The sequence below is a fragment of the Callospermophilus lateralis genome, chromosome 19 (assembly GCF_048772815.1).
Source record: "Callospermophilus lateralis isolate mCalLat2 chromosome 19, mCalLat2.hap1, whole genome shotgun sequence".
In the NCBI taxonomy this organism is placed as follows: Eukaryota; Metazoa; Chordata; class Mammalia; order Rodentia; family Sciuridae; genus Callospermophilus; species Callospermophilus lateralis.
The window spans coordinates 20,561,078-20,806,389 of record NC_135323.1 but is presented as its reverse complement, the minus strand read 5'-3'; the positions used below and the strand labels follow the sequence as shown (position 1 = coordinate 20,806,389).

Sequence of the window (245,312 nt, the reverse complement as noted above, 5' to 3'; positions counted from 1 at the left end):
CTGTTTCATAATAAACATAAAAGCCTGGCAGTAGGCTCTCCTGTAGTCCCAGTGGCTCCAGAGTCTGAGGCAGAAGGATCCCAGGTTCAAAGCCAGCCTCAGCAACAGTGAGGTGCTAAGCAACTTGGTGAGACCCTGTCTCTAAATAAAATACAAAATAGGGCTGGGGATGTTGTTTAGTAATTGAGTGCCTCTGAGTTCAATCCCTAGTACCTTAAATAAATAAATAAGGCTGGGAATGTAATTCAGTGGTAAACTGCCCCTGGGTTCAATCTCCAGTAACAAAACAAACAAATAAACCAGCCATTTGTTCATGACAGTAGGTGAGAATTCTCTGGATTCAAGGCCATTCCTTTTTCTAATCAGTTTGCCTCTACTAGTCCACAGAATTACTTAGTTTAGCCACATAAAAAATATCAATTATGATCATTTACAAGAACTCTGTCCAAGTATGCATAATGACTCCACAATACAAGAATAATGAGGGAAATTCACATTTGTTGCTCTCCTGTGGTGTATCAGTACTATGCTGGGCACTTTGATGCCTATCTTACCCTGCAAATTAGACTTCTCAGTATATAAAAGAATTGACAAAAGATCTCGCCAGATGGATATTAATTTTGTAACTGGATCATAGCAGGCATTTTAAAAACTGTTAATTGAATAAACTGTTTGGGGTTTTAAACTAAATTTCAAAAATGGTTAAGCATGGGCAGATGTGCTCCCAGCTTTATAATGAGACTAGAATTTGGTGAGTTCTCTGGGGAACCTCTCTATACATCTCCAGCATGTTTTTCTATTTTTTAATTTTGAGACAGGGTCTGGCTAAGTTACATAGGGACTCACTAACTTGCTGAGGCTGGCTTTGAACTTGAGATCCTCCTGCCTCAGCCTCCAGAACCACTGGGATTAGACCAAATGGTCTGCCACTGCACCCATTGAACCAGAATCTTGTGGGAAAGAAATTGGTATTAGGAAACTTGGGCTGAAATTCTGGTTGAGTGACTTGGGACAAGTCTCTTATCCTCTGGGCCTTAGCTTAGCATATGAAAAACAAAGGAGGGGGTTATTATTGAGCTTGTTCAGTAATTGACTATTTCCCAAACTTATATTCTAAGGTTCCCTATCAGTTATGTTTATTTTTCCTTTGAGATAAAAATACTTCCTGTGCTTGGAACTTCAATGAAGTGAATCAATGACATTTATAAAGCACCTATTATATACTTTCTAGGCGACTCCAGCCTCAGCAACAATTTGAGACTGTCTAAAAATCAAAATGAATGAATGGATGAATGAATGAATGGAGCTGGAGATGTAGTTTTGTATGGGACTGCCCCTGGATTCAATCCTCAGTACCGCAAAAAAAAAAAAAAAAAAAAAAAAAAGACTTTTTGCCGCTCAATTATTATGGTACCCTTGGCAAAAATCATTTGACCATCTATGCAAAGGTTTTTGCGCCATAAAACTTTTGCAATTGGTGGTACAGAAACTATGTGGTATCTGCCTTAAGAAAGCTATGGTTAGTTAAGATCGGTTAAATGCTCAGATTCCTTTTCAAACGGTATCTGTCCACTGGCTGTGTGCTCAGTGGGCACTGGGCACATGTTTTTTCCACGCTTTGCCTTTTAAGCTTTCCATGGAACCACTGTGACAAGCTGTCCATTCCCAAAGGGGCATGGACAGAGCCAGGACTTGAACTCAGAGTTCCTGGCTCCATGTGTCATGCTATTTCAAGTCAGAGACTCATCTCTAAAATGTGCTCAGAAGTGAAACGAGAAGGTCGCTACCGTGCAGCCTGGCGGCTCCAGGCTCCTAGGCACTTAGGAGTCACTAAAAGCCAGCGGCTATACTTAAGGTGCAGACATTAAGAATTTCGAAGGTGTCTAAGCAGCGGATCTCTAAGTCTCCCAGTCCGGAAGGACCGAGTCCTGAAGCGGGAGCCCCACCCCACCGGGCGGACCCCAAGTCCTTCCCCGGAACCTGGGCGCGGCTGGCCCGTGCTATTGGCGCGGGTGGAGGACGAACAACAGAAAAATGCCTGCGACGAGATTTGCGCGGAAACTCTCCAGGGTCTTTCGGGAGAGGGGCCTGGGCGTTCGGCAATGGCTCTACCAGTAGTTCCCTCGCCTCTCTGGCGTTTCCTCTTCTCCCGCGGAGTTGTCCCCGCCCCTTGGTCCCTCGGTTAAGTTTCCTTTTGGTACGCCCCCACCCTGAGTTAGGCGAGACGGGCCACTGCGCATGCGAGCCACTCTGCGGGGCGGGATGGGCGGGGGGTGGGGGGGAGAGGGAAGCGCGGAGCCGACCCCGCCCCTTCGCGGCTCCACGCGTGACGTCGCTGGGGGCGCTGGCCTCCGCCCGGCTCCGAGCGGTGAGAGCTAGCCGCGGGCCGACCCAACACCGCCAGATCCGGAAGGGATGCGGGTGTCGAGATTCTTCCTGAGGGGGCTTTGGGGAGGAGGGGAGGCCCAGGTGCCCCACCAGCCGCTGACCCCAAGGCTCTGCCCTTCCCCCTCCTGTTTTTCCCTTTCCAGAAATGCCTGGACGGGTGGCTGGGCAGGAGCTGAGCATTGGTGACACCTGCATTTTCGTGTCTCCCTCCTTCTTCCTCCACCCCATACATTTAACTCCTTCCAGATGTTCTTTCCCATCGGGCTGTCGCTTCTTGTGCTTCTTGTGCGGAACAGAGTACTTTACTTGGAAGCAGGAGACAGGAGACCAGTTGCAGACGCTGGCCCTACCACTTCTATGTTAAAGTCCTAGAGCTTCAGTTTCTTCCACAATATTCTAGCCTTGTCTCACCTGGTTTTTGAAGATCAGTATGGCAGAGAAAGGAAACAGACATCTGTTGAGTACCTGCGTGGCCAAGTAAAAGCAGATAACCTGTCTGCAACATTTAATCCTATGATTTGGTGTTCTTAAAACTCCAATTAAGTTCACAGAGGTTAAATGACTTGGTTTCACATAGCTAATGAGTAGTAGAGCTACCAGACCAAGTAGCTCCAAAGGTGGGACCTTCTAGTGAAATATTTGTAAAGGAGCTCTGGCTGGAGCTGTTCTTTCACCAAACACTATCCCAGAACAGTGGCTTCCCCTTTCTCTGGCTGAGAATTCTTCCTTTCATTCTCCTTTTTCCAGCATAGAATGCTCTGCTCTGCTTCTGCCTTGATTGTTTCAAAAGTGAAATGCAGCAAATATTTATTAAGTGATACAGAGAGATGAATTGTTGGAGTCAAGACCCTTGGATTCTTGTCTGGGTCCTGTCATTTTTTGGCTGTGTGGTTTTGGCCTAGTGCCTTGTCTTGTCTGAGCTTTAGCTTCCCTTTGCATAAAATGGGTGAGTGCCTCCTGACCAGTGGGCTCTTGTCTAGTTCTCCCTCATTGTCCTCCGCAGGCTCTCCGCAGAGGTCCATACCCCTCTGCTCCCCATGGGCAGCTGCCAGGCAGGGCACAACTTGCATCTCTTTCTGGTCCACCACCCACCTCTGGTTTGTGCCACTTTGATCCTGCTGCTTCTTGGCCTCTCAGGCCTGGGCCTTGGTGGCTACCTCCTTACCCACAGGACTGGCCTTCGCAGCCCTGACATCCCTCAGGTGAGTATCCTCCGGCTCACCCTTCCCCTGTAGACCTGCTCCTGCTGCTGATCTCATCTCACCTCTCTCCCACCCTCCTTTTGAACACAGGACTGGGTGTCCTTCTTGAGATCTTTTGGACAGATGACCCTGTGCCCCATGAATGGGACAGTCACAGGGAAGTGGCCAGGGTCTCACGTCGTGGGCTTACTGACCACCTTGAACTTCGGAGATGGTCCAGACAGGAACAAGACCCAGACATTCCAAGCAAAGATTCCGGGTAGTCAGATAGGATTGAAAGGTGAGATTGGGAAGGATTGGGGGCCCAGCACTGGAACACTGAGGGCCAGGCCCTGCCTCTGACCTCACCAACCTGGTGACCTTGGGAACTTATGTGCATCTTAGTCACTTCTACTAAAATAAGAACTCGATACTGGGGCCAGGGTTGTGGCTCAGTGGTAGAGCGCTTGTCTAGCATGTGTGAGGCACTAGGTTCGATCTCTGGCACCACATAAAAAATAATAATAATAATAAACAAATAAAATAAAGGTATTGTGTCCATCTACAACTAAAAACAAAAAATTAAAAAAAAAAAAAAAACTCAATACTTATAATGAACCTGCTGTCTACAGTACAGGGGATTAGGCCAAGGGGCCTTAACTACTGAGCCATATCCCCAGACCTTTTTCGAATTTTATTTAGAGACAGAGTCTCACTGAGTTGCTTAGGGCCTTGCTAAGTTGCTGAGGCTGGTCTTGAACTTTCAATCCTCCTGCCTCAGCCTCTCAAGCTGCTGAGATTACAGGCATGCACCACCACATCTGATTTACAGTGTGGTTTCTCTGTTTTGTCTTTCTATTTCCAGTTCTGCAGTTCTTTGACTCCATCTTTGGAATTGTGATAATATGGGCTAGGTGTGACTCAAATGTTTTTTTCTCATCTTATAATCTTCTCTTCTTAGAGGCACCATTTTCCCTCAGGGATATCAGAGACTATGTTCTGTTCAATTAAACTAGTATCTTAAGTGCCTATTGTATGCTTAGCATAGCTCTGTGTGCAGAACAATATTAGACACCATTATTTACCAAACAGCTTATAATCTTCAGGGAAAATGATGAGATGGATGGTCTAGTAGGTGCCATTAATTTCTGGGTGACATCTGATCTCAGTTTTCTTATCTAAAAAATGGGGAGATAAAGCCGGGTATGGTGGCACATGCCTATAATCCCAGCAACTCAGGAGGCTGAGGCAGGAGGATTGCAAGTTCCAGGCCAGTCTCATCAACTTAATGAGGCCCAAAACAACTTAGCAAGACTCTGTCTGAAAATAAAAACTAAAAGGTTGGGGATGTGGCTTAGTGGTTTAAGCACCCCTGGGTTCAATCCCTAGTACCAAAAAAAGAGAGAGACACAGAGGAGAGAAGGGTAAAATTTTCAGATTTCAATACTCTCATTCTTAAGATTCTCCTATGAGTCACATGTGTCTGTGTATGTTCAAGTGTACATGTATGTGAACAAAGAATAAGATCTGTTTTGTGCCTATCAGAATGGAGAGGAACAGCCCTGGAGGAGATTGGAGAGAGGTGATGGTGGGCAGAGGGAGCTGGCAGGGATAAAGTCCAGGAGAGTTGGTGGAGATGGGGGTTGGAAACAAATTGCTCAAAAGCCAGGGTTTTCTCCACTCCAGCTTTTATGTCTTTTGCAGCCATCCCCAAAGATATTGGTGAAGTTGCTTGTCCACATTCCCATTCCCAGCAGGGAGCCCCCTTCCTGAGGACCACTGGAGGGTTTTAGTGATGATGAATAGCACATTTATTTTTACCTGTGACATTGAAAATAGACCCATAGTGCTGCAGCTTCTGCAGGCCTTTCCTTCCCTGATCTCCATGAGCCTAGGGAGTCCTCTTCCTCTTTGTCATGTGTTTGGAGCTTTGGAAAACAAATAGAATAGGCTCATTAATGGATCCTTGGGATCTCACTGAATACATGTTGGGGGTAGGGAACGGGCTGAATAGAATTTGCAGATTAGAGGCTGGTAGGTGTGTTGGGGTGTGTGTGTGTGTGTGTGTGTGTGTGTGTGTGAATTATGTTAATTTCCATAATTTAAAAATAAGGAGGTTTCACAAAAGAATCCACATTTCCAGTTCTCTCCCCTCCCCTCCCCTCCCCTCCCCTCCCCTTCTCTCTCTCTCTCTCTCTCTCTCTCTCTCTCTCTCTCTCTCTCTCTCTCTCTCTCGTATTAGGAATTGAGCCCAGGGATGCTTTACCACTGAGCTACATCCCCAGCCCATTTCATTTTTTTATTTTGAGACAAGGCCTTGCTAAAATGCTGAGGCTGGCCTCAAACTTGTGATCCTTTACCTCAGCCTCCCAGGTAGCTGGGATTATAGGCGTGCGTGCACACCTGACAATTTCCAGCTTCTCTAACAAAACCCACAAAAGGCTACATGGTGGCCTTTTGCTGTTTTGTAATTGGCTGTTGAGGCTGGAAATACTAGTGACAGATTGAGGTGGGGTGAAGTGGTAGGTTGTTGAGGGGAGCGAGAAAAAAAAAAGAACAAGAAGAATAAGGAATGTATCAGATATTTACAGACTTGGGGCAGTTTTCCTATTCTGCCTTTTTTTCTGTATGTACTGGGGATTGAACACCAGGGTACTTTACCATTGAGCTGCATCTTCAGCCCTTTTTATTTCATATTTTGAGACAGGGTCTCACTAAGTGAAACCACGCTAGCCTCAAACTTGGGAATCTTCTGCGTCAGCTCCCCCAAGTCGCTGATATTATAAGTGTGTGCCACCAAGCCTGGCAATTCTTTCTACTTAAAAAAAAAAAAAAATAACTGCATTATTTATTTATTTATTTTTTAGTTGTAGTTGGACACAATACCTTTATTTCACTTATTTCTTTTTATGTGGTGCTGAGGATCGAACCCAGGGTCTCGCACGTGCGAGGTGAGTGCTCTACCCCTGAGCCACAACCTCAGCCCTTAACTGCATTATTGAGATTTGATTCACATACCATAATTCACCTACTTAAAGTATACATTTAAATGACTTTGAATATATTCACACTAGTGTGTGATTATCACAATTCATTTTAGAACATTTTCATCAACCAGAGACTGTTCACCCATTAACAGTCATTCTCCTTCTTTCCCCCCACCCCAATCGCCCAGCCCTGAGCAACCACTAATCTACTTTCTGTCTCTGTAGATTTGCCTATTCTGGACACTTAATATGATATGTGGTCTTTTGTGAATGGATTCTTTCACTTAGAATAAAGTTTTTAAAGTTCAGCCATTTTATAGCACGTATCAGTATTTCATTTCTTTTTATGCTGAACAACATTGAATGAATATACCACATTTTCATTTATGTGTTCATCATTTATGTGTTCAACATTTGGGTTGTTTGTAGGTTTGGGTTAATATAAATAATGTTGCTATGAACACTGTAGGTTTTGTGTGGACATGTTCTCATTTCTCTTGAAATAAACATGAGTTGGGTGTGGTGGTGCATGCCTCTAATCCCAGAGACTTGGGAGACTAAAGTAGTAGGATTGCAGGTTTGAAGCCAGCCTCAGCAACTTATTGAGACTCTGTTTCACAAAGAATTGGGGATGTAGTTTAGTAGTAAAGCACCCTTGGCTTCAATCCCTAGTATTTACCTGCGTGTGTGTGTGTGTGTGTGTGTGTGTGTACTTACAAGTAGAACATAAGATAATGCTATAGTTAATCTTTTGAGGAACTTCCCAACTGTTTTCCACACAGCTATAGCATTTTATATTTCCACCAGTATGAGATTTCCATTTTCTCTACAACCTCACCAATACTTAGTTATTATATGTCTTTCTTATTATAGTTGTCCTAACCAGTGTGATTCTGATTTGCATTTTCCTGATGGTTAACAAGATTGATAATGATATTTCATATGCTTTTGGCCATTTATATGTATCATTTGAAGAAATATATATTCAGAGTCTTTAACTGTATTTTAAATTGGGCGATTTGTCTTAATTATTGAGGTATGAGAATTCTTTGTGTTTTCAGTGCCACTGCACCTAGCTCCCTGTATTTTCTTCTATAGTTTTAATTTTTGCGTTTAGGTCTATGATCCATCTTTAGTTCATTTATGTATGAGGCTCAACTTCATTCTCTTTTGCATGTGTCTATCTTTAATTGTATAACATAATTTCTTGGAAAGATTGTTCTTTTCCCCCACTGAATGGTCTTGGCACCATACTGAAAAATCAGTTAGCCCACTGTGGTGGTGCAGGCCTATAATCCCAGCAATTTGGGGAGCTGACGCAGGAGGATTCCAAGTTCAAGGCCAGCCTCAGCAAATTGGCAAGACCCTGTCTCAAAAAAAATAAATAAATAAATAAAAGGACTTGGGAACTAGCTTATTGGTAAAGTGCCCCTGGGTCCAATCCCCAGAACCAAGAAAAAGAAAAAAAACTGACCAATTGACTATGGATACATTGTTTATTTTGAGATTCTGTTGTATTACACTGATCTATATGTCTGTCCTTATGCTAGTGCCACACTGTTTTGATTTCTGTAGCTTCATAGTAAGATTTGAAGTCAGGAAACGTGAATCCTTCAACTCAGTTCTTCTTTTTCAAGATTGTCTTGGCTATTCCAGATCCCCTGAGTTTTCACATGAATTTTAGGAATAGCTTGTTAATTTCTGTTTCTGCAAAAAGCCCTATTCTTTTTTTTAATACCTTTATTTTATTTATTTATTTTTATGTGGTGCTGCAGATTGAACCTAGGGCCTTACACATACTAGGCAAATGCTCTACCACTGAGCTACAAACCTAGCCCTGCCCTATTCTTTTAATAATGGTTAGAAACAAAGATTTTTATGGGGGTAGGAGGAATCATCTGTGATTGTATCATCTATGTAACAATTATTGAGCACTTACTAATATCAAACATGGGAAATACAGAGATCTGGAATACATGGGTCCTCCCCTAAAGTTGCTTACAGTCTTGCAAGGATAAAGATTCGAATAGAAATAAATACCTTTCAGTATGTGAGGTAGAACATAAGGTACAGGGGGAGTACTGAGGAGCCCATGGAGCAGGGATAGCAAAAAAGGACTTTCCCAAAGATACAGTGCCTAGGCTCAAGCCTGAGGAATGCTTAGTCACATACAGTTCAGCCAGAGGAAACGGCAAACATAAGGACAGCATGACATGTTTAGGAACTTCCAGAGGTTCAGTTTGGCTGGTATATGCAGGAGAAGGAATGTTGAATGAGTAGTGGGAGATGGGTCTGAAGACGGAGGCAAGATCCCGAGGAGGATCTTGTGTGCAACCCTAGGTAATGGGGCTTTATCCAGCACATTGGGCATACTTAAAGATTTTGACCAGGAAAGCAGTAGAACTTTATTGTTCTTTTTTTAAAAAAAGATCACACTCTGTTAGCTGACAGAAAGACCAGTTAGGAAGTGACTGCAATAAAGCAGTGGTGAGAAAAGCTGAGCCAAGCCAGAGTGTGAGTTGAGAGAGACATTAGAAATCTGGGATTGGTAAGACTTGGTGACTGATTCCATCGGGTGATGTAAAGAAAGGGGAAAAGTTTTTTACCAAATTTTATACATACATTTTCCGTGGTAATTATGGTGTCTATACTGATTTGTGTTTGTCTTTTTTCACTTACATGTAAATGGTTTTTCATAATACTACATGATCTTCAACATTGTGATAATGACTAAAAATTGATCCATTAAGTGATCAGGCCCTTATTTGTTAATGCTTTCCTTAGTAAACATCTCTATTGTTTCCTAATTCTTGATAAAATCACAATAAATATTTTGATATCCTTTCCTTAGTATTTCCATAAGAAGAATTACATAGTCAAAGAATATGTCTCCCTTGCTTTTTTTTTTTTTTTTTTTTTTGGTAGTGGGGATTGAACTCAGGGGCACATAAACTCTGAGGCAGCCCTTTTTTATATTTTATTTAAAGAAAGGATCTCTCTAAGTTGCTTTAGGGCCTCACTTAAGTTGCTGAGCCTGCCTTTGAATTTGTGCTCCTCCTGTCTCAGCCCTGCAAGCTGTTGAGATTACAGGTGGATGAGGTGCTGCCTTTTTGGAGGGCAAGGGTGGTATAGGGATTGAACCCAGGGACACTAGACCATTGAGCCACATCCCCAGCCCTATCTTGTATTTTATTTAGAGACAGAGTCTCACTGAGTTGCTTAGCGCCTCACTTGTGCTGAGGCTGGTTTTGAACTCATGATCGTCCTTCCTCAGCCTCCTGAGCCAGATGTGCTGGCTTTTAAAATTTTTTTTTTTTTAATTTTTTTAGATGAACACAATGTCTTTATTTATTTATTTGCTTTTATGTGGTGCTGAGGATCAAACCCAGTGCCTCGTACATTCAAGCCAAATACACTATCACTGAGCTACAACCCCAGCCCCATGCTGGCTTTTTAAAAACTCATTTTATTGTGGGATGAGAACATACAGAAGTACAGAAAACAAATATAAAAGTGGTCCACACTTGATGGGCATATTCTGAGCCCACTTAAATTGCCATAGACACAGATAAATAATAATGTGGACAATGTCTACCTCCTCACATCTTCAAAAATTCCTGTATTCATCTTTTTAATTTTTACTAATTTAATAGGCAAAGGAATTACCTGATTTTTAAAATTTATTTTCTCCTAATTGCTAGTGAGGTTGAGTTTCTTCTAATGGGTTTATTGGACATTTTCAGGTCATTGGTGGATTACCTGTTCGGATTCTTTGCTTATTTTTCTTTTTCTTTTCTTTTTTTTTTTTTTTTCCCGAGAGAGAATTTTAACATTTATTTTTCAGTTTTCAGCGGACACAACATCTTTGTATGTGGTGCTGAGGATCCAACCCTGACCGCATGCATGCCCGGCAAGCGTGCTACCGCTTGAGCCACATCCCCAGCCCTTCTTTTTTTTTTTTTCCTGTGTCATATTTTCTGTTTCATTTTTTAAAAAATACTTATTTTTTAGTTTTAGGTGGACACAATACCTTTATTTTACATTTATGTGGTGCTAAGGATCAACCCAGTGCCTCTTGCATGCTAGGCGAGCACTCTACCAGTGAGCCACAACCCCAGCCCGCCTCCCATTTCATTTTTTGAGGAACTGCCGTACATTTTTCCACAGTGGCTATACCATTTTACATCCCCCTCATTTTTCTTTTGTCTTTTTCTTCTTGATTTGTACATCTTTATTCTATTAGATTATAAACTTTTCTGTTAATTAAGTGCATTATAGGTGTTTTCAGGAAATCTGTTAACTTGATTTTTTTGTTTTTGATTTATCTTTTGTTGTATGGAAGTCCTTAACCCTTATGAAGATGGGTATATTGTTCTTGTCCTTTACTAAGGATTTTAGATTTTCTGTCCTTTGTAGGAAGGTCTTCCTTAAAATTAGGAAATAGTCTGTATTTTCTTTTAATAATTGCTTAAAATTTACTTTTAGTTTTGTATAATTATTTAATATATCTGTATTTACTTTATAGTACGAGATAACAATCTAAATTTATGTTCTTTTCAACATGGACATTTTCCCCAAACCATTTACTTAATAGGCTATCCTTTCCCCACTAATTTAAAATAGAGTAGGGGCTGGGGCTGGGGCTGAGTGGCAGAGTGCTTGCCTAGCATGCGTGAGGTACTAGGTTCGATCCTCAGCACCACATACGAATAAACAAATAAAATAAAGGCATTCTGTCCATCTACAACTGCAAAAAAAAAAAAAAAAGATTAAATAAAATAGAGTATAAACTTTTTTTTAATCTTTATTTATTTATTGTTATGTGGTGCTGAGTATCAAATCCAGGGCCTCACACGTTCCCAGTCCTTTTTAAAAAATTTTTTTATTTTGAGACAGGGTCTCGCTAAGGCCAGCCTCAGACTTGTGATCCTCCTGTCTCAGTCTCCAGAGTCACTGGGATTACAAGCATGAGCCACTGTGCCCAGCGGGTGTGAATCTTTTAATGAATTTTGGCACCTAGTGGGAGTTGCTCTCTTAAAAAGGACAGGTTAATTTATACACAATGACATGGGCAGTGTGGGTCTGCCTGTCTCACTATGATCTTGTGAGGTAGTAGTATGATGGTTGAGTTGATTTTAAACTAATTTCAGCTAATTTGTGTTTATATTGATAGGCAGCCTTTTTCATTTCTCAAAGATATAAATGGCATTGTGTACAGAGTACTTAATTGAATGAGATTAATGCCCAAACTCCTGGTCTTGTAGGAAGCTTTAGGAACAAACAGAAATCTGAAGATAGCTCCTGCCCTCTGCTTCTTTTTCCCCATCTGCTCTCCTGTGCCTCTCCCAGGATCTTCTGCGGGAGAGCTGATCCTCATCACAGCCAGAGTGACCACAGAGAGGACTCCAGGAACCTGTCTATATTTTAACACTGTTCCAGGAATCCTGCCCTCCAGCCAGCCACCTATATCCTGCTCAGAAGAGGGAGCAGGAAATTCCACCCTGAGTCCTAAGATGGGTGAGGAGTGTGTCAGAGTCTGGAGCCACGAGGGCCTTGTGCTCACCAAGCTGCTCACCTCAGTAAGTGCCTCAGGTCCGTCCTCAGGATTTTGTAGAATGGTGGGTTGCTGTGTCTTCGAGGTTCCAGAAGGCAATTTTACCTAATAGAAAAAGTAGAGGCTTTATAACCCTGCCTTAGAGGCTGTGTGACTTAGGTAAGTATCTGGACCTCTCTGAGTCTGAGCTTCCCATCTGTAAAACAAAACCATATACTATATCTTCATTCTATCAAACAAGGATTGAATGAGAATGACAGCAAAGTGCTCAGCACAGTGCCCCATACATAATAGAGATTTGATAAAGGACAACTATTTACTGTTATCTTTAATAAGATAAAACATGTTCTCTATTTCAGAGGAATTCAGAAGCTGTAATAAGAGGCAGAAGGGGCTAATTGCTATCATTGAAATGTGAGAAGAGTGTTATTCAAATACCAAGTATAGAGCAATTTAACTTGAACATTTATGAAGAGCACTTCCCAGGGAAGGTGGCACTTACGAAAGACAATTGTGTATAGTTGTTTATAATATACAAAGTTTATAATGTACAGAATGCTTTCAGGTTCATTATCTCATTTGATCTTAAAACAGCCTTTTGAGGTAGGTATCATTATCCCATTTTACAGAGGAGGAAACAGGTTTAAAGAGAGGGAGTGAATTGCCTAAGGCCACATAACTAGTTAAATAGCAGAGCCAGGATTGCAATCCATGTGTTTTGTTCCATCAGGACCTTTAAAGAATGAAGGTTTGGCTGGGGGCTCTGTAATCACAACCACTCAGGAGGCTGAGGCAAGAGGATCACAACTTCAAGGCCAGCCTCAGCAATTTAGCAAGCCCTTGTCTCAAAATAAAAAAAATAAAAAGGGCTGGGGATGTAGTTCAGTGGTAAAGCAACCCTGAGTTCAATCTCCAAGACCAAAAAAAAAAAAGAAGAATGAAGGTTTGGACAGAGAATACAGTACAGTTCCAGAGAGGGAAGATACAGGAGCACAGTGTTCCCAGGGATCAAAAAGTGGTCCGTTTTCTGAGGGGCTCCAAAATGAGGGGCTTAGGTGTCTTAGAAGAGGCAGGAGAGACCACAGTGGCTGATGGGGCTGTGAAAGCCAGGCTGGGATGCTACATCTAGCATTATAAGGGCCAGTAAAGGCTCTGAAGGAGAGAGAAGCCCACACTAGTGCTGGGTAGAAGAGACTGGCTGAGAGATGGAGGGAGACAGTTTAGATGGCTACAGTACCCTCTGCTGTCACATTTAGAGACCCTGGGCGGAGCAGAACCTGGCACTGCTTGCAGTCTTTCAAATGTAGATAATTGTGAATTTTCCTATCTCCAGGAATCATTTTGAGAGTTAAGGTTGGTGGCTGGGCAAGAAATTTTGTTTGTAAACCATCCAAGACAAATGTTAACTTGCATCACAGTAATGTCTTCCCTCTAACCGCTCCCTCCCTGGGTGCTGAGAGGCCTCCCCCTCATGGGGGCTTCTCTCCACAGCTCTTGGGCTGGGAGAGAAGATGTCTCTCTCCCAGACAAGATGTCTTCCAAAGGGACAAGTCCCCACTGTCCCCTGTCCATCATTTCTCCTTCCCATTTTGCTCCCTCCCCTAGGAAGAGCTGGCTCTGTGTGGCTCCAGGCTGCTGGTCTTGGGCTTCTTCCTGCTTCTCCTCTGTGGCCTTCTCTGCTGTGTCACTGCTGTGTGCTTCCACCCGCGCCGGGAGTCCCACTGGTCTAGAACCCGGCTCTGAGGGCACTGGCCTAGTTCCTGCCTTGTTCTCAGGTGAGGTTCTTTACTCTAGTCCTGTGGGAATATGAGAGGGGTGGGGGTGGCAACTGTAACTGGGGTAGAACAGATCCTTGGAATCTCTCCATAAACATTGCTCTGTGTGAGTCCTCAAGAAGCTCCATCTATCCTCATAGGGAATGGGAATCATTTATACCATAAGCATGCAACATTTTTCTTATTATTTTTCTTTTTTTTTTTTAAATTACAAAATAGTTAACATTCCTGTAGAAAAGTCCAAAAACCTCAAAAGTACAGCGTGGCAAACTATTATAAAGTAGTTACTCTTAAAATACCTGTATCCTAGAAGCCCTTATCCTCTGGTCCCTGCCTTCCTGGTAATGACGTTCTTCTCCCTAGAAGGAAGTACTATTTTGCTTTATAGCTGATTACCAAATATGCATTCCAACTATGCATGAGATTTGGTTTTATTTATTTTTGAAGATGGAATCATACATATTATTTCGTGACTGATTTCTTTCAAGTGACATTCTGATTTTAAGATTTACCCATGGCTGTAGTTCATATCCATGATTTTTGGCAAGAATGGTGAGTTAAGAGGGTTCATCTTTTATGATTCCTCCTGGATATGCATAATGTTTGCCTTGCTTTTGTCCTGAAATTCTTTTTTTTGGTGGGGGGCACTACTGAGGATTGAACTCAGTGGCATTCAACCACTGAGCCACATCCCCAGCCCTATTTTGTATTTTATTTAGAGACAGTATCTCACTGAGCTACTTAGCACCTCGCTTTTGCTGAGCCTGGCTTTGAGAGGTCCTCCTGCCTCAGCCTCCCAACCTGCTGGGATTATAGGTGTGCTCTACTGTTCCTGGCTTGTCCTAAAATTTTTTTAAAAATATTTATTTATTTATTAATATGTGATGCTGAGGATCGAACCCAGTGCCTCATACATGTAAGGCAAGTCTCTACCACTGAGCTACAGCCCCAGCTCCAGTCCTAAATTTTTTTTTTTTTTTAAAGAGAGAGTGAGAGAGGAGGGGGAGAGAGAGAGAGAGAGAGAGAGAGAGAGAGAGAGAGAGAATTTTTTTAATATTTATTTTTTAGTTCTCAGCGGACACAACATCTTTGTTGGTATGTGGTGCTGAGAATCGAACCTGGGCCGCACGCATGCCAGACGAGCGCTCTACCACTTGAGCCACATCCCCAGCCCCCGTCCTAAAATTTTAATACAAGTTTAATACAAGTTTTGTAAATTTGATTAGAACATCTGAAAAGAATCTAATTAATGATGCCCATTTACTAGGAACACACTGTGTGCCTGAGCATTTTACATTCGCTCTTCCATTTACTCATCATTGCATTTATAAAAGGTTGATTCTATTAACAAGATATTTGGAGGGAATTAGATTTACAAAGATAGCAGAGGGTGGAGGACATATCTGCTAACTAGTTCTCATGTCAACTCATCAAAGGAAAAAAATATTTCTGCAAGAAATCTTCACCCTGTCAGGTCAGTCTCTTAACTTGAGTGCCATATGTTATGCATTCAGCTCTTAAATTTTTCTCAGCTCTAGCTGCTGCTGTGCCCTAGGAAATGACTGTAGGAGGAGTGGAAACAGCCCAGCCAGAGGAACTGGAAGTTCAAGATCAATTTTGCAAATTTTGCTTGGGGCCAACCCTCACTGCCCCAGACACCTACCTGGGACAGGAAATGATGGAGCCTTCTCAGGCTTGGACTGGGAAAGAAGAGCTTTCTGGCCTGTGGCAGATGCTAGGGTCCTGAGGCTGCCCCAGTGGGATTGAGTCTATACCCGTCTGTCTCTAATTGTCACTCTGTCTGCTCCTTCATCAGTCTGTACTCACCCCACCTAAGGAGTCTCTGACCTGTCCTGTTTTGTTTTCCTTTCTCTACAGGTGTGAATCAACTTCTTGGGCCTTGATTCTGAGTCAGAAGAGACCTTACAAAAAGTGAAGAGCTAGAATTTGGGAGAAAATAAAAGGCTTTTTTTTTTTTTTTTTCTGCCCAGTGTGGCCTAAAGTGTTTATTGGGCATTGGAATTGAGGTAGGAATTTTAGAGTAAACAGGCATGGGAGGTTTGGAGGGACTTTTCCCTGTTGACTCTTGAGTTTGGGATACAGGTTCGCATAGAACATATACACAACTCTTTCCAGGTTGTGACTTGGCTTTGGAAAACATCTGATTTTGATCCTAGCTCTGCCATTTTATGCCTTTCTTCCATGAAATAAAATTGATAATTACAGCTGGTTTTTGGAGGGTCAGATAGTGGAAATGCCATCACATAAACGCACTGCGACTTTGAGTAAGTCATGCAATCCTGCAGTGCCTTAGTTTCCTTAAGAAATTCGATCAATAGAATTTACCCAATATTCATATGCAAAGATTCCTCACCCTTGGGGACCCATGTCCAGGCTGGATGCTTACTAACCTCTGGACGGTCCACTTTCCCGCCTTTTCCGCTCCCAGCAGCAGCTTTCCCTTACCCCTCCCAGCTTCTACGCTGCACGCAGGCGCAAATCACGGCCTCTTTCCTTCCACCCGCGCCCCCTCAAAGCTTCCCCTAGCAACAGGCTCAGGCACAGAGCTAAGGCGGGGCAAACGCATGCGCCTCAGCCTTCTCCACCACCAGTCGTCGGACCGCGCGCTGGGCTCCTCCCCCTGCAAGTCTACCCTTGCTACCCGCCTCCTCCCACCCAGGGTCCGCGTGGCGGGGCGCGCGCGCATTCTGGCTGGGTGGCTGCCTGGCTCCCGGGCACCGGCCTTAAGGAAAGAGGGGCGGGGCTGCTTCTTTGGGACCCCGCCCTCCCTGGCCCGGCGTCCCTACCGCGCCTGCGCGCTCCCGCCCGGTCTCCATCTTGGAATTGGGAGGAAGAGGGAGAGGGAGACCGGGACGAGACCGGGGCTGTGGTGCCGAGAGAGGCTTGAGACGGAGAAGAGGAGAGGGAGAGAGAGCGCGGGGACCGTCATCAGCGCCTTAGCTACAGTCTTTTACTAGTCCTCCGGAGAGAGGAGGGGGGAGAGAGGAGTCCAGGGCGGGAGTGGGGGCTGTCACTCTCGGACCCCGGCGTGAGTGGGGCCGTGCTGCCGGACGTCCTAGGGGTGGGCCCCCTGTAGGTGGCCGAAGACCTGGGGCTCAGGCCCTTGGGTCCCAAATTTCCGGGCTTGGCCCCTTGCTTCTCAGATACCCAGGTATCAGTCCTCATATTCAAGGTAGCTTGAACTCGAGTCCCAACCTCTCTAAACCTGGGTCTCTGTTTTATAGAATTTCAAATATCTTGGGGTTCAGGCCCCCGCGTGCACCACTATCCGGGGTTCATTCCCCAGGTGTTCAAATATCGGATTCATTTTATCCCCGTGCAAATATTCGGGGTTCATACCCCACAATCAAATCCGGGATTCAGCAACTGTCGCCCTCGAGTTGGGGGAGGACTGGACCGCGAGGTCAGATCAGGTTGTCACCCCCTCCCCTCCAGGGGAGGCTTCCCGGGTCCGCCCCTCAGGAAGGGCGAAAGCCGAGGAAGAGGTGGCAAGGGGAGAGGTCTCCTTGCCCCTCTCCCTGCTTGGCAAGCCGCTGGAGGACTCCAGGCGGAAGCGGAGGCGCTGGGGCACCATAGTGACCCCTACCAGGTGAGACATGGGGTGCAGGGGCGCGGGTCCCTGTGTCTAGCCCTGAAAAGAAAGGGTGATCCTTTCTGAGAAGCTGGGCCTGGATGGGCTCTCTCCTCAGGATGGGGAAGCCTGGCTGGTCAGTGGTCAGCCTCTGCCACTTCCTCTTTCCTTCATTGTGCCCGGTTGATGGGGAACCCAGGTGGTTGACAGGGTCTTTGATGTCAGCAGGGGTCACGCCCTAGGGTGATTGAGCTAATCAGATGGGTTTGCAGCCTTCCTGTCCTCTCACCCTGTTCACTTTGCCTCTCCCAGCCACCTCTTTTCCTCCATGATTCCCTTTTTCCTGCTCTGGGGTGTTGATTCCTATGCCTCTGAATCCCGTGGTGGGTCTGCTAATCTGCTTTTTAGGCTTGGTCTGGTTGGGTTTCTTGTCCTTGCAAAGAAGAGTGGGTGGGAGGGGGCGCTTGGCAATACTCCCCCAGCTACAGTTACCTTCTTTTCTACCTCTTATTATGATGGTATAATCTCATATATTTGTCAGTGGGTCTATCTTTACAAAGTATTTTTGCACCCATTCTCATGTGACACCACCACCATTCACCTTTATTGCTGTCTTCCCGTTTTACAGTTAAGAACATTGAGGCCCAGAGAGGTTGCCCAAGGTCACATAGTGTCAGAATGGGGATTTTTACCCAAGAACTCCATCAAGTCTTGCTCCCCTGATCTATACCTGTTTCTTGCTATCTCTTTTCTTCTGACCTGGGCTTGGCCAGGGATCCATAGGAGAATGAATTGAGGTGAGATTTAAAAATGGGAATGAAATGAGCTTCCTTTCCAGGAAGGCTGTACTCAGGAGCATTGCCTGATTGGAGGCTCTGGCTCCTGCCTCTGCCTTATGGATTTTTGTATCTACTGTGACCTTCATCTTTACCCTGATCCCAGTCTTTGGCTTGGGTTTTTAAGAAGGCTGTCTGTTCTAATAAATGAGGGCCATAGTGGCTTCTCTTAACAGTTAAAGCCAAATCCCCCAAAGGATTAAAGCCTTGTGGCAACCCTGGGGGCAGAGAAGGAAAAATCCATATGTTGAGTGTCTGCATAGTGTTCCCAAGTATAAGATCTCATTAAAATCTCACAACAGTCCCATGCTGTAATCCATTTAATGTAAGAGAAGACCGAGAAGTATTAGGAACTTATTCAAAGCCCTGTTGCTGTACATTGCAGATGGGATGTGCTAGTGGTACAGCTTAAACACAGGCAGATTTGGTGTTCCTTGTCTACAGGGCAGAGATAACATTATTTGCCTTAAAGGGTGGTTGTGATTTAGCACAGATCTTGATGATTGCTCAAATGTTTGTTATTGTGAGGAAGAGGACCTGTGTGATGTTTTGCCAGTGACTGACACCCCTTTCGTCTTGGATTGGATTGGCCGTCTTGGGCTCAGTGCTGGTAAAGAGGTCAGGAAGATTCCCTTGGCAAGTTGTGAGCACCTGCCTTTGCGTGTGGGTGTGCGGTGGGGTGAGAGATGCTTGGCACCATTGCTGGCAGAAGGGAGAAGGGGGCCTGCTTTGAGCAGCCTGGAAGCTGCTGAGGGCTGGGCTGAGGGCAATCAATCAATCTCCCAGGCTATTCTGAGCCCTGGCACCCTGGGGGCCCACTGGAGAGTCAGGCTCCCTCCTTGCCCTCCAGCTTCCAGTTGGGCTGAGGAGACAAAATTAACAACACAACAGGAAACAATGCACGACAGAATATAATTACATGCTAAAATTGTTGGGTGCTTTTAAGTAACTAAAATTCTGCCCTGGGAGTCCAGCTCTGCTGAAGGCTTCTTTGTGCCTAAATCCTGATAAGTGTTTAGCTAGGAACTTCCCCTAGAAGCCCCTCTAAAGTCCTGGTTCTAATGCCCTCCAGGAACTCTCTTTGGGTGTTTGAGTACTCTGGGAACTTTCCCCAAAAGCTGGTCAGTGGAGGCTTCCTGCAGGAGGGTGGCTGAGCTTGGAGTGGCAAGCTGAGAAAATATTGAGCATGCAGGCCTGATAAGAGGAGAAGGTCCTATTCTCTGACCTTGGAGAATTCTTTTTTCCTCTCTGCCTCAGTGATTTCACCTGGGAAATGATGATCCTGATCCTGCCCTGCTGGTTTCATAGGGCTGTTCTGAAAGCCTGGTGGTGGTGGTGGTGGTGGTAGAGGTAGACCCAACTTTGGGCAAGTCCCTTAACCTTTTTGAGCCTGTTTCCTAATCTATAAAAAAGGGGTAATGATAGTACTTTCCTCATAAGGTTATGGCGAGGATTGAATGAGATGATGTGTGTGAGGTGTTTACTATCCATGCCCAGTAAATGTTGTTTGTACCCAGTAAATGCCTGTACTTGGGTGTGTTGCTCAAGCAGTTGGAGTGGATAAGGGGGGCAATCCAGATCCCAGAGAGGCCCTCAAAGCCAGATATCATTTATATTACTGTCTTTCCTGTTCTAGAACTCCTCCTTGCTGCAGTGTCTTCTACCCTTTTTTGAGAGTGAGTCTCCTGGCCCCTATGGGCCAGTCCCCACTTATAACAATGGCCGGATTTCCACCATCTCCGGCTTGGCTGTTTCCTGTTCTTTTTCAGGGTGTGAGAGGTTGAGGGAGGAGGGGGCCGCGACATCAAGGGGAAGAGGAAGGTACATGGAAATCAGTGGGGTTTGGGACTTGGGACAGGACATGTGGGGATCTGGCAGGGAGGCCTGTTTCTCCTTGAGGGAAAATAACAGGTATAGGGAAATGGAAACTTGTTGAGGGCTGAGAGTGGTGGTGAGGATGCTTAGCTTCCCAGAGTCTTCCTACCAGTTTTAGGGACTCCAGGGACCCGGCCCCCGTGATCTGGTTGCCAGGGCAACTTCATTTTTTTTGGAGCTTTGATGTTCTTCCTAATCTCCCCTTGCCCTTCCTCAGCAGTGCCTCCCCCTCATCAGTGAATGAGGGGAGGAGAAAGCAGGAACTTGAGGGGGCTCCTTCCTCTTCCGGAAGGCCCCGTCCTTGCTCTAAGATTCCCATCTCTATTCTCTAGGCCAGGCCCCACTCTCAGGGGCCCCAGGGGCCGCCATGCCAGCTGGGGGCCGGGCCGGGAGCCTGAAGGACCCAGATGTAGCTGAACTCTTCTTCAAGGATGACCCTGAAAAGCTCTTCTCTGACCTCCGGGAAATTGGCCATGGCAGCTTTGGAGCTGTGTACTTTGTGAGTGGGGTTTTGAGAGGGTAAAGCAGGGGAGAGGACTCTATTCTTAACTCTATAGACCTCTAGACAGCCTTCCTACGCCACTCTAACCTTCCCTGCCCTCTTCAAGTCAGCCAGCAAGCCTTCTCTGCCTTGTGCTCAGTGGGGGTCTTCACTACCCTCTGGTCTGATTCTCTAGGCCCGGGATGTCCGGAATAGTGAGGTGGTGGCCATCAAGAAGATGTCCTATAGCGGAAAGCAATCAAATGAGGTGAGTCAGGCTCACCAAGACCATCTTGGTTGGGAGGGAACCCCAGTTGCAAGGTGCACACTGGGTGACCCCCTTCTACTCTGACCTCTTCCTAGAAATGGCAGGATATCATCAAGGAGGTGCGGTTCTTACAGAAGCTCCGGCATCCCAATACCATTCAGTACCGGGGCTGTTACCTGAGGGAGCACACCGCTTGGGTGAGCTGGCTCTTGTACTCTGTCCTAATGTTTATCCCTACTCAGTCTTATCTTGTTCTGGTTCAGTCTAAGTGCACCCTGTTCAAAGATCTTTGGAAGGAGAAAGTCTTTCCTGACTACTGTATTCTTAAGGCCAACCCTTGAGTAGCAGGATTGATCTAAAAGGAGAGGTTGGTCCAAGGAATGAAATAGACTGTTAATAGCCAGAAAAGTGCATATGGGCTTGAGGAGGTAGAGATTGAATGGGGCTTTAAAGGGATCCAGATGGGAGTAGTGGTGAGTGTCTTGGGCTCTTTCTAGGAAAGGCCTGACTGTAGGATCTCTCCTACTACCACCTCATTTTCTCTGTTTGCCCTTCCTCATGGGGTATTGCCTAAGTCAGAGATAGGTAAGGAAGCTCTGTTTTGAATCTCTGCCTAAGGGAGCTGGGCCAGGAATGGTCAGGATTTTCTGATCTAATGCTTGCCCCTTCCTTAGCTGGTGATGGAATATTGCCTGGGCTCAGCTTCAGACCTTCTAGAAGGTAAGTGACAAGATAGCCAATATATGGGGATCAAAAAGAACAGAGAAGCTATAGGGGAGGGACAAAGGGAGTTTATTCCAGTCCTAAATGTGAGCTTCCTTAACTTGATATTTTCCCTCCCTCCCTCCCTCTCTCCCTCCCTCCCTCCCTCCCTCCCTCCCTCATCAGTGCACAAGAAGCCCCTTCAGGAGGTAGAAATTGCAGCTGTGACCCACGGAGCACTTCAGGGCCTGGCGTATCTGCACTCCCACAACATGATTCATAGGTATAGGAGTACTGACAGTGGCTGGGTACCATCATCTGACTGACACCACTCATTTTACTGGATTATAGTCTTTGAAACTGTTAAATCCCCTGCCTTGAGACACATATTTCATCCCTGAACTTTGCCTCTGGCAGGGATGTAAAGGCTGGAAACATCCTTCTCTCAGAGCCAGGCTTAGTGAAGCTGGGGGACTTTGGCTCCGCGTCCATCATGGCACCCGCCAACTCCTTTGTGGGCACCCCATACTGGTGAGTGAGACTGGTGGTAAGTAGAGAAAGCTGGGATGTTGGGGGTAGGTGTTGCTGGGGTGGTTTAAAGCCTTTCTCTCCTGACAATTCTCCCAGGATGGCTCCGGAGGTGATCCTGGCAATGGATGAGGGGCAGTATGATGGCAAAGTAGATGTCTGGTCCTTGGGGATAACCTGCATCGAGCTGGGTAAGGATGTCCTCCTGGCTGCTCCCTTATCCTCTCTCTTCTCGGCTCCCTTTGTGTTACTATCCCCATCCTAGGAGGATGGGATCCCAAGGCCTTCCAAGCTTCTGTACATTTTGATTCTACCATGGATTCCCAATTCAAGCAACTCTCAAATTCTGCCAATTCTTCCACCTAAATATTTTGTAGTAGTCATCACTCCTTTGAGTGTCCGCTGTGTGGCATGCACTGTGCTAGGTTCTGAGGGCATGGTAGTGAATGAGGTTCCTGCCCTCATGGAACTTACATTTGAGTTGAGAAAGCCAGACATGTTTTCTCTTTGTGTGATGAAAGCTGAATAGTGAAGCTCCAGGAGTGGTACAGACATAAAACAATGGATTTTAACCTAGTTTAGGGGCTGAGGAAGGCCTCCTTATAGCAGAGATGTTTAAACAGACCCACAAGACAAATAATAGCTGCTGGAAAGGTAGAGGGAAGAAGGTTCCAGAGCAGCATGTACAGGTAAGAGCAAGCACGGGCGACTGAAGCAATGTAATGCAGAAGAGTAAGAAGGCTCAAGAATTAGGCCCAAGTGAGTTCATGAGCACTTATTAAAGCCATGTCAGGGTTCTCATCCCTGTATCCCACACTACTGAAGCAACCATTAAATGAGGTAAAAACTTCCAACTCATTGCCAGTTGTCCAAGAGTTGCTGTTAGTTGCTCTTACCAACAATTTCCTGGAGTGCTCTTTTCTACTACTGGTTTCTTCTCCCTTTTAGTCTGTCTTGAATACTGGTGCCAGAGAGATTTGCTTAAGCTCAGTGCAGTCATTTCGCTCCCTCTCAGCCATCAGTGGCTCCTCATTACCTGCAAGACTGAAGCCAGTGGGGATCATTGATGGGGTCCTTCCTTACACCAGACAAGGGGCTCTGCTCCTAGAAACTGGCTCTCTCCTTCACAGGATCTATCCCCTGGTTGTGAAATTTTCCACTTTCTTGCCTTGGTTTATATCAAGCCCTGTGCCTGAGATAAGATATTTGGATGTGCCATTTCCCTCCATTTCCACAGTCCATTTCTATTTGCGGCCGGGGTCAGTGGGTCATAGAAATAGGAAGTGGCATACTTAGTATCAGAGAAACATTGTGGAAGAAGGTATGGCACACTAGAAACTGGCATTCCCATAGGAGGAAGGCTTTAGCTCCAGCTCATTGTTAATGTAGGAATGTAGACTGTTTCACCAGGTCAAATTTTTTAAGAGAAATTTAGATTATTATTGAGGTATTATTCGCAATTAATTTTTAAAAATTACTGTTAAGGCCAAAAGCATAAATAACAAAACATTTTTCTGGGTCACAATTTCTAACGTAACGTCTACCTCCCAACATCCCTTTTTCCAAAAGATATTCCCTGAATTCCCTTGGAAGGTACTAGCTCAAAGGCCCATTACACTGTCAACCTTCCAGACATCCTTGAAGGCAAGGGAGTTCCTTGAAGACCTGAATCTTGTATTTCCTTATCTTCCTGTACCATAATAGTTAGCAAGTTTTTTGTTCTTATTTGGTACCCAGTAAACATTAGTGGGCCAATAAGTGAATGGGCTCCCTTCTGCCTGTTTTTGGTGCTTTTGTGTAGGTTATTTTCTTTGATCCCTGCTCCACCTGTGTGCAACAGAGAGGATGAGTGTTGGATTTTACAGATGAAGGTATTGAGACTGAATAGGATTATGGGCATTGCTCAAGGTCATGTAGCAAGAGAGCTGGGATTTGACCCCAAGTTCTCTGTGTTCTCTTTTGCTCACATGCCATCTCTCACCTTCTACCCCTTAATCTTTTTCTAGCGGAACGGAAACCACCACTGTTTAACATGAATGCGATGAGTGCCTTATACCACATTGCACAGAATGAGTCCCCCGTGCTCCAGTCAGGACACTGGTGAGGACTGGGATTCCTGGGCCCAGGGGTTAACCATGGAGTTAGGCTGCCTGGCTTATGCCCTCCTTACCTGTCTTCCATCTTCTCTGACATCTAGGTCTGAGTACTTCCGGAATTTTGTTGACTCCTGTCTTCAGAAAATCCCTCAAGACAGACCAACCTCAGAGGTTCTTCTGAAGGTGAGTGTTTGCTGGCCTACGTTATTCTAGAACTGTAGCTTGGTAGAGCCGCAGAAACCCTCAGTGAAACGAATGGTTCCCAGTTCTTCCTCTGTCAAGAACATTTTTTTTTTTTTTATGAGTTTCCACTTCTAGCCCCTATACCTGATAGACTTTCTGTTTTGTAAGATTTTGTCTTCCTTAATTTATGAAGTAATTATTGTGCCTTAGTTTATTAACTAATACCTTAATTTATTAAATAGTAATTTGTTTTCCCATCGTTTATTAATCAAAGATGTATATAATTGCCAACCAGAGCTTCTGGTCAGCATGCGATAACAAGGGTTACCACACTGATCTGTTCTAATTCAAACCCAAAGCCCGTGTAGCCTTATCGTGGGTAAATGTATGATTTCCCTTAGGTTTTGAATTGGCAAAATTAGTGGGGCCTCTTTGCTTTCACAGATCTAGGGGAACCTTAGGAGCCCTACTTGAGAACTGACTTAGACTATCTAGTTTGACCTACTTGTTTTATAATTGTGAGAAACTTTATGAGGCCTAAAGAGACCTTGTCACATGTCTAAGGTTTCATAGCATTTTTGATTATTAGAGCTGGACTAGAATCCAGATCTTTTGACTTACCTATCAGCCATTCCTGGAGGAACTTGAGCCTGGAGAGTAGACTGGGTGGTGGACAAAATTGTTGGAGGAGGAGCAGTTGAGACAAGGCCAGCATCATCCCTTAGTGGGTATGGACCTCGGGGCAGAGGAAATGCCAAGAACCATGGCTTATGGGGGAGTCAGCAGCAGCCCTCAGTGTTCTCTTTCCCCAGCACCGCTTTGTGCTCCGGGAGCGGCCACCTACAGTCATCATGGACCTAATCCAGAGGACTAAGGATGCTGTGCGGGAACTGGACAACCTGCAGTACCGCAAGATGAAGAAGATACTGTTCCAAGAGGCACCTAATGGCCCTGGCACTGAGGCCCCAGAAGAAGAGGAGGTGACCCAGCTTGCCCTGCCACCTTCCTTAACCCCCATGCTGGGCTTAGCCCCACTTCCCCACCTCTCTTCAGACCCTCTGTCTCCTTGTGCTACCTCCATGCACACTCCCTTTGTCCTTCCCCTTCCCTGCCCAACAGCCCACGCCCTGTTCACAGGAAGCAGAGCCCTACATGCACCGGGCGGGGACACTGACCAGTCTAGAGAGTAGCCACTCAGTGCCTAGCATGTCCATCAGCGCCTCCAGCCAGAGCAGCTCAGTCAACAGCCTAGCAGATGCCTCAGACAATGAGGAGGATGAGGAAGAAGAGGAAGAAGAAGAGGAGGAAGAGGAAGGCCCTGAAGCCCGAGAGATGGCCATGATGCAGGAGGGGGAACACACAGTCACCTCCCACAGCTCCATCATCCACAGGTTGCCGGTATGTAGCAGGCCTCAGGAACAAGTGGCTGAGTTCCCAGCTCTTCCTCTCAGTCTGATTGCTCCTCCTTTCTAAGTCTGAACATGTTCCCTCTGATAACTCCCTTTGGGCCCAGTGTCTTCTGAACCTCAGCTATCCTTTCCACCTTACACTCCTCTAGGGCTCTGATAACCTGTATGATGACCCCTACCAGCCAGAGATAACCCCAGGCCCGCTCCAGCCACCTGCAGCCCCTGCTCCCACCTCCACCACCTCTTCTGCCCGCCGCCGAGCCTATTGCCGCAACCGGGACCACTTTGCCACCATCCGTACTGCCTCCCTGGTAAGTGTGGTCATCCTCACTCATCTGGTTCACTGTCCTTTTATCTATCACCTGGATGTTCCAAATTAAGCCCAGCAATGACTGCTTCTTGTGTCCCATGATTAAATCCAGATTCTACTCTCTATTACTGTCTCTTGCCTTCTCTCGTTGGCCCTTCTGCTCTCTTCTACCAGCACACTGTTTTGGTCCCATTACCCAGTCTGTATTCGTAGCTTAGCAAACTCTTACTTCCATTTTTTGTGACCTGGCTGAATTAACATCTGGGGGTGTTCCCAGGGTTTATTAGCCAAACGCTTCATGCCCTTGTTCACAGTCAAATCCAACCTGCTGTGGTACTCCTGAAAAGTGTTATGCTAGCTTGATGAATTTCTGCCACAGAGGGAAGATGGATCTGCTTTACTTTGGTGATTGGCTGCCAGGCCCACCCATACCCCTGCATTTAATGTTTCCTGCTGTCCTGGAGGGAGAGGGTCAGATCCCATTTGGGAAATGAGCCACTGTGGCTCAGAGGTGCTGCTTGCCTATGCACCTTTGGTGGGTCTCAAATCCTATTAGAAAAACCTTGGTCCTCTCCTAAAGTCAATTCATGGCAATCTTTTTCACAGTTCACAGGATAAGGTGTTAGAGTTTTCATAAAACGTAGCTTTTCATTCATGCCTTTAATAAACCTTTGGATCACATTCCCTTGAAGCTTAATTTAAGTACTGATAATCCCCTTAGAGGCCAGTCAGTCGGTAGATCTGATATATTCTTATATCCTCTCCCTGTGGCTGGTGATTCAGCTCTTGGAGTGCTTGTTGTTTTATGAGACCATACAGAGAGGTCTGTGACTTTCAAGGTCTTGGTCAACTAACAGAGCAGTTGAGGATGGAACCAGAGGTCAAACTTTGGAGAAGACATTCAGGACCAGTATTCCTGTTCTAGCATCTCAGAACCCATATCCCAGCTTAGCTCCTGGGACCATAGTTGGCTCCTTGTGTTGCTGAAGGTGAAGATGCCAATACTTCATATTCCCAAGTATTTGAGATGCTTTCCCTATGTATCAAATTTGTCTACATAGCCCCCTGTAAGGATGTGTTATTGCCCCATGTAGCAGATAAGGTAAGAATGCTTTGAGAAGTTAACCTGCTTGAGGTCATATGGTTGATAAATGGCAGAACTGGGATTTGAGCCCAGGTCTGTGTTATTCTGTGTTGTTTTATTTTTAAGTTTTGAGAACAGGGTCTCACTAAGTTGCTGAGGCTGTCCTTTAATTTGCCATCCTCCTGCCCCAGCCTCCATACTCCACCTAGCTGTCTTATTCATTTTTTTGAACTAATTTTAATTGTTCATGTTTTTGTGGGAGGCCCTGTGTCTTTTATCATATGATCTCACTAACCCATGAGTTGATAATGTCTCCATTATCCGGTTGAGGAAACAGCTGAGAAAAGCTAAGTGTGAGGAAGGTACTCAATGAGAACAAATCCAGTGAGTCTGAAATCCATGATCTTCCTGGGAGCATGAAGGTGATGGGGCTGGGGCTGGCCCCCTCTTATTCTCTCTCCCACCCAGGTCAGCCGTCAGATCCAGGAGCATGAGCAGGACTCAGCCCTGCGGGAGCAGCTGAGTGGCTACAAACGAATGCGTCGACAGCACCAGAAGCAGCTGTTGGCCCTGGAGTCCCGGCTGAGGGGTGAACGTGAGGAGCACAGTGCACGGCTGCAGAGGGAACTCGAGGCACAGCGGGCTGGCTTTGGAGCTGAGGCTGAGAAACTGGCCCGGCGGCACCAGGCCATTGGTGAGAAGGAGGCACGAGCTGCCCAGGCTGAGGAACGAAAGTTCCAGCAGCACATCCTTGGACAGCAGAAGAAGGAGCTAGCTGCCCTGCTGGAGGCACAGAAGCGCACCTATAAGCTTCGGAAGGAACAGCTAAAGGAGGTGGGCTAGGACTGCCACAGTGGGCAGGCTGATGGCAGGCCAAGTGGGCAGGCAAGCCAGCTGTGACCCTGCTCTCCTATTGATCTCACCCAGGAGCTCCAGGAGAACCCCAGCACACCCAAGCGGGAGAAGGCCGAGTGGCTCCTGCGGCAGAAGGAACAGCTACAACAGTGCCAGGCAGAGGAGGAAGCAGGGCTGCTAAGGCGACAGCGCCAATACTTTGAACTGCAGTGTCGACAGTACAAGCGCAAGATGCTACTGGCCCGTCACAGCCTGGACCAGGACCTGTTGCGAGAGGTAAGGTACCCCACCTGCCCTTCCTCTCTAGCCCAGTCACGATTCCCAGAACCTCTCCCTTTCCATTTGCCACTCTTGAGTCTTCTTTCCCCTCTGCCCTCATAGTGCTGTGGGTTAGCTTCTCTTTAGTACTCCTCTTGCTTTCCATCCCCACAGATCCTACTAGAATGTCCTTAGGTCTGTGTTCCCAGATCAGACAAGAGCTGACAGCCCTCATCTTTACCCTACTCCCAGCTCCCTGTGCCAGGCAGTGCTGGGCTTTTACTTCCTGAACACCAGCAAGGTTCCTTGACCAGGCCCTGGGCCCTGCCTCCCTTCTGCCTCAGGACTTGAACAAGAAACAGACACAGAAGGACTTGGAGTGTGCACTGCTGCTGCGGCAGCATGAGGCCACCCGAGAGCTGGAGCTACGGCAGCTCCAAGCCGTCCAGCGCACACGGGCTGAGCTCACCCGCCTACAGCATCAGACAGAACTGGGCAACCAACTGGAGTATAATAAGCGACGGGAGCAAGAGTTGCGGCAGAAGCATGCAGCCCAGGTTCGCCAGCAACCCAAGAGCCTCAAAGTACGTGCAGGCCAGCGCCCCCCTGGCCTCCCCATTACTGGGGCTCTGGGACCACCCAGCACAGGCACCCCTAGTCAAGAGCAGCCCTGCTCATCTGGCCAGGAGGCAGTCCTGGACCAAAGGATTCTGGGAGAGGAGGAGGAAGCAGTGCCAGAGAGAAGGATTCTGGGAAAGGAAGGGGCCACCTTGGAGCCAGAGGAGCAGAGGATTTTGGGGGAAGAATCAGGAACCCTTAGTCCTAGTCAACAAAAACATAGGAGTCCAGTTAATGAGGAATATTGGGATCTGCCTGAGGAGGAGATAGAGGAGCTTAGAGTACCCTCACTGACATCCCAGGAGAGAAGCATTATTGGCCAGGAGGAGGCTGGGGCGTGGGGGCTGTGGGGGAAGGAGGATGGGAGCCTTCTGGATGAGGAGTTTGAGCTAGGCTGGGTCCAGGGCCCAGCACTCACTCCGGTCCCGGAGGAGGAGGAGGAGGAAGAAGAGGGGGCTCCAGTTGGAACCCCTAGGGATCCTGGAGATGGCTGTCCTTCTCCAGACATCCCTCCAGAGCCTCCTCCACCACACCTGAGGCCTGGCCCTACTAGCCAGCTCCCTGGACTCCTGTCCCACGGCCTCCTGGCTGGCCTTTCCTTTGCAGTGGGGTCCTCCTCTGGCCTCCTGCCCTTACTGCTACTACTTCTACTCCCACTGTTGGCAGCCCAGGGGGGAGGTGGCCTGCAAGCAGCTCTGCTGGCCCTTGAGGTGGGCCTAGTGGGCCTAGGGGCCTCTTATCTGCTCCTTTGTACAGCCCTGCACCTGCCCCCCAGTCTGTTCCTACTCCTGGCCCAGGGAACTGCACTAGGGGCTGTTCTGGGCTTGAGCTGGCGCCGAGGCCTTATGGGTGTGCCTCTGGGCCTTGGGGCTGCCTGGCTCCTAGCTTGGCCAGGCCTGGCTCTACCTCTTGCAGCTATGGCAGCTGGGGGCAAGTGGGTGCGGCAGCAGGGCCCCCGGATGCGCCGGGGCATCTCTCGTCTTTGGTTGCGGGTTCTGCTGCGCCTGTCGCCCATGGCCTTCCGGGCCTTACAGGGCTGTGGGGCTGTGGGGGACCGGGGCCTATTTGCACTCTACCCCAAGACCAACAAGGATGGCTTCCGCAGCCGTCTGCCTATCCCTGGGCCTCGGAAGGGCAATTCCCGCACTCTTCAGCACCCACTAGCACTGTTGGCAAAGGTCTGGGCTCTGTGCAAGGGCTGGAACTGGCGCCTAGCAAGGGCCAGTCAGGGTTTAGCCTCCCGCCTGCCTCCCTGGGCCATCCACACACTGGCCAGCTGGGGACTACTTCGGGGTGAAAGGCCCAGTCGGATCCCTCGGCTGCTACCACGCAGCCAACGCAGATTTGGGCCCCCTGCCTCCCGCCAGCCACCTCCAAGCACTCTAGCTGGGCGGAGATCCCGGACCCGCCAGTTCCGGGCCCTGCCTCCTTGGAGGTAACCAACTGCAGGCCAAATCTAGAGCATCAAGCACTTTATCTCCCACAACTCAGTGACGTTTCTCTAGTTCTCAGTCCTTCCCTCCCTTCACCTCCTCCTTCAGTATGTCCCCCCCCCCAAGCCCAGCCCTTTGACCTCTAGACAGGCAGCCAGCCTCCACTGCAGAGTCCAGAAGTCACACTTTGTGTTCTGCCCCCCTAAGTTATTGCTGTGCTCCCGCTGTATGTGTGCTCATCCTCACCCTCATCAACGCAGGCCTGGGGCCAGGGGTGGCGCTGGGTGGGAAGAGTCATGTTTTTTTTGTTTTGTTTTGTTTTTCTCCTCTTTGATTTTGTTTTTCTGTCTCCCTTCCAACCTGTCCCCTTCCCCCACCAAAAAAAAAAAAAAAAGAAGAAGAAGAAAAAAAAGACAAACACAAATAAAATATCTGAGCGGAACTATACCTTTGGCCCAGGCTGCCTCTGTCTGCTTTGTCCTGCCGCCTAGCCTCCCTGGTTTGCCCCCAATCTGGACCCTTGGCCCCCAGCTCCATGACCTCTTCACCCCATCTACGTTATCTCAAACCCTTTCACTCCTCAGCCTCATCCTCTCTGCCTCATAGCTTCATTGCACCATGACCACCACCAGCCCTGGGCTCTGGGCCCCTGAGGAACTTCCACGGAACTTGTTGGTCCCATACTTCTCCTGTTTGTGGGTCCCTTCCAGAGAGCCCTTAGGGTCCAGGTCCTTTGGTCATCTTGTTCCCTGCCTTTTCTCCCAACCCACTACCTACATGTTCCCTTCTGTTTGGGAGCTGCATCTCTCTCCTGCATCGGGCATTAGCCTAGAGGGTTGGGGGATGGTGCTGGAAACCCTCCACAGTTGAGGGTGGTGAGCCGAGGGGCCAGGCTGAGCTGTGTGGGCTCTGGGACTGGGATTGGTTGTGGGCTTGGAACGGGACCTGAATGCATAGGGGCTGGGCTGGAATGTGGATCTGGTCAGGTGGCAGCTGCTGGCCTGTTGAACTTGTCAGGCCCTTTCTGGTCATCTCCCTTTCCCCTTTCCCTTCTGTGGCTCAAAACGGAGCAGTCCCAGTCCCTTCTATCCATTTCTCCGCTCAGTGCTTCTCCTTTCCTTCCTTCTCTCTTGAGGTGCTGGACCTGGGACCTCCTGTCTGTTCTTAGTTGTGTTGCCGTCTCCTGTGGGTGTTTTGTGTTACTCAGTCTCATTCCTTTGCACATTCTTGTATTTGCTCACAAGCTGTCCCAAAATCACGTTTTCTCCCTCTGCATGGTCAAAGCTGCTTTTGTGCACTCAGTCCTCTAAAGATTCCCTATCTGTGAACTCTGACATTCCTCTTGGTTTCCACCTAACTCTGGACGAGCTCTTGAAACCTGTCTTGTTTTCTCCACACCTCTTGCCTGTTGAGACCTTCCTGATTTCTCTCAATACAATCCCATCTCTCCATGTCTGTCTGTATACAGCTCCCCCCGCCCCCTCTGTCTAACATGTTTTCTGTTTCTCTCCCTCTCCCTGTCTCTGCTTCTGTCTCCTCTCCTCCTTCTCTTCTCCCCCTTTCCCCTGGTTATTCCTCCTTTTTCTCCTCCTCTCCCCTCTCCCTGTCCCCATTTCCCCTTGATCCATCCACTGCACAGTCTAAGGAGCTGCAGATCAAGAAGCAGTTCCAGGAGACGTGTAAGATCCAGACTCGGCAGTACAAGGCTCTGCGGGCACACTTGCTGGAGACTACGCCCAAAGCTCAGCACAAGAGCCTCCTTAAGCGGCTCAAGGAAGAACAGACCCGAAAGCTGGCGATCTTGGCCGAGCAGTATGACCAGTCCATCTCAGAGATGCTCAGCTCACAGGCGGTGAGGCCTGGGGGCCTGGGAGGGAGCACAGTAGAGGCTGGCCTATTTCCAGCTTAGTTATGGGCAATGGAAGGTAGGAGGTGTGAACAGAGCTGGGGCTTTGTGTACAAGGGAAACCTGGATACTCTTACGTTTGTAAGTTTACTGTTTGTAAACTCCACTAACAATGGTTTATGTTATTTCATATTCTTCTCAATGGTTTTATTTCTTTTACTATTTTCTTAAGGTCTTAACAAAGCCATCTGCCTACTCTACCAAGAACCACCAAGGAAAATGGCTCTGATTTTTTCCTGGGCCTGAGTTAATTTAATGTGTACACAAGGAGCAATTTACCATGAGTGTGGCCCTCAGGCCAATTAGTCAAACTTCAGTTTTGGAAGGTTGCTGTTCTAAAAACTGACCCCATACAACACTGGAGTGGGCTGCTTAAAATGCACATGAAGTGCAAAGAATCGGTGCCCCATTCTGTCACCCAGTCCCACCTCTCAGAGATAACTTATTAATGATTAAATGTATTTAGATTTTTTTCCAATGCATTTTTGGAAAATTATATAAATACTTTAACCAAATGGAATCAATTTACATACAGTTCTCTAACCTCTTTTGTCCACTTAATATTTCTTGGACATCTTTCCATGTCAATACACATCTCATTTTTTTTTTTACAGTGTAGAATTTTCCATGGTATGGCTGTACCATAATTTATTTAACCCATCCCTTATTGGTGGACATTTAGGTTGTTTCCAGTATTTTGCTATCACAACGCTTCCGTGAACATCTCGAGCACATGTGCAAGTATACCTGGGGGATAGATTCCTGCAAGTGTAATTGCTGTGAACAGGGTATGACCATCTTCCATTTTGATAGATGTTGAGACCGCTGCTTCTTGCAACCTTAGGGCCCAGGCCTACCTGGGGCAGGGGAGGATTTTGGGGGTGGGAGAGGAGGTCCCTAAAACTCGTTCTTCCTATCCTCCAGCTCCGGCTTGATGAGACCCAAGAGGCAGAGTTCCAGGCTCTTCGGCAGCAGCTTCAACAGGAGCTGGAGCTGCTTAATGCTTACCAGAGTAAGATCAAGATCCGCACAGAGAGCCAGCATGAGAGGGAGCTGCGGGAACTGGAGCAGAGAGTAGCTCTGAGGCGGGCATTGCTGGAGCAACGGGTAAGGGGCTTGGCCTCCAGGATGTGGTAGGGAGGGCAGACTCCCTACTCTAGGACTTTAACCCCTGTTCTGGGTGCCCCAGGTGGAAGAAGAGCTGCTGGCCCTGCAGACAGGGCGCTCCGAGCGAATCCGGAGTTTGCTTGAGCGGCAGGCCCGTGAGATCGAGGCCTTCGATGCTGAGAGCATGAGGCTGGGCTTCTCCAGTATGGCTCTGGGGGGCATCCCAGCTGAGGCTGCTGCCCAGGGCTATCCAGCTCCACCCCCTGCCCCTGCCTGGCCCTCCCGCCCAGTTCCTCGCTCAGGGGCACACTGGAGCCATGGCCCTCCTCCACCAGGCATGCCCCCGCCAGCCTGGCGTCAGCCGTCACTACTGGCTCCTCCAGGTCCCCCAAACTGGCTGGGGCCCCCAACACAGAGTGGAACACCCCGTGGTGGAGCCCTGCTGCTGCTAAGAAACAGCCCCCAGCCCTTGCGGCGGGCAGCCTCAGGGGGCAGTGGCAGTGAGAACGTGGGCCCCCCTGCTGCGGCAGTGCCTGGTCCTCTGAGTCGCAGCACCAGTGTTGCTTCCCACATCCTCAACGGTTCCTCCCACTTCTACTCCTGAAGTGCAGAGTGAATGAGCAGAGGAGTGGGGCAAGGGCAGGGGTGGGCAGAGCCTGATCCTGGCAGGCAGTAAGCTTGAGGCCCACCCAAGGGTGGTGGGGACAGGATGTTGGCTCCAGCTCCCCTCAAACCTCCTCATTTCATGAGCTTCTTGGGGCTGGCCAGTGGCCCCAGGCCAGCTTGGGTATCGGTGCCCCAAGGCTGACTGGGAACCCTGCTTCCCCACCATGGTGCCAGGGTCTCCCTCCATCACCGCCTGGGAAAGGAGGGAGATGTGCGTGTCAAATATTCATCTAGTCCCCTGGGGGAGGGGAAGGGTGGGTCTAGATATATTATATTCAGAGAACTATACTACCCTTGCAATGGGGCCATGGACTGGGGACGACAGGGCCCCAGACCTGGGAAGTGGCAGAATGGGTCTGGGACCCGAAGCGGGGAGAATAGGAGGCAAGGCCTTCCTTGGAAAGAAGGATCAAGATGGGGTCTTGGGGTCAGGATGCCTGGGTCTCTCCATTCCCCCGTTGCTGTCTGACGTCCTGTGCCGTCTTGTCCTGTTTTTTTTTTTTTTTTTTTTTTTTAATTGGGGTCAGGGCTGGGGTGGGGGAACAAGGGGAAGGACCTTGAAAAGGGCTGCTCCTGGGCCTGGGGGCAGTCATGGGAGCCCCTCTCAGCTGTGGGGCTGGCACAGAGCCCCAGGGCAAGCTTTTAATAAACTGTTGGTTATTCTAACAGATCCCAGGACTCACCCTTTCTGTCTTAGTTGCGTGAGAAGGCCTGTTCAGAGGCAACTGATAGTGTTAACTTGTAATTTATTTATTTTGATAACAGGAATTGAACCCAGTGGCACTTAACCACTGAGCCACATCCACAGCCCTTTTTGAGACAGGGTCTTGATAAATTGCTTAAGGGCCTTGCTAAATTGCTGAGGCTGGCATTGAACTTGCAGTTCTCCTGTCTTAGCCTCTTGTGTTCACACTGGGATTACAGGCATGCGCCATCATGTCCACCAGTTAACTTGTATTTAAAAAAAAAATTATGGGCTGGGGATATAGCTCAGTTGGTAGATTACTTGCCTCGCATGCACAAGGCCCTGGGTTCAATCCTCAGCACCAGAAAGAAAATTTACTGGGCTGTGTAACTAAATCCCATTAATTAATTGATTGATTGATTGATTATGGTACTGAAGATTGAACCTAGGGTCACATCAACACTAAGCTACATCTCCAGACCTTTTAATTTTTTTATTTTGAAACAGGATCTCACTAAGTTGGTGAGACTGACCTGGAACTTGTGATCCTCCTACCTCAGCCTCCTGAGTCACTGGGATTACAGGTGTACACCACTACACCCAGCAAAATTCCAGTGATTTTAATGACTGGATCCAGGATTTCAAGGGATGTCACCATTCTCTGCTTTCCTTTGGCAAAAATTCTCAGAAAGCCCCACTTCACACATACCCCTGGCAGCTCACACTTTTATATCTTACTTTTAGCAGCCTCAACAAGGAGATTTCTGACAGATGCCTGCAGGGCCCTCACTGATCAGTCAGGTCTAAGTCCTGTACCCACCCCTTTAAGGCTGACAGAATCAGCTCCTGGAAAAAGTGCCTGTGAAGTGGAAGGCATAAACACCAACTGTTCCCAAATCCATTTGTGCTTCACATCCTTCTCCCAAGTGGGCATTACCAGACCTAGCTAAAAGCAGGGTCACCAGAGGGGTCCACCAACAGGTTGGAGGAAGGCTAAGACAAACACTTCTCAGATATGGCCTGGTAGCAGACTTTGGGTGAAAGAGTCTAGAGGCTGGGATGACTTTGGAGAAACTGGGAGAAATGAAAGGGAGCTAGACCCCTGGTTAATAATAGTACTGCCCGCCCCCCAGCTTTCTGGTCCTAAGATATAGGGAGTAAGAGTGGGGGACAGGTTCTAATGGTAATTACAAATATTCCTTTATTGAGTCTTTTAAAAATAAACCCCTGTAAACACTTTAAACCGAGAATGTGAAGTTGAAAAGTAGTGTCTGAACAACTTATGTCCATGGGGGCTGCAGTCTTCTCTGGTACTGGTCTGTGCAGGTTTAGAGTAGGAGGTGCCACACACACTTTGTACACATAGAAAGGGTTCCTCCTGGGGGACAGGGAAGCTTAGTTACTCTCTGCATCACTGCTGATGATGCCACGCATATGTGACCAGTCTGGGGGTGCCTGACGGGGCCGCTCCTCCTCTGAGTCCAGTGTTCTGCGGTACAGCTCCCCTGGTGGGACTGCTTCTCCTGAAGGGTTCCAGGCTGTACGTCTGCGTGGCCGGCCTGAGGGCCAGGGTCAGGGATGGAAGATTAGTTGTCTGTGAAAATCCAACCCCATCTGCTCCTCCTCACTCTTCTTTTCATTTTCCTGGTGGCTTGGAGAAGAAGACTCACCTGAACTACTGATGATGTTGGAAACATCCAGGGAGGCTACCTCTGCTGCCTCTTCCCGCTGTTCCTTCAGGGCCCGACACTTCTCTAAGGAAGGGTTACCTGGGGCAAAAGAAGCTTGTGTCCCTTTCTCCCCAGCAGCCAGACCCCCTTGTACCTCCCAGGGCATGCACTGCCTCACCCTTCATTCCCAGGGCTTCCAGCTCAGCCCGGAGGACACTCAGACGCTCCTTGTGTGAGTGACAGGAGCCCAGCAGCTTCTTGTAGTTTCGATGAGCACCGCAGGCCCGGATGTAGCGTTTTAGCCTCATCACAGCTGGGTGGTCCTCTCCACGGCGACCAGAGGTAGCCTATCAAGGAAAGAGTACCTGAAGACCAAGCCTGCTACCCTGAAGTCAGAGTCTCCCTCTTTACTAGTGGTGGCCTCCTGCCTCAGCTGTTCCCTCACCTTCCTTCCTTTAGGTTCTGGACTTCCATCCGAGGAGGAAGAAGAGCTTCGTGTCCTGCCTTTCTTGGAGCTCTTCTTAGATGAGCGGTTTTTCCTTTCCCCCTTGGGGCTTTCTCCTGCCTCGCTGTCACTCACTTCCCTCTCCAAGTCACTCTCCTCACCGTTGACACTGTCCAGTTGGGCAGGTGATTGCACCTTCCCTCTGTCTTCTCCATCCTCATTGCTTCTGCTCTGACTCTGACCACCCTTACACTGGGTCCTGTCCTTGCTTTTCCAATGCACTAGAGGCTCCTCATCCTCCCCACTGTCCTCCCCGCTGTCCACTGCCTCTTTCTCATCCTCACTGTCCACTGCCTCTTTCTCATCCTCACTGTCCACTGCCTCTTTCTCATCCCTGCTGTCCTCCCAGTCTATCATTTGCCTCCCTGCCCTGCTTTTCTGCTTACAGCTTCTCCCCTCCCAAGCTGATCTTTCCCCTCCATTGCCTCTAGCTCTAGGCTTCCATTCCTCCTCCTCCTCCACCTCCACCTCCTTCTCCTCTCTGCTCTCTTTCTTGGCCACAATCTCTTCCTCCTCACTCTCCTTTTCATTTTCCTGGTGGCTTGGAGCTCCTCTATTTCCTCCTGCCTTCTTTGCTATTCTCTGGACAGGTTCTTCCTCACCGTCCTCCCTTTCTTCTCTGGCCTGCTTCTTCCTGGCCGAGGCCTTGCCTGATGCCTGTTTGTTCTTGATCCCAGGTTTCTTCCTAGTCCTTCCCTTGTATTTTTTCTCATCTTCCTCACTGCTCCCTTCCTTCCAAACCTTACTTGTTCTGACAGAACCCTCTTCCTCCTCACTATTCTCTATTCCCATATTTGCAGTCAGGTCTCCTTGCTGTTCCTCATCACTGCTCTCAACCACTTTCTTTAAGGCCCGACTTGGACCCTTCTCTTCCTTGGCTGGGCTGACTTCTGCTGCTGCCGTCCCATTCTTTGTTGGGGGTCCAAAGGAATCAGGACTGGAGGCTGCAGAGCTGGACTCTGCAATGTGGAGAGAAAAGAGGGTTGGTATAGGTTTCTCCTGTCCATTTTCCCTCCATTTGGGATTGGTTACCTCCAGCCCTGCTCTGATAGATGGAAGGGCAGTAGGAAACAGCCATCATTCTACCCCAATTTCTGGTTCCAGATGCCTGGGCCCATATAATGCCTTGGGACATAATATACAACAAATACCTTTTTTAAAAAATAACATTTTTTAAATTGTCGATGGACTTTTATTTATGTATTTATATGTGGTACTGAGAATTGAACCCAGTGCCTCACGCGTGCTAGGCAAGAGCTCTACCACTGAGCCACAGCCCAGCCCAACAAATACCTTTTGAATGAACCAGTGATGCAGAAGGCACAGATAGGAGGGAAGAGGCACTAACCTGACTCTGAATTGAAGCGGAACCTTTTGCTGTCTGGGTCACTGCAGGGGGTGGGTGGCCTCTTCACCTTTTTGGTAAGGTCTAGCTTCTCTTCCCTAGAACCAGCTTCATCCACCTCGAGAGCAAAAAGTACTAAGGTTGTGTCCCGCCCCACCCGGGCAATAAACCCCACCTCTGGTGGCCTATGCCTGTGCCCTCACCTGCATCTTCAGCAGCTCTTCCTCCACCAGCCTCTTCAGCACCTGCTTCTCTTCGGGTTTCAGATGATTGCGGCCCACTTGAGCCAAGAACTTCCGCCGCACGATGGAGTGCGTGAGCGTGCTATGGAGACAAGTGTCAAGACGCAGTCCCCTCTCCACCCCTACCCTTTCCAACCCCAACTCCTGTCCCTTGTGCACCTGAGGTCAGGTCGGCCTCGGAAGAAACTCCGCGTGAACTCCTGCATCTCATTTTCTTGCGCCATTTTGCTCCACTTGGGATTGGCGGCTCCCGCCTTTTTTCCTGTCCGCCTTGGTCAGCGCGTTTGACAGTAGCTCGCGCACGCGCAGTGCCGCGGCACCGTAAGACCAGGTGCCGGTTGAACTTCGGTGACAGACCGCTGGGGCAGAGAACTTTGGCACACAAAACTTGTTTTCTCTGAGAAATTGAAGGGTCTCGCGACTCCTACCCTTAGTTTGAATTAATCATTTATAAAGTTCTTGTTAGAAACCGATTCGGCGCCGACAGCACTTGGTTGTAACGTAATCAACTCGCGACGATCCCTTCCACCGTGGCCGCGGACACCGACTAGACCTCTGTTATTATGAAGGTCAGAAGAAAAAAGGCATACTCCCCAAGAAACTAGGAATCTCTGGGGGAGATCTTTTCCTGGCTCCAAAACCCTAAGCACCTTTAGAATCAGTAACGGCGCCCTCCAGCGTCCGCCATCTTTATGACGTTATCGCGCCGCTGCTACGCCATCTTCAGCGCAGCCACTGGAAGCCGCGTTCCTTTCCCGGTGTTTCCCAGGAGGGCGGTCCGTGCGGACACGCTGCCTGCGCGCGGGGCACGCCGGGAGTAGTAGTCCGAGAAGGTACTGCTTTGCAGAGTCTCCGGAAGTGGGGGCGCGAGAGACCCTACGGACCCGGCTCGCCGTAGCTGGTCGCCCGACGCTGGGGTGCTGCTCTGGGGCGGGTCATGAACGGGCCGGCAGACGGTGAAGTGGACTACAAAAAGAAATATCGTAATCTGAAGCGGAAGCTCAAATTTCTCATCTACGTGAGTGCTGGTGTGGGAGGTTGCGGAATGCGAGGCCTGGCGCTGAGAGGACCTCAGTTTACCCATGTGTAAAGGGGGTGGGGCGAGCTGTCTTCGGGTTCCCGGCCCCTTTATCGACCGCTCTTGATCAGCGCCCGCCCTGCTCGTGATACAGGAACACGAGTGCTTCCAGGAGGAGCTGAGGAAGGCGCAGAGGAAATTACTGAAGGTTTCTCGGGACAAGAGGTGAGGCAAGTTGCAGGGACGAGGGCAATGTGACTACTAGGGATACACCTTGTGGCCCCATCCTGGAGTAGGACCACAAATGCATGGGCTCTTAGTAGAATCCTTTGGACCCTCTAGGAGGGTCTGGAGAATATTGCTGAGATGGGAATAAACACTCTCCTTCCCACTTCTTCCCTCAGTTTTCTCCTAGACCGACTTCTGCAATATGAGAACGTGGATGAAGACTCCTCTGGTGAGCAAGGTCATGAAAAACTGGAGGTAGACGTGGCTTTTGGCACTTAAGCAAGTCTTCCTGGGTCCATCTTCTTAGGCAGTGGAAGCTGATGCAGCCTCCAGTGGTTCTTAAGCCTCCACCTCTACCATTCTTTCATTCAAGTACTTATGGAGCATCTACTGTGTTCAAGCTCTGTGTTTCAAGCTCTGTGCTTGGCACAAGAAATATAACAGTAGCAAAGACGGACAAAGTGCTTGGTCTCTTGTAACTTTTATTCTAGTCGAGAGGAAATGAACTAGAATTTTAGGTAGCAATAAGGATTTAGATAAAAAACAGGATAATGCAGTGGTGATTTAAGTAGAACAAGAGTAGTTTTTTTTTTTTTTTTTTTTTTTTTGGTCAAGGCTCAGATAGTAAATGTTTTAGACTTTGTGGAATATGCTTTCTTTAAGCAGTTACTCAGCTGGTGTGAAAGCAGCCTCAGCCAGTTTTGACATATTTGGCTGTGTTTTGATAAAACTTTATGGACACTGAAAAGTGAATTTCATTTAGTTTCCACATGAAGTATGATTTTTTCTTTTGCTTTTTCAGTCACTTAAAAATAAAAGCCCGCCAGGCACTGTGGCACATACCTGTAATACTAGTGACTTGGGAGACTGAGGCAGGAGGATCACAAGTTCCAGGGTTGACTTAGCAACTTAGTGAGTCCCTAAACAACTTAGTAAGACACTGTCTTTAAAAAAAAGAAAGAAAGAAAAAGGACCGGTGGTAGCTCAGTGGTAAAGTGCCCCTAGATTCAATCCCCACTAACAAAAAAAGAAAAGAAGCAGCAGCCAACCTGAGTATAGGGTTAGAGCTTCCTAGGCAGAATAACAAAAATAGGGGCCCTAAGGTAAGAACCAGCCAGGCTTGTCTGAGTAACAGGGATGAAGAGTATAGGGCATTGTTTTTCATATTGTTTTTAGTATTAACAATTAACAATGTTACAATACTGTTAATATATTTTACATTTTGATCAAATCTTCACATATACACTTATACAATCAAATTTAACAAAACATTTTTAATATCACTATATGTAGTTCAACCCTGTTTTTTAGACTACTTTTTTCCCTACTTTTGACGCTGGTTGCAAACTTCATAACGACTAGTGGATTGAAACCCATAATTTGAAAAAGCTGTAAAATAATGTTCTGTTGGACCGTACAAAACCCATTATTCATTTACTACTATAGGAAAATTGTAGATAAAGTTAGAAGTAGGCAGGGACCAGCGAACGTAGGTCATGACAGAAAGTTTGGCTTTATTTTAGCTCCTCATTCCATGCTTCTCCCCACCTTAAAGTCTTTCAGTAATTTCCTGAAACTTCAGAATGGGGCCGTGAGAGAACCCAGCATGTTCATGATCAGAGGGGGTTAAATCTGGGGAGCTTTGCCAGAGATGTAAGCCTCTACTTTTATCCTAAAGGAACCCATAGTTTGTTCAAGGAGATGTCCATACATGATACTTCTCACAGAGTGTGAGGAAAACCATGACAAGTGAAAGTAGAGGGTTCTGAGAGCCAGCAATTAACTGGGCCTGAGATTCTAGATGATTTCTGAGAGAAGGTGGCATTCAATCTTGCTTTTGTGTGAAAGGAGGGTGGGGGAGTATTTATTAGTGATCAAACCCAGGGTTTGGCACATGCAAGGCAAATACTCTATCACTGAGCTACATACCTGGCCCTTTTTTATTTTGTTTTGTTTTTCAGCGGGGGTCTTACTAAATTCCCGTGCTGGCCTTAACTTGAGATCCTCCTGCCTCAGCCTCCCAAGAAGCTGAGATTACAGGACCATGCCACTCTACCTGATTTGAATCCACTATTTTAAAAGATTTGTCTGAGGGGCTGGGGATGTAGCTCAGTAGTAAAGTGCTTGTCTAATGTGCATGAGGCTTGGGATTCAATTCCCAGAACCACCACAAAAAAAAAAAAAAAAAGAAAGAAAGAAAAGAAATCTGAACAGAGAAATCAGCAACTGCATATATCATATTCATCACTTTTGAAGTAAATGATGGGTCTTCTAGGAAGAAGTATTGAACACAAAAAAATTATATTTTTGAGTAAAGAGGTTAGAATGATAGAGTACAGTTTTAGGAGTTGAAGTGTATAGTTTAGTGGTAGAACATGAGCTTAGCATGAGTGTGGCCCTAGGTTAGATCTCCAGGAGTACACACACAGAAAAGACAGTTTTATTGGGATAGGGTTAGATTAACAGGACCCAGAATATGGAATGTGGAACAGGCAGGAGCTGAAGGCATCTTGGAGGCATATAGGAGAGAGTTACGTAAAATAGTTAAGGAATCACAGTTAATTCAAGTCCCAGTCCTATACCTTACTTTCTGAGCCTCAGTGACATCTGGAAAGTGGAGATGATGGTTATGAAGACCAGAGGTGGTAAGTGTAAAGGAGCCTGGCATGTAGTACATGTTTGGCAAATGTGTTATGAAGAAGCCAGAGTAGGAAACAGATTGTGAAAGCTGGGGAAGCTGTGGGTCTCCCCAGAATAGTACATATGTGTGTGCCAGCTGGGGAGTCAGCTTCCTTCTAAAGTGTTGAGGGTACAGCCCTCTGAAGTAGACTGGGAGCCCCCAGCCCCCACTGACCAGCCCCTCTCCTGCACAGACTCAGATGCCACCGCATCTTCAGAGAACAGCGAGACAGAGGGAACACCTAAGTTGTCTGACACACCAGCCCCCAAAAGGTAAGAAGCAGCCATGGGGGTGGGGGGTGGACCTGGGCCCCCCAGCTGCTTCTGACTTCCTCCTCTGTCTTTTCTCCAGGAAAAGAAGCCCTCCGCTGGGGGGTGCTCCCTCCCCCTCCAGTCTCTCCCTGCCTCCTTCAACAGGGTTTCCCCTTCAGGCCTCTGGAGCCCCCTCCCCATACTTGAGCTCGGTGAGTTGGGGTCAAGGGTAGGAAGTGGTGGACCAAGATGCCTGGGAATAAGGTGGGCATCATTGGGCAAAGGGGCCAGGCCTCCACATAGTCACCCCAACTCTGGGGACATCTGTCTGGGTATGGCCAGCAAGCATCCCTGGAGGGAGTGTCGGGGCTGCCCACCTTCTCTCTGGTGTAGGAACAGGGGACAGAATGACTGAGGAGAGCAGATCCCAGGACATAGTCCTGCTGCTGTCCCTTTCCCTTCTATTCTCAGGAGCCCTGGGAGCCACACTCATCACCATCTCTTTTGTTTTTCCATTCTTCCTCCTGTTTGCATTTCTTCCCTTCACCCCTCACCCTGACCCATTCCATTTCCCATCTCCATCCCCCACTCCCACCAGCAGCTGGCTTCTCCCCCTTACCCCCCATTCCCTTCTGACTACCTGGCCCTGCAGCTGCCCGAGCCCAGCCCCCTGAGGCCCAAGCGGGAGAAACGACCCCGCCTGCCCCGGAAACTCAAGGTACCCTGATTTGGGGATGTTAGGGAGGGGCCCCATCGGCAGGACAGCTATCTGAGGGAGGCTCAAGATGGGCTGGGTATCTATTTTTTATTTGGAACTGCTGAGAGTCCAGCCCAGGACTAGGCACTAAGGGGTGGATCCCAGAAGTCCTGACTCAGACTTCTTTTGAGACAAATCTGGGGCAGAACCAGCCTTGGGGGGTTTGGAGTGAGGATGCCTGGTCCCTTACACAGTGGCAGCATGCCCAAGGTCTGCAGTGTGGTCCCAGGCAGGGTGCATTTGCACAGGTCGTGAGTGCTGTATGACATCAGGCAGCCCCAGAGCGGGACAAAATTGTGGGATCTAGAATTCAATCAGTACTGCCCCAGTATAACATGATTATACAACTTTGAGCAAGTAAGTGTAATCAACACTTACTTGATTCTGTAAGTGTTCTAGATTTTGCATCTGTAAAGTAAGTGATCAAACTAGATAGAATCATCAAGTGTTGGTGGAGCACCTGCCTCACGCCAAGCACCATCCTAGGTGCTACATTGCTGTAGTGAACAAAGCAGGTGGAACCCCTTCCCTTGTGGAACTGACATTCTAGCAAGATGGACAGAAGATAAACAAGATGAATAGGTGTCAGGAGAGAAAACAGTCAAGAAAAGGGTGGGGAGCTCCAGGGTGGGTGGTCTGGGATGTACTTGAGCAGAGACTTAAAGGAAGTGAGAGCAAGCCACTTGGATCCCAGGGAAATGGTTTCAGTCAGGGACAGCCAGGCAAAAGCCCCAGGAGTGTGCATGCTTGGCTTGTTCAGGGATTTGGTGGGAGGGAAGTGGAGGAGAGTGATCACAGAGCAGGTCAAAGACGTAGGCACTTGAAGGACAAGATGTAGGCAACTGTGAAGGGCCTTCCAGTTTCTGAAAGACTGTGGCTGGTACAGTGACTGAAATGGGAGCCACTGGAGGAGGCTGAGCAAAGGTGGCATCTGTTCCAATTTACATTTTGGTCACCTTGCCAACACTGCTATGTGGAGGCCAGCCTGGGTGCAGGGGTTGGGGACAAGTCAGGATGACAGTGATGAAGTGACCCACAGAAAACCTGGTAGCTGTGGAGAGAGTACAGAGTGAGACAGGTGTCCGTTTTAGAGTAGGGGCCACAGGTTTCCTGGGAGACCAAGTGTAGCTGTAACAGGGAGAGAGGGCCAGCCAGACTCCAGGATGCTTGCCTGAGCAACTGGAGAAGTGGAGCGGCCTTTTTCTGAGATGGGGAGAGTCGTGGGAGGAGCAGAATCTGGAGGGAAGATGGGCTTGGTGTTAAAAGGCCACCTGGAAGTGTCAGCATCGGATACATGAGCATGGGGTTCTTGGGGATGCCACTGGAAGTTTTCAACACAGAGGTGGATGGGGAAGGGAAGAGGGCTGAGAGGGAGCCTCAGGAGTGATGAGGAACCCACTGAGGGCACAAAGTCACATTGTTCATTCAGATTGGAATCAAGTTGAATTGGGACCAGGGTGGATGGCTCTTGGCTCTGAAGTCAGAAGCAAAATAGGATGTTGTGTCTAGTGGTTAAGAGGGTGGGTTCTGGGGCTGGGGTGCAGCTCAGTGGTGGAGCACTTACCTAGCATGCCCGAGGCCCTGGGTCCCATCCCCAACACAACAGCCGGCTGATAATACCCCTGCTGAAGGTTTTTACTTCTGGCCTGAAAGGCAGGAGTGGAGAAAGTAACCAGGGCAGTCTGGAGCAGATGGGGGACTGTGGCAACGGCATTAGTGTGGGCAGTAGGAGGCGTCTGCTAGGAGCTGGGGCCTGAAGCAGAACAATGCCGGAGCTAAGTTCTAAATTCATAGGATCTTTACTCTCACAACATATTGGTTGAGAGAGGCCCAAGTCAGTTGCCGCATGTCAGGGAGGGGAGAGATCAGGGAAGTGCTCAGAGGAGAGAGAAGATTTGAGAGAACGTTTGAGTGGAGAGTAAGTGAGATCTGGATAGTCCAGGCTAGTAGGAAGGAAAATGGAGACCAAGTGGAAATTGTGGCATGTAGGAGGAGTAACGAGAGAACAATATTGGGAAAACAACAGGGTGGAGTGGGATTATACAAAGAAGGATTGGATGCCCGGAAAAGAAGGTGGTCCGTTACTGTGAAGGGAGTTGGAGTCTCTGAAGATTGTGGGTGAGAAAGAGATGGGAGGTGGCAAGTATGAGCAGAGGTGGCACATTCAACTGGGGCCTGGCCAGGCAGGGTGACATATGCCTGTAGTCCTAGCTACTCAGAAGGCTGAGGCAGGAGGATCACTTGAGCTCAGGAGTGCAAAACCAGCCTGGGCAACATAGTCAGACCCTGACTCAAAAAAAGAAAAAAAACGCTGGGGCCTGGTCTAACTTGGTAGTAGAGCACTTGTCTAGTGTGCACAAGGCCCCGGGTTGGAATCCGAGCTCTTCCACCTCCCTGTGACCCTCACTTTCTTCAGTGTCCTTGGGATCATGTGAGGCTAAATGAGTAAAAGCGTGGAGATTGCAGCATAGTGCCTGAGCCCCAGCAGGCCAGAGCCACATTAGTTCTTGGTCACACCGAGGAGGCCATTGAGGAAGTCCAGGCCAGGGGAGGATATGGGGAACAGGTAGGGAATCAAGAGGTAGTAGCCAGAGGAGGGAGGCTCACATAGCTGCTCTTTTTAGTGCCTGTGTGTCTGTCCTGTGGGCGCTTAGCACAGTCTGGTTTTCAGAGCTGGGCCTCCAGTTTGCCATCTGTTCTGGCAGGCTCTTGTGCCTGCAGCCTGATTCACTCTAGTCCCCCATGTCACCCCAGGAGCAGAAGTCAGGTTGAGGCTCCTTGAGAAGCAGAGATCAGGCCATTAGGCCAGATGTGTTAAAGCAATTGGGAGGCCACCATGGAGTCGACATGTGACTATTTCCTGCCATATCCAGTCCAGGGCCACACTAGGCACTGCCCAGTGAGGACCTGGTAGGTCTATTCCTTAAAACTTCCATTTCTAAGCCTCAGTTCTCTCCCCTGTCAGGTAACCCTCCTCCCACCCAGGGTAGCCCTAAGGATTGGTGATCATTGACTGAAGTCACCTGGCGCATTGTAGGTGCTCAGGTTGTGCCTACTAAGCATGAGGGCTGCCTCCCATACCCAGAGAATTGTTGTTGGGGAGGCTTTTTGAGGACCTGCCGAGGTGGGACTGGAGGGTTGGTCAGGACACAGGCCACTTCCCAGCCTCAGGATAAAGCAGGACTTATGACTAATAGAGAAGGATGCTCCAGGTGGAGGGGCTGGCCTGTTGTCAGGAACACTGCACTGCCTGTCCTGAGGGCAGGAGGGCCAGGGCCCTCAGGTGGAGGAGTGACATGCTCAGGTTTGTGTTCTAGAGCGAGCACTCTGGCTGCAGTGTGGAGGAGGAGCTGGATCTGGGAGAGGCTGAAGGCAGGGAGTCCAGTTAGGAGGCTGGTCCCCTAGCACAGGTGAGCTGAGAGGAGGCCTGGCCCAGGCCAGTGGTGCGGGGATCCCACGGAGGGGCCTGTCCCAGATGTAATAGAAACTTCTGGGGGGCGAAGAAGCCTCCCAGGCTCCTGGCTGGGGTGGCCTGTGATACCCTCCACTGAACCAGTGAGTCCTGCAGGAGGAGGGGGAGAACAGGCCTTGGTGGCAGGTGGAACCTGAGGGGCCCAGAGGCAGGAGGAGGTAGGCACTCCGTGCTGTCTCTGGCTCTGACTGGCTTTAATTGCTGTTACAGGGCATCCAGGGTGCCTCCCTGGAGAGGGCAGGGCCCAACCTCCCTTCCCAGTTTCCTATCAGTCACCCCACCCTCCCCCATCATCACACCTTCCATCACTGCCCCTCACTCCCAGGCACTTGCTGGTTTGGAATTTGAAGGGGCCAAGGTGGGGCAGGTCCCTGATTGCAGCACTGGCTGACTGGCTCTGTCCTTTGTCGCTTGAATGAGCCTTTGCCCCTTCCCCACCCCTCAGAACTGCCTTAAGGGGCGGCGTCTAGCCTCCTGGAGATCTGACAAGTCCTCCCTCTGTTTCTTTCCCCTGCTGCAGATGGCGGTGGGACCCCCTGACTGCCCTGTGGGCGGGCCACTGACCTTCCCTGCCCGGGGTCCTGGAGCTGGGGTTGGAGCCGCCCTCACCCCCCTGCCCCCTCCCAAGATGCCCCCTCACACAATCCTGAGCACCGTCCCGCGGCAGATGTTCAGCGATGCAGGCAGTGGAGATGATGCCCTGGACGGGGATGATGACCTGGTGATTGACATCCCGGAGTGACCACCCAGCGTCTTCTGCCAAACTGCTGGCCAGCACCCCCTCCTTGTGCCAGCACACATGAGCCCCAGCTTCCTCAGAGATGTTTATTGACGCCCAGTTGCCATGCTTCGGCCACTGACACAATCAGAGAAGGCGTAAACATGCACGAGTGTTGTCCCCCAGGAAGGTGGCAGGGGCCCTGCCCCATCCAGGGGACAGCTATTTAAATGAGTGGCCAGAAGCATCTGCTACCTCACAGGGAGGCAGAGACCCAGTGATGGCCACCCCTTTAGAAGGGCAGCTGTACAGGGCTAGGACTTTTGTGTATTAAAGGAGTGGCTCTTCTCTTGCATGTCCTCTTCTCTTTTGGGAACATTCTCCTCCTCCAAACCTCCCCGAATCCAACCTCCTCCCATGTGGGGAGGGGTGGGGCAGCCTGGAGAGGCTGGAGAAAGGAGCCAGGGGTCCCTGGGGTGTGGCTCTGACAGCACTCCCCGCAGGTGTGCAGGCTGGGTGGTTTGCATATTTGCAGGTGATAGCGAGTCAGGCAAGAGGAAGTTGCATATGTGAATATAGATCTCCACAGTCCCTCACAAGACAGACCCACGGTCACAGAGACTCTCACACAAATAAGGTGGCGTGAGGTGGGGGCATCCCACCCTGTGTAAACGTGCAACACACTCGTGCGAGGGTTGGGTACTGGACCTGGCCCGAGGGGCCTGTGCCGGGCAGCAGCTGTCCACTCAGGTGGAGGGAGGAGCCCCAGCCGCAGGGGGCAGCTCGCTGGTCAGGGTGTGCCAGCGCTCCAGAGCTGTGTCCAGCTGCTGTAGACAGTCGCTCCAGTGCTTTTGTGCCTCTCCTCGGGCGCCTGGCCCCAGGGACACACCACCTGAAGAGCAGACAGAGTCAGGGCCTGGCTTCCTGCCCATTAGTCCACCCTGGGCACCACCTCGCTGGGCTTGCCTCACCTATGAAGTCATTGGATTTGCCAATGTCGTAGTCCCAGACAGTGACTTCCAGAGTCTTGGTGGCTAGAATGGAGAGTTCCATCTCGTAGAAAAATTCCTGGGGACAAGATGAACCACACCTCCAGTGAGGCCCTTTCTAACCCCTGCTCTTGTCCCCAGTCTACTCTGATTTCAGTCCTCATTCCACACAGGATTCAGCATGTTCCTCTGAGTCTTCGGTTTTAGCTTATTGGCCTGGGGTGTGGAGAAAAGGGTTCTGATACTTGTCCCTGAGAAAAGGGTTCTGATACTTGTCCATGTTTACCTCATTAAATTCCGGGTTTAGAGTCTTCTTCTTCACGCGTGTTTTATGCTTGGATTTCTTATCCACATCTGGTCTCAGGTACCTGGGGGTGGGAATGTGATTAGGGATAGGCCAAGACCCAGAGGAATCTAGGGCAAGGCTCAGGGTCCCTGGGGAGGAGACAGTGGGCTATAGGAACAGGCCATGCCCCAGAGGATCTTGGGCAGGTTCAGGCTCCGGCAAAGGTGAGGGCTCACGTCTTAACATAAGGGTCAGAGTAGCCGTTGACATCCATGGCAGCCAGGTGCGCACAGCGCATGATGCCCACCAGCAGCCCCCGACGCCGAGAGCTGTAGCTGAGGCTCAGCAGGATGCGCCCGCGCTCCTCTAGCAGCCCAGGTCCGTGCTCTGCCTGCTCCAGCTGCAGGGGACAGATACAGGGGTCTATCCGGGTCCTCTACCACCTCCCACCCAACTATGGCCCCTGTGAGGCTCCTCACCTCCTTCAGGTAACAGGAGATGCCCCTTAGTGCCGCAGACATGGAAGAGGGTGAAGCCAGCTGAGGGGGTAAAGGGAAGCTTCTGGCAATCTGGCCTCTAGGGCTCCCTCCCCAGGAACCCCACAGCTCCCACACAGACCGGGACTTGGCGCTCAAGGCAGATGTTAAAATGCTTCTTCTGTGAAGGCTTGAGGCGGCGGAGTGGCACTCGGATCTCCCCAATAAACTCATTGTGGCTCAGCTTGTCTTCATCACAGACAGAGATCCTGGCAGGGAACTTCAGGGTCAGGGCCCCCGTACCTGAGCCCTGCTCCAGTGTGGGAGAAGGGTTCTCAGACCAGTCTCAGCTCTGCCCTAAAGCTTGCCCTGTTCCAGTGTTCCTCACTCTTCAGGATCTGCAGAAAGCCCTCACAAATCTTAAGGACTGCCCCCATCCCCATCCAGGAGGCAGATCTGTCTGAACACCACAGGTGTGTGTTGGTGGATGTGACCTTAGATGCAGGCTGTGAGAGCTAGAAGGGCCTTGAGGAGTCTGGGACAGGCAACGAAGGACCCTTCACCTCTTTGGGCCCTCCTGTCCTTTCCACCTGGAGCAGGGCATCCAGCTGGCAGAGACTTGTCAACCCAGCAATTAAGAAGTGAAAGTCTTTATTTCCGTCTGCCCACTCTGTACTCATGCTGCTGCTGCTGTGACCAGCTACTGTGCTGAGCAGCTGTGGCATGTGGGCATGTTGAAGTCCCAGTCCTGCCACTTATTACCTACCTGCGAAGTCACTTAACCTCCCTTAGCCTCAGTTTCCATCTGTAAAATGGAGATAATGGGTACCCAAATCTGGAAGCTATGCTGAGGGTCAACTGACAAAGAAATGGAAAAACTGCTCACTGGTGAGTTCTCAGTAATTTTCGGGCCCCGTTCTCACATCTCAAACATGGTGCCAGCTTTTCTGGTTTCTGCCTCTGTCCCTCACTCTCTCAAAGTGATCTTTGTAAAACAGCCCTGACCATATCCCCTTCCCTGATGCAGACCCTTCTGTGGCTCACTCTTGTCCAAGAACAAAAACTCAGGCATCACTGCTTTCATTACCCCTGAGGGATTGCATCCCACATCTCCATCTCTTTCAATGACAGAACAATTTCTCTGACCCCGAAAAATTCCCTCAGAGGTTTTAAGTAAACACAAGACAGGGCAGGCAGACCAAAGCACACAGATCCAACTTTGGTCAGAGCTTCTGACAAGGGGTCCCATAAAAGCTTTCTGGAGGAGGCAGAATTTGGACTGAGCTCCAAATGAGTGGGATTTAGGCTGGCAGAGAGGAAGCCGAGAGCTTCCAACGAAGTCAGGAGTTATAAAACTGACAACCAGAAGACGCTAGGTAGTCCTCTATGGGAGGAACAGCAGGAGGTACGTTGGGGGTGGCAAGGCCAGGAAAATATCTCAGCCTGCTGCTGAAGGGGCTGGAGAGCCACTGATTGTTCTTGAGCATTAGCAAGGTAAGGGCTTAATGGGATAAAAAGAGGTCACCCAACCAAAGAAAGTTACAATAACAGGTGTCCCAGAGGAGGTGCCAGGCTAGAATCCTTGGCAGCAGGGAGATTGAGCCCTCACCTGAGCACCTTGTGAGTGATGTCATCGTCTGTGATCCCACTGTAGGTCAGGTCCTCATTCCACACAGGATTCAGCGTATTCCTCTGAGTCTTCGTTTTTAGCTTATTGGCCTGGGGTGTGGAGAAAAGGGTTCTGATACTTGTCCCTGAGGCCCCTAGAGAAAGGCAGAGGCTGGGAGAATTTGGGTTGGACCCACAGACAGGACCAAATTGGGAGAAAGAGGATACTGTTACCTTGCAGGCTCCAGGCAGCAGGTGCAGCTTAACATAGGGATCAGCTAGGCCATTGAAATCCATGGGCTTGAGGCCCTGGAGGGAGGACAGCAAAGAGGATGGTGACTCCCAGCCCCTTCCCCCGCCCTCTGCAAAGCAGGATTCTGAAGGTGTGCAGCACCCAAGGGAAGGTGCCAAGGAGGCAGGAAGGAGTGGGGTCCAAGCATAAAACACTGAGGAAGGGAAGGAAGGCTGGGACCCCACAGGGTCAGAGCCTGGCAGGCAGGGAGTGCCCACCTTGGCCCTGAGGATGCTACAGTGCAGAGTGCAGGAGGCCTGGTCATAGAGAAGGTCGAACTCCAGTGTGCCCAGGGAAGCTGCAGAAGAGGGGAAGGTGGCATGAGTCGGCATGCCAAGACAAGTGTGTGTGGGGGACCCATGGCTGAACGTGGATGTGCACGTCTCCATCTCTGTGGGCCCGTGAGTGTGTGCAAGAGGCTGAGTGGGCATGTGCATGTGTGCGTCTGGGTCCCTGGCTCGGCCGCCACTGGGGCTGTGTGGGTGGTGGAGTGTCTCAGCAGAAATATTGAATATTAGCCTTGCTCAAGCTGTAATCTCCACCAGGACTGCAGCTGTGGTAGCAGCCCCACCATCCCTCATCCTTCCTCCCCCCCTCCGCTAGTGCACACCCAGCAGGGCCTGTCCCCTCCCACAAGCCTGGAGGCCCCCCTTAACACCAGGAGCCCTTCAAGTCCCCAGACTCACTGGTATCATCTGAATCATAGCTGTCCACCTCAGCTCGGTCCTCAGGCGTGGTGGCCCCAAGGAGGGCCGCAGGAGGGGCCAGAGCCAGGGGTGCCAGATGAGCTGGGGCCTCCCGGCAGCCCCCGCCCCCCCCTTCAGGTCCTGGTCCCCGACGAGGGAAGTAGTCAGAGATCTGGCGGATCGGCCGGATGGGCCCGGGGCACACGTTGATGGCCATGTGCTCCTGGATATTGATGGTCATGCGGTCGCCCCTGCGGCCCCTCATGCAGCACCCCTGGCTGGGGGAGGAGGGTGTGAGGGCTGGAGGAGGCTGGCTGGCTGGCTGACTTCTCATACCTATGCCTGCTGGCTGAGGGCCAGGCTGAGCTTCCTGGTCTGTGGGGCCCTCTCTGGCCGCCCTTCCTAGGTGTCAAGGGAGAGGGCAACCTGTGCCAGGGAGTGGGCAGGCAGGAGGCCTGGGCCCTCCAGACCAGGAGCCTGGCTCCACAGGGGTTGAGCTGCCAGGCCACTCCCGGCACACAGAGCAGACAGGTCCTGGCTCCCCTCAACCTTGCCCCCCACCTCCAGATTGTCCCTTTGTCATCTTCCAGGCTCAGTCCTCTCATCCTGGGCTCCCCTCTGTGCCTGGGCCCTGTATACCCCATAGCAACCCCCAGAGGTCCCTGCCTCTAAGCTCTGGCCATCCCCTGCTCCAGGCTCAAGTCTGGTCCGGGTGTCACCCACCCCTCTGGGCTTCCACTTCCTGCTGAGCCTTCATTCTGCCCCGGGATCTGTCTGTCTGCCGGGTCCCCCTTGCCGCTGCCTCCTGTTTTTCCCGCAGCCCAAGGTGAGGACCTCTGCCTCAGATGCCTCCTCCTGACCGTGCCTCCCAAGGGGAGCCAGAAATTCAGCCGCAGGAAAGCTGCACAGCCCCGGAGCACACAGGCTAAGGCGCTCACCCTCACCCTCACGCCCCCGGCCGGCCCAGCCCCCTGCACCTGTTTCTGTGCCTCCAACAGGTGCCAGGCACTGGGCGGCCGGCGGGCGCAGGCTGGGCGGCGGCGGCCGGCGATTCCCGGGCGGCCAGCAAGAAGAGCGCGAGTCGGGCTGTGAGCGCCACGCCGAGCGGGAGGGAGCCGAGAAAGTGCGGGAGGAGGGGGTGAGGCGGGCGGAGGCGAGGATGCAGCCGGCGCGGCGGGGGCGGAGGGGCGCGGGCTGGGCAGGGGGTGGACTCTCCGGCTTACACCCGCCGCCCGCCACGCACAGCCCGGGCACACTCAGGAGCGCACGCGAGTGCACACACAGACACGTGTGCTCGCGCTCCTGCACGGGCACGCGGGCTGGCACACACTCGTGTGCACGCAGGCTGGCACACAATCTCGCCTGGGCATTCCCGTGCACACACGCCTGGACCCCACGTGTGCAAGCTCACACACATGCACCAACGAAGGCACGAGAGGGGCACACTCACCCAGGAACTTCGCATACACACACACTCGCCAACACGCGGGCTCCCTGCGCCACCAGGAATCAACCGCGAGATTTACCGGGTGTTTCCCAACTCCTCCCGGGAGACCCGGGCCCCGGCCTCGCCCCCTCGCTGGCTGCCGAGCCCACAGCGCCGCCTTCCCCCCCACCTCGCTCTCTCCCCTTCCTTTCGGGTCTCCCGGGCCAGACCACCAGCCTGGTTGCCATGGCAACGCTAGCTCATTTTCCCCCCCCCGCCCCCCATCCTCACGCCCCTCCCCCGCCGAGAGCTCGCGAGGGAGGGAAGAGGACGTCTGTCCTCCCCTCTGGTAGCCGTAGGGGCGGGGCTTAGAGATCCGCAGTGACCTAGGGGCGGGCAGGGGAAGAGGGTCTGGTCCGCTGCCGTCCCTGGCCCTGCATCTCCGGGTCGCCAAACTGGGCTGGGGAACCTCAGAGTCTGAAGGAGGAGACGAGATCGTGGCTTTCCCCATGCCTCCTCCATTTGGCTGTACTGGCATTTCTCCTGGTGACCCAACCCAGCCCCCAGGACCGCTGTTTCCTTCTCAGGGATGGCATCTCCTTTGGAAAACCACCCTTTCACACCCCACCCCCTGCCATTTCCAGTTCTGCCCCTAAGATGGGCAGTGATCTGGACTCTGTCCTGAATGCCCCCAGAGCCCTGCAGTCCCGGGAAGCTCTGCCACCCCACCCCCACCCTGCGCTGCCCCACACCTGCCACCAGCCTGGATCCTGTAGCTTTTGATCTTCAAGATCATTTGCCCCAAACTTACCACTCCAAAAGACAAAGTCCTCACAGTGGCCTCCAAGGATCTCATCACCCATTCTACCCACCACAGGTTAGAAACCTTACCTGCAGCTCCCAGAACCCACCTTGACCCCTCAGGCCTCTGGAACTTCTCTCAGTCACACTCCACCTGGGAGACCTGCCCTTCCTTCAGGGGTCATTCTGGGTCAACTCTTCCCTAGCTACCTTCCTAGAGCACGGTGGCACCACGCTTCCCTTCTGCCCCTCAGCTTCCAGATACCTCAGACTCTGCTCTGCTGACAATTTTGTCTGAGCCTGTTTACATTTCTGTCTCCCATCAGCCAGGGAGTTAGGAAGCGAGCAGGGGCTGATTCATCTCTGAGTCCCTGGTGGCCCAAACTGGTCCTGGAATTGTCAGCCTCACTCAATATTGAGACTTAAAACAGAGAATTTTGATTGCACAATTGTGAATATGCTTAACACCACCCAACTCCACACTTATAAGTGGTTAAGGGCTGGGAGCTGGATACGTGCCTGTAATCCCATCTACTTGGAAGGGAGGCTGAGGCAGGAGGATCACAAGTTCTAAGCCAGCCTCAACCATTTAGTGACACCCTCTCTCAAAATAAAAATAAAAGTAAAAAGGACTGGGGATATAGCTCAGTAGTAGAGTGCCCCCGCGTTCCATCCCTGTACCAAAAAAAAAAAAAAAAAGTAAGGACGGTGCATGTGGCTCTGTGGTAGAGTAGTATTTATTTGCTTTCAAGAGGGTTCCATCCCCAACATCAAGAGAAAGTAGGAAAAGAAAAAAGAAAAAGACTAAAATGGTAACTTGTTTTACATGTAGATGTTATGGGTTTGTATTTTATCATAGTGTGTTTTAAAGTAAGAAAAATGTAGAGTCAAACTAGACTGAGACACCACCTTCACCTACCAACGGGCAAAATTCAAAGTGTCTGTTAATACACAATGTGAGTGAGGCTGTGGACAAGTGAGTACTACTTCTGCAGAGGTCAGTCTGGTAGTGGATTCCAAGGGCACACATTACACATACCCTTTGACCTTGACATTCCACTTCTAAGATTTTATCCTATAGATAAGCTGACCCATGGGCAAAATAATAGACATTGGAAGGTTTTTTGTTTTTTTTTTTTAAATCAGGGATTGAACCCAGGGTGCTTAACCACTGAGCCACATCTCCAGCCCTTTTTGTGTTTTATTTTGAGACGGGTCTCACTGAGTTGCTTAGCAAATTAGCTTAGGGCCTTGCTAAGTTGCTGAGGCTAGCTTTGAACTTATGATCCTCCTGCCTCAGTCTCCCAAGCCACTGGGATTACAGGTGTGTGCCACTATGCCTGGACATTTGAGGTTCTTTTTTTTGGGGGGGGTTACTGGGGATTGAACTCGGGGCACTCGGCCACTGAGCCACATCCCCAGCCCTATTTTGCATTTTATTTAGAGACCAGGGTCTCACTGAGTTGCTTAGCACCTCCCTTTTGCTGTGAAGCTGGCTTTGAACTTGCCATCCTCCTGTCTCAGCCTACCGAGCCACTGGGATTACAGGCATGAGCCACAGCCCCCAGTTTGAGGTTCTTAACTTCAGCATGTTTCAAAAGCTTAGAAACAACAATGTGTAAGGGATGGAACTGGTTAAATCATACCCCAGTTATGGTATTATTTCATATAATCAAATAGTATAGTATGTAGCTATGAAAAAGGAGGCTGCTTATGTACATGTACAGAATCATTTCTACAATCTTGTTTTAACTTAAAAAAAAAGCAAGATGCAGAGTGACGTGTGTGGAATGCTGCCATCTGAGTGGCGGGAAAAAAAAAAGCTTATTTGTATTTCTCTGTGCATAAATTATTTCCAGAAGACTGCACAAGAAAATGGTAATTATGGTGACCTGTGAGGAGGAGGTTGCTGAGGGGCAGGGAAGGGCAGGAATAGGAAAAACTTGGTTTCCAACTTATATTCTTTTGTATCTTTTGAATTTTATGCCACGTGCATATGTTCTTCCAAGGAATACATTAAAATTGTATATATTTGTGTGTGAGCCAGGGATTGATCCCAGGACATTGGGCATGCTAGGAAATTGTTCTGCCTCTGAGCCACATCCCCAGCCCCCAAATAAATAAATAAATAAGGAAATATAAATATATATTTAAATATGTTTATACATATTCAGATATTTACATATGCATGTGTACACACACACACACACACACACACACACACACACACATATATATATATATATATATATATATATAATTTTTTTTTGCAGTATTGAGGATTGAACCCAGGGGTGCTCTGCCACTGAGCTACATCCCCAACCTTTTATTATTTATATTTTTGAGACAGGATCTTTCTGACTTGCAGAGGCTGTCCTTAAATTTGCAATCTTCCTGCCTCCATCTCCCAAAATCATGGAGATTACAAGTATGGACAACGCCCCTGGAGCCTGTTGAAGTAAGCCAGATAAGACATGGCCTTGGCTTGAACAAGGAAAAAAGTTTGGAAGCAGATCAAAGTAGATGGACTTGAGATTTTGGTTGGAAATGGAGTCCACAGGTCTTAATTTGGGGCTTGTTAGGTAAGAGGGAAGGATCTCTGTTTCTGTCGAGCACATCATCTCAGAGGAATGGTGAGGCCATTGGTTGAGATGGAAAGATGAGGTCAGGAGAAGGTTTGGAGTAGGAGAATCAAGAGCCTCGTTTGGGATCTATTGCGTTCGAGATGTTTTTTGGACGTAGAGAAGACTTCAAGCAGGAAGTTGGATATGAGAGTCTGAAGCTCCCAGGAGAGGTCTAGGCTGGAAATATACATTGGTGAGTCACCAGCATATAGATGGTATTTAAAGCCATGAGACTGGATGAGATCACCTAGGGAGAGAATATAGTTAGAAAAGAGAAGACCCAAAGCTGAGCTGGCGAGAGAAGAAATCTCGAAAATTGGCGAGGGTGGCTCCTGTGCTCAGAGTCAGGGATGGGGGCACCCTGCTGAGAGAGAGAGAATGAATCAAGAAGTAACCATTAAGTTTGGCAAATTAAGAAGTCACTGGTGGACTTGACCAAAGTGGCTTCAGTGGACGGGTGGGGATGAAGTCATATCAGAAGAGGTTGAAGAATACATTCACGGTGAAGGAGTGTAGACAGCAAGTGTAGACCTTTACTAGAAATGATGCGCATCCATGGGTTCTCTCTCCTGTGATCCCAAGGGGAAGAAACATGTCCTGGTGATTTTTTTTTTTTTTTTTTTTTGTCATGCTGGGGATTGAACCCAGGGCCTTGTGCATACAAAGCAAGCACTCTACCCACTGAGCTATATCCCCAGCCCTGTCCTGGTGATTCCTATAGAAGTCAGAGATAGAGTCCAGAATCCAGGAGGGCTTAACCACTAAGCCCTAGTCCCACCCATCTCCCCCCTTTTTTGAGACAGAATCTCACTAAATTGCAGAAGCTGACTTTGAACTTGGGATCCTCCTGCCTCAGCCTCCTAGACTGCTAGGATTACAGGCATGCGGCACCATGCCTGGCCTTCAATACATTTACTTAATGGTTACTTAAATAGATGAACAGATAATCCACTCATTCAAAGGTCTGGTAGAGAGAGAGCAGCAGTACTCTGTGGGGTGGAAACAGGAACCATCCCCACTGTCCCTCCTATGCCCTGTGACTTCGAAGAGATAAGTGTAGGGGAAAGCAGCCCATAGGAACCAGTTCCAAGGAGGCTCATTCAGGTTATTTTTCTCTCCTCTTTTCCCTGTTCTTTCCTCTCGGGGCTTTTTTGTTGTTAGGAAATACAAGCTATTGTGGTGAGAGACTCCCAGCTTGCCATGTGGGGAACAGGTGGGCTGGTACTTTGAGGTCCCCAAGGCAGAGAAGATAGAGAGGGACCCAGTGGAGGAAGGAGTGCCATCTGTGGGACAGAGGCCCCCACACAAGCTGGACATGTGCCTGGCTTTGGGGCAAGCCAAGGAACTGGGTCTCTCAGAGACTGTGGCAGAGACAGGCATCTGTGTATTAAGTCCAAGGAGACCCTCAAATGTCCTTAGCCAGGGTGGGCTGGAACATGTCTGTGACAGACCGACCTACCTGCCAATCACAGGGGAGCTAACTCTTATAAGCCACGATGAGGACACAGGAGTAACTATGGCTGTTGGAAAGTGACCAAGAGAGACTGTGGAGGGGCCCACCAGCCACCAAAGGGCAAACGGAGATATAGAGGAGTCTTCAGAGGCTCTGTGAATGTCCAGGAGACCTGCCTTGGAATGGACCAGAGGAATTCTTCTGACGACCCCCCAAGTCACCAGTCCCCAGCTGTCCCTTTTCCTACTGCACCAGATGCATCCTGTGGGAAGAGGCAGGGGCTGGGGCTGGAGGTGCAGCTGTGCCTTCCCTGGTGAGGTGAGGTTGTCAGGCCTGGACACTGCTGCCACCTGGTGGGCAAATCCTGCTATTTCTCTTGGTCCTGGATTCCAGACTCATTCTCTGCTGAGCACTAAGGTTTGGAGGCGGGTGGGAAAGACCCCTGTGTCCCTGAACTTGGGGACACAATGCAAGCAAGGGGGAACCCCAGAAAGGGAAATACACCTCCTAGGAAGTGTGCATTTCCTCTACTCATTTCACCTTTTGTGCTGTTTCGGTCTTCCATTAGTGGGACAAGGATACCTACCTGGTAGGAAATTGCAGTAGTTAGATGAGTTGCTTTATGCAAAGTACCTGTCATATTAATAAACACTACCTGTGGTTGATCCAAGGGACAACTGAGGTGTGTGTAGCCTTGTCTCCCACCCCCAAAATGTGCCTGTATATAAATCCATGGCCCCAGGTTTTGGAAAGATAGCCCCACCCAGTCCCAACTAAATATAAGTTCTGGAGCCAACATTATCATTTTTTTTTTAGTGTATTTATTATTTTTTTGTGGTGCTGGGGATCCAACCCAAGGCATAGCACATGACACACGCTCTGCCACTGAGCTAACCACCACTCTTTGTTGGTACCAGGAATTGAACTTGGGACACTCAACCTCAGAGTCACATCCCCAGCCCTACTATGACAGGGTCTCACTAAGTTGCTTAGTGCCTCACTGTTGTGGAGGCTGGTTTTGAACTCATGATCCTCCTGCCTCAACCTCCTAAGCTGCTGGGATTACAGGCCTGCACCACGACGCCCAGTGGTCACACACCCCCCCCCCCCGCTCTTACTGGCTTATCAATCACATTGTCCTAAACTCGGAAGGCTCTGTGGGCCCCAACTGCTCCCATTCTGCTTCAGGGTTTGAGGGAATGGTCCAATTCCTAGCACTTTGCTCCCTCCTCTCCTGTCACCCCAGAGTATGACATCAGAAAGGGTCTGAGCTGTGACATCATAGAGCCCTACCCTGTAAAAGAAGGGGTCATGAGGCGGTGGCAGTGGGTACCCATGTGGGTGTGGCTGGCTGGACTGGGGGCCATAGAAACAGGTGGGAAGCTCGCAGTGAGTGGAGGGGAGAAAAGAGGGTGGGGGATAAGGGACACCCCGAGGAACTCGAGACCAGCCCTGGGCCTTTCTCTCCCCACCCCACCTTCTTCTCCCATTTGCCCCGTCTCAGCCAGTGTTCGCCCCTCCTGGGAGTGCAGCTGACCCCAGAGGAAACAAAACTGAGAGTCGAGAGTCAGCCTCTGCCTCTGGGGTCAGGGGCAGGGGTCTGCTTGGCTGTTGTCATAGACTTTGCTCTGGACCCTAGCGCCCAGCCCAGAGTTGGCCCCAGGATCAGAGCCTCCACTCTTCACAGACAGACTTGACTTCTTTGATTACCCAGACTCGGACCAAGCCAGCATTCTGGCCGTGGCCCAGTTTATTGGAGAGAGGCCTGTGGTCTTTGTTAAATCAGGTATGACCCAGTTTGGGACAGGGGCCTCCCTCCTCGGGGGCTAAAGGAGAGCTGCCCCTGACCTTCGTTGTCCGGCAGGTTCCAGCCCTGGGCTCTTCAATCACATCCTGGTGGGAGCCCTGGTGGTGGCCTTCCTCTTCCTCCTTTTCCAGTTCTGCACCCACATGTGAGGCCTGCCCCATGCCCCTGGCCCTACCCCTCAACCTTCCTAGGGAGAGGAGAGGTGGGAGGCCCAGGTCTGGGGGAGGCGGTATGATGGATCACCTTTTCCAATGACCTCTATACCCCATAGGAGCTTCCAGAAAGGGGCCTAAGGAGCCACAAGGGCCCTGGACACAGCCTGAGTGCCCAAATCCACCCTCCTCTGCTGATAAATAAAGGTCCTGGCCTCCTCCCTCCCTGACTGCTCAGTGACCAGCTGGGGTGGGGTCGCTGCCCTCTCTTTGGTCATTCTGCTCCACATTCCCCAGGTCCCCACCTCCTTCCTTCCCTGCCCTAAAGAACTGGGCAGACAGTCAAAGTGGCGTTCACGCAGACGCAGATCGTCTTTATTAGCGGTCTGTAAAGCACCTCCCAGGGTCCCCCGACCCCAGATTGGAGGAAGCCTTGAGAGGTCTGTAGCACCAGGGACATGCCAGGGCCCGAGGGCAAGATGTGCAGCCTGATGGGAAGGGGCTGGGTGCCCTTCACCGGCCCCCCGGGGTTGCTCAGCACTGGGAAGGCTGGGGGTGGGGGTAGCAGCCACCTCCCTCCCCTACCCCAGCAAATCAGTTTGAATTTGGGCGAATAAATAAAATAAATAAAATCCCTCAGGCTGGCCTCCCTGGAGAGGAGCTGTGAGGCAGCAGCCAGCCCTCAGGAGGCCCGCGGGGTGAGTCAGGGCGTCCCCTTTCTCCCAGGTGACCTGGGAGCAGAGGGGTTTGCAGCAGAGGGGCTGGGATGTATGTCCTTGGCAGCAGGCCACCCCCATGTCCTTGACTCCTGGTCCCCTTGAGTCCCTGTCTCCCCACAGGCCCCCCAGCCCTCGGCAGGTAGGAAGTGTGCTCCCTTCCCCTTTCCTGGCTGTCCCAGCACAGGGGGTGCGAAGGGGCTCAGCCTGGCTCCTGAGAGAGGTCCCCTCTCTCCCAGCCTTGCGGTCACCTGCTCCTGTTCTTAGCCCCTGAGGGAAGATGCCCCTCCCCCTCTGAGTCCATCCGTCAGTCCTGGGGCTGTCAAGGCAAGGGGCCCCTGGCTCCCAACCCCCACCCACTAGCCCCAGAGCCCTGTCCCCAAGGGGGCTGCAGGTGGGGAAGGTCCCCAGGCCCCACCCTCAATCCTGGGTCTGACAGGGAGAAGGTGGCGGGGAGCCTCGGGGCCGGAAGAGGCGGCAAGCCCCGCGGCAGATGAGGAAGAACCAGTAGAGCTGGGGGGCGAGCAGCAGCGCGGCGCCCAGGTTGACGTGGGCTGGGATGGCCAGGGGCACGGCCAGCAGGGGCAGCCCGGCATGGCGCCCGTAGGCCCAGTACAGGTAGGGGAAGAGCAGCACCCGGCAGCACAGGAAGCTGAGCAGCATCAGGGCCCCGTTCACCTTGTGCAGCAGCGTGTGCTGCTGCTTGTACTGCGGACAGAGCACAGGTGACAGGGCGGGGAGCAGAGGCCCTGTCCCCCCTGCGCATCCACTGTCCATCTTCCCCGCAGGTCAGAGGCCCCAGAACAACCCCCCACCGCTGCCTCCCCTCTAGCCAGCCTGCATCTCTTCCCGCCTGACACTGCACCTGGAGGCCTTTAAAGAGCCCCAGAGGGTCCCTGAAAGTGCCTTCCCTGCCTGGGCCCTGGGATCAGGCTCCTACGTCCTCAGGTACCCTCTCACCTGGATGAGGATCTTGCCAAGGCAGACGAAGGGGGTGCTGACTTCTGCCATCAACATGCAGCCTAGAAAGAAATCTCCCTTCCCCTGTCGCCACACCTGGGAGGAGAGGCAGGAGGGTGAGGGGCAGCCCTTCCTCTCCCCCGTCACTTAACTGCAGAATCTCAGGAGCAAAGCTGGGCGCCTTGCCTCTCTGCATCCCTCCTAGATTCCTGCAGGTAAGATGGCGCCTCACACCTCAGGGGAGGAGACAGGGGCTCAGAGACATGCAGCAGAGGCTCCACAAAGTACCACAGCTGGGCACGGTCCCGCTGGGCCAGGCTGATTCTAGACCTTGTGCCTCCTGTGACCGGGGCTGGGCGGGTGCCCAGGAAATGTCCCTCCACCCCATCCTGCTGGGAGGGCTCCCAGGCCCCTGCAGCTGGTGTGATGTGAAGGACAAGCCCCCGGAGTCCCGCCAGGCCACCTGGCTCTAGGAGCACTCACCACGGAGACGGGGAAGCACACCAGCACCATGACAGCGTGGTGGAGCACCATGAGGAACTCCTTGTGCAGGTAGCCGCGCACCACAGCCCAGGTGCTGCCCGGTGCTCTGCGTCTCCCGCCGTCCCCTCCATGCCCTTTGACCTGGTGCTTGTGCCAGTGGCAGAGGAACATGGCGTAGATGTCGTAGATGAAGTAGGGCACTGCAAATTGCGTGTAGGCGGAGGAGAGCCAGTGTCTGTGGGGCAAAGAGAGGGGGAGGGATCAGGAGAGGGAATGGACGGTTCCTGGTGCCACCAAGCACCCGACGCTCCACCAGAGACAGATCTCAAGGGACGCCCACAACCCTGAGATGGAAGTGAAGTCTCGGGTGAAAACACAGTGAGTTATGGATGATGGAACCGAAGGGTGGAGGGAAATAAACTTGCTCAATGTCATATAGTCACACAGCTGCTGAGTGTTGGGGCTGGGATTCAAACAGACAGACCTCAGAAACCACCATGCTGAGCTTGTGTGCGCTCTCTCTCTCTCTCTCTCTCATACTCTCATATACTTGGGGAAAAAGAAAAGAAGACCAGAAAACACCTATAGATCAAAGGACAGAGATGCAAGATATGAAGAGAATCAGATTAGGACAAAGCACACAGGAAGTAAAGACCTATGGTTGAAGACCAATTGCTCATTTAGTACAACCAAGTACTATACTAATATCGAAATCTCTACATTGTGTAAACTTATTTATTCCTCACAAAAACCCTACAAAAAGCCATGCATGGTGGCACACACCTGTAATCTCAGCAACTTGGGAGGCTGAGGCAGGAGGATCACAAGCTCAAGGCCAGCCTCAGCAACTTTGTGAGGCCCTAAGCAACTTAGCAAGACCCTGTCTCAAAGTGAAAAAAAGGGCTGGGGATGTGGCTCAGTGGTAAAGCGTCCCTGGGTTCATTCCTTGAAACAAACAAACAAACAAAAAAAACCTCCATAAAAAAGTAAGCATGGCTTTCATCCCCATTGTACAGATGAGGAAACTGAGTTACAGAAAGGCTAAGCCAAGGAATAACCACGGGAAGCTCTCTCTCTCTCTCTCTCTCTCTCTCTCTCTCTCTCTCTCAGCCCGCAGGCAAGGTAGAGGTGCTGCCAGTGCTGCTTGTTCTGCCTGAAGGGGGCCTGATTGCTTGCTTTTTCAGGTCCTGCCAAGCATTAAGAAGAAAATGCTGAGCAAAGGTGCCGTGGACAGAGAAAGTTCTACATATATTGAGAGTAAACAAAACCCGAGAAGCACGTGGATCTGCAACATTGCATTTTTCTTCTTGAGTCAGCACAGTGGCACTTTCTGCAGTCCTGAGACAGGTCTAAGGTGGGAGTGGAAGGTCCAAAAAGCAGGCCTGGGGGAGCCTGCCCAGCTAGCCAGGGGACAAACGTAAAGTCAGCTAGAGGCACTTCACAGAGAAAGAGCCAGGGCCACACGTGAGGAGCTCCTGGGGTAGAGGTCAGCTGAGGACACGGGGTGGGCCCTGGGAAGGCTGGTTGGAAAGGGGTCAAGCAGCCCACTGGCACTGGGATGATGTCAGGGAAGAGGACTTGAGACCCATGGCGCGGTGGTTCTGGGCATGAGACGGGAGAGGCAGCTGGTCAGAAACAAAGGGCAAGTAGTTCAGGGAGAAGGTGGGAGAGGACCAAACTGGCCTCAGAGAAGTTATAGCAGGAAGCGGCCCAGAGAGGTGGCCCAGTGGACATGATGGGGATGGGACAGATGGGACCCTGGAGTGTGGGGGAGGAGCCAGAGGGGCCCCAGGCCCTGGGATGCCATGTGGAGTGTTAAGTCCCATCCCCACCCTCTCAGAAATTAGGTGCTCAGAAGTAGGAACAGCTGTTGCCCCTGGATTAACCCTGATCTTCCCTACCTACCTGAGGATTAAAGGGGGAAGGAGGGACAGGAGCAGACCTGGAGGAGGGGGAGGAAATGCAAGAACTGAAAGGTGACCTCTGGGTAAGAAGGCATGAGAAAGAGACTCGTGGAAGCCCAGGTTTGCCTTGGACCCTGTGGCAGGAAAGAGCATGGAGAAGGCGGGAAGAAGCCAAATCTCTGGGCTGGGTCTGAAGAAAGAGTTAAGCCAAGAACTAACTGTTCTACTCACTTCCTTACAGAGGAGAGAACTCACCCCCAGGAAAAGAGGAGGCAAAGAGAGAACAGGGGCACCTCTAGATCAGGGTCATCCAGATGATGTCACCTGGGTCTCCAGGGACATGAGGGAAGGAGAGCAGAACCAGAGGGGCAGGTGTCACGGGCACCCTCGCCCCAGGCAACTTGCAGCAGTCTGTGGTCAGCCAGGACAGGCTGGTCAGCACCATGGACAGGGCCCATCTCCTCCTCCTCCTGCCCCACCTCTCCAGCCTGGGCCTCTCTGGCAAGCACCAGGCACTGCAGCAGCTGCCTGTGCCAAATTTTGGCCTGTTCGCCCTCCCTTCCCCTTCCCCCACTGCCTGACCTCAGTGGCCTCGTGTGTCATCTCTCCTCTCTCTCGGGAGCTGAGGCAACACACCTGAATTCTGGGAGGAGTTAAGGGGTGAGCCCGGCCTGAGAGGAGAAGAGGAGAGCAGGGCAGTTGAGTTTGTTGGAAGGGGTGGGTCTGAGGGGTGGTGTAGGTGGAGACAGAGGAAGTGACATTCAGAGCCCACTACAATACAAAAAGCCCGGAAGCTGACCAGGAACCGCTTTGAGGGTTCTCTTTGATCCCTACTTCTGCTCTCCTGGTTCTGACCTTTGAGGACAAGACAGGATAAGTTTATCCCTGGTGTTGAGTTGCAGCTGTGGCGGTAAAACTTGCTCAGGCCCAAGTGAAGAGCGTGGGGACCACTGGTGGTTCCCCAGAGGATCTCGGGTATTCTGGGATCACACACATAACAGAGGAGGGACTTGGGCAGAGGTGGGTGCGTGACACTTACTGGTCATCGATGATGTGCTTGCAGGAGGTGGAGACGATGTAGCCAGCTGTGGAGGCCATGATGGCTTGGACGGAGGACACTAACCTGGGGAGACAGAGGGAGGAGTGGCAGGTGGGGAGGCGCGTGCCTTGACGTCTCCTCTTCACTAGTAGTTATTTGCTTTGGGTTTGGTCACTTCTCAGGCCATTCCTGGCTCACCTCCCAAGACCGGGCTTTCCCAGATTCACCCACCCTACCACCACCACCTCCAGAGTCCTGAGTTGTTCCGCCACTGTCCCTCAGTTTGCCCCATTCCTGGTGGCCTTCCCCTTCCCTTGGCTTATGAATACTGAGTGGCCTTCCTCTCAGGACACAGGGAGGTCACCCTGAGGTGAAACAATGCTGGGAATGTGTGGCTGAGAGCAAAGCCTCTGCCCAGGAGAGGACGCCCAGGAGGGCAAGGGGAGACTGTGCTGTTCCTGCCCCACTTGGCTGCCCAGTCACCATGCCACCCATTACTCGGGCCCCTGGCCCTGCAGTGAACCCAAATTCCTCCTGGCCACTTTCCCACTGTCTCCTTGACTGCCACTGAGCTCCCCTCCCGGTGCTGGCCCTAATTCCAGGGTTGTAGAGAGTTCCACTGTTCACTCCTCTGTACCTCATCCCCAACACTCATCCTGATTCACACATGGTGCTCTACCCCTTGTTCCCTGACATCTTATAGGAATGTTTTAGTCACATGCTGGCCCTGTTTGGGAGGTGGGAGGGTGGCTGGGAGAAGGGAAGAAAAGCAGTCTGAACACTAGTAGACCAGATGGCTGGTTTGGGGAGGTCTCCTGGGAAGGTGAGTAAGACCCCCGAAAGAAGGGAGCTTGGCGCAGAACCCACTGACCACCGCCGGGCTCCCCGTCCCCACAGGGGCCAAGGGTGCAGGGAGGTGATGGGGTTCCTTCTGTCCCCATAAAGCCTGAGAAGGAGAAAGGGACTGAGCTCGGGGAGGGGATGCCGTTTACCTGGCTGAGACAATGACCGCGTCGGCCTCCTCCCAGCGCAGCTGGGGCAGCCGCTGGAGCGTGTTCTTGGAGAGGAGGAAGAGTCCGGGGAACACCACCCCCCCAGCCACCATCGGGGTCAGCATGGTGGCTCAGGACTCGGGCAGGGAGACGAGCGGGTCAAGAAGGGGCAGAGAGGCAGGGCTGAGGGGAGTTGGAGGTGGAGCCGGGATGCCGAGCAGGGGGGAGGGAGGGAGGGAGAGGAAGGGGCACAAAGGGGACAGGGCGGGGACGGGATGGGACAAGGGAGCTGGACCAGAGGAAGAGAGAATGGGACTCTGGATCAGACTGGGGACACAGGGAGAGGGCTGGCCAGGCAGAGCAGGGAGCCCAAGGACGGGAGCAGGGAGCAGGAGAAAGCGGTGAGGGATGGGAAGAGGCGACAGGGGAGGACTTGGTGAGGACCGAGAGAGAGGGGACAGGAGGAGGAGGATGCAGCTGGGGGAGGGGAGGGAGAGCCGCGGCAGGTGGGGGGGTTACGTGGGGAGACTGGGAGGGCCCGAGGAGGCGGGCTGGGGGGAGAGGTGCCAGCCCTGAAAGGAGGGAGGGGGAGGGACGGAGCCAGAGGAGCGGCGGGGCGAGTGGTCAGCGGTCAGCACTGCTCTCCCGCCACCACCGCCTCCTCTCGGCTGCCGCCACAGTCCTTGCTGCCTGGCAGGGACGCGGCACATGGCATTATAGAGAGTTCGTGCCCAGCCCCCTGCCCCCTCTGTGGGGAGGGGGAGGGGGAGGGGAATCTGCCAGCCTGGGGAGGGCGGGGGAAGGGTGGGGAAATGATGGCACCGACCAGACACCAAGAAACCGGACCTGCAGCAGCGTCTCCCATGCAGCTCTGTGCCACAGCAGCGGCTGCGACAGAGATGGGGGGAGCAGGGAAAGAGGAAGGGGGAGGCCCTTAAAGAGACAGCAGCTGCGGCACAGGGGGGCTATTGGGGACAAGGACCATGGAAGGGATGGTTCTTCTCGAGGGAAAGAAGGTGATCTGGGGCTCCCTGGCCAGCTGGGAGGGGGCTCTAAACCCCCATGATGGGCCTGACCCCATTTCCCATCAGCACTTTGAAGTGCCTGGCATTTCCTCCTCTGCCAATGCCTCCCAAGATGTGACTGTCAGTGGCCTGCCAGGGATCTCAGCTTAGGGGCGTCTGCTCCTGCCAAAGAGAGGGTTCCCTGGGGAAGGGAGCTGCAGGAAGTGGTGCATCTGAACACAGAGTCCTTCAGACCCAGAGCCCCTGCTCCACCCCCAGGAGAGGGAGGAACTGAGAAGCATGAGGCACCTTGTATGTGTCCCCAACTCAGCTGCACGGCTGCCCCATGTCCTTATCTACTGCTGGAACAGTACCAGGTGGCTGTGCTTGTCCCCTTTCTACTGGTCAGGAAATGGTCCTAGGCAATGAGTGATGCTCCCAGGGTCACAAAGTTAAGAAATGGTGGGAACACAAAACCCGCCTGGAGCCCAGGAGGCTCCAGCCACATTCCTCAGGCTGCCTGGCCTCCCCAGGCTCCCTAGGTGCCCACCACTTTCTTTTGCTCCTGGTTCCCCTTCCTCTGCAACTTCACAGAACAGCCCAGTTTCAGAGAGGAAAAGGGTCTCAGGGATTGGCTGGACAGAGCCCCTCATTCAATCACTAGGAAAGTGAGGTCCAGTGACTTGGTCAAAGTCAACTAGGCCAACTCAGAGCTGCTCCTCACTTTCACGTGGCCCCTCTGGAGTCCTGCCTTCTGTCCTGAACCAATGGTTCTGTGGACTTCTTTAGGACATGGCTCTTGCTACCAAAGCCATACTTTGGTCTCCAGGTTTGCCCTGAGCTATGGCTCAATAATCAGGGCTACAGTTGGCCTTTCCCCCTCCCAAAGCCCACTCCTCTCCTAAAGAGGCAAAGGCTGGAATTTGCAATTTTGTGCTGCCCTCTAGTGGTCTAGGAAAGACGGGGACAAGTCTCACCTTAGGCGGGAGTTGGAAACAGTTTTAAAGACAATTTGTAGACTTAGTTCCTGACCTCAGGGCTTTACTTAAGAAAAAGGTCCGGGGCTGGGGATGTGGCTCAATGGGTAGTGCGCTCCCCTGGCATGCATGCGGCCCGGGTTCGATCCTCAGCACCACATACAAAAACAAAGATGTTGTGTCTGCCAAAAACTAAAAAATAAATATTAAAAATTCTCTCTTAAAAAAAAAAGAAAGAAAGAAAAAGGTCCAATTTCCTGACCTTTATTATATTCTGGGCACAGTGAGAGGCGACTTATGTTGATTCTTATTTAATCTTCCCAGGTGGTGATATTCTCAGTTCATTGAAGAAGAAATTGAGGTTTAGAAGTTTAAAAAACAAAAACTTGCCAAGATAAAACAGCTATGAAATAGAAGCTGGATTTTGAACCAATGTTTGCTTAACTCCAGAGTCAAAAATCAGCAAAACTGCAAAAGGAACTCAGCTGGGAGGAGGACAGTAGGTCACCAAAACTGAGGACCACAGACTTGGTCAAGGAACTGTGGTTTTACCTTGGATGAAGCAGATCAAAGCAAATAGAGACAAGGATTTGTGCTTTTTGCGTGTGTGATTTTTTTTTTCTGCCAGGCATTCACTTGGACACCCTAATGAATTCTGCCTTCTGCATACTCGTTGTCCTAACTATGGTTTGAAATAGCTCACGTTTTGTCAAATGGATCATAAATTTGCAGCTCGAGGGCTCAACAGATCCCACAGGCTTATTTATCTATTTATTTGTACTCAGAATTAAAGCTAGGGACCCTTTGCCGTTGAGCTACATCCCCAGCTTTTTAAAATTTTTGTTTTGCAACAGGATCTTGCTAAATTACTTAGGGCCTCACTAAGTTGCTGAGGCTGGCCTTGAACTTGCAATCCTCTTGCCTCAGTCTCCACAGCTGCTGGGATTACAGTATGTGCCACTATGTCAAGGCCACAAACATGTTGTTTCACCAATATGGTGTTGTCAGCAGAGTACAGGATTTTCTTAATTTCTAATTTTTTGCCAATGTTCCAAGATTGGCAAATTTCACAGAAAAGCTCAACTTTGCCAGGCACAGTGGTGCATACTGTAATCCCAGTGGCTTGGGAGGCTGAGACAAAAGGATGGAGAGTTCAAAGCCAGCCTCAGCAAAAGCAAGGCACTAAGCAACTCAGTTGCTAAATAAAATACAAAATAGGGCTGGGGATGTGGCTCAGTGGTTGGGAGTGACCCTGAATTTAATCCGAGGTCCACCCACCCCTCCCCCCAAAAAAAGAAAAAAAAAAAAAGAACGCTCAACTTCTAGCCTGGGGATATAGCTCAATGATAAAGCACTTGCCTAAAATATTTGAGACCCTACATTTGATCTCCAGTAGCAGAAAAAAAAAAAAAAAAAAAAAAAAAAAAACAAAAAAAACTCAACCTCTTTTAGAAAGAATCAGAACAGGTAACAATGATTTGTTTGTGTTTTGTTTTGCAATATATGGAGTGGAACCCAGCAGCACTTTACCACCAAGCTACATCTCCAGCCCTTTTATATTTTATTTTTTAAATTTTTAGACAGGGTTTCAAAGTTACCCAGGGTGGCATCAAACTTATGATCCTCCTGCCTCAACCTCCCAAGTCACTGAGATTATAGGTACATCACATCACCCAGCTTCCAAAATGTCTTGCTGGAGTTGAGCACCCACTATGCCCATTGGATGGAATCCTCCAGCTCAGACATCTTTGTGTTATTTTCAGGAATTTGCAGTCCCTCCTTGAGAGATGCTAATTCACATGACTCTCACCTAAACATCTCCACGAAGAAAGGAAAGGGAATGTCATCATTATTAAACCCATTTTGAAGTGAGGAATTTGAAGCTCAGAGGCTAAAGGACTTGCCAAAGATTCCATAGACAGTGTTTTTTTGAACTGGCTTGAACTCAGGGGCACTCAACCACTGAGCGGCATCCCCAGCCCTATTCTGTATTTTATTTAGCAACTAAGTTGCTTAGTGCCTTGCTGTTGCTGAGGCTGGCTTTGAACTGGCTATCCTCCTGTCTCAGTCTCCCAAAGCACTGGGATCACAGGTGGGCACCACAGTGACCATAGCCAATGTCTTTTGTTTTTGTTTTGGGGTACCAACCATTGAATTCAGGGGCACTTGACCACTGAGCCACATCCCAAGCCCTATTTTGTATTTTTATTTAGAGACAGGCTCTCACTGAGTTGCTAAACACCTCACTTTTTGCTAAGGCTGGTTTTGAATTTGCGATCCTCCTGCCTTAGCCTCCCGAGCCACTGGGATTATAGGTGAGCACGTCTACACCCCTGTGCCAGGCTTATAGCCAGTATCTTTTTGTGTGTGTGGTGCTGCAGATTGAACCCAGATCCTTGTGCATGTGAGGCAGGTACTCTACCAGCTGAACTATATCCCCAACCCATGGCCCATGTCTTTTGCTTCCTGACCCGGAGCCGCATCAGATCCCACATTCTCCTTCTGCTTCTGCCACTACCTAGTCCTGAAATGAAGAGATCAGCTCCAGCAGCCCTGGCCCCCAGGAAAGATACTCTCACCCTGGTCTTCTTACTTGGATGCCACCAAAACAGCCTCTCTTGCCTCCATCTGCAGTTTGGTGTAGTTCTGCAGGCCCCAACGGAGGACAGCGAAGAATACTGGGAAGAAGACGCAACCTAGTACAAAGAGCAGGGCCATGCCTGTCTGAGGTAGAGAAGGGGAAAAGAAATGGTTATGAGAACTCCTCAACCCTGCAGTGGTCCGTGAGATCCACTCAGCTGCAGCCATTGAAAATCATTGCGTTTCTAACATCCTTCATCCGGGGTAATTGAACATCCTGGTGTTTGGTTTTGTTCTGTTTCATTTTGTTTAAACCTAGTATTTTTTCATTCATTTTCCCTGCCATCCCTGAAGCTGACCTACACCTCCTAGTCCATCTCACACCTTAAAATGGCTTCTCTTTCTCCTCCACCGCAGTGATGTGCCTGCCCTTTCTTAACTCCACCCTGATCAACCTCCGTTCCTATGTCACCCTTGACTCCTCCCAGGGGCTCAGACTTCTCACAGGGTCTCACCTCTCAGCGACAAGGTGGGAGGACTGAGAGGGAGGTTGATGTTTCTCCTCAGCACCCAAAACTTGGGAAAAGGAAGGGAGGGGGTGTTCAAATTGTCAAAACACTTGAAATTTTAAAATAACATTAAAAAAAAAAAAAGAAAGCCAAAGTGATTTTTACCCCATAAAAACGAAAAAAAGAAAAAGGAAACCCTGAAAACACAGATATTTACATAGATATTATTTTTGCCTGGCAAAGCCTCCCTTCCCACCCGCTCCGAGGAGGAGAGGAGTGGGGAAGGCGCAGGAGGGACGCAGGTGGTCGGGGCCTGCCATCCTCCATCCCTGGAGTGCTTCCGAAGGGACCTTCTCAGGCTACAAGGAAGATGTCAAACTGCAAGGGCACGAGGCTGCTCAGCCGAGGCAGTTGGAGCCACAGGAGCATCGCCCTCCCATTGGCCAACCTCTTGACACAGGTGCCCTATCGTTTATTTCTGCTGGGGCGGAAGTGGGCAGGGCGTTCTAGCACCTTGTGTAGAATTAGCCAATTAGAGCTCGTTGATGACTTGATGGACAGCGCATTTCAGAGGCGGAGCTGGAAGAAAAAGAATAGGAAGAAGAGGGAGAATAAGAAAGGTCGGTTATTGCTTTAAAAAGTAGTAGAGAAGCCTATTGCCACATCTCATGTGTCTAATCCCAGCAGCTCTGGAGGCTGAGGCAGGAGGATCTGAAATTCAAGGACAGCCTCAGCAATTTAGTGAGGCTCTAAGCAATTTAGTGAGGCCATGTCTCAAAATCAAAGAAAGCAAAAACAAACAACCTAGAGATATGGCTCAGTGGTTGAACGTCTCTGGGTCCATTCTGTGGTGGTGGTGGGGGAAGGTGTGGGGCAGTAGAGAAACTGGCCCTGGAGCACCTCAGCGACAAGGGAGGCTGAGACAGGAGAATTGCAAGTTCAGCCTGGCAATTTAGGGAGAACTTGTCTCAAAAGAAAAAAAAATATGTAAAGGACTGGGATGTAGTTCAGTGGCAGAGCATTCCTCAGTATCGCAGGTAAGTGAATAAAAAAATTAAAAATGCTAAGGAAATTTTGGCTCTTCATTCCCTGAATGATGGTGAACAGAACCTCTGTGGGCCTCGGTATCTTCCTCTGTGAGATTGAGATCATAATGACAGCTAATTATATTGCATTTACTGTGGGCCAGACTCTGATCTGAGTGCTTAAAAACATGAAATCATTTTTTCCAAATAACCTTGTGGGTAGGGATTATTATTGTATCTACTTTACAGTTGGGAAAACAGTGATACAGAAAGGCTTGGTACCTACCCCAAGGTTACAGTCAGGAAGGGAATGAGGTACAGTATTTCTTTCAACCATATTTTCTGAATCTGTTGGTCTCTATAATGTTAAGCAGATATAGGAAACTCAAAAACTCATTATCCTAAAGGAATTAAAGGGTTTTTGTTTGTTTTGCTGCTGGGGATTGAACTTATTTTATGAGTTTTTTTTTTTTGTTATGTTTTTGTTTTTTTAAGGAGGAAAAAGATAGTCCTGAATACAATTTAAACATCTTAATTCATATTTTTAGAATTATGTCTGTTAACAGTTCTTGCTACTTTTTTTAATACTTATTTTTTGGTTGTAACTGGACATAATATCTTTTTTTTTTATTTATTTATTTTTCTGTGGATTTATTTTTATGTGGAGCTGAGGTTCGAACCCAGGGCCTCCCACATGCCAGGTGAGCGCTCTGCCACTGAGCCACAATCCCAGCCCCCAGTTCTTGCTACTTAACTACTCAACCTTCACCATGGGCCTCTGAAGATTAAAGATTAAGCCAAGAGCAAGGTAAAGTGATTTAAGATGAGGCCTCTGGGTGCCTAACCAGTGATCAGTGTCCAATCTCACTTTTTTCCTTTTGAATGTGTCCATTTAAAAACTACATTTCCCAGCTACTCTTGCAGTTACATGCCTGGTCAATGTGATGTAAACTGAAGTCATTATAAATGGGAGTGAGAGAAAAGTTCTTTTGTGTGTGTGTGTGTGTGTGTGTATGTGTGTGTGTGTGCCCGTGCGCGCGCATGCATGGGGGTGGGGGTGGGAGTGGGGGGGTAGGTATTAGGGATTAAACCCAGGGTGCTCTCGCACTGATCTACATCCTCAGCCCTTTTTATTTTTAATAGGGTTTTGCTAAGTTGCTAAGGCTGGCCTCGAATTTGTGATCCTCCTACCTTAGCCTCTGGAGTTTCTAAGATTACAGGTGTGATCATTGTGCCCAGTGAAATCTCCTTTTTAAAAAGACAGCACAGCTCACAAAGAAAGGAATCCAGATGGACTTTAAAAGTTAGGACAAGATGGGGCTGGAGTTGTGGCTCAGCGGTAGAACACTCTCCTCACATGTGCGAGACCCTGGGTTCGATCCTCAGCACCACATAGAAATAAATGAGTGAAGTAAAAGTATTGTGTCCAACTAAAAATAAATAAATATTAAAAAAAAAAAAAAGTTAGGACAAGAGCCCAGTGGGTGGTGCACACCTGTGGTTCCAGCTAGTCAGAAGGCTGGGCAGGAGTTAGATCTCAGGAGTTCTAACCAACACAGTGAGATGATATCTAAAAACAGAGAAAGGAAGGAAGGGAGGGAAGGGGAGAGGAAAAGAAAGAGGAAAGAAAAAAGAAAGAAAGAAAAATATTTCCAGAGATACTTTCTCTTTCATGACTCAGCCCACACACACTGAAAGATAACACTGAGTTGGGATTTGAAACCAGGCCAACCTGTCTCTGGAGTCTGCCCTCCTCTGTGCAGGTTCATTGTGAGGATTAAATAGAGATAATGTACATAAATGACTTCCCACAGCATGCAGTTACTATCATCGCGAGCACCCAGAAGGCTGTGTGCTAAAATCTCTCTACCCTCTCATTCTGCCTTCCCTAACACCTTCCAAAACATGCTCCCATTTTACTGCTGAGAAAACTGAGGCTGGGAGAGCTAGGTGACTTGTCCCAGGTGGCACAGTCAATGGCAGAGCTATGACTGCTGCCTCCCAGGTTGGGAGGGGAGCCCAGGCAGAGGCAGGAGTAAGTGGGCCAGCCCCCCTCTGGTGCTGAGGGGTGCTGGTGTTGCCCTGGATGTGTGGCTTACCCTGGAACGCAGAGTGAGGGAGGGCCGAGAGCTCTGGGGCCATGAGCCGGGAAAGGTCAGGTCCGCGTTTCACTGGATTCGGGCTCCCCTGCAGTTCTTTCTCCTGTCATCAATATCTTCTTGTTTCAAGCCAGACAGTCCAAGGCTGCGCAGGCTTGCCTGGGAACTAAAGGGTGAGGGGAAACAGTGGTCTGCCTGTTCGCTTATTTATTTATTTTTTCTGTACTGGGGATTGAACCCAGGGACGCTCTACCTCTGAGCTTCATCTCCAACCCTTTTCTTTATTTAAAATTTTAATCTTATTTTAAAAATATTTTTTTAGATGTTGATGGACCTTTATTTTATGCATTTATTTATATGCAGTGCTGAGAATCAAACCCAGGGCCTCACACATGTGAGGCAAGTGCTCTACCACCACTGATCCACTGATCTTTCAGCCCCAGATACTTTTTTTTTCTTTTTCTTTTTTTCTTTTTTTTTTTTGTGTGTGTGGTGCTGGGGATTGAACCCAGGGCCTTGTGCATGTGAGGCAAGCACTCTACCAACAGCCCAATTTTAATCTTATTTATTCATTTATTATTATTATTGGGTACTGGGAATTGAACCCAGGGGTGCTTAACCACTGAGCACATCCTCAGCCCCTTTTATTTTTATTTGAAACAGGGTCTCACTAAGTTGCTTAGGGCCTCACTAAATTGTTCAGGCTGGCCTTGAACTCTAGTTCCTCCTGCCTCAGCCTCCTGAGCCACTGGATTTCAGGCATGTACCACTGCATCTGGGAGAAAGAGTGGTTAGAGTAATGGCTTTCAACTTTTTAAAAGTGACTCCCACCTCTCCAGAATTACCTTTTATTTTATGAACTGAACTGAAAGCAAACTTTACCACTACTACTATTATTATTATTATTATTATTATTATTATTATTATTAGTTCTGGGGATCAAATCCAGGGCCTTGAGTATGCTAAGATGTGCTCTACCACTGAGAGTGGAAAATTCCCTCCACCCGGGGAACTTTCTCTCAGTACTGCCTGGTCCTGATGTGCAGCCTTTTGTGTGGTTCCCCCAAATGCTGGTCATGATTTCACAGCCCACTAGTGGGTCACAACCCATGTAGGTCAGCCTTGGGTTGACAGCAGTGTTTCTCAACCTTTTTTCCCCCCATTACTGCTCTTTTAAGAAGACTTGAATGTGTGTGTGTGTGTGTGTGTGGGGGTGGGTGGGTGTGGGTATAGGTGTGTGTGTGTATTTTTTTCCTCCTAATTGCTGCCCATTGTGATTTTTTTTTAATTGTTTTAGGCACTGAGGATTGAGCCCAGTTCTTCACACATTCGAGGGGAGCACTCTACCACTGAGTCACATTCCCAGCCCCCATCATGAAATTTTGACGACATAGATGTTCTGTACATCTGTTTATGTACATCTGTGCTTCATATGTTAAAGAGTAAGATCCTTTTGCCCCAAGAACCAATTTTTAAGGGGTACTAGGGATTGAACACAGGGGCACTTTATCATTGAGCCACATCCTCATCCCTTCTTGTTTTGAGACAGGATCTCACTAAGTTACATAGGGACTTGCTAGTTGCTGAGGCTGGCCTTGAACTTGGGATCCTCTTACCTCAGCCTCCTGAGTTGCTGGGATTACAGGCATGCACCATGGGGCCTGACCCAAGAACCAGTTTGTGCCCTCTGAGGGGCAATGTACCCCAGTTGAGAATTCAGGAGCAAAAACACACTGACAAACATTTTGAGTCCCCCTTACACACACTATACCAATCTCCAATGAGATGTTTCCATTTTTCAAATGCATAAGTCGAGACTCAAAGGTATTTTTATTCATTATTAAAATGTCTGATCATGAGACTGGGAATCGAAAACTTACCAATATCCTCGCTTAGCTTCTTATCTTCTCCAAACCTTTGTTCCCTGATGTGCAAAATGATGGAATGGATTCAAAGAAGTGTTTCCTGAACCTCAGTTAATGGTTTTGTTTTGTTTTTTGTACTATTTGACCTAATAATAGCAAATAATTATACAACATTGACAGATGCCAGGCACCAATCTAAGCCCTTTACGTATATTATCTAATAATAATAATAATATATTATCTAATCATAATAACTTTAGAAATACCTTCCCTGTACAGATGAACAAATTGAGGCACAGAGAGGCTATATGACTTGCCCAAGGTCACACAAGTAGTAGTTAGGGGCAGAGACAGGACGTGAACCTAGTAGTCTGAATTCTTGGGTTCCCACTTTTAACCATGTACTCTAAAAGGATACTTTTTTTTTTTTTATTGGGGTAGAAGCCCACAGGTACTTTATTACCAAGATACATACCCACCTTTTCTTATTTTATTTGAGACAGGGTCTCACTAAGTTGTCCTGGCTGGCCTTGAACTTTCGATTCTCTTCCCAGGGCTTCTCTGGGTGCTGGAGATCACAGGGTGCATCACTGTCACCGGGTCTAACTAAAAGGAAAGTTTTTAATTACGATAAGAAATAGAACGCTTGTAAATAGACAAGTAACATATATACATATATAAATTGGACAGGCCATAACCTTCTATCCAGAAGATGTCCCCACTGCACATTCTGAGCTTGAGGCTGCTGTCTCTTGGTTAAAAGAAAGAGAAAAAGATAAGCACAGATAGAAAGGTGTTAAGAGGCCCTGGCAGCAGAAGGAGACTTTCTCCTGGAGCCATCTTAGAAGTGTTGAAAGGGAAGTGGATGCCGAACTGCTTTACTACCTAAAATAAACCAAGATGGGATGCACTGTGCACACTGCACCCTGTCGGGTGTTCTAGAAGTGTGTGGGCTCCCCTGTGAAGAAAGGGAGATGGTACCAGCCAGTCCTGGCCTGGGAGTGCAGCCAGAAAGCTTTTGGCCACCACCGCATGTAAAGGGGCAGTGTGGGGTGGCACTGCCGTCTCCCTGCTCCCACCGGGCTCCCCACACCAGTCTCTCCCCCCATCCTGTCCTGGCAGACCTGCCACCGGTTTACCTGGGTCCCTGTTGCTTCAGGCTGCTGTGCTCACCCTCTTTACCTGGGCACAGCGGGCCTCTGCCCTGCGGGTGCGCAGCTGTGATATCATCGCAGGCTGTGAATAAGTAAACAATAAGCAGTCAGAGTGGCCTGTTCCCCACCTGACACCAAGAGAAGGCCCAACTCCCCCCACTCGTGCTCTGGGGAGAGTCTTGGCCCGGGTGCCTGGGTATTTATTATTTAGTACTTTTGTTTGTACCTGTCCCAGGTGAGGTACAATTCCAAGCGATCCAGTCCAAAAAAAGCACAACAGAGGAGAAGGAGACAGACAGCAAGGGCCCAAGTCCCCATATGTTGGCTGTGTGATCTTGGCCAAGTTGCAGTGCCTTTCTGAGCCCCTGTTGTGTATATACATAAAGTCCCATTGCCTGGACCTGGATCCTGGTTCTGCCCTCTCACTAGCCAAGAGTCCTTATATGTGACTCACCTTTGAGTCCCTTGGGCTTCTTATCTATAAATGGGGACAATAACAGAGCTGCTACAAAGGGCTGCCGAGATGATTAAGTGAGAAGATATGCATAAAGCATAGTTCCTAGGTATCCATTGTGATCTCCATTAATTGTTTTGTTGTTGTTTTGTGGTTCTAGGGATCAAACCCAGGGCCTTGCTCATATTAGGCAAGTACTCTACCACTGAGCTCTCTGATATTTTTTATGGTCTCTTGTTCCATCCTAGGTACTTTACAAACCCTTTCTCTAACCAGCACAAATTCTGCCAGCTTCTTGTGGAAGTCCCCACTTTACAGGTGAGGAAGACTGAGGCTCAGTGAGGTCAGTTGATCTGCCTGAGGTCACACAGGCACAATGTCAGAACTAGATTTCCAATAGCCAGATCTTGCTTGATTCTAAAGTGTCTGTTTCCCCAAGTGGGCCTCATTCTTTCCCATTTATAAAGTGGAAATAATGGCTGCTGTCACCCAGGTCTACAGGGAGGATTAAATAAGATAAGGTCTGCAGAGAGGCCTCTATTGATGCTGGCTCAGCTCTTTGGCCCCCCAGGGTAATTACCAAGCACAGGCCTTTCATTTTTATAATCAGGAGGCTGGTGAGCCTAATCTCTAAGAGACAATGCTGCCTGCTAGCCATAGGAGGGGGCTGAAGGGTTAGATCAAAATCAGATCTGCGGGTGCTCTTCCCAGGCCCAGGCCCAAGTCTGACCAGGCTTCTTCCATCTCTGGCCTTCTCTGTGGCCAGTCTCCCACCTGGCCCAGGATCATCCAGAGCATGTCTCCCTTCCCTAAGGGCAGCACGAAAAACCTGTGATACTATCCAACATCCCCAGTTTTAACCTTCAGGGAGAGGGACACTGATGTTTATCCAGCTACTGTGAAGTCAGTTTCTCGCTGCCTCCCACAAATGGTATGATGTGGGTAGAAGTGGGGCTTTGGCAGAGTGGGGTGCATACGTCACCCCTCCCACTAGCCTGCCTGGCAACAAGGCCTGGTGCACTGTCCACCTTCCTGCATAATGTATGAGCCAACAGTAGGAACAGAACACCATTAGCAGTGAGTCTGACCACTGCAGACCATGGCTGTGTCCAGAACCCTCGCCAAAGCTGACGTGTCTGTTGGCTCCAGCTGAAGAGAGGGTGGGGATATGTATCACCAGAGACCTTTCCTGTGGCCAAGGTGGGAACAGGCCTCTTCCTGATCCTCGGGGACTCTATCAAGAAAGAAGACAGCCCCGAGAAGGCAATCAGACCCTGCCTTCCAATCAACAATGGTGACATGGGGAGAGTCCTGTTTTCTGGGCTCAACCCCCCCAGGGGTCTAGGGTGGCAGTGGGAGTGGTTGGGAACCCCTTGGTGTGGTTGAAGGTAGGAGGGGCGATTTGGAACCCAGGGATGCAGTGCCTGGCAATTTCTGTGGCTGCCTGATGGCATAGGAAACCCCCTGGGACAGCAGCTGTGACCAGGAGGTACATCAGGGTGAAGAGTGAAAGGGGGAATGGAGTGGCATTGCAATTGGGGGGAAACGCCAGGCTGCAGCATTGCATAGGAAGTCAGGGGTCTCCGTGGGAGGTGTGCTTGTGTGTGTGCAATCAAAGGCCAGGAGTGAGAGGGGGATCCTTGAGGGCCTTGCCAGCCAGGGCAGCCCTGGCCCCCAGATGACAGCACCAACACTTCTTCCTTCATGGACAGAGTTGGATTCGGGTCATTCATAGAATCAGTGAGTATTGATTACTGTGGGATCCCCGAGGCTAGGCCAAGTGCTTGAGCTACAGAGATGAATCAGACTAGGCCCCAGCCCCCAATCTACCTGGGAAGCCAGACACTGAAGTGGAGAAGTCAAATACCTCAAGGTGATGCTTGACTAGCAGCGCCTATCTAGGGCTGTGGGAACTCAGAGCCCAAAGCATCCACCTCCTCCTGAGGTTGGCAGCAAGAACCCACTGAGGCACAACTGAGCACAGGCTTGAGGGATGCGGAAGAGGTTTGTCATGAAGAAGTGAAGGGAAAGGTGTGATAGGCAAAGGGAACAGCATCTGCAAAGCCGCAGAGCTATAAGACCCTGAGCACTAACTCAGGAACCTTCAACAGATCTTATGAGGAGCTTTAAAAGAACGGACTGGGCATCAAATCTGATTTGTTTTACATATATTATCTGATTCCCCTCCTGCAGTAGAATGCCAGCAATGTGAAGACAGGAAATTGGCCTCTTTGTCAGAACTCCAGGACCCACAGTGGTGGCTTTATCCAGGATCTAGTAGGAAGCCTTTGGAAGATTGAAAGCAGAAAAGGAACAAGATCTGATGTGTGTGGTAGGAAATAACTTTGACAATGATGTGAATGCTGAAAAAAAAAATAGGTGTAAGGATGGAGACATGAGGTCAGGTTGGCAAAATATTGATAATTCCACCCAATTAACAAGTAGTTTTGATTTGCACAATATTCCTGTGAATCAGGTGGCTCCCCCTTTTGTAGATGAGGAAATAGACTCAGCAAGTCTCATTAACTTGGGCGAAGTCACACAGCAAATTGGTGCAGTAGCCCAGGGTTTCAGTCCTTCCTTTGCAGCACCCAGAATCCAGGGCGGCACCTCCAACAGCTAGCGCCTGAAGGAGATCCTACCTAGGCAGGTGACAGTTCGCTATTCCGGTTCAGTTCCAGCGGGAAAGCCCAAAGGATGGCGGTTCAGAACCCTTGGCCGAAAATCAGGCGGGAAAAGCTAGGCGGGAAGAGGGTGTTTGAGTCTCGGCGGCCGCCGTAGGCGCGGCACTCTGGTCCCTATGGCAACAGCAAGAAGCAGCGCAAGGTCCCGGGCGGTGCTGGCGCCACGGCGGATTGAACCCAGCGCGGGCGCGGAATCTGTGAACTGCCGGCGGCTCCGAGGGTGCAGGTGATGGGGATGCGTGGCCGGTGGCCCGAGGGAGCCCGGGTGTGGGGCCGCGGAGGGGCGTGACCTGGGCCTGGCTGGGGCCTGGGAGGAAGGCGCCGCCCCTGCATCCCGGACCACCTACGACGGTCCAGACCGGAGCCGTCTCTGGGCCTCAGTTTCCCCACACGGGAAATGGGAGGAGGAGAGGGCACCCGGGCCAGCGGCCCCTCTCAGCCTCTGAGCCCAGGTCCTTCTTTTTCTCTGCAGCTCCTGGAGTGACTGGCGCAGCCCTGCCCCATGGACGTGAGTCCAGGCCCCTTCCCTACCCTGCTGCGGCCCCCTCCGCGCCTCAGCTCCCCTTGACTTTGCTCGCCTCCAGCTAGGGCTGGGGAAGGAGCTTTTTACCCAGCATGGACCCTTCCAGCTTAGGACAAGAGCTGGGAGAAAAACAGGGTCCTGGATGGACTAACAGCTGGAGGGCACATTTCCGGTGTTCCCGGCAAGATAAAGAGTCTACCAAGTCATCCGGGAGAGAGGGTGAAGTAGTGGCAGTGGGGTCAGAGATGGGATCTATTTGGAGAAGCGAACTGAAGAGAAGAGTTTTTAAGTCCTGGGAGATTCTAGAAGTATTGGATGGCGGTGAAATGGGGACGACAGGGGAAAAGGCAGGTTTGGGGGACAAGATGGTGAGTCAAGGGGTCATCCAATTGACTCTTTCTCCCTAGTCTAGTGGTTGTTCCTCTCCCAGCCACCCCTGTGTCCTCCTGTGTTCCTGCTGCCCCCCCCCCCACCTCCTTGTCACCCCCCTTCCTCTGCTTATCCAGGCCTCCTCTAGCCCATGGGATCCAACCCAGGCTTCTGCCAGCAGCCCTCCCCTGCTGCTGCCCATTCCTGCCATCGTCTTCATTGCCGTGGGCATCTACTTGTTGCTGCTGGGCCTAGTGCTGCTGACTAGGCACTTCCTGCTGGTGAGGGGGCCGTGGGGAATAAAGGGTGGGTTCTGGAAAACGGGATGCCAGTCTATCTGCCCCTCATCTGCAGACTTTTACTGTGAGGCACCTTCATCCTATAGTCCCTGCATCGATCCTTTTCATGGGACCGGGAGTCCCTCCTCTCAGTCCCCAGGCCATCCTTATCTCGCCCCCTTTAGCCGTCCCTACCTACCTGCTCTGCTGCTCCCCGGATCCTGAGCCCTCCCATCTCCTAGGCCCAGGGCTGCTGCACAGACTGCAGCTCCCCCTGCAGGAAGAAAGGTGCCTTACAAGACTGTTGCTGGACCTGTGCAGAAGCCTGTGACTTCCCTCTGCCTAGCCCAGGCCGCTACCTGGATGCCTGCTGCCCCCAACCCAGCGAAGCTGTGAGTTCTCACCCTGCCCCGCAGAGTTCTGATCTAGGGATGATCTGTGCCTTTATTGTCTCTGTTCAATCACATTTGTTACTGAGCACCAACTCTAGGTGAGGCACGGTTCAGGTATTGAGCTATGTGAAGACAACATAACAGCACATCAGGTCCTGTCTAACGATGACCGCTACCTGAGGAAAATAGGGCAACCGCCAGGGAAAGGTGATCTGTGCAACATGCACAGCACATAATCAACACTTCCGAAAATGGTAGTTAAAAGGAAAAATAGCTAAGCCAGGCACAGTGGCACATGCCTGAAATCCCAGCAACTCAGGAGGTTGAGGAAGGTGGATTGTAAGTTTGAGGCCAGCCTCAAGAACTCAGTGAGGCCTGTCTCAAAAAAAAAAATTTTTTTTAAAGGGTCTGGGAACTCAGTGGTAGAGCACTCATGGGGACTGAAAAAACAACAAAAAAGGAAAAATAGCTCACAGAGCACCTGAGAGTCATTGAGTGAATATTATATTCCAGAGAACACCACTTTATTGGCATTATTATTTTTCCTAGAAACCCTGAGATCTAGGTATGTATTTTAATTTTAATTTTTAATTGATACATACTAGTTATGTGACTTGGGTATTTATTTATTTATTTTTGGTAGGAGGGTTGAACCAAGGGGCTCTTAACCACTGAACCATGTCCCCAACCCTTTTTTATATTGTATTTTGAGACAGAGTCTCGCTGAGTTGCTTAGGGCCTTGCTAAGTTACTGAGGATGGCTTTGAATTTGTGGACCTCCTGCCTCAGCCTCCCAAGCCAATGGGATTATAGGCATGTGCCGCCATACCTGGCTAGTTGGGTATTTTAAAAAACTTATATATATGTTTACAAAAATATTACAAAAAGTATTATTTACAAAGCACACATGTAAAACCACAAAATATAAATCACTTTATAAACCAATTCTCAAATCCAAAGTGGCTACATTTTGTGTATGTCCCTCATATGCTAATATCCAGTACTATTACTACTGCACCTTACTATTATTTGGCAAAAATGGAGTCACACCATATAGACGATGTCACCAAAACTGCTACCTGCCCTTTAAACTTGACATGATACCTTGGCCGCCTATCCATGCCTGAACATGTAGGTGGATAAGTATTATTATGCCCTTTCTGCAGGGGGATAAACTGGCTTGGGGAAGTTGAATGGCTTTTCAGTGTTACCCAGCAAAAACTTGCTTAGAAAATTGCTCCACAGTCCTAGCTGCGGCAGAATCCTCAGGGGAGAAGCCTGGCTCACCGAAGACAAGCCATTTTTACATTTGTGGGTTTAAAGATGTTTAGTGATTGACCACCTTTCTAGACAGTGATATTTTGAGCTCAGAGAATTAGACGGCAAAGCTTCTGCCCTTGGAGCGGTGACCTTCCCTAGGAGGAAGTGGGGGATAAAAGAACAAGCCCCAGCAAAGTCAAAACTTGGGCTAACTGGGCTTGCTGCAAATTCCTAGCAGATGTTTTGAGTTTCAAAATAAACTGTGGGACAAGGAGCTCTCCTCTTTCAAATAATCTGTTTCTGATTCCCCAGGGATAGCCAGGAGTGGGGCCCCAGCATTACTGATGAGAGGGAAAGGGGAAGAAAAAAGACGACTTTGGGTTCTATCTAGAAACTCCTATCTTATAGGAGATGCTCAATTACAAAGTGAGTTGTGGCCCCCCTGTCCTGGGGACATAGTCCCTTTGCCTGTCTGTATGCATGAGGTAAACTGACAGGGAAGCATCTCTTCCTTATGAGAGAGGGCGGGGTGAGATGTACTGTAAAGAAGGACTGGGTCCCCCCACCTGCCAATTCAAGGCTGTAGGATTGGCAAGGCTCCAGACATGGAGACTTTAGGGCCTGAACCTCTCCGGCTTCTGCTGGAGTTAGGCAGGAAGGGATCTAGAAGAGCCAAGGGCAGGCAGGGTCATCCTGTCCTTGAGCTCTTTCCTCAAAGTACACTGCAGTCCCTGTGTTCGCTAGTTTCCTTATAGTAACAATGACAGCCACAAAGGTGACAGAGCTCTGCCTGTATTACAGTTGTGGACATTTAAGCTCACAGAGGCTTAAGTGACTTGCCTGAGGTCACACAGCTGGGCCAGCCAGACCACAAACCCAGGGCTCTTTTCCTTTCTCAGGAAAAACCTGCCTGCCATGTTGGTTTCCCTGGCAAATGGTGAGGATCTTATCCTTTCATTTAAATTTCATCAAAATATTTATGAAGTCACTGTTGAGGCTTTGTGCTGGACCCCAGGGGCTCAGCAGAAACAACACAGACAAGGTCCTGGCCCTCCCAGGGCTTACATGGACAGAGAGAGATAGGCAATTACAGTAGAGTGTGTAAGGAGGGTATGATATAGTGGGTTGATTGACAGCCATGTGTATGATCAGAAGCCGGTGGGAGTTAAAGGGAAAGCCACGCACTCAGTAGGTGTGGAGTGGGACTGTAGTTTGTGACCTTCTAGTGAGCTCTCATATGATTTTGATCCACACCAGTGTTAAGAATTACTGTTGAGGGGGAGCAGAACTACAGTGATGAGAATGCTCCTATCAAGTATAGGCTCAGTGCTTCCCACTGACTCTCTAAGTGACCCTGTGAAGCAGGTGCTGTATTGATTTTAGAGATGGAGAAACTGAGGTTCAGAACATGAATTAGCCAAGCTGAGATTCAAGTCTGGGCCTTTCTGAATTTCGAGCCTGAGCTGTATCCTGTAAAATGATGACTGGCCCTCACGGAGACCAAGGGAAATTCCAAAGTGAAAGAGCCTAGTTCTAGAAATGCAAGGGTTAACAGTCTTGTGGAGTCCTTGTTTAATGTACTTAAACAGCAGATTCCTTCCAGAAGCCACATGGCTACTTGTGAGAGTCAAGAAACCCATTAGCCAGTTATTAATGACTGGATCTAAACCCTTCAGTGCACAGAGCCAAGAAATGCTTTTAATGCCCTGTTTCTGAGGTAAGGGCAGTGTAGTTGCTCTCAGCCACCAGCTCTGTGTACAGAATGATGGTGTGGTCTTCAAAACCCACAGAGCCGACTTCATCCCCAAACTGGGACTCCCCAGAGACACCCCCAAACCACACCCTCATCAAACACACAAAAACCATTTCTCCCTTCCACCGTGACACCTCTAGCCCGCTCCCTCTGTAGACATTAGCACAGCCCAATTCAGACCCCTCTGCCTGCAGTTGGCAAATCCCCTCCCCTTGCTGGAACCCTAGTGACACTGATCTCACCAGTCATCTGACACCGCACCCCGAAACCTCAGCTGTTGAAAAGGTCATTCCCCTATTCCTGGCTTGTCCAGGTCTCTGATTGAACAGTGCAACTGTGACTGTTACTTCTCAAGGAGCCAATCTTCTGTCACACAGCCATCCTGGGTGTGTCCCACTGCAGCCATTTGGCCTGCCTCCAGTCCATGCCTGGGGCAGTTGCAGATCATCCTTGTCCCAGGCAAAGGAGCAGTAAGTGGAGGGGTCAGATCTCCCTATCTGTAAGGACATGATGTTCCTTTTCCCTGACCAACAGACCTTGTTTTCCTGGAGCCTAGAAGCCCTCTTATTTTTGCCTAAAGAGGGAAAAATGAAGTGTTTAGATTCATCCATTCATTCAACATTTTTCTGTATACTGGACACCTGCCAAATTCCCTACACTGGCCCAGTGGAGGACAGGAGAAAAACTGGCCTGCCTTTGTACCCCAGAATGAAGTTGACATGCCTAGTCCTGGGAGATAGTGGGGACTGGGGCATCGTAGGCCTAAAGACTAGCTTACCCTGGTCCATCCCAGCTTTACTGTTTCTCTTGGGCAGGTCACTCCCTTCTCTGAGCCTCTATTTCCTTTTTATAAAGAGGCCCACTCTTCAGGACTGTGATAATTAAAAGATATAATCTTAAATTTAAAAAAATTGAAATTGTCATTTTTCAAAGAAAACTAGAAAGTTTTAAAAATCACTCATGAATGTAGTCTGTGCCCTACACAAAGTTGGGCTCAACAATGAATGACATCCTGCAGTTGGGTCTCATGCCAAGAAAGAAGTCCATATAACCACTGCAATTCTTTTCATGATGGACAGAAAAACACGCATGCTTTCTCTTCCTATCGCCTCTCAATTGCACAAGGCCATGAGGTTGTAGCAGAACCATCTTCACTGGGACACCTCAATTCTAGCATAGACCAAGGACCCACTGGTGCTCAGCCTCCTTATGTAAGCAATGGGAAGAAGGAGAGAACCCCTAAGTAATGACTCCAGCTCCTGAGCTGAAATGCTGGAACACTGCCTCATTGCTGATTTCCCAGCAGCACAGGGAATAGCTTTGTTCTCAGGAATGGTGGATGGTACTTTTTTTTGGCACTGGGGATTGAATTCAGGGAACTCGAACATTGAGCTGCATCCCCTGCCCTATTTTATATTTATTTAAAGACCAGTCTCAATGAGTTGTTTAGCTGTTCCCTTTAGCTGAGGCTGGCTTTGAACTCGCGATTCTCCTGTCTCAGCCTCCCAATCTCTGGGATTACAGGGTAGATGGTACTCTCTACCACTAGCAGTTGCGACTTCCACAACCCCCCTGTTCCCTTCTCCCCTTGGAGGGAAACAGACTGCGGCTCTGGTCCTCCCTCACCACTCTCTCCTCTCCTTAGGGTTGGGCTCCTCAGTGCCCCCGCTGCTGCCCGCTCTGCGACTGTGCCTGTGCCTGCCAACTTCCTGACTGCCAGAGCCTCAACTGTCTCTGCTTTGAGATCAAGCTCCGATGAGGACCCAGGATCCCTGCCCTTTGGGGAGCAGCCAGCCCCCAGGGCCCACATGCTCCCCTCCCTCAGGGCCCCCAAGACACTTTTTCTCCAGGCCATTGGAACCACAAATGGCTCACCACTCTGGCAACTGGAGGGCCAGGTTCCCTGCAAGGCAGGGCTCAGAGAGCCCTTGGGCAGTTGGACTGCAGCTCCTTTGGAGGGTGGGAGGGAGAGAGGCTGCCCTCTTTCCCTCCCCAAGTAAACTATTGTATTTGATTTGGAGGATGCGGGGAGCATTGCTCACCACAGACTGCATGATGGGTGGGACTCAGCTGGCCTTGAGTGTCAGGATTTAGGGATGCCCAACCACACCCTGTTCATGAACTCTTGGTTATTTTAGGAGGTGAGTATTTGCCTGCATCTGCTCTCCCTCTTAAAAAAAAAAAAAAAAAAAAAAAAAATGGAGCCACCATGGGCTCCAGAGTCACTGGGAGGAGGGAATCAGAGAAGGAGGCGTGGGAGGAGGCAGGGTAGCCACCCCATCTAACTGCCTGTACTCCTTTCCCTCCCCACAGACCTCGGGTCTAAGATTGATTTCTCTTGACAACCAAGAGCTTCAGTCTAGGTCTCCAAGGAAGAAATTTCCTCTGAAGTACCGGTGAGTGGGAGGGGACCCCTCCTCCCCCTAGGGCAGACCCAAGGCTTCCTCCTCCTTCCCCCACGGAGGGCCCCACGCTGGCTTGAATGTCAGGGGCTTCAGGTTTCCCTAAATATAGGTCCTTTGCCGGGGATCCGTGGCGGCGAAAGGGCAAGGGTTACCTAGAAGGTCGGGGACATTTGTGTGTGGGGGGAGGGCAGGAGCTGCCTTATAACCCAGTGTCCGCCTGGCTCTCTCGCCGCCGACCACGCTCTGCCAGCGCCTCCCTTTCAGCCTCGCAGCAGGTGGGCAGCTAGCCTAACTCCGCGATGTGGGGGTGGGCCGAAGGGGTCGGAATGGGGGAAGGATTCGGGAAGCTCAGTAAATATCTGGGAGCGCGGAAATCGGAAATCTGCGGATCAGCGCGGGGTGGATTTTGTATTGGAGAAGGAATTCAGGTTCAGGGAAGACGTTTCAGGACACTTGTTTAGGCCAAGTCCTAGGCGGTTAGTTTCCGCACAGTCTGGTTTTCAAGTGTGCACCAGCAGCGGGCGGAAAGCGCATGTGCCAGAGCAGGCCAGGCTGGCCTTCCCGGCCCGGAGCCCGACTCCACGCTGACGCGGGAACCCCTTGCCAGGGCGGGACCCCACACCTAGGGGGAGGCCTCGCTATGGCTCTCTGCAAGCCCAGGCCGCTCTCTTCCGCTCCCAGCGTTTCCGTTCGCCGCCCTTCTCTCCGCCTCTCTTGCGCCTGAGTTAAGGACTGGGAGGGATCGGCTCCGCGCCGAGCAGGACAGCCCACGGGCGAGGCAGGCAGACGCCCGACCTCTTGATTTGGTTATGATGTGACATGCGATGCAACCACGCTGGCCGGAAGCTGGGGCTGCCCTGGCGCGGGGATGGTACCTGGGAAGAGAAGCCAGCCTTCGTATCTTTTGATTCTTCTATCGCTTTTCCCCCACCTCCCCATCCCCATTTCATCCCGTGCCAAAATTCCGGCTGAGTCACGGCGCTCCAGAGCGCGCCAGACTGAGTGGGGGGGAAGTACAAGGGAGGGGAGGGCCCTGGCGACCCGCGGGATGTGGCCCGAGTCACGTCCTGGGGGGATGGGGGAGGGATCGTATTCTCGCTGCCTTGTCCCCTCCCAAGAGCCGCCTCCTAGCTTCGCCTTTCTGGGCGGCCTTGCGCACTGTCCCTCGCCTGCAATTGGACGCCTCCAGTCCCCGGTAAAGGAAAAAACCCAGAGGAGGGCGGAGCGGTGTCTTTAAAAGACCAAAGTCGCCTCCTCCTGCCCGCCCCCTGCGCCGCCCCCTCGGGATCTGAATAGGCTTCGTTCCTCTCGGAACGCGCGGCAGAACCCGGTTCCGGTGACGACTGCAGCGTTCGCATCTCAGTCCACCCGCCAGCCCACCACCCTCCGCCGCCGCACCCCACAAACCCGCCCCCTTCTGTGCCAGGTGAGCGCCCCTAGCCACGTGCGAGGGTCTGGAACCATGGAGAAGGATCCTGGGGCAGTGGCGGGTCGGGCGCCTTCGCGGAGCCCCCACCCGGGGACTGTGGCCAGTATCTTCCCACTACCACCCCACAGACTTGCTCTCCAGGCCGCTACTCCCTAACCCTCTCCAGCTATAGCTCCCTCGGTCAGCTGCGCAACGCAGCAGCACCGCGCTGAGTCATGGCGGGGGAGGAAGCAGGACGAGATGAAGGACCATTACCCCAATCCCTATCTTTGCAGGGACCCCTGGTACAAAGTCGTAGGGTCCCTTTGCCTCGATAGAGATCCCGAAAGGCAAAGAGGGGAGGACGCAGCTTTTACTTGCCTCAGGATTTGCACAACTGGGTGGCGGGTGATTCCTGCCCCTGGAGACCCTGAGCCCCTGGTATTGGGGGGGAACCCCTCAGCTGGGCCTGATGACCCATTAACACTTTCCCTATCTTTCCTTGTGATCTTGATTCTGAGCCTGGAACAGCTGCAGCCGTGCAAACAGACAGGAGCATTTTTCAGGGAAGGGGTGGGGCGCTTGCCTCCCCCTCAACATTTCTCCTTCCCTGTATGAGCAGTGAGCACGGGCGAACCTTACCCTTCCCTCCACCTCCGACTGGGCTTGCTGGGCTGCCCTTTCCTGGGCTTTCGATTGCCTCCTACTTTTTTTTCCTAACACCCTCCCCTCACCCTGGGGGGAGAATCCTGACCTTGGGATGTCCTTGAAGCCTTGGAGCCTGGGCCAGCCCTGGGATCTTGGGCGGACTGTAAGGAACACCCTAATAGCAGTCAGGAGATCTGGGTTTTAATCTCAGACCTGGCCCCCGGGGTTGTGGTGTGGCTGGATGCACAGATCTTTACCTTCTCTGGGACCTTTCATATGAGATTTGGGGCCCTCTGCCCTACTCATGACCTTTAAATTCTAAAATACTTCGGTTCGGTTTTGTTTCTAGGCAAGGTGACCCCATGGCAAGGCGCAAGCCAGAAGGGTCCGGCTTCAACATGACCCGCCTGTCCCTGGCTATGGCTTTTTCCTTTCCCCCAGTTGCCAGTGGGCAACCCCACTCTCAGCTGGGAAACACCCAGCAACAAACTCAGGAGCAAACCCAGCAACAGACAGAGTTAGGAAAGGTACAGGAGGAGGCAGGCCTAGTATAGGGAAGTCGGGTGTAGGGGAGAGTTGGGGACAGGAAGTGCCCCAGGACCTGCCAGGGTGTGGGGCAGGGGAGGTAGGGATCATTTCCCCTGACTTCCAAGAAAGGGGCCTGGTTCACTGGGTGACCATGAGAAGTCCCAGCTAACTACTCTACCCCCATCTGTCTCCTTTACCCAGGAACCTGCTACCACCAGCACCATGCCCTACCAATACCCAGCACTGACCCCGGAGCAGAAGAAGGAGCTGTCTGAGATAGCTCACCGCATTGTGGCTCCGGGCAAGGGCATCCTGGCAGCAGATGAGTCCACTGGTACGGTGCTGGCCCAAGACAAGAGTGGGAGGAGGGCCCAGGGTTGGAAGTGACAGGTCAATCTCTTTATTTTCCCATGTGATGCTCCCTTCCAGGAAGCATTGCCAAGCGGCTGCAGTCCATTGGCACTGAGAACACCGAGGAGAATCGGCGCTTCTACCGCCAGCTGCTGCTGACTGCTGATGACCGTGTGAATCCCTGCATTGGGGGTGTCATCCTCTTCCATGAGACACTCTACCAGAAGGCGGATGATGGGCGTTCTTTCCCCCAAGTCATCAAATCCAAGGGTGGTGTCGTGGGCATAAAGGTGAGGGAGCAGGGCCTTAGGATTTAAGTTTGGAAATGAATGAGAGGGAAAGGAATCCAGATTAATAGGGCAGGGGATGAATATTGAGTTGGGGGTCTAAAGACTAGGGTGGAGCCTTGGTTACAGGCTTTATGGTGTACTCGGACTTGTTTGTGTGTGTGTGGTGCTGGGGATCAAACCCATAGTTTCCTGCATGCTAGGCAGATACTATAGCCGCAGGTGGCATTCTTTTTTTTTTTAATTTTTTTTTTTTTTCTTTTAGTTGTACTGTTTATTTTTATGTGGTGCTGAGAATCGAACCCAGGGCCTCGCATGTGCTTGGCAAGTGCTCTACCACTGAGCCACAACCCCAGCCCTGGCATTCTTGATCCTTATAATTCTAAGAGCAAGGTATTTTCCCACTTACACATGAAAAGCCAGAAGTTCAGGGAGGTAAAATCATTCGCTCGGCATTAGTGAGTGGTAGAGCCCAGGTGTCCTGACACCCAATCCAGTTAATATTCTTGTGGAATAATATTCCAATGTATCACACCTTACAGGTCTGGGTGCAATAACTAAGTAAAAATATGGGCAAGCTTGGAGAGGTCGGTGAGAGATTAAGTGAGTTTGGGGTTGAGGGAGGAGGAAAAGATACTAGAGATCATTACCCTCATCCACCCCAACAGGTAGACAAGGGTGTGGTGCCCCTGGCGGGAACAAACGGCGAGACCACCACCCAAGGTGAGAACTGTTTGGATCTTTCCCCTGCCAGCCAGCGAGTGGAGATGCATCCCTCCCTCCCCCACCATGCTCTGACTCTTTCCTTTTCTCTTCAGGGCTGGATGGGCTGTCTGAGCGCTGTGCCCAGTATAAGAAGGATGGAGCTGACTTTGCCAAGTGGCGCTGTGTGCTGAAGATTGGGGAACACACCCCCTCATCTCTTGCCATCATGGAAAATGCCAATGTTCTGGCCCGTTATGCCAGCATCTGCCAGCAGGTGGGACTGCAGGTCCCCAAAAGGCCACCTCCATGGGCTAGCTTGCCCCCCATCTGCCAGGATCCTACCTCCCCGAAAGCTGCTGTTCCCAATACGCACTGAACATGAGGCTGGGCCCTGGGAGGACATGCTGTAAGGCAGAGGGGCAGAATAGGGATCGCCTGGTAGATCTGAGATGCCTGTCAGCAGTAATCCACTGAGGGCATTCCTATCATCATCAAGATAAGATCCTGGCCAATGGCTGTGAGGACCTGTGGGTGGGGTTCTAGGTGATGAGGCCTTGTGGCTACTCTGTCCCTCCCCTGACAGAATGGCATCGTGCCCATTGTGGAACCTGAGATCCTTCCTGATGGGGACCATGACTTAAAGCGCTGTCAGTATGTAACTGAGAAGGTAGGTTGCCTGTCTGCTCGGCCGGGATGGTGTGGTGGAATGGGCAGCTGAGCCCAAACCTTGGGCTCACACCCTACCCGTCCACTTTGACTTTGCCCTCCTCTAGGTTCTGGCTGCTGTCTACAAGGCTCTGAGTGACCACCACATTTACCTGGAAGGCACCTTGCTGAAGCCCAACATGGTCACCCCAGGCCATGCCTGCACCCAGAAGTACTCCCATGAAGAGATTGCCATGGCAACTGTCACAGCACTGCGCCGCACGGTGCCCCCTGCCGTCCCTGGTGAGGCCTACCTCCCTTGTCTTGGCCTCCCGGAGGTAGATGAACTGTGCCTACAACCCTGGAGCCCAACTGGTCTGCTTTCCAGGGCAGTGTCTAAGGGCTTCTTCCTATTTCTTGGGTCTCTGGCTAAAGCCCCACCCCTATTTTGACCCTTGTTCTATAGGAATCACCTTTCTCTCTGGAGGGCAGAGTGAGGAGGAGGCATCTATCAATCTCAATGCCATCAACAAGTGTCCCCTGCTGAAGCCATGGGCTCTGACCTTCTCCTATGGCCGAGCCTTGCAGGCCTCTGCTCTGAAGGCCTGGGGTGGGAAGAAGGAGAACCTGAAGACCGCCCAGGAGGAGTACATCAAGCGAGCCCTGGTAAGGCAGGGGCAGATGGGGGCAGGGTGTGTCTGGGTGGATGGGAGGGACTCTGAGAAGAGACCTTCTCACGCTGGCTCCTCTCCCCTCTTAGGCCAACAGCCTTGCCTGTCAAGGAAAGTACACCCCAAGTGGACAGGCCGGGGCTGCAGCCAGCGAATCCCTCTTCGTCTCTAACCATGCCTACTAAGCTGAGGCATTCTCAGGCTGCCCCCTCAACACTCCAGGCCCCTGCTCACACTCACTCTTCAAGAGGGGGCCACATGGGGCTCCAGGCTCTTTCCCATCACTCTTGCCTCCCTCGTGACTTTGGTGTGTGGTGTTTGTGTGCGCTAACTCCATTGCCCCTTCCAGCCCACTGCCAATAAACAACTATTTAAGGGGGAGTCTGTTGTCCTTGTCTTGTGGCATCTAAGGCAGGGTGGGCCAAGGGAGGTGGCTGAACAGGAAAAGGGTAGAAGGGGTGGGGTAGGGCCTTCCTCTGTTTTTTGCTTACTCAGGGCTTTGAGAAAGGCTGGGAGCTTGTCAAATTTTCTTCTAGGCTCCATCCTGTCTAACTAGCAGTATATGATAAGGTTCAGAGTTGGGGACTACAGGTGTCACCACTTAAGTCTTATAAGGCTACAGTCTTGGACACAAGGGTACAGAAGACCCCATGACTAAAGTAGCCACCACTATGAAAATGGGTGCTGAGATTCCCAATTTATGCTTATCTTGCCCAAGATGCATTGTTGGACACATCTAATGTTCATCTCCTAATCAATGCTATCGAGCTCTATTTCCTCATTTTAATAGGAGATGGGTTTAGAAATAGCTTCTTAGGCCTCTCTGGACCTGGAATCTCCCACATACCTGCGCCTTGACATGCAAATACACACAAAATGAACTACAGAGCTCAGGTTCCAGGTTAAGAACTGAGCTGCTGCATTCCAAGAAGCCATAATGAGGGCCTCACATTCAGCCCCAGGCCATGCTGTGAATCCTGTCCTATCACCCAGTCCTGGGTGTAGCAGAAACTAGACCAGTTCCTAGCTGCTGCAGATCTTAGCCATTATTACGGAACTGAGTAGTTCTGCCACTTCACATATTTCTTGCAACCTCCTCACTCCCACCCTTTCCTGGTGCAGATCCTTTCCATTCCAAGCTTCCCTCAAGAAAAAAGTCTTGACCTTTCTGATCTCCCTGATCCTACAAAATTCCGACAGTGATCTACATAGCACTGACTGGATATCTACCACCTTCTAGGAATTTAAAAACTTAAGTCTCTCCCTTCTGTCTGCTTATCCAAAACCAAACCAAACCTGGGCTGGAAGTGTTACCCAGTGGGAAAGCACTTGCCTAACGTGTATGTCCCTGGGTCTGATCCGTAGTACTCCCTGTGGTAAAAAAAACAAAAACCATCTCTATAACTCTTCGAAACTTTGGGCCATTTCTCTTAGCCTCACTCAACTCAGGAAAACAAAATCTGAAGTAAAGCAAGTGAAAACAAGGTCAGTAGAAGACGACGCTAAGGACAGCATGATGTATAAAGGCAAGGGGACTGGAAAGACTGTTTAAAGATCAATAGTTACCTCTTCCTGCAGCAAAAGACTAGGGAAGCAGAGAAGTTTTTAATGCCAGTTTGGGGAATGTTGGTCTTTTTAATCTTTATAACAATGTGAGTTCCAGAAGCAGTTAAGGAAAAAAAGAAGGAGAAAAAAAAAACCCCAAAACACCTAGAACTGAGAACACAGCTTTTCTGGATTCCAAATTTTTAGCTCTGCAACCACAACCAAGTTACTTAACTTCTCTGAATCAGTTTCCTCCTCTTAAAAAAGGAATAAAATGTTCAGGCAATAGAATGGTGTCAGGTGTTGGTTTTGTAATAGGGACGTCGTGCTGACTGAGGCACAGGCTTAGAGCAGGAAGGGCGCGATCCTTTCTGCCCCAAACTTTGGAGCTCCTCCCTGACAAAGATTTCTCTGGGGCAGTGGGAAGAGACATAGGTTGGGATTTCTTCCTTCACTGAATATTTATAAATGTCTACTGGGCCAAGACTTACCCTAAGCATTGGAGCTGCAATAGCGAACAGGCCCCAGGATTGTAGAAGGGGAGGCACGATGAAATGGGTAAACAAAAACTTGTAATATGAAGTGATTCAGCCTAGCGAGAGCCCAACTTCATCTTGGTTTTCTTACTGTAACGGTAGGGGGTTGGTCTGCGTCTCTAACACCTCGCAGCGCCCAGGTGCCCAGTCCGCATCCGCTACCCCCCGCTTCCTTCAGCTCTCCCATTCTCCGCCTCTAGGGGTGGCGAGCAGGGCGCGGCAAAGGAGAGGGGAGGCGTGTGTATGACGCCACATCCGGCGCGCGCCGGAACTGGCCTCCCTTTGCTTCCGCGGCGGGGCCGGAAGTAGAAGCGGCGGTGGCGGCGGCCCAAAGCGGAGGGAAGGAAGGAAGCAAGCGAGTCCGAGAGCCCGAGCCGGAGTCGCAGCGGCGGTAATAGTCTGAAGCCCCTCTAGGCCACCGTCCTTAGCGCGGGACCGCGGGGTTCGACGGGAGTTAGTGGGGGGGGTGCGGCCTGAGCGGTGGGACGCTGGGGATCCCGGGGCTGATGTGAGGGGAGGCGGGGGGGCCAGCCCCAGAATTTAGTCGCCCCCCCGTGCCCCGCACGGACACTCTCATCCGCGGGCTGGTCTTCTTTCCCAGGAGACCCCTGTGCGGTGCGGAGGGGGCGGTGGCCCCGACTCTGACCCGCGCCGGGGGGGTGGGCCATGGCGGAGATCAGCGACCTGGACCGGCAGATAGAGCAGCTACGGCGCTGCGAGCTCATCAAGGAGAGCGAAGTCAAGGCCCTGTGCGCTAAGGCCAGGTGAGCCCCAGAAAAGTGAAGCCAAGCTGCCACCCAGGGGTTCCGGCCTGGGGCAGACCCAGCTCAGAACTTTGGGCTTGCCCCATGCTGGAAGCTTTCCCGAGAGGAGCAGAATAGTTCCGCTTTCCTCCAGGAACTACCTAGTCTGCCAGGGGAAGGTAGATGTGGGTAAAGACTTGAAAATATTAGATTTTATGCTTTGAGTGGAATAAAGGAGAGTTACAGAAAGTACTTAGAAAACTCAGGGAAACAACATTGGGGCGAACAGAAGCAGCTTCTTGAAGGGACTGAGCTCAGGAAAAGAATACAAAGAGGTGTAAAAGGAGTGCTTGCAAGAACAGAAGTTAAAGGCATTGACTTATGAAATGATCTTAATCCCAACAACAACCCTTTAAAAGAGGTGGTTTTTGTCCCCGTTTTACAAGTGAAGACTTAGATGTTCAAAGTTTCTAGGAAGTGTGGAATGGAGTCTGAAGCTATTTTGTGTCCTGACATTTTTCAGGCCATATGCAGTAAGGTGGAGTTGGATCAGTCTCATGCTTAATCTAGGAGGTAAATAAGCCAGAGTAGAATTAAGCATGATCTAGATGGACACCCACTTAAGAGTTCTATGGGAAGTAGAATGATGTAGTGATTAAGGGTCCAGGTTTTGGAATGCGGTGACTCTAGGTTTGAATCTGAACTCTGCCTCTTACAAATGTTGTTGATCTGGTGCCTCAAGGAAAAAAAGTTTTTTTTATTTTTGTTTTTCGTACCAGAGATTGAACCAAGGTGCACTTAGCCACTGAGCCACATCCCCGGCCCCTTTTTTATTTTTTTATTTTGAGACAATCTCACTGAGTTGCTTAGGACCTTGCTAAGTTGCTGAGGCTGGCTTTGAATTTGTGATTCTCCTGCCTCAGCCTCCCAAGCTGCTGGGATTACATGCATGCATCAGTACACCAACAAGGGCAAGTTTCTTTATTTGTAAAGTGGAGATGATCATGCTTAGTAGGATGGTTGTGAAGCTACATTCGGTGAACTGGTGCTTGAGGTAAACTTTTGGTCCAGTGTAAATGGCTTGACAAACACTAGGTGGTATTATTGCTATTTGAAAAGGCAAGAATCATATGGGCTGAAACTATCAGTAAAGGCTTCTAAGAGAAGATGGGCACAAAGAATAAAGATAATTTTGGTTATCTGATAGGGGCAGGACCAGTGAGAAAAGTCATTCCAAGTAGGATGAGAGGAGCAGAGGACTAAAGATATGTGGGCAGCAATTGAGGAGACAGTTTTCCTGCTTCCTTTAGCGAACTGTTTGACTGTGACTTCCAAGCTGGAGAATTATAGAAGAGCTGGAGAATTACCTGTTTATTGAACAATAGATCCACTAATAACCTGGTCCCCCATCATCCTCCCATCCAACAAACCTATAAGGTTGGAATCTAATTTGCTCCATTTTACATAAGAACAGAAAGGCATAATTATAGGTCTAGTGACTTGACTGAGATCACCTAGTGAGGAAGTAACAGAGCTGGGTTCTAAATTTGTGCCCCTGATATTATTTGGTTGGCTCTTCTCCACTCAAGACAGACTCTTAGCAGTCAGATAGGACCTGTGTGGGATTGATAAACATACTAGGCTTCTTTTAAAATGCCTGTATGGAGCTTTACTCTTTTGACAGCTCAAGAAAATCTGCTTGCTGGGTGCAGGAGTGCACACCTATAATCCCAGCTACTCGGGAGGCTGAGGCAGAGGATTGCTTGGGCCCAGGAGTTCAAGGCCAGCGTGGCAACAAAGTGAGACCCCATCTCAAAAAGAAAAGAAAGAAGAGACAAGAAAATCTCCCTGACCAAACCAGCTCTAGGATGTTTTCAGTTCTCTTTTCCTCGATTCTGATTGGCATTTTTAGGAACTTAAATCTTTTTTCCCCATAAATTTTATCTTCCCCACAGGACTTGGATCAGTGTGGTAATGATTATAGCTGATGCTGGGATAGCATGCTGGAGTTTTCAGAATAAGCAAATTTATGTGTACAGTCTCCATTCCAGCAGCCCTATGGAATATGCAGGACAGGAGGAAGCATTTACTCTATTTTATAGAAGATCAAATTGAACCTTAGTGTAGATATCTAGTCTTACACTTTGTCACACAGTAAGTTATCAAGTTCGAGAGGAAATGAGTTTTGAGCCCAGGTTCTTGACTATGCTCCATGGTCGTTGATAGCCAGACAGAGACATTTCGATATGGGGTATGATAGGGAGCAGGGAGCTCTGGAGGACTGAGGAGTGGGAGGACCCTGCTTAATTGAGACTGAAATGTAGCTAGAAGGTACTAGGTTGAGGTTTGAGGTGGCCTCTCTTATCTTAGGCTTAGTCAGAATAGGAACCAATTTTAGCACTTGGCCATGGCCTGGGGACCCGTCAGAGACTGGCTGAAGCCAGTAGTTTCAAACACTTCAGCTTACTGAGAGGGTACATAGAAAAAATTAAACCCATGGAACCACAGAGGCTTGCAGTAGTCTGAACTGAAAAGTTTTTGAATTGGGCACTCTTCGGTGTGAATCTCAGCAGTGTGACCCTGGTCAAGTCACTTTACCTATATAAGTTTTTCGAGTCATTGTGAGGCCTGAATGAGATTCTGCCTATCCAGGAACAGGGCCTAGCACATTATTAGGAACTTACAGAAGGTTTATTAGTTGTGGAAATAATGGGGAACAGTTGTGAGTCACTTTAGGGCTAGTGATGTGCTGCAAGTGATAGCTGGTGTCAGAGAACCTGGTTCTTGTTCCTTGAGTGCACCAGTGCTGTGCTGCCCCTGAGTTATGGTTTTGCAGGAGGAAGACTCCTGCATTTGATCTTGCTGGGTTTCAGGTGTGTCTTGGGTTTAGTTGAAGAGACTGGCATAAATTCTTACGAGATTGAGCTCCCAAGTTCCAGTTCAGCCACTCTCCAGCTTTGTGGCCTCGACTCTGCCACTTTAAGCCTTGCTTTGTTTATCCATTAGATGAGAATGAAAAGAACCCCCTCACCCAGTCTCTCAGAAGGGTCATTATAAACAGTTGCTATGGAAGGATATTCATCCCAAGATTCAGTACAGGTGGGAGAGCCCAGTTGCTCTTCTGGCCTCCTGGACCACCGTCAGTGCTGCCTCCTGTTGGAGAAAGCTAAGGCATACCTGCCTTGTACTCAGAGAGTCCCCTGAGGGACAGATGTGAATCCTCCCATTCCCTGTACCTGGGGAACTCCCTTAGTGGGAAGAGACTAGCAGAAACAGTGGGGTGGAGGAGGAGCAGCGTGGGGCCATCCCCCCTCAGAATAGCTCCATAAAAAGAGTCAGGCCCCCTCCTTTAACCCTTCCCACAAAAAAAAAAAAAAAAAAAAAAAAAGGCCTGGAGCCAGGCTTCTCTGGTTCAAATCCCACCTTTGCTTCTGCCACCCACCCAGCAGCCTCCCATGTTTCAGCTTTTACATCCTCTCTGTGAAACATCTGTTCTTGCCTTTGAGGGTGACTGATGGGGGGCATCTGTGCATAGCTCCTTATAAACAGTTGTGGCCTGTGGTGTGAGCCCCAATGTTCAATGCTACTCTTATCAGGAGCAAAATTTGGAAATACAGGTGCTACTTAAGCTTGGCACCTATAACTGCCAAAGTGATTTATGTCATCCTCACTCAAGTGGAAGTAGACTGCATTTCCAGAAATAAAGTCCGCACCTTCTCAGGTGTGCGGGGACATCCATGGACAACATTGAAATAAATGTTGAAAATGTAGGAACAGTGCATCCTCCCTTTGAAGGTGCATCTGATGGTTGACCTGCCGGGGATACCACCCTTGTCTTTGGACAGTCTGGGAGAAGGGTCTTGGGACTGGTAGACTAATATCAGACTTCAGTTATGGGACAGTTAGGGAGAGCTCTAAGGGAACAAGGAGCTCTGTCTCCCAAGAGTAAATACTGGATACCTGAGAGGGAGTAGCAGGGGAGTCAAGGCTGGAAGTTACAGTCTGCATGGAAGGGCTTGGATGCTGGGATAAGAGCTGGTACTTTGTCGTGTTGGCAGCTGGGAGCTTTGGAAGGGGTTGAACAGTGGAGGGCCATGGTCAACTGATCCTGGGGAAGTTGAACACTTCACTCCTGCCCCCTGGCGGTTCAAGGACCACCTCATGTCCTCCCCTCCCCCCCAAAAAAGGTCAGGAATTGGGCTGGGCTGTCCTGGCTGTGGTGACCCTGGTCTTCTCCTGTCTCCAGAGAGATCTTGGTAGAGGAGAGCAATGTGCAGAGGGTGGACTCCCCAGTCACCGTGAGTATACTCTGTCCCTGAAGCCCTGGCTTGATCTTTTGAAACACCATAAGTCCACCCCTCATTCCTGGGGTCCCAGGGAGCCCAGTGTCTGTCTCCTCTCCTTTCTTCCTGGGTGCCCCACTCTAAGAAATGCATGTTTTGGGAATTTTGATTTGTTTGGGATGCTCTTGGCTAGGGCAGGGGGAGTCCAGTTTGGTGAGTGACTCTGGTCACATTTCTGTGGCTCTGCATCTGTAGTTTTATTCTGGGTACTTGGAAGGAGGGAGGGAGGGGCCAAGTCCTCCAGGAGCAGTCAGTAGCATTGGGAAAAAAAAAACCAATTCTGGCCCCTGTCAGTGGGGCAGTTGGTACTCAGGGTGGGATGGCGGGTGACACTACAGCAGGCTGACTCTGGGCAGATAGTAGATGTCCAGCCTGGAGTTGTGGCAGCCTCAAGAGCCATGAGTCTCTTGAAAGCATGGGGTGTTTTGGGAACAGAGGGGCCATCCCTCTGACCACTGCGTGAGTGCCAACCCACCTTCATACTTTTCAGGTGTGCGGCGACATCCATGGACAATTCTATGACCTCAAGGAGCTATTCAGAGTGAGTGTAGGGGAAACTGGGGCTTGGGAGCTGGGAGTGACTGGAGGCCCCACTTACTGACAGGGAAGTCCTTCCTTTGGTGGCATGAAGGGGAGCAGGAAGCTTCTAGTTGGATGGACCTTTTGTGAAAGAAGGGCCTCAGCTGGATAGGAGCATGGGCCGCTGCAGTGGTCCAAAAGACCAAGCAGAACCTTCTTCCTCCCCACAGGTGGGTGGCGATGTCCCTGAGACCAACTACCTCTTTATGGGGGACTTTGTGGACCGTGGCTTCTACAGTGTTGAAACCTTCCTTCTACTCCTGGCACTTAAGGTGGGAGCCCCGGGCTTCTAGAGCCCATGCCTGGGCCGTCCCAGGCCAGCCTTTCTGTATCCTGGCCACCATCATTTTCCCTTCCATTTTTCCACTTTGGAGCTGTGCTGCTGGCTCTGGACTGATTCTGTTTGGTGGGCTGTTGCCTTGACTCAGGGCCATCTGACCCAGCCTTGGACAATGAGCTAATGGGGCAGCACTGGGGGAGAAAGAGAGGCTGGCTTTGTTGAGAAGGTGGCAGTCACTGAGGATGGCTGGATACATTGTCCATTGGTGGAGAGAGGTGGAGGGGCCAGAGAGCCTTGAGCATCACGGAGGACCCGGGTCTGGCAGGTAGAAGAGTAGCCGTTGGGTTTGTAGCTGAAGGCGGGAGGGGTCTGTTTACTTCCTCTGAAAGAGGAGCTAGGGACCTGTGAGGCAGATGACACTGTATGATTTATGCAATAAATGACATGAGTCTAGGCCAGGACAAAGGTTATGAACACAGAGTGAGGCTGTCAGACGTGTGGAGAAACAGAGCTTGGATCCCAGCCCTGGTTTGGTGGCCACCCCTAGGTTCGCTATCCTGACCGCATCACCCTGATCCGGGGCAACCATGAGAGCCGGCAGATCACGCAGGTCTATGGCTTCTATGATGAGTGCCTACGCAAATATGGTTCGGTGACTGTGTGGCGCTACTGCACTGAGATCTTTGACTACCTCAGCCTGTCAGCCATCATTGATGGCAAGGTAGGCTGGCCACGGGACTCTTTGAGGCGGGAGTGATGGGGGAGACTCTGGATCTGTGCCTCCTCCCTCCTGGTCTTGCTCTCCCCTCTAGATCTTCTGTGTGCACGGGGGCCTCTCCCCCTCCATCCAGACTCTGGACCAGATCCGGACAATTGATCGAAAGCAGGAAGTGCCACATGATGGACCCATGTGTGACCTCCTCTGGTCTGACCCTGAAGGTGAGGGGTGGGCAGGTGGGGCAGGGCCAGTCTGGCGGTACCTTCTTTAGTTGAGACATGGTTAAAGCAAGGACCTTGACGGGACAGGCTAGACGGGAAGCGTGTAGGGAGGAGCAGGGCAGGGCTGGTCCACACTGCCTTCTGTCCTCCACCTGTGGGCTGGCTGGACCCTCCATGGGGAGCAAGGGGGTATGCTGGATCCCAGAGAGGGGGTCATGGTCAGAAGGCTGTTTAGGACAAAATCATTGGCTCCCTGCATGGCAAGGGGCTTCAGGACCTGACAGCAGCTTCTTCATAGGTCAGACCTCTGAATGAAAGCTCCCAAGGACCCCTCGCGTTGTGGGAGTCCCTGCTGCTGTGGAGTAGAGCTGAGAGTTACAGTCAGGACTCTTGAGTACCAGCCGAGGGCCCAGCCTCCCATTTGTCACTGCCACTCAGACTGCCCTGCCAGGTCTAGGGTGACCTTTCACTCCTCCTGGGCCACGACAGTGCTTATTCGCGCTGATATTGCTGGTGGCTCTCACGAGCACCTCCTTTCACTCGCATGCACACCTGTTTGGACAGTCCATTGAATGGTCACTGTGATTAGGAGGTGGAACGAGACCCCAGCATTCTTTCGCCAGCTCATCCGCTCCAACATTTGCAGTCCTCTCCCCCAGAATCCCCTGGAACATATATATTCCAGGGGAATCTTGCTGCCCGGGATTCTGGTTGATTGGAGGAAGGTGACAGGATATTCACCTTTAAGGGGCAGTGGGCAACCAGAGAACCCTTGAGGACCTCCTCTCCCCATCTCTACCTTATTTGCCTCAGACACAACAGGCTGGGGTGTGAGCCCCCGTGGAGCCGGCTACCTGTTTGGCAGTGACGTGGTGGCCCAGTTCAACGCAGCCAATGACATTGATATGATCTGCCGTGCCCACCAACTAGTGATGGAAGGTTACAAGTGGCACTTCAATGAGACCGTGCTCACTGTGTGGTCAGCACCCAACTACTGCTACCGGTGAGCTGGTGGGACCAGGAGGTCGGGATGGTGATGGGGAACCTAGGCTGACCCGTTCCTAACTCTGCTGCCCCCTATTTCCAGCTGTGGCAATGTGGCAGCCATCTTGGAGCTGGATGAGCATCTCCAGAAAGATTTCATCATCTTTGAGGCTGCTCCCCAGGAGACACGGGGCATCCCCTCCAAGAAGCCGGTGGCCGACTACTTCCTGTGACCCTTCGGCCCTGCCCCCTCCAACCTTTCTGGCCCTTGGACCACTGTGACTCTGCCCTCTCCCCAGTTGGAGGCTGGGCAAGGAGGGGCTGTCCCCAGCTCTGCTCTTCCCCCAAGAGGGCGTTTCAAGGGTGAGGACTTTCTCTGGAGAGGTTTGGAGCCTTAGCTCCATGCTCCTCCTCTCCTTTCTCCCCACTTGAACCATGAAGTTTCCAGTAATTTTTTGTTTTTCTTTTTTCCTTTTTTTTTTTTTTGTTTGTTTTTAGATAAAAGTTTTGAGAAAAAAAAGAAAAAAAATTCTAATAAAAGAAGAAAAATGGTTGTTGGGTTTAAGTCAGTTTTGATTGGGGGTGAGCAGAGATGATGGCCTGGGACCTGGGTGGGCAGCAGGACCTTCACTCCTTGGCCCTAATCCCGCCAGGAAGGCAGCTCTCCAGTCAGTCCGCTTGCCCAGAGCCTCCAGTGACCACTCCCAGAGGCCTCCTCCATGCCGGGTAAAGGAGCAGCCTTGTTTAATTCTCAAAACAGCTAGTGTTAGGAAATTCAGATTTCCTCCATTTTCCTAAGGAGGAAAGTGGCCCAGAGCAGGTTGATTAGTGAGCACAAGGTCATAGAGCTGGAAACAGGCAGTTCTGGATCTTCCTGGGTTACTCCACAAAGCCTTCACTGGCCCAGCCCTGCCCAGGGCCAACACCACAAACCCAATGTTTCCTGAGCCCTGATGTCTTTTTGAGTTTTATTAACAAAAATACTCTGGTCCTGAGAACAGACTGGTGTGGTTTGCAGTGGTGGCAAGTGGGGCCACAGGAGGTGGAGATGCTGGGCTGTCTCCATTTGGCCAGGCAGAGCCTCCTTCCATTCACACGGAGGTGAGAGCCGGGAAGGGGAAGCTGGCCCCAGCTGGACTTCCAGCAGCCTGGCTTGGGCTTTGAAGCCAGAGGGGGTGGGAGTGAAATCAAGGTGTGAAGTGGGGTGGGGGACAGGCCCAAGGCAGCCATTTGGTGTGGGGGATGGGGACAGTGGAATGAGGGGGCTACAATGCTGGGGGAAGGGAACTGGAGATTGTGATGGAAGATGAGGCAGAGGGGCCCTGTGTCGGCTCAGTACATTGGTTTGGAGCCCACGTCCAGGTATCCCCCAGGGCCTGGGTATGGCAAGGGGAAGGGGCCCCCTTGAAGGAAGTGTGGAGCAAAGGATGCTCCTGGTGGAGCTGCTGGGTACCCTGAGCCCCCAGGCCCAGGCTGCAGCTCCAAAAATGCAGCTGAGTAGGGGGCTGGGCGCCCAGAGTCTGGAGCCTCAGGGAAGGTAGGGTTCCTGAAGTAGAAAGACAGCTGTCAGAACAGGAGAGAAGGGACACCTGAAAGGAGCATTCCAACCCTGTGTCCTTGTCCCACTCACCTGGATGGTAGGTGATTGGGAGCCCCATGGAAAGCTGCGGGGTGCAGGAGATAGGCCTCAGCACTGGGGCCACCACATGGAGGAGCCGGGGCAGGAACAGCTTCCTGGGGAGCTGAGGCCTGCTCAGGATCTGACTCACGAACGTCCCCACCCAGGGTGGAGTCACAGGGACCCCCTGGTGTATCTGGGGAGACAGAAGGGGCAGGTTGGGCCAGGGAGGATCAGTGTTACAGGCCTGGCCCCATCACTATTAGGACAACTAACCTCCACTCCCATAGGCCTCTGTGGCTACTGGCTCTGGGCCTCGAAGTTTCCTCTTCACACGGGCATCCCGCTCCCTGGGGAACAGTGGTGATGATGATGATGATGATAATGATGATGATAGTAATGATGATGATGGCACTATTAGTACTTACCAGATGCCAGGCATTTCACCCTCCCAGGGACCCTATCAGGCAGGTGCCATTATTATACCCATTTTACAGATGAAGAAACTAAAGGCCAGAGAATCAAGGGATTAGAAGCAGAACTGGGATTTATTCCCCACTTGAGCTTTCAGTGCCCTACTGTTTTTAGAATCAGTGGAAACTCTCCCAAGCTGCAAGTCTAAGGCATGGCCTGATCCCAGCCCATTTCCCTCTGCCCCATCTCCATCAGCTGCCATCTCCTATCCCCTCTTTGCCTACTGAACTCATCCCTTTTGTCTCAGGTCAAGCAAAACTTCCTCAAGAAAGACCTCCCTGTCCTCCCACGGTGCCACAGACCCTTCCTCATGCTGTTTATCACAGTCACACTTTTACATTTGATGGAATGATCCTGTGGGTCATGTCCATCTCTTCTGACAGAGGGTAGGGGTCCCCCCGGAGGGGGCTGTACTCAGATGCCCAAGTCCTTGCTATGAGCCTAACCTAGCTTCCCATCACCTCCCTGACTTGCCTTCTCACCAACTCCATTCCCCTCACATGGTAGGTATGTCCTGCCTCAGGACCCTTGCACTCCCACTCCCAAGCATGCTTCTTCCCACTTACCACATGGCTTCCTCTACTTCCTTCAGGTCTTTCTTCTTAAATGTTCTTTCCTCGGGGAGGCCTTCCTAGGCCATTTATCCACTACCACACCCCAGCCTTCCTATCCCTTCTTCCCTGATTTATTTCTCTTTAGAACATAATGCTAACTTATATTTTATTTATTTATTTATTTTGTTTACTTACCTATTAGCATTATCAGCATCATGAGGACACAGGCTTTGATTTGCTTTGTTTACTTATGTGTCCCCCATGCCTAGAACAGTGGCTGGCATACAGCAGATGCTAAATAAGCATATTCGTTGACTCAATGAGTGAATAAATGTTTTTATTTACCATTGCATTCCTGACATCTGACACAGTGCTGGGCACATTAGAGAGCAATTAATAAATATTGTTGAACGGATCGGTGAATGGACAATGCTCACCTCTTGCAGTTTCTGCCATTCTCTCGGAAGCCTTTGGCAAAGGGATTGGCTGCAATCTTGAGTTGTGTGATCTGGGGGCACAAATCCAGGTCAAAGCTCCTGCAGCCTGGGCAGGGTGCTGTTACCCCCTCAAGCAGAGTCACTCACCCTTGGGTTCTGGTAGGCTGTCACAGAGATGAACATGGTCTCAGGGAAGCGAAAAGAGGCCACGCCCCCCCAGTGCTGGCTGCAAAGCTGGGCGGCCCGCACAAGGTGTATGCGGGGCTGATACTTGTGCATGGAGTGCAAGATCAGCTGGAAGGGAAGAAATGGGAGTGATTCCCTGTCCGGGGGCCCCAGCCTTAGCCTCTACCTAGCACCACCCCTAACCCCTATTCTGGAGTTCCAGCTTGGGCCTCACGTGGCCATGGGGGTCCAATGTGCTATTGGTGAGCTTGACACGATGGAAGGACACAGGCTGCCGCATCCAGTGGGCACCAGTGGCAGGAGAATCAGGGTGAATATAGACACGATCAGGCAGGCGGGGCTCTGCCTTGCCGCTGGGCTCCCAGCGCCGGCCCTGCCAGCGGTAGCGAGCCCCATCCACTGGAACCACATCCAGAAGAAACAGGTAGCGGGCCTCAGGGTCCAGGCCAGTGACTGACACTCGGCAAGCAGGAAACATGCGCCTGCACAAGGCAAGAGAAGGGAGAGGCCTGGAGCTACCTACTGGCCAGAGGCGGGCCTAGTACCAGTAAGGGGACATCAGGTAGTCAGTTCTGGCAGAGAAACATCAAGGGAGGTGGAATTAGAACCCAAAGGCAGAATCACAGAGTTGGAAGACTGACTCCATTTTACAGATAGAGAAACAAATAGGTAATCTGACCAGGATCACAAAGCAGTTTAGAAGCAGAGCCTACTTGCTGAAGGAGTTGTGGCTAACTTTTCTCCCTGCAATATTGCCAGGAGTCTCATGCTCCCCACCTTGGTTTCCTTATCTGATCTCTATCACCAGCCCCTACGGCTGTTAATTTGCTTCAGAAAAAATAAGACCCTACCTTCAGAGAGGAGAGGATTTACCATGCTAGGGCCTGAGCTCCTGTCCAGATAAAGATCTTGTCACAGGCCACACACTGATCACTTGAGCCTCAGAGGTCAGCCCAGACCTAGTCACATATTGATTCCTATTCAAATTAAACATGGAGCTGATCCAGGTTTCCCTGAGACTGGCCACCAGCTTGATCCCAGACATAGTCTAAATCCTGATTCCAGCCACAGACCCACTCCTGATCTAGGCCACACACTAACCTATAAACCAGTGAGACTTCCTGACCCTGGTTCAGACTGATCTGTGACCCTTAATAGATTGACCCCCAAACCCAACCACAGACTCTAAAATTGACCCTTGACAATTGCCACAGTCCTGATTCCATCCACATTCACTCATGCCCCAGGCCATAGTCAAATTCTGAACTTGGGCTGAACTCCAGCCCTGAAGAAACTCCCAGGATCTATCTTTCTGGTGTCCAGGATCTATCTTTCCCAAGAGACCCCAGAAGAAATTGGTCTGGCCAGCCCTCACCTGCCAGCTTTGGTGATGATCATCTCTGTCCCCACAGCGCTGAACTCCTTCCACAGCTCCTGGTTCTCCAGGCTCAGGCTGACCCCAGGGAGGGAGTGAAGGGCTTCTGCAGCTGGTGGGGCTGGCTCAGTACCCAGGGTAGGGGGCAGTAGGGGCAGAGGTGGGGCTGCAGCTAGGGTGCGGGGACCAGCCTCAATCCCGGACAGGAAGCAATCCAGTTTAGGGGTATCCAGATCTGGAGATGTGGGGAGAATGAGGAACCGGCCGAGGGTCACAGCCGCCAAAACCCCTACCCAGCAGCAGGTCCCACCGCTCACCGGGGTAGCGGTAGCCCTCTGCCAGGGCGGGAGGGAAGCTGGAGTCCCCACCGGGTTGGGGGGGCCCCAGACGGTAGCCGGTCCCCAAGGAGGGGTACAACTCTCGTGGATGATACATGTTGTAGTCCCTCTGGCTTCAGGTCACGCTGCCTATAGTCCCCGGGTGCTGAGAGATGCCCCCTTTATAGCTCACAGCTCAGCCCCTTCCAGACCCGGGATCACAGCCCCTCCCCTCTTTGAGGCCCTGGAGGTGGGCTGGAGTGGAAACCCCTGGGGCCTCGAAGGGGTCCAAGAGGGGGCCGGATACCTGTACCTTCCCCTTCCCCTCCCCCATGGGCGGCTTCATTAGCCCCGACCCCCTGCCCCCTCATTACATAATTAACTCCTCGGCCTGATTGATCCCCAGGGCTCGGACAGGGACGCAGTTTGGCGCTTCCGGACAGCTGGTCCCCGTTCCCACGGGGGGAGCCCCGGCTAGGGACAAGCTACGGGGGGCGGGGCCTGGACCCTGGGACCTAGCCCGTAGTCCTGAGGCAGACCCTGGCGTCTCAGATTTTCTTGCTAGTAATCTCCACGCCCTCACTTGGGAGAACTGGGCTTGGAGGAAAGGAGCGTAATTGGAGGGAAAGTGCCGGGTTGGAGGGAAGCGGCCTGAGCTAATAATTACGTGGGACACTGGAGAACTCGACGAGTCCGCAGCAGAGGACCGAACCCATTCCTTCCTGATTCCCATTCTGAAAAACCTCTACCCTTCACCAAGTCTCAAAAGTTGAGGGACGCACGTAGCTCTACAGTCTCCACTTCTAGCGCAGGGTTGCCCATAAGGTCCAACCTCGGCACGCTCGGAACTACACTTCCCAGCAGACTGTGTGCGAAGGCGCGCGTGAAGGAGATAAGTAGACTGCGCTGGGGCCTCTGGGAGTTGTAGGCTGGACGAGGGGGGCGGTGAAGCGGGCAGCTTGGCATCCTCCCAGGAGACCTGCCTCTAGGCGGCGGCCAAGCACTAGCGCAAGAAGACGTAGATCACTCGAGGTCAAGGCCTAGGGCCAGTGTGGGCTCAATGATCCCACAGGTATTGGAGACCAGCCTGGAAGGCCATGTCTAAACCATGCCCCGTGGGGGTCCGGAACGGAACAGGTCTATAGGGGCAGGAGTCTTTATTCCAGTTTCCCCCTACCGGATTCCACGTGAGCCTGGGGCTGTCGCCACTTCATTGTTTTATTATATACAAACGCTACAGAACGAGGGGAACAGACGTGCGTGGGGTAAGAGGGGCTCGTTGGGAGAAGTTCACAGGGCAGACGGTGTACTGGGGCCAAGAGAGCAGCACACAGGCCATATCTATGGGGCAGGCGGGACTGGAAGGGGTTAAAAACGAGATCCAAGCCAGCCAGATCGCAGGGAAATGCGGGGGTGTCGTCCCCCCTTCTGATCTCCCCCCCAAGGTCACAGTGCATGCAATAAAATATATGTACAGGAGCTGGATTCTTCCTCTGCGAGGCCCTGAAGGTCCAGAGCTCCCTTCAGGTGGAGGGAAGCCAGTGGCGCCTCCTGGCGGCCAGGCCAGGCTGGAGCCACATGCGTCAGGAGCCCGGGTCAGTCCCAGCCGTTGTCTTTGATCATGTGGTTGAGTTCAATGATGTACTTCCCCTCTTTGTACTTCTGGCTGCTCTCAAAGGCTTGCTCCTGAAAAAGGGGGCGGGAAGCAAGAGCTTTACCATAGACACAGGGCTGGGGAATGGATCTGATTGGCCTCATTTTACATATGAGGAAACTGTCCCAAAGAAGCCAAGCTACCTGCCCACAGACACAGAGCTGGTAAACAGCAGGGCTGTTCCTCACTAATAAGGAGTAGACAGAACTCTGAATCATGGGTACTTTTTAAGCACTGACAATCTCAACAGAGAAGACATGAAAGTATTTAAAAGATTTCATAGTCCTCAAGCAAACTGGTGGCTTGAGGGTCATTTCAGCCTACACATGGTTTTATTTGGATAACAGAATTTCATGAAAATAACTTTAGAATGTGAGAGGCTTGATCCCTGTGCCTCAAAACAAACAAACAAACAAACAAACAAACAAACAAACAAAATCCCCAAAACTTTAATATACTATAGGCACATACACTTACTCCCATTTATCCTAGCCTGCTCTTCCTCTCTGTTATTCCTTTTGCAAATCCATATTATCTGCTTGGCCTCAAAAACTTGAGTTTTTAATCTCTTGCCTAGGCTACCTCTTTATTTTTCAGAGGTCCAGAGAAGCCAAGCCACTTGTCTAGAGACACACAGCAAATGTATGGCAGGGCCAAGAGCTGAACTCAGGTCAGACTGTCTGTTTTATCTGGGGTACCCACTTCACAGAGGAACTCCAAGCAATGCCTGCCCAATTCAGTACCTTACAGATTCCCAAGAGCATCTTCCTTTGCTACGTCTAATCTGATCCCTGTTACAATCTTGGGTGCCAGGTGGTGGCTTTATCCTCCAATGTCAGATAAGGAAATGAGACTCAGGGTAATGAAATCAGATCCTGGAGAGCAGCAGTGGCAATGTGGCAATGGAAGAGAAGGCCTGTGGACCCAAGTTCCATGTTGCTCTGGGGTCTTGAGCAACTTCTTTGATCTTCTGAATGATAATATAAGCCAATGGGCAAGGATTTGGAGTTAAGAAGAAAGAACAAAAAAGAACCGAATAGGATTCTGATTCCTATTCTGATCAGTTTTATGTCTTGGGCAAATTACCTAACATCTCTGGGAAATATATGCCAGGCACATAAAAGTGCACAGTATATAAGCATTCTAAAACAGAGATGCTGATGCCTTTGAAGGAAGGGGTGGATTATGAGAAAAATTCTACAAGTGCCTGTAGGATGCAAAAGAAGAAAACATGGTCAGGGGCTGAAAAGACAGTTTGGCTTCTCTCTGAGGGCCTATGCACTCTGAAAAGTTGCCAGTTGACCACTTGTGAGAAACAGGTGATGTGAGGTCAGGTCAAAGGTTACCATAGGGTCAAAAATAATTGACTCACATATTTCCAGCCCAAAGTGGTCTTGCAGTTCTCGCAGTGGATGTCAGCGACAGCATGGAGGCCTGTCAGCAGCACCCGCTCCTCGGCTGGCCCGCAGCCCACATTCACCCTGCAGGGACATGGGGCAGTTTCAGGAAGTGTCCCACCATCGCAGAGCCCTCCTCCAGCTTGTATCCACTGCATCTGTCCTTATAATCCAAGAGAGAGGTGATCACGGTATCCTGCCTGACCCAGGGGACTCTGGGAGTCTCAGCATGATACCAGGGGTCATAGGTCACAACAGAGGTCAGGAAAAAGAAAGGAGGGGGCCAGATACTCACACAGAATTGAAGAGGTAGGCACGCCCCTGACTGCCCTGGAAGGACTAAAGGGTGGGAAGGGGAGAGGAGGGGGTCAGGGTTACTGGTGGGGAGCTGCCAGACAGCCCATCTAGCCTCCCATTCCAGCCTCAACTGTAGCCTGGTTACCTTGGAGATGAGGTCGTCGTGGTTGGCCAGGTGAGCGCGGCAGTGGGCACAGCTATACCTCCGGTGACAATCATCCAAGTAGGCCTGAAACGTCTTGGGCTTTGAAATCCGCACCATGGCGGGGGCCAGGGGCAGTGGCCCCACGCGGGGAGCGGCCCACGGGGAGCAGAGGGAGCCCAGTGCCTGCCAGGGAGGGAGTAGGTGGGCTGTCAGGACCCAGGCCACACACATGCAGGCACGCCCAGAGCCATGGGGACTCTCTGTCACACTTGGCTGCTTTCTCCTTTCCCCAGAGCCAGCAGCCTCGCCAGGGACCAGAGTCGTTTCAGTTTTGACTCAGTGAGGAGGCCTCAGGTTGCATCAGCAGGGAAACTGAGGCTAGGAGGAGCTCAAGGTGAGTCACCCACCTGCTTCCAGCTTCACCCCTGTTGACCTGGCAGTTGAAGCTGGAGGAAGGGGCTTTAGAGTGAATGGACTGTCAGTCCCAGATCAGCGGGGAGCACAGGGAGTTAGGAACTGGCAGATCCTTAAGACTTCATTTGGACTGCGGGTGGGGCTACTCTGGGGTCCAGGGAGTTCACCTGGAGAGAAGGTCCCTCCCTCACCTGGAGGAGGCAGGAGGCCCTGCTGAAGGTGGAGGGTTACCTAATAGCGGAGGGGGCTCTCACCCGGGGGCGCTGAGACCTCATCTCCACCGAGGGAATCTTACCTGTATCGCGGAGCCTTACCTGAGACCCCGGGGCTCACCTGGGGCGCGGGGGGTGGGGGGCGGGCGCCTGGGGAAAGGGGCAGTCCTCGCTGGCGGGGCGGGGGCGCGGGGTGACGCGCAGCCCTGACGGTGCGGGCCTCACCTCGCCTGGGCGCGCGGGGCCCCGGTCCGCGGGGTGGCCTGGCCTGGGAGTGGGGGGCGCTCCTGGTGGGCGCCGTCCCCCCCGGCCCGGGTTCGCAGCCGCCTCGACTTGTTTACACCGAGACCAGCTGCTGCCGCGGCTGCGGCGGGAGGGGGAGGGGGCCGGCCTCCAGTCCCGGCGGCCTCCGTGGCCAATCGGCGCGCCGCATGCAAATGAGGGGGCGCGTCATACGGCGGCCAGCGCAGGCCTGCGCTGCCCTTCCCCCTGCTCCTGGCTGCTGCCGGCCCGGAAATGCGGCTGCGGCCCTCGGCGGCCACGGCCTGGTCACCTCGTTGGCATCCCCCGGTGTTTGAAGAGGCAAGGATCTGAGGGTCCTGACCCTGCGCAGGGTTAGGAGAAGGGTAGTATCAGCACGTCCGGTCCCGGGAAATAATAGTCATATCTGCGTTTCTCCACGGCCGGCGCCTCACTCTAATCTAATCTCTGCAGCAATCCTTTCAGGCAGTCTCTCCTATTGTCTCCCTTTTATCAGAGACTATGGCCCAGAGAGGTCTAGCATCTCTCTCGAGCTGATCAGCTGGTAAGAGGCAAAACACCTCACTTTGGCCAACTCCATGGTCTTTGCCATACCACCAGGAACAGACTTCTAAGAGAGGAACTATCTCTTAGAAGGGAAGAGCTAAAGTTGTCTATTGCTGTTGGGCTCCTGGGAGCACAGGCCCTGGAAGAAGCCATGTCCTACTGATGAACTTCATCTCCTCCATGCAGGCAGCCTCCTGGGGTGCCCCCTACCCCTCAGGCTGGGTTAGGGCGCCTCTAGTGAAAATGTCTGTTTAAGTCATGTGTCTGCCTTGCTTTGACTTGTTCACACTCAGTATTTGTGCAGTGGGAGTCTCCCTTCATTGAATGAATAAGGTTTCAGGACTGGAGGAGACCTGGGCATGGGAACTTGGTATGATGGCGGTTCAGACAGACCTATGGACTCACCCATGTTCACCCTCTGCAGCCTGTTGAGGCCCACAGGGGCAAAACGTGGGGGAAGTCAAGTGCCTTGCTGTGTGCTTGGGGCTCTTAAAGGAGAATGGAACCAATTAGCCATAGACAGGGGCCAGGGCACCTGAGTTGACCCTGTAAGGGACATTCTTGAGAGTGGAGGCCAAGCTGGCACTGGGTGTGGCATTACTCTGGATCTGGAATGTAGTGGAACCAGTGGCTGGGCTGGTTAGGGCCCCAGGCTGCGGCCCCAGGCTTTGTCCCTCTCTGCAGTCTTGACAGTGTTCCAGAAGCCATCCTCCACCCCTTACTCCATGTACCACTATGTAAGTGAAAAGAAAATATTTATTTTTCAGGAAGAGAAACAGAGGAGAGGAACTCAGACTTAGGAGGCTGGGGCCATGGGTCCATGGTTGTCCAGGTAGCGCCTCAGGGCTGTGGGATAATCTGTTATGACACCAGCAGCTCCCAGACTGAAGGCCACTTCAAAATCCGACTCTTCATTAAGGCACCAAAACACTACCTGAATGTGGAGGGAGGGGTTTATTAGTTTCCAAATAACTTTACACAGAACTTCCTCTTATGCTTCACACTTCCCCTTATACCCTACTAATATCTTGGAGTCTATGGGAGGAGCTTTCCTTCTCCTCTGCAGACAGCCTAGCAGTGGTGCCGAAGCTGATTAACTTTCAAGAATTTTGCAAACTTGTTCTTAAGTATAGCCATTATTAAAAGCTAAACTGTATAAATTCACAATTAAAAAAAATATTTAAAACAAAGGCAATCAATTCTCAATACTTACTACTTATTAGTTATTTTACTATTTCCTATGTTCTTTTTTTGGGGGGGGGATCCTAGGGTTAGAAACCAGGGGTGCTTTATCACTGACTATATTCTCAGTGCTTTATTTTTTATTTTTAAAAATATTTATTTATTTATTTATTTTTGTGGTGCTAGGGATTGAACCCAGGGCCTTGTGCATGTGAGGTAAGCACTCTACCAACTAAGCTATATCCTCAGCCTTTTTTTTATTTTTGAGAAAAGATCTCGCTAAGTAGCTAAGGCTGGTCTTGAATTTGTGATCTTCCTGCCTAACCCTTCCAAGTCACTGGGATTACAGCTGTGGACCACACAGACAGCTCTGTTTCCTGTGTTCTTGAGGTCATCTGTATCTGCTGAATCTATAAGATGGGACTACTGTACAATGGTGTGCTATTGCACACCTCTTCTTAATTTTACATTTAATGACTTTGCATTGGTAGCCTGACATTGGCCATTGTGAGATTACTTAAATCAGAGAAAGTAATATTCAAATCAGGTTTTCAATCTTTCCTTTTAGGGAGCCAGTTGTTGAGCACTTGGCAGCTCACCAGGGCCTCAAGCCTGCCCCCTCCCTTGATATTGAACCTTCCCTGCCTTTCCATGGGTCTAAAGGCAGGTGCAGACAGCATTTTTATTCCAAGGAAGTCACTGAATAACTTGATTTCTTCTTCCTTTTCCTCCTCCCCCTCCTCCCCTCCTCCCCCTCCTCCTTGCTCCCCCTCCTTTTCTTTTCTAGTCCTCTTCCTTCCTTTTCCTCCTCCTCTTCCTCCCCTCCTCCCCCTCCTCCTTGTTCCCCCCTCCCCCTCCTCCTTGCTCCCCCTCCTCCCCCTCCTCCTTGCTCCCCTCCTCCCCTCCTCCTTGCTCCCCCTCCTTTTCTTTTCTAGTCCTCCTCCTTCCTTTTCTCCCTCCTCTTCCCTTTCCTCTCTCCTCCTCCTCTTCTTCCTCCTCCTTCTCTTTAGGTACTGGGGATTGAACCCAGAGGCATTCTGCCACTGACCTACATCACTGGCTCTTTAAATTTTTTATTTTGAGCAGGGTCTCCTAAATTGTCCAGGTTGACCAATTGTCAATCCTTCTGCCTCAAACTCCCAAGTAACTCAGATTACAGGTGCGTGCCACCATGCCCAGCTGTTGATTTTTTTTTTTTTTTTTTGTACTAGGGATTGAACTCAGGGGGACTTGATCGCTGAGCCACATCCCCGGTCCTATTTTTTGTATTTTATTTAGAGACAGGGTCTCACTGAGTTGCTTAGCACCTTGCTGTTGCTGAGGCTGACTTTGAACTCGTGATCTTCCTGCCTCAGCCTCTTTGGCTGCTGGGATTACAGGTGTGCACCACTGTGCCTGGCTGTTGATTTCTTAATTTGATAAATGAGAGTGATGGTCCAAACTCACAAAGTGGTAGTGAAGATCAGAGACATAAGAGGACTGATCAGAAAGAGCCTTGTTATCCCAGGGCCTCACTCACCCCACATCCAGTCACTAGCCAAGTCCTCTTCCACCTGTCTCCATTACTGCCACCTAAGCCTGAGACCTGTCCAGAGTAGCATCAGATTCCTATGATAATTTGCTTCCACTCCACCCCCCACAACATCTTCTTCATATGGAGGCAAAACTCAGAAAACCAAAACTGGATCAGCTCTCTCTACTTTGAAAACCCCCAAAGCTTCTCTTCCCTGTGACTGGAGTCCACACTCCTTTCTGAGCTCAGCAGGCCTGCCTGAGCCTGGGCCACTCTCGGTCACCTCCTCCAGGCTGTGGCCTGGGAGCTTTCCCAGTGTCTCTGCCAGCCTGGTCTTCTGCCTCTCCACCCTTCACACCTGCAGGCCTTCCTGCTCCCTGAGAGCCAGCTTCCTCCCATACTTCCTAGGCTGCTCACACCTCTCTTCTTCCAGATCTCACAGCCCATAGCCCTCTGCTTCCGTTTTTCAACAGGTGATGTAAAGCAGGTCTGGCCTGCTTGTTTCCTTCCCCTGCCCTTGATGGGAAGCTCTCATCCCCAGTCTGGAACATGCTCAACAAGGTTTGCTAATTAAGTGACCTGATTAAAGCTGATCCTCAGGGATCAGGACAGTATGGTCATCTTCCCATGCATCATCTTCACAGTGCGTCTCCTAGTACCAGTTACATATCCAGGAGGGTTATGTATACCATTCTCCCCATTTTGTGGATAAAGAAACAGACTCTGAAGATAATATGGCTTGCCCAAGTGATGCCACCATCAGCAGCAGAGATTGGGACCCTGATTCCAGGCCTGTGCCAAAGTGGTGCTCACATTCTCACCTGCACCCCTCGCTCTCTCAAGTGTTGGATCAGACTCTTTCTCATGATGATCCTGGGGATGGGGGCATGGCAAAGGTGATGATGAGACAGGACAAAGGAGAGGGTGGTAGCAGGTTGCTACTGGGACATTCCACCCAGTCTTCTTTCCCATCTCACCATTTTAAAACCACAGCTGCCAACTGGTTCAGCCCAGAGCAGGAAAATGGGAAGTAGGTCCTGTGAAGAGAAGGTAGATGGGGTCAGCCCATTGGATCTCCCTCTGTCATGGGGGTACAGCTCTGTCCCTGCAGAAGAACTTTTGCAGTTGCCCAAAGGAATAATCACCCATTGTTCAGCAAGATCCTACTCTGAGATCCCCAAATCCATGCTTCAAGGGTAAGCCCCCCCATCTCACTTTTTTTTTTTTTTTTTTGATATGGGGATTGAACCCAGGGGCACCTAACCACTGAGCCATATCCCCAATCCTTTTTTTTTTTTTTTTTAATTCTTTTATTTTATAAGAGACCCAGGGTCTTGCTAAATTGCTTAGGGCCTCACTAAGTCACTGAGGCTTTGAACTAATGGTCTCCTTGCCTCAGCCTCCCGAGCCTCTGGAATTACAGGCATGCACCACTGTGCTCAGCTTTATTTTTTATTTTGAGACAGGGTCTTGCTAAGTTGCTTAGGGCTTCACTAATTTGCTAACGTTGGTCTTGAACTTGGCAATCCTCCTGCCTTAGCCTCCTGAGTTGCTGGGATCAGACATGTGCCGTGAAGCCCAGTTCTACCTGTCTTATAGACAAGGAAATTGAGCCTTAGCAAACTAAAGGGATTTGCTGGAGGTCACGAAGCAAATCAGTGGTGGGGCTGAGGCCAGGGCTGGGGTACAGCTGGATTCCAAAGCTGGACAACCCACTTGGAGGTCCTCCTGGCGGTATCTGATGAGCTTCTTGAGGCCAGATAGTGCTTAATGGGTTGGCTACTTGTTGCTAATTGTCCCACTCCAGAGGTGACTTTAGAGGGTTTTACAGCATTCCAAGGCAAGCTATGGAGTAAGACCTAGGCCACACCTGGGATCTGTACTTCCAGCTGTGTGACCCTGGACAAACTCTCTGAGCCTGTGATTCTCTATGGATACTATGGGGGCCATGACTCCTATACCTCCTAGGGGCATTGCAAAGTAAGCATCAAATACACCAAAAGATGTGGAAACATTTTGCAAATCCTGTATAAAAAGTTACATATACAAAGCTTTGTAGCAAGGGATTGTGGGGTTGGCTGAGCGTCCTGGAGGGTAGCAGAGAGCACTGGGGAACCACCCTAGAGAATGTGTTAGAAAGCAAAGGAAAAGCCAGGTGTGGTGGTGCAGGCCTGTAATCCCAGTGGCTGGGGAGGCTGAGGCAGGAGGATTGTGAGTTCAAAGCCAGCCTCAGCAATTTACTGAGCCCTAAGCAACTCAGCAAGACCCCGTGTCAAAACACAAAAAGGGTTGGGGATGTGGTTAAACACCCTTGGGTTCAATCCCTGGTACCAAAAAAAAAAAAAAAGCAAAGGGAGGGGCCAGGCCTGGGAGCCAGAGGAGTACCCAATTCCGGATACTATGCCCAGTTACTCCTTTGTTAATCCTGACTCCAGCCTGAGGAAGCTCCTCACTTTTTCCTTCTGAGAATCTGAGTACCAAGAAGTTGAATGAGCCAGATTATAAATTCACTGAAGGTCTGACCTACCCATGATTCTTATTTACTAGCTTAACTCCTGCAGGACCAGAAAAGGCTGTCCATAAATGTTTTGGATGAATTTGGATGAATGAATAAACCCTTTTTTCTAAAACTGCACATCAGTATACATATGCATGCAATGGGCTTCATGGCCCTCTTAGTGTTCATGATTGCTGGGTAAAAGCCATCTTCAAAGGACCCTGGAGGTTATCTTTGATGGTATCCAAGGAACTGGGGAGCTTGGGGCTCCTCCTCCATAGCAGACTCTGAGCTGGGTTCAGGGTTGCAAATGTGGCTTGAGTGGGGCCTGTTTTTCTGGGGCCCAGCTCCACCACTGGTACCTGTTGATGATGGTTGGCAGGAAGCAGAAGAGGAACTTCTCAGGGATCCGGATGAAGGGCAGCAGCCCCAGGTAATAGAGCAGCAGCACCCAGAATCCTCGACTTATCGTGAAGGACAGTGGCATCTCAGGGTTCTGGGGAGGCCGGGACAGGAATGAGAAGGGGGATCTATCTGCTTCTGGGGAGCAAAAGGGAGGCATGGGGTGCAGGAGAACTATGCTGGACATTCAGGAGACCCTAGTCACCTCTTGGCCAATGCTGGAGGCCTGAAGGTGCCCTCTTCATTGCCACTACTAGTCCAGGACTCACAGTCCCACTGCCCCACCTCTCCAAATCCTGTTAAGGAGTCCCCTTTTCAAGTTTTTAAGGAGCTTCCCAGACCCCTCCAGCTTAGAGCCTTCTGGGTAGGTTGGACTCCAGCTTCTGGGAGGAGGAGCCATGGAGCAGGAAAGAAGAGGGACTCACAGCAGCCTTGCACTTCTTCATGATCGAGCTCTTCTCCGAGGCCCAGATGGTGATCTCATTGCGGTCAAAGCGCCTCACCAGGTCTGCTATCTAGGAGGAGGAGAGGGAGGATGACAGAGCCAGGTCTCTCTCTCAGGCCTGGGCTGTGCCCCTACCCCGACTGCATTTTTACCTTGTAAATGAGCTCCTCATCCTTCTCCTTGATCTCCACACTCATGGGCACCTGTGGAAACCTCTGGAACATGTCCTCCAGACTCACCATGTGCCGGTCTGACCCATGGGCAAAGTGGCCTAGAAATGAGGACATGGGAAGCAGAATCAGAAAAGCATTGGTGGGATGGGGGCAGGAGTCCAAGGAGGACCCAAGAAGGTGGCCCCAGCTCGCCTAGCACCTGCTCTCACCTGGTGAGAAGTAAACCTCCAGCTCCTCCTTGTAGAGGGGCAGCTCCTGGGAGAGCAGGCAACATGTCGTCAGGGGCGCACATAGGAGAAATGGCAACTCTGGGCGAGGGGGCGTGACCTACCTCAAAGTCCAGGCTGCTCACATCCTTATTTAGGCCTGACTGGCGGGACAGGTTCTTGTCATGTGACACTACCACCACTCCATCCCTTGTCAGATGGCAATCGAGTTCCAGGAGATCTGCTCGCTGGGTCATGGCGCTATGGGAGCAAAGATCAGTGGGGTGCAGGGACAGGGACAGTCCACACTAGGTGTGGGCACATGTGGGCAGAATTCATGGCAGGAATCTCAGGGCTCTGGGGAGTCCAGAATAGAAGTGAGAAGGGGGATCTATCTGCTCCTGTGCACACCTGCACACCTCTAGGGGGCTCCAGACACCCAGATTAGGACACGAATGGCACTCTTGGGTGTCCCACAGTACACAACTGTGACAACCTTACGTGGCCACGTGGCCGGGAGGTGGACTTACTTCCTCATGGCCTCCATGGTGTTCTCCAGCAGCTCTCCGGAGCCTGTGAGGGGTGGCTGGGATGGGTCCCTGGTCCTGGCCTGACCTTATCAGCCACCTTCCCAGTTGCTGGTCTCCTTTGGGCCTCAGTCTCGTCTACCGCCAGCCAGTTGTGCTGGCCTCTCCTTCCCCATTCCCTGCTCGGCCCCAGCTCTCTTCCTACCAGAGTCTTGGCCCGGCCTCCAGCATCCTGCCCCTCTGTGCTGCCCACAGTGGTGGCACCTGTCTTGCTAGCTTCACTCCACCCCCAGTAGCTGCCAGCTCTTCTCCCAGCTCACCTCCTCGGTGGGCCACCAGGCGGGGACAGAAGGCTGGGGCATGGGGTGTGTGCAGCAGGCGGGGCCGGCGCAGGAAGAAGATGGACAGTGTGATGTAGCCGCCCAGGGCAGGCAGGGCGTAGTACAGCAGAGGGCTCATGGCCACACTCCTGTCTGCCTTCCCGATGCTCTGTCCCAATGGACTGCAGCTATCCCAGTGGACTGCAGCCTTGCTGCCTGCCTGGCTGGTGTAGGCCGGCTCTGCTACTGGCCGACACCACGCCCCTGGGACTTGCTGAGCCTGCTGCTGTGTAGCTGGCAGGCAGCCAGGCTGCAGGGCTCCCTGGGGCTGGGGTAGAGGTAAGAGTCCAGGCAGTCCAGGCCCTTATAGCCCCAGGCACCCCTCTGTCCTTAGCCGGGAGGGGAATAACATGTCCCCACACCTCAGGGTCTGTTACGAATGTCCCCCCTGTCATGGGTGCTTGTGGCCAGGGTACACAACACACTGGCCCTTGCCATTTCCAGAGAATCTGGGGGTGTGTAGGGTGTCCCTGAGTCACCCCCAAATCACCCCCCAGCCAGTTAGACAGGAAGCCATTAGAGAGGGAGAGGACAGTGACTAAGGGGAAAATTGACCCCACTCTTTCAGGAGCTCCTTATACCCACCCCATCCTCAACCCTGGCCACTGGTACCAAAGGTCACCAGGGCCATGTAAAGGCACAGCTGGGAAGCAGCTGGGTTGCAGCTCTCAGTCTTCAGGCAGTGTTGGTTAGGAGAGGGCGGTGGCGCACACAGACAGACCAGGGTGATCCATAAACACATCTCTATATTTATATATTAGATACAGGCACGGGGAGGTGGGCAGGGGCACGGGACTCTCCACGTGCCCCCGCCTCCAGTTCCACTCACCCACACACAGAAGCAGCAAGGGCGTTAAATGTGGCAGCTTTGAGGGGGGAGGGGGTTTAGGCCTGGGCTTGGCTCCTCAGGGATACTAGCCCTTGAGACTTAGGAATGTTCCTTCAGGGAAAATGGGTGGAGTTTTAATGAGGTGACTGGGACAGGGCTTGCCCTACTTAGTGCCCCTGCCCCTCGGTAGATCCTGGGGCAGCCAGGGCCTTTCTATTCCAGAACTACCAGAGACTGGGCAAGAAGGAGGCAGAGCAGCAGAGAGGTTTGCTCTAGGGCCACTGAGCCCCTTAGGCCCACGGCTGGGTGGGATGGGGTGAGGTGGGGTGGGGAAAGGGAACAGGGATAGAGGTGAGAGGGAACCTCGGCCTGCCTGAAGCAGGAGACCCCAGCAGAGTGAGAGAAGGTAGCCAGGCCCACCCTTGGCCTGGGTTGCAGGGGTCTGGGGCTGAGCACAGTGTCCATTTTCTAACAGTCCAGCGGGGAAGGGGCAGGCAGGAGGCAGGGCCTGGAGGAGGAAGCAGGCAGGAAAGAGCTGTTAGTGCTGGGAGAGAACCCAGTGCAGCCCTGACCCAGGCACCTCCCATTTCACCCTCACACCTGGTGCAATGTGTCTGCTTCCCTGTCTGCAGGTGGGAATACCACCAGCACCCATCACAGGGTGCTAGGGCTAAGTGCGTAGTGGGTGCTCATTAACCTCTCAGTACAGTGGTTAGGGTTCCGCGGGGCTGGCTCTCATAATCAGATGGCCTCCGAGAACTGAGGCATAGAGAGGTAAGGGGTCTTGCATGACATCTCACAGTTTTTGTTAAGTGCAAAAGATGAGGCCTGGGCCCCGGTGTGTCTGCCTTCCTTCCATCAGCCATAGCTGGCCAAGGAAGAGGCTGGAGGAGAGAAGGAGTGCAGTGTGGGTGGGGGTAGTCCCAGCAGGTTCCCCTCAGGTGTGTGAACTGCTGACCTGAGAAACAGGTGTGAGGAAGCCTGGCATCTGGGCTAGCCAGGTGCTGTGGGGCTCCTCCCAAAGCAATCATGGCACCACTTGCTTCTTTGCCCACACAGGGAGAGTCAAAGGCTGGCTTGGCTCCTCAGAGCCAAGTGACTTATGGGGGTCTGAAGTGGTTTCTGGGTTGGGTGTTAACAAGTGGGAAACATATAGGGATGGAGAACAGGGCTGGGTCATGAAGGACTGGTGGGCCATGAGTCTGGGCCCAGGCGGGCCTCCTAGGTCTTCTGTCACCACCATACATATGGATCATAGTGTAAAGCACACTTGTTACTTTTCCGAGGCATGCTGGGCACCACTGTGTTAAGGTGAGGCTGTGTATGGGCAGTGAGGCCACTCACCAGGCCCCAGGGGGTAAGGACATCTGTCCAGGTTATGGGGCCTCTGGGGCCCCTGGCTGGAAGCGGGCTGTCTCCTGGAAGATGAGCTCTTTCAGCCTCTCCTTGGGTAGATCATCCAGCTCCATGTCAAAAGTGAAGGGCTCCTCGGCTACTGGCTGGGGTAGCAAAGACAGTAAAGCTTAGCACCGGCACTGGGGGATAGCTATTCCCTCGCCTGCCTGCCTGCCCTGCTGCTGGTGGCTGGCGCACCTCATCCGTGGGGTCATAGTATTGTTCCAGGTAGGGGTGAGCCAGTGCTTCTTCCACTGTGATACGTTTGTTGGGGTTGAAGGTTAACATCCGGTCCAGCAGGTCAAGAGCTAAGGAAGCACAGGAGGCAGGGGTCAAAGGAAAGGCCGGAGGAGCTCCCAGAAGCATCACTTTGCCCAGTTCCCAGAAGCCTGTCAACTCAGACAGCTGTAAGGATTACCCACACTCTTCTCCAGATCCAGGCTTTACCCAACTCCAGCACCTGAGTCTGTCTCACCTTTTGAGTCTGACTTGGGAAAAAGCTTGGCCCAGGCCACCTTGGTCTTGGAGGGCAGAGACTGTAGGTAGTTTCGGGCTTTCATGTTGATAATACAATTCAGGTCCTCTTGAGAAGGAGAGCCCAGGATACCTGTGGGTAAGATGGAGGTCTTGGTGAGAAACCTCCTTCTCCTGGGAATGAACAGGCCAAGGAGGCAGGACAAGAGCCCCAGCCCACCCGCCTGCTCCAACTCCTCAGAGTCACCTCCCAGCCAACAGTATGGTGGAGAAGCGCAAGGGGTTGGGACTCATGCAGCCCTAGGTTCAAATCCTGGCTCCCACACTTCCTTGGGTGTTGGGTTTAGCCTTTCTTTTCCCATCTGTCAACTGGGGATACCTTGCTGAAATAATGTTGGATGCTGGAGGGACTTCACACATTGTGACACCCATGACCCCGACCCCTCCAGAAATCTCACGTCTGATAAGCTAATCCTCCTCAGCTAGCCAAGGCTCCCTCACCCAGAATGTGGTTGAGCTGGTCCAGGTAGTGCTTGCCGGGGAAGATGGGCCGATTGGAGAGCATCTCAGCCAGAATGCAGCCCACAGACCAGATGTCGATGGACTTGGTGTAGCCCTGGGGAGGGGGAAAGTAGTGGGCTCCTGGGCTGCCCTCAGCAAGGTTCTGTTGTCTGGGCCAAATACCAGGCAGAGGGCAGAGTGCAGAGACCTGGAGGAACCACTCTGCTCTTTCCGGAGGCCAAGGCCCAGAGGGTAGGTGTCCTGTGTCACAGGGGCCAGGGGCCAGTGCCTGGGTCAGAGATGGCTCCAGGGCTTCCCTTCACAGGTCAGGAGCTCTCCTACCTTGGAGTTAAGCATGATCTCCGGAGCCCGGTACCAGCGTGTCGCCACATACTCCGTCAGAAAGCCAGTGTGGTCATGTTCAGGATCAGCAATCCTGGCCAGGCCAAAATCGCAGATCTGGAATCAAACCCAGGCTATTAAGCTTGGGTATGAGACTGCCACGGCCCAAGCAGTCACCCCGCTATGCCTCATCTATGCTGTCCCCTTGCCTGCCATGCTCCAAAGCTCCTGGTCACCTGGCAGCCCCAGGGGAGGAGGGAAGGCACTCAGCCCTCTGACCTTAAGGTCGCAGGTGGTGTTGATAAGCAGGTTGGAGGGCTTTAGATCCCGGTGGAGCACATTGGCCGAGTGGATATACTTGAGGCCCCGCAGGATCTGGTAGAGGAAGTAGCAGATATGGTCATTGCTCAGCTGCTGGCTTTTGAGCAACTTGTACAGGTCTGTCTCCATCAGGTCCTGCACAATATAGCTGAGGATGGCTCCAGAGACCCCCAGGTGGGGGGTGGCAGGAGGCACTTGTTAAGGAAAGCAGGCTCTGGTGAGTAGGCCACACATCCCATCTTGCAGGGGTCCCTTGGCCCCTTGGACTCACCAGCTGGGCAAGGCTCAGAGCCTCTGTTGCATCTCAGCTGGTGACCTTGAGCAAGGCATTTCTGTTCTGTGGCCTCAGTTTCCCTAATGGGGAAGTGAGGATACTAATAAACTGCAAGAGGCAGAAGAACTTAAACGTAAAGAGCAGCAGCTCAGGAATTAACCCACTGATGTCCAAAATTCCCATTCTGCTCCTTGCTGGCTTTATGATCTTTGCCTGTCTGTGCTTTGGTTTCCTTACCTGGCGAGTAGAGGACATAACTGTTCTTTAGAGGGTAGATGTGAAGACTAGAGGAGATGACCTCTCTAGAGCAGTCAGTCCAGAGCTTGGCACACTGGAAGTACTCAGCAAACATCAACTCTTATTGTTAATATAAAAGCCTGAGCCACATGGCTGTTGAGGGGGTTAAATGAGATAATGTATGAACACCATCTGGCATGCAATAAATGTTTGCTTAAAAATAAATGCCTGCCTTATGGGAATGGTTTGTGCCAGAAAAACGAGAAGACACTCCCAACAGCGTGCTCCTACTCAAATAAGAGTGCCTGGCCATACATCAGAAGATGGAGGAGTAAATGTCCTTTTATACTTGAAGATAAAACAAAGATTAAACATAAATAAAGAAATAAATGCCACTTGGCTTGCCTCTGGAAGAATAAGTCATAACTTTCTTTGAGAGAGAACATCTAGACCAATCCTGCTGTTTTATAGATGGGGAGGTCCAGAGAGATGCAGGGACTTGCTCAAGGTCACAAAGCAAGCTGGGATGTGGAGATTTTCTGTCTACATGGTAGACGGCTGCAGAGGCTGTGAAACAAATCCTTACTTTCGGGTGGAGGCCTGGGACTGGCAGGGGTGGGTGGGGAAGAGGTGATGGGTGTTACAAGTTGCTAACAACCAAGCCAGGCAGGAAGTAGACTAGCTGGGCAATATTGAGGGAGGGTAACAAAGGCTGGGCTGTAGCTCCCAGGGCAAGGTGCAAGTCCACAGGTGACAAGGGTGGGGCTCTGAGCGGGAAGTCTCAGGGAAAGAAGGACCAGTTCCCATCTGGGGGAGGGGAGAAGGCAGCAACAGAAACACCTGATTCTAGGCTTTTGGGGCCTCAGTTTCCTCATCTTTGAAATGGAACTGATAAGGTCCGTCTCCTAAGGCAGCTGGGAGATAGAATAAAAGTTGTCAAAACATTTGCCACACACAGTACCTGTCACAGAGTAGGCCAGCAGAAAAGGCAGTTTTCTTTCCTACTGCCTTCCTTCCAGTCTGGGGACCCAGACTGAAAAGAATCATCAGTCTGTTAAGCAAGAACTGACTGTGGGCAGAGGCTGGGTCATATCACAGAATTACAGATGTCAGAAGACAAAGCTCCCATAGAGACCATCTTGCCCAGCCACCCTCCAACCCACTGGGGCAGCGGGCAGAGAAGGACTTGTCCAAGGCCACCCTGCCAGGCTACAGCAGGCCAGGAGTGACCTGAGCCCTCCTGGTCCTCTTCTGCTCTATGGCCTCTCCTCTGCTAAAAAGCTTCTTTTGCTGGGTTTGTTTTGGAGGGTGGTAGGGAAGATGGAAAAAGAAAGAAAGCCAATGTTCCCCAGCCCAGCTTTGAGGCTGTGCCTGGCCAGGCTGGCCAAGGTGAAGGATACACATCTCTCATGGCTTCCAGTGTAGGTGCCCGAAGAATGTCTCGGATGCCTATGACATTCTCATGGCGGAAGCGCAGCAAGATCTGGATCTCTCGTAGTGTGCGCTGGCAGTAGGTCTGATGCTCGAAGGGGCTGATCTTCTTGATGGCTACTCGAGTCTTGCGCACATGGTCATAAGCTGAGCTGAAAAGGGGTCAGGGAGACGTTGCTGGACTTATAAAGGGGGAATCCAGGCCTGATGGCCCCACCCAAGCCTTGGCAGGGAGGCGAGGGAGCAGGAGAGGGCTCTGGCCAAATCATAAACAATGCTGGTTCCTTCCTGCTGTGAAAGCCTGGGATCTCCAGGGAGAAAGCTGGGGACCAGCCAGGCGGCCTTTCAGTGACTTCACAAACAGAGGAAGAGACTGACCACTCACTGACTTCCCCTCTCCTCTACCCGCTTCCATTCTAGTTGCCCTGACCCTTTCTCTGCCCTTCCCAAGTTGGGCTCCCTCAACTCTAGATAGGTAGTCCAGGGGTGGGAGATGAGTGGAGGAGATAGATGAGGCAAAAACTGCAAGGAGGAGGAGGCAGTTGGTGGGGGGCAGAAAGAAAGGATAAGAAGGGGTGGGTTTCAGGGTGGGGTAGCTGGACAGCAGAGCTGTTCTCATAGGAACAAAAGGCCTAGAGCACACAGCCTGGCAGGGAGAAGTCACAGACCCCAACCAAAAGATGCAGGAAGGCACTGCTGACACCCTCATCCTTCATCAGGCCCCTGGTGGGACAGGATGGAGGGGGGTGCAAATCCATGCCCCACCCTGAGCCCTGCTCTTCTCTCCCAAACTCCCTAGCCCAGCTTCACTACAAGAACCCAAGGCATCTCCCCCTCCAAAAAACGGTCCTTCACTCTCCCTTGGCCAATACTTATGCTCTTAGCCTCATCCCGTGTCCCTAAGGTCCCCAAGGTGCTCACAACTCCCCCACGTCACTTAGATGCCCCTCACTTCATTATAGGAGGGGTGGTTCAAAGCCTCCAAGCCCCTACAGGGGGGGGATGTAGGCGACGCCCCCCCACAAGCACTCCAAGGCCCCCTCCCTGGGACACTCCCCGAGCCCCCAGAGTCCCCTGTCTCTTCGGGACGCCCGGAGCCTCCATGTCCCAGAAAACACAGGGACGTGCTTTTCCCCTCCTTTGAAGCCCCCTCCCCATATGGCCCCCTCCCCGGAACGCCCCCTCACCTGACCATGCCGTACGCGCCCTCGCCGATGTACTGCAGCTGCGTGTAGCGCGGGCCCACGTCGAACGGCTGCCCCTTCACGATCTCGACTTCCCCCGGGACCCCCGGGCCGACCCCATCGGCTCCCCGGGGCTCCCCGCCCCCGCCCCCCTGAGCCGCCGCCGCCGCCGCCATCTCCACTCCTCCCCTCCCTCCCCGGCGGCCCCGCCCGAGGCCCCGCCCCTTCCCGCCCGCCCTGTCACCCGCGGGGCCGCGCGCGCCAGGCCCCGCCCCCGCCCCCGCCCCCGCGCAGGCTCGCGGCCGTCACGCGACCCGCCCCGCGCGCGCTCGGCTTTCCCGCCGCGGTGCCCCGGTCCGCGTCCCCGGCCCGCCCGCTGTGCTCCATTCGGACCGGAGGGAGGCTCGGCCAGGCGGGCCCGGGAGCCGATCCACGTCCTCCCCTAGATGGCGAGGCAGTCGATTATGCCAGAGCCACCCAGCCACTCCAGTGTCTGGAGCCAGGACAGAGCCAGACCGAGCCTGGCCTGCGGTTCCCCACGGCCTTTGTAGTTGACCTCCCTGAGCCAGCTCTGCTCTAGTGATAAGTGACCTCATCCCTGTTCCACAGTGGCCCTGGAAGACCTGCTTCTGACCTCTTGTAAATGAGCCAATGCAAGCCTGGGGGGTGGCTGATGACTTGAAGTCACTCAGCTCTACTGAGAGCTGGTGAACCCAGGGGTCCAGACTCCCAGCCTAGAGTATTTCGGACAAGAGGCCTGCAGAAGTGGGGTATGGAGCCTAATCTTGCCAACCACTCTGCCACACAGGTCCTCTGTCTTTTTGCCTGGAGGCCAGAATTCCAGCCCACCTTACCTGAGAAATGCGGAAGCTGCGATGTTGGCTGCATTTAATTAAAACATGCTCTCAGTCTTAAAAAAAAAATCCAGAGTTTGTGTTGGATTTGACAAAACTGGGGTCCTATTTAGATCATCATTTTTTTTTTTTTTTTTTTCTGTAACTTAGACAACCCAACAATACAGGTCTCATCTGATGTGGCTGCAAGAGCAGAGGCCTAGTCTTTTTCTTGGTCTTGGTACTGTACCTGCGGTGCCTGGGACTCCGATGTTCAAAATCTTCTTTTGAATGAATGAATTGATTTATAGACTGGAAATCTGAGATTTAGGTTGACTTACTGGAGTAAGGCCACTGTAATAGTGACAGAGCTGAGACTCAAAATGATGTTTTCTTACACAGAGATAGAGGCCCTTTCTAATTCCATACTGTCTCAGGATCAGATTGTTCAAACTGAAGAAGGGGACCTCGGGGACCACCGAGTCCATCCCCATCATTTCCCAATGAAGATGTGAGCTGGAAGCTTCACTGACACAAATCCTTGTTTTAGTAAGTAATCACATTGTTTTTTCTCCCTGGGAAGCTGGGAGTAGGTCCTTGTATGCATTACAGATCAAGAGACAAAATGGAACAGTAATTATGATTCTGAAATTGCTCATAATTAGATCCATGGCTAGGCACTCTAACTCAGATTAATGAGACTGAGTTGCTGATTCCCAATAGCTTATAACTCACTAAAGGTTTAAAAAGTACTAATTAGATCAGTGATGTTTTTAGTTATTCACTTGATAAACTTATTTTTTTGTACTGAGTATTGAACCCTGGGGCACTCAACCACTGAGTCACATCTTCAACCCTTTTTATATTTTATTTTGAGACAGGGTCTCACTGAGTTACTTAGGGCCTCTTTAAGTTGCTGAGGTTAGCTTTGAATTCCCCATCCTCTTGCCTCAACCTCCCGAGCAAGCGGCTGGGATGACAAGCATTGGCCACTGCACCCGGCTACTTCATAAACCATTAAATGGCCCTATAAACAAGCTCTGAGCTAGCACTATGGCTGATGAAGACTACTATAGTGTGGATTTATTGCTAAAAGGAAGAGCTCACTGGAGACAGATTGCCTCATTTTTAAAATCTCATTTTTGCCACTTATTTGCTGTGTGACCCTGGACAAATTACCTACCAGATTCCGTACTCATGGAGCTTCTAATCTATTTAAGATGCACATACATAAATCAAGTTAATGTTAGATGAATGAATATAGTAAATACATAATATGTGAGTTCAGGGATAGGCAAGATTGTTCTTTCTGGAGAAGTGAGGAGGGTAATGGGAGGTGGCTTTGTGTGTGTGTGTGTGATACTAGGGATTGAACCCAGGAATGCTCTACCACTGAGCTCCATCCCCAGCCCTTTTTATTTTTTATTTTGAGACAGGGTCTCCTTAAATTGCTGAGGGTGGCCTTGAACTTTCAATCCTCCTGCCTCACCCTCCCAAATCATTGGGATTACAGGCATGCACCATTGTGTCTGGTTGGGGGAGGTGGCCTTTGAACCACTGAAAGATAAATTAGGTTGCAGGAAGCTGGAACAGAGGAAGAGCATCAAAGACAAGAAACAGCACATGCTGAGATACAAAGTCAAGAGTGTAACTTGTCCAGAGTAGCTGCACAAAAAAAGATCTAGGGGAGTATCAGGCTGGAGAGGTAGGCTGGGGCCAGATTGAGGAAGGCCTTGGGTTTTGGCAGAGTTTAGATGTTACTCAGTAAGCAGTAAAAGCCCTTGAGGGATTTTTGCCAGATCATTTTGCAACCGCGGGAGAATATAGTGACTCAGAGAAAGCACCATGGAGTTCAGCTTGGAGCCAGGCTTCCTGAGTGGGAGTGAGTTTACCGGCATGGGAAAGGCTGGTATGTCGGGGAGCAGGCAGCCTGCCACCTCATGCTGCCAGGGCCTCTTTAAAGGAGTGTGACCGAGATTCCCCTCTAGTGGCTGAGGTTGGTATTTCCTTAGGGGATTGAGATTTCTATTTCATATTCAACCAATTCTGTGCCAGGTGACTTTATGTACATTACCTCCTATAATCCTCACAGTGGCCATATGAAGCAGATGCTATAACCTTTTAGTGGGAAATAGCAGCCACTTAATGAACTAGAGATGGAAGGGGCTTGGGAATCAATTTTTCACCAGGTGGTTGGTTATCTCATAGCTCACTGCATTGTTAAAAGTTTTTGTAACAGGTCCTGTTTGGCCTTCTCCCTTCTCATTTGTCATTTGGATAAACTTAGACTAAATATTTCCTTTTTTTTTTTTTTTTTTTTTTTTTTTTTGAGGGGGTGGTACTGGGAATTGAACTCAGGTGCACTCAACCACTGAGCCACATCCCCAGCCTTATTTTGTATTTTATTTAGAGACAGGGCCTCATTAAGTTGCTTAGTGCCTCAATTTTTGCTGAGGTTGGCTTTGGACTTGCAAACCTCCTGCTTCGGCCTCCCTAGCTCCCAGCTTAGACTAAATCTTAAATTACTTATCTTGTTATGATTTGGAGGTCTGGCAGGTTGAAGAAGAGAATGAATGATGCTAAGAGAATAATAGTGATATTAACCTAAAGAGTTCAGGCAGGAAAAATACAGTTTGGGGAGGAAAGAATAACTTTTTGTTTTTCAGTGCTGAGGTTCAAAGCCAGGTCCTTGCACATACTTTACCACTGAGATACATGCCCAGTCTTCTTATATTCTCTAATATGTGAAGAAGTGTTACAAGAAAAATGTAACAGGGTTTTTTTTTTTTTTTTTTTTTTTTTTTTTTTTGGTACTGGGGGTTGAACCCAGAGGCACTTTCCCACTGAGCTACATCCCCAACCATTTTTAGTTTTTATTTAGAGACAGGGTCTAAGTTGCTTAGGACCTGCTAAATTGCTGAGGCTGACTTTGAACTTGCTATCCTCCTGCCTCAGCTGCCCGAGCTTCTGGGATTACAGGTATACACCACCGCCACAGCCCTTTTTAATTTTTACTTCAAGACAGGGTCTTACTGGGTTACTGAGGATGATCTTGAACTTTGATACTTCTGCCTCAGCCTCCTGAGTCACTGGGGTTATAGGCTTCATCTTTTTTATTTTTTTAATTGTTTATGAACTTGACACTTTTGAAGATTACAAGCTAGTTATTTTGTAGAATATGCCTCAGTTTGGTTTTGTCTGTTTCCTTGTAATTTTTCTACTTCATTTCCCCTTATCATTGTTTTTTTTTTTTTTTTTTTAGAGATGGGGTTGTGCTATGTTGCTCTGCTGGTCTTGAATTCCTCCTGCCTCAACCTCCAGAGTATTTTGAACTACGGGTACACACCACCATGCCCAGCTTTGTACTATTAGTATTAGTCAACTCCTCTCCTTCAGTCTCCTCAGACAAGCCTAAACCACAGTCCTGATTAGGTTTGTACTAGGCAGGAATCTTTCAGTAACAAGTGGTCAAAGATCCAGTTCAAATTGACATAAGCAAGAAAGGAAATTTGTCAGCTCATTTACTAAAAAGGTCAGGGGTAAATATGAAGGCACTGTTGGCCTCAAGGATTCAAACAGTGTCTTTAGGACTTTGGTGTCTGTCTCTCTTAGCTTCCTTTTCTGAATTGATTCCTTTTCAGGCAGCCTCTCCTCTCTGGCAAGATGGCGGCCAGCACCTTTCAGATCCATGCATGATTATTTTTCAGGAACTCAGCAGGGGAAAACTCTTCTTTCTTTGACTCTTTCCTTCTGTCTCTCTGTCTTCTTATAACTAAAGTCCCAGATTTATTTCTGCCTAGGTACTAGTTATTTGGAGCCTGGGCAAATCCTTGAATCTGGATCAGTGTGGGCTTGGTGGTTTCCTCTACAGACCCATGGAAAATTGGGACATTGTTCCCATAAAGTCTTGGTCAGATGACATAGTAGTGTCTGTTACAACATTTTTCTGTTTAGAAACTTTTAATTCCTCCAGTTGACTATGAAATGAAGTTCAAATTCTTTTATTATCATTCAAGGCCCAATGACTTGGATCCAGATCTTTTCAGGCTCATTTCCTAGATGAAACTTTTCCTGTAGCCCAACAGAGTCACTGAAGAGCTTTCATATCATCATCCCCGTTCCTGTTTCTGCTCCTTTGATCATTCTGTTTCTGTTAGACTTTGGATTCCTTATGCAGGAGCATTCCAAGTAATGGAATCCTTTGCATTGGTAGGATTAGCTCAAATGCTACTTTCTCCTGAAGCATTTCCTGATATCCTCCCAATTTCTGCACCTATTTTATGCTGTAGGACAAGCGGCAAATTTGTACTATATTTACTTATGTATTCATTCTGCCCTCCTCTGCCCTCCTTCTAATAAATGTATTTTTTTGGGGGGTGTGGTACTGGGGATTAAACCTGGGGTCCTTTACCACTGAGATGTACCCCTAGCCCTTTTTATTTTATTTTTTAAAATTTGAGATGGGGTCTCGCTAAGTTTTCCAGGCCTCACATTTGCAATTCTCCTGCCTCCGCTTCCTGAGTTGCTGGGATTATAGGTGTGCCCCACGGCAGCTGGCTAGATTGTACAGTTTCTTGAAGGCCATAATGCTGGTGTCTTTTCTTTTAAAACCTCTTCAATATCAAGTAGTATTTTGCACCTGATATATATTTGTTCCACGAGTGGATTGAATATTTATGGCATGGTCTTCATACCCTTTATATGGGAATCCCTTTCTGAATAAGCTCATGTTACTGGGCCACTCGTCACTCAAAAGCCAGTACTTGGAAGATGAGGGTTTTTTAAAATTTTTGAGACAGCATCTCACTAAGAAGTTTCTTAGGGCCTCCCTAAGTTGCTGGGACTGGTTTTAAACTTGCGATCCTCTTGCCTCAGACTCCTGGGCTGCTGGAATTACAGGAATGTGCCACCACACCTGGCTTTACTTGAAATTTTTAGTTTGAAATTAAATATGAAATAGATATCCTCTTTTAACAAGGAATTAAAGTGGGATATTTGAGTGACTTGCACTCTAGTCCACATATTTTTTTAAAAAGTTTTTTTTATTAGTTCTTTTTAGATATAAATGACAGTAGAATATATTTTGATGTATTATACATACATGGAGTATAGCTTCCTATTTTTGTGGTTGTACATGATACGGAGTTTCACTGGTTGTGTATTTATATACGAACACAGGAAAGTTATTTCCACCATGCAACCAGTGCACTGGTTTCATTAATGAGGTTCTTGGCATAAAAGTTAACTAGTGAGATCGAAATAAACACACAGACTCAGTTACCTTTTTCTATGACCAGGTCCCAGATGGCTCCCCCTCTGGCTCTCACTTTGAATCACCCGAACCACCCGGTAGGGCAGCAAGGATTACTCAGGGCTAGCAGGAGAGAGAGAGAGAGCACGCCAGGGAGTAGCCTTTCATTGGGGAACAAGAAATTCAGGGGAGGGCTGGGGATGTGGCTCAAGCGGTAGCGCGCTCGCCTGGCATGCGTGCGGGTTCGATCCTCAGCACCACATACAAACAAAGATGTTGTGTTCGCCGATAACTAAAAAATAATAAATATTAAAATTCTCTCACTCTCTCTTTAAAAAAAAAAAAAAGAAAGAAATTCAGGGGAGAATTCCATCCAATGAAGGTTGAGGGGGGCCGCACTCCAAGGTCAGGGTCAGTGATTGGCCCCCCGGGGTCAGTGGTCTGTCACACCCCCACAGGGACAGGCTCTCCAACCCAGGAGAGGGTTGGGAAAGCTCCGACAGTTTAGCCAGAGCGCCTCAGACCTAAACCAGGAGTTGCCCAGTCACGTGTGAGAATGGCTCCCCACAAGTTATGTCTGATTCATTCTGCTGTCTGCTATTCCGATTTCCCATCCCTTCTCTTCATCTCCCTTTGTCTAAAGTCCATATAATTGATAAGCCTCAGGTCTTGGACTCAAACCACATCTGTCTGACTATAAAATAGAGGCTGTAGGGCTGAGGTTGTGGCTCAGTGGTTGAGCGCTTGCCTTGCATGTATAAGGCACTGAATTCAATCCTCAGCACCACATAAATAAATAAAAAAAAAGATATTGTATCCATCTATAACTAAATAAAAAAATAGAGGCTGTAAGTAGGAGACTTCAGCCCATATTCAGTTCTATTTTGCTTTTCCAGATTTTATATGGTATGTAATGTTTGTGATTGATTTTTACAATTAATATAACATTTTTGAGATTCGTCTATGTCACATACCTTAATACTTCATTTCTTTCTTCCTTTTCTTTTCTTTTTTTTTTTTTGTTCCAGGGATTGAACTCAGGGACACTCAACCACTGGGCCACATCCCCAGTCCTATTTTGTATTTTATTTAAAGACAGGGTCTCACTGAGTTGTTTAGTGCCTCGCCGTTGCTGAGCCTGGCTTTAAATTCTTGATCCTCCTGCTTGGCCTCCTGAGTCACTGGGATTATAGGCACGTGCCATTGTGCCTGGCTTAATACTTCATTTCTTGAAATCAACTTTTTTATTGAGATATAAATTGCATAGCATGAATGAGTTAAATATCATTACCCTAAGTACATGTATGAAGACACAAATGGTGTAAACATACTTTGTGTACAATCAGTGACTTGAAAAATTGTGCTCTATTTATGAATGAAATGAATTGTATTCTGCCATCATGTATAACAAATTAGAATAAATAAATAATAATAAAAAATAAATTGCATACCATAAAATTTACCCCTTGTTTATTTAGTGCTGGGGATAGAACTCAGGGTCTCATGCATGCTAAGCACATGTTCTACCACTTAGCTACACCCCCAGTTTCCAAATTCACTATTTAAAATGTACAGATCAGTAGTTTATATGCCATTCACAAGACTGTGCAATTAGTATCACTGTCTAATTCCAGGACATTTTCATCACTCCCTAAATTAACTTGCATACCCATCAGTGGTCACTGCCCACGCCCCTGCCCTTTAGCTTCTGACCACTACTAATTTGCCTCTGTCTATTCTTTTGAATCTAGCTTATTTCACTTAACATGATGTTTTCGGAGTTAATCCCAGTTGTGGCATTTATCAATACTTTGTTTCTTTTTACATTGGAACAATATCCTGTTGTATGGGCAAACCATATTAAATCCAGGAGCATTCTACCACTGAGCTATGTTTCTAGCCCTTTCTTTTTTTTTTTTTTTTTTTTGAGACAGGATCTCACTAAATTGCTTAGGTCCTCACTAATTGCTGAGGCTGGCCTGGGACTTGCAACCTTTCCACCTCAGCTTTCCAAATTGCTGGAATTATGGGTGTGCACCATTGCACCTGGCTCTGCTATGAACATTGTTTTTTTTTTTTTTTTTTTTTTTTTAAAGTTGTTGATGGGCCTTTGTTTAATTTATTTATTTATATGTGGTGCAAGAAGGTGAACTCAGTGCTTCACACATGCCAGGCAAACCTCTACCACGGAACCACAAGCCCAGATCCTGTTATGAACGTTTGTATAAGCATTTTTGTTTTTTGTGCAAATATATCTAGAGTTCTCTTGGATGTATATCTATGAGTGAAATTGCTGAATCGTATGCTAACTCTATGTTTAATTTTTAAGGAGCTGCCAAACTGTTTTCTATACTAGCTGCACTGTTTTACACCATTACCAGCAATATATAGGAGTTTCAATTTTCCTAAGTCTCTATCAACTCTTATTATTATCTGGCTTTTTTATTATATTCTTCCTAGTAGATGTGAAGGGGTATGCTTATTGGCCATTTGAAAAATCTTTTTTTGGAGAGATGTCTATCCAGTCCCTTCCTTGTTTCTCTCTCAGTTTCTCTGTCTCTCTCTCTCTCTGTTTCTTCTTCTTCTTCTTCTTCTTCTCCTTCTCCTTCTCCTTCTCCTTCTCCTTCTCCTTCTCCTTCTCCTTCTCCTTCTTCTTCTTTCTCTCTCTCTCTCTCTCTCTCTCTCTCTCTCTCTCTCTCTCTCTTTCTCCCTCTCCCTCCTGGTACTGGGAATGAAACCCAGAGGTACTCTACCACTGACTCGCACCCCCAGCCTATTCATTTAAAAAAAAAAAATTTATTTTGGGATAGTGTCTCACTAAGTTGTTGAGGTTGGCCTTGAACTTGCGATCCTCCTGCCCCAGACTCCCAAATTGCTGGGATTACAGCAGTGCACAACCACACTGTTTGTGATTTCCTTTGACTCATTGGTTGTTTAATAGTGTTGTTTAATTTCCACATGCTCGTGAATTCCCCACATTTCTTTTTATTATTAATTTCAAATTTTATTTCTTGTGATTAAATAACATACTTTATATGGTTTTGATCCTTTTTAATTTACTGAGGCTTACTATGGCTTAGCATATGGTCTATCCTGGAGACTGTTCCCTGAGAATTTGAAAAGTACATGTATTTGCTATTGTTGGGTAGAGCAATCTCTGGCCACCTCTCAGGTCCAATTTGTAGACATTATTGTCCAAGTCTTCTGTTTCCCTGTTCTTTTACTGCCTTGTCCTTCTGTCTAGTAATAAAAGTGGGCTATTGAAATCTCCAACTATTATTGAATTTTCAACCCCCACACAATTCTGTCAGATTGTGCTTCAAAATATTTTGGTGTTCTATAGGTACATGAAATTATATTTTAAAAAAATATTTTTTAGTTGTAGATGGACACAATACCTTTATTTTATTTATTTATTTTTATGTGGTGCTGAGGATCGAATCCAGTGCCTCACACCTGCCAGGCAAGTGCTTTGCCACTGAGCCCCAGCCCCAGCCCATAATTACATTTTCCCCTCCCTGATAGAGTGACATTTCTATCACTGTAAAACATCCTTCTTTGGCTGTAGTAATATTTTTATTTGAAAAGTCTGTTTGTCTGATATTAGTAGTTTATCTATCTATATCTATATCTGTCTATCTATATCTATATCTATGTAATTTTTTGGGGGGGTACCAGGGATTGAACTCAGGGACTCAACTACTGAGCCACGTCCCGAGCCCTGTTTTGATTTTATTTAGAAACAAGGTCTCACTGTTGCTGTGGCTGGCTTTGAACTCAAGATCCTCCTGCCTCAGCCTCCTGAGCCACTGGGATTACAGGCATGAGCCACCGTACCTGGCTGATATTAGTAGTGCTACCACAACTTTCTTGGGTTGCTTTTGCATGATATTTACTTTTCCTCCTGTTACTCTCAACCTATTTATATCTTGGAGACTGAGGTGTGCCCCCTGTAGATTATCCAGTCTGACAATATTTGCTTTTTGATTGCTTAATCCATTTACATGTAATATTACTGATATGGTTGGATTAATAAGTGCTGTTTTTTGTTTTATTTTTATATGTCTCATGTCTTTTTTGTTTCTCTATTCCTCCTTTACTGCTTTATTTTGCATTAAATGAATATTTTCTTGTGTAACCTTTAAATTCTTTTAATTATCATTTTTAATTTTTTAAAAAATTGTTTAAAAAAATTTTTTTTGTAGTTGTATATGGACAGCATGCCTATATTGTATTTGCTTAGTTTTGTATGTGGTGCTAAGGATTGAACCCATGCTAGGCAAGCGCTCTACCACTGAGCCCCAACCCCAGCCCCTTAATTATTTTTAAAAATATATTTTAGTTATTTCTTTAACAGGTGTTTTAGGGTTATCTATCTATTTCAGAATCTACTTCCAATTTATACTAACTTAATTCCATTGAGATGTAGAATATCCCTCCTTCTGTCTTCCCCAACTCTGTGCTATTGTTACATATATTGCTACATGTTACAAGCCCCAGAATATATTACATTGTTATAATTGTTGCTTTAGTTTTGTTTTATTTTTTTTGGTGGTAGTAGAGATTGAACCCAGGGGTATTTTACTCCTGAGCTACATTCTCAGCCCTTTCTTGTTTTTATTTTGAGGCAGCATCTTGCTAACTTGCTGGGGCTGGCCTTGAACTTGTGATCCTCCTGCCTCAGCTTCCTGAATCACTGGGATTACAGGCGTGGATCACCGTGTTTGACTGATAAGTTTCTGTCTGTAAACTGAGGGATAAAAAAAGGGAGTGATTGAGTATGCATAGTTTTTCTTATTTGTCTCATCATTTGTGATTCAAGTCATTGCCATCTGTCATGAGCTATCCATGGGCTGTGTGTGGGCCACTGTCCTTTGAGCCTAGTAAATAGGAATGGCTCTCATACTGTAAACAAGTGTCTGGTGGACATTTCCTCTGGTTAACTGCCCTGACACATTAGGTCTTGCTAACTTGCTGGAATTGGCCTTGAACTTGTGAACTTGTGAACTTCCTGCCTCAGCTTTCTGAACCACTGGGATTACAGGCGTGGTTCACCATGTCTAGCTGCTAAATTTCTGTCTGTAAACCGAGGGAAAAAAAGGGGGAATGATTGTCTATGCATAGTTTTTCTTATTTGACTCATAATTTCTGGTTTTCATAATTTGTTTCTGTAGTTTAAGTTATTGCCATCTGTATCATTTGTTTACTTCATATACTTTGGTCCCACCCACCTGTGCCATTGTCAAATGCATTATATTCATATATATTATAGACTCAACAATATAAGTATACATATTATATATGTAATATATATAATGTAAACATATGTATGTACAATTATTATATATGCCTATAGTTGCATTAAAATCATTTAAGGGAAGAAAAGAAAAATATACATTTATATTGTCTTTTGTACAACATAATCACCTTTATTGATACTCTTTGTTTTTCAAGTGTATTCAGATTTCCATCTAGGTTTTCTTGCTCTCACCTTGAAGAACTAATTTTAGTATTTCTTATAAGTCTGCTCTGCTGGCAGTGAGCTCTCTCAGTTTTTGTTTATCTGGGAATGTCTGTCTGTCTTTCTCTTTCATCCTCTGGTAGGGATCAAAATCAGGGACTCATGCATTGCTAGGCAAACATTCTACCAGTGAGCTACGTCCACAGCTCTTTGAGAACGTATGTCTTCTTGTGAAAGATAGTTTTGCTGGAGGTAAGATTACTTCGGAGGCTGAGGTAAGAGGATTACAAGTTTGAGGCCAGCTTCACTCAGAAATTAGACCTGTCTCAAAATAAAAAATAAAAAGGGCTGGGGATGTAGAAAAAGAAAAAAAAAAAGATTTCTTGGTTGACTATCTTATTCCTTCTCTAAAGTTGATCTTAATCTCTTCAAAGATTTATATATTTGTGAATTCACTTACTTGCTAAAATTTATCTGTAATTTCAGAATCAATACTCATGGTGTTTTCTTCCCTTCTTTTCCTCTTTGTTACTCCCCCCCTCTTTCTTTCTTTCTTTCTTTCTGTCTGTCTTTTTGATACTGGGATTTGAGCCCAGGAGTGCTCTACCAACAGAGCTACATCCCCAGCCCTTTTACTTTTATTTTGAGACTGGGTCTTGCTAAGTTGCCCAGGCTGGTTTTGAACTTGCAATCCTCCTGCCTCAGGCTCTGGAGTTGCTGGGATTACAGCTGTGCAACACTGCACCTGGCTCATGGTGCTTTCATGGACATGTGTAGGTCAGTAAAATATTTAGGTCACATAGTCACAGTTGAGGTTAAACAGATCATGGTCTGCTGTTTTGTTTCAGCTCTCGTACTATAAACAAGTGTCTTTTTCATGGTCTAATGTCACAGTTTTGTCCCTTTTTGTTGGTGCTTTCATTGTTTAATATGACCTGCAAGTACAGTGCTGATGTGCTGTGTAGTGTTCCTTGGTTCAGGAACGCTGTGGTGTGCTTATGGAGAAAATACCCGGGTTTGGGGGCTGGGGTTATAGCTCAGTGGTGGAGCCTTTGCCTAGCATGCCGAGGCCCCAGCCAGGTTCAACCTCCAGTACTGCAAAACAAGCAAACAGGCAAAACACCTGTGAGTTCCATAAGATTCATTCAGGTGTGGGTTTGATATTGTTAACCATGAGTTCAGTAATAATGAATCAGTAATATACATTAAAGAAGGTTTCTTTCAGTAGAAACACACATAAAACAAGTGATCCATTGACAAAAGTGTCGTAGACCATAGGCTGACATGAACTTAACCCTGTATTTCCCCAGGAGCAATGTTCAATATTTGCTAATTCGGTGTTTGTAGAATATGACCGCCATGGTTGGGTGTGGTGGTTCACACCTGTAATCTCAGCAACCCGTGAGGCTGAGACAGAAAGAAAGCAAGTTTGAGGCCAGCCTTGGCAAATTAGTGAGGCTCTAAGTAACTTAGCAAGATCCTGTCTCAAAATTAAAAATTAAAAAAAGGGCTGATTCTCGTTATTCATGGTGGTCATAATCTTTTTGTTTGTTTGATTTTTTTTTTTTTTTGTACAGGATGTTGAACCCAGTGATGGTCTACCTCTGAGCCACATTCCTAGTGCTTTGTATTTTATTTTGAGACAGGGTCTGGTCAGGTTGCTGAGGTCCTTGTTAAGTTACTGGGGCTGGCCTTGAATTTATGATCCTCCTGCCTCAGCTTCCTGAGTCGCTGGGATTACAGGCGGATACAACAGCATCCAGCCTCACTGAATTTTTTAGATGTAGAGAATAATATTTTTTTCAACAAACGTGGGACATTTTTAACCATTATTTTTTCTGTGCCCTCTTCTGGAATGCCTACTATATACACGTTGGTACATATGTTCCACATTTCTCATTTCCTTCATTCCATTTTTCTTCTGTTCTTTATTTTATTTTTCAATTCTGGGAGTTGAACCCAGAGCCTCATGCACACTAGGTAAGCACTCTACCACTGAGCTGCATCCCAGATCTCCCTCTCTTCTCTGGATTGCCTAATCTCTCTCCATCTACCTTCAAATTTCCTGATTTTTCTTCTGTTAATTCAAATCACCAGTTCAGTTGCTATATTAAAATTTTCTTCTTATATAATATGTTTTTCTTTCTTTTCTCCTTCCTCCTACCCCCTACTTTCCGTCCCTGTTTCCTTCCTTCCTGTGCTAAGGATTAATCCCAGGGCCTCATGCTCACTAGGCATGTTTTCTGTCACCATGCTTCACCCCTGGTCCAAGCTAATGTATTTTCTTTCTTTCTTTTTTTTTTCGATACCAGGAATTCTTAACCACTGAGCCACATCCCCAGCCCTTTTTATTTTTTGAGACTGGGTCTTGCTAAATTGCTGAACCTGGCCTTGAACTTGTGATCCTCTTGCCTCAGCCTCCCCAGCCTCTGTGATTACAGGTTTGTGCTACTATGCCCAACATGATAATATGTTTTCAACTCTAGAATCTCTCTCTCTCTCTATATATTTTCCTATCTCTTTATTGATATTATCTCTTTGATGAAACACCATCATCATGCCTTCTTTTATTTGTTTAAAAGGGATTCCTTTAGTTCCCTGAACATATGCATCATGGCCATGCTCAGGTCTCTGTTAAGTCTGACATCTGGACCCTCTTACAGTTTCTGTTGCCTGCTTTCTTTCCGCCTGTGCATGGATCACATGTTCCTGTTTCTTTGCGTGTCTCCTAATTTTGGTCGGAAACAGTGCATTTTAGGTATCATTTTTCTCCTTATCTTGAGGTTGTTTTGTTGTCTGCTTTTTGTTTTATAAGTAGGCTATTCTAGGTAAGTCTGCTTCCCTCCACATGAGGTCTTTGGCTGCTCCTTGGACTGTCTCTTTCTCTAATTTCTGGATTAAGCTTTTGCTTCACTTGGCAAAGCGCCTGTTAGGCTCCACTAATTATTGGCTGATTGCTGTATTGTTTTTTGACAATGCCTCAGGGCATGTATTTCTCTGTGGTTTGGTCCAATTAAATTTGGGCCAGGAGAGGTTTTGAGGTTTGTTCTGACCCCAGATGGCTCTTCTTAGCTGTCTCTGCCATGGTTCTCTCTGGGGAGTTAGGTGGCCTACAGTTTAGTCTTATTGCTCTTAAATAAGAGGAACCGTTAGTTTTCTCAGCGAACTTTCCCACAATGTTTCAAATAAAGTCAGTTCCTTTGGGGCTTGCCTTGGGTCTCTATCTCCTCTTCCCCAACACCCTCCCCCCCTTCTTCTCTGTTCCCTCCTTCCTCTCCTTCCTCCCCCTCCTCCTTGGTACTGGGGATTGAACCTAGAAGCACAGAACCACATCCGGGTCTCACTAAATAGCTAAGGCTATCCTTGAATTCATGATCCTCCTGCCTTGGCCTCCCAAATTGCTGGGATTACAGGTGTGCACCACATCCTGGCCTTGGGAAAAATCTCTGAGTCACCACTCTGAGCACCTCCTGGAACAGAGCTTCTCCTGGCTTGCCTCTCCCAGCAAGGCATCTCTGCTCCACAAGCAAACTGGATGAAGGTGATCAGGGCCTGCACACCTGACTCACACTTGAAGTAGTACCTCCTACCTATAGGTCAGGTGTCTGGGAGAAGGAAAGGCATCTTTACCTTTCTGCCACACTCTCCAGAAATATAGCTTCTTTAGTTTGGGGTTAGAGGAAGTGAAAAACAGTAGCAACCTAGGGCTTCTGGTGAGATGTGGTAAACCTGGATTGACAGCTGAGGGGAACCTGGCTGTTTCTTGGCCCCACCCACTTAGGGTGGAGCTTCCTCCAAGCTCCACCCTAAGTTTCAAATCCCAGAATCTCCCTGAAAACTGATTTTTAGTATTTTCTCTAAAAATAAATGTACCTTCATTTGTTACATGCCATTAAGACAATTCCAGAAATTTTGTTTAGTTTTTAAAAAGTTCGTTTTCAGCAGCTTCACTTGTTTTGCTGAGAAGTGAATCCCCAGAGCTCCCCACAGTGTCATCTCAGAACTTACCTCCCCCACCTTTTCCTTTGAAGCCTTTTGGTTCGTCTGTTTTTTTGTCCTAACCACCAATTCAGGTGGCTGCAAAATTAAAACAGGTGCCTGTAAATGTTTTTGACAAATCCCCATTGAGGAGAGGGCTTTTTGCACTCTGCATGCTCCAAGTGAGGTCTCCCAGGGGACCTCAGTACAGCTGCAATAATGACAATTTTTTGGAATAAGACTTTGAAAGAGCTCCAACCCTTTCCTGTTCCCTCTAGTGGCTGCCAGGTCACACTGAGAATGTGGGCTGGTATTTCTTTTCAGGGTTGCAACAGAACTGAAGAATGGGGATGGGTCTGGGATAATTTTATTTTATTTTATTTTTTAAAGAGAGAGTGAGAGAGGGAGAGAGAGAGAGAGAGAATTTTAATATTTTTTTTTTTTTTAGTTATCAGTGGACACAACATCTTTGTTTGTATGTGGTGCTGAGGATTGAACCCGGGCCGCACGCATGCCAGGCAAGGGCGCTACCGCTTGAGCCACATCCCCAGCCCCATCCCTGGGATAATTTTAAATGCCACAAAGTTCCCTGTTTTTTTTTTTTTTACCAAGATGCAGCTGCTTTTCTTGAATAAGTATTCCTCAGGTTGCTACAAGCTTTTGGTCAACTTCCAGGGTTTTAAAAAAGTTGTGTCTGACCATTTTTTGTGCTTTTTTTCTTTACTTTTAGAAAGGAGTGAATGTTGATAGGTCCTTACTCTGAGATTTTTGTGTATGCTATGAAAATAAACTTTTAATCAATATAAATGCTCAAACTATCATAGCCCTCCAAATTACTATTCCGGTGCTCATGTTTCTTGTATCATCTGCAAAGTTTTCCTGAAAGGTTTTGTCTCTTCCTTCATGTCAAGGCAGAAAGCAAGTCAAGACCTAAAGGTCATCTGAACAGTTGTGGTAATCCTACTGTGATGCTGTGAAAACAGGAAGTGAGGTTTATTTAGCATGCGTGGTTCCCAGGGTTGCTCACAGATTATCTGAAGAAATGGGACTTAGAATTTTGTTAGGAAGACTAATGCCAATGTCATTGGTAAATCCTTTTATAAACTCTTTTTTTTTTTTTTTTTTTTTTTTTTAGAATTTGTTGAAAGCAAGAACAATATTTGCCTATCCTCAGAACTTCTCCAACTTTCTAAAATCTTTCAAAGGTTGTCTACCATGGTTCCAAAACTATGAGTACAGTTTGCTCTTGAGGATGAACTAAGTCCAGATCGGAGGTCTAGAACATTTCAGTTGAGTTGATGTCCTCTTATTCTTTACCTCTTTGGGAGTTTTGGTCGCCTCTTAACTCCAACATTGAAGCATTTCAATCTTGGGCTTCATTCATTTTGTAGAAAAGAGAAACCCAGGTGGGGTGGGGTGTGCCTGTAATATCGGTAGGCTGAAGCAGGAAGATCACAAGTTTGAGGCCAGCCTCAGCATCTTAGACCATGCTTCAAAATAAATAAGCAAACAGATAAATAAATAGACTGGGGACATAGCTTAGTGATAGAGTGCTTGCCTAGTATGTGTGATGACCTGAATTTGATCCCCAGTACTGAAGGGGGGGGGGAGAGAGAGAGAGAAAGAAAAAGAAAGAGAAGGAGGAGGTGGAGGAGGAGGAGAAGAAAGAAAGAAACAAAGAAAAGACAAGACAAACCAGATGCAAGCTGAGAGGTTCTGCTTTCTCTTGGTCATCTGTTAATATTACACCATCTACACTAAGCAATGAGCCAATTTCTTCCTTCTTCTTGCTCCAAATATAGCTATCAAAGCCCTTCTCTCTTCTTGTTGATAACATGTTTCGTAATCTCAGCTCATTCCAAGTTACAGCCATCCGCACACTATTTTTATAGGTTTATACTAGTCTTTTGCATTTGTTCCTGGCTTAGGTGGCTCTTGGTACATTTTTTTTTTTAATCACAGCACTTCCTGTGCAGGACCCTCAGGGCCTTCGGATGCTCTTCCCGCAGCTTCTTCATCAGGATTCAACAGGAATAAGGAAACAAGTGGTTTTCTCCCCCTTCATTAGATATTCTTGAAATGATAACTAAAATGATATATTTTAGTTCAATATTAGAGCACATAAATATTCAGCACATGCAATGAGATGGTTGTTCATTAATTTATCATCCAGTGGTTAATTTGTGCATTATCAACTTATCGTCCTATGATTAATTTACATGGTAGTAGCATAGACATTCTCTTGTTTCCTCTGAGTACACTAATCTACAATTACAAACTGCTTTTTTCCTTTAGCTCTTTTTTTTTTAGTTATCTGTTAATATATAAAAATATTATCCCAAAATTAAATGGTATGAAACAACAATAACTTGTTTTAAATGCCTACTGACTCTGTGGGTGGGATTTAGAAAGGGAATAGCAAGAGGGCTGGGAATATAGCTCAGTTGGTAGAGTGCTTGACTTGAATGCACAAGGCCATGGGTTCAATCCCCAGCACTAAAGGGCGTAGCAAGAAAAGGTATACTCTACTCTAAGGTGTCTGGGCCTCAATTGGGCCAATTGGACAGACAAGGGTGAGTGATAGCTGGGTCTGGGGGCTCCAGTTCCAGTCTGGCTTCTTTGCTCACATGCCTGTGACCTGTACTGGGGTTGGCTGAAAGATGGTCCCAGATCAGAGGGGCTCTGTCAACCAGTTGTGACCTGTACAGTTGTGGCCATGTAGTTGGCTGCTTATATGGGAGTTCCAGACTCCAGGACAGGTGGTCTAGTGAGCAGGGGAAACTCCTAGGTGTTTTGTGATCCAGCCTTGGAAGTCACTTAGCATCATTTGTACCACACTCCATTTATGGAAGCCCAGAGTCTAGGGCAGGGAATAACAGACCCCCCTTATTTTTTTGGTACTGGGGAATGAATCCAGGGACGCTTACTCACTGAACCACACTCCCAGACCTGCTTTTTTGTATTTTATTTACAAACAGGGTCTCACTGAGTTGCTTAGGGCTTTGCTAAGTTGCTGAGGCTGGCTTTAAACACTTGAACCTCCTGCTTTAGCCTCCTGAGCTGCTGGGATTTCAAGTGTGCATCACAGACCCCATCTCTTGATGGGAAGACTGTCAAAATATTTATGGCCCAGAATTGTCCAGTCATCCTACAGTTTAGTAAGCTCAACAAAATGATTTTTTCTTTCTTTCTTTTTTAATATTCATTTTTTTAGGTGTAGATGGATACAGCACAATACCTTTATTTTTATGTGGTGCTGAGAATCGAACCCAGGTCCGCTCATGCTAGGTGAGCACTATACCACTGAGCCACAGTCCCAGCCCATGATTTTTTCTTTTTTTAAAAATATATATATTTTTTTAGTTGTAGAGGGATACAATGCCTTTATTTATTATTATTTTTTTTTTTTATGTGGGACTGAGGATTGAACCCAGTGTTTTACATGTGCTAGGCAAGTGCTCTACCACTGAGCTGAAACCCCAGCCCTATGATTATTTCTTTAAGCCATTAAAAAATTGGGCTGGGTTGTGGCTCAGTGGTAGAGCACTTGCCTAGCATGTGTGAGGCCCTGGGTTCGATTCTCAGCACCACATAAATAAATAAAGGTATTGTGTCCATCTACAGCAAAGAAATATATTTTTAAAAATTATATATACTAGGCTCCATGATGCACATCTGTAATCTCAGCAATTTGGGGGCTGAAGCAGGAGGATTACAAATTCAAGACAGCCTCAGCAACTTAGTGACACTCTGTTTCAAAATAAAAGGGCTAGGGATTAGCTAAATGGTAAAGAGCCCTCCAGGTTCAATTCTCAGGAAAAAAAAAAAAAAAAAAGACTCTATTTTAAAATTGCCTGAGTCAGGTATGGTGGCATACGCCTGTAATCCCAGCAGCTTGGGAGGCTGAGACAGGAGGATCACGAGTTCAAAGCCAGCCTCAGCAATAGTGAGTTGCTAAGCAACTCAATGTGACCCTGTCTTTAAATAAAATACAAAATAGGGCTGGGGGTATGGCTCAGTGGTTGAGTGCCCCTGAGTTCAATCCCTGGTTACCCTCCCCCAACACCACCACCAAAAAAAAAAAAAAAAAAACATAGTTTGAGGCCAGCCTTAGCAACTTAGTAAGGCCCTAAGCAACTCAGTAAAACCCTGTCTCAATAAAAATAAAAAGGGCTGGGGACATGGCTCAGCAGTTAAGTGTCCCTGGGCTCAATCCCTTGTACCAAAAATAAAATAAAATAAAATTTCCCTGGCTTTACAAATGATTGTTTATAAAGGTGAATTATGAGCCCTGGAAGGCTACCAAGCCAGTGGTAGGAAAAAAATTTTTCCTTTTCCTCCATCAAAATCTTTTTATATAAAAATATACATCTTAAAATACTTACACATCAAGAGTGGGAAAATTTCTCATCTCAGTTGGGGTTTTATTTGTGTTTTTTTCACACTCACAAATGCACATGTTAGGAAATCTCTGAGGTTTATTATGAAAAATGAGCTCCCCTATCACCATTTCCTGTTCCCCAGAGGCCACTACATTCAACCTCTTGAGCTGATTCTTTTGTACTTACCCTTGTATCTCTAAATAGCATGCTCATACTGTTACTTCTTCATTTTTTTGGTTTCAAGCATTCTCTACTCTCTGTGTGTATGTGTGTGTGTGTGTGTGTGTGGAGTTGCAGTGCTGGGGCTGGAATCCAAGGCTTCATGTGTGTATCTATTGTCATTTTGAAAGCTGAAGCTTTTTTTTTTTTTTTTTTTAAATTATTGGGGATTGAACCCAGGGGTGCTTAACCACAGAGCCACATCCCCTGCCCTTTTTCATTTTTTATTTTGAGTCAGGGTCTCGCTAAGTTGCTTAGGGTCTTACTAAGTTGCTGAGGCTGGCCTTGAACTTGTGATCCTCATGCCTCAGCCTCCTAAGTTTCTGGGTTATAGACATGTACCATTGCACCTAGCTGCTTTTATTTTCTTTTTAAAATATATTTTTTAGTTGTTCATGGACCTTTATTTTATGTTCTGAGAATCAAACCTAGTGCCCCACACATGCTAGGCAAGTGCTCTACCACTGAGCTATAACCCCAGCCCTGGTTTTATTTTTATTTTTTTGGTGCCAGATTGAACTCAGGGGCACTTGACCACTGAGCCACATCCTCAGCCCTTTTTTGTATTTTATTTAGAGACAGGGTCTCACTGAGTTGCTTAGAGTCTTGCTTTTTGCTGAGACTGGCTTTGAACTCATGATCCTCCTACCTCAGCTTCCCTAGCTGCTGGGATTATAGGTTGGCACCACCGTGCCTGTCATGGTTTATTTTTTTAAAGACACCTCTCTGTAGCCTTCTGGCCTGCTTCCTTCTAGAATGGTTCTTTTCTAGGCCTGCTGCATGGTTGTCTTCATAAGAGTCTCCTTGTTACGGTTGGGATCTGCAGTGTTCCCCAGAATCTTGTGTGTTGAAGACTTGGTGCCCAAGTAGCAATGTCCAGAGGTGGGGCTTTTAGAGAATGATTGGGTTATGAGGGAGGAAACCTCATCAGTGGCTTCATCCATTGGATGGATTAATAATTTGGATGAACTCATGAGAGGAGGTGGGAACCCTAAGCAGGTGGGCGTGATTGGAGGAAGCAGGTCACCGGGGTGTGCCCTGGAGGACTGTGCCTTCGCCCTGACCCTCTCCTGTCTCTCTCTTTCTGAATCCCAGTTGCCATGAGCTGGGTAGCTTTCTTCTGCCACTCCATGCCCAGCATGACGTTTTGCCTCACCTCAGGCTCGGAGAAATGGAGGTGGCCACCCATGGAATGAAATCTCTGAAACCATGAGCTGACATAAATCGTTCCTCCTTTAAGTTGTTGTGTCAGATATTTTGGTCACAACCATGAAAAGATTAGGTGAGTCAGTACTGAGGGTTGAACCCAGGGGCTCTACTCCTGAGCTATATTTATTCTCCATCCTTTATTTATTTATTTATCTTTAAAATTTTATTTATTTATTTATTTTTTGGTATGTGTAAAGATGTTTATTGCAACATCATTTCTTTTTTTAAAAAAATATTTATTTATTAGTTGTTTTTATTATCCTATGGAGGACACAACACTTTTATTTCACTTATTTATTTTTATGTGGTGCTGAGGATCAAACCCGGGGCCTGGCATGTGCAAGGCGAGCGCTCTACCGCTGAGCCACAACCCAAGCCCTTCATTCTCCATCCTTTTAGTTAATCAATTTTTTAAAAAAATTGAGACAGGGCCTTGCTAAGTTGCCAAGGCTGACTTCAAACTTGAGATCCTCCTGCCTTAGCCTTCCATGGTGCTAGGACTACAAGCATGGGCCCATCATGCTGAAATATTAATCCATTTTATGATGGTAGATATATTACAAAGAAAAGGGTTTTTTTTGAGTTTTAGTGGCCAAAAGGCCAAGGCCAAGCAGCACAATCTGTTCAGCCTCTGGTGAGGACCTCATTAGTGGGTGACATCACAATGGCGGAAGCTTGTGCGAGAGGAGAGATCACGAGGCAAGATGGGGAGCCAGAGACCAGGGACCAGCCAGTCTTGCTATTTTCCTAACAAGATGCACTCTAACAGGATCCCAAGGTCCCAAGACAACTGCATTAATCCCTTCTGGTGGCAGTGCCACCAGTGACCTTCCACTAAGCCCCATTTCTCAAACAGAGGGATGGGGGTGAAACTGAGATTTTGTTAAACTATACATATAAATTTGACATTGGGTGCTTTCCTCTAATGTCTGGTGACTCTTATTATTTTATTTCTTTTGGTACCAGGGATTGAACTAAGGGGGTCTCGGTCACGGAGCCACATCCCCAGCCTTCTTTTGTATTTTATTTAGAGACAGGGTCTCACTGAGTTGCTTAGAGCCTTGCTTTTGCTGAGGCTGGCTTTGAACTTGTGGTCCTCCTGTCTCAGCCTCCCGAGCCACTCTCCACCTGTGGAAGGTGGATCCACTGTGGCCTGGGCTGTAGGGTGTCCCAGATGGAGGCCTCTCAGGGAGCTCCTGATGTTGGTGTCTTTGGGTATTTCCTCTTGGGTTGGTCACATTCCCTAGAGAAGGTTCTTCTAATCTTTTGCCTGAAGGTGTCAATTGTGTTCTCTCTCTCTCTCTCTCTCTCTCTCTCTCTCTCTCTCTCTCTCTGTGTGTGTGTGTGTGTAGGGGGGAATTCTGTAAATAAAATCTATCGATGTCTCAGTTTTTCCAATGCTAGCTCAAGGTTCTGCTTTATTAGTTCTAGTAAATAAGTTACCACATGTTCATCTACTACCTGACTTTAAAAAAAAAAATGTTCCTATTGTCTTATCTGCCTTCCTGTGGTTATTGTGGGGTTGTGGCCTTAGAAATATCTTCTCACTGACATTTTATTATGATTTGGGCAGGAACTATATATTATTAACCTACCATCTTTAATGCAGTCCAGTTTCTTTTTTATTTTTGTACTGAAGATTTAACACAAGGGTGCTTCATCACTGAGCTACATCTCCAGGCCTTTTTATTTTTAGATTATTAAGGCTAGTCCCCAACTTGCTATCCTCCTGCCTTGGTCTCCCAAGCTGCTTGGATTATAGATGTGCACTACTATCCAAATCCAGTTTTTCTTTTCTTTTTTTTTTTTTGAGTAAGCTTTATTTGAAGTAAAACATGGAGATATCAAATTTGTTTATGCCTAACTTGTTTGCTTCCTAATAAGCTGTTTAGAACTTCAGAGAAAGAAGGAATAGCTTCATGAAAATATTGACATGGGCTGGTTTGGATAGGTAAAAGGGATACAAGAGAAATTTCAAAAGTGGGACACATTGAACTTGCCAGAAATGAAGGGGTGAAGAACAAGAGTGGAGGGAGAAGACTATGGAGGGCAGAACATTAAGAAACCCTGAGGAAATGTTTAATGAAACAAACAACCACCCCACCCCCTGCAAAACAAACAAACAACAGTAAAAACTCCTGATGGATAGAATAGAAGATCAGATTTTCTGCTAGAAAGAATGAGAACATTTTATGATGTTACTCAGTTTCAGAGTGTTGCAGCCAAACATTTACACATTGGAATGCTGATGAAGACATTCACAAATATAGACGAAATGTGATAATTTGTGCTGTTTCTTGATAAGATCCCCAGTTGGGTGTTAGTGATGTCATATGATCACACCAGCTACAGCAGGGGGGAGAAAAGTAGGGTATCAAGACTGAGCCTGATGCTGGCTTAGTGAGGCTGGTGGCAGGAATGTGAGACTCATTTACTAGCCTGGAAATGACATAAGAGAACTAAAATAGAGAGTGTATGAGGGTACTCATTTATTGAAAGGATGGGATCAAGAAAACAAAGTACAGAGAACTTGAATTTGTCAGTTCAGGTTTCATTACTCTTCAACAATCTATGGAAGCTGATGAATGGTGAATATTTTGAACATTTGCCTATAAATAGGCTTGCTAAACCAGGCACAGTGGCACATGCCTATAATCCCAGCAACTTGGGAGGCTTAGCAACATAGAGAGGCCATCTCAAAATAAAAAATAAAAAAACCCTGCCAGGCTTGGTGGCTCATGCCTATAATGCCAGAAACTCAGGAGGCTGAGGCAGGAGGATTGCAAGTTCTATGCCAGCCTCAGCGATTTAGGCCCTAAGCAATGTAGTGAGAGCCTGTCTCAAAATAAAAAGGGCTGGGGATGTGGCTCAGTGGTTGAGCACCTCTGGGTTCAATCCCTGGTACCAAAACAAAACAAAACAACAAAACTTTGTGATGTAGCTCAGTGGTAGAGCACCCTTGTGTTCAATCCCCAGTACCCAAAATAAATAGATATCGTATCATAACCATTTTAAGTTCAAGTTAAAGTACTGTATTTTCTGTACTTGTTAAACTCATAAACCTTTACAGGAAAAATAAAGTGGTATTCAAGAAAAAGGATGTGCAGGGCTGGGGTTATAGCTCAGTGGTAGAGCATGTGCCTAGCAGGGGGGCACTGGGTTTGATCCTCAGCACCATGTAAAAAACAAATAAATAAATAAAATAAAGGTACTGTGTTCATCTATAACTAAAAATATTTTAAAATAAAAAAAAGGGATGTACTAATTCTTTGTGACACCAGTGGGTGAAATTAGGGTCCGTGTGTGAACATACTAACATTCTTCAGCGTCATCATTATTTCTTCTCATTGCTGTGTTTCCTGTGCTTGTGCTTGGTTTTTAGGCATTTTACACACACACACAGTTAATCCTACCATTGCCTCATTAATGTTAAAAGTACAGGATACAAAATGTATAGTAGTGGTGGTGCACACCTGTAATCCCAGCAACTTGGGAGGCTGAGGCAGGAGGACATAAGTTCAAGGTCAGTTTCAGCAATTTTGTGAGACCCTGTGTCAAAATAAAAAATAAAAAGGGCTGAGGATGTGGCTCAGTAAGAAAGGACCCCTGGTTTCAATACCTGTACCAAAAAAAAAAAAAAAAAAAAAAAAAAGCCAAAACAGTGTTATAGTAGAATTGTAAGTTATAAGGAAATGGTGAATCATCATGCATGTATCAGATGAATTTTCCCCCAAAAGAAAGCCATCCTGAAGAATAAAGAGCTAATTGTGCAATCTGTCAGGATGTGTCATTGATCTTAACCAAGAGGAAAGGAAAAGGGATTGACAAATGTTGCCGTGGCCCATTAGCTTGATATTACATAGGAAAAATTACAGCCAAGCTTGGTGAACGTGCTGTGCTGCAAGTTTAGTCCCAAGATGGGAATTTCATGCATTTAGTCCCTTCCAACCTCAAAAACATCAGAGTGAGTGACCAGGTGGCAAGTGTGGGCATGGGTGGCTCTCTGATACTGAGACTGTCAAGGAAGGAGGCCCTTTCTGCCATAGATGTCAATGATAGAGTTCCATAAGGATCAGAGGCGCTCGTCTTAGAGCCTGTGGATCAGCAGAGAGCCCGAACTCATAGAAATAAAACAGGAGCTGCAAGCTATGCAAATGAAGGAACGTATGAGCAGCCCTTTGGGATCTAACCTATTTGTAGATGAATGAGCTTCTTTATTAGCTACCAATCATTTTTTCCAAATGGGACATGTAAGTAATTTTTATTGAACATTGACTGCCTATAGGGAACTGGGGAGGCAAAGATGAATAAGAATTGATCCTGTCCTCAAAGAGTTTACAGATAAGAGGAGAACACACACACCTAAATGGATGACTTTAATACTTTGTGTGATTGTACTCTCTATAATTATTATAATAATCTTGTATTAGAACAGGGAACTCTCCAGAGAGTGCTATGGAACACATAGGAGTACTTACCAGGAGAGTCTTCCTGGGGTAGGCAGTGCCTGAGTGTAACCAAAAGAATCAGAAAGACTTACTGGAGAGAGGGCCGGAGGAGGCGGGCAGCAGGTAGTGAAGGATCTGGGGATTAGGGCATGGAGGGTCAGAAGTGCCATATTAAAGAGTTTCAGGCAATACAAAGTCATTAATTAGAAGGATTGAAAAGTGAGTTCTTTTTGGAGGGATTGAACCCAGGGGCACTTAACTACTGAGCCACATCCCCAGCCCTTTTCATATTTTATTTTTAGACAGGGTCTTGCTAAGTTGCTTAGGGCCTCACTACATTGCTGAGGTTGGCCTGGAACTTGAGATCCTCCTGCCCCAGCCTCCTGAGCTGCTAGGATTACAGACACGTGCCACCAGGCCCAGCTTGAAAATTGAGTTCTGAGGTAGTTGTATACTTTGGGTAGAGTGTTGGTTTTCTGTTGCTGCTCTAATCAGTTACTACAGATGTAGAAACTTAACACAAATTTATTATCTCACAGTCTGCAGTTCAAAAGTCCAGCTGGCTCAACTGGATTCTCTGTTCCAGGATTCAGGAGGCTGAAGTTAGGACACTGATGGGCTGGATTCTAAAGGGGAGGCTCTGGAAGGAATTTGCTTCTGGTCAGTGGCAGAATCTAGTTCTTGGTGGTTGTAGGACTAATGTCCCAGTTTCCTTGCTACTCCAAGCGGGAAGCTATCATTGGCTTCCAGAGCTTTCTTTCTGGGCTTGTGCATAGCCTCTGGGTCTCAAAGCCAGAACACATGTGGACCCTCTTTGACTTCCCCTTCTCTGTAGCTTTCAGTTACAGAAAGTCTTCTGCTTTTAAAGGCTTGTGTGATTAGACTGAGCTCATCTGACTAATCCAGGATGATCTCTGTAACTTTAACTACATCTCTAAAGTCATTTTATATGTGAGGTGGTATATGCCAGGTTCCAGGAGTTAGGTGGGGACATTCTGGCTGCTGGAGTAGTCTTCAGACTATACAATATACAATTCAGTGATTTCTACTAAATTTATGAAGTTGTGCAACCATTACCCTAATCTGGTTCTAGAATTTTCCCATCAGCCCCCAAAAGATTTCCCATGCCTATTTGTAGTCAATTTTCTATTCCTATTTATTCTTTTTTAAAGTCTGTGATTCTTTTTAATATTGATATTGTCCAGGGCTCACTTTAACTCTCTGGGAAATACCCACATTTAGGATATTCCTTACAAGGTGTCTAGTCTGTGTGGGCTACTATAACAAAATACCACAGACGAGGTGGCTTAAGCAAGAGGCATTTATTTTTCTGAGATCAGAGCGCCAGCATTGTTGGATTCTGATGAGGGCCTTCTTCCTGGGACTCAATTACCTGCTAAAGGTTCCATCTCCTGACAGCATCATATTGAGGGTTAGAGTTCCAACAAATTATTTTGTGGAGGGGACATAAAGATTCAATCTGTACCTGGGGAATGCAAGAACACACACCAGGTTATTTATGTTGGTTTCATCAGAGGAGTGGAACAGAGGGTTGATGGTGAAATCATTAGCTTTTAAAAAACGTCTTTCAGTACTTAATATACAATGGGCTTATACTTTTTTTCTCCAGTACTGGGGATTAAACCCAGGGATACTCTACCACCAAGCTACATCCCTACCAGGGCCTCGCTAAATGCTGAGGCTGACTTTGAACTTGTGATCCTCCTGCCTCAGCCTCCTGAGCCACTGGGATTACAAGTGTATGCCCAAGTGTATGCCACTGTGCCCAGCAAAACAAAAATTCTTTTTTTTAAAAATTTTTTTTATATTTATTTTTTAGTATTCGGCGGACACAACATTTCTGTTTGTATGTGGTGCTGAGGATCGAACCCGGGCCGCACGCATGGCAGGCAAGCGTGCTACCGCTAGAGCCACATCCCCAGCCCAAAACAAAAATTCTTAATGAGAAAAACATTTGAAGAAGCCATTCTTTATTATTGTGCAATAAACACAATTGTGTAACAATGAAAGAGATATTTCAAGTGCCAAGAAGCAATACCATCTGGATGTTTTATGAAAGACCACTTAGACCCAGGCCAATGCCAAGGCCTCTCATTATCCTTCTCTCCATCGCGCCGTGTCCCTGAGGGCTACCTTCCCTGATGTTCACTCCACATCCAGGTCCTGACTTTGAAGGGTTGGGGTCAGACTTGTCAACATATTATTTTCTCAGTTCTGTCTTTGGAATAGAAACTTCAAGAGGAAACCAGGTCTAGGAATGTTGGCAAGGCCAATACAAAATATTGTAATGTAGTGGCTGTGAAACATTAACAAAGTTCCAAGTTATATTTAGATCTAGAAACTGCCAGAAGTACTGTTTTTGTTTTTTTATATTTAAGTTTTTTTTTTTTTTTTTTAAACATTTTTTGAGGTACTGGGGATTGAACTCAGGGGCACTCAACTACTGAGCCACCTCCCCAGCCCTTTTCTTTTTAAATATATATATATATATATATATATATATATATATATATATATATTTTGTTGTAGATGGACCCAATACCTTTATTTTATTTGTTTATTTGTATGTGGTGCCGGGGATTGAACCCAATGTCCCATGTGTGCTAGGCAAGTGCTCTACCACTGAGCCCTTAAGTTTGTTTTTTAACTTCTGAAGAAGGAAGATAGAAGATTTTGTTGGGATCTCAAAACTGAAAGTCTGTACCGGGGCTGGGGTTGTAGCTCAGTGGCAGAGCGCTTGCCTAGCACGTGTGAGGCACCGGGTTCCATCCTCAGCACCACATACAAATAAAGAAGTAAAATAAAGGCATTCTGTCCATCTACAAGTACAAAACAACTTTTTAAAAATGTTATTTAAAAAAGGAAACTTAAAAAAAAGAAGAGCTGTACTGGTTTTCTACAGTTTGAAGGATTAAAAGAAAATTTGAATAGGAAGTCTCATAAATTTCATTGTAAATAAGGTTCTACTGAAGTGATTGACAAGTAAAATTAATGGGTATCATTAAACTCCTACACTAGTCATGCCAAACAATTTCTCATAATTATTAAAATGTACTTCATAGTTCATGACAAACAAACAAGCTCATATTTTTGAAGGGTAATCAAAAGCTTTGAACAAGACAGCACTTTTTCATGGAAGTGGAGAAACATGCAGCAGAATCTAAACTTAGGAATAGAGCAAAGCTACATATAATCTTCTTTAAAATAATGGCTGTATTGCAATATAATATATAATAACATTAAATTTACCTTTTAAAGTATAAAATTCAGTGATTTGGAGTTTTAGTATGTTCACAAAATTATGCACTGTTCACCATTATCTATTTCCAAAATATTTCCATCACCCCAAGAAGAAACCCTGTACTCAGCTGGGCACAGCGGTGTACACCTGTAATCCCAGCTGCTTGGGAGGCTGAGACAGGAGGATCGCAAGTTTGAGGCTAGCCTTGGCAACTTATCTCAAAATACAAAATAATAAAAAAATAAAAATATCTGGGGTTGTAGCTCAGTGGTAGAGAACCCCTGGGTTCAATCCCCAGTACAATGCCAAAAAACAAACAAACAAACAAACAAAAAAAGAAAGTAAGAAAGAAAAGGAGAAATCTTATACTCATTAATAGCCACTCCTCATTCCACTCTCCAATCTTCTAGTCTCGGACAAACAGTAATCTAATTTTTGCTTCTAAGGATTCATTTCTTTTGGGCAGGCTACATTGACATATGAAGTTTTGGCTTAAATAGATTAGTTAATATATATATATATATATATATATATTTTTTTTTTTTTTTTTTTTTCTCTTTTTCTTTGTGGTCCTGGAGATGGAACCTAGGGCCTCATGCATGCTAAGCACTCTATTGCTGAGATACATCCCCTACTCTATAGTTTCTTTTTCTTTTTCTTTTTTCTTTTTCTTTTTTCTTTTTTTTTTTTTTTTGTGTGTATGTGTGGGGATTGAACCCAGGGCCTTGTGCTTGAAAAGCAAGTACTCTACAACTGAGCTATATCCCCAGTTCCCCTATAGGTTCTATTTTTGATGGATGGATAGCTTATCACGTCAGCAAAAATGAAAGAGATTTAAAACATAGTACCTGACACCCACAAAAAGTTATTTTAGGCTCAAGTGATTTATTTTAGCTTTTCTTTAACTAAAGTTGATCTTTTATTAGACATCTTGGGGACATTATTTCTAGCCTTAGAAAAATTAATAGAATTAGGAATGCAATGAATAATTGACAATAAATGAGATAACCTAGATGAAATGTACAGAGTACTAGAAAAACTATTAAATTTACAGAAAAAAATGAAAATCTGAATAAACTACAATGAACAGAGAGATGGAACTAGAAAGTAAAAAAATTCCCTAAAAGAAAAGGTCCATCCCAGATGGCTTCACTGGGGAATTTGACCAAATATTTACAGAATCAATACCTTTTCTTCATAAACTCTTCCAAAAAGTAAAAGAGGAAGCAACTTTTGCCATCTCTATGAGACCAGTATTATTCTGATACCAAAACCAGACAAAGACAAGATAAGAAAAGTATAAATCAATATCTCTTAAGAATGCAGAGGCAAAAATCCTCAAATTCTAGTAAACAGGAACTAGCAACACATAAAGGGCAATACACCACAATCAAGATTTATCACAGGAAAGCACAGTGTTAGCTTTCCATCACTAGGACAAAATCAAAAAGTCAGAAAAGTTTATTTTGGCTCATTGGTTTCAGTTCATGGTTGCTTGACCCTATTGCTTTGGGCCTGTGCCTGCACAGTACATCATGGTGGGAGCACATGGTGGAGAAGGATTGTTCACCTCATGGAGGCCAGGAAGCAGAGAGACAGAAAGGGACTAGAGCTCTACATCCCCTTCAAGCCACACCCCCAATGACCTAACTTCTGTCCATTAGGCCCCACCCACTAAAGGTTCCCCCACCTCCCTGCAGTACCACAGGCGGGGACTGATTCATCATCACCTGGGCCTTTGGGGGATATTTCATACCTAAATTATAGAAGCAAGGTTGATTTAACATTTGATAACAAATTAATTTAATATAGCGTATTAGGGCTCAAGATGTGGCTCAAGTGGTAGTGTGCTTGCCTGGCATGCATAAGGCACTGGGTTCGATCCTCAGCACCATATAAAAATAAAATAAAGATAATATGTCCACCTAAAACTAAAAAATAAATAAATAAATAAATATATATATATATATATATATATATATATATATATATATATATATATTTAAATGCAGCATATTAGAACAAAGGAAAACATATCATCGCCTCAGTAGATGCAGGAAAAGCCTTTGACAAAGTCCAATATCCTTTCATAATAAAAAACATGCAACAAAGTAGAAATAGGAGTTTCCCCTACCTGATACAGGGCATCTATGAAGAGCCCACAGCTAATATCAGAGTTAATAGTGAGTTTCTGAAAGATCAGGAAGAAGATGACAGTGTCCACCCTGTTCTACATTGTACTGAAGAGTCAAGGTTAACTAAATAAGAAAATGAAATAAATCAAATCTAGAATGAAAAGGAAGAAGCAAAACTATATCTATTTGCAGATGACATGATCTTGTATATAGAAAATCCTAAGAATTCCACTGAAAAGTCAGAACTCTAGCACTAATCATTACAGAAAAGCAAAGATACTTTACCACAGTGAAGTTATCAACTCATACCTACCAGGATAGTCATTATAAAAACAAAACCAGAAATTAACAAGTGTTGGTAAGAATGTGGACAAATTGGAAACCTCATGCATGGTTATAAGTTTAAAATGGCACAGTTGCTATGGAAAACAGTATTATGGTTCCTTGAAAAATCAAAACTACAACTACTATGTGATCCAGCAAACCCACTTTAGGGATTTGTCCAGAATGACTGAAATCAGAATCTCAAAGAGATATTTGCATTCTCATGTTTATTTCAAAATTGTTCAAAATAGGCAAAAGGTGGAAACAGACTAAACATCTGTCCAATGACAGATGGATAAAGAAATTGTGGCATATACTTATGATGGACTATTCAGCCATAAAGGAAGGAAATCCTGTCATATACCACAATGTGGATGAACCTTGAAAACATGCTACAAAACCCAGGAGGACAAATGCTGCATGATTTCACTTACTAAACTAGTCAGACTCAGAGATAGAAAATAGATTTGTGGTTTTCAGGAGATGGGGGGAGGGACAAATGAGAGTTGATGTTCAGAAGGTACAGAGTTTCAGTTGTGCAAGATGAAACAGTTCTAGAGATCTAGAGATCAACCGAATAACATTGTGCTTATAGTTAATACTGTACTGTACATTTAAAAACATGTTAAAAGGTAGATAGTTTTCTGCCCCTGGGTTACTGGGGATTGAATTCTGGGGTGTTTTACCAATGAGCCACATCCCTGGCCCTTTTATTTACTTGTTGATTTTTTATTTTGAGGCAGTGTCTTGCTAAATTGCTGAGGCTGGCTTCAAACTTGTGATCCTTCTGCCTTAGCCTCCCAAGTAGCTAGGATTACAGGTGTGTACCACTCACCCAGCTAAAAGGGGGAAATTATGCTGTATATTTTACTACAATAAAAATGGAATTAATTAATGAGAACAGAAAAAGTTGCAGCCTACAATATGCAGGTCAATATGGAAAAATCAATTGTATTTCCACATACTTGCAATGAGCAACCTAAATAGAAATTAAGAAAATAACTCCAGGAGCTGGGGATGTGGCTCAATCGGTAGCGTGCTCACCTGGCATGCGTGCAGCCCGGGTTCGATCCTCAGCACCACATACAAACAAAGATGTTGTGTCTACCGAAAACTGAAAAATAAATATTGAAATTGAAATTCTCTCTCTCTCTCTCTCTTTAAAAAAAAGAAAAAAAAAAGAAAATAACTCCATTTACAATAGCACTTCCCCAAATAAGATACTTAAGAATAAATTAAACAAAATAAATACAAAATGTATACTCTGAAAATGTCAAATAATTGTTGAAATACATCAACAATCTAAAGAAATGGAAGATTTAATATTATTAAATAGATTTATAAATATAATTCTGCTGGGTGCAGTGGCACATGCCTATAATCCCAGTGGCTTGGGAGACTGAGGCAGGGGGATCACAAGTTCAAAGTCAGCCTCAGCAACTTAGTGAGGCCCTAATCAACTTAGTGAAAAACCTGTCTCAAAATGAAAGATACAAAAGGACTGGGGATGTGGTTAAGTACTCCTGGGTTCAATCCTTGTTACAAATAAATAAATGAATAAAACATAATTCCTATCAGAATCAGTGGCTTCTTTGTAGAAATTGACAATTGGGTCTTAAATTCATATGAAAATTCAGGGGACCCAGAACAGCTAAATGAGTCTTTAAAAAGAAGAACAAAATTGAGGGACTCACACTTAAAAACTTACTACAAAGCTACAGTGTGGGACTGGCTGAAGGACAGACTCAGATTAATGGAGTAGAATCTGGAGTTCAGAAATAAACTTATGTATCTATGATAAATTAATTCTGGACAAGGGTGCAAGGCAATTCAATGAGAGAAACAATAGTCTTTGAGCTGGGTGTAGGGAGCCAAGGCAGGATGATTGTAAGTTCAAGGCCAGCTCGGGCAATTTAGTGAGACTCTGTCTCAACAGAAAATAAAAAGGTCTGGGTAAGTAGCTTAGTGGTAGAGCACTTGCCCAGTATGTGGAAGGCCCTGGGTTCAATCTCTACCATGGAGGAGCAAAAAGAAGAAGAAAAGGAAAGAAAGGAAGAATTGAGGGGCTAGGGTTTTGGCTCAGTGGTAGATCACTCACCTAGCTAGTGTGAAGCCCTGGGTTTGATCCTCAGCACCACATAAAAAAAAAAAATAGAATAAAGATATTATGTCCATCTATAACTAAAAAATAAAAAAAACAGAATTGAAGAATAACTTTGAACAAGTGATACTAGGTTATACATATACACAGTATACACAATATAAAACAATGAATTTGTATTCCCTACCTCACACCATATCCAAAAATTAACTCGAAATAGATTTTTAAAAGTCAAATATAAAAACTGAAATATAAAAATCTTAGAAAACAATTTACAGGTAAGTCTTTTTTTAAGAGAGTGAGAGAGGAGAGAGAGAGAGAGAGAGAGAGAATTTTTAATATTTATTTTTTAGTTATCGGTGGATACAACATCTTTGTTTGTATGTGGTGCTGAGGATCGAACCCGGGCCACACGCATGCCAGGCAAGTGGGCTACCGCTTGAGCCACATCCCCAGCCCCTACAGGTAAGTCTTTATGTCCTTGAATTTGGTAATATTTTCTTCAATATCTCACCTAAAAGCACAAGCAATAAAAGAAAAAATAAATTGGACTTGATCAAATTTTTGAATTTTGTGTTTTCAAGGACACCATTGAGAAAGTAAAATACAACCTATAGAACAGGAGAGAATATTTGCAAGTAATATATCTGATATTAAATTTGTATCCAAAACATAAGTAACACTGACATCCCAATAATAAAAGACATAATTCAATAAAAAAATGGGTAAAGAATCTGTATGGACATTTCTTCTAAAATACACAAATGGCTAATAAATGCCTGAAAAGATGCTCAACATCTTTAGTCATTAGGGAAATGTGAATAAGTAACAGAATGAGAAACCATTTTAAATCCACTAGGGTGGCTGTATAACTTAATCTAATTTGAAAGTTAGATGATAAAATGTGTTGGCAAGCCAGGTGCAGTTGTGCATGCCTGTAATCTCAGCTGCTTGGGAGGCTGAGGCAGGAGAATCGCAAGTTTCAGGCCAGTCTCAGCAACTTACTGAGGGCCTAAATAACTTAGGGAGACCCTGTCTGTAAATAAAATATAAAAAGGGTTGGCGATGTGGGTTGGTGGTTAAGCACCCCTGAGTTCAATCTCAGGTATCCAAAAAAAAAAAAAAATGTGGACAATGATGTGACAACATCAAACCCCTCTAAGGTGCTAATAGAGTTGCAAAATGGGAAACAATATTATCTCCCAGCTCTTAAAATCAGGCAATTCTATTGGAAACAATATAACTAAAAAGAATTTGCAAGGGAAAGTTTAATTTGTTGCGAGATTGATGGGAATGTTTGTTGCGAGATTGATGGGAATGTATCCAAGTTTGTAAAGTGAGAGAATGTGGCTTAGAATTCTGACCACAGTTGGCATTTCTGAGATAGCTACAGTTGCTTGTGAAATCTGTGCTTGTAGAGAAGCCCACTTCTTTGGGTTCTATAACAATGTGACAATTACGAAGTCACCCTCTCCTCTTCAATTACTAGGATAGCCAATGATAGGCATAAAAATACATTTATTGACTGATAAAAAAGAAAAGTCCTGGCCTAGAGGGCTTCAGCAAAACCTGAACAAAGGTGTTCAAATAATGTCATGAGGAATTTGTCTTACCAAGACCTTGGTAGTTTCATTTTCAGGGGGGCCCCTCCTTGTGCCATTTTGTCAACCAGAGCAGAAAGAAATCTCTTTCCCAGTAGTTCCAGCTCCTGATGGTCTTGGGAAAACTTTCCTCAGTTTATAATGGGCCATAAATCCTTCTCTAAATTAATGACAATGGGCAGGAGGAGGTGATAGTGTGTTTTCAATGGCCAGGAAGTTAATGGCCATGGGGACAGAGGATGGAATAGCCATGAAACAAAATGGTGAAGGCAGAGTGAGCACAAGTTAACTGTTTCTTAACAATGTTGGAAAGGAGAGGATTGATTTTTATTGGATGCCAACCATATATGGGGTCCTGTGGTGGGAAAATAAAACAGTCTGATAGGAGATCAGGACACATAGACAATTATATCTGGATTTGTAAGTGACAATGGTAGTTTTCCTTTACTATAACAAAATCCCAGAGGCTGGGTAATTTGTGAAGACAATAGGTCTATTTAAATTCACAATTTGGAGGAGGGAAGTCAAAAAAGCATGGCCCTTGCTCTGGCAAGGGCCTCTCTGACTGCTTTATCTGATGGCAGATGGCATCATGGTGGGAGCATTTGTGGGAGGGAGGCAGCAGCCACCTGGTGGGGCAGGAAGCAGGGGTGACTGGGGAATGACCAGGCTTGTTCTTTTATAGGGATCCTGTCACTGGAACTAACTTAATCTCTTTGTAGGGCAGCACCTCCGATGACCTCCCACTGGGCCTCACCTTTGAAAGGTACTGCCATCTTTCCATATGACCATGCTGGGATCGAGCTTCCAGTGCACGAACCTTTGGAGACAAGCCATATCCAGACTGTAAGGAGCCATCTGAGGAGTGGTAGTATGTGTAGCGGGTGTCAGGGAAGACTTCACCGAGAGGGACATCCTGATCTGCGTCTTAAAGGATGGGTGGGATGCACAGAAGTTTAGTGGTAAACGAGGAGAAAGGGATCTCGGGCCCATGCCAGGGGCAAAGAATAAGTAAACCAAAACCACAACAACAAAAATGGAGCCAGTGTGGTGGCATGCCTGGGGACCAGCCACCCGGAGGCAGAGGCAGGAGGGTCACTTGAGCCCAAGAGTTCAAAGCCAGCCTGGGCAACATAGGAAAACCCGTCAAAAAAAAAAAAAAAAAAAAAAAAAAATTGGCCAGAAAAATCCACATCCAAACCAAAGACATTTTTAGTTTTGCTCACACGACATTTTTAGAAGTTTTAGAATTAGCTGCCAACGTTGAAAGATCTGGAGCTTTCACATGAAAATCCCTAGCTTTAATTTATCTTGGGAAATCAGGTCTGACATTCCTGCATGGCAACGAAGGTCACTCTGTATCAGACAACCACACCACCTGCCTGTCCTCCGTGGTGGGTCCCAGACAGCTTCATATCTTTGCAACTGTCCACACAACGGTCCCCTCCCCATGGACTCGGGGGTGGTCCTGCAAGTGTGTTACCAACAGAATGTGACAGGAGTGATAGAAATAGGCTGTGACAATTGCTGGTGGGGCACTCCTCAAACCCCAGAATAGGGCTGGGAGAGTGTCCACCTTGGGAGCCACCAATGGGGCATGTGGGTCAGAAGCCAGAAGCGCAGGGGGCAGATCTGGGCCCCAGAGGGAGGCGGAGAGTTGTTCAGCAGATGTGGATGAGTCAGGGTGGCTGGTGGGGGTGCCTGGGGAAGGGGCGACTTGACCCATGACATGTCCAGCAAGGGAAGAGATGCCCTGAAGGGGATCAAGAGAGAAAGCTGGAGAGAGGAAGAGGACGGGGGAGAGCAGGTCCCTGTTAGATTCCAAAGGAGAGGTGTTCAGAGGGAGGGGGCGGTCAGCAGCTTCAGGTGGCCGCCAAAATGTGTTTGACGTGTGATCAGGAGAGGGTTGGTGGCCTGGGCGATGGCGAGTCTCTGTGGCAGCAGACAAGTAGGTGAAGAAGCTGTGGAGGGGGAAGTCAGACTGGGTGTCAACAGCTCTTTCAAGAAACTTGAGTGTGAACTGCAGGGGTGAAGAGGAAGTGGTGTGAGGTTGGCAGGTCCCCGCCCCCTGGGAGACCTAGTGTGTTTTTAAACACTGAACAGAGGGTCCTTGGACAGGGAAGTTGGCGGTGCAGGAGAGGGGCTACAGGACAAGAGGAAATGGGAAGGACTGTCCAGGAGGGAGGAGGAATTAGCCTGGGCCCCTGTTGGCCTCTGCCTCTGCAGTGATGGCCCGTGGCAGTTAGAGAAGCCGGAGATGAGAGCTGGTGAGGACAGAGCGGCTGGCACAGTTCTCATTTCGCTTCTCCATAAAATAGGAGCCACGATCATTTGGTGACATCGAGGATGGCATCTTCAGCAGGAAGCAGCCATTGAGGTTGACTTGGGCTCCAGCCTGGAGACTTTGACATCCTTCCGTGCGTCCTGCTGAGGGCCACAACTGGCTTCCGGGTGTGACAGTCAACGCTGAACCTTTAGGTCCAAGGAAGACCATAGAAATGAGGAGGCCTGGGGGCCTGGGAGCTGGAAAACTGACTAAGCCCCCCAGACTTAGCCCACTTCATCTGCTCTTAGCCTGCGATCGCCCATGCTGCAGATGTCCCCAGAATCTATTCCTGTGGAGGCAGATTTGAGACTTGCTCTGCTGTCTCCACACAAGGCCACCTTGTTAATTAACTCCTTCTGTGGTGCAAAACTCATCATTTCTGGGCCTGGAGCTCAGGCCGAGAGTAAGCCCGGTGAGCACAAGCCCTGGGTTCAGTCCCCAGCACCACCAAGAAAGCTCAGACCTCATCATTTTGGCCATTGGATGACTACATTCAAGATGACAGTGATCACAATGATTATGGCAAGAACAGGGAGAAGGTGGTGCTGCATATGTACTGCATCATAAGCAGGAGATACAGAATGTCTAGTCCTACTTTTGGTGATGGTAAGATTGATTGATGGTGCCAGGTGCAGTGGCACATGCCTATAATCCCACTGGCTTGTGAGACTGAGGCAAGAGAATGACAAGTTCAAAGTCAGCCTCAGCAGCAAGGCCTTAAGCAACTCATTGAGACCCTAAATAAAATATAAAATGGATGGGGATGTGGCTTGGTGGTTAAGCCTCCCTGGGTTCAATCTCCTGTACAAAAAAAGATTTTTTTTTTTTTTTGATTGAGGGAATCTTTCTTTTCCTGGCAATATGGAAGTTTGAACATAACCAGGGTATTATGAAGGTAAGAAATTATTGCTAAATATTTTGGGTGTAATTATATATTACATTATGGTATTGTGGTTGGGTAAAATAAAAATCCTTGTCTAACATACAGCATGGGTGAATTTCAAAACACGCTGAGTGGAGCTGGGGATGTGGCTCAAGCGGTAGCGCGCTCTCCTGGCATGCGTGCTGCCCGGGTTCGATCCTCAACACCACATACAAACAAAGATGTTGTGTCCGCCGAAAACTAAAAAAAAAAAAAAACAAAAAATAAATATTAAAAACAAAACAAAACAAAAAACACGTTGAGTGAAAGAGAAAACAAAACACACACAACCAAACCCAGATCCATACTTATTGATTTCATTTATATGGAACATTCTGGAGCAAGCAAAATGAATCTACAAGTGACAAAAAACAAGCACGGGTTGCCTCAGCAATGGCAGAGGCTGGGGACTGACTGTGGAGGGATTTTGAGGGTGATGGAAACATTTTGTATTTTGAATGTGGTGGTGATTGCATGGATATGTACAGCTGTCAAAACTAATTGAATCATGCACTTAAAATGAATGTTTTATTGTATGAAAATTAAGGTGTATTTTGATGTTTGTGAATAAAGTTGATTTTAGAAGGAAATAAAATTACAACTAGAATAAAAAGAATTCATTCTTATAGTCACAAAACTGTAATATGCCTCCGGGGGGAAACTAGTAATATGTGACTACAGATAAAATTATATTCAAGACAAAGGAGAAGACCTACACATATAGATAATGGACTGTGTTCATGGGCAGATGTCTAGTGGTCATCCCAAATTACTCTATAAATTAAATGTTTTGTTGAAAGAGCTGAGTTTTTAAAGTTTGTATCTGTTACTAATAAATACTGAAGTGGCATAATGTTTGGGATTTGGCTTAATATGTTCAAAGAAAATAATGTGAAAGAAGAAATGAAGAAATCAATATTTATCTTATGCTGAGAATTGTGGAAACTAAATGAGGGGGTACAAGAGAGTTTATTATATAATTCTTTTGATTTTATATATTTGGAATTTTCTATAGTGGAAGATTAAAAGTATAAATGACTCAAATTTTTAAAAATAGGTAAGATAAAACCTTATTTCTCCCAGAAGTTTTTTTTTTTTAAAGAAAAAAATCTAACTAAAATTTAGTTAAAAAAAAGAGCAAAATCCAGCAAAAAAGAAAATTTGTTACTTCACATAACAAAGACTTGCTTCAGGTATAGGTGGATCCAGGGTCTCAGACAGTGTCCTCAGGGCTCTGGTTTCTTCTCTTCCTTTCTTGGCCCTAATGGCCTCTAGATTGGTTCTGTTCTCAGCTTGCTTCAGTTGAAGGTGAGATGACTATTAGCACCTCTTAGACTTCTACTCTGAGCCAACCAGCAGGAAGCTCAATTAAAGACCTGGAATTAGTTGCAGGGCACTGTTGGCCTGGCACAGATCATCTGCATTTATCTCTAATATCAGGGAGGTGTCTCATTAGCCTCTGAGTCCCCTACACCCAGCACACTGCCTGGGACACAACTGGATGGATGGGTGGATGAATAGATGAGGAAAGTATGGAAAATACCAGTCCTTTCATGTGTACATAGAGAGCTCTGCAGATGAGCAGAAAACTCCCAGGAAGTTGCAGGAGACCACAGCATTTGGGGGCAATATGGCCATCGCTGTCTCCATTAGGAAGGCCAGGGTAGAGGGGCAGGGTGCCAACGCTCATGTGGCGCTCACCTGCACAGCGCCTGGCATTCACTATACATTGTATCAACTCATCCTCAGACTGTATAAAGTGAGATGGAAGCTAGGGTCCCCCAAGGTCCTCTGACCCCACCCTGCTCTGCAGTCTCTTTAGGGCCAGACAGAACAATGTACTGGGAGCCTTGCTAAGGAGTTTGAACTTTGCTCTTCATTTCGGTCTGTCCATCTTTACAGTGTATCTGGTTCCTTGGAAGGGCCTCTGCTCCTCTTTGCCTACAGAGCAGGTAGATCGGTCAGAAATGACACCTGCAAGTGCCATAAAATTAACTGAAACTTCTTGGCTTATATGGAAAAGTTATTGCTTTATATAACAGCAAATTTAAGGGGTTCAAGCACAGCTTGATCCAGATAGTCAAATGATGTCTAGAATATGTCCTCATGTCTTGCTTCTGCAGTTCTCTGCGTGGGCTTTCCCTGGCCAGCTTTTCTTATGTGGTGACAAGATGGTTGCTACTAGTGCTGTGATTACATCCTTACAGCTTACTAACCCACGTGGAAAGAGAGCTGCCTTTTCCCAGCAGCTCCAAGATGCCTCTGTTTTGGTCTGCACAGGCTGGAATCAAGCATCCAGCCCTGAGACAGAGCAAAGGCTTGCTGTGGCTGGGGAAGCAGGGACCATGGCTCCTCCGAGACCCCCTTCCTGAACCTCACGGACAGTCACTGAGGAAAGGTTGATTCCCCCAAGGAAAATCCAGGAGCTGCCACCAGGAATGGAGCGATGGTAAGATGCTAGGTTGGCAGCAGCCAGACAGGCAAATGCCAGTTCAGTGCCCTCGTACGGAGGCATTGGCCTCTACCCAAACACACGGCGAGCTGCGTGGCACGGTCCTCGCCGCCTACCATGGATCTTGTGTTCTGTGGACATCTGCTTCCCAGAACTTCCTCCCACTGGCCTTGCGTCTGTCCTCTGCAGCAGCCCCGTGCTGGCCGCCCCCTTCCCACGCTGAGGACCAACTGGCATTTGAAAGCAGCCTGAATCTGTCCCAGCTTTCTCTCTTCAGGCCCGTCAGACTCACCACCTCTAGGGCAGGTCTTTCAGGTCCTTCAGCATGTACTCATGCTCTGTGTGGGCACAAGACCCTGCAGGGCTGAAGACAGTGTGTGCCCCACTGTATCTGCTATTTAGGGGCCATTGTAGGGATTAAATGAGCATGGTAAAGCCAGGTGCAGTGGCCCTAGCCTGTAATCCCAGTGACTCGGGAGACTGAGGCAGGAGGATGACAAATTCAAGGCCAGCCTGGGCAACTTAGAAAGACCCTATCTCAAAATAAAAAATAAAAAGGGTTGGGGATGTAACCCAATGGTAAAGTGCCCCTGAGTTCAGATCCCAGTAACACACACATGAACACACACACACAGAGAAAGGGGTAAAAAAAAAGTGAGCAAAGTATAGTGTTTAGAACAGTACCCAGTACACAGTAGTTGCTCAATAAACACCAGCTGTTATCCTTGTCACTTCAGCTGCAGACTGTACATTACAGGCCCTGTCCCACACTTATTCAGTGGCAGGTTCTTGGGTTCAACCCTTAGGTTTTTACAATTGAATAACTGCATAACTCTTCCACGTACATTGTCTCATCTGAATCCCATAACTGAGGAAACTGAGTTTGAGAGGTTAAGCCTCCTGCCCCAAATCACACAGCCCATCAATGGTGAGGTAGGAGTTCTTGCTGTTCCTTGAACTCCTTCCTACCACGGGGCTTTGGCCTCAACTCTGGTTGCTGTTGGGCCTACCAGATGGTCTTCTGGCCACGCCTACTGGCTCTTCCTCATCCTCTCAGGTCCAGCCCCAGTTCTCTACGTGACAATGAGAAGCGCTAACATTTACTTAGCACTTGCTATTTTTTTTTTTTTTTTTTTTAGCACTCGGCAGGGAGGTGCTTCAGACTCTCCTTTGGTTATTTTGGGAAATCATTCCCATAACCTTGTGAGGCACGTGTGGCTCAGCTACAGTCAGGAAACAGGCTGAGAGAGGTTAAATATCCTGCCCAAGGTCACTCAAAAGGAGTGACAGCCAGGAGCCACACTGGTACAACAGCCCGATTCTAGGCCTTTCTTGCCTTCCGTGTCGCTGCTTCCGTGTGTCCCTGGGAATCCAAGGAAGGGCATGGGCTCTCTCCTCTTGAGTGTGACGCTGGGCGCCTACCTCTGCTTGGCGCCCTTGGGGCCATCGTGGGCTTTTCTCTTCCACCTGGTGGAGAGCTCTTTAGCCGCAGGAGCCCGACTCATTCGCCCCGGTGGCCCCTGGCTCACAGCAGGCGCTCCATGACGCCCAGCTATTTCACTTGTCCCTCGCCCCAGCCCTGTGCAGCAGGAGGGCAGGGTGCCCCGGGTGAAGAACTGAGGCCCAGAAAGGCCGAGCGACTCCCCAGGCTACCCATTAGTCCATTAGGAGTAGCGACCAGAGCCCAGCTCCCCTTGAGTCTGGTCCGCGCAGGGCTGTCCCTCGTCCGGCCCCGGCTCCTTGGGTCCCCTCCGTGCGGGGGAGAGGATGGCGACGCAGACTGGCTGGCGAGAGCGCGGGCCTTGGGAGCTTTCACGAGCCGGGGAAGGATGGCGAGGAGGCTGGGGGCGGCTGCAGGAGGGAAGGAGGAGCGGAGTATTTTTGCATTTGACGTTCAAAGAAGCGCAGAGTCGAGGCCCAGGGCATCTGTTCGGAGCTGGCAGCGCACAGCGAGCTGCTCGCGCAAAGAGGCCAGCGCTGCTGCGAGTCCCGCGCCGGCGGCCGCCTCCGCGGAGGGCAGGGCCAGCCTCTCCCGAGCTCCGCCCCAAAGGGGCGCCGCCACCGGAGGAGGCGGGCGACGGCCGCTTCTCATTCATTGTCTTGACAGAGCATCCTCAGCCGGCCAGTCTCGGGCTCCGGCAGCGCCTTCCTCCTCCTCCTCCTCTTCCTCCTCCATTGGGGGGATCTAGCGCATCTCTCTGCCGCAGGTGAGGCTGGGGTCCCTGGGGCGCGGGGGCGACCGGCTGGAGGGACCCGGCTTCGCTGCCTTGGGCCACCTGTGGGGCCGGCGTGAGCGTGGGAGCAGCGGGCTGTCGGACTGTCAGCCGCACCTGGCTCAGCCGGGGACAGGGAGCCGGCCCCTCGGTTCTGGGGAGGCCCCCGGGCTTGAGGACTGCGAGGGGCCAGCCGAGGGTCCCAGAGTGCTCTGAGGTGAGGGTGAAGGGCCACCGCGGCCAAGATGGAGGTGGGCACGCCGGGAGGGGCCGCGGCGCGCGGGGGGCGGGCAGAGGATGCCCAGCGCCGACCTGCTCAGAATGCGAGGGTCTGGGCGGCGGGGTGGGCGCCTGGGTGGGGTGAGAGGAGCTGCTGCCCCAAGCTTGGAGACAGGAAGGGCCTGACAGCAAAACAAGAAAAGACCAAGTTCCCCTTTCCGTGGCTTCTGGGCCTGGTACCTGCGATGGGGGAGGCGGCAGGGTGGGGCCATGGCTTCCTGTGCCCCAACCTATGGGGCTGCCCTCTCCCCAGGCTGCTCACTTGGGATTCCTGTCCCTTATTTGAACCTGGGGCTCTTGGCTCATGCTTCTCACCTGCTTTCCGGTAGGCAGACCTGGGAGTCTCCTGAGGGATCCCAGCTTAGGCAAGGGGGCTGTGGCCCCGAAAGAAGGGACAAGGCCCCAAGGCAGAGCAAATGGTGAGACTGCGGAGGTGGACAGGAGCTCTGGGCAGGGTGCCCTCAGCATGGCAGCATAAGCCCCTTCACCAAGCAGAAAGGTGGTGTGATCGGGCACCAGGACGGCACCCTGGAGCCCAGGGAAGCACTGGCAAACCACCCCAGCTGGACCTCAGAGAAGTCAGCGTGGGCCTCTCCCTTCCTGTGTGTGGTTCCAACGCGGGTGGAGATGGCACTCAGGGGCACCTGCTCTTTCGCTCTTTCTGAGCGGAGGCGTGAGGCAGAGGTGTGGGGAGGAGGAGATGCTGGGACTCGAGCCATCACTGCTTCTGGTGCCCAGAGACCTACTGGGGACGCCATCCCGCTGCCTGGCAAGCCCACACACCACTTCCTCCTGTGTGCCAGCCCTGGGTCCGGAGGTTGGAGAGGGCCAACCTTGCCCCTGCCTTTAGGAGGGTCCCCGTGTGGGTGTGAGAGAAGTGGGCTCTGACACAGTAGGAAAGAACCCACCCTCCAGGCACAGGGGCTGGTGCCCCAGCGTTGGCACCATGGGAAAGGAAGCATTCTGCATCCTGAGCCCGTCAGCCAATGGCACACACTGGGTGCTCCACGCACCCGGCTGCTTTGGGCTGAGGGTACAGGTTTGAGATGGGACTGAGTGACCCAAGGGTGCAGCAGGTGGGCCGTGGTTTAGACAGGAGTGAGGATGGGCTGAGAATCGTGAGCGGGGTGATGGGCAGCATGCTGTCGGCCATGGAGTGATGCCAGGATCCTAAAAGACAGACTGAGGGGGACGCAGGGATCACTGTAAGGTCAGAGTTACCCTGAAGGGGAAAAATTCTCAACCCCTGTGCCCCTAGGATGAGCCGGCAGGTGGTCCGCTCCAGCAAGTTCCGCCACGTGTTTGGACAGCCAGCCAAAGCGGACCAATGCTACGAGGATGTGCGCGTCTCACAGACCACCTGGGACAGTGGCTTCTGTGCTGTCAACCCCAAGTTTGTGGCCCTGATCTGTGAGGCCAGTGGGGGAGGGGCCTTCCTGGTGCTGCCCCTGGGTAAGGTGAGCCACTGGAAACTTGGGATAGCAGATGTCTTCCTGGGAAGGCCTCTGTCACCCGTGGCACTGGGTGGGTGGGGGGACTGAATAGGTGATTGTCACTTAGCCTTCCTGGACCTCAGTGTTGTCATCTATAAAACTGAGCCGGGCCAGATATGGCTCCCGCTCCCTCCAGCTCCTGTGTGCATGGGTTGTGTGGAACCTGAAGCTCATGGGGCACCAAGAGAGGGCCGCATGGAGACCTGCAGACCCAGGGCCAGGTCTCCCAAGTCTCAGTCTAGGGCTTTGTCCTCCTGGAAACACAGGGAGGGCTGGGATAGAACCTGAAACTTGGTGAGTAGTAGTATTGGGGCTGGGGACTCTAGGTCTGGGTCTGAGCAACCGGCTGAGCCTCTGGTGATGGAAGAGGCCTCCCTTCTCTCTCCGAGCCATGCCCCTTCCCCCTGCTGTGTGTGACCTCCACCCCAGCACACTCCTGTGTTCTTTGATGGGTGAGACAGGAAGGGGAGATGGGTTCTTAGTTGTTACCTTAAAAGGGCTGATGGAAGCAAACACAAGAGGAAGTGGTTGTCGGGGTGAGAGCTGGGCCCGCGCCCTGCGCGACTCTCCACACAGGAAGCCCTGCTGAAGCAGCTGGCCCCGGAAGAGGCCATTTCCAAACCTCTGCTCCTGCCTGGGGGGCCACTGATGGCAGACTTCCTTGGTCCCTCTTCATCTGGAAGGACACATCCTAACAGCCCCAACATGGACACAATTCCCTGGAGAACCCCAACCTGACCCCTGACTGGTCTAGACCCTTAGCCTGATGTGCCCCTGGAGACCTCACTCAGGGAAGTGGGGGTGGGGATGCTGGCCTTCAGAGCCAGCATAGGGTAGGGACAGAGACAGGCAGGCCATGGCCAGGATCTCACATAGCATGGCTCCCCGCACCCTATGCTATTTGCAGCCAGCCCTCCTGGGATTGGGGCAGGGAGAGCAGACCCCAGGCCCTGGCCTACCTCCTGGGAATCCCACAGCCTGTTCCTCTGCAGGGGTGTGAAGAGGTTGGACTGGGTTTGGAGGGTCAGAGTGCCTCCACCAAAGGCTCTGCTGTGCCCTCTAGACTGGACGTGTGGACAAGAACGTGCCCACAGTCTGTGGCCACACAGCCCCTGTGTTGGACATTGCCTGGTGCCCACACAATGACAACGTCATTGCCAGTGGTTCTGAGGACTGCACTGTCATGGTGAGTGCTGGTGGGGGGTGCTCAGGTGCTGGGTAAGACTCTAGGATGGAACCAACATTCGGAGTCCCAGAGACTCACTCATTGCTTCTCTGCAGGTATGGGAGATCCCTGATGGCGGCCTGACGCTGCCCTTGCGGGAGCCTGTTGTCACCCTGGAGGGCCACACCAAGCGTGTGGGCATCGTGGCCTGGCACCCAACAGCCCAAAATATACTGCTCAGTGCAGGTGCCGTGGGGTGGGAGAAAGGGGAAAATGGGGGGCGGGGCTGGTGGCTGACATAGAGGTGGTGGGAAGCTCATGGCTTCTGACACAGGGGTGGTGGGATTATGCAGGTTGTGACAACGTGATCCTGGTGTGGGATGTGGGCACTGGGGCAGCTGTGCTGACACTGGGCCCAGATGTGCACCCGGACACAATCTACAGCGTGGACTGGAGCCGCGATGGTGCCCTCATCTGCACCTCCTGCCGTGACAAGCGTGTGCGCATCATTGAGCCACGCAAAGGCACTGTTGTAGCTGTGAGTTGCCATGAACCCTGACCCTTGACCCTGCGACCATTAGCCCACTACCCCCATCCACCAGACCTGTGGGTACTGTACTCCCCTGTCCCCACCTAGGTCTCCTCGCTAGGGTGTGTGGATGGGTGTCTGACCTACCACCACCCTCTCCTTGCAGGAGAAGGACCGTCCCCATGAGGGGACTCGGCCTGTGCACGCTGTGTTTGTATCAGAGGGAAAGATACTGACCACGGGCTTCAGCCGCATGAGCGAGCGGCAGGTGGCGCTGTGGGACACAGTAAGTGCGTGATGGGAAGTAGGGTGCACCTGGGCTGGGAATCGAGGCTGGAGTCCCTGCCCTGCTACTTGCCTGGCCAGATGGCCCTGGGCCTCAGTTTCCCCAATTGAGATGGGAATTTCCAATAGTTGGTCTGGGAGGGTCCTCACCTGGTCATGCCCAGTGAGGATCACCATCACAGGACCTGACATGGCCCAGCCTGTTCTTATCTCCCACCTGTCTGTACAGAAGCACCTGGAGGAGCCACTGTCCCTGCAGGAACTGGACACAAGCAGTGGAGTCCTGCTGCCCTTCTTTGATCCTGACACCAACATTGTCTACCTCTGTGGCAAGGTGGCTCAGCCAGGAGGGGTTGGGGGCTAGGAGATGGGCAGGAAGGGCTTGGAGGAGCTGGACTAGAGGCATCTGTTGGCGCTGACCCTCCCTTTGCACGTACCACCTGCAGGGTGACAGCTCTATCCGCTACTTTGAGATCACCTCCGAGGCCCCATTCCTGCACTATCTTTCCATGTTCAGCTCCAAGGAGTCCCAGCGTGGCATGGGGTACATGCCCAAACGTGGCCTGGAAGTGAACAAGTGTGAGATTGCCAGGTGACTGACCCTCACCCCTGATCAGGGCTGGCTCCCAGGGCAGCACTGACCTGCAGGCTCCAGGCGCTGCTCACCTTCCTGTTTCCGCAGATTCTACAAGTTGCACGAGCGGAAGTGTGAGCCCATCGCCATGACAGTGCCTAGAAAGGTGATGGTCCCGTGTCCCTTCCTGGGCTCCAGACTGGGCACTGATCTCTTGGGCTTGTAGGGTGGTATGGTGACATTAGCACTCCCATAACTATCCCTGGCCTTGCCCACAGTCGGACCTGTTCCAGGAGGATCTGTACCCACCCACAGCAGGGCCTGACCCTGCCCTCACAGCTGAGGAGTGGCTGGGGGGTCAGGATGCTGGGCCCCTCCTCATTTCCCTCAAGGACGGCTATGTACCCCCCAAAAGTCGGGAGCTGCGGGTCAATCGGGGCCTGGACAGCACACGCAGGAGGGCAGCGCCGGAGGCCAGTGGCACTCCCAGCTCGGTGAGAGGCGGGCGGGGAGGCAGAACGGGAAGATGGTGAAGTGGGGAAGGGGCTGCATGGAGGGGCTCAGTACTCCAGGGGAAGCAGGCTGGTGTCTGGAGCTTTCCAAGGTCACAATGGTGGGGCAGCTTGGAGTGGGTAATACAGAGGCCTCAAAAAACAGGACTTGGAGCCGGGTGTGGTGGTACACATCTGTAATCTCAGCAGTTCAGAGGCTAAGGCAAGAGGACTACAAGTTCAAAGCCAGCCTCAGCAATCTAGAGTGGCTCTGCACAACTCAGCAAGACCCTGGCTCTAAATAAAACACAAAAAAGGGCTGGGATGTGGTTAAGCATCCCGGTGTTCAAACCCTGCTATCAAAACAAAAACAGGATTTGGGTTTACAGGCCTACAACTCTCTGAGCAGGAACTGGCTGACAGACAGAAGGGCTCAAATTCTGGGTCTCTTGGAAGGGGGTTTAGCAGATGCCAGGTTAATGAGGGACTCCAGAAGGAGCTAAGCCTAATCTAGCCTGGATCACCCAGGATGCTGTGTCCCGGCTGGAGGAGGAGATAAAGAAGCTGCAGACCACAGTGCAGGAGCTGCAGAAGCGCCTGGACAGGCTGGAGGAGACAGTCCAGGCCAAGTAGAGGGCACAGGGCCTTCAGCTGAGGGAGGCCACTCACAGCCCTCCATTCCCACCCAGGCCTCAGGCTATCATGGCAAAGAAGAAACAATAATAAAATGGCTTTATTTTCTTGTACTTCTCCAGACTCTGATGACTGCTTACTTGGATGCTGGGCCTGCTAAACTAACCTACCTTTGAGCTTCTCCCTTAGCATCCCTGATGGAACTGTCCCCATCAGGGCTGTGGGGGGGGTCCCTCTCTGAATACCCTATAGCACAGGCTGTTGGGGGAACCCACCCACATTGATGTGGGTTGGGAGCTTGCTCTTTGTTTCCCAATTCCTTGTCAGAACTGGCAGGCCCTTGCTGGGGGTATCCGAGCAGAGGTAAAGCCCAAGTTATTGTGGGGCATAATAATTGTTTAGTATCTCTTGCTCAGGACTTAAGGGTATGTATTTCCAGAGCGGCTCCCGACATCAGAAATTCCCATGTTTACCTCAATTCTGCTGTGCCTAGTCAACCAAAACATCAGGTTGCTCAGGACTGTACTGACACTGCTGCTTGTGGGGACATGATCCAGTGAGCACTGCGCACTGGTCATCTTTCAAACTGCAAACTCAAAGGATAAAAATAGCAAGGCTTTCTGTAAGGAAAGAGTTTAGAAACAGTTTGCTGTAGGTCAGATTGTGACTCACAATCTAAGTCTCCATTTTTGTTCAGAAATTCCCCTTATAGCACTACTACCTCTTGGGGCCCTTTCTATGGGTTCTGTTGGGGTGTGGCTTCTGTGAAAGGGGGACCTGGCAGGAATAGGTCTGTAGGACCCTACCAAGAGGGGGCTTAGGGCTGGGCATGGTGGTGCATGTCTGTAATCCCAGCAACTTGGAATGCTAGAAGCAGGAGGATTGCAAGTTTGAGACCAGCCTCGGCAACTTAGTAAGGCTCTAAGCAACTTAGTGAAACCCTGTCTCAAAAATAAATAAATGACTGGGAATGTGGCTCAGTGGTAAAGCACCCCTGGGTTCAATTCCTGGTACCAAAAAAAAAAAAAAAAGTTTGGGGCCAGGTGCAGTAGTACATGACTATAATCCCAGCCACTTGGGAGGCTGAGGCAGGAAGACTGCAAGTTCAAGGCCAGTCTGGGCAACTTACCAAAAACAAAAAATAAGGCGGCCTGGGAATGAAGCTCAGTGGTAAAGTGTCCCTGGGTTCAATCCCTAGCATGCAAACAAACACAAATATAAAGAGAGGACTTGGGAATAGGTTTTGATGCCCAATTCAATTTAGTGGATGATGCCCACTGAACCAGGATGACACAGGGCTGTTTGGAATGGGTGTCTTGGCCACAACAGAACTTGGTTCATATCCTGCAAAAACAACAAAAGCTCATTCCCAGCCCCCATGTCATCAGCATGTCACAGAAGAAAGCTATCAGGGTAGAGACTGCTGGGTACCAATGTACAAATGTTCCTGTCTGCATACTCAGGCCTTCAGTCTATGTAAGTCGTGTGACCCGGCACAAGTCACCTCTCCAGGCCTCAGCGGGGAATCACGGAAGGGCAACCATCACAACTGGGCGAATGTAATGGTAGATCCCAGCATGGCTGGAGGCTGGGCCTCTTAAAGGAGTGACACTCCTTCTCTGCATTTCTGTTGCACTATGGGGATGATGGGCCCTTCTAGAGTTCTCATGAGTAGACTCACTAGTTTTGGTTCAGGAGAACTTAAAAATTTTCAGGAAATGATCCCTTGGATCCAGAAAGGTTGTCTGTAACCACCATGACTCAGTTCTACCAGCCCATTCTCTCCCGGAGGGAAGCAAGAGAGGAAGGTAGGGGATGGAGGAAATTGACGGACTAAAAAACTAGCTTCAAAAACACAGGTAACAAAGTGGGTGAGATGTGTGAAACATCTCATTTCTCACTCTTAAAGAGACTTGGGTCCAAATGGTTCACTTGGTGTCCCTCCTGAGTCTCAGAAAACACTGTACAAGGTTCTGCCGACCCATGGTTAAGACTGATACAGATGTACCTTCTCCAGTTTTGTGCCTTATTTTCCTGCTCTATCCCTATGTCCTAAGCACATCCCACATTCCTGAAAAATTCATGGTTCTCACAGGGTACCTGTGGATACGAAAGTCCAGGGCTATGAAGCTAGTGGGACTTCTTCCAGAAGGGGGCCACAAAACATCAGCACACCAGCTGGTGAAGAGCCCCAGCTTAGCCTCACTTCCCTTGAGGTTTGTGAAGGGCTGAGGGGGTCTGAGGGGGATGCTTCTGATATTGCGGTGATGCTGAGGAGAGAGACCATTTTGTTCAGCTCATCAGGGTTCTCAAATCCTGAACACTTTCTCATCTCTGAATTTTTACTAATATTTGCAGAACTAGGGATTGAACCTAGGGCCTTCCACAATGCTAGGCAGGCACTGAGCATATGCCCAGCTTTTATTTTATTTTGAAATAGGGTCTTACTAAGTGGACCAGGCTGCCCTTGAACTTTCAATTATCCTGCTTCAGTCTCCTCAGCAGGTAGAATTCCAGGCATGATTGGGTGGGGAGTGGCAATACAGATTCTTAGGGGTCTACAAGAAAGGTTTGCAAGGCAGACTCTGGAAGGGACCTAAGGATAGAATTTCATTTTACAAGCTGGACACAGAGGCTACATGGGGAGCGGAACTTGAATCGAAGCAAGGCAGAGAGAAGCCAAGCAGTACACTCAGCTTCAGTGCCCCTGCCACACACAACACACAGACACAGAAGCTGGCCCTGATTTGTCATTTAATGCTGCGCAGGCATCGGTCCCTCATTTCTGCTGCTCACGAGCCCACTGGTCTGGAGTCAAAGTTTTCTGCTCAAAGGCATGGATGTGCGGGAGCTCTTCTGCTAGGGACGCATTCACCAGCCTGGAGTTGAGAAACGGCAGGCTGACGCCTGGGTGGCGGTCCCCGAGGTTCTACGCTCCAGGGGTCATGGGCCACGTTGCTGGGGTAGGGGTTAGATAAATGGGAATGCGGGAGTGGCTAGGGTTGTGGTCCTGGAACTGGGGCCGCGATCAAGGAACAGTTTCTGCACTTACCGGTGTCTATGAAGCAGTGGCTTCCCTTCGAACTTAGCCGAAACCACCAGGACTCGGAAGCTGGTCGCGCAACGGCCAGGAGTCGTGTCCTCCACCTCCTACCGGGCAGAAGGATGGGGTTCATGCCCAACCCGCTCCCAGGCCTCCTTTTCTCTCTTGGGGAGGGTTCAGACGACTCAACTCACCACGTGCTCCGCCTCCAGGTCCCGCTGCAGCTTCTCCCGGAGGTAGTCTGCGCTGAGTTCCATCGCCGCGGCCCGGCGGGGATAGAAACCCACCTAGGACCGGCCTCGGTGCCTTCCGCCCTTAGTGGAGCCACTTCCGGTAAGACATCTACTTCCGCCCTCAATAGGGCGTCCTTAAACTCAGCACTTCCGCCCTCAGACTCGGGTGAAATGCCAACAGTCAAGGGTTTTCGCGCTTACCATCTGTTAGCCAATCAGAGTCTGCGGGACGACCGACCCTCCCCGAGCGCACGCTCATTGGTTGCCTCTAGCAGTCTGCAAAGAGGTCTGGGTTTTGTAGCCAGGTGTGGCACCGAGCTCCAGCTCGGAGACGGTGCACGAACCCATACTGTTGGCGGGCTCAAAGGTGCCTCGCTGTCGCCGAAACAAGCATGTTGCAGTCCTAACTACCCAGCTCTCCCCGCGGTTACAGAACTCACCCCCAGCTTCGGCCCCTGACCTACAACGTCCCGATGGGTCCCACGGGGAGCGAAGCGAGGCCGGAGCGTTTCTTCGGCGTCTACCTGCTCTACTGCCTGAACCCTCGGCATCGGGGCCGCGTCTACGTGGGGTTCACGGTCAACCCCGCTCGTCGGGTCCTGCAGCATAACGGCGGTCGCAAAAAAGGCGGGGCCTGGAGGACCAGCGGGAGAGGGCCCTGGTAGGGCGGCGGGTCTCAGGGCTGGCTTCTGGGAGGAAGAAGACCCGGCTGGGCAGAGGCAGGATAATAGGGGCGGGGCAGGCCTGTGGTGGCGGGCAGGCCCAGTAACTGGGTGGGGCTACCCCGAAGGGCGGGGCCGGGAGACCGAGCCCGGTGCATCTGGGGGGTCAAGGGCTTGGCTGCTAAGTGGTCTAGCGACCGGGGACTTGGTGAGCAAGTTCTGAGACAGAACAGATCCTAGAGAGAGAGAGAGGACCCAAGGACTGTTAAGTCCTTGCGACTGGATGAGGGGCCTGAGGTTGGCAGGAGTGAGGGCATGTACCTGCACGAAAGGAGGGGAGCCTCGTCGCTAGGCTTGAAGCTCGTGTGAGGATGGCCCTTGGTGGGACTGGAAACGTACAATGGATAGCGATTCGGCATCACGTGGGGTGTGTGTGGGTTGGGGGCTCACAGGCCGCTCGCTTGTTTTCCTCCCCAGGGAGATGGTGCTTATCGTGCACGGCTTCCCATCTGCGGTGGCCGCCCTTCGGGTAAGAAAGACAGTTGGGTGGTGGACAGATGAGTGAGCTCGCAGTGTCACTATGCGACTGCAGTCTCGGCCGCCCCAACGCTCTTGTCTTTCCCGCCCCGCAGTTCGAGTGGGCCTGGCAGCACCCGCAAGCCTCGCGTCGCCTGTCACACGTGGGGCCGCGCTTGCGAGGCGAGGCAACCTTCGCCTTCCACCTGCGAGTGCTTGCTCACATGCTGCGCGCGCCACCCTGGGCGCGTCTCCCGCTCACACTGCGCTGGTTGCGCCAGGACTTCCGCCAGGATCTCTGCCCTCCCCCACCACCACATGTGCCGCTGGCCTTCGGCCCGCCGCCTCCCAGGGCCCAGCTTCCGAAGCGCTGCGCTGGGCCTGTGGTAGACAGGGAGCGTGAAAAGGACCCGGGCGCACAATCCTGTTGCACTCTCTGCGCCCGCACCCTTGAGGTGAGATCCGTGCCAAGTAGGGGCAGGACTGGGGTTCAGAAGATTTGAGGTCAAGACGTTTGTTGAACAGACATGCAACTGACACGTTGATTGGCAGCTCTGCCACGCAAAGTATGTGCATGGTTCCTGGACCCCTCACTACTAATCTAGGGCCCTGGTCATTTCCCTTTGAGTGGAAGGTGCAGTTCTAGACCTTCAGAGTTGACCATGTGCCACCAACTCAGTGAAGCCTTTCCTCTCTATCTAAAATTATAGCTTTTTCTGAGCTGGACGCAGTGGTGCACACCTGTAATCCCAGCAGCTCCGGAGGCTGAGGCAGGAGGATTGCAAGTTAAAACTAGCCTCAGCAATTTAGTAAGACTCTGTCTTAAAATAAAAAGGGCTAGGGGGCTGGGGTTGTGGCTCAGTGGTAGAGTGCTTACCTTTCATGCATGAAGCACCACATAAAAGTAAATAAATAAAAATAAAGATTAAAAAAAAAAAAAAAGGCTAGGGATGTGGCTCAGTATTAAGCGCCTCTGGGTTCAATCCCTGGTACCAAAACCAAAACCAAACAAAAAAAGCTCTTAAGTCCTTTTTCCCCCCTTTTAATTTATTTGTTATGGTATAGTGGATTAAACCCAATGCATCCCCAGCCCTTTCTGTTTTTTTTTTTTTAATTGTGGGAGACACAGTCTCCCAAAGTTGTCTAGACAGGCTAAGTACATGTGATCGGTCCCCCTACCTCAGCCTCCTAGTTACTTGGATTACAGGTGTTGGCCACCTTATAGGGCCCACTTTTGCCCTTAATTCTTATTATTGTCTCACATGCTATATTTTATTATTTCCTAATCAGCTTCCCCACTCTTCACACTAAACTCCAGGAGGGCAACTCTTATTCACTCACTTAGCACAGAGTAGGTGATCAATCAATACTTAACAAGTTAACAGATGGAGGCCTGGCTTCTGATCTCTCAATAATAAATAGCTTACTTCCAGTCTTCCTTTCCGTCCTTTGCTACCTCTGACAGAATGAAGACAGTCCCCTGTGTTGCCCTCATCCTGGCTGTCCCCTAAAGACCCATGTGATCTGCCTGGCAGAGGAGTTCCTTCAGGAAGAACCAGGGCAGCTTCTGCCCCTAGAGGGCCAATGTCCTAGGTGAGTGCTATCCTCTTTCCCAGCCTGGCCTAGCTCTGGGGAGAGGGTGCCCAGTGGTCCAATCCAGGCTGGGGCAGATGATTCCTTGGCGACCCAGGGCCAGGGCTGCAGGGGGCTTGAGAAGCTTGATGCTGTATCGTCTCCTACCAACTGCACCCTTGGCAGCTGTGAGAACTCACTGCTTTGGGGAGACCTGATCCGGCTGTGCCGGATGGGCACTGAGGAAGAAGAGGATGGCTCAGAATTAGAAGAGGTGAGGGGTGATTCTGGCCCCCACTCCCTTCATCCACCTCCATCCCCTAGGCTGCCTTTGACCAAGCTCTTATCTCCATAGGAACACTGGACAGACATGCTGGACACCTGATCCTCAGCCTCCCCAACCCTGATCCTATGATATTTCTGTCCCCCAGTGGCCACCAACCATACTGGACAATTTTTATTTGAATACAATAAAATATTTTGAGTTAAGGGTAACTTCTGATGTCTGTGGGGAGGTCTGAGTGAGGGGAACAGAAATGGGAGGAGAGCCCATTGGCCTTACCATGTGTCCAGCGTCTCTCCTGCTTGGAGACTTTGCCCGGCTTGGCATAGAGAACATACAGTACACATTCACATCCACGACTCCGAGTCTCCTGACCTCCAGTGTCCAGAGACTGAATTTTTTTTTTTTTTTTTGCCTCAACATAGAATTCTTTATTTTGTATAAACAGCACAGTAGAAACATCCCCACTAACACATAAACCTATATATAAAACATAGACTATCTCTAATATATTTTTCCCTTTATATGGTAGCATACTAGTGTATGCAAGAGAAAGTATTGTTGGTGAGGCAAGAAGGAAACTGATTGAGGCAATGACTAGTGAGCCAGGCATTAACATTCAAAAACCAGGCAGACATGAATTTTAATTAGAAAAGCAGTATCAAAATAGTTTCTATGACATGGGGATTTACATGCTTCAGTCTACATTCCTGATAGTCTAACTTTTCTCAGTCATGGTTCTTTGTCTTTGGAGTGGTACTATACAGGTACAGAGAATGCCTACCTAATACCAGATTTTCACCATGAAAAATCATAATAGAAATGACGAAGCTTCAATATGTCAAAATGCATTCTACTGTCATGTATAACTAATTAGAACAAGTTAAGAAATAAAATAAAAAAACAGTAAAAATAAAGCAAAAAAAAAATTGAAACAACAAAGCTTAAAAAAAAAGAGTATGCTGGATTTCAAAAGATAACAATTTTTAAGAAAGCTTAACATAAATACTCCAAACAATAGGCTTTAGAACATCCTGTGTTTAGGAGTAAACATTCACTTGAGCCATTTGTCAAATTCTATGTAGTAATTTGTTTCTCAAGGATCCTTTTATCTCAGGAAAGTCCATAGTCATCTGATTTCTTCTTTACCTAACGATCTGTTGTCAGCCTACTTTTAACAATAGAAGGGAAAACTGGTATATATTTTAAATCAACTGGTTCTCCTTAAGTCTTATAGTTCCTATTCTATTTCAACATCATGGTGAACATTTTCAACATGGCTGTGTACTTACAGAAGCAATCTCTCAGTTATGAAAAATAAAACATTAGTCACAGGGCTTATGAAATGAAAAGTTCTTTCTCAAACTCTTTCTTGTTAAAAAAATTAAATTAACTTTAAATGTACAAGACCAAGCACAGTACTTTCCAAAAACCAAAATGAAGCCAAATCACAAAATTACACAATAGTTTTAGAAGACAGCTCTGATTTTTTTTTTTTTGTGGGGTGTGGGGGGGCTCATCTCTGGTAGCCTCAGTACAAGCACTGGTCTTTGGCTGCTCTGATACTTCTTCCTCCTTTTCTGGCAACCTTCCAAGAGACCCCAAAGGTACAGTGCTTTCTCAATTCTGTGTTGAGGAGACTTGTGAAATTACAGGGATTTGAACAGAGAAGTTACTTTCAAAACCGTGTTCTTCAAGATCATGCTGAGCAAGTGGCTCTTTTTGCTCCTGGTTTAAGTAGTGTGCTACTAGGAAATCACTTTATGCTTTAGGCAATGCATCTTTAGTGAGTAAGCCCTGGATTTTAATGCAAACAGTAAGAGAAAGGCTGAGGAGGAGGTGGGGAGCTCACTTACACGGATCTCTGTGGCTCTCTAGCCTAATCTCTTCATGTCCATCTGTCCCTGGAGCCCCCTTCAAGCTCCATCAGCCGTGAGCCATGTTCCTGAGGTCCTACAGGAGCCATGAATCAGGGGCTCCCTCCAGGACTAGTACGCTCTGGCATCCTTGTCTTTCCTGTCTCATGCTGCCTCAAAAACAGCCCTCGTTGCTCTGCTCCGCCCCCCCGTCCTTTGGCCCTGCCCACCCAGTATTCTAGACTTGCCCTGTTGTTAGAGTCTGCAGTTCTGGAATGCCTGTGGCTGCTCTGGTCTGAGCCTGTGGTGTCTTGAGATTGGCCTGGAGCCCGAAGAAAGGTGAGTGGCCCTGCACCCCATCTTTTCTCTCCCCTTTCCTCCCTTGACTTGGTCAATTAGAAAAAGCTGACTGTTGCCCAACTGTGAAGGGAAGGAGGTTAGGACCAGATTACAGCTGAAAAAACATCCAGCCCGTGGGGCCCTTTCTCCTCATTTCACTTTGTTTGTTTGCTCTATGGTAAACCCACATCTTGAGTTTCAGATAGTTCTTAGCAAGAGGTCCCTCATCCCAGACCTCACCCTTTTCTTTCTGGAGGACAGCCAGTTCCAGCTTCATGCTAACAGGGAAACACAGACTTCCCCCTGCCTGAAACCTCACCCTGAATTCTGGGAGGACAGCCAGTCCGAGCGTTTGCTCCTCATTTTGAAACTAGAAAACCTTTAGCTCAGAGAGCAGCTCTGTGATCCCCACATAGCACCAACACAGAGCCACTGCATGCCCAGGAAGCCACAAGGCCAGGAGACTGAGAGATCAAGTAAGTCCAGATTGGGGTTGACTGGGTCAGACCACCCTTGTCCTGCCCAGGTGCTGACTCCAACATCTTCCAAGTGCTGGCCAGTTCTTAGTGCTTGATTAGGCACCTCTTTTATCACTCGACAGAAACCTCTGCCTCCCTGTTCTTTCCACCTCAAGAGGGAAACTCCAGCCTGGACAGTCTCACTGCCCTCATCTGCAGAGTCATTGAATTTTACTCATTTTCGTAAAAGACTGGCCCTGAGGCAAGTTCTGTTACCCAATTACCTGGGTTGGTTCTGGAAGCAAGATGGAGCTTCGGTGGGCAAGTGGGATCCCAGGTCAATTGGCCTGGGGTGTTTTTGAATATGAAGGGCCCAAGGAGCTTAAAAAAGGGGAATAGCATGAAGAGGAGCCCATTAGATTTAGGAAGGATGTACTAAGAGAAAAAAGCCTACGGGTAAGAAGTTAGAATGGGCAGGCCACAATAGTATTTCGAAATGCATGCTGGAATGCTTCCAAACTCAAGTGTCAGGACTTCAGCCCTAGAATTGCTTACATTGTTCTGGGCTGTGGCTGGGCACTGGGGTCATGGAAAGTTCTGCAGGTAAGCAGAAGGTGTAGCATGACCTGTGAACCACTGTATTGGAGTTAGACCTCATTTCCAGTCCCAACTGCCACTTACTAGCTTAATGAGCTTGGGAAAATCATAAGACCTCCTGAAGCTTCAGTATCTCAAAGCAACCATTCAGCAAATGCTGTTTTGTGAAGGGATTCAGAGAAGCAGAGCAGGCGCTAGCCCCTGACTCAGCAGCATGGAGCTGGTCTCGGACACCTCCCGCCCTCCACTGGTCAGTGTGAAGGGGGTCCCGCTCATCAAGTACTTTGCAGAGATGGTGGAGCCACTTCAGAGCTTCCAGGCCTGGCCTGATGACCTGCTCATCAGCACCTACCCCAAGTCTGGTAAGTGAGGAGGGCCACCCCGCTCCTCCACTGGGGCTGCAACCCTGACCTTGGTCAGCAGGACCAGGCCCTCCACCCTGATCACAGGGTTTTCTTCCCTCTTACAGGTACCACATGGGTAAGTGAGATAGTGGACATGATCTACCAGAGTGGTGACCTAGAGAAGTGTCATCGGGCCCCCATCTTTGTAAGGGTGCCCTTCCTTGAGTTCAAAGGCCCAGGGGTTCCCTCAGGTGAGTATCATGGTGCTGAGGCAGGTGATATTAGGAAGACTGGGCTCCAGCTCACCACAAGTTCCCTTTCCCACACCTTAGGTCTGGAAACTTTGAAAGATACACATGCCCTGCGGCTCATCAAGACACACTTGCCCCTGGGCCTGATTCCTCAGAGTCTGCTGGATCAGAAGGTCAAGGTGAGTGGCAGCAGAGGCCACTAGGCCATTCCAGCTTTGGTCCTGTTCTGCAGGGAAAGTCTCTTCAAGCTTTGTCTCTGCACAAGTGGGAAGGCCACCTGCCCTCACTGTGGCGGGGCCAAGACGAGGAGGAGAGCGAGTCTTTTCAGTGCAGACCCGAGGGCAGGGGAGCCTGGTGCTCAGAGGCTCACAGAGGGGCTGGAGGGTCCTCTGCCTGCCTTGTTCTCCATCTGGGTGTGTGGTGGAATCCCAGGGGTCAGATTAGGATGAAGTATGGCTTCAGGGACCAGCCAGGAGTCTCCCATCAAAGCTGAGTTCAGATCCCAGCTGCTGTAGCCATCCCTGAGGTCTCCAGCAAGTCAGCCTCAAGGCCTCAGCATGTTCCCTGTCAAGCCGAGAGGGGACCCCCTATAGGGGTGCTGTGAGGGGGACAGGAACCAGGGGTCAGGCAGTCCTGGGGTGTGTGCGTGGGGTGGTGTAGCTGGCAGTGGGTGTCATGTGTCCCTGCAGGTGATCTATGTTGCCCGCAATGCAAAGGATGTGGCTGTCTCCTATTACAACTTCTACAAAATGGCCAAGGTGCACCCTGACCCTGGCACCTGGGACAGCTTCCTGGAGAAGTTCATGGATGGACAAGGTGGGCCCCAACCTGGAGGAAGGAGAGGGCTGGAATTTAGGAAGCCCACCTAAAACTTATAACAGGGCTGGAATTGTGGCTCAGTGGTAGAGTATTTGCCTAGCACACGTGAGGCACTGGATTTGATTCTTAGCACCTCATAAAAAATAAATAAAATAAAGGTCTTGTGTCTATCTACAACTAAAAATATTAAAAAAAGCTCAGACCAACTGGGTGGCATCCCCTTCCCCAGTGTCCTATGGGTCGTGGTACCAGCATGTGCAGGAGTGGTGGGAGCTGAGCTGTACCCACCCGGTGCTCTACCTCTTCTATGAAGACCTGAAGGAGGTGAGATTTTCCCCGCTACCACTCCATCTATGTTCCACCCAGGGGGCAGGAACCTCAGGGGACCTGACCTCCCCTTTGGCAGGCCCACCCAGCCCAGAATTGCTCACACTGCCTTCCTGGCCTGGAACCACAGAGCCAGCCCAGCTCAGCCCTCTCTCCTAGTGCCTGGATCAGATCAGCTGTTTGTTGTTTTCATGTCTCCCTGTCCAGGGCTGCGCCACACCTGGGGCCACAGTTCTAAAAGACTGTCCCTGCCCTCTCTCCTAAGGCACTAAGCAGGGCTCACTCCAGGACCCTAAGGCTGAGAGCTAGTCTTTTTGCTCCAGGGAAAGAGGCCCAGAGTGAAGAGTTAGGGCTGGGAGGTTTCTAAGTGGAAGGAGCCAGCTCCCCGCTTGTGATACCAGAGAGGGGACTTCCCTTGTGTGTACACCATAAGTAATCCAAACCTGTATCTTGCTTCAGAACCCCAAAAGGGAGATTAAAAAGATCCTGGAGTTTCTGGGGCGCTCCTTGTCAGAGGAGATGGTGGATCACATCGTCCAGCACACATCCTTCAAGGAGATGAAGAAGAATCCCATGACTAACTACAGCACCATACCAACTGAGATAATGGACCACAGTATTTCTGCCTTCATGAGGAAAGGTATGTGTCTGGAGAAGGGAGTGTGGAAGCAGCTTCCATTTGGGGTCACCTGTGTGGGTGTGACTCAGGCCTCCTCCTTTCTTTCCCCAGGCGTGACAGGGGACTGGAAATCTATCTTCACTGTGGCCCAGAATGAACGCTTTGACGCCCACTACGCTGAGAAGATGGCAGGCTGCAAGCTCAACTTCTGCTGGCAGCTCTGAGTGGTGTCGTGGGGAGCCACTGCAGGGGGAGTGTGGGCACAAGCCTGACCCATGACCTCAAGAATAAAATATGATGTGTCCAACAAGAGGTTCTGTTGGAAGCAGGAGGACACCTGACACTAACTAAATCCCACTGGGGCCAAGTAGGGCCTTGACCCTTGCATCCTCAGCACCCACATGCCCTGTCTGGGCAGGGAAAGGAGGTCTACAGAAGGAAGGCCCAGAGACATGGATAACGGGGAAGAATATTTATTTGATCACAGAAAATCCTGTTGCTTTCTCCCATGAGGCTAGCAACAGCAGTCCTCCCATCTGTCAGCCAGCTTCACTTATTTTTGTACTGGGGATTGAACTCAGGAGTGCTCTACCACTGAGCTATACCCTCAGCCCTTTTATTTTGAGACACGTTCTTGCTAAGTTGCTAAGGCTGGATCCAAACTTGCAATCCTCCTGCCTTAGCTTTGTGAGTGGCTGGGCTTACTAGCATGTGCCATCATGCCTGGTAGCTTCACATTTTCTTGAGTTCCTTACAAGTCACCATGTACCTCTGGGCCACATTAAGGAAAGGGAAGAGGGCCATCATCCTCCTGGTCTGGAGCACTAGAGCAGCAGGAACCCCCAAGCTCCCAGCCTTTCCTGTCCTCGTCTTCTACTCTGGAGTCAAGAGGTCCGTACTGCTCCAGAGCTGGTCCTCAGTAATGAAGGGGGCTTAGGACAGGGAACAAAGAGCAGGAAGAAGAAGGGAGACTCATTTCCCACAGGGTCAGGCTAGAAAGGGCAAGGGGTCTGATTCCATTCAGGATCCCTGTGTTAAGAAGATAAAAGAACTCAGAGGGCAGCAGGCAGGTGACTTGGAGGTACAGTGGGGAACAGCCTTTAGGCTGCATTAGGTTATATTTGACCTGGTCACATGTGTCAGGGTGAACAAGAGCTGGGGGTGGGGGAATGGGAGTCAGGAGACAATGGGACATGTGTCCAGTTCTAGCTGTCAAAGTGAGGATGGACAGGAGAGCAGAGCAGCCTGCCTCCTTGGGACTGGTAAGGCGCCCAGGCTGGGCAGGAGGAGATCAGTGGGCAGATATGGGTTGTTCAAGCTCTGAGACCATGACAGGAGAAAAGGGAAGGACTTGGGAAGATGACCCCATACTCTATCTGGTGTCCCTGTGTCATGAACACCCTCTCGGTGGAGGCTGCCGTACCCTCTGAGGGGGGTGTGTGGATCAGGGCGCAGTACAAGTAGGTGGTCTGGGGATGCAGGGCCAGCACTAGCCATTCCTTTGGGTAAGTCCTTGGAGTCCATCTCAGGGTTACCTTTCTGCCGGGGCAGTGGGATGATGTAGTGGTGGCTCAGGGTGAGTCTCCCAGGGATCAACCCAATCAGTTCATGGCGGGTGAGAGAACTTTTTTCTTTGCCAGGAGCCTGGTTGCCAACTCCCTCTTAGACTCTCTGCCTTCTTCATCAATGCCATCTACATCACACCTGCAGGGGAGCAGGAGGAGAACTCTGAAGGTAGCCAGGTGTTCATTACAGGCCAGGTAGCCAGCAAGAGGAGGAGGAGGAGGAGATCCAGGAGTGGCAAAGTGACTGCAGGGGCCACTACCCTGCTGCCGCTCTCTGGGGAAGCTCTTGTCCCATTTTGCACACTGGTGGAAAGGTGGCAAGCTGAAGGGGTGTGGTGAGGAGAACACAGCCTGGGGTGGGGGTGGCCACCTACTTGCTGGTGACATGGCTGTAGCTGACTACCTCCACCAGGATCCACTGCTTAGCCCCATGCACGGCCTTGACCCACACCTTGTCTCCAGGTTTGTCTACATAGTCCCCTGAGCCTGAAGTGGCCCCTTAGAGGGGTGGGGGCTTGTGAGTGGAGGGAGTGTTAGGCAGGCCCTGAACACCAGCCTTTTCCTTCCTCATTTGTCACTAGATTTCACAATCCACACAAGCAGGTCATGGCTATTCAACACAAGGAAGACCAAACTGGCAATGAGACAACAATGAGGGCCTGAGGAAACCTGCCAACCTTGTCAAGACTGGCAGAATGGGCAGGGAAAAGGCATTTAATAGGTTCTGGAAAGCTGCACCTGGGTGACAGCCAGCTGTGTGGCTTGCTTTGAGACACAGGGTGGGCTTGGTCAAACCCTTCAGGTTTCCACCACAGCAAGAGGCTGAGCTGGCATTGGAAGGAGGAGGAAGGCTACAGGCCAGGGCCACAGAGGGAGAGAGAGAAATGGGAGGTGCCAGAATCCCTCTGCCTTAGAGAAGAACTAGAAAAACCCTTCCTGAGGCCACATTGGAAACCCTGTGTAGTGACCACTAGGTGTGTCACAGGCTCCCCAGGGGAATGCTGACAGTTGTCCTCAGGAGCCCCCACTTTGCCTGCTCAGGAAATGCCCATCTCCTCCCATTCACCAATTCACCTCTCTTTCAACAGAGACTTGATCTCAGCATCTTATCCAGGGTTTTGTGGAGGAGGCTGAGGGAAAGGAAGGCAGAGAACAGGTTGAGGTGGGGCACAGTATAGGCATCCTTTTCTGCTTATGCCAGGAGACTGGGATTGTTTGTTTTTGTTTTTGGAACCAGGGATTGAACCCAGGGGTGCTTATCCACTGAGCCACATCCCCATTTTGAGACAGGGTCTTAGTGATTGCCTAGGGCTTAATAAGTTGCTGAGGCAGGCCTCAAACTTGCAATCCTCTTGACTCAGCTTCCTGAGTTGCCTGGCATCTGGCAATACAGGCAGGTGCCACTGTGCCTGGCCAGGTTGGGTTCTTCAGACCAACCCTACTGCTGCAAACTAGAGACCCTGAGAACATCTGTGGGCCACATAAGCATGGCCACACAGATCACTCAAGCATGGTCACACAGAATGCACAAAAGGGATTTGGAAACCTATCGCCTAATGACCTCAGCCACTTCAACATGCTAGTGAAACATACTATGCATGCATGGCAGTGCTAGTGTGAACAAACCTGCCATGGCCAGTGGTGTAAAAGTAGAGCATGTGCAGTTGTGAGTACATCAATACTTGATGATAGTGAGCAACTGTGCTACTATTTAGATATTTACTACGCTTCACTTTTGATCATTAGAGTGTAGCCTTTTTACCTTATAAAAAAAGAAATATACTGAAAAGCAATTTGCCTTGTGACACCAGGAGCAGCCCCACCACAACCCATCTTTACTGCATCTTCTGTGTCCATCAAGAGGCAACATAGAGCTGGGTACAGTGACACACACCTATAATCCCAGCGACTTGGGAGGCAAAGGTAGGAGGAGCGTAAGCTCAAAAGCCAGCCTCAGCAACTTAGTGAGGCCCTGAACAACTTAACAAGACCCTGTCTCAAATAAGAAATAAAAAGGGCTGGAGATAGGGCTTAATGATAAAGCATCCCTGGGTGAAATCTCAATAATAGTAATAATAATAATAATAATAATAATAATAATAGAAGAGGTAACATGGAGTGTGACTTATAGCATCTAGGTTTGTGAAAGTTCTCTGTAATGTTCTCACAATTACAAGACTGTTTAGTGATGAAGATTTAGTGACCCACAACTCTACATTTAGTCTTTTCTTGAAGGTTCCGGGGACTAAAAAACAGGACTAGTGGATAGGACTGCAGACCTGAAGGATAAAAATAAGAATGGGAACTTCTGTAAAAACAAACAAACAATCTTAGAACCAAAGGAACAGCCTGGCCTGGTTTAAGGATGAGCAAATTGAGGCACAAGCAGGAGACAGGCTCCCAGAAGGGCAGATCCTGGGTCATGGCCTAATTGTCCACTGCATTGTGCTGCTGCCTCTGGAGGTCCTGCCTGGGCCTGGCCTCTGGGAGAGAAGGACATGGCAGGAATGGTCCTGTGAAGAGGGGTCTTGGGAGTCGGTTTTGCTGCCCAACTTAGGAGTGACCCCCTGAGCTGGGACAACACAGGGCTCTTTGGGATGGGTGTCTGGGCCACAGCAGGGCTTGGTTCATACCGTACAGGGATGACCAAAGCCCCATTCCTTGCCCTTTCCTTATTATCTACCTGGATAGGTAATGCCAGGGAAGATGTACAAATCTCCTTATCTACCCATTTGGTCTCACCCTCTCTGCAAGCCATTTGACTATAGGCAAGTCACATCTCCTCTATACAATAAGGAGAGTTCCCCTCACCATTTGGTGAATGCAGTAGTTGGTGCTAGGGGGATGCAGGCTGAGCCTCTTAAAGGACTAATGCTCCTTTTCTCCATTTCTCCTGCACTGTGGGGACCGTCGGCTCTTCCGGAGTCCTCATGAGTAGACTCACCCACTAGTTCTCCTGCTGGTTCAGGGGAACTAAAGAGGTCAGAAAATGATCCCTGGGACCAGAAGGGTAAAGCTGTAACCATCAAGACTCCCAGCTTCACCAGCCCATTCTATAGGATGGAAACAAGAGAGGGCAGTAGTGGTGAAGATAATTCAGGGACTGAGAAACTGGCCTTTAAAATGAGAGAGAACCAGGTGTGTTGGGGCATGCATGTAATCCCAGAGGCTCGGGAAGTAGGAGGCAGGATGACCATAAGTTCAAAGCCAGCCTCAGCAACTTAGCAAGGTCCATCTCAAACTAAAAAATTAAATAGACTAGGGATGTGGCTCAGTGGTTAAGCTCCCTGGGTTCAATCTCTAGTACCAAATAATAAATAAATAAATAAAATACAGGGGAGAGCTAGGTATGGAGGAGAACACCCGCATTCTCAGCTATTAGGAGGCTGAGAAGGGAGGATTGTTAAACCATGAAACAAAGAAAAGATCACCGACTCCAATTTTAAATCAAATTAAAGCAAGCTTGTAATTCCGGCTGGCTGAGACGCTCTCTCCCGAAATCCTTGAATTAGAGAACAGTACTCCAGCTCTGTAGGAGCATGGTTTTATAGCACAGAAAGTTGCAAAAGGGGGTGGGTGTCTTGGGAACTTACAGATAACAGGATTTTGACAAGCATAATACAAAGGCAGATAGTAGGTTAATGTCTAAATGGTTCAACAGGGGCTGGGATTGTGGCTCAGTGGTAGAGTGCTCGTCTAGCACGTGCGAGGCCCTGGGTTCTATCCTCAGCACCACATAAAAATAAATAAATAAAAGTATTATGTCCAACTACTTCTAAAAATAAATATTAAAAAAATAAATGGTTCAACATTTCAAGTTAGGGAATAAATTTAGATCCCAATACCAGAATTTATGAGGTGTTGCTAAGGTTTCAGAGAGGGTTGTTATCTGGTCAGGGAAAGCCAGGCATGGGTGAGTTCAAGGCACGGGCAGGCATTCCAAGCAAGTTTAGAAATCGCAGTAATTTATAGTAAAACAGAAATTAACTTTTCATGACTTTGTGATAAGATGGCTCCCAATCTTAAGATGAAATTAGGCTGGGTTCATCAAGGATCACTTGAACTCCTGAAGTGAGTCCAGTCTAGGTAGTTAAATACTGACATAGATGTACCATCTGCCCCAGTTTTCTGCCTCAGGTCAGCCTTATTTTCCTGCTCTATCCCTAACCCCATGTTCTCCTCACAACTTATGTTGCTGAAAAACCCATGGTCTTCACAAGCACACCAGTGGCCACATCAAGTCCAAGGTTTTGTAGCCACTGGGCCTTCTCCTGGGGATCAGAAAACATCAGCATTCAAGCTGGCAAGGAGCCCTTGCTTGGGCCCCAGGTGCCCTGAGGCTTGTGAATGACTGGGGGGACTTGCATGGGAATTCCCTATCATGCCTGTATATTGGAGTAATTTTGGAGAGAGGGACAGGGTTTTCATCGGGTAAGGGCTCTGAAACCCTGAACATTTTCTCATCTCTCCATTTTAAAAGCCGACAGCAAACAGAAAGCCCCAGGTATCTGGGGATAGGGTAATTAGTGGTAGTCCCCTAGGGGTCTACTACCCTGGGTGGCTTCCCCAGAACCTAGTCTCCACTATTAGAAATACGGCGGTGCCATAAGAAATCCAACACCTCCTCGGAAGTGGGTTGGAAAGGCAAACTTTACTTCTGCTACAAGTATGTGCTCCCAAACCTGGCTGGCAAGCACCTGGGTGGGAAGTCTGCCTCCATTTTTCCCTAACACAGCATTGCCCCAGGGCTCTGACAGGAGGAGTATCTAATGTCAAAACTGGTGCAGGGTAAGGGAAGGGCTATACTTAAAATGGCTATAACTGGATCTTACCTCCCAATGAAGGCTAAATACTGTACTCCCCACCTCCTACGGGGCAGAAGGATGGGAAGCAGGTCCTACCCGGCCCCAGGAGCCCTCTTCCCTCCTAGGGAGGACCCAGGCCGCTTCACTCACTGCTTACTCGTCCTCCAAGTCCCGCTGCAGCTCCTCCCAGAGGCAGTCTGCGCTGTCGCAGCGGCCCAGAGGGGGAGGCGACCCAGAAGACACAGAAGACCCCCGGGACTTGGCCAAAGTCCTTAGCGAAGCCACTTCCGTTGGGACATCTACTCGCAACCTCACTGGGGCGTCATCAGCGCAGCACCTCCTCCCTCAGGCGAGAAGGTGACTCCAACAGTCAAGAGTTTGGCGCGGGCCATCAGCTAGCCAATCAGAGCCTGCGTGAGGACTGACCCCGCCCCAGTACTCGCTAATTGGTTGGCTCTGGCCACGTGTACCGCCTCCGGTATTCTGGGGCGGGGCTTGGACCTCTGGCTCAGGCCTGGAGAGGAAGCGCCAACCCAGGCCTGCTGAGGGCTGCAGGGTGCCTCGCCTTCGCCTGTGGGGCGCTTTTTCTGGAATCAAGCATCTTGTAGTCCTAACAACCAGCCCCTGCCCAGGGTCCTTGGTCACAGATATCACGTTCCCAGCATTCGGACCTGACTCCAAATGTCCCACAGGCCCCGTGGGGTATGAAGAGAGGCGGTGATATTTCTTGGGCATCTACTTGGTCTACTGCCTGAACTCTCTGCATCAGGACTGCTCTCTGTGGGGTCCACCATCTGACCCGCTCGACGGGTCCAGCAGCACACTGGCTGTTGCGAGAAAGGCTGGGTCTGGTGGAGCAGCCGAAAAGGGTCCTAGTAGGAAAGGGCCTGTTGCCTGGGTTTCAGTTCCTTCAGGGAGGAGGCGGGCCCGGTGGGGTGAAAGCCGGATTATAGGAAGAGCCAGGCCTGGAGGAGGTGGATGAGACTGGAGGTGGGGCCCGGAGGTGGCAAGGGTCAGGGGAACTAGCTGAACCAAGCGGGTGAAACCTTGTGGTATGGCTTGAAGCTGTTAGGTGGGTGGCAGTTGGTGGAACTCGAAGCAAAGGATGGTTAGGGGAGTCGTGTTTACGGGGGGGCAGTCGTTGTTTGGGTTCTCACAGGATATGGAACTTGCCCCTCCGGTAAGAAAACATGATGGGATTAGCGAGCCTAGGAATTGTCCTCTGCCTTGGCCTCCCCAATGCTCTTGTTCTCCCTGCCCGCGGTTTGAATGGGCTGGATGAGGCTGCCTTAGCCTTCCACCTTGGAGTGCTGATGCTGATGCTCACTCCCTGCTCACAGTGGCTGGGTACAGCTTCAGCAAGGATCTCTAGTGGATGCCACTGCCACACGTGCCGCTGGCTTTCTTATCAAAGCCACTCTGGGTAGGGCCTCAAAATGCCAGGCAGGACCAGTTGCACACAGCAAGTAGAAAACTGACCCATATACTGGTCCTTTTTGAGCCCATGTGCCAAGGCGCCCCAGGTGAGATCCATATCAGGTAGTAGCTTGTGTTAAGATGACTTGAGATCAAGGTGTTTGTTGAGGGGCAAGGCAAACAGACACCCTTCTCTCACAGGAAATCAGGAAGCTGAAACTCCAAATCTTGGTTCTTGTGTTCCATGGAAAGAAGATTTAAAGTCAGGTACCAAAAGTTATGCAAGAGATCTATATTAGAAGCGAAAATGAAGTGTAAGTGAGGTAAAAGTGAGGCTTAAGCAAAAACCACTCTCAAGGAAGAGAGTGGGCCATCTCCAAGCAGAAAACGACAAAGGAGGTAATGCTGTCCCCAATATTATTACAGTTTACTAGGAGAGCTGGAGACCACCTTCTGTACTTTTTGCCGATTTGTATTCAACTCCTCCTTCGAGTAGGGTGGTGGATTTTTTGACCTTTGTTGGTCCTCTCCAGAACTGTCATGGTGGCCATCCTTGCCACACCCCACCTGCACAGGCAGCTGAACTTAAGGTCACTTGTGTGAATTTTCAGGGACACCAAATAAAACGCAGACATTTAAACATTTAAACAAGCTTCCGGATGGCTTTTTCACTCTTGACCTCAGGCTCCCCAAAAGGGAGAGTAAGAGAAAGTCATGAGAGGCTGGTGAGAGAAAGTAAGCACATTTGGAAGTGGGATTTTATTGGGGGGACTCTTGTTCTTTAGAAAGTTCTATCCAAAAAAGGCCAGAAGGGGTAGGGTTACAAGGGACAGGTGAGTATAACGCAATTCTCGTGGGGGACGCCTAAATCTAAAGACACTCTTTTGCTATCTGAGCTGGGACAATGCCTAAGTCATCACAAATGTAGTGATTGGTCAGAGCCTCTTGCTTCAGGACTGGAAGGCATGGGTCATTCATAGTATCTCCCCACATATTCCCTCTTCTTTCTTTGAAAAAGCAGGTGATGGTCACTGTTTTGAGTTTTGAAGACTTGCCATCCTACAATTACAACACGAGAGAATTAGAACAATACAAGGATATACTATGCAGAATGTTTAAGAATGTTTCCAGGGTTAAAGCCATTCAATTCTTTAAGTATTTGATCAGCTAAAGAAGTAGGATCCAAAAAGTCAATCTTACTTTTTTTGCATATCTTGAATATGATGATGTAAATCCAAAAGATCCAAGCCATTATTATTATTTTGCCAAATACCTAACAAATCTCATTGGGAAGCATTGTATTTGGCATCAGTAACACACACACATACTTACAGTTAGCATGACATTTAAGTCTTTCCTTGAATTTCAAAGCTGAAAGTTCATTACCAATACGTATGACAGTAGCCTGTAAGGCATTTAGTTTAGTCTCAATACTTTCATCAATATTTATTTGATTATGAAGAATAATCAAAGTATTCTGAGTCAAATTATTAAGAAAATTTGCATGTTGAATATTTTGAGATATGGCCACCAAGGTTGTGACCATTGAAGCAATAAAGAAAACTAAAGCAACAACTTCCACTATTATGAGTACAAGAGCACATTTAGGTCTTGCTAGCTGGGCATGTATTTGTTGTAAGACTTGAAAACCAGCATTAGCATACCTCTATTATATCTGGTGATACAGTTAGTTAAATTACACTTATTACATGTTACAAGATATCTATCATCTTTCCTTTTAACTTTTACATTTCTAGTAATTAAAACATACGGAGATTGAACACAGGCCTGTAAGCTATAACAGGAACCCTCCTTGTAGTTTTTGCCTACAAAGTTCAGTAAAGGTTTGTCAGTAAAATGTAAGAATTATGAAGCAGCAATTAAGTGCCAAACATCTTTCTAAATGCCACTTTGGCTGAAGGTCAAGATGTTACTAACAAATCCTCCAGGAGTCATGGCATTACCCTTGTGTAATTACCTTTTGTCAACTCTAGGAGACTAATCCAAAATTTACCTACTATTTCTAGGCACCTTATGTTATACTGGAAAAGTACAATCCATCCACTTAGGAAAGTTGCCAATTTCTGTCACAGGATGGTTAGGACAATGAGGTATTCAAGGATATTCTGCTGAGATGACTGGTTTATTATGAGAAAGTCCCATTTTAATAACTGATCTGATATAAGGCTTTGAGTCTCCAGGAACAGTACGATTAGCTGGTCTATGTCCCCAACTGCTGTCTTTTCCTCAAAGGACACTTTTAGATTGCCAGCATGTTTATTGTGGGACCAACACAAAGGTAATAGAGCACTATAGCCAGAATAATTAAATCCAGTCACATGGATGGGAGTATTATGGGTGTCTGTAAATCCTCCCATCATATATGAGTCATCAGTAAATTCTAGGATGAATTCTCCTGTATACACCTCTGGGTGTACTAAAGGTGGATCTGGAAAATGTGTCCAACAGGTTTCTCCCTGATTCCCATTTACTGGGAATAGAGCTAATATGGCAGCAAGCATCATCGTTGGAGATTTAACTTTTCCTTGTTGTTGAATCATTTGTTCAGCCTGTAGTGTCAGATTCTTCAGGTCCTTACATGAGGGTAGCTTAACCATTGGGTCTCTTTGGGCCATCTTTCTTCCTCTCTTCCTTCAAGAGTTCCTCTTGTTGAGGGAAGTCAGGTCTGGCATCTCTGGGTTGATCTTCAGTCATTTGAATCTTGGTTCTAAGTCCTCCATGCCTGATGGCACATTCAGGTATCAAATAGGACAAAAAGCTTCTTCTGGGAAAATCCGAGCATGACTTCTACCCCACATAATCACTGGATCTGGTCCTTTCCATTGGCCAGTCTGCAAGTCCTTCCACAAAACTTGGCCTAAAGGGCCTGCTGCTGTGGAAGACATGTGTGGCTCAGCTGAATCACAATTTAGAAAATTTAAAATGAATAGAGAGCATGATTAAGGTTATTTTGGGGAGTCCTACTCCTATCTCCCCCTTTTAGTTTTTGTAATTGTAGCTTAATAGATAAATGAGCTCGTTCTACAGTAGCTTGACCTTTAGGGTTTAAGGAATACCTGTTTTATAATCAATACAAAATTCTTGGCAAAATTGTTGAAAAGAAGTGGAGAAGGTGTTCCTGCACCTGCTGTCTGACAGGGTCACAGTGTGGGGGATACTGTGGCAGGGCTGCACCATCAGGAAACTGGAATTATTAGGAATGTTTTTTGTTTATGATACACATGATATGGATAATAGGGCATATGTCAACCTTTAATAAAAGTATGTATTGCCTGAGATTGCAGGAAAATTTCCAGAATGAGACTGAGACATGCCATGAGGTGAGTTTCAATATCTCTCAGGATACAAACAATAGTGTTATTCCTCAAGCCTAAACAACAAGAAATATTTATGCCATGGTTAAGAATTTAAACTAGCTCCCCCCAGCCCCTTCCTAAAGCCACAACCTGTACAACAGCCTAGTTACAGAAAAATAATTTCTGTGCCAACAGTACAAGGACCACCGTATGTAGCTTATGGTATCCCCCCAAGGACAAGAAGCTAATAAAAATACATTCCCCAACCAATAGATCCTCCTTTGCCTTACACAGAAATTTATGATGAAAATGGAAAACACATAATTAATATAAATGACAAATGGGTTGAGGTGTAAAACCTGCCCTTTAGTTGAAGATTACAAAGACATAAGAATTGATGTGCTTTGATCAAGGATCAAGGAAGTTCTTTAAGAAAGCAGTTAAATAGGTCATATGAAAAAAGGAAATTACCTTGGAAATTAAAAATAAAATAAAATAGATATATTTTAGAGGCACTTTAGAGGCACTTCAGAATAGTAAGCTTTTAAATAATAGACTTTCACTACTTTAAATGTGTTTTACTGGGATTTTAGTTTAGAAGTAAGAAACCTTACCAATAATCATAAGTATGCTTTAAAGTTAAAGGTTAATGAAATAATTATAGGTATACTTTAAAGTTAGAAGTGAATAATAGGTCAGAAGTCATGTAGTCTAGTTGCATCGCCTAGTACCTAGTGATTGAGGTAAAAACCTAAAAGCTTAATCATGATTGACTAAGGTTAACAGAAAAATATTTTGAACAATGTACTCAATATCAATATATGTCAGAAAAGATTGTAACTCTTGAAAATTATGTAAATCAAAAAAGTTTTGGGCTTTGAAGCTATCCATTAACTACCTGAAAAAACACTTATAAAAAAGGTATAAAAATAAAGGTCCCTCCAGGGGCAGCAGAGATTTCTCCTGGAGGCTGCTTGTAACTTGCAACCTGTTGTCCCAACTCTTCTTCTTTCACCAGACCCCTGGTGAAAGAAGGGGCTGGACCTTGGCAAAGGAGAGCTAACATAAGCTGGTGCATTATCAATTTTAATCTGTAAAGGACATCCTAATACTGCAAAAGCAGCCAATCAATGAGCAATAACATGTTGAATATTTTTTTTTGCATGGGCTGTTGCAAAGATAAATCTAGAATAAGTATCTACAATTACATGTACATAACACTGCCTACCAAATTGAGGAATGTTACATCCATTTGCCATAATTGATTTGGTTTTAATCCATGGGGATTTACCCCAGTTGGTAAAGATGGAGTGTGTATAACACATTGGGAGCAATGATGTACAATTTGATGAGCTTGTTCTCTAGTCATCTCTATATGAGCATGACTATAAAAACCTGCTTTACCTGAGCTTGAGCCATCAGTGAATACTGTTAGTGTGCCATCTATTGGTTGTGAACTTACAATCCTTGGAAAAATGAATGGAATTACTAATGCAAATTGAATAATTATATCACGAGGATAATGACTCTCTATCTGACCAGGAAAATTAGCAAAAGCTACTTGCCAAGTATTAGAAGTCTGAAAAAGCCAATCATTCTGTTAAGCAGAAAATGGAATAATTATAATATTAGGTCCTGATCCAACTAGCTGTAAAATCCTTGTTCTGTCCTTGATAATTAATTGAGCAACAAAACCATGAAAAGGAGTTAATGATTTTTGAGGAGAGTAGGCTAGATGAATCCACTCAATAGCTCCCAATGTTTGCCATATTGCTCCTGTAGGACCATAAGCAGTAGGAAATATCAATAAATATATAGGATCTTGTGGGTTAATTCTAGTAAGTTGAGCATTTTTAATAGCAATTTCAACTTTCCTCAAAGCTGTTCTTACTTCTGCTGTGAGCTGATAAGAAGTTGGAGAAGGATCTCCTGAAATATCTGAAATAAAGGACTTAAATCTGAAGTAGTCAGCTTTAAAGATGGCCTCAGCCAATTAATATCTCCTAATAGATTTTGAAAATCATTAAGGGTGTGCAGCTCCTTGACTCTTATTTTGTAAGTTTTGAGGACGGATTGTGTGTCCTTCAATCACATGATCTAGATATTGAAAAGGAGATATCTTTTGCACCTTTTGAGGTTCTATGCACAAACCCATTGCTGTGTGAAGTCTCTAATTGGGCAAAAATTTTTAGGAGTACATCTGGATTAGCATGAGCTAAAAGTATGTCATCCACAGAATGAATAATATATGCATCAGGGACTTTCTCCCTCAGAGGCATGATGGCCTGTCCCACAAAAATTTGACATAGGGTAGTGTTAGTTGCAGAGCAGCTGAACAAATGTTAGCTGCAGGGTGAGCTGAACACTCGACCCTCACCCATCTGGTTCCTTATCACTTGTTTGCCTCAAGTCTGAACACTCAACCCCACTCAAGGCTGAACAATTGACCCCACCCATCTGGTGCAATAGAAACCCACATCTGACCCCTGCCCCATCTGCCTGAAGGCAGAAGATGACACTCTTAGCAACTACTGTATGATCCCATTACAGTACACCAACAAGGCAGCTTGCAGACCCAAAGACCCCATTAGATTTTGGCTATAAAAACTCTCTCCTGCTGGCCCCCCTCTCTTGCTTTCTCTCTCTCTCTCTCTCTCTCTCTTCCCTCTTCCCCCCTCTTCTCTCTTTCCCTGCTCTCTTTCTCTTTCCCCTCTCTTTCTCTCTCTCTCCCACTTTGCTCTCTCCCTCTCTTTCTTCTCTCTTTCCCTTCTCTCTCTCTCTCTTCCTTCCCTGTTAATCAGACACTGCTGCAATAAAGATTTCTTGGTCGCTCCAATTGTCATGGTCACTTTCCTTTCATCTGGTGCCGAAACCCAGGAAGAGGGTGAACACTCTCTTTTGGGTCCCTCTTCCTTTGGAAGTGCCACTCACTGGAAGACCTGAACCCATTTTCTTGACCACCAAAACTACATCCACCACCGGCCTCCAATTGGAATCCTAAACCCAATGGTGGTCTTGGGAGGATTTGACCGTTGAACATCCAGCAAACCTCTTCACCCACCTGCGGGGAGGAAAACACCCCACTACAGCCTTCAAGGCCACGGTGGTCCTCAGGGACTTCCTCCCACAGATTTGACTCTCGGGTCCAAAATTATTTCCCTTTCCCTTCCCCAGCATAGACTTTATATGTCACCCTCAAAGGACTGTGTAACCTCTGGGAACACATAAAAGAGAACTGAACATTACACCCCACCCAGACCTTCATGGTCACAGAGGTTCTCATAAAGTCCTCTGACCTTTAAGACTCAGCTGCTAGAGATACGCTTACCCTCCCCTTCCACTCTCCTTCTCTGGCCCTGGGAGTCCACAGCCTCTCCAGGAGGAGTCCCGAAAAGCCTTGTCCAAGGTCTCCCATGGCTCCAGCCCCATCCAGGATGGGAGCCTCAACTGTCAGGATTTGGTGACAACCAATCTCTGCAGGTTGAACCTGCCATTAGGCATTCCTGATTTGGGGCTCTATCAGGGATGCCCCTTTTGCCTATAAATCAGCTCATTCCCCTTCCTCTTATACTATGTTTTCTACATGGGTAACGTGTCCTCTCTGCTGGTCAACTCTCCCTTACAATGCCTTTTAGACAACCTCAAGACCCTCTCCTTGACACTGTATTTCAAACCCCCACAAATTGATTATATATAGCACCCAGGATTGGTCCACTTATCCCCTAGACAATCAAAGCAAATGGCCCCCTTTTGGGTCTCTGGATCATTCCATTCTAAGGGATCTCCACAACTACTGTGAGCATTCAAAAAAATGGGTAGTAATTCCTTATGTCCAAGCTTTCTTCTTGCTCTGATTCAATCCTGCTCTCTGCACCTCTTGCAAACATTTACAAATTCTTTAAGCTTGCAAACCATCCACCCAACCCCCGATCCCCAACCTTCTCCTCCTCTGGACTCATCCACTACTTTTGACCCTATCGCCTGGCTCAAATAGGTTCTCACCCTCACCCTTCTGTCCCAGCCCCTCCACCATCACCCCCACAACCTGCTTTCCCCCTCCAACTACTAGATCAAAAACTTACACCTCCGCCCTTCCTCAGACCATTGCCCCCTTGCTGGGGTAGCAGGTACTGAAGTTATCCCTCCACTGACACACTCCTCTCTTTTCCTGTTAGTGCCCACACTTTGTCCCACCAGGCCCTCTTACCAGCTAGCCCAAAGCTCAAATGAGCTAAGGAGGGCACTCAGAACCCTATCTGAGATCTGGTGAAAATGGCCTTTAAAATTGCTTTGTCATGACTGAAAACAAGGTTACTAAGAATTTAAAGTTCCTTACAGGCTTTTTGCGATATTCACTCCCATCCTCCCCTCTGCTCTACCTGTTCTACTGCTCAAGTTTTCCTTGCTCAGGAAAATCCCAAACCCCTTTCCCATTGTTCTTCTGCACCTCCTTCCTCATTCTCAGATGGACCCGAGCTGCCCTTAGCCCCACCTTCTTCCCATCTTCCCCCTGCCTACCCAGGCTCACAGAAAAATCTTAACTGACATTCTCCAGAAATCTTCTCCATGGCTGATTTTAGGACTGTTAGCAAAAGAGTCTCTACAAAAGATTTCAATGTAGATAAACTTCCTCTTTTCATGTTTCCCTGTTTTACTTGGTTACTGGCTGGAAAAAATCAGCACTCCAGATGCTAGACAACCCCTTACTAGTTTTTCACAAAATATGTAAACAAGGCCTCTGGCCTTGAGCTGGGCTTCACAGAGATGTCTACATTTCTAAGAAGTTACCAACTGGGCTCCATGGTAACAGCTGGCAATGGGAGGAAAGAAAGGGGAGAAGAAGCTCTCCCCTTCTCAGGTGTTATCCTTGAAGAATTAACTTGCCCAAAACAGCTAGAAAAAAAAGCCCTCCCCTCTCAGGTGTCCTTGAAGAGCTAACTTGCCCAAAACAGTGAAAAGAAAAAACTGCTTTTATGTGAACTTCTGCAGGCATGAACTTCTGAGCCCCTCCCCTTACATGCTGGGTATAAAATTCTGAAACTACCTAAAGCTCATGGGATTAATTGATTACAGCAGAAGCTGTGCCCTCTGAATCTGGCTGCAACTAAATAAAACTGTTTCCATATCTTTGGTGCTATCTTAGCTGCCTTGTCTTGTCTGTCCCTACAACAGTATAATTCTATATACTTAAACTTTGTTCATGTTTTCATGAAATGGTAATCAGATGTGATTAACTGTACACTAGAAATAACAAAATATTTCTTACTAAAATGGAATAATTTGCCTAAATTCAGAAATTTATAAGGATTGTTTCAAAATGTTAATAAAGAAGGGGTTAACAGATAGGAAAGAGAAATTAGAAGGTTCTAGGTATGGAAACCATATATTTTAAAAAAATATTTATTTTTTAGGTGTAGATAAACCACGACACAATGCCTTTATTTTTATGTGGTGCTGAATCAAATCTGGGTTCCTCCTGTGTTAGGCAAGCACTCTACTGCTGAGCCACAATCCCAGACCCTGGAAACCATATTTAATAGAAGGAAAAGAGGTGTTTCTGGATAAGACAGTCTATGTGATTAAGTAAATAAGAGGGTTTAAGTAAGTGATAAAGATGGTCTCTTAGACTTCTAAGTAAGCGATAAAGAAGGTCTGTATAAGTTGAGTATATATGTAAGTTTTTTGAGCAAGTAATCTTGAAGGAATCTTAAGTATTATACAACTATGGTTAAACAACAACTGTATTTTGCAATATTGTAATATGTTATTTCTTTAAGAACTAAACTTTATTAATACAAAAACATTAATGTAATGGTGGTACTATTACTCTTCTTTATATATTAAATGTGTTCATATTTTCCAGATATGCAAGTATTTAAAGTAGAAGCTTTAAAAGAGCATTATATCAAGTTGATGTTCTCCAAAAGGTTTCATGATAATTTTAGGCTTATAAGAATAACATATTGGAGATTTATTTATATCATTTAATGTTCTAAAACTGGACCTGTTATCAGTAAGATTAATATAAAGTTCTATACACTGGGGTACAATTTAAATGAAATATTATATTGTGTTAGCTAATATTCATGTGACCTTGAGCAAAAATATATAAAATTTTACAAAGTGATATTTAAGAAGCAAAGATCAGCTTCAGAACTAGAACACTTTACCTAAAATTTATAAAGAGCCCAGCCTTACCTGAGATAAGGTTCTTTCTCCCATCTTACTACATGTCAGAATGACTCCAAAGTAGGACAGACTTCAGTTAAAGCCCAGTACTCTTAATTTAAGACTGGTGAAATTGACTTTGCTAGATGTTTAAGATCAAGACTTAAATTAAAATGGCCAAAAAAACCAACATTTGCTCTGGCCCTCCGAGTCAGTCTGAATCCAGGGAACAGGGAACTTCTCTAAAGAGCTTTGCAACTTTTGGCCACATAAACTCCTGATCAGGGAGATTAATGAGACTACTGGAGAATAAAAGCCAGTCAGTGCACTTGCTTGTGAAGAGGAGGCTCACTGAAGAAAGGAGACATCCCTGGTGCTTCTAAGGGAAGCCACATGGTCAAGCAAGACCTGGACCCATCCTAGCACAAATGGCACTAGCAGAAATAAGAAGCTTCTCTCAAGTTTCCCCACGAGTGACCCCTATGGGAACTTGTATGACTCTTAAATATAGATAGAAACAAAGTCAATTTTGACAAACTTGATCTTAAACACCTACCCAAAACAGTTAAACCCAAACACAGCCATTCCTGGGGGTAATGAAGGATAGGGACAGCTAGAAAAGAGGAGACAGCAACTAGGCCAACAGGCTCCATGGAGAATGTTCAGTCAAGTATGGCCTTGGCTCTTCCCCCTTGCAGGACCCTATTAGTCCTCTTTATGTTTCTCCTAATAGGACCATGACTATTAAATTGCCTACAGAAGTTTCTGCAAGATCAGATACACAAATTCACCAACCAGTCAATCAAGTACTTCTTCAAGACTATCAGCCTCTGATGCCAAAGATGGAGACCTATGACCCATGACCGACTCATCTGGCTCCAGAGACTCTGCTCCCATCTAAAACCCTCCTTGACCCCTTTTGCAGATTTTACATCCCCTCTTTTACTTCCCAGGAATGAGAACTACTCTCAAGTAGGTCCACTCTGCTTTTTCTGTCTGCTCTGCAGTATCCCCACAAGGAAGCATCAAACCTAAACTCCCCACACATTAGATGAGGAGCCACCAGCCAGGCAAAGACTGGTAGATCAACTTCACTCATGTGCCTTGGCACAAAAAAGTTTGCTACCTACTTACTTTGGTTGAAACTTTTTCAGGTTGGATAGAAGGCTTCCCTACCTCCATGGAAATTGCTAACACCATCACCTCCATCCTCACCAATCAGATCATTCCCAGGTTCGGACTTCCTGCCTCCATCCAGTCAGACAACAGTCTGGCTTTCACTTCTCAGGTTGTTCAACTAGTCTCCAAAGGCTTCAACATCACTTGGAGGCTCCACATCCCCTACTGACTCCAATCCTCAGGTAAGGTTGAGAGGGCTAACAGCATTCTCAAGGATCATCTCACTAAACTTGCTATTGAACTTGGGCTCTCCTGACCCAATCTTCTGCCATTGGCCCTCACCCAAATTCAGGCAGCCCCTAGAACTTCCTCAGGCCTTAGCCCCTTTGAGCAACTCTATGGGTGCCATTTCTTAATCAACCAAAGTTTTCCAGTCACTCCTCCTCCCCTTGTGTCCTACCTGCCCTATCTCACACTTCTACACAAACTCCTACGGGAACATGCAGATGGGTGCCTTCCCGTGCCATCCATTGCCTCAATCCCAACACAACCACAAACCCAACTGGACCCTCTTCAACTGGGTGATGCAGTCTTACTTGGGAACTGCATCCTCAATCATTGGAACCTTGCTGGATGGGACCCCATACAGTCATACTTACTACAATAATGGCCAAGCTTTTGGGTCACTCTCCTGGTACCATTTCTCCTGCCTTAAAAAAGCACCTGTTCCAAATGTTCAGTCCAGGACTGTCACCACTTTAGGACCCACCAAACTCAAGATTTCTCACCAACCCTCTTCTTCTTTTACTAATCAGTAATCTCTCTCAACCCACAGATGGTGCTTCTACACCCAAGTGACATGGCACCAGAATGGCACCACCCACTGTCAGTTTATGGGTCAAGACGATTGCCCTTCCACTGGCTGCAATTGGGCAGTCACCCTTAACATTACTGGATCCAACCAGACACCTCTGATATTTCCTAGTGTCCTTATGACAGGACCAATGGCTGATACCAAAGATCTCCTCTGCTCAGGAATGGTTTGATGCCATTGACAACTTATGGCTCCAAGGAACCTTTATGGACTTTGCCCCTACTGAGATAACTGTCTATAGCCACTGGATGTTATCTCTAGCTTCCCTGTCATTCCCATTCAGGAGACAAGCCTGTCTTCCGAACACTCCCCCGCTCTCCCAGTAGGCCCCACGCTGCCCCCTCTCAGCAGAAAGTAGCCAGATGGAATTATTCCATCCCCACGTCACTTAGAAAAACAAAAATGGAGGAATGTTAGTTGCAAAGCAGGCTGAAAAAAATGTTATCTGCAGGGTGAGCTGAACACTAGACCCTCACCCTCACCTGTCTGGTTCCTTGTCGCTTGTTTGCCTCAAGTCTGAACACTTGACCTCCACCTGTCTGGTGCAATGGAAACCCACATCTGACCCCTGATGCATCTACCTGAAGGCAAAAGATGACATCCTTAGCAACTATTGTATGATCCAATCATTGTACGCCAACAAGGTGGGTTGCAGACCCAGAGACCCCATTAAATTTTGGTTGTAAAAACTCTCCTGCTTCCCCCTTTCTCTCTCTCTCTCTCTCTCTCTCCTTTCTCCTCTCTTCTCTCTTCTCTCTCCCCTCTCTTCTATCTTTTCCTGCTCTCCTTCCCCTTTCTCTTTCTCTCTCTCTCTCTCTCTCTCTCTCTCTCAGTTGCTCTGAGTGTCATGGTCACTTTCCTTTCAGGACTGTTACACATTCCTTGAGGCAACACCTTCCAGCAATATCTTTTAACTTTTTCTTTAAAATTTATTGCTGGGACACTAAAGGCAAGACTTTTACAGTCATCTGGGTGCAAAGGTATAGAGAAGAAGTAATTATTTTCAAAGGCTATTTTGAAAGACGCTATTATTGTTAAATGATAATCTAAAGGAATATCTGTAAGAGAAGATAGCCCAGATTGTAAGGCTCCCATGGGCTCTATAACATGATTAATAGCTCTAAGGTCTTGTAATAATTTCTAATTACCAGACTTTTTATTAATTACAAAGATGGGTGTGTTCCAAGGGCTGAGCATAGGCTCTAAATGGCCAGCCTGAAGTTGTTCCTCAACTAACATGTAGGCTAGTTTAAGTTTTTCCCCTGTTAGGGTCACTGAGTAATCCAGATTGGCTCTTCTGTGAGCCAATTAATTTTTTCTGTTGTTCTCTGGGTCTGGGATAATGTCAGGGCCCCTACCAAAAATTTTAGCTGGGTACATTAATTAGTTTCTGTTGGGGAGATTGGGTCATAGGCAGGTACACTTCCTGTAAATTTCCCTCAATTTCTCTAGTAACAAATCTTTGATTAAGTCCCTCAAATGGCCTGATAGAATTTGAAGTCACTAACAATAAACTTAAGCTGCTTATAATATCAAGGGTTCCATAAATTTACTGGTAAAGTGTCTAAAACATAAGGCTTGAAAATTCCAGAATTACCATCTTTATCTTCCCAGCAAAGATACAGGGCACTTTGTGTAGGTTGAGATATCTGATCTGTGACCTCTATGTTGGCAGGCACAATATGTAAAGGTCAGCTTTTGGGCCAAAATCTATGAGATAGAACAGATTTCTCAGCCCCAGTATATATTATACCTCAAAACTTTTTATGTTTAATTTTAAGTTCCAGTAAAGGGCGCTCCTGCTGAATTAATTGAGACCAGTACACTTGGTCCAGGGACCTGAAAATTGAGGTCATAAACAGGTCATCCACGGAGTGGCAAGGCAGGAGTGTTAAGTGCACCAATACATCCCTTGTAGAGAGCCAAATGGCATGTTCTGATTGTACTGTGATTTTAATCTCATCTCTCAAATTTGAATCAATCGCTACTGGCATTACCTGAATCCCCTTTTTAAAAATTATTTAATCTCAAAATCAGGCCTTTGGTATCTGGGGTTAATGGCCCAACAAATCACAGTAGGAACTCATTGCTGGCTGGTAATAGTGACAAGTGGACATGGCCCACTCTGATGACATCAGAGCCTGCGACTCTCCTTCTGTTGCATACTGCAGTGCCCCTCCTTTTTGGTGGGCCTTGGGTAGGCCCTGACTTAGGTTTTTGCCCCAAAGAAGGCGGAAGTGAGGTCAGAAATGGCAATGGGCTGCTGCCATATCTGTCCCAATCTTCCCTCACCATGCGGTCATCTCCCCCATTGCTTCGCCTGTGTGAACCAGGAGAGGTCTCTGCCCTATTGTGGGAAGACCCACAGTGTGGCGCCAATTGCTCAGTTCCACCATAATTGACACACCACCCTCAAGAATGGAGTCTTGACCAGGTGTCTCTTGCCTCGGGTGAGTTCAGAATGGCCAATTGCTGTTTTATCAAGAATATTCAGCAAATTTAATCCTCATGGAGTCTGAGACAGAATTTTAAACAACAGATGGTCACAAATAGAGTCCAGATGTGAGAAAATCCGAGTCACTTTGTGTGCAGAACCCGAACAGCTGAACAACAGTTCACCACAGCCAGGTGAAATTGAGCGCTGTGGAGTTCTGGCAGCTCAGAGAAGCAGAGTTTCAGATCCTGTGGAGATCTGGCACTCACGCCTCTACAGGGCACCAGACTGAGGACTGAAGTCAGGTCTTAGTGTAGAAACAGCCTAGGTCCATCCTCCTCACCAGACACCCCAGCGCAGAAAAGGGTGGTCACCATCTTGGAGAATCTACTTCATTAGCTTTGGGCGGATCGCACAGCAGCAAGTTTGGTGACAGATCAGGTGTGTGACCGCCAGCTCCCCCCTCCACCCAGCTGGGATAACTCAAAAACTTTCTCCCTAGCTCTCCGGGGGTGTGAATATCAGAGCGAGGGAAACTGAAAAGGAACCTGACCTCCAACTCCCCCTCCCCCCAGCAGCGACTACTGAAACCTTTCTCACCAGCTCTTGGGGGGCGTGGCTATCAGAGGGAATAAGACAGAACAGTTGCCAGTTTCCAACTCCCTCTCTTTACAGCCATGATGACTGGGTGACTAATAAACAAAGAGAGCGCCCAGTTGTTCAAGAGGGCAGGGAAGCCAGGGTGCCGAATGCCCAGAGTGAAACTAGAGCTGTGGAGAGGAGCCCCAGTAATTGGGGCCTGGTGGGCAGGAGAAGTGAGGGGGCTAGAGACCAGGAGCAACCCAAAGAGACCGGGATTGGAGAGACACCTGGCAGGGGAGGGAGAGCCACCCCACACGGATTGCTTCCTACATCCTGAGGACAGAGACTTAGCCTGGAAAGCACAACACCACCTACTGGAAGAGAAGAAAATAGAACTCTAAGAGTGCATTTCTTTCTTTCTTTTTTCTTCCTTTTTTGTTCTTCTTTCTCTTTCTTTCTTCTTCTTTTCTTTCTCCTTCTCTTCCCCTCCCAACCTCCCAAGCATTACTACTTCTACTACATGTAATTTACTAAATGCAGATAGGTGAATGTTTCTAGGCTTTTTATAGTCCTCCTAAGTACTTAGCTACCCCCAAATACTCCTGTCTATTCTCCTGTTAATATCCTTCTTCATTAGAGCCCTCCTCCAAAGTAGCTAAGATATACTAACCCCATATCCTCACAATCTTTCCCCCTAAACATAAAGTCCTACAACCAACCCTCAGTTCTCTATATGCAACGAGAATCTGTATGCCTTTTATGAAACTAATGAATTTACTTTAAATTACAATTGAACCCAACATCTCTAGACATTGTCTCCCATCACAAAGGAGAGATCTTGGAGCTATACAAAAGCAAAAAAATTTATAGGAGAAAATAATAACACAGCAGTCACACAGAGCTGGAAAGAAATGTGAGCATTATGAAAAAACAAGGAAAAAAAAAAGAACAAACAATGCAGGACAACTCAACAATAGAGGAGTTGGTAGCCACAGCAGAGAGAATGTCAGATAAAGATTTTAAGATATACATGCTAAGATGTTATGGAGTCTCAAGGAAGACCTTAGACAGCAAATGCAGACAATGAAATATCACTTCAACAATGAATTACATAAACAAATTCAAGAAGCAAAAAAGAGCAACTCTACAGGGAGATAGAGGTTATACAAAAAAACAAACAGAAATCATGGAAATGAAGGAAATTGTAAACCAAATTAAAAATTCAAATGAGAGTATCACCAGGAGTAGACCCACTAGAAGTCAGAACATCAGACAACGAAGACAAAATATATCATCTCGAAAAGAGTCTAGTCAACTCAGAAAGGCTGGCAAGAAACCACGAGCAGAACTTCCAAGAGATTTGGGATATCATAAAAAAAACCAAACTTGGGTCATTAGAATAGAGGAAGGTATAGAGGTCCAAACCAAAGGAATGAGCAATCTGTTCAATGAAATAATTTTATGAAACTTTCCAGATATGAAGAACGAAATGGAAATCCAAATCCTAGAAGCCTACAGGATGCCGAATGTACAAAACCACAAGAGACCCACACCCAGACACATTATAATAAAATGTCCAACCTACAGAACAAGAAGAGAATTTTAAAAGCCACAAGAGAAAGGAGGCAGATTACATTTAGGGGTAAATCATATCTCAATAATAACCCTAAATGTTAATGGCTTAAACTCACCAATCAAGAGACATAGGCTAGTGGACTGGATTAAAAAAAACAGATCCAACAATATGCTGCCTACAGGAGACTCTTCTGATAGGAAAAGACATACACAGGCTGAAGGTGAAAGGTTGGGAAAAATCATACCACTTCCATGGACCTTGGAAGCAAATAGGGGTGTCCATACTCATATCAAATAAAATTGACTTCAAGCCAAAGTTAATCAAAAGGGATAAAGAAGGACACTATATACTGCTAAAGGGAACCATTCACCAACAAGACATAACAATCATTAATATATATGCCCCAAACAATGGTGCAGCTATGTTCATAAACTCTTCTCAAGTTCGAGAGGCAAATAGACCACAACACAATAATCATGGGTGACTTTAAAACACCTCTCTCACCACTGGACAGATCTTCCAAACAAAAGTTGAATAAAGAAACTATAGAACTCAATAACACAATTAATAACCTAGACTTAACTGACATATATAGAATATATCAACCATCATCAAGCGGATACACTTTTTTCTCAGCAGCACATGGATACTTCTCAAAAATAGACCATATATTATGCCATAGGGCAACTCTTAGCAAATATAAAGGACTAGAGATATTACCATGCATTTTATCTGATCATAATGGAATGAAATTGGAAATCAATGATAAATAAGGAAGAAAAATTCCTACATCACTTGGAGAGTGAACAATATGCTACTGAATGAACAATGGGTTATAGAAGACATCAAGGAGGAAATTAAAAAATTCTTAGAGATAAATGAAAACACAGACACAACTTATCAAAATCTATGGGATACTATGAAAGCAGTACTAAGAGGAAAATTCATTGCATGGAGTTCATTCCTCAAAAAAAGAAAAATCCATCAAATGAATGAACTTACACTACATCTCAAAGCCCTAGAAAAAGAAAAGCAAGTCAACAACTAATGCAGTAGAAAGCAAGAAATAATTAAAATCAGAGCTGAAATCAATGAAATTGAAATAAAAGAAACAATTGAAAAAATTGACAAAACTAAAAGTTAGTTCTTTGAAAAAATAAATAAGATCGACAGACCCTTAGCCATGCTAACAAAGAGAAGAGAGAGAACCCAAATTACTAGCATATGGGATGAAAAAGGCAATATCATAACAGACACTACAGAAATACAGAAGATAATTAGAAATTATTTTGAAACCTTATACTCCAATAAAATAGAAAATAGTGAAGGCATCGATAAATTTCTTAAGTCATATGATCTACCCAGATTGAGTCAGGAAGATATACATAACTTCAACAGACCAATATCAAGTGAGGAAATAGACTATAAAAATAGCCATCAAAAGACTACCAACCAAGAAAAGCTCAAGACCAGACGGATATACAGCAGAATTTTACAAAACCTTTAAAGAAGAACTAATACCAACACTCTTCAATCTATTTCAGGTAATAGAAAAAGAGGGAGTACTTCCAAATTCATTCTACAAGGCCAACATCACCCTGATTCCAAAACCAGACAAAGACACTTCAAAGAAAGAAAACTACAGATAATATCTCTAATGAATATAGATGCAAAACTCCTCAATAAAATTCTGGCAAATTAGATACAAAAACATATCAAAAAGATTGTGCACCATGATCAAGTGAGATTCATCCCCGGGATGCAAGGCTGGTTCAATATATGGAAATCAATAAATGCAATTCACCACATTAATAGACTTAAAGATAAGAACCATTTATGATCATCTTGTTATACGCAGAAAAAGCATTTGACAAAAATACAGCATCACTTTATGTTCAAAACACTAGAAAAACTAGGGATAATAGGAACTTACCTCAACATTGTAAAAGCTATCTGCACTAAGCCTCAGGCCAGCATCATTCTAAACTGAGAAAAATTGAAGGCATTCCCTCTAAAATCTGGAACAAGACAGGGATGCCCTCTCTCACCACTTCTATTCAACATAGTTCTGGAAGCACTAGCCAGAGCAATTAGATGAAAGAAATTAAAGGTGTAACTACAGGAAAAGAAGAACTTAAATTAGCACTATTTGCTGATGACATGATCCTATACCTAGCAGACCCAAAAGATTCTACCAAGAAACTTCTAGAACTAATAAATGAATTCAGCAAAGTGGCAGGATATAAAATCAATACCCATAAATCAAAGGCATTCCTGTATATCAGTGACAAATCCTCTGAAATGGAAATGAGGAAAACTACCCCATTTATAATATCCTAAAAAAAATAATTGAGAATCAACCTAACAAAATAGGTGAATGATCTATACAATGAAAACTACAGAACCCTAAAGAGAGAAATTGAAGAAGACTTTAGAAGATGGAAAGATATACCTTGCTCAAGGATAGGCAGAATTAATATTATTAAAATGGCCATATTACCAAAAGCACTTTACAGATACAATGTGATTCTGATGAAAATCCTAACAGCATTCCTTGCAGAAATAGAAAAAGTAATCATGAAATTCAACTGGAAAAAATAAGAGACCCAGAATAGCTAAAGCAATTCTAAGCAGGAAGAGTGAAACAGGTGGTATCGCTATACCAGATTTCAAACTATACTACAGAGCAATAGTAACAAAAACAGCATGGTAATGGCACCAAAACAGGCTTGTAGATCAATAGTACAGAATAGAAGACACAGAGACCAACCCACAAAATTACAACTACCTTATATTAGACAAAGATGCTAAAAGCATGCAATGGAGAAAGGATAGCATCTTCAACAAATGGTGCTGGGAGAATTGGAAATCCATATGCAACAAAATGAAATTGAATCCCTTTCTCTCACATGTACAAACGTTAACTCAAAATGGATCAAGGAGCTAGGAATCAAACCAGAGACTCTGCGTCTAATAGAAGAAAAAGTTGGCCCTAATCTCCATCACATGGGGTCAGGCCCCAAATTCCATAATAAGACATGTATAGCACAAGAGTTAAAACCAAGAATCAACAAATGGGACAAATTCAAACAAAAAAGTTTTTCTCAGCAAGAGAAATAATATGTGAGGTAAATAGGGAGCCTATATCCTGGGAACAAATTTTTACCCCTCACACATCAGATAGAGCTCTAATCTCTGGAGTATACAAAGAACTCAAAAAGTTAAACAACAAAAAAAATAAATAACCCAATCAACAAATAGGCCAAGGACCTGAACAGACACTTCTCAGAAGAGGATATATAATCAATCAACAAATACATGAAAAAATGCTCACCATCTCTAGCAATCAGAGAAATGCAAATTAAAACTACTCTAAGATACCATCTCACTCCAGTAAGAATGGCAGCCATTATGAAGTCAAACAACAACAAGTGCTGGTGAGGATGCGGGGAAAAAGTTACACTCATACATTACTGGTGGGACTGCAAATTGGTGCACCCAATATGGAAAGCAGTATGGAGATTCTTGGAAAGCTGGGAATTGAACCACCATTTGACCCAGCTATTCTCCTTCTCAGACTATTCCCAACAGACCTAAAAAGAGCATACTACAGGAACACAGCCACATCAATGTTTATAGCAGCACAATTCACAATAGCTAGACTGTGGAAACAACCTAGATGTCCTTCAATGGATGAATGGATAAAATGTGGCATTTATATGCAATGGAATATTACTCAGCACTAAAAAATAACTAGATCATGGCATTTGCAGGGAAATGGATGGCATTAGAGCAGATTATGCTAAGTGAAGTTAGCCAATCCCTAAAAAACAAATGCCAAATGTCTTCTCTGATATAAGGGGGGGGTGACTCAAAATGGGATAGGGAGGAAGAGCATGAGAAGAAGATTACCACTAAATAGGGAAGAGAGGTGGGAGGGAAAGGGAGAGAGAAGGGGAATTGCATGGAAATTGGAAGGAGACCCTCATCGTTATACAGATTACATGTATGGTGATGTGAGGGGAAAAAAAAGTGTGTCCACTAGATTGGGTAGAGAGAAGTGATGGGAGAGGAGGGGAGGGGAAGGGGGGATTGCCGCAGTCTGGCTGGGCACAAACCACGAGCCACTGAAGCAGGAACAAACTTTATTTTTGAACTCCACCAAAACACTTCACACACACTCCCGGGGAAGTCTCCCGAATCCCACGCGGCTCGTCCAGGAATTAGCCACCGGAAATATCTCCTCCGGAAAATCCCTCCTCCTGCACTTCCCCAACCAATGGGAATTCTCCGGGAATTCCTGGGAATCCCCACGAAAACTCCAAAGTAGCGTGAGAACTCCAAAGTAGCGGCTGAGGCGGACAGTAATGCCTCGCCTGTCAACCAATACTATTGGCAAAATGCCAGGGGCCATTCCGACTCAGCTGTGGCTCTCAGCATTTCCCCACTTCTGTTTAATTAAACAACAAGCAATGTGGCTTAGGGACTATGCCTGTTAGGTTGTCCAATACAACATATGGTCCTTACCTGTCATGGGATGAGCTGACCTCTAGGCGTCAGCCTCCTGTCTTAGGTTGGTACCACTGCAATTGGATCATACCCGTCACTGACTACTGGTCCAGCATACAGCCATACTTGTGGATAGGCATTTGCACCAGTGGAAAGGGGGTGAGGTTCTTTGCCTCACCTCTGTTGGCCCCCAAATTTGGCCTTGGCACCAGTGGTGGGGTGAGGTTCTTTGCCTCACCTCTGTTGGCCCCCATATTTGGCCTTGGTGCCAGTGAGGGGGTGAGGTTCTTTGCCTCACCTCTGTTGGCCCCCAAATTTTAGACCATCACTAGCAGAAGGGAGGAAGATACAGGAATGCCACGACACCAAGCCAATTGATGGCTCCTTTGGAAAAATTGTATCACTGGTGACACCATCAGCAAAGATACGCCAGCACTACCACAATTCGCTGCACCAACAGATAGTTCACAATGCATACAAGTGATACATAGTCCAGGCAAGTTCTGCAAGCAGTTCAAAGCAGAGGAATCCATCAATATGTCTATTTCCTCCCAAAGAAAATTGACTCCTTGATTGAGCATTACTTGTTGAGTTATTATTCATTGATGCATCAGTTTATACAGTTTGTTGTGATAACTATGGAAGAAGCTATAGTTTGGTTTTATCTTTGTCTTCACCGGCACTGGGATGAAGATAGGAATTCTGGAAATGATGCTAAAAAAAATTATGTAACATTCCAACAGGTACTAAGAAAACAATTTTCTGAACAACTTACATTATCCTGAACAGAATTATTAAATATAATGAAAAGGAAAGGTGAAAGTAAACAAACAGATCTGTTAACCTCCTTATTTGTTCACATATTAAAACAATCCTCAACAGCTGTTTACCCAATTTAAATTAAACCATTAAAATCACGTGAATAAAAAAAAATTCGGATCCATTTTTTTCATGAGCACTCCTCATATATGATATATGGACATACGCACACACAGACATACAACACCAAACACAAGTGTGCACACAAATGTACAACACATAAGACAATAGTAAAGGCCTTGTAGCTTTACACAGGTGAAATCTCCATTGCAATGTTTAAAACTCCACAGTCAAAAAATAAAACTGATCAGAAAAACATTAACCTAGGTCCATATGAGCTCAAAAAATAAAATAGAACTTTATGATGTGGGAAAAGGCAATAATAAAATAGATATTGAAAAAAGCATCCTGGTTAATCACTGTTGCAGATGTAAGAATAGCCAAACTGGAGCTCTGGATATCAGCTGTTATGGATTTGAGTCAAATCATCTTCTTTTTGGTCTGTAGAAATTGCTTTGGTTAGTCTCTCTGGAAGCCAAATTGGCTGTTGTTCTCCCTGTGGAAACACACAAACAGAACCCCGATTCCAGACAATCACTGGGTCAGGACCTTAGTTAATCTCTCTGGAATCCAAATCGGCTGCTGTTCTCCCCGTGGAAACACACAAACAGAACCCTGACTCCAGACAATCACTGGGTCAGGACCTTTCCTTTGTCCTGTTAGAATATCCTTCCAAAGTACCTTAGACTTATGTACATTTTTTGGACACATATGCCTTTCCGCAGCACTAAGCCCTGATGAATCCAAATTTAAAAAGTTTAGAGTAAAAAGGGTTATTTTAAGTTTATCTTTGGGGGATATATACCCCTTTCCAATTCCCTATTTTTGCTTTAATAAGTACATTTTAATAGTTTGATGAGCTCTTTCAACTATGCCTTGTCCCTGTGGATTGTATGGGATTCCTGTTATATGAATAATGCCAAATGATGAGCAAAATTGTTTAAAAGAGGTAGAGGTATAGCCAGGACCATTATTTGTTTTTAACTGTTTTGGAACGCCCACAGTGGCAAAATTTTGTAAGCAATGAGGTATAATATCTTTAGTTTTTTCTCTGGCATAAAGGGAGCCTATCAAAAATCTGGAAGAAGTATCAACTGTAACATGCAAATATTTTAATTTTCCAAATTCTGGCAAGTGTGTGATGTCCATCTGCCAAATATGGTTAGGTATCAATCCTCTAGGATTGACTCCAAGATTAACTTGTGGTAAAAAGGTCACACAATTTTGACATTGTTTTATTATTTGTCTAGCTGGTTCCTTAGTTATTTTAAAATGCTTTTGTAAAGTATTAGCATTGACATGGAACCTTTTATGAAAATTTGTTGCGTCTTCTAGTATAGAGAAAATATGTATGTCATGTGTAGTTTTATCTGCTCAATCACTGCCCAAACTAAGGGCTCCAGGCAATCCTGTATGTGTTCTGATATGTCCTATAAAGAATGGATCTTTTCTGTCCCAGATTAGACTTTATATAGTGGAAAACAAAGAGAAAACAGTAGAGGAAGGAGAAATCCTACCAGCATCTTCAAGGGATACTATAGCATTAACTATATACTGACTATCAGAAAATAAATTAAAAACAGAATCTTTAAACATCACAAAAGCTTGTAATATTGCATTAAGCTCTACCTTTTGAGCTGATTGTTTGGGTACTAAAAATGTAAAAGTTTGATCAGGGGTAACTACTGCTGCTGTACCATTAATTGACCCATCAGTGAATACATTTGGAGCATTCATGATAGGTGTTTTTCTTGTCATTTTTGGAAAAACTACAGGATGCGAGGACCAAAAAGACAACAAAGGATTAGATGGTGATTATCAAATGAAACATTAGATTTACACATGATTATTGCCCAAGTATTTAACTCATTAGCTAACTCATCAATTTGATCCATAGTATATGGAGTAATAATTTTATTGGGAGAAATTCCAAACACTCCCTTTGCTGCTTTTATTCCTTTGAGTACTAATTTTCCTACAGCCTCAGGATACCTAGTAAGAATAGTGTTAGGAGAATAAGATAAATGTATCCACAATAATGGACCTTCTTGCCAAAATACTCCTGTAGGAATATTTTTTGTTGGTATTACAATAAATAATAAAGGCAAACTTATATCAATTCTATCCAAATGCATATTTTCCACATATGTTTCAGTGATTTTTAATGTCTTTCTTGCTTCAGGCGTTAACATGCGGGGTGAATTTGGATCTGACGGACCTTTTAGGATATCAAATAAAGGTCCCAACTCTCCTGTTGGTATGCCTAGATAAGGCCTTATCCAATTTATGTCTCCCAATAACTTTTGAAAGTCGTTAAGTGATTTGAGTTGATCTACTCGAATTTGAGTTTTTGGTGGACGGACCATGGTTGAGGATAATAGAACTCCTAAATAATTAATTGGAAAATTTAATTGCACTTTATCTATTGTTTTCTCTAGATTATAATTTTTTAATAAATTTGTAAGTGTGGCATAACGTTCTAGCAATATGTTTTTATCTTTGTGTGCTAACAATACATCATCCATATAGTGAAATATTTGTAGTTCAGGATTTTAATTTCTAAGTGGCTGGATTACTTTGTTAACATAAATTTGACACATAGTTGGGCTGTTAGCCATCCCTTGAGGGAGTACTTTCCATTCATATCTCTGATCAGGACCTTCATGATTCAGTGCAGGGATAGTAAATGCAAAACGTGGACTATCCTCAGGATGAATTGGAATTGAAAAAAAAATCTTTAATATATATAGCTAAAACATACCAGGTTTTTGGCAAAGCAGACAATTGAGGAATCCCTGATTGAGCAGGTCCCATAATAACCATCTCATTATTAATGGCTCTTAAATCTTGCAATAATCTCCATTTACCAGATTTCTTTTTAATGACAAAAATGGGAGTATTATGGGGAGATATGGAAGGTTGTATATGTCCCTCCGCTAATTGTTGTTTGACCAGGTCATAGGCTGCTTGTATCTTTTCTTTAGTCAGGGGCCACTGAGGAACCCATACTGGTCTTTCTGATTTCCAAGTAATTTTTATTGCCTCAGTGACCTCTTCTGAAAACCCAATCCATGTCTATTTATTCCTTGATCTATTTGAATTGGTGCTGCTATACCTTGTTCCTGTTCTCTTAATCTTTTTTCTTTCCTGAAACCTTGTCTAGCCCTAATAGTGGGCACATTTGGATTGATGTTATTTGTTAATGTCAAACCTAATTGATCTAGGACATCTCGTCCCCATAAATTTATAGGAAGATGATCCAATACATATGGCTGTATAGTTCTTTCACATCCTTCAGGATCCTTCCAATCTAATACCATTGCACTTCAATGGGGATTAGTTGCCACTCTTAGGCCTTGAAGCGTTTGAGTGGCTTGTTGTAACGGCCAATGTTTTGGCCATTCTTGATGAGATATTATGCTAAGGTCTGCACCTGTATCAAGTAGCCCATTAAATTCATGTCCTTTAATATTTAGTTTTAGCATTGGGCGAGAATCTAAATTTAAAGACAGCATAGCCCAATCTACACCAGTGGAGTCTAATCCCCTGGAACCTCTTTCTATACTACTGCTGGAAAATTTATCACGTAGGCTGGGTATTATTAATAACTGTGCTATTCTATCTCCTGGTAAAATTACTGATATACCCTTGGGAGAACTAGCTATAATTTTTATTTCACCTTCATAATCGGGATCAATCACCCCAGGACTTATCATAAGTCCTTTTAGAGTAGAAGAACTGTGTCCTAACAATAAGCCTAGTGTTCCTTGGGGAAGAGGTCCTTTTACTCCTGTGGGAATGATTTGAACTCCCATCTCTGGAGTTAGTACTGCTCTGTTGGAGGTGCAGATGTCCAATCCTGCGCTCCCTCTGGTTCGTCTGATGAGAGATCTAATGGATAATGTGTCCTGGGCACTACCCTGATGGTGTTGCTGGGTTCTTCCATTGTGTTTCTGGGTTCCTCCTGCACTCCTGCCTGCTCAAGTACAGGGCATGCTAATCTTTGAGGTCCTGTCTCAGGATCCCATCTATCAACTACAGGGGTTGGGGCCCCCCAGCATATGTTGTCTCCATAGGTGGAGCTGTTGGTTGGACCTTACGCCCTCTGGTGATAGAAGATATCTTGCACCAAGCTCTTTTGGCACATGCAGTGATCTCATCATGGCCAGAGTGTAATTTAATTGTCTCTCTAGGCCTGTAAATCCCCCAGTTACCATTAACATCTCCAAAGGGGCATCAAAGCCTTGCCTCCGGTGTCTCTCAGCCTGTTCATAAAATAATCTGTCCAGTTAGATCACCAAGTACAGTGTCTGCACTGTACTTTGCCTGCTTCCTCTATAACCCCCCAAAAAACACGGTTCACTAAACTTCTATAGTGAACTCACTCAGTCAATCTATAAATTCACCCCGAGTCCCTGGTTCGAGGTGCCACCTGCCACCCTCAATCTGTGTAGTCAGTTGAACTTAAGGTCGCTCATGTGAATTTGCTGGGACATCAAATAAAATGCAGACACTGTACTTTACCTTTAAACAAGCTTTAGGACAGCTTCTCCACTCTTGGCCTCAGGCTCCCCAAAAGAGAGAACAAGAGAAAGTCATGAGAGGCTGGGGAGAGGGAGGGAGGGGGGAGAGGGAGAGGGAGAGGGAGGGGGAGGGGAGAGGGGGGAGAGGAGAAAGAGTGAGAGTGAGCATATTCGGAAGTGATCTTTTACTGGGGGGACTCTTGTTCTTAGAAAGTTCTATCCAAAAAGGCCAGAAGGGGCAGGGACTCGTGAGTGTAACTCAACCCTCAGATGTTGACTTCTACATCTGAAGTGACGCCTTTGCTATCCAAGATAGGACAATGCCCAAGTCACCACAAATGAAGTGATTGGTCAGAGCCTCTTGCTTCAGGACTAGAAGGCATGGGCCATTCAGAGTGGCTCTCCACACATCCTATTTAGGGGGGCTTCATCTGCAAGTCAACCCCATGTTAATGTGGGCATAGGGGTCAGTTGCTGGTCAGAAGTTACCTTAGTACACCTGTGCTGCTCAAGGAATCTTCCTTCCCAGAAAAACAGAGATACCTTTAGCCATAATTCCTAGCTTCACACCAAGCTCAGTGGATCCTGTCTAGAGTTAGTCCCATCAATCCTTTTCCCTTGATGTGTCTTTCCATTAGCTCCTTTGCTTCTGTTTATTTTCTACAATTTAACTACCACACTTTGCTTTCTTGTCTACTTTAGAAGTAGTTTAAAGAAGGACCTTAAAGTAATTTAAAGAACACTTGTGGGCTGGGGTTGTGGCTCACTGGTATAGCATTCACCTGGCATGCATGAGGCACTGACTTTGATCCTCAGCACCGCATAAAAATAAAATGAAGGTATTGTGTTCACCTACTACTAAAAAAAAAAAAAGAACACTTGTGACCCTGCCTGCAGGACCTTTACTGAGGTAAACTTCTTCACACACATCCACATTTTTCTGAGGTGCATCTTTCTGACTTTTTCTTTCTTTCTGGAGGACAATAATGGGCACCCTTCTGCTAATTAAATGCAGCTAGTGAAAGCTGCCATTCTACAAGACTTAGGTGACAGGATTCACAGCCTAGGTGACTTATAATCCCCTGTCCTGTGGGTCAAGTATATTGGGTTTATTAGACCAGGACGTAAAGAAAAGACCACCGACTCCAATTAAAATCAAATTAAAGCAATCTTATTATTTCCACCAGCTGGGCTGCCTCTCCCAACAAAAACTGCGGGAACAAAACACAGCCCCCCAGCTTTCTAGAAGCACAGCTTTATAGCCCAGACAGTTACACAAAATGGGGTTTGAGAACTTACAGAAAACAAAATTCTGACGAGCATAACACAAAGGCTAGTTTATATTTTTGCTGGCCCTGACATCAGAATTTATGAAGGTCATTAGAACCTCAGAGAAGGTTGCTATCTGGTCAGGGAAAGTCAGGCATGGGTGAGTTCAAGGCATTGGCATGCATTCCAAGCAGTTTTACAACATCAAATTACAGCTAGGCTATACAGAAATCCTAATATTTTACAGAAAACAGAAATAACTTGTGACAAGATGGATCCTGATTTAATAGGGAATTATGCTAGATTTATCAGGTTTTTCCAAAGCCATCTCTCACTATCCTATCTGGGCTCGGAGAATTTCTTGTGTGGTTACAGTGTCTCTAAACCTGGTCTGCCTTTGGATGTGTGGAGACAGACAATGGGTGGAACAACTGCCAGGTTCTGGCCAGGCCACTCCCTGGTGAACCTTAAAAGTTTTTTCCCCTTAAAGATTTTCTTCCCCAATTCCTCTCCTGACCTCCCCTATGGGGTATCCTGTGACAACTGGTCTATCAAGTGACACTGAGCCAAAGCCCCAGGTAACACAAGTGGCATCCAAATGAGCCATACTACACTCTCCCATGCTCAACCCTCCAGAGCACCCCTCCCCTTACTGATCAGACAATAGCCATTGAGAGAAAGAGAGACACTTCACATTAGTGGTTCATAAGGAAATATCTGGGTTTCCTTTCTTTTGCATAATAAGCCTATATAAGCCTGTAGGGATTCTCCCCAGTGTTGCTTCTGTGCTCCACAAGTTTCTTTGGCTGTAAAAGGGAGCCATTTTAAATTAATCCCTTCTGTAAATTCCTCCAGGAAAAGGGTTTTTAAGCGACTAAAGACCACTAGAACTCCTCCTTACCCTCTGGAGATTCCTTTAGCCCACAGAGCAGAGAAATGTACTCCACATTTGGAGGTTTTTAGTGCCAGGAGAAAGTCAGTCATGATCTCTCAGGGATTTTAAGTACAAGAGGGGGATTACAGCTCTCAGTCACCTTCTGAGTTATCCCAGGTCTTTGCCATGGGGCCAGCAAAGACTGTCACATTCTGCTGATAAGGCCAGCAATAGAATTGGTATAACAACGTGGTGAAAGACAGGTTTGCTGGATGGTCAGAAGCTCAGGGAGATGTCTCTAGTGAAATGGGCAGTTTTCTCTGATGTGGGCAGCTGAGTTTTTTTTTCATACTCAAATGGGAGCTTCATTCTCAATAGTTATGCCAGGTTTACCACCAGCCTGCCTACTGAAAAATTAGGATAAGTTTGACTCACAGTCACCCAAGGAAATGCACCGCATTTTCTTCAGCTGCCAGGCCTGGCCTCAATATAAAGTCTCTGATGGAGAATCCTGGCCACCAGAAGGAAGTATAAATTTTAATATTAGTTTACAGCTTAGCATGTTTTGCAAAAGGGAAGGAAAATATTCTGAAGTTCCCTACATTCAAGCCTTCTTTGCTCTAAGAGAAAACCACAAACTATTCCAACAATATAAATTAGACTTATCTGAAATAACTGTCATAATAGGCCTTAAGAGTCACCTACTGAGGGAAAGAAGAGCAGGACCCCCAAAACTTCCACCTTCTGCTGCTATCCACCTGTCTGTCCTCCATACTCTGGCCCTCCTCCATCTGCCTCAACAGGGAGGTTGAATATACTACCTCTTCAGGAGATGCCAGGGGAAGAATTTGGACCAATTAAAGTACATGCCCCTTTCTCCCTCCAAGACTTAGAACAGATAAAGATGGATTTAGGACAGTTTTTGGAGGATCCAGATAGATATGTTGAGGTGTTTCAGAACTTTTGTCAGGTGTTTGATCTCACCTGGAAAGATATGCTACTACTTAACCAAAACTTTAACCTCCAATGAGAAGGAGACCACCCAAAAAGCAGCTGGAAGGTTTGGGGATGACCTGCATTTAACTCATGCCCCAGCAGCACAAGCTAGAAGCAAACCTAATTATCCATCTTGAGCACAGGCGGTTCCTAGAACCGATCCTGATTGGGATCCGAATGATGAACATGATGCCTGGGAAATTAGACATTTCCAGACGTTAATCCTTGAGGCCCTCAGGGGAACCAAACAAAAACCTATTCCAAGATATATGAGATCGTACACGGCCCTCAGGTCAGTCCTGCTATTTTTATGGAGAGGCTCAGGGAAGCCAAGAGAAAACACACTACTGTGGATCCTGAATCTACAGAGGGCTGCCTAGTTTTAAAAGATAAATTTATCATTTACTCAGCCCAGACAGCTGGAGGAAATTACAAAAATTGGCATATGGCCCTGATTGATCCTTTGATGATATCCTCCATCTTGCAACTTCCACCTTTTATAACAGAGATCAGGAGGAAAAGAAGGAAAGGGAGCTTAGAGACAGAAAAAAGGCTGAGACCCTGGTCATGGCCCTAAGAGGAGTAAGCTTCCTGGATAAGAAAGGAGAAAAATGGCCTATACCTCAAGCCATAGAAGGGATTTGTTTCCATTGTGGAAAGGAAGGTCATTTCCAAAGGGATTGTCTGCAGGTAAAAAAGGCCACCTCAGGAGCTTGGTCCTTAATGTCAAGGCAATCATTGGAGTAGTGAATGTCCTTGGTGGGCTTAGGTTCTCAAGGCCAGATTTCTCAGCACAGGCCTGACAAGGCCCAGGGCCAATTCTAATGGCCCCTGTAACTCCTATCACCATACCAAAGACCCAGGTATGCTTCTCTGTAGGGAAACAAAAGGTCAGTTTCCCCTTAGATACTGGCACCAGCTTTTCTGTACTCACCTCTTACCCTGGACATCTTCCCTCTAACATTATAATGGTGCCAGGGATGTCTGGATGACCTATTACCAGAAAATTTACTCCTCCTCTGAGTTGTGAGTGGGATGGGATGATGTTTTCTCATGCATTCCTGATAGTTCCAGAGTGCCCTACTCCTTTATTGGGGAGGGATTTATTTTCAAAGCTCCAGGCCTCTTTCATGATAAATTTAGGACCACTAGGACCACTGTGTTTACCTCTATTAGAATGTGATATAAACCCTGAAGTATGAGCCTCTGAAAGGATCCCTCTGTCTTTCCACATTAGAGACAATATTCCCTATGATCAGAGGTGAAGGGGGGCTAAATGGATATCATTCAGAACCTCAAACAGCAGGAACTTCTAGTACCCTGCAACCGCCCATGCAATACACCCATCTTAGGAGTTCAGAAGCCAAACAGGGAATAGTGCCTAGTCCAAGACCTTAGAGTAATAAATGAAGCAGTCGTTCCCCTCCTCCATTTAGTTCCTAACCCATATACTCTCCTAACCCAGGTGCTGCTGCTTAGTTTACTGTACTAGATTTAATAGAGATCTTTTTCTGTATACCCCTAGACTCTCAATCACAGTATCTGTGCCTTTGAGGAAACAGATAGTGGAACTCCATTAACCTGGACAGTGTTGCCTCAGGGATTTAGAGATAGCCCTTGCTTGTTTGGAAAAACTCTAGCCAAGGACCTATCAGAATTCAAAGATAGGTCATCTGTGCTTTAAGGCATTAAAAGGGACCTTCCTCAAGCCCCAGGGTTCAGCTTAGCCACAGAGCAAAACTTGAACTTGTTTGTCACTGAAAAAGGAGTAATAGCTCTGGGAGTGTTCACACAAAAGAATGGACCAGCTCAACAGCCAGTGGCATACCTCAGTAAGGAGCCTAACATGGTGTCTCAGGGATGGCCCCACTGTTTGGGGATGATTGCAGTAGTTGTCCTACCAGTCCTTCAGGCAATCAAAATCACCCTGGGAAGGAACTTTATTGTCTATACCTCTCAGATCTCTCAGGGATTTTAAGTACAAAGGAGGATTACAGCTCTCAGTCACCTTCTGAAATACTAGACTTTACTTCTAGAAGGACCCATAACTCAATAGGACTTGCTCCAATTAAAATTCAGCCGCTTTCCTCCAAGAAACACTAGAGGGAAGTCCTGAACATGACTGTTAACAGGTCCTGATGAGGCCAGAGGTTTGGGGGCAAAAGGACAGTCAGAATAAAAATTTAAAAGTTGGGTCTGATCAAAAAGATGGGGGCTGATTCAAGAGGAAAGAAATAAAATGCTAATATCTCCAAAACCCTTCCCTACTTCTACCAACCAATTGCCAATGCTACCTGCCTCCAAGGAATTGTTCTTCCCTTCAGGGAGTGGTAGGAGTTTTTAATGAAGTACATTCTGGGCAGTTCCTTTTCTACCTGTTTGGGCAGACACAGAGAGGCACCCATGGAAGACTTCTTTCCCACATTTTGGCCCACCTTTTAACCACTAGTCACATAGGCAAGATAAGGGGAAAAGAAGGGCATGAGAACAAAGAAAACCTAAAACCTATAAATGGGAAAGGACACCCCTACTTCTTCAGACACCCAGATGTGGGGCCCCTTCTCTGTTCTATCCTTTAAATAAAACTTGCTTTCCATGGTTGCCTCGGCATTTCTCATGCGTTCAGTCTTCAACACCTGGGGAACAGGAATTGGCCCTGATTGGTTCTCATCACCGGCATCATATTTGGGTGTTCCATCAAGATTGTCACTGAGGTAAACCCCTTCACACACACCTCCCATCTTTTGAGGTGTGTCTTTCTATCTCTTTCTTTCTGGAGAAATAATGCCAATAATGGGCACCCTTTGGCTAATTAAATGCAGTTAGTGCAAGCCACCATTGAAGACTCAGGTGAGATGATTCATGGCCTAGGCAGGTTCAAATCACCTGCCCTGAAGATCAGGCATGTTGGTTTCTGCCAAAGCCATTTCCCACTATCCTATCCAGGCTCAGAGGGCATTTGGCATGACTACACAGTGTCTCTAATCCCAGTCTGCCTTTAGAAGTGTGAAGACAGACAAAGGGTTGGAACAACTGCAAGGTTTTGACCAGGGCCACTCCCCAGTGACCCCCAAAGCTTTCTCCCCTAAATCCCCTCCCAACTGCCCTTATGAGGTATGCTGTGGTGACTGGCTGATCAAGTGGCACTGGTGAATGAACCTTGCTGCACTCTCCTGCGCTTGTTCCTCCCGAGCACTCCACTCCCATTGCAGATAAGACTCTAGCTGTTCAGACTCTAGGATTGAGAGAAGGTCATGGAACGGTTCCTAAGGAAGTCACACAGTAAGTGCGGATAATCCAGAGGCTTGCATCTTTTTCATGGTGTCCTGATGAGCAAAGGTGTGACATCTGCAGTCAAGGGGGAGAAATAAAAAATATCTACATGCTTCTGCCCTTTTTGATGCTTTATTCACTCAAATCACTCAATACAATTTCACTCTATAGGTTCTTTTTTAAAAATATTTTTTAGTTGTAGTTGGACACAATATTTATTTTATTTATTTTTATATGGTACTGAGGATTGAACCCAGGGCCTCACACATGCGAGGCAAGTGCTCTACTGCTGAGCCCCAGCCCCAGCCCCAGCCCCAGCCCCACACTCTATAGGTTCTTAATCAAGAAAATGATAATCCTTAATGCTGAACACCACAATAGACATAATCAATTTAAAGCAAACAATTCTAAGTTGATTCTAAGCACTGCAAATGCACTTAATCATGACAGACTCATTACAGACTTTCCCTCTGCATGCTAAGCTTAAAGTGCCAGGTATAAAGTCTTAAGCCTTAAGTCCAGCAGATACACACTTACTCAGACCACAGTGGTCAGGTAAGGAATCAATGGAGACCTCTCCTGGGGTGGAGCTGAAGGCCAGTTGAGGAGAGGTTCATAAGGAAGTCCCTGTTCTCACCAGGGTCAAGATGTGGCTGTAGAGTTTGAGAATGGTGAAGATGATGCAGAGGATCAGACAGATGATGAGAAGAGTTGGGATGTCAGTCCAGGTCCTCATCAGGCTCTCTGGCATGTGGGCATCAGTGTTGGCTGGCTGAATGTCTGATCTTTGTTCTATCATTTATAATAAATTTTGGGGCTTATCCTCACCCTTTCAGTCCCTATCAGTTGTTATCAGGTTTCTTAGTGACATCTTTCATCTTAGAGTCAGGAAATATTGTTTGGTGGTTTCTGCCCTGATCTCTCACCTCTGACTTTTATCAGGGCAAAGACAAATGACAGTGACTTCACTCTGTGTTTTATCAGGGTGGTGGAAAGTGACATATTTTATCAGGCTATGCCTGATGACAATATTGGAGGGCTCTATAGGCTTGCCTGGTGGGGACTGAAGTTTTATTTTCAAATAGAGTTTTAAAATGGGGTTGCTTAGCCTAAGGCCACTCTTACACATGGCCACCCATGAAAAAGCACATGGGCCATGACCAAACTGGTAAGGCAGCAGTTAAATCCAGAGATCATACATGAAAGGAGGGGCATCAACTGCTGATGCTAGAGGCTCCAATGGGAGATGTCCCCTAGTCAAAGAGATAGTTTCTTGGTGTGGGCACCCTGTGGATTCTGAAGTCTTTTGCTTGTTCCAGCTTATTGCTCATAGGAGAGCCTCATCATCAAAAGTAATGGGAGATGATGTCTCATAATTTTCTGTATCAAAACCTGGCCTAATTACCAACTGGGGAAATAAAAAATGGTTAAATAAACCCAGCTTTCCTTATTTCTTCCAGAATATCTTTCTCTCCAAAGCTTGCATTTGAAATGTAAATAGTGGAGGCCTAAAGGGCTTGCAGAGGACTGACATGGACTAAATAAAAAAAAGTCACACTTTAAAATTCCAGCCACTGTGGGACCCAAATGGCTGGTTGTCTTACCACCTTTCTTTCTTAACAAATTCCTCCCTAAACACTACAGCATAGGGAAGGAAAATTGGAATGATCAGTCTTGTTTACCTTGATAATCTTTTTCAAGGCTCTCTCATTTTTTCATTCTAATCTCAGCAAAAAATTAAATTGAACTGATCAAGATGTTCTGCCTACTCCTTTACTAATTACAGCCATATTATTTTTGTAGAGCTCCTGTTTTTTTAAAATTCTGTCTCTCTATTATATATATATATATATATATATATATATATATATATATATATATATAATAGAGATGAACACAGCATCCTTATTTTACTTATTTATTTATTTATTTTGAGAGAGAATTTTTAATATTTATTTTTTAGTTTTTGGTGGACACACAACTTTATTTTATTTTATTTTTTTATGTGATGCTGAGGATCAAACCCAGCGCCCCGCACATGCCAGGTGAGCGTGCTACCTCTTGAGCCACATCCCCAGCCCAACTTATTTATTTTTTTATGTGATGCCAAGGATTGAACTCAGTGCCTCACACATCTTAGGCAAACATTCTGCCACTGAGCCACAACCCCAGCCCACACTCTATATTTTTGAGCTTATGGTTTATGATGAATGCACATTTGATCCTATGTACCTAAATTAATACACTTTTTGATCAGTCTTTTATCTAACTATAGAGGTTTTTACACTCTGTTTTTGTTTGTTCAGAGGCCAATTTTCAAGGTTTAGCTCTCAATCGAATAGAGGCTTTTATGAATATCTGTAGCACTGCAGTGGAAATCTACCTACAAAAAGCTGCAAGATCTCTGTTTCCTGTTGTGTATGTGTGCATACTTGTGTATTATTTTGTTGTGTCTACATACATGCTTGTGTCTATATATCAGGTACATGGTATAAAAATTGGCACATAGGTAAAGGGAGCTCATAAATTCAAGTTTAATTGAGAAATAGATCCAAATATCTTGCTGCATTCTGCACAGTGAATGAACTGTTCACCAAATGTAGGTAGTGGGTTGAATTGAGAAAATTACAAGTTATAAGAAATTATAAGAAATAAAGACAGAAGACATGAAAATAGGTAAAAAGTGGAGCCCAGCGGGTTGGTCAGCCAGATGGGTCTGAACTCTAACAAAGAGGGAGAGCCTATGTGCTTTATTTATTTATTTATTTGTTTATTATTTTAAAATATTTTTTAAGACATTGATGGACTTTATTCTGTTCATTTACTTATATATGGTGCTGAGAATTGAAACCAGTGCCTCACACATGCTAGGCAAGTGCTCTACCACTGAGCCACAACCCCAGCTCCCTGTGTGTTTTATAATATAGGCAAAAAAAAAAAAAAAAAAAAAAAGCAAAAGCACTTATTGTGAGAAAAACTTCCAGGTAAACAAAAGCAAACTCACACAGGAATGAGGTAATTGAAGATTATCTACTTCTTTAATATCTTCTCTAACTCTGGGTAGCTGGCACCTCAAGGCTATTAAGTGTGGCCATAGTTCGTTTACCCCAGGGCAGCAGGCATTTGAAATCAAAGCTATCAAACCCCAAAATTCCAAGCCAGGTGTGGAATTTATCCCATAAATAGTGGCCACTTGTAAATGGACCTTTCTCTTAGCACCATCGCACCAAAAGCTTCCCAGAAGCACTGTCTTTCTGTCCAAGGCTGTTCAAAGCAATGATTTATTTGCTGCTCTCAACATCTCCCCCTTTTTTATTATTCATGCATAAGTGATGTGTTGTTACTTGGAGTTCCAGATCTCTACTCTGAGGGTACAGCAAAACTATTATTATAACACAAAAGAAAATTAGCAAGCTATCATTTCAAAAGTATACAGGTGAAATGTTTTAACATATTTCCAGGATTAAAGCCATTTAAATTATGAAATATCTGATCAGCAAGTGGTGCAGGATCCATGAGCTGTATCCTGATTTTCTGAATATTCTGGATGTAATGATGTAACTTCATAGGTTCCAGACTGTTATTACTATGCTAAATGCCTATTAGATGATTTTTGACCTCTTTCCAATCCCACTGAGAAGCATTACATTTGGCTACAGTAATGCAGAAATATTAATAGCTGGAGTGGCATCTAAGCCTTTGCTTATATTTGAGAGCAGCAAGTTTATTTCCAATATTAATAACAGTAGCTTCCAAAGCATTTAATGTAGTCTCAATCTTTTCATCAATATTCACCTGATTGTTCAGGGCTTTGAAAGTATTTTGAGTCAAATTATTAAGAAAGTGAGCACTATGAATGCTTTTAGATAAAGTCATAGAAGCTGTCATGGTAGGAATCAAAAAAAGATATGAAAACAACTACTCTGAGTACAATAAAACCAACAGCACACTGGGTTCTGCTTAGCTGGGCATACGTCTGTTGTAAGACAGACTCAATTGGCTCCTGCCCCTCCTCCTCCTCCTTTTCTCACTGCCCCGCATCTCTGCATAGAGATACTAGGGAAGGTGGGGGTGGACAGGTAGAGTGAGTATACCTTTAAAAGCATTTTAAAAACTAGCAATTAAATTAGCAGCTGGTCACTTCACATTGTCTCTATCTGGACCTAAACAATTTCATATTAAATTCACATTTTTTTCTGAGTTATTGGTCATGCACCTGGACGTTTTGCCTTAGTCATACCAAGTGTGCAATTCTCTGCTAAGCCTCTCCCTTATATGCAAATCAAGAGACAACTCTTCTGGAAATCACGGACAAGTTTCTATGATTCTAAGAATTGCACCAGTTGCACTTTCTTTACCAAGTTTCCTCATACTGCATTGAGGAAATGCTCTCTCTCTTTAGAATTAAAATTTCCCATGTTTAACACTGAGCTATTAAAAACTCATTCCTCTCCCCTTTTCTTTAAATTCCCTAACACATGTGTCTCTTTGAGGAGTGTACAAACACCTGAAAATTCTCTGAGTTCCTAGCAATAGGGTCCCTGTTTGGACGCCTGTTCTCACTGCTTACTGCACCTTGAATGAGCAGTCACCAATTGCAGGTGGTGGGTGGGATTGAGAAGTAATAAGAAATTGTAAGAAATAAAGACAAAAGACACAAAAATAGGTAAAAAGCAGGGCTCAGTGGGTTGGTCAGGCAGATGGGTTTGACCTCTTACAAAGAGGGAGAGTCCAACATGCTTTATTATGTAGGCAAAAAACATCAAAAGGACTTACTGTGAGAAAAACTTCTTGAGATAAACAAAAGTGAAATCTAGCAGGAATGTGGTAATTGGAGCCTATCTACTTCTGCAATATCTTCTCTAGCTCTAGGCAGCTGGCACTTCAAGGCTATTGATCAAAGCCATATTTCTTTAACCCCAGGGCAGCAGGCATTTGAATTCAAAGCTATTGAATCCATAAATTCCAAGCCAGGCATGGAATTTGAAAGAAAAGTGATCACAATACTCAGAGCAACCAAGAGATCTTTATTGTAGCAGTGCAACAGAGGAGAAGAGAGAGAAAGAGAAGGAGAGAGAGAGAGAGAGAGAGAGAGAGAGAGAGAGAGAGAGAGAGAGAAAGGAGAGCATGCGCACAAAGGAGACAGAGCAAGAGAGAAGAGAGAGAGGAGCTGGCAGGAGGAAGTTTTTATAGCCCAAATCTAATGAGGTCTCTGGGTCTGCAAGCTGCCTTGTTGGCACAAGGGGGTTACATGTTCGGCCTTGAGCAGGGGGTTGAGTGTTCAGCCTTGAGCAGGGGCTTGGGTGTTTGGGCTTGAAGCAAATAGTTGATAAAGAACCAGACAGAGGGTTTGAGTGGCCAGGTCATCCTGCAGCTAACTTTATTTGGCTTGCCCTGCAGACAGCTGACTCAGCCTGTCCTGCACCTAATAGAATTTACCCCATTAACAATGACCACCTGTAGATGGGCCTTTCTCTTAGAATCATTGCAATGAAAGATTCCCATAAGTGGTGTCTCTGTCGAAGTCTGTGGAATTCAAAGCAATGACTCATCTGCTGCTCTTGACATAAATACTTTCAGTTCACATGACCTAAAATGTTCAATTTAAATTAAACAGATGAAGTAAATATGTCTTTAAAATCACTAACTCACAAGTTTTTCTCAGTGTTCAGACAATTAAGAGTGTTGCTTTCTATAAAATGTCTAGAAAATATCCATTTCTTCTAGAATTTTTCTTCAACAAGAAAGAGATGGCTAGTACTGTTCACTACACCTGTCTTATGTCTTGGTTTTTACAATTAAAAATGAGTAAATTAGGTTTAACATCAATAGAATTAATCATAAATGTTAAGGAGACATCTGATTAATTTACAAAGTTAAAGTGCTAAAACAAACTGCTAAATATACAATCAAGTATTCTTAACTTCTTGAATTTCACTAGGTAATATAGTTAAACATTATGTGTATTTTCATAAATGGATAAATGGAAAAAAAATTTAAGATTCCTTTGTGTCTGTATTTTCATTAAAACAAGGTTACTAAGATTTAAGCTTCTATCAGGCATAATTTATATACAAAGAGTATAAGAGGTTTCAGTTGGGTTTCAATTAAAGTATGCCAGGCGAGTGCGCTACCACTTGAGCCACATCCCCAGCCCAACAACAAAGATTTCTTAACATATTAATCTGTTCTTATCTATCAAGATAATCTTGTGTCTCTTAAGTTTTATTCTTTAGAGGAACTAGTCTTAAATAAATTAGGATTTGTACAATCCTGGTTAAATGGCAACTGTTATTGAAGAGTATCACATTACATTACTGAGTTTAAATTTTTATTTAAAAGCTAAACTTGGTTAATCTAAAAACATCAGTGTAATTGTGATGCTATTACTGGTTTCTTGGTATAATAAATGAATTTATATCATCCAAGTATACAAGTCTTTAAAGTATAAAGTTTAGAAGTACATTTTATCAAGCTGGTGTTCTTCAAAGTAAAGTTTGGGGATTATTTAAAAAATTATGTTTCTTGGAGCTGGGGTTGTGGCTCAGTGGTAGAGTGATTGCCTAGCTTGCATGAGGCACTGGGTTCAATCCTCAGCACCACATATACATAAAATAAAGATATTTTGTCCACCTAAAACTAAAAAATAAATATCAAAAAATTATGTTTTTTGGTTCATAGCCATTATACAAAATCAAACTGTTTTTACTTTTGTTAATTTCATCTTGTATTTTTCTTGTGAACTTTAACTGTTATTTTTTAGTACCTTACAGAAGTATAACAGTCAATGCAGACAGGATGTAAGGCTAACTTCCAGTACTAATACATATCCCAATTATCAAAAGGGGTAAATAACTACAAAGTTATAGACATTGAAGGTAAAACCCAGTACTCTCACTTTGAGGCTGGTGAATCTGGCTTTCTGCATGTTTAAGATCAAAACTTGAAGACTAAAGTTAAGAAAATAAAAGGACCAAGAAAAAAGTAGCCAATATTTGGCTCTTGCCCTCTGAGTCATCTTGAATCCAGGGAACAAAGGGACTTCACTAAGAGTTTTGCAACTCTGGGCCACATGATCTCCTGATCAGGGAGATCAATGACACCCTAGAGAACAGAAAGCTGACCAGTGCACATGCTGCAGAGGAGAGTCATTGGAGAAGGAGCCATCCTTGATGCTTCCAAGGGAAGCCACATGGCAGATGGCACTACAGAAGCTAAGAAACTGCTCTAAAGTTCCCAAGAATGACTCCTCGAGGGAACTCAGCTGACTCTTAATAATAGACAGTGTTGAACCCACAATACAAAGAAAAGACCACCGACTCCAATTTTTAAGCCAAATTAAAGCAAGCTTATATTGTGTACACAAGACAGCTGGCCAGTGACTGCCTCACCCAAATTCAGGGCCAGAGGACAGCATCTTGTAAGGGCAAAATGGGTTTTATAATAAAAGTTACAGGGGTTGGGGATGTGGTTCAAGCGGTAGCGCACTCGCCTGGCATGCATGCGGCCCGGGTTCGATCCTCAGCACCACATACAGAAAAAGATGTTGTGTCCGCCAAATACTAAAAAATAAATATTAAAATTCTCTCTCTCTCTCCTCTCTCTCACTGTCACTCTTTAAAAAAAATAAATAAAAGTTACAAAGGGAGTGTCTTGGGAACTTACAGCTAACAGGGTTCTGGCAAGCATAATACAAGGGCAGATAGCAGATTAATGATCTACATGGCTTGATATATCAAAGTAGGAAGTAAACTCAGATTCCAACATCAGAATTAATGAGGAGCAGTTGGCATTTCAGGCAGGATTTTTATCTGATCATGGAGAGCCAGGCATGGGTAAGTTCAAGGCATGGGCAGGAATCTCAAACAAGTTCTTAAAATATCAAAGTATGGTCAGCCCCAAACAGAAATCTTAGTATTTTACAGTAAAACAGAAATGAACTTTTCATGACTTTGTGATGAGATGGCTTCCGATCTTATGATGGAATTAGGCTGGGTTCATCAATAGGAACAAGGTCAATTAGACCAGCTTAGTCTTAAACAAGTTATTATCAAAACAGAGCCATGCCTGGGCATTTAAAAGAGAAGACAAGTAACCGCCACTGCCTCTGAGCAGAAGATGGCTGTGCCTCCCATGTATGCCGATCTTGGCAAATCTGCCAGGGATGTCTTCACCAAGGGCTATGGCTTTGGATTAATCAAACTCGATTTGAAAACAAAATCTGAGAATGGATTGGAATTTACGAGCTCAGGCTCAGCCAACACAGAGACCACTAAAGTGAAGGGCAGCCTGGAAACCAAGTACAGGTGGACTGAATATGGCCTGATGTTTACAGAGAAGTGGAACACTGACAACACACTAGGCACTGAGATCACTGTGGAAGATCAGCTTGCACGTGGACTGAAGCTGAACCTTCGATTCATCCTTCTCACCTAACACTGGGGAAAAAAATTGCTAAAATCAAGACAGGGTACAAGCGGGAGCACATCAACCTGGGCTGCGATGTGGACTTTGACATTGCTGGGCCTTCAATCCGGGGCGCTCTGGTGCTGGGTTATGAGGGCTGACTGGCTACCAGATGAATTTTGAGACCGCAAAGTCCCAAGTGACCCAGAGCAACTTTGCAGTTGGCTACAAGACTGACGAATTCCAGCTTCACACTAATGTGAATGATGGGACAGAGTTTGGTGGCTGCATTTATCAGAAGGTGAACAAGAAATTGGAGACGGCTGTCAATCTCACCTGGACAGCAGGAAACAGTAACACTCACTTTGGAACAGCAGCAAAGTATCAGATTGACCCTGATGCCTGCTTCTTGGCCAAAGTGAACAACTCCAGCCTGATTGGTTTAGGATACACTCAGACCCTAAAGCCAGGTATCAAACTGACATTGTCAGCTCTGCTGGATGGCACGAATGTCGATGCTGGTGGCCACAAGCTTGGTCTAGGACTGGAATTTCAAGCATAAATGAATACTGTGCAATCATTAATTTTAAACTATTTTGCAGCATAGCTACCTTCAGAATTTAGTGTATCTTTTAATGTTGTATGTCTGGGATGCAAGAATTGCTAAAAATTATGTTAGACCTCCAGGTGAAAGAGGATTCAGCTTTAAAGTGTTACCATTTCAGAGGTACAGAAGAAATTGAGTCCAAAAAAAGGTCCTTTCAGCTGTAGACTTGTGTGTGTGTGTGTGTGTGTGTGTGTGTGTGTGTGTGAGGGACTTGGTGACCCCTCTAGAGATGCCAGGTTTACTTTTTTTTTTAATCTAGAAATGGCTGCAAATGGAAGCTGATAATGTATAGGCACTTTGTAAATTTGTATTGAGTAAATGAATGGAATTGTGACTTCCTGAAAATCAAACCTTAGTTTCCTAACCCTAATTGATGAGGAGCTCATTGCTTGGTGGTGTGTACAAACTCATCTGAAAGGGACTTTTTTAGACAGACCTTCATAACCTTTTTCCACTCTAGCCCATTGTCACCTCTTTTACACCAAAAGTAGTCTGCAAGGTGTGGTCACTGTTTCTTTTTTGTGCCATTTTGGAGTGGAGAGGGTGGACGTGATGAAGCAAATAATTCAGAACTTAATTCCTTTTTGTGTTGTGGTTTTCTTGCCCTTGCACCAGTGTCTGAAATAGCTTCCAGGAGCTCCAGCTATAGGCTGGGAAGAGTCTGCGTGATTGTAATCACACAGTGACAACACTAGGGATCTAAATTGGACTTCTGTTGTGTTCTCACCACTCAATTTATTTTTTAGCAGTTTAATGGGTACATTTTATTTTATTTTTAATTTTTTTTAAAGAAGAGCTTTTCACAGAAGAGGTGGGCTCCATGCAGGTTTATTTATTTATTTTTTATTTTTTTTTATTGGTTGTTCAAAACATTACAAAGCTCATGACATATCATCTTTCATACATTTGATTCAAGTGAGTTATGAACTCCCATTTTTACCCCAAATACAAAAAGCAGAATCACATCAGTTACACATTCACATTTTTACATAATGCCATATTAGTGACTGCTGTATTCTGCTGCCTTTCCTATCCCCTACTATCCCCCCTCCCCTCCCCTTCCATCTTCCCTCTCTACCTCATCTGCCGTTGTTCAGTTCTCTCCCCTCCCCCCCTTTCCCCTCACAACCTCTTATATGTGATTTTGTATAACATTGAGGGTTTCCTTCTGTTTCCATGCAATTTCCCTTCTTTCTCCCCTTCCCTCCCACCACTCGTCTCTGTTTAATGTTAATCTTTTCCTCATGCTCTTCCTCCCTGCTCAGTTCTTAGTTGCTCTCCTTAAATCAAAGAAGACATTTGGCATTTGTTTTTTAAGGATTGGCTAGCTTCACTTAGCATAATCTGCTCTAATGCCATCCATTTCCCTGCAAATTCCATGATTTTGTTGTTTTTTAGTGCTGCATAATACTCCATTGTGTATAAATGCCACATTTTTTTTTTTTATCCATTCATCTATTGAAGGGCATCTAGGTTGGTTCCACAGTCTAGCTATTGTGAATTGTGCTGCTATGATCATTGATGTGGCAGTATCCCTATAGTACGCTCTTTTAAGGTCCTCAGGGAATAGTCCGAGAAGGGCGATAGCTGGGTCAAATGGTGGTTCCATTCCCAGCTTTCCCAGGAATCTCCATACTGCTTTCCAAATTGGCCGCACCAATTTGCAGTCCCACCAGCAATGTACAAATGTACGCTTTTCCCCACATCCTCACCAGCACTTATTGTTGTTTGACTTCATAATGGCTGCCAATCTTACTGGAGTGAGATGGTATCTTAGGGTGGTTTTGATTTGCATTTCTCTGACTGATAGAGATGGTGAGCATTTTTTCATGTACTTATTGATTGATTGTATGTCCTCCTCTGAGAAGTGTCTGTTCAGATCCTTGGCCCATTTGTTGATTGGGTTATTTGTTCTCTTATTGTTTAATTTTTTGAGTTCTTTGTATATTCTGGAAATTAGGGCTCTATCTGAAGTGTGAGGGGTAAAAATTTGTTCCTAGGATGTAGGCTCCCTATTTACTTCTCTTATTGTTTCTCTTGCTGAGAAAAAACTTTTTAGTTTAAGTAGGTCCCATTTGTTTATTCTTGTTATTAACTCTTGGGCTATGGGCGTCCTATTAAGGAATTTGGAGCCCAACCCCACAATATGTAGATCAGAGCCAACTTTTTATTCTATCAGGCACAGAGTCTCTGATTTGATATCAAGCTCTTTGATCCATTTTGAGTTAACTTTTGTGCATGGTGAGAGAAAGGGGTTCAGCTTCATTTTGTTGCATATGGATTTCCAGTTTTCCCAGCACCATTTGTTGAAGATGCTATCCTTCCTCCATTGCATGCTTTTAGCCCCTTTATCAAATATAAGAAAGTTATAATTTTGTGGATTGGTCTCTGTGTCCTCTATTCTGTACCCATTGGTCCACCTGCCTGTTTTGGTACCAGTACCATGCTGTTTTTGTTACTATTGCTCTGTAGTACAGTTTGAAATCTGGTATTGCTATACCTCCAGATTCACACTCCCTGCTTAGAATTGCTTTTGCTATTCTGGGTCTTTTGTTTCTCCATATGAATTTCATGATTGCTTTCTCTATTTTTTACAAGAAATGCCATTGGGATTTTGATTGTCATTGCATTGAACCTGTAGAGAACTTTGGGTAATATCGCCATTTTGATGATGTTAGTTCTCCCTATCCATGAACAGGGTATATTTTTCCATCTTCTAAGGTCTTCTTCTATTTCTCTCTTTAGGGTTCTGTAGTTTTCATTGTATAAATCTTTCACCTCTTTTGTTAGGTTGATTCCCAAGTATTTTATTTTTTTTGAGGATATTGTGAATGGGGTGGTTTTCCTCATTTCCATTTCAGAAGTTTTGTTGCTGATATACAGGAATGCCTTTGATTTATGCATGTTGATTTTTATATCCTGCCACTTTGCTGAATTCATTTATTAGTTCTAGTAGTTTCTTTGTAGACCCTTTTGGATCTTCTAGGTATAGAATCATGTCATCTGAAAATAGTGATAATTTACGTTCTTCTTTTCCTATTTTTATGCCTTTAATTTCTTTTGTCTGTCTAATTGCTCTAGCTAGTATTTCAAGAACTAAATTGAATAGAAGTGGTGAGAGAGGGCATCCCTGTCTTGTTCCAGATTTTAGAGGGAATGCTTTCAGTTTTTCTCCATTTAGAATGATGCTAGCCTGAGGCTTAGCATATATAGCTTTTACAATGTTGAGGTAATTTCCTGTTATCCCTAGTTTTTCTAGTGCTTTGAACATAAAGGGATGCTGTACTTTGTCGAATGCTTTTTCTGCATCTATCGAGATAATCATATGGTTCTTATCTTTAAGTCTATTGATGTGGTGAATAACATTTATTGATTTCCGTATATTGGACCAGCCTTGCATCCCAGGGATGAATCCTACTTGATCATGGTACACAATTTTTTTGATATGCTTTTGTATTCAATTCGCCAGGATTTTATTGAGAATTTTTGCATCTAAGTTCATTAGAGATATTGGTCTGTAGTTTTCTTTCTTTGAAGTGTCTTTGTCTGGTTTCAGGATCAGGGTGATGTTGGCCTCATAGAATGAATTTGGAAGAGCTTCTTCTTTTCCTATTTCTGGAAATAGCTTGAAAAGTATTGGTATTAATTCTAATTTGAAGGTTTTGTAAAACTCCGCTGTATACCCATCCGGTCCTGGGCTTTTCTTGGTTGGTAGTTTTTGATGGCTTCTTCTATTTCTTCCTTTGTTATTGGTCTGTTTAAATTGTGTGTGTCTTCCTGACTCAATCTGGGCAGATCATATGACTTAAGAAATTTATCGATATCTTCACTATCTTCTATTTTATTGGAATATAGGGTTTCAAAATACTTTCTAATTATCTTCTGTATTTCTGTAGTGTCTGTTGTGATATTGCCTTTTTCATCCCATATGTTAGTAATTTGAGTTCTCTCTCTTCTTGTCTTTGTTAGCATGGCTAAGGGTCTGTCGATCTTATTTATTTTTTCAAAGAACCAACTTTTAGTTTTATCAATTTTTTCAATTTTTTTTTGGTTTCAATTTCATTGATTTCTGCTCTGATTTTAATTATTTCTTGTCTTCTACTACATTTGCTGTTGTTTTGCTCTTCCTTTTCTAGGGTTTTGAGATGTAGTGTGAGTTTATTTATTTGTTGGTTTTTTCTTTTTTTGAGGTATGAACTCCAGGAAATGAATTTCCCTCTTAAAACTGCTTTCATTGTGTCCCATAGATTCCGGTATGTTGTGTCTGTATTGTCATTTATTTCTAAGAATTTTTTATTTCCTCCTTTATGTCTTCTGTAACCCATTGATCATTCAGTAACATATTGTTCATTTTCCAGGTGATGTTGAATTTTTCCTTCCTTCTTTTATCATTGATTTCCAGTTTCATTCCATTATGATCAGATATGGTGCATGGTATTATCTCCACACCTTTATATTTACTAAGAGTTGCCCTATGGCATAATATATGGTCTATCTTTGAGTAGGATCCATGTGCTGCTGAGAAGAACGTGTATCCACTTGATGATGGTTGATATATTCTATATATGTCGGTTAAGTCTAGGTTATTGATTGTGTTATTGAGTTCTATAGTTTCTTTATTCAGCTTTTGTCTAGAGGATCTGTCTAATGGCGAGAGTGGTGTGTTGAAGTCCCCCATAATAATTGTGTTGTGGTCTATTTGACTCTTGAACTTGAGGAGAGTTTGTTTTATGAACGTTGCAGCACCATTGTTTGGTGCATACAAATTGATAATTGTTATGTCTTGATGGTGGATGGTTCCTTTTAACAGTATATAGTGTCCTTCTTTATCCCTTTTTATTAACTTAGGTTTGAAGTTGATTTTATTTGATATGAGTATGGCCACTCCTGCTTGCTTACAAGGGCCATGTGAGTTGTATGATTTTTCCCAACCTTTCACCTTCAGCCTGTGTATGTCTTTTCCTATCATATGAGTCTCCCGAAGGCAGCATATTGTTGGATTTGTTTTTTTTAATCCAGGTTACTAGCCTATGTCTCTTGGTTGGTGAATTTAAGCCATTAACATTTAAGGTTACAATTGAAATATGGTTTGTACTTCCAGTCATGTTTATTTATTTATTTATTTATGTTAGTTTGGCTAGTTTTTTCTCTTTGGTTATTTTTCTCCCCCTTTAGAGAGATGCCTCCCACTGTTAGTTTTGGGCACTATTTTTCAATTCCTCTTCATGTAGTATTTTGCTCAAAATGCTTTGTAGTGCTGGTTTTCTGGCTGTGAATTCTTTTAGCTTTGGTTTATCATGAAATATTTTAATTTCATTGTTAAATCTGAACCTTAATTTTGCTGGATACAGTATTCTTGGTTGGAATCCATTATTTTTCAGTGTTTGAAATACGTTGTTCCAGGATCTTCTTGCTTTCAAAGTCTGTGATGAAAAATCAGTCGTTAACCTAATTGGTTTACCCCTGAATGTAATCTGTCTCCTTTCTCTTGTAGCTTTTAATATTCTCTCCTTGTTCTGTATGTTGGCTATCTTCATAATTATATGTCTTGGAGTTGGTCTATTATGGTTTTGAATGTTTGGGGTCCTGTAGGCTTCCAGGATTTGGCAATCCATTCCATCTTTCATCTCTGGGAAGTTTTCTGGGATTATTTCATTTCATAGGTTGTCCATTCCTTTGGTTTGAACCTCTATACCTTCTTCTATCCCAATGACTCTCAAGTTTGGTTTTTTTTATGACATCCCATATCTCTTGGATAGATTGCTTGTGAGATTTAAGCATCCTTTCTGTGTTGACTATATTCTTTTCAAGTTGATAAACTTTGTCTTCATTATCTGATGTTCTGACTTCTACTTGATCTAGTCTATTTGTAATATTCTCATTTGATTTTTTCATTTGGTTTATGAAAACATTCCTGCATTTCTAGGATTACTGTTTGATTTTTTAAAAAAATCTCTATCTCCTGGTAAAGCTCGTTCTTTGCCATTTGAATTTGTTTGTTTAATTCGTTTTCAAAATATACTTTCATTGCTTGGACTTGCTGTCTCATGTCTTCTCTAATATTCCGTTCCATCTGAGTTAGGTATGCCTTGAGTTCTTTCCCTGTCCATGTTTCTGATGCTTCTAGGTCCTCCTGTAGATTTAAGTTGTCCTGCATTGTTTGTAATCCTTTTTTTCCTTGTTTTTTCATGTTGTTCACATTACTTTCCAGCTCTGTTTGATTGCTGTGTTTCTGCTTTCTCCTATATATTTGTTTTGGTTTTGTATATCTCTGATGTCTCTCCTTTGTGGTGGGAGACTATGCCTAGAAATGTTGGGCTTTATTGTACTTTAAAGCTAATTTATTCAATTCATAAAAGGCTTCCGGATTCTGTATATATATAGTGATTTTTTGTTTGTTCTTAGGACTTTATGTTTAGGTTAGGTGCTATAATGGTATGAGGTTAGTATGTCTTGGCTACTTTAGAGGATTTTTCTACTGAAGGGGGATACTAAAAAGTGATTGGATCAGGGTGTTGGTAGTAGCTAGGTATTTAGGAGCCCTATAGACAGCCTTGAAACATTCACCTATTTTCATTTAGACAATTACATGTAATGGAAGACGTACTGCTTGGGATGAAAGTTGGGGGGTAGGGGAAGGAAGGTGCTCTTAAAAAGAAAGAAGGAGAGAGAGATAGATAGATTAGAGGAGAATGAAGAAACAATAAAGCTTGAAACGGGAAAGAAAGAAAGAAGGAAAAGGGGAGAAAAGAACAGGGAGAGAAGAAAAAAAATTGAAGTCTTAGAGATCCATTTTCTTCTCTTCCAGTAGACGGAGCTGTGCCCTCTGAGCCGAACTTCTGCACTCTGTGTGCTGATAGCAATCCCTGTAAGGAGGGTCCTGGGAGTCTCTCAATCCTGTTAGTCAAGAGCTGTTTCACTTCTCCAGCCCCTCTCCCCCTTCCTCCTGCCAGCCAGACAACCAGGTCCTGTTCACCAGTAGTGGTTCCCCAAAGATCTAGTTACACTTGCAGCCCCACCGCGCATTCCATTTAAGCCCCAGTGCTGTGTTAAACTGGCTAAGACCTTGGGAGTCGCCGCTGGTGATATGGGGGGTTGGGGATCGGGAATCTCCTCTGCTTCCCTACAGACACGCCCCCAGAGAGATCCCTGAGGTTTCCTGGCTGCTTGTATCTGGATGGGGTGGGAGTCATACACCTGCTAAAGTGGATTCCACTGGGAAGGAATTCCGTCAGCTGAACTTCAGTGATGTCACCTCTCTGCTATGGCGGGCCCCAGGATTCTTGCCGGAGTGTCTGAAGGGAGGGGTGGGTCTGTCCCCGGTTGGCCTCAGCTCCTGGCTCGCTATTTCATGAAGGCTTGGCTAGAGACCTCTTCCTGCCAAGCTGCGTCTCAGAGAGTAGCCGCCCAGTCATGGTAGCTGCAGGCGGGCGGCTGCGCCTCATCGTGTGGACAGCGGCTGGTGGGTCTGGACCTCTGCGTCTCGTGGCGGGGATTCACTCGTATGGGGCAAACTGTCACCTCCAAAAATCCTAGTAACTCCTGGCCGGTCTCTCTTCAGTGGAATTTTGCTAGGAGATTTTCAGCAGGTAGAATCTAAGCGTATCTATGCGTCTCTCTGACCCCATCACTGAGGGGGAACTGAAAGCGCTGCCTCTCCGCCCACCGCCATGTTGGATTCATTATTCATTTTTTTAAAGAGAGAGAGAGAGAGAGACAGAGAGAGAGAGAGAGAGAGAGAGACAGAGAGAGAGAGAGAGTTTTTTAATATTTATTTTTTAGTTCTCAGCCGACAACATCTTTGTTTGTATGTGGTGCTGAGGATCGAACCCAGGCCGCACGCATGCCAGGCAAGTGCGCTACCTCTTGAGCCACATCCCCAGCCCTAATGGGTACATTTTAGAGTCTTCCATTTTGTGTGGAATTAGATCCTCCCCTTCAAATGCTGTAATTAACAACACTTAAAATAAAACTTGAATAAAATATTGAAACCTCAAAAAAAAAGAAGACAATAGTTCTTTTAATGTAATTTAAGATGTACACTTGTGTTTTATCTCCACCAAGAGTAAACAAATAAGATTGGAGGCAATAAAAGAGGGATTCTTAAGACAAGATAACTATCAAAAGAGACTATCAGAGTCAAAATGTTTTTTTAGTCAATAGTCAATTTATGGCCTACAAATCTTCCTAACCTCCTACACAGGTAGTCTTGATCTGTGTTTGCTAGTAAGATTATCTAGCCCTAAGTAACAGAATAAAGGGATCTCTACTAAACAGAGAGATTATGCCAATAAAAAGGTATTTTGTAAAAATCAGATGACACTAGATAGTTTAACTACATCTTATGGGGGGCATCTGTGACATTATAAAAACTAAGTGTTGTGTTGACATTCCTGATAACTTTGGCAATGTAAATAACATTCTTAAAGATTTACAGTCCCAAATAGAGACCATGTTCTCACAGGCCTTATCTTGGGAAAATCTTCTCAGCTCTGTTACCTCCTGGTGTGAGAGAGTATTGGTTTCTATGATCATCACAATATTCATTGACATGT

At 47.3% G+C, this 245,312-nt stretch overlaps 18 protein-coding genes and 1 pseudogene across 38 annotated transcripts; 11 read left to right on the top strand and 8 right to left on the bottom strand.

The window, feature by feature from the left end:
• Positions 1 to 2,117: 2,117 nt before the first annotated feature.
• Tmem219 (transmembrane protein 219) lies at positions 2,118 to 16,093 on the top strand. Of its 3 annotated transcripts, none has more exons than XM_076840302.2 (6): positions 2,118 to 2,197; positions 3,392 to 3,590; positions 3,681 to 3,870; positions 11,906 to 12,135; positions 13,716 to 13,885; positions 15,764 to 16,093. In XM_076840302.2, exons 2-5 carry the CDS (start codon positions 3,426 to 3,428, stop codon positions 13,851 to 13,853), a joined length of 723 nt encoding a protein of 240 aa, XP_076696417.1. In that variant the 5' UTR covers positions 2,118 to 2,197; positions 3,392 to 3,425; the 3' UTR covers positions 13,854 to 13,885; positions 15,764 to 16,093. The 3 variants fall into 3 exon arrangements, with proteins under 3 accessions (XP_076696417.1, XP_076696415.1, XP_076696416.1); XM_076840300.2 differs by lacking the exon at positions 2,118 to 2,197 and adding an exon at positions 2,281 to 2,368; XM_076840301.2 differs by lacking the exon at positions 2,118 to 2,197 and adding an exon at positions 2,339 to 2,421.
• Positions 16,094 to 16,649: 556 nt separating this feature from the next.
• Taok2 (TAO kinase 2) lies at positions 16,650 to 34,742 on the top strand. 7 transcript variants are annotated; one of them, XM_076840908.2, is made up of 19 exons: positions 16,663 to 17,495; positions 20,521 to 20,687; positions 20,866 to 20,937; positions 21,033 to 21,134; positions 21,612 to 21,657; positions 21,826 to 21,922; positions 22,057 to 22,170; positions 22,267 to 22,358; positions 24,174 to 24,267; positions 24,365 to 24,446; positions 25,259 to 25,426; positions 25,566 to 25,844; positions 26,005 to 26,166; positions 27,718 to 28,083; positions 28,177 to 28,380; positions 28,707 to 28,946; positions 32,053 to 32,265; positions 33,244 to 33,426; positions 33,509 to 34,742. In XM_076840908.2, the coding sequence occupies exons 2-19, from the start codon at positions 20,556 to 20,558 to the stop codon at positions 34,028 to 34,030; spliced, it is 3,168 nt and encodes a 1,055-aa protein (XP_076697023.1). In that variant the 5' UTR covers positions 16,663 to 17,495; positions 20,521 to 20,555; the 3' UTR covers positions 34,031 to 34,742. The 7 variants fall into 7 exon arrangements, with proteins under 7 accessions (XP_076697019.2, XP_076697022.2, XP_076697023.1 ...); XM_076840909.2 differs by having other exon boundaries at positions 16,664 to 17,495; positions 25,584 to 25,844; XM_076840911.2 differs by lacking the exon at positions 33,509 to 34,742 and adding an exon at positions 33,002 to 33,107 and having other exon boundaries at positions 16,666 to 17,495; positions 33,244 to 33,331.
• Positions 34,743 to 35,980: 1,238 nt separating this feature from the next.
• Positions 35,981 to 39,253, bottom strand: Hirip3 (HIRA interacting protein 3). The gene is made up of 7 exons (XM_076839845.2): positions 38,699 to 39,253; positions 38,501 to 38,621; positions 38,301 to 38,415; positions 36,893 to 37,911; positions 36,626 to 36,794; positions 36,448 to 36,546; positions 35,981 to 36,336 (listed from the first exon to the last, which is right to left on the bottom strand). The coding sequence occupies exons 1-7, from the start codon at positions 38,761 to 38,763 to the stop codon at positions 36,173 to 36,175; spliced, it is 1,752 nt and encodes a 583-aa protein (XP_076695960.1). The 5' UTR covers positions 38,764 to 39,253; the 3' UTR covers positions 35,981 to 36,172.
• Positions 38,844 to 48,015, top strand: Ino80e (INO80 complex subunit E). 4 transcript variants are annotated; one of them, XM_076839849.1, is made up of 8 exons: positions 38,844 to 39,557; positions 39,712 to 39,782; positions 39,962 to 40,014; positions 42,659 to 42,737; positions 42,817 to 42,928; positions 43,318 to 43,434; positions 46,791 to 46,883; positions 47,466 to 47,550. In XM_076839849.1, the coding sequence occupies exons 1-7, from the start codon at positions 39,477 to 39,479 to the stop codon at positions 46,860 to 46,862; spliced, it is 585 nt and encodes a 194-aa protein (XP_076695964.1). In that variant the 5' UTR covers positions 38,844 to 39,476; the 3' UTR covers positions 46,863 to 46,883; positions 47,466 to 47,550. The 4 variants fall into 4 exon arrangements, with proteins under 4 accessions (XP_076695964.1, XP_076695962.1, XP_076695961.1 ...); XM_076839847.2 differs by lacking the exon at positions 46,791 to 46,883 and having other exon boundaries at positions 38,845 to 39,557; positions 47,466 to 48,015; XM_076839846.2 differs by lacking the exon at positions 46,791 to 46,883 and having other exon boundaries at positions 38,845 to 39,557; positions 43,315 to 43,434; positions 47,466 to 48,015.
• A 394-nt stretch (positions 48,016 to 48,409) lies between these two features.
• Doc2a (double C2 domain alpha) lies at positions 48,410 to 52,265 on the bottom strand. The gene is made up of 10 exons (XM_076840934.2): positions 52,001 to 52,265; positions 51,533 to 51,612; positions 51,257 to 51,331; positions 51,024 to 51,133; positions 49,557 to 49,683; positions 49,418 to 49,477; positions 49,175 to 49,338; positions 48,939 to 49,020; positions 48,635 to 48,731; positions 48,410 to 48,555 (listed from the first exon to the last, which is right to left on the bottom strand). Exons 1-10 carry the CDS (start codon positions 52,263 to 52,265, stop codon positions 48,410 to 48,412), a joined length of 1,206 nt encoding a protein of 401 aa, XP_076697049.1.
• A 7,350-nt stretch (positions 52,266 to 59,615) lies between these two features.
• On the top strand, positions 59,616 to 60,404 carry C19H16orf92 (chromosome 19 C16orf92 homolog). Its single transcript, XM_076840982.1, has 4 exons — positions 59,616 to 59,679; positions 59,944 to 60,090; positions 60,169 to 60,256; positions 60,383 to 60,404. The coding sequence occupies exons 1-4, from the start codon at positions 59,616 to 59,618 to the stop codon at positions 60,402 to 60,404; spliced, it is 321 nt and encodes a 106-aa protein (XP_076697097.1).
• Positions 60,405 to 61,399: 995 nt separating this feature from the next.
• Tlcd3b (TLC domain containing 3B) lies at positions 61,400 to 71,056 on the bottom strand. Of its 2 annotated transcripts, none has more exons than XM_076840679.1 (5): positions 70,932 to 71,056; positions 65,366 to 65,449; positions 62,423 to 62,657; positions 61,940 to 62,035; positions 61,400 to 61,687 (listed from the first exon to the last, which is right to left on the bottom strand). In XM_076840679.1, exons 1-5 carry the CDS (start codon positions 71,054 to 71,056, stop codon positions 61,400 to 61,402), a joined length of 828 nt encoding a protein of 275 aa, XP_076696794.1. The 2 variants fall into 2 exon arrangements, with proteins under 2 accessions (XP_076696794.1, XP_076696793.1); XM_076840678.1 differs by lacking the exon at positions 70,932 to 71,056 and adding an exon at positions 66,358 to 66,482.
• A 10,501-nt stretch (positions 71,057 to 81,557) lies between these two features.
• On the top strand, positions 81,558 to 87,113 carry LOC143385450 (uncharacterized). The gene is made up of 4 exons (XM_076840932.1): positions 81,558 to 81,599; positions 81,738 to 81,881; positions 82,121 to 82,270; positions 86,929 to 87,113. Exons 1-4 carry the CDS (start codon positions 81,558 to 81,560, stop codon positions 87,040 to 87,042), a joined length of 450 nt encoding a protein of 149 aa, XP_076697047.1. The 3' UTR covers positions 87,043 to 87,113.
• A 741-nt stretch (positions 87,114 to 87,854) lies between these two features.
• On the top strand, positions 87,855 to 93,312 carry Aldoa (aldolase, fructose-bisphosphate A). 3 transcript variants are annotated; one of them, XM_076840998.2, is made up of 9 exons: positions 87,855 to 87,963; positions 90,474 to 90,606; positions 90,702 to 90,913; positions 91,579 to 91,633; positions 91,729 to 91,889; positions 92,199 to 92,282; positions 92,389 to 92,563; positions 92,727 to 92,926; positions 93,021 to 93,312. In XM_076840998.2, the coding sequence occupies exons 2-9, from the start codon at positions 90,495 to 90,497 to the stop codon at positions 93,114 to 93,116; spliced, it is 1,095 nt and encodes a 364-aa protein (XP_076697113.2). In that variant the 5' UTR covers positions 87,855 to 87,963; positions 90,474 to 90,494; the 3' UTR covers positions 93,117 to 93,312. The 3 variants fall into 3 exon arrangements, with proteins under 3 accessions (XP_076697113.2, XP_076697115.2, XP_076697114.2); XM_076841000.2 differs by lacking the exon at positions 87,855 to 87,963 and adding an exon at positions 88,956 to 89,114; XM_076840999.2 differs by lacking the exon at positions 87,855 to 87,963 and adding an exon at positions 90,092 to 90,271.
• A 1,962-nt stretch (positions 93,313 to 95,274) lies between these two features.
• Positions 95,275 to 103,433, top strand: Ppp4c (protein phosphatase 4 catalytic subunit). The gene is made up of 9 exons (XM_076840275.2): positions 95,275 to 95,403; positions 95,614 to 95,776; positions 100,002 to 100,053; positions 100,589 to 100,639; positions 100,848 to 100,949; positions 101,505 to 101,678; positions 101,770 to 101,896; positions 102,710 to 102,899; positions 102,984 to 103,433. Exons 2-9 carry the CDS (start codon positions 95,679 to 95,681, stop codon positions 103,111 to 103,113), a joined length of 924 nt encoding a protein of 307 aa, XP_076696390.1. The 5' UTR covers positions 95,275 to 95,403; positions 95,614 to 95,678; the 3' UTR covers positions 103,114 to 103,433.
• A 462-nt stretch (positions 103,434 to 103,895) lies between these two features.
• On the bottom strand, positions 103,896 to 108,658 carry Tbx6 (T-box transcription factor 6). 2 transcript variants are annotated; one of them, XM_076840496.2, is made up of 8 exons: positions 108,509 to 108,658; positions 107,525 to 107,759; positions 106,364 to 106,631; positions 106,111 to 106,257; positions 105,964 to 106,034; positions 104,775 to 104,848; positions 104,511 to 104,694; positions 103,896 to 104,426 (listed from the first exon to the last, which is right to left on the bottom strand). In XM_076840496.2, the coding sequence occupies exons 1-8, from the start codon at positions 108,555 to 108,557 to the stop codon at positions 104,213 to 104,215; spliced, it is 1,242 nt and encodes a 413-aa protein (XP_076696611.1). In that variant the 5' UTR covers positions 108,558 to 108,658; the 3' UTR covers positions 103,896 to 104,212. The 2 variants fall into 2 exon arrangements, with proteins under 2 accessions (XP_076696611.1, XP_076696610.1); XM_076840495.2 differs by lacking the exon at positions 108,509 to 108,658 and adding an exon at positions 107,842 to 107,959.
• Positions 108,659 to 109,041: 383 nt separating this feature from the next.
• Ypel3 (yippee like 3) lies at positions 109,042 to 112,302 on the bottom strand. 3 transcript variants are annotated; one of them, XM_076840665.1, is made up of 5 exons: positions 112,186 to 112,302; positions 111,335 to 111,517; positions 111,188 to 111,231; positions 110,868 to 110,976; positions 109,042 to 109,527 (listed from the first exon to the last, which is right to left on the bottom strand). In XM_076840665.1, the coding sequence occupies exons 2-5, from the start codon at positions 111,449 to 111,451 to the stop codon at positions 109,438 to 109,440; spliced, it is 360 nt and encodes a 119-aa protein (XP_076696780.1). In that variant the 5' UTR covers positions 111,452 to 111,517; positions 112,186 to 112,302; the 3' UTR covers positions 109,042 to 109,437. The 3 variants fall into 3 exon arrangements, with proteins under 3 accessions (XP_076696780.1, XP_076696779.1, XP_076696781.1); XM_076840664.1 differs by lacking the exon at positions 112,186 to 112,302 and having other exon boundaries at positions 111,335 to 112,175; XM_076840666.1 differs by lacking the exons at positions 111,188 to 111,231; positions 112,186 to 112,302 and having other exon boundaries at positions 111,335 to 111,510.
• A 1,203-nt stretch (positions 112,303 to 113,505) lies between these two features.
• Positions 113,506 to 120,684, bottom strand: Gdpd3 (glycerophosphodiester phosphodiesterase domain containing 3). Its single transcript, XM_076840218.2, has 10 exons — positions 120,033 to 120,684; positions 119,716 to 119,758; positions 119,311 to 119,446; positions 119,189 to 119,234; positions 118,959 to 119,077; positions 118,787 to 118,876; positions 118,322 to 118,455; positions 116,440 to 116,499; positions 116,284 to 116,335; positions 113,506 to 113,701 (listed from the first exon to the last, which is right to left on the bottom strand). The coding sequence occupies exons 1-10, from the start codon at positions 120,169 to 120,171 to the stop codon at positions 113,564 to 113,566; spliced, it is 957 nt and encodes a 318-aa protein (XP_076696333.1). The 5' UTR covers positions 120,172 to 120,684; the 3' UTR covers positions 113,506 to 113,563.
• Positions 120,685 to 120,821: 137 nt separating this feature from the next.
• On the bottom strand, positions 120,822 to 127,256 carry Mapk3 (mitogen-activated protein kinase 3). The gene is made up of 9 exons (XM_076840217.2): positions 127,084 to 127,256; positions 125,866 to 126,048; positions 123,913 to 124,102; positions 123,634 to 123,750; positions 123,292 to 123,406; positions 122,792 to 122,923; positions 122,515 to 122,624; positions 122,266 to 122,420; positions 120,822 to 121,429 (listed from the first exon to the last, which is right to left on the bottom strand). Exons 1-8 carry the CDS (start codon positions 127,254 to 127,256, stop codon positions 122,298 to 122,300), a joined length of 1,143 nt encoding a protein of 380 aa, XP_076696332.1. The 3' UTR covers positions 120,822 to 121,429; positions 122,266 to 122,297.
• Positions 127,257 to 170,070: 42,814 nt separating this feature from the next.
• On the top strand, positions 170,071 to 175,759 carry Coro1a (coronin 1A). Its single transcript, XM_076840662.1, has 11 exons — positions 170,071 to 170,191; positions 171,735 to 171,933; positions 173,033 to 173,155; positions 173,251 to 173,380; positions 173,488 to 173,672; positions 173,830 to 173,949; positions 174,178 to 174,282; positions 174,395 to 174,540; positions 174,631 to 174,688; positions 174,801 to 175,016; positions 175,542 to 175,759. Exons 2-11 carry the CDS (start codon positions 171,736 to 171,738, stop codon positions 175,644 to 175,646), a joined length of 1,386 nt encoding a protein of 461 aa, XP_076696777.1. The 5' UTR covers positions 170,071 to 170,191; position 171,735; the 3' UTR covers positions 175,647 to 175,759.
• A 2,624-nt stretch (positions 175,760 to 178,383) lies between these two features.
• Positions 178,384 to 179,048, bottom strand: Bola2b (bolA family member 2B). The gene is made up of 3 exons (XM_076840667.2): positions 178,884 to 179,048; positions 178,699 to 178,796; positions 178,384 to 178,525 (listed from the first exon to the last, which is right to left on the bottom strand). Exons 1-3 carry the CDS (start codon positions 178,944 to 178,946, stop codon positions 178,426 to 178,428), a joined length of 261 nt encoding a protein of 86 aa, XP_076696782.1. The 5' UTR covers positions 178,947 to 179,048; the 3' UTR covers positions 178,384 to 178,425.
• A 137-nt stretch (positions 179,049 to 179,185) lies between these two features.
• On the top strand, positions 179,186 to 182,944 carry Slx1a (structure-specific endonuclease subunit SLX1A). The gene is made up of 6 exons (XM_076840663.2): positions 179,186 to 179,583; positions 180,062 to 180,113; positions 180,217 to 180,555; positions 181,566 to 181,693; positions 181,859 to 181,946; positions 182,028 to 182,944. The coding sequence occupies exons 1-6, from the start codon at positions 179,396 to 179,398 to the stop codon at positions 182,055 to 182,057; spliced, it is 825 nt and encodes a 274-aa protein (XP_076696778.2). The 5' UTR covers positions 179,186 to 179,395; the 3' UTR covers positions 182,058 to 182,944.
• A 496-nt stretch (positions 182,945 to 183,440) lies between these two features.
• On the top strand, positions 183,441 to 187,875 carry LOC143384673 (sulfotransferase 1A1-like). 4 transcript variants are annotated; one of them, XM_076839736.2, is made up of 9 exons: positions 183,442 to 184,150; positions 184,752 to 184,870; positions 185,376 to 185,567; positions 185,675 to 185,800; positions 185,882 to 185,979; positions 186,490 to 186,616; positions 186,849 to 186,943; positions 187,406 to 187,586; positions 187,677 to 187,875. In XM_076839736.2, exons 3-9 carry the CDS (start codon positions 185,420 to 185,422, stop codon positions 187,787 to 187,789), a joined length of 888 nt encoding a protein of 295 aa, XP_076695851.2. In that variant the 5' UTR covers positions 183,442 to 184,150; positions 184,752 to 184,870; positions 185,376 to 185,419; the 3' UTR covers positions 187,790 to 187,875. The 4 variants fall into 4 exon arrangements, with proteins under 4 accessions (XP_076695853.2, XP_076695851.2, XP_076695854.2 ...); XM_076839737.2 differs by lacking the exon at positions 183,442 to 184,150 and adding an exon at positions 184,174 to 184,626; XM_076839738.2 differs by lacking the exon at positions 184,752 to 184,870 and having other exon boundaries at positions 183,441 to 184,150.
• A 47,971-nt stretch (positions 187,876 to 235,846) lies between these two features.
• On the top strand, positions 235,847 to 236,828 carry LOC143385041 (non-selective voltage-gated ion channel VDAC1 pseudogene; annotated as a pseudogene).
• The last annotated feature ends 8,484 nt before the right edge of the window (positions 236,829 to 245,312 follow it).

Coding starts and splice junctions, on each gene's coding strand:
- Coro1a (XM_076840662.1), top strand. CDS start 171,736: ATGAGCCGGCAGGTGGTCCGCTCCAGCAAGTTCCGCCACGTGTTTGGA. Junction 171,934..173,032: donor TGGTGCTGCCCCTGGGTAAG/GTGAGCCACTGG, acceptor TGTGCCCTCTAG/ACTGGACGTGTGGACAAGAA. Junction 173,950..174,177: donor AGGTGGCGCTGTGGGACACA/GTAAGTGCGTGA, acceptor CTGTCTGTACAG/AAGCACCTGGAGGAGCCACT.
- Bola2b (XM_076840667.2), bottom strand. CDS start 178,946: ATGGAACTCAGCGCAGACTACCTCCGGGAGAAGCTGCAGCGGGACCTG. Junction 178,797..178,883: donor ACCTGGAGGCGGAGCACGTG/GTGAGTTGAGTC, acceptor TCTGCCCGGTAG/GAGGTGGAGGACACGACTCC. Junction 178,526..178,698: donor CCACTGCTTCATAGACACCG/GTAAGTGCAGAA, acceptor TCTCAACTCCAG/GCTGGTGAATGCGTCCCTAG.
- Doc2a (XM_076840934.2), bottom strand. CDS start 52,265: ATGAGGGGCCGCAGGGGCGACCGCATGACCATCAATATCCAGGAGCAC. Junction 51,613..52,000: donor CTATGATTCAGATGATACCA/GTGAGTCTGGGG, acceptor CCTCTTCTGCAG/CTTCCCTGGGCACACTGGAG. Junction 49,478..49,556: donor GCCTTGAGCGCCAAGTCCCG/GTCTGTGTGGGA, acceptor TTACCCCCTCAG/CTGGCTTCACCCTCTTCCAT.
- LOC143385450 (XM_076840932.1), top strand. CDS start 81,558: ATGGGGACGACAGGGGAAAAGGCAGGTTTGGGGGACAAGATG. Junction 81,882..82,120: donor TGACTAGGCACTTCCTGCTG/GTGAGGGGGCCG, acceptor CCCATCTCCTAG/GCCCAGGGCTGCTGCACAGA. Junction 82,271..86,928: donor GCCCCCAACCCAGCGAAGCT/GTGAGTTCTCAC, acceptor TCCTCTCCTTAG/GGTTGGGCTCCTCAGTGCCC.
- Mapk3 (XM_076840217.2), bottom strand. CDS start 127,256: ATGGCGGCGGCGGCGGCGGCTCAGGGGGGCGGGGGCGGGGAGCCCCGG. Junction 123,407..123,633: donor AGATCATGCTTAACTCCAAG/GTAGGAGAGCTC, acceptor CCCCCTCCCCAG/GGCTACACCAAGTCCATCGA. Junction 122,625..122,791: donor TCCCAAGTCAGACTCAAAAG/GTGAGACAGACT, acceptor GTGCTTCCTTAG/CTCTTGACCTGCTGGACCGG.
- Hirip3 (XM_076839845.2), bottom strand. CDS start 38,763: ATGGCGCAAGAAAATGAGATGCAGGAGTTCACGCGGAGTTTCTTCCGA. Junction 37,912..38,300: donor CCGCTTCAATTCAGAGTCAG/GTTAGTGCCTCT, acceptor TCCACATTGCAG/AGTCCAGCTCTGCAGCCTCC. Junction 36,337..36,447: donor CAACATCATCAGTAGTTCAG/GTGAGTCTTCTT, acceptor CCTGGCCCTCAG/GCCGGCCACGCAGACGTACA.
- Aldoa (XM_076840999.2), top strand. CDS start 90,107: ATGGCAAGGCGCAAGCCAGAAGGGTCCGGCTTCAACATGACCCGCCTG. Junction 90,914..91,578: donor GTGGTGTCGTGGGCATAAAG/GTGAGGGAGCAG, acceptor CCACCCCAACAG/GTAGACAAGGGTGTGGTGCC. Junction 92,283..92,388: donor GTCAGTATGTAACTGAGAAG/GTAGGTTGCCTG, acceptor GCCCTCCTCTAG/GTTCTGGCTGCTGTCTACAA.
- Ypel3 (XM_076840664.1), bottom strand. CDS start 111,565: ATGTGTGTGGCCTGGGTCCTGACAGCCCACCTACTCCCTCCCTGGCAG. Junction 111,232..111,334: donor ACGACGACCTCATCTCCAAG/GTAACCAGGCTA, acceptor CCCACCCTTTAG/TCCTTCCAGGGCAGTCAGGG. Junction 109,528..110,867: donor CCACTTTGGGCTGGAAATAT/GTGAGTCAATTA, acceptor CCCCTTTTTCAG/GAGCAAGCCTTTGAGAGCAG.
- Ino80e (XM_076839846.2), top strand. CDS start 39,477: ATGAACGGGCCGGCAGACGGTGAAGTGGACTACAAAAAGAAATATCGT. Junction 39,783..39,961: donor AAGGTTTCTCGGGACAAGAG/GTGAGGCAAGTT, acceptor TTCTTCCCTCAG/TTTTCTCCTAGACCGACTTC. Junction 40,015..42,658: donor CGTGGATGAAGACTCCTCTG/GTGAGCAAGGTC, acceptor TCTCCTGCACAG/ACTCAGATGCCACCGCATCT.
- Tbx6 (XM_076840495.2), bottom strand. CDS start 107,959: ATGTATCATCCACGAGAGTTGTACCCCTCCTTGGGGACCGGCTACCGT. Junction 106,632..107,524: donor ATCATCACCAAAGCTGGCAG/GTGAGGGCTGGC, acceptor TGCCTTGTGCAG/GCGCATGTTTCCTGCTTGCC. Junction 104,427..104,510: donor CCCAATCACCTACCATCCAG/GTGAGTGGGACA, acceptor TTTCTACTTCAG/GAACCCTACCTTCCCTGAGG.
- LOC143384673 (XM_076839738.2), top strand. CDS start 185,420: ATGGAGCTGGTCTCGGACACCTCCCGCCCTCCACTGGTCAGTGTGAAG. Junction 186,944..187,405: donor TCTATGAAGACCTGAAGGAG/GTGAGATTTTCC, acceptor ATCTTGCTTCAG/AACCCCAAAAGGGAGATTAA. Junction 187,587..187,676: donor TTCTGCCTTCATGAGGAAAG/GTATGTGTCTGG, acceptor TTCTTTCCCCAG/GCGTGACAGGGGACTGGAAA.
- Gdpd3 (XM_076840218.2), bottom strand. CDS start 120,171: ATGAGCCCTCTGCTGTACTACGCCCTGCCTGCCCTGGGCGGCTACATC. Junction 119,759..120,032: donor CCTGGTGGCCCACCGAGGAG/GTGAGCTGGGAG, acceptor CACCCCTCACAG/GCTCCGGAGAGCTGCTGGAG. Junction 119,235..119,310: donor TGAGCAGCCTGGACTTTGAG/GTAGGTCACGCC, acceptor CTGCTCTCCCAG/GAGCTGCCCCTCTACAAGGA.
- Slx1a (XM_076840663.2), top strand. CDS start 179,396: ATGGGTCCCACGGGGAGCGAAGCGAGGCCGGAGCGTTTCTTCGGCGTC. Junction 180,556..181,565: donor TCTGCGCCCGCACCCTTGAG/GTGAGATCCGTG, acceptor TACCTCTGACAG/AATGAAGACAGTCCCCTGTG. Junction 181,694..181,858: donor CTAGAGGGCCAATGTCCTAG/GTGAGTGCTATC, acceptor CACCCTTGGCAG/CTGTGAGAACTCACTGCTTT.
- Taok2 (XM_076840904.2), top strand. CDS start 20,556: ATGCCAGCTGGGGGCCGGGCCGGGAGCCTGAAGGACCCAGATGTAGCT. Junction 20,688..20,865: donor GCTTTGGAGCTGTGTACTTT/GTGAGTGGGGTT, acceptor CTGATTCTCTAG/GCCCGGGATGTCCGGAATAG. Junction 25,427..25,565: donor AGGCCCCAGAAGAAGAGGAG/GTGACCCAGCTT, acceptor CCTGCCCAACAG/CCCACGCCCTGTTCACAGGA.
- C19H16orf92 (XM_076840982.1), top strand. CDS start 59,616: ATGAGGCGGTGGCAGTGGGTACCCATGTGGGTGTGGCTGGCTGGACTG. Junction 59,680..59,943: donor ACTGGGGGCCATAGAAACAG/GTGGGAAGCTCG, acceptor TCTGGACCCTAG/CGCCCAGCCCAGAGTTGGCC. Junction 60,257..60,382: donor TTCCAGTTCTGCACCCACAT/GTGAGGCCTGCC, acceptor TATACCCCATAG/GAGCTTCCAGAAAGGGGCCT.
- Tmem219 (XM_076840302.2), top strand. CDS start 3,426: ATGGGCAGCTGCCAGGCAGGGCACAACTTGCATCTCTTTCTGGTCCAC. Junction 3,591..3,680: donor GCAGCCCTGACATCCCTCAG/GTGAGTATCCTC, acceptor TTTTGAACACAG/GACTGGGTGTCCTTCTTGAG. Junction 12,136..13,715: donor TCACCAAGCTGCTCACCTCA/GTAAGTGCCTCA, acceptor TCCCTCCCCTAG/GAAGAGCTGGCTCTGTGTGG.
- Tlcd3b (XM_076840679.1), bottom strand. CDS start 71,056: ATGGCCCTGCTCTTTGTACTAGGTTGCGTCTTCTTCCCAGTATTCTTC. Junction 65,450..70,931: donor GCTGTTTTGGTGGCATCCAA/GTAAGAAGACCA, acceptor CTGTCTCCCCAG/GTTAGTGTCCTCCGTCCAAG. Junction 61,688..61,939: donor TTGGCAAGATCCTCATCCAG/GTGAGAGGGTAC, acceptor CTCTGTCCGCAG/TACAAGCAGCAGCACACGCT.
- Ppp4c (XM_076840275.2), top strand. CDS start 95,679: ATGGCGGAGATCAGCGACCTGGACCGGCAGATAGAGCAGCTACGGCGC. Junction 100,640..100,847: donor ACCTCAAGGAGCTATTCAGA/GTGAGTGTAGGG, acceptor TCCTCCCCACAG/GTGGGTGGCGATGTCCCTGA. Junction 100,950..101,504: donor TTCTACTCCTGGCACTTAAG/GTGGGAGCCCCG, acceptor GGCCACCCCTAG/GTTCGCTATCCTGACCGCAT.